At 44.4% G+C, this 218,136-nt stretch overlaps 1 protein-coding gene across 6 annotated transcripts; it reads right to left on the reverse strand.

Moving 5' to 3' along the window:
* Positions 1–56,792: 56,792 nt before the first annotated feature.
* Positions 56,793–179,572, reverse strand: adgrg6 (adhesion G protein-coupled receptor G6). Of its 6 annotated transcripts, XM_072580316.1 has the most exons (28): positions 179,235–179,572; positions 179,042–179,134; positions 156,413–156,504; positions 145,112–145,456; positions 140,875–141,498; positions 135,184–135,252; positions 129,110–129,184; positions 126,962–127,021; positions 112,671–112,759; positions 106,955–107,007; positions 104,819–104,878; positions 103,219–103,361; positions 102,346–102,460; positions 97,950–98,059; positions 96,507–96,711; positions 92,353–92,518; positions 89,325–89,468; positions 86,980–87,093; positions 81,691–81,736; positions 80,714–80,820; positions 77,265–77,392; positions 75,284–75,552; positions 73,970–74,069; positions 68,929–69,212; positions 67,538–67,639; positions 65,965–66,114; positions 65,140–65,192; positions 59,887–59,933 (listed from the first exon to the last, which is right to left on the reverse strand). In XM_072580316.1, exons 3-27 carry the CDS (start codon positions 156,501–156,503, stop codon positions 65,188–65,190), a joined length of 3,654 nt encoding a protein of 1,217 aa, XP_072436417.1. In that variant the 5' UTR covers position 156,504; positions 179,042–179,134; positions 179,235–179,572; the 3' UTR covers positions 59,887–59,933; positions 65,140–65,187. The 6 variants fall into 6 exon arrangements, with proteins under 6 accessions (XP_072436413.1, XP_072436412.1, XP_072436418.1 ...); XM_072580312.1 differs by lacking the exon at positions 65,140–65,192 and having other exon boundaries at positions 56,793–59,933; positions 145,112–145,453; XM_072580311.1 differs by lacking the exon at positions 65,140–65,192 and having other exon boundaries at positions 56,793–59,933.
* Between the last annotated feature and the right edge of the window lie 38,564 nt (positions 179,573–218,136).

The following is a 218,136-nucleotide window of genomic DNA, read 5'->3' on the forward strand; positions in this document are numbered from 1 at the left end:
TAAAAAAAACATAGTCCCACGCTTGACCGTTTTCCCTTGATGAAATAACTCCACAGATGCTGATATCCCACCACCAAGTCACCCTTTATTTATGCATATGTAGTACATGACACTGATCCAGCTAGCTCAGAGCCAGCTCCTAAAGTAAACAGAACCTCTGACACTCCTGTTTATTTATTTCCTTTTTTCTTTTTCTTCTTTTTTCTCCTTTTCTTTTTTTTGTTTTTTTTTTCTCTTTTTTTAATTTCACTACCGCCTAACTGCGGTGGTGCTTATTTTTCCCCCGCACCCATGTTGTGTGTGTGCAGGTGTGAGACACAGTGAAAGATACAAGGTGCACAAGTCTTTATTCAAATTTCTACAACCCGAGTGGCCAGTGACAAGCAGTGCCCCTATACTCCTGTTTATTTATTATTTTTTTTTATCTTTTTCTTTTTTTTTCTTTTTTTTTCTTTTTTTTTATTTTTTATTTTTATTTTTTTTTACCCCCACACTACCGCCTAATTGCGGTAGTGCTTATTTTTTTCCCCAGCACCCATGGTGTGTGTGTGCAGGTGTGAGACACAGTGAAAGATACAAGGTGCACAAGTCTTTATTCAAATTTCTACAACCCGAGTGGCCAGTGACAAGCAGTGCCCCTATACTCCTGTTTATATATGTCAGCCAGGGATCCCTGATTGGGCTAGATTAATAGCCCCAGTCAGGGAACTCCTATTTTATGAGGTCCATCTGGCTGACCTCATTCCAGACCCTACACTTGGGCTTTACATTTTATCTCAACTGGTTTTTATCCAATTCTTTCTCAAAATGTATTATAACAGATTTCACACCCTGAATGTCATTAGCATGTTCTGAACCAAATTGACAAAATGATAGAAAATCTTGGAAACCTAACATAAGACCATAAGACAGAGGAGCCAAAATTAGGCCATTCAGCCCATCAAGTCTGCTAATAAGTTTCTCAACCCCATTCTCCCACTTTCTCCCCGTAATCCTTGATCCCCTTGATACTCAAGAGCCTATCTATTTCCGTCTTAAATATACTCAATGACCTGGCCTCCACAGCCTTCTGTGGCAATGAATTCCATAGATTCCACACTCACTGGCTGAAGAGGTTTCTCCTTATCTCTGTTCTAAAAGGTCTTCCTGTCGGGGAATGGGTCTGGGTGTGTTGATCTTCGGAGGGTCGGTGTGGACTTGTTGGGCCGAAGGGCCTGTTTACAAACTGGAAGTAATCTAATCTAATCTAATCTTTCCAAGGCTGTGCCCTCAGGTTCTAGTCTCTCTTACCAATGGAAACATCTTCTCAACATCTACTCTGTCCAGGCCATTCAATATTCTGTAAGTTTCAATTAGATCCCCCTCATCCTTCCAAACTCCATTGAGTATAAACCCAGAGTCCTCAAATGTTCCTCATATGTTTTTCATTCCTTGGCCCATTCTTGTGAACCTCCTCTGAACACACTCCAGGGCCAGTACATCCTTCCTGGGATATGGGGCCCAAAACTGCACGCAATACTCCAAACCAGATGTACAAGATAAGGCAAAATTCAACAGGTGCAGGATATCTGAATTTAAAACAGAAATTGTGGAAAATACTCGGAATGTCAAAAGGCATCTATGATGGGAAGAACTGAAGCTAACCCAAACCTAGTTGGGAAATGTTGACTCTCTTCCCCTGTCTAATAGTGTGTCCTGACCAAATCAGATTCCTGGCATCACTTGCTTTTCTTGTACAGTCGATGTATTTTTGGAGTTAAAAACAGAGCTCCAAACTTCTAGTATCTTTTGTGAAGAGAAATGTTTCTAAATGTCTCTCCTGAAAAGTTTGAAGTGAATTTTTAAGATTGACATGTCCTGCATGTTCCAACAAGCAGACATTGATCAACACTCAAAACAGGTAACACAGAGGGATCTGGGGGTTCTTCTGAAATGAAGCACTGTAGCTGCAGCAAACAATTCAGATGACAAAATGAATTTTGGCCTTTATTACTAACGGGTTGGAGTTTATAGATAGGGAGGTCTTGTGACAACTATTTAGAGTGTTGGTGAGGCCTCACCTGATGTGCTGTACATGGTTTTGGACCTCATATGTAATACATGGTGGAATGGCATTGAAGGCAGTTCAAATGAGATTTCATTCCTGAGATGAAAGAGTTTATATACCAAGATAAACAGGTTAAGCCTTTACTCATTAGAGTTTAGAAGAATGAGGGGAGATCTTACTGAAACATCCAAGATTCTGAGGGGGCTTGTCAGGGTAGATGTTGAGAAGATGTTTCCTCTAGTGAGCAAATCTCAAACTATGGGATGTGGTTCCAGAATGAGGGGAAACTCATGAGATGCAAAGGAATTTCTTCTCCCAGACGGTAGACAATGATGAGAATTCTCCACCCCAGAGAGTTGTGGAGGCTTGATCACTGAAGGTAGTTAAGGGGGAGGTAGATAGATTTTCAAAATATCAGGAAGTTGAGGGCTGTGCTGAGCTGGTAAGGAAGAGGAGTTGTGACCTGGGGCAGATCAGCCATGATCCTGTTGAATGGCGGGGCAGATTTGGAAGTCAGAACGGCCAACTCCTTCTCCTATTTCTTATGTTCTTACAAGCCTGTTTGATTCCCTTCCTAATTATGTGAACTTCAGTTCAATCTTCCCAGAACTGCTGACAATCCCTCCAGGCGTTGTCTAATCAGCTCTTTGTAAAACTGAAACAAGACTTCCATCCTGTTGTATTCCAGTCTGGCAGATCTCCATGACAACATTTCTTCACCCCTTTGATTATTTGCTGCCTGCATTTGAGGCAATTTAATGATTAATGCCCCAAGTTTCTTTGTATTTCAGATGTTTCACCAAAGACCCCCGTAATGCATTGTGGTCAATCCCACATTAGTTTGCTGAGTGTTACAGATTCAGAGAAAGGTTACAGTGCTGAATGAGGCCATTCTGCCTGTCATATCCATGCCAGCTCTTCGCAGAAGTAGCTCTATCATTTCCCAGTACTACATTGCTAGTCAGATTTTAATCCATTTTAATGTACCCACTTATGTGGAAATCTGTTTGCCCATGTTGCTGTCATAATTCCCTTTAGCCACAAATATCTCTTAGTTACTTTAAAGTTCCCTTCTATTCTGCCATCAATTTTGCATCTTTGTCAAACTTGGAAAGCTGGTATTTTAGTTTCATCATTAAAATTATTATTTATTGAGGTCAACTGTTAAGGCTCCTAATATGGATTTTAGTCAGAACCAGGCGTTATATTGTACCATTTCAACAGCCCGCCCATTATCCGAATTTCTCTACTCTCCTATGAGATTGGCAACTTTCCAACCTAGTTTTTTGGCTAATTTATTCAATGTGCATTCACTATCATGGGTTTCAGCAGACATTGCTGCAAATGAACTGATCACGTTCATCATCAAAGAAAGCAGCAGTTAAGCTCTTTAAAGTGGGATTCTCTTTGCAAACTTGAACGTAATTGCTCTGTCTTCTGAGGAAGGGTCTCTCAACCCAAAATGTTCACTGATTTCTCTCCACAGACGCTGCTGAGCTTTTCCAGCAATTCTGTTTTTGTTTTTGAAGACACCTTGTGCTTTTGAGGAAAGGGATCCAAGCGTGAGGCAGAGGAGGATGAATGAGAACAAACGAGCGGCTTTCTGGAGAAGCTGGAGATCATCTCAATGAGCCAATTAAACATCATCAAGGGAGCAAAAGGTAAGTCAAATCAGAGCTGAAAATGCTGCTGACACTTCGACAGGTGGTTGATTTACAGAAGGCAGGATCTCCCCCGCCTTTGAACAATGTGTGACTTGACGAGAAAAGTTGGGAAAAGTCACATGCCATGTCGAGAGGAAGATGTCCCATTTTCCCACCAGGTCGCTGACCAGTGACGTGAGACCTATTTGTGTGCATCAGAGTGCATTAACATCTCCTTATTACTGCACCCTCTGCTGCTTCCCATTCTCCCAGCCACTGGACAGGCACCAACACCGACATTTCCCCACATGAAAGTCGGAGTGGTTGCTTGGAGACTACAGCTCGTTCCTCTACACCTTCACCCTTGGCACCAGGTATGTCCACTTGAACATCTCAGGAGATGCTCCATGGGCAGTGACTGCATGCAACCCCCACTGTAGATGTTGGCATCTGACACGTATCAGCCTCGTCACATCATCATAGCACATGACCGATCAGATTGAAATACTTGCTGTCCTTTGGGGTGCACTGGCAGCTTTGAGTTGGAACGGTTAGGGCAGCCACCCAGCTCATGGATTCGACCAGGCTGCATCTCAGGGCTCCTCAGGCACCCTCTGAATGCTCACGCACTTTCTGACAACTTGGAGCTCACTGCAACCCTACCTTGCCTTTTTGCCCGCATTACTTCTGTCTTGACTTGCCTTTCAGTGCTGACATGCAAGACCCAAAGCCAGGCAGCTTTGCACTGTTATCAGCAATGACTAGAAACATGGAAACAATGAGAATAGGAGCAGGAGTAGGCCATTTGGCCCTTTGGACCTGTTCCAACATTCAATATAATTATGGCTGACCCTGCAATCCCAGTACTCCATTCCCACTTTCTCTCCATATCCCTTGATCTCTTTAGCCACAAGGTCCACGTCGAGCTCCATGTTGAATATATCTAAAGAACCTTGGGGCAGCACGGTGGCTCAGTGGTTAGACTGCTGCCTCACAACACCGGGGACCCGGGTTCAATTCGACACCTTGGGCGGCTGTCCGCGAGGCGTTTGCACGTTCTCCCCGTCTCTGTGTGGGTTTCCTCCGAATGGTCTGGCTTCTTCCCACAGTCCAATGATGTGCAGCTTAGGCGGATTGTAGTGTTATGGGGTAGGGTTGGTTGGCTTGTTCTTTTTGTGGCACAGTGTGGACTTGAAGGGCTGATAGGCCTCCTTCTACACAATAGCGATTCTATGATTTGAACCGGTTCCAACAGCTTCCTGTGGGAGAGAATTCCACAGGTTCATAGCTCTCTGAGGGAAGAAATTCTGCCTCATCTCAGTCCTGAATGGCTTACCCCTTATTCTTAGACTGTGTCCCCTAGTTCCGGACTTCTCCAACATCAGGAACATTCTTCCCATATCTAGCCTGCCCGGTCCCATTAGGATTTTAAATGTTTCCGTGAGATCCCCCCTTCATTCATTTAAATTCCAGCAAGTACAAGCCCAGCCGATCCAGTCTTTGCTTATATGTCAGTCCTGCCATCCCGGGAATCAGTCTGAGGAACCTTCACTAGACACCCTCAGGAGCAAGCATGTCCTTCCTCTGACTAGGAGACCAAAACTGTTCACAATACTCAAGGCGTGGCCTCACCAAGGCCCTATATAACTGCAGCAAGACCAATTAAGGGGTGGACATGTTGCTGCCTGTCACTGTGGTTTCCAATCTCACACCTGCATTGTGGATCAGTCACATTCACAGCTCAAATGGCCATTTCTGAAAGTCCAAGGGGAATAGTCAAGTCTGGGGAGACATCCTTGAGTCAGGGGGTCCTGGCATGGTAAGTCAAGGGTGACCTCCAGTAGCAGGATACCCTGGCAGTGGTGTGTGCTCATGCCTGTGGTGAGTAAGAGGTCATTCAGGTCTGAGAGGACAGCAGGGCTCCATGGGGATGTGGGGCACCAATAATGAGATGAGTTTGTGACAGTAACATGAGGAAGATCACAAAGAGAAATCCTCCATGAAATCCACCAAAAGTGACGCTCGGCTGGTTTCTGGAAAGCTGCGGCCAGTGAGATCTGGGAGGATTTGTGTCCAATTTGTTACAGGTGGCAGGGCAAATTGAGAAAGGGATTAAAAATGCATCTGGACTGTTGGTCTTTATAAATAAAGGCACAAAGTACAAAAGCAATAAGGTTATGCTAAGCCTTCATAAAACTGGTTTAGCTTTAAGTGGAGTATTATGTCCATATGAGGATGGTGAGGATGTTGGGACTGTACCTCTCTTCTGTTCTTTTCAAACCCTTGTTAGGCCGCATTTGGAGTATTGTGTGCAGTTTTCGTCAACAGGAGGATGTGGAAGCTTTGGAGAGAGTGTGCAGAGAAGGTTCATCAGGATGTTGCCTGGTCTTAAGGGCATTGGCTATGAGGGGAAGTTTAAAACGACGAGGAGTGATGGCTGAGAGGAGACCTGATAGAGGACTACACCATTATGAGAGGCATAAACAGGGTGGATAGTCAGAGGCTTTTTCCCAGGGTTGACATTTCAATTACAATGGGGAGCAGATTCAAGGTGAGAGGGGAAAGTTTAAGCAAGATGCACGAGGGATGCTTTTCACTCTCTAGTGGTACGGGCCTGGAACGCGCTGTCAGAAGAGATGGTGGAGGCAGGCACATTGGTAATGGTTACATGAATAAAGAGGGAATAGAGGGAGACAGACCGAATAAAGACAGAAGGTTTGTTTGTTAATTTAATTAGGGCACGATGATCGTCACAGGCTTGGAGGGGCGAAGGGCCTGTTCCTGTGCTGTACTTCTCTTCTGTTCTTTTGTTTTCCTTGGAGAGACGTTGGCTGAGAGGAGATTTGTTAAAGGTCTTCAAACTCTTCTCAAAATCATGCTAGATTGAACAACAGGGAGGAAGTGTTCCCATGCATAAAAAGGAAAAGAAACAAGAGGGGCATAGACATAAAGTAATATGCAAAAGTAGTAAGAGTAATGTGAGGAGAAACATTTTTAGGCAGCAAATAGTTAGAGTCTGGAATGCACTGCCTGGAGATGTGGTGGAAGCAGGTTCAATTAAAGCATTCAAGAGGGGCACTAGATAGTTATTTGTATAGGAAATGGTGTGCAGGGCTATGGGAGAAAAGGCAGAAGATTGGCACTTGGCAGTGTTACCAATGTAGGCACAATGGGCTGACTGGCCTCCTTCTGCACTATGACAATTCCATGGACCTGTGATTGTGAGACATCACATTTCAGAAAGGGAGAAAAAGATAAGCAGCAAATTTTCTATGGACCAGGGACAGATTGGAGAAACTGGGGAAGTACTCCCCCATTGACGAGAAGATTGAGAGAGGAAATGAAGCAGATGATCAATATCCTCAAGGCTGTGGACGGAATCGATTGTGAAACACTGGCTTCTTTGGTGAAAGAGTCAAGAAGCAGAAGGCAACAGAGATTCTGCTGAGGGTGAAATGAGGAAAAGTCTCTTTCTCTCCAGCACCTGAAGGTTAGGACCTGAAATGCAGTACCTGGAAATAGGGTCAACTGCAGCCTTCAAATAATTACCTGCACAGAAAATAACTAATCCATTCACAGGAAAGGGCAGGGGAATGAGACCAGCTGAGTTAACCCTGCAAAGAGTTGGTATTTTTATTTTGCTCATTCACAGGATGGGGACATCGCTAGCTTGGCCAGCATTTATTGCCCAGAGGGCAGTTAAGAGTAAACCATATTGCTGTGGGTTTGGAGTCACATGTAGGCCAGACCAGGTAAGGATGGCAGTTTCCTTCCCAAAAGGACATTGGCTTGTTCCGAACAATCAGCAATGGACTCAGGTCATCATTAGATTCTTAAAAAAAGTTAAATTCAAATTCCACCAACTACTGTGGTAGGATTTGAAGCTGGGGTTCCCTAACCATCACCTGTGTCACCCAGTGACAATACCACTAGGCCGTTGCCTTGCCAATATGGATGGGGGAATGATGGTTGACTGTCAGGTATTCATTATCTGTGTGTTAGCTTATTTAGAACAGTAAAACACTTTATTAGTTATAAAGCAGGTTGGGTGGAGCTCATTCAAATTTAGTATGAACTTTTTTTATCAGGAGACTCGAAAGCTGACTGACAGTGGACTTGATGAGGAGCATTTTTTTGGGTGATGAGAGTTTCAGCTAAGCATTTGATGTTCTTTTAAGATTTTTAAAAAATCTTTGGCATACTTAAGATTAAAAACTTAGGCAAAGAAAGGTTTTTTTCATATGTTGTCGCCATCTTGGAGACATAGGTGGAGCAGGGATAGGCATGGTTGTTGCGGGCTCTGGGGTTTAGATGTTTCAGTAAGAACAGAGAAGTTGGTAAAGGAGAGGGAGGCATAGCATTGTTAGTCAAGGACAGTTTTACAGTGGCAGAAAGGACACTTGAGGACTCGCCTTTTGAGGTTAGAAACAGGAAAGGAGAGGTCACCCTGCTGGGAGGTTTCTATAGGCCTCCGAATAGTTCCAGAGATGTAAAGGAAGGGATTGTAAAGATGATTCTGAAAGGAGCGAGAGTAACAGGGTAGTTGTTATGAGGGACTTTAACTTTCCAAATATTGACTGGAAATACTATAGCTTGAGTACTTTAGATGGGTCAGTTTTTGTCCAATGTGGGCAGGAGGGTTTCCTGACACAGTATGTAGTCAAGCCAACAAGGGGTGAGGCCACATTGGATTTGGTACTGGGGATTAAATCTCGCCAGGTGTTAGATTTGGAGGTAGGTGAGCAGTTTGGTGATAGAGCATAGAACATTACAGCACAGTGCAGGCCCTTCGGCCTTCGATGTTGCTCTGACCTGTGAACCCAGGCTGAAGCCATCTAACCTACACTATTCCATTCTTGTCTATATGCCTATCCAATGACCATTTAAATACCCTTAAAGTTGTTGATTCTACTACTGTTGCAGACAGTGCATTCCACACCCCTACCAGTCTCTGAGTAAAGAAACTACCTCTGACATCTGTCCTATATCTACCACCCCTCAATTTAAAGCGATGTCCCCTCGTGCTAGCCATCACCATCTAAGGAAAAAGGCTCTCCCTGTCTACCCTATCTAACCCTCTGATTATCTGATATGTCTCAATTAAGTCACCTTTCAGCCTTCTTTTCTCTAATGAAAACAGCCTCAATCCCCTCCACCTGTCCTTGTAAGACCTTGCCTCCATACCAGACAACATCCTAGCAAATCTCTGAACCCTTTCCAAAACTTCCACATGTTTCCTATAATGTGGTGACCAGAACTGTATGCAATACTCCAAGTGCGGCTGCACCAGAGTTTTGTACAGCTGCAGCATGATACCATGGTTCCGAAATTGAATCCCTCTACCAATGTAAGATAACACACCATATGCCTTCTTAACAACCCTATCAACCTGGGTGGCATCTTTCAGAGATCTATGTACATGGACACCGAGATCTTCCTTCTCATCCAGATTACCAAGAATCTTACCATTAGCCCAGCATTCTGCATTCCTGTTACCGCTTCCAAAGTGAATCACCTCACACTTTTCCACATTAAGCTCCATTTGCCACCTCTTAGCCCAGCCCTGCAGCTTCTCTATGTCCCTCTGTAACCTATAACATCCTTCGTCACGTATCCACAACTCTACTGACTTTAGTGTCATCCGCAAATTTACTAACCCATCCTTCTATGCCCTTATCCAGGTCATTTATAAAAATGACAAACAGCACTGGCCCCAAAACAGATCCTTGTGGTACACCACTAGTAACTGTACTCCAGGATAAACATTTCTCATCAACCACCACCCTTTGTCTCCTTTCAGTTAGCCAATTTCTGTTCCAACCCATTAAATTACCCTCAATCCCATGCCTCCGCAATTTGTGCAATATCTCATCATGGGAACCTTATGAAATGTTTTACTGAAATCCATATACACTACATCAACTTTACCTTCAACCACCTGTTTGATCACCTTCTCAAAGAACTCAGTAAGGTTTGTGAGGCATGACCTACCCTTCACAAAACCGTGTTGATTATCCCTAGTCAACTTATTCCTTTCTAGATGATTATAAATCATATCTCTTATAACCCTTTCCAACACTTTACCCACAACGAAGTAAGGCTCACTGGCCTATAATTACCAGGGTTGTCTCTACTCCCTTTCTTGAATAAGGAAACAACATTTGCTACCCTCTAGTTTTCTGGCACTATTCCTGTAGACAATGGCAATATAAAGGTCAAAGCCAAATAAAGATCCTATCTGCCAATGACTTCTCATGTCCCCTCCTGGATCTTTGTAGCTCTCTCTTTAGGTCTTTCCTGGCTAACTTGTATCTCTTAAGTGACCTAACTGAACCTTCACATCTCATCCTAACATAAGCCATCTTCTTCCTCTTGACAAGAGATTCAACTTCCCTAGTAAACCATGGCTCCCGCACTCGACCACTTCCTCCCTGCTTGACAGGTACACACTTATCAAGGATCTGCAGTAGCTGTTCCCTGAATAAGTTCCACATTTCAATTGTGCCCATCCCCTGCAGTTTCCTTCCCCATCCTATACATCCTTAAGGGTCCCTTAAAGATCAATGAGGGCATTCATATGTTGAACCTCAGGGGATAGGAGAGGTATTAAATAAATATTTCATGCCAGCTTTTACTGCGGAAAAATAAGTGGAGGCTAGAGAACACGTGAAAATAAATATTCATGTTTTGAAACAGTTCATGTTACAGAGGATGAAATGCTGGAGGTCTTAGAAAACATAGTTAAAAATCACACAACACCAGGACCTGACTAAGTGTCTCCCAGGACATTGTGGGAAGTTACAGAGGAAATGAAAGAGCCCCTAGCAGAAATATTTACTATATTTCTATTATTATAGGTGAGGTACTGGATGGTGGCAAATGCTGTGCCTTTATTTAAGAAAGGCTATAAGGAGAAGGCTGGGAAATATGGACCGGTGAGCCTGACATCAGTGGTGGGTAAGGTGTTGGAGGGGTTTCTGAAAGGTAGGGTTTACATGCAATTGGAAGTGCAGGGACTGATCAGGCATAGTCAGGGTGGTTTTGTGCGTGGGAAATCATGTCTCACACACTTGATTGAGCTTTTTGAGAAAGTAACCAAAAAGATTGATGAGTGCAGAGAGGTAGACATTGTTTACATGGACCTAGTAAAGTGGTTGACAAGGTTCCGCAAGGTAGAATAATTAGTGAAGTTCAATCACACAGGATTCAAGGAGAGTTTGCCAACTGGATACAAAATTGGCTTGATGGTAGGAGACAGAGGGTAGTGATGGAGGGTTGTTTTTCGTACTGGAGACCTGTGACCAGCAGTGTTCCACAGAGATCGGTGCTGGGTCCCTTTTGTTTGTCATTCATATAAATGATTTGGATGGAATATAGGAGGGATGGTTAGTAAGTTTGTGGATAACACCAAAATTGGTGGTGTGGTTGACAGTGAAGAAGGTTATCTAAGATTACAAAGGGGTCTTGATCAACTAGGTCAACAGGCTGAGGAGTGACAGATGGAGTTTAATTTAGATAAATGCAAGGTATTGCAGTTTGGTACATGGGCAGGATTTATACAATTCATGGCAGAGCACTGGGGTGGTGTTGGGGTTCAGGTACGCAATTCTTCGAAATTTGTGTCACAGCTAGTCAGGCTAGTTAAGAAGGTGTTTAGCACACTTGCCTTCATTGCTCAGACCTTTGAGTAAAGGAGTTGGGGTGTCATGTTGAGGTTGTACAGGACCTTGGTGAGGCCTCTTCTGGAGTACGGTGGATAGTTAGGTCATCCAGCTCTAAGAAGGATATTATTAAATTGGAGAGGGTTCAGAAGAGATTTAACAGGATGTTGCTGGGAATAGAGGGTTTGAGTTAAAAAAAAAGGGGCTGGATAGACTGGGACATTTTTCACTGGAGTGTAGGAGGTTGCGGGGTGACCTTATAGAGATTTATAAAATCATGAGGGGCATGGATAGGGTGAATGACAAGGGCCTTTTCCCCAAAGTGGGCGAAGTTCAAAACCACGGGCATGTTTTTAAGGTGAGAGGAGAAAGGTTTAGAAAGGACATGAGAGGCAATGCTTTTTACACAGAGGAAGTGGTGGATGTGGGTACAGTTACATTTGGATAAGTACATGAATGAGAAAGGTTTGGAGGGATATGAGCCAAGCGCAGGCAAGTGGGACGAGTTTAGTTTGGGATTGTGGTCGGCATGGACTGGTTGTACTGAAGGGTCTGTTTCCGTTCTGTATGATTCTATAACTCCTTTTAAACCATTACCTAATGCAATATTTATAAGCCAGGTTGATAAACGATTTACAAAAAAAAATGGGGGTGGACGAAGATAAGTAATTTTGCAGATGACACAACCATTGGCCGGGTGGTTGACAATAGGAAGAAGGTGTTAGGCTACAGGAGGATACAAAAAGATTGGGCACATGGACAGATCGGTGGCAAATGGAATTTAACCCTGGTAACTGTGAGGTGATGTGCTTTGGAAATAGGAACTAGACATGGGAGCTGGCAATGAATGGTAGCACACTAGGAAGCTCAAAGAATCAGAGAGATCTTACAATGCTTGTCCACAGATCCCTGAAAGTTGCAGGTCCGGTTAATAGGGTAATTTAGAAAGTGTATAGGACACTTGTCTTAATGAGTTGTCAAAGTCAGAGGTCCCACAACATCAGGTTTATAGTCCAACAGGTTTATTTAAAGTACTGCCCATTCATCAGGTGAAGTGGAGAGAAGCACCATTATCAGTTGAGGCATTGATTAGAAAAGCAAGGAGGTTACCTTGGGACTCTATAAGACTTGGATTAGACCACAACTGGAGTGCTGTGTGTGGTTCTGGTCTCTGCTTTACCGAAAGGAAGTGGTTACAATGGAGAGGGTGCAAAAGAGATTCACCAGGATGTTGACTGGGATGGAGCAGTTCAGCTACGGACAGATGCTGGATAAGCTCGAGTTGTTTTCTTGGGAGCAGGGAAGGTTGGGATTGCTCCCTGACAGACGTGTGGATGAAAGACATGGACAGGGTAGATCAGAAGCAACTGTTCCCTTTAGTCAAATGATCAACAAGAAAGAGGATAATTTAAAAGTGAAAGACAAGAAGTTTAGAAAGATTTTGTTGCAGCACAAGGCTATTGCAACACAGTGAAACTAAAATATTCACTGAACCACAAAATTGTCCAACTGATCCGAAGCAGGCTTCATAAATAACACATTTCAAATACCCAGATTACAGTTTAAGCAGATATTAACAATTTATTATTAATGTAACTTTGGCAGAGGAAAGCTAAAGAGTAAGGGATTCTAATTCTAATTCTATGATTAAACATTTATAAGTCTCATTTTTAATAAATGCTGACATCTCTATGCTGGGTCTGCTGCAATGTTCCAATGAAGAGCAACTCAAAGTTGAGGAACAGCACTTCATTTTCCACTTAGACACATTCCAGCCTCTCGGCCTCAATATTTAATTCCACAATTTCAGAGCCTGACCATACGGTATCTCTTTTTAATTTTTCTTACATTCTCCAACTCTACAACCCCACCCTTATGGCCAATCTTATTCACTCAGCTCTCAGAGTGTCATATAATCATAGAGTCATAGAGCTGAACAGCACAGAAACAGATCCTTCGGTCCAACTCGTCCATGCCGACCAGATATCCTAAATTAACCTAGTCCCAGCACTTGGCCTATATCCCTCCAAACCCTACCTATTCATATACCCATCCAGATTCCTTTTAAATGATGTAATTGATCAGCCTCCACCACTTACTCTGGCAGCTCATTCCACACACGCACCACCCTTAAGGGGAAGCACAGTGGCTCAGTGGTTAGCACTACTGCTTCACAGCGCATGGAATCTGGGTTCAATTCTACCCTCGGGCGACTGTCTGTGTGGAGTTTGCACATTCTCCCCGTGTCTGCATGGGTTTCCTCTGGGTGCTCCAGTTTCCACCCACAGTCCAAAGATGTGCAGGATGGGTGACTTGGCCATGCTGAAATGCCCATAGCATTAGTCAGGGTTAAATATAGGGAATGGGTCTGGATAGGTTACTCTTCAGAGGGTCAGTGTGGACTAGTTGGGCTAAAGGGCCTGTTTCCACACTGTAGGGAATCTACTCTAATCTACTTGTCAGCTCTCAGTTCAGAACAGTGTTCACTCACTCTTAAAGGTACAGTACATGCCTTCACCTTCACAACATAGTTCCTCGTTCTGGACTCTGCATCCAATGGAGATCTTTTCTCCCCATCCACCCCATCTGATTCTTTAATTGTCTTAACCACTTCAATTCAAAAATCCTTCCAAATCCAAGTGATTGTGAGGTGAACCTATGACACATTGTCAAAATTTATCCTGTTAAACGTTGAGGAGGTTTTAACTGAATGTTAGATACTTAAATTTTCTGACATTCAGCACTTCGCATCTTACAGTCCTGTCATGTTTCTCAGCTCAAATTCTATCCAAAATAATTGACATAAGATAATAAGCTGACTGCTTTATCAACCATGATAACTGTTAGTAGCTGCCAGATGTGAAAAACCAGCAATGAATATGTCATAAGTAATATTTAACAACGTCTTCATATTATTTATATTGCAGTGTATTACATTTTTCTCATGTGAAATTTGAGCAGCTTTTTCCAAAACGTGAAATTTGTATCTTCTGCAATTCACAACAAAATCCCAGTTCAACTCCACAATGAGGTCAGAGCAGGCCCGAAGGGAGGAGATACTGTCCTTGTCCATTGCAGTCCTACTCATAACTGCAGCTGAGGCCTAACAGATGGAATTCAGGTATCAAGTGACGATAAGTCAAGGGATGGCCTTTTTAGTCTCCACAATCAGCGTTTGAGTCTGGTTGGCCAAGGAGGGAATTTGAACGGACAGATTCCTCCTAGAGTCCTGGGCACAAAGGCAGGTCTGGTGTCTGCATCACCGGTTAAAACAAGGAGGCAGACCCCCAAAGCCAACCCCAACCAGAACACTACCCACCGTGCTAGCGCTGCCATCTCAGTGGTCCCTATATATATTTATATGGTGAGTAACCTACAGCACAACAGTCTATTCAGATACAAGAACTTACTGAGCTAAGAATTACTCTGGACTGGTTCTTGGAGAACGAAGTGTCGACTTAAGGGATAGAGTAAAGTGTAACATTAAAGGAAGATTTTCAATAATTTTAATGTTAAATGGGGGGAATATTTTCTGAATCTTAGAGTATAGGTTGACTACTGAACTCATGTATAGTCAATGTTGCTTTCAGTTTATGTGTTACAATGGAGTCATTGGGCATATACAAGACAGAGTCAATCCTGCCGCAATGGAACCCACCCATTTTGCAGATGGAGAAGATTCCATGGCATGACTTCAAACAACAGTAAGGAATTTATCTGCTATGCCCTAATCAATATATATCCGCTGAGCTGCAAAACTGTGACGTCAAGGCTAAGATGAGTTCAGCCATGTTTGTACTAAATCATGGAATAAGCTTGAGGAGCTGAATTGCCTACTCCTTGCTCTTATATTCTTAAAACTAAAGATGCATCACCTGGTCAGCATTATGTTCCTGGTTATGGGATCTTGCTGCATCCATATGGCCAGCTACAATTCTACAGTGACTACACATCGAACCTACTTTCTCATTGGCTTGACACACTGTGGAAGGTTTTAAGGAAGTTGAAGACAATATATAAATGCACACGTGGGCTGGCAAGATGGCAGCGCTGGCATGGTAGGTAGTGTTCAGGGACCTGAGCCCATCTGCCCAGACCAGCTGCACCCTTCATTTTCTTTCCATTTTCCTTTCTGTTTCTTTTTCCCTTCCCTTCCTGACATTGAGGAATTTGGACTCGACAGTGATGTCGGGTGCAGCCACGGTGGTGGCAGTACCTGCGGCAAAGATTCCTGGTTGTGGGTAGCCCGGAATGTGGATTTGGTGGGTTATCGGCTGGACCGGTGGTGCATCTGGCATAAGGACTCCTGGCGGCTGAATGGCTGAGGCGTGGACTCTTGGCGGGGTTGATGTTTCTGTACCTGGGATGGGGGGACACCTTGGAGAGACCTTGCAGAAGCTGTGGAGCTGTATTTGAAGAACTCTTTGTACAGAAGATGACCTCATTTCTTCTGTTTTTGTAGCTCAAAATGGCGCCGGAGCGTAGCGAGAAAACACCTTTCACTGTATCTTTCAAGATATATGTGACAATAAGTAACTCATAAATAAATGCAGGATCGTTATGACACTTTTAAAGTTCTGCCTAGTCTTTTCTTTAACCTCACTTCGACCTCATGTCCATTGTCATTTGTGGTATTCAGTGAAAGTCAATGACTTGCCTGCGGGAGCGTTGACAATCCCCCCCACTTGAAAACTTCAATTGGAAAATTGAGCCTTTATCAGGATGTAGGGATTTGCAAAAGATTCTGCCCCTGGCAAAAGATCTGCGAGCCATTTGAAAGGAAAGGCCTTACCATTTGGTCGTGTGCCAGTTGTTAATCCTAGACTAACCTTGCCTGCTTGCTGAGTGTCTTTTCCCAGTCTCTGATAAACAGAGTACAGCACATGCAGAACATAGTTGGCCCCACTGAGTCCAAGATTTAAATGAAAACAAGGCTTGAGAAAATAACTAAGATGCCTGCTCTTTGATGTCTGGTCAGAGAATGTACATGGTGTACTTAAATCTCCAGTTCAAACTGGGCCCTTGAAAGCCTGGTTTATTACAACGCATATTGAAGAAAGCTACTTGGTTGACTGTCAACATTCTGATCCTTGATACATTAACATTTCTTTTGTAAAACCTCATCTTTGGCTCTATCTGGTCCATTTGATCTCCACTTCAGGTCCTTATATAACAGCTCACAGTTATGTACAATCTAAAGAGTTTGCCCAAATTCAGGAAACCATGTAACTAAGGGACAGCTATTCATATCTCATTTGCTGAAACCCAATAAATCATGAGACAGCTGTTTTTCTCTCTGCACATCTCATCCCCTAGGATTATCTCAATCCACTTCTCACTCTCCCACCAGCCTCAATTAATTACAAAGACAGAAATTACTGGGCAATCTCAGCAGGTCTGGCAGCATATGTGGAGAGAAAACAGAGTTGGTGTTTCATGTCCAGTGACCCTTCTTCAGAACAGCGTTGTATGCCACGCAGGTGGCTGGGATCATGGGTGGTTTCAAAGCACAAAGCATGAAACTTGAGTTGGAATCCAAGTAGGGCGAGTCTAAGTTGGAGGCAGTCATTGAGAAATTAAATGTGGTTGTGGAAACGTGTTTTGGCAAATACCTTGTCAAACACCTGGAGCGGCAATGAAAGTAATGACAGAGAACAAGAAAAATGATTAGAATGGAAATCCTGTCAGAGAGAGGAACAGAACTCCTTCAGCATGGACATACCCTGGAAGAGATGTGGCAGTCCGTTAGAAACTAAATGAGAAAACAAAACAAATAAAGTGTGGATGCTGGAAATCAGAAACAAAATCAAAAACTGCTCAGCAGTCTGGCAGCATCAGCAGATAAATCAGAGTTAACGCTTCGAGTCCAGTAACCCTTCTTCAAAGGACAATTAGTATTTTGCTCAGAGGCTGCTTTTCACTCAGCCAGATCGCATAGGTGGCAAAGTCAGGAAGAGCTGCTTGATATGGTTTCAGTAATGTTGTTTGACAGAAGAATGTTGGAGCAGGATCTATCGCTGACACCTGGAAGAACAGAGTGTAATCTCATTCGGCAAAGAATCGTCACTGTATTACGGGTGCAGAGTCGGGTTTTTTTTGTGTATGTGAGGCGTTTATCGCTGGAAAAAGCCTAGAGGCCCTTGAGCAGATGATGGTGAGGTACCATCCTGAAGCACTGCAGTGCTGGCAGTGTGGGTAGGCACACAGAGGGAGTTCCATACTTGTCATGGAAGGAATGCGGTCTATTTCCAAGTCAGGATGGTGAATGGCTCAGAGGGGAACTTGCAGCTTGTGGTGTTCCCATACATCTGCTGCCATTGTCCTTCTAATCGGGCTCACAGCTTTTGAGGGTGCTGTCTTGGTAAGTTGCTGCAGGTGCATCTTGCAGCACGTACACACTGTAGCTACTGTGTATTAGTGGAGGAGAGAGTGAATGTTGGTGATGCTGAACGGAGACCCTGTATAATCATATATCAGAGTTCTTTATCTTTAAACATAATTCGTTTATAATAATTTTAAAATACCATTGCGTTCCTAGCTATTTGCGATAATCCACATGTTAATGGTCTGTTATTCAGGTACAAGTAACTCACAGCAATGCCTATTTAGTAACATTTCCCAGTCTCCCACATTTTGTAAAATATTCCACTTTCTGATTTTTTTCTAGGAGGTGGAAGATTTCATATTTCTCCACATTATCCTCCATCTGAAACATTTTATTTAGCCCATTAGGTTAACCTATCTATATCCTCCATGGGCTCCTTATTCATTGAATGCTTTCAAGAAGGAGTTACATGCAGTTCTTCGGGCTTGAGAGATTGAATGGGGGTGGAGTGAAAATAAGTAGAGGGGACTGAGTTGGATGATCAGCCATGATCTTGATGAATACTGGTACAGGTTTGAAGGGCCAAATGGCTTACTCCTGCTCCTATTTTCTATGTTTTTTTTAATCTATGTCTCCCTTATAGCTTAACTTTCCACCAACTTGGTGCCATCAATAAATCCACGCAGTTTCAATTAAGTCATTAACAAAGATTATAAATGATTGAAATCTAAGCACTGGTCTTTTTGAAGTATCCCATTCATTACAACTTTCCTGGCCATAAAAGACCCTTTTATTCCAACTCTCAGTTTTCTGTCAGCTAACCAATCCTCAATCCCATTGGTCCTAAATTTAAGTAAGAACCTCTTGGGCTGCACCTTATTGAATTGTTCTTGAAAATCTGAATAGACTAATACATTTGTCAAATCTATAATGTATGAACTTATTTAAATCTCAATTAATATTGCACACTTATGCAATCATTTTTGAAAATTGCTGTCACCTTAATAATAGATACTAATATTTTCCAGTTTACTGATGTCTGGCTGAGTGGCCAATGCTGTTTACTTTCCCACATCCTTTTTAAATAGCAGTGTTGCTTGTTACCATCCAACCCACAGAGATTAGCCTGAAATCTAAGGAGTTCTGGAAGACCAAAATCAATATATCCACTCTGACTGGGGTCCCCTATTTAAAACTCCCAGGCCTGATGAAGGGCTTTTGCCCGAAACGTCAATTTCGAAGCTACTTGGATGCTGCCTGAACTGCTCTGCTCTTCCAGCACCACTAATCCAGAATCTGGTTTCCAGCATCTGCAGTCATTGTTGTTACCTTGTAGATGTTAAAGTCCAAGGGATTTTAGTCGCAATGATTTCTCTGATCTTATTTCTTTACTTCTCTACTCTACCCAGAACCAGCAGGTCACAGTCTAAGGATACATGGTGGGCCTTTTTGGACTGAGCTGAGGAGAAATGTCTTCACCCAGAGAGCGGGGAGCCTGTTAGATTCTCTGCCACGGAAAGAGGTTGAGGGCAAAACATTTAATGTTCTCAAGAAGGAGAGAGAGATACAGTCCTTTGGGCTAAAGTGGTTATACGATATGGGGGGAGACTGGGTGCAAGGGACTGAGTTGGAGATAATCAACCTTTTCAGAAATATTATTATCTTCTGGAGCAGGAGGATATTGAATCTGGTCCTCCTGGCCCAGAGAACGTGAGCCAACCACTGCACCACAACGGCATATTATGAGTACTGAGCCTCCGAGCCCTGGGAAACTATGACTCATAAGAAATAGGAACAGAATTAGGCCATTCAGCCCATTGGTTCAGCTGCACCATGTGATCATGGCTGATATGTATCTTAGCCCCATTCCACTGCCTTCTCCCTGTAACCCTTGATCCCCTTCCTAATCAAAACCTATCTCCCCCTGTCTTAAAGATGACTTGGCCTCAACAGCCCTCTGTAGCAAAGAGTTCCACAGATTCACCACCTTCTCGCTGAAAAAATTCCTCCTCATCTCAGTTCGAAAGGATCATTTCTTCACTCTGAGGCTGTACCCTCAGGTTCTAGTCTGTCCGACCAGTGGAAATATCTCCACATCCACTCTATCCAGGCTTCTCAGTATTCTGTAAGTTTTAGTTCGATACCTCCTCACTCTTCTAAACTCAACTGAATACAGACCCAGAGACCCCAACCACTCCTCATATGATCGGTCTTTTATCCCTGGGATCATTCTTGTAAACCTCTTCCTGATCCCCTCCAATACCAGCACATCCTTCCTTAGATATGGAGCACAAAACTGTTCACAATATTCCAAAGAGACAAAAAAAAACCTGCAGATGCTGGAAACCAAGATAGACAGGCAGGAAGCTGGGTGAACACAGCAAGGCCAGGCAGCATCAGGAGTTGGAGATGTCAACGTTTCAGGTGTAATTCTTACAAATGCGGTCTGACCAGAGCTATATACAGCCTCAGTAGTACAGTTCTGCTCTTGTATTCTAGCCCTCTTGAAATGAATGTTAACATTGCATTTGCTTTCCTAACTGCCAACTGAATCTGCACGTTAACCATAAGAGAATCCTAAGCGAAGGCTGCCAAATCCCTTTGTGCTTCAGATGTCCAAAGTCTTTCCACATTTAGAAAATAATCTATGTCCCTATTCTTTCTACCAAAGTGCATAACATCACACTTTCTCACACTGTATTATATCTGCCATTTATTTGGCCACTCTCCTAGCGTGTCCAAGTCCTTCTGCAGCCTTCCTGATTCCTCAACACTACCTGTGCTACCATCTATCTTTGTGTCATCTGCAATCTCAGCAACAATGCCCTCAGTTCCTTTATTTAAATCATTAATGTATACGTAAATAGTTGTGGTCCCTACACAGACCCAAACAGAACTCCACTAGTCACCAGAAACCGATCCCTTTATCCCTACTCTCTGCCTTCTGCCCGTCAGCCAATCCTCTGTCCATACCAGTACCCTGCCCCTAACACCATGAACTTTTATCAGCAACCTTCTGTTTGTCAAAGGCCTTCTGGAAATTCAAAAAGATCACGTCCACTGGTTCTCCTTTGTCTAACTTGCTTGTTACCTCCTCAAAGAATTTGAACAGATTTGTTGGGCATGACTTCTCCTTGATGAAACCATGGAGACTCAGCTCGATTTCACCATGCACTTCCAAGTACCGATTCAATTGGATCGTGGCTGATCCAACGTTCCTTACTTCTGGCGCAGGTTGGTATTGAACCCAGTCCTCCTAATCCAAAGATAGGGACACTACCGCTGCATCAAAAAGGCACAATACAGGCACAGAGCTGGGTGAACAGCCATGATCATATTGAATGATCATGTAATGCATTCAATATAGGAACATAGGGATAAAGGAGCGGGGTAGACCATTGCAGGGCTGAATGGCCTATTCCTGTTGTGGAAGAATGAGCTGCCAGAGGAAGTGGTGGAGACAGGTACAATTGCAACATTTAAAAGGCACCTGGGTGAGTATATAAATAGGAAGGGTTTGGGGGGGTTTGGGCCAAATGCTGGCAAATGGGACTGAGATGTCTGGTTGATGTGGACAAGGTGGTTTGAGGGGTCTGTTGCCCTGTTGCATGAATCTATGGATCTATAACTTCCATTTACATGGTACGGTTGATGGAGCACCCATTATTCCCTCAAACAACACCACCACCACCTCCAAATATTCTAGTTGGTGATTGGTCACTTTGTGTGATGGGGCGATGGCAGCTTAATGATGCTATCACTGGGTCAGTACCCAGAGAGTCTGCCTCATGCTCTGGGGTCTTGGATTCAGTCCCACAGTGACAGTGTGTGAATTTAAGTACATGGAACAAATTTAATTCATGCGTCTCAGGAATGCTGACCACGAAGCGATCTTTGAATGTTATAAAAGCTGTTCTCGTTCACTTCTCAAAAGGACATTTGCCATCCTAACCTGATGTAGCTCCTGTCAGACTCCAGACCTCGAACTCTGTCCTTTTGCAATGGTCTGGCGCAACAGTTAGTGGAAGCAGCTGAACTGTAGTTGCTCAAGACAGTGGCTCACCACCATTTCTTCGTGGTCATTTCAGGATGAGCAGTAAATTCGGCCCTTGCCAATAATACCCACATCCTGTGAAATACATTTTTAAAATAGAACATTGTGGGACATGTTATTTGCAGGATAGATGGTTAGATTGCCTTCCAGAACAATCAGCCAGTGATTGCACAACCAAGCAATTCTTTGTCTGTTTTGAGGCTTTTGGAAGATGAGTTAAGATGTGAAAAATAATGCTCTTTCTCATTGCAATTTCCTCCATCATTGGATTTTAAATAGGGTGAGGAATCGATACTTTGACACTTGGGAACTCCATTCTCAGAAATTCCATGTTAAAACCGACTTGTTAATAACTGCAAACCTTCCCAAAACCACAATCTTGACCATCTCATCAAGCCAGGGCTGCTCAAAGCATGGGAAACCACCACCTTTAGGGCCTCTCCAAGTCTCACTGACTTTGGTATATTTTTGCTGTGCCATTATCATGATACCAGAGGTAAATTCCTGTAACTCCCTCCCTGATGAACATTATGAATGTACCTACACTACATGGCCTGCAGATGTTCAAGAAATTGACGCACCATCAGCTTCTCAAGACCAATTTGGGTTGGGCGGTGGGTTCCTGTCCAACAAGTGACATCCACATCCCAACAATAGATTCATCGTCTTTCATATGAGCTGCTATACTGACACCCAGTCTGCACTCTCAGTCAGGTGTGGGTGGGCAGCACAGTGGCTCAGTGGTTAGCACTGCTGCCTCACAGTGCCAGAGGCCTGGGTTCAATTCCCGCCTCAGGTGACTGACTGTGTGGCGTCTGCACATTCTTCCTGTGTTTGCGTGGGTTTGCTCCCACAGTCCAAAAATGTGCAGGTTAGGTGAATTAGCCATGCTAAATTGCCCGTAGTGTTAGTGTAGGGGAATGGGTCTGGGTGGGTTGTACTTCGGCAGGTCGGTGTGGACTTGTTGGGCTGAAGGGCTTGTTTCCATACTGTAAGTAATCCAATCTAAAGAAAGACACTATGGCATTGTTTTAGTGAATATCCTCCCAATATCCGGGTCAAAGTCAATCTTTCAATCAGCAACAACATAAATGATCTGGTCGGTATCACATTGATGTTTGTGGGATCTTGCTGTGTGTAAAATGGTTGACATGTGTCCAATGTTCTGAAAGTATTGCACTGGCTAGAAAAGACTTTGGGAAGTTCAGAGAAAAATGGTTGCTCTTCCATGACTTTAAGTAGAAACTGTGTCACAGGACCATTTTGAGATCATGAACAATAATATGCACTACATTTCTGATCAAAGTAAAGTCACCAAACAACACCACACAAAAGCATTGGGAGGTGGAGAATTGGAACACAGTGCCTTAGCTCTCTCCCTCCATCACACTTCCTGCTTGAAGACACAACTTCAAAGACATATGGGGAGCTCCTCAGGGGTACATCTTTCCTCTGACCCATATGACTCAAAGGAGATGTCCAGAAGCATCTCTGCACACAAAGGGTGGTAGATGTTTAGATCTCTCTTCCACAAATGGCAGTGGATGCTGGATTAGTTGTTAATTTTAAAGCCAAGGCAGATAAAACTTTGTTAAGCGAAGGGATTAAGGGATATGAACCATAGGCCACAGATTAGCCAAGATCGCACTGAATGGCAGAACAGGCTTGAAGAGTTGAATGGATTAACCCTGCGCCTATGTTTCATATGCACATTACAACACTTAAGCTTTGCAATCTCCATGTATAAAGCAGCACAATAGGAGGAGGTGGGTCACTAGATTGAATCTGGAGTTGAGAGCCTTGGTTTATGAGGAGTGACTGAGTAGACTGGAATTATATTCAGTGGGGCGGGACGGCACAGTGGTTAGCACTGCTGCCTCACAGCGCCAGAGACCCAGGTCCAATTCCTGCCTCAGGCAACTGTCTGTGTGGGTTTCCTCCGGGTGCTCCGGTTTCCTCCCACAGTCCAAAGATGTGCAGGTTAGGTGGATTGTCCATGCCAAATTGCCCGTAGTGTTAAGTGAGGGGGTAAATGTTGGGGAATGGGTCTGGGTGGGTTGCTCTTCGGCGGGTCGGTGTGGACTTGTTGGGCCGAAGGGCCTGGTTCCACGCTGTAAGTAATCTAATCTAATCAGTAATCTAATCTATATTCATTAGAATTTAGAAGAATGAGTGGTAATCTTACAGAAACATAACATTATGAAAGGAATAGAAAAGATAGAGGAGGCAGGTAGTTTCCACTGCGGGGGATGGGTGGGGCTGAGGTAGGGATAGGCAAACATAGGTAAAACCACCCTGGACCCAGCACCCCCCAGCTCACCACCAAACCCCCCCCCCCCCCCCCAAGCCCCCCTATATCTGCAGCTCCCCTTACACCAACTACCAATCCTGAAATAGGGTTACACACGAAACGTTGATTTCTCCACCTCCTGACGCTGCCTGGCTTGCTGTGTTCTTCCAGCCTCCCGCCTGTCTACCTTGGATTCCAGCATCGGCACTTCTTTTTGTCTCAAAATAAGAGTGAGCAGATTTAGGATGGAGCTGAGGAGGAGCTTCTTCACCCAGAGGGTTGTGGATCTGTGGAATTCCCCACCCAGTGAAGCAGTTGAGGCTACCTCTGTTAAATGTTTTTAAGGAGAAAGTGAGGACTGAAGATGCTGGAGATCAGAGCTGAAAATGTGTTGCTGGAAAAGCGTAGCAGGTCAGGCAGCATCCAAGGAGGAGGAGAATCGACGTTTCGGACATGAGCCCTTCTTCAGGAATGAGGAAAGTGTGTCAGGAATGAGGAATGAGGAAAGTGTCAGGAATGAGGAAAGGCGAAGATAGAAGGTAGGGAGGAGGGACTTGGGGGAGGGGCGTTGGGAAATGCGATAGGTGGAAGGAGGTCAAGGTGAGGGTGATAGGCTGGAGTGGGGGTGGGGGCGGAGAGGTCAAGAAGAAGATTGCAGGTTAGGAAGGCGGTGCTGAGTTCGAGGGATTTGACTGAGACAAGGTGGGGGGAGGGGAAATGAGGAAACTGGAGAAATCTGAGTTCATCCCTTGTGGTTGGAGGGTTCCTAGGCGGAAGATGAGGCGTTCTTCCTCCAACCGTCGTGTTGCTATGGTCTGGCGATGGAGGAGTCCAAGGACCTGCATGTCCTTGGTGGAGTGGGAGGGGGAGTTGAAGTGTTGAGCCACGGGGTGGTTGGGTTGGTTGGTCCGGGTGTCCCAGAGGTGTTCTCTGAAACGTTCCGCAAGTAGGCGGCCTGTGTCCCCAATATAGAGGAGGCCACATCGGGTGCAGCGGATGCAGTAAATGATGTGTGTGGAGGTGCAGGTAAATTTGTGGTGGATATGGAAGGATCCCTTGGGGCCTTGGAGGGAAGTGAGAGGGAAGGTGTGGGCGCAAGTTTTGCATTTCTTGTGGTTGCAGAGGAAGGTGCCGGGAGTGGAGGTTGGGTTGGTGGGGGGTGTGGACCTAACGAGGGAGTCAAGGAGGGAGTGGTCTTTTTGGAATGCTGATAGGGGAGGGGAGGGAATTTAAGGCAAAGATAGACAGATGTTAGAACAGTAAAGGAATTAAGGGTTATGGTGAGCGGGTGGGTGAGTGGAATTGAGTCCATGAAAAGATCAGCCATGCTCTTATTGAATGGTGGAGCAGGCTCGAGGGGCCAGATGACCTCCTCCTGCTCCTCTTCTGATGTTCTGATGAAAAACAAATATAAAACAGAAAGAGTTTCAAAGGTTTTTTTTTTAAGAATATTTCTAAAACTATTGCAAAGATTGGCAGGCCACTTGGAAGACTCAAACCTTCCCAAAGCCACAAAGACAGTGAACTTGTTTTTAATGTCGCAATAATCTTCTGTCCGGGCAAAGCTATTGTTTTGCTCTGAAGCCACAGAATTTTCTGTGACCCACTCCGCAAAGAAAAATATGGGATGCCATGGACAAAACAATGTTGATCATCTGAAAGCTGGTGATGCCAGACAAAGCCATTTGACTACCTATTTCCAGGGCTGACATTCAACCTTGGTATCACCGGCATTGATGAGGTCTTCCAGTATGTCTTCCTTGCAGTTGTGTAATGAACATACAGTCAGTTCTGATATAACGCGACAGTTCTGTTCTCGTGTGATCCCGCGTTTCAAGAAAATCGCACAATAGCCGCACCATTTAAACGATTGAGGCTAAAGTCATGTTATCGCCAATACAGGAAAGGAAAATGATGGCCTAAATAATGGTCTAAATATATCAATCATGTTAAAGCCAATTTGCGTTGAAGAAACTCGCGGTATAGCAGAACCAGCTGCATTAAATTCAAAGAATGATAGGACACAGAGGAGGTCATTCAGACCTTCACCCTGTACTAGCTCTTCCATAGGGGCATTTGATTGATCCCACTTCCCTACCCTTCGCCCAGGGACCTACAATGTTTCTTGTCACATATTCATCCAATTCCTTTTGAACGTTACAACTGAATCTAATTTCAGTATCCCTTCAGACAGTATAATCCAGATCAATAGAATCATAAAAGCAATTACAGCACAGAAAGAGGCCATTCAGCCCATTGTGTCTGGGCTAGCTGAATAAAAGGGCTGCACATTCTAATCCTGCTCTCCAGCACCTGCTCTATAACTTCACAGGTTCCAGTGTTTCAGATGCAGATACAGATTCCTTTTACGTTAACTGGGGGCTTCAGCTTTGACTACAAAACTGGGCAGTGAATTCTGAATACCCACCAGCCTCACTGCATCTACCAACTCACTCAATAAAAATATATTCGCTTGTTACCCCTTTTACCCAGCATCCTAGATTCATCAGAGATCCTCAGACAGCACCTCCCAAACCCATGACCACTTCCATGTAGAAGGACAAGGGCAGCAGATACATGGGAACACCACCCCCTGCAAACTCCTCTCTAAGCCACTCTCCATCCTGACTTGGAAATATATTGCCGTACTTTCACTGTAACTGGGTCAAAATCCTGGAATTCCCTCCCTTGGGGCATTGTGGGTTAACCCACAGCACGTGGACTACAAGAAAGCAGCTGACCACCATCTTCTCAAGAGCAACCTTGGAGTGCAGGTTCATTGCTCCTTGAAAGTGGAGTCCTGGGTAGTGACGAAGGCATTTGGTATGCTTTCCTTTAATGGTCAGTCCACTGAGTATAGGAGTTGGGAGGACATGTTGCAGCTGTACAGGACATTGGTTCAGCCATTTTGGAACACTGCATTCAATTCTGGTCTTTCTGCTGCAGGAAGGATGTTATGAAACTTGAAAGGGTTCAGAAAAGATTTACAAGGACGTTTCCAGAGAATGAGGATTTGAGCTATAGGGAGCGGCTGGATAGGCTGGGGCTGTTTTCCCTGGAGCATCAGGGGCTGAGGGGTGACCTTATGCAGGTTTATAAAATCATGAGGGACATGGATAGGATAAATAGACAAGAGCTTTTCCCTGGAATGGGGGAGTCACAAACTAGAGGGCGTAGGTTTAAGGTGAGAGGGGAAAGATTTAAAAGGGATCTAAGGAGCAACTTTCTCACACAGAGGATGGTAAGTGTATGGAATGAGCTGCCAGAGGAAGTGGTGGAGGCTGGTACAATTACAACATTTAAAAGGCATCCAGATGGGTATATGAATAGGAAGGGTTTGAAGAGATATGGGCCAAGTGCTGGCAAATGAGACTAGATTAATTTAGGATATCTGGTTGGCACGAGTTAGACTAAAGGGTCTGTTTCCGTGCTGTTCAGCTCTATGAGTCGTTGACTCTCTAAATAAGGACAGGCAATAAATGCTGGCCCAGCCAGTGACACCCACATCCCATTAGAGAATCAAAACTATCTGCTGACTGGTCATCATTGCTACTGTTATTTCAAAACAAATCCTTGTTTATTCTACAAAAGCCCTGCATGATTAACAGGCCCTCACTGTGAGAAAATGTCTCCTTTGGTCTTTCTAACCATCTTACTTAGTGTTCCCTAGTTCCCTACCACTGGGCCATGATTTGTTTCTTACCTGCTCTGTCCTGACCTCACCACAGCCGATGGTACATTCTCGAAGTCTGGTCAGTGTTGTAGAAAGTACAGACAGATCCAACAAACAGAAATGCAATTTCGGAGAAACAGACATCAGGAGCAGGAGTAGGCCATTCAGCCCTTCACACCTGCTTTCCCATTCAATGGGATCATGGCTGATCATCCAACCCTGTTCTCACTTTTTCCACATACCCATCAATCCCTTTAGAACCAACTCCTTGAAAACATTCAATGCTTTGATCTCAGGATAGCTCCCTCAGTACAACACTCCCTCAGTACAACACTCCCTCAGTACAGCGCTCCCTCAGTACAACACTCCCTCAGTACAACACTCCACTCCCTCAGTATGGCACTCCCTCAGAATACCATTTCCCCAGTACAATACTCCCTCAGGGCAACACTACTCCCGTACATCACTCCCTCAATACAGCACTCTCTCAGTACAACACTCCACTAGTACAGCCCTCCCTCAGTACAACATTTAAAAGGCTCTTTTTCGGATTGGTAGCCGGTGACAAGCGGTGTCCCACAGGGTTCAGTGTTGTGGCCACAGCTGTTCACGTTATATATTAATGATCTGGATGAAGAGACTGGGGGCATTCTAGCGAAGTTTGCCGATGATACGAAGTTAGGTGGACAGGCAGGTAGTGCTGAGGAAGTGGGGAGGCTGCAGAAGGATCTAGACAGTTTGGGAGAGTGGTCCAGGAAATGGCTGATGGAATTCAACGTGAACAAATTCGAGGTCTTGCACTTTGGCAAAAAGAATAAAAGCACAGACTACTTTCTAAACGGTGAGAAAATTCATAAAGCCAAAGTACAGAGGGATCTGGGAGTGCTAGTCGAGGATTCTCTAAAGGTCAACATGCAGGTTGAGTCCGTGATTAAGAAAGCGAATGCAATGTTGTCAATTATCTCAAGAGGGTTGGAATATAAAAGCACTGTTGTGCTACTGAGACTTTATAAAGCTATGGTTAGGCCCCATTTGGAGTACTGTGTCCAGTTTTGGGCCCCACACGTCAGGAGGGACATATTGGCACTGGAGCGTATCCAGCGGAGATTCACATGGATGATCCCTGGAATGGTCGGTCTAACATATGAGGAACGGCTGAGGATCCTGGGATTGTATTCATTGGAGTTTAGAAGGTTAAGGGGAGATCTAATAGAAACTTACAAGATAATACATGGCTTGGAAAGAGTGGACGCTAAGAAATTGTTTCCGTTAGGCGAGGAGATAGGACACTTGGGCACAGCCTTAGAATTAGAGGGGGTAAATTCAGAACAGAAATGCGGAGACATTTCTTCAGCCAGAGAGTGGTGGGCCTGTGGAATTCATTGCTGCGGAGTGCAGTGGAGGCCGGGACGCTAAATGTCTTCAAGGCAGAGATTGATAAGTTCTTGATGTCACAAGGAATTAAGGGCTACGGGGAGAATGCGGGTAAGTGGAGTTGAAATGCCCATCAGCCATGATTAAATGGCAGAGTGGACTCGATGGGCCGAATGGCCTTACTTCCACTCCTATGTCTTATGGTCTTATGGTCTTAACACTCCCTCAGTACAGCACTCCCTCACTATAGCACTCCCTCACTACAGCATTTCCCCAGTAAAACACTCCCTCAGGGCAACACTCCCCCCGGACATCACTCCCTCAATACAGCACGCCCCCAGTACAACACTCCCACGGGCAACACTCCCTCAGAACATCACTCCCCCAACACAGCACTCTCTCAGTACAACACTCACTCAGTATAGCCCTCCGTCAGTACAGCTCTCCCTCAGTACAACACTCCCTCAGGACAAGACTCCCTCAATACAGCACTCTTTCAGTATAACACTCCCTCAGGGCAACACTCCCCCAGCACATCACTCCCTCAGGTCAAGACTCCCTGAGTACATCACTCCCTCAATACAACACTCCCTCAGGACAACACTCCCCCAGTACAACACTCCCTCAGTACAGCACTCCCCCAGTACAGCACTCCCTCAGTACAACACTCCTTCGGTACATCACTCCCTCAATACAGCACTCTCTCAGTACAACACTCCCTCAGTATAGCCCTCTCTCAGTACAACACTCCATCAGTACAGCACTCTCCCAGTACAACACTCCCTCAGTGCAGCACTCCCCTAGTACAACACTCCCTCAGGGCAACACTCTCCTAGTATATCACTCCCTCAATATAGCACTACCTCAGTACAGCACTCCCTCAGTACAGTGCTCCCTCAGTACAACACTCCCTCAGTACAACACACCCCCAGTATATCAATCCCTCAATCTAGCACTCCCCCAGTACAACACCCTTATGGGCGGCACAGTGGCACAGTGGTTAACACTGTTACCTAAAGCGCCAGAGACCTGGGTTCCATTCCCGCCTCAGGCGACTGACTGTATGGAGTTTGCACATTCTCCCCGTGTCTGCGTGGGTTTCCTCCGGTTTCCTCCCACAGTCCAAAAACGTGCAGTTTAGGTGAATTGGCCATGCTAAATTGCCCCTAGTTTTAGGTGCAGGGGTAAAGGTAGGGGAATGGGTCTGTGTGGGTGCGCTTCGGTGGGACGGTGTGGACTCGTTGGGCCAAAGGGCCTGTTTCCATACTGTAAGTAATCTAATGAACACCCTCAGGGCAAAATTCCCTCATTAGAACACTACCTCAGTGCAACAGTCCCTCAGTAGAATACTCCCTCAGTACAGCCCTCCCTCAGTACAACACTCCATCAGTACAGTGCTACCTCAGGGCAACACTCCTTCAGTACATCACTCCTCAATACAGCCCTCCGTCAGTGTAACACTCCTTCAGTACAATACTCCCTCAGGGCAACATTACCTCAGTACAGCACTCACACAGGGCAGCACTTCCTCAGTACAGCACTCACACAGGACAACACTCCCTCAGGATAGCACTTCCTCAGGGCAGCACTCCCTCAGTGCATCGCTCCCTCAATACAGCACTCTCTCAGTTCTACACTCACACAGGACAGCATTCCCTCAGGACACTCCCTCAATACAACACTCCCTCAGGATAGCACTTCCTCAGTACAGCACTCTCCCAGTACAACACTCCCTCAGTACAGCACTCCCCTAGTACAACACTCCCTCAGGGCAACACTCTCCCAGTATATCACTCCCTCAATATAGCACTCCCTCAGTACAGCACTCCCTCAGTACAGTGCTCCCTCAGTACAACACTCCCTCAATATAGCACTCCCTCAGTACAGCACTCCCTCAGTACAGTGCTCCCTCAGTACAGTGCTCCCTCAGTACAACACTCCCTCAGGACAATACTCCCTCAGTACAGCACTCCCCCAGTACATCACTCACACAGGACAGCACTTCCTCAGGGCAACACTCCCTCAGTACAGCACTCCCCCAGTACAACACTCCCTCAGTACAGCCCTCCCTATGTACAACACTCCCTCTGTACAACACTCCCTCAGTACAATACTCCTTCTGTACAACACTCACACAGGACAGCACTCCCTCAGGACAACTCTCCCTCAGGACAGCATTCCCTCAGGACAACACTCCCTCAGTACAACATTTCCCCAGTACATCACTCCCTCAGGGCAACTCTCCCTCAGGATAGCACTCCCTCAGGGCAACGCTACCTCAAGGCAACACTCCGTCAGGGCTACACTCCCTCAGTAAAGCACTCCCTCAGTACAACACTCCCTCAGTACAACACTCCCTCAGTACAACACTCCCTCATTACAATACTCCCTCAGAACAGCACTCCCTCAGTACAACACTCCCTTAGGACAGCACTCTCTCAGTACAATACTCCCTCAGTACAGCCCTCCCTCAGTAAAATACTCCCTCAGTACAACACTCCCTCAGTACAATACTCCCTCAGTATAGCCCTCCCTCAGTACAATACTTCCTCAGTACAGCACTCCCCCAGTACCACACTCCCTCAGTACAGCACTCCCCCAGAACCACACTCCCTCAGTACAGCACTCCCTCAGTATAGCACTCCCTCAGGATGATATTCCCTCAATATTGTGCTGAACATGTTAGCTTTGATTTTTATTTTCAAATCCCATGGGGGTTATAAAGCCATCGTCCCCCTGAATCTGGGGAAAGCCTGTTATTGTGTGAACTCTGTGGCTGAGGTTCCTGAGGCTCTGCTGGTGCTAAGTTGTGACCTGTTTGCTTTTGTCTCTATCTTACGCTCTTTAACTCAATTGAGGATGATTGAAATGTGTAAAATCAGGAGGGGCACAGTCAAGAGAGATAGGAAGAAACATTTCCCCTTGGGGTGGGGGAAAGGTGGGTAGACTTAAGGGAAGGGGCAGAAGACGAGATGACAATGTTTCATCCAGAGGGTGGTGGGAATTTTGAACTTACTGCCTGTAAGAGTGACAGAGTCAAAGATCTTCACAACATTGAGGAAGTATTTAGACGTGCACTTATGATGACGAGGCGCACCAGGCTATGGGCCAAATGCTGGACAATGGGATTAAAATTGGCAGGTGGCTGTTTTTGACCAACATGAATGCGATGGGCCGAAAATCATTCTTCTGTGCTGTAGACCTCGGTGACTCTCTGATTGGTTACAGAATCAGAGCTTAACAATTTAATTTATTAATAGTTTGCAAAAAACTTGTTAAAGACTTCTGTCAGTTTTCTAAAGATTCATTCATGTGATGTGGCTAGGCCACTGACTACTAAACAGAGGGTGATTGAGAGATAACCACATTCCTGTGGGTCTGGAGCCTCATGTCAGCCAGTGCCGGTAAAGACAGCAGGTTTCCTTACCTACAGATAGGCTTTTGCAGCAATCATTACACAGTCACCTTTAAATTGGCTTCCTTTCTGCCCACTGTCTGGGGATTTGAACCCATGTCCCAGAATAATTGTCCAGGAATGCTACCTTACAAACCCAGTGACATTAACCACCATACTATCAGCTCCCACACAGTAAGCATGTTTTAGAGGACCTTCTCATTTACCGAGTTGTTCAAACTTTCATTTAACAAAATAAGCCAGGTCCTCATTGCGAGTTTACGAAATCTTACGGGATAGGAAACTTGGCCAATTGAGAAAGAAAGGCAATATATTTTGTTTCTCAGATTTAAAAATACATTTCACAGCATGTAAACTCAAATTTGTTACCACCATGGACAGAAACTGCTGTCCTCGGTTTTGTTTCAATTTACGAAGCTGTTCGTGTGTAGTCAGGCTGTGAATTATTGACCGCTGTTTTACGTTTCTCTTGGTGATCTGGATCTGGTTAATATTTCATTTGAGAAGCTCAGCAGTGCCTTTTCTGCAGGGGGAAAGAGTGGGTGAGGAGGTAGAATAAATCAAACTACAGATGGTCAGTAAGAGGAAGCAGGTGTCAAATACCTGCAGACCACAGGAGAGATGGCCTGAAAGTGTGAGGTGAGGTAAAAACAATGACTGCAGATGCTGGAAACCAGATTCTGGATTCTCGATTTTGCTGCTTGTTGGATGCTGCCTGAACTGCTGTGCTCTTCCAGCATCACAAATCTAGAGTGTGAGGTGAGGGTCTTGGAAGGTTCTGATAGCATGGAAACACTGAGGTAAGAATAGGCAAATACCTGTCATGAAAACAAGTGCACAGTTGAACCTTTCCATTTGAACCATCAGGACAACGTCACATCACCAGTTTGACCATGAGACCTCTGACTGGAGCTCTCAAATTTCAAATCTAATGTTGCTCTTGCTTTTTGTGCACCTTCTTTGCAGCTGTAACTTTGTGATCTTTGTACATTAATGTCTGCCTGTATTGCACGCAAAACAAACCTTTTTTCACCGTAAGAGCAAATTACTGCAGATGCTAGAATCTGAGCTGAAAATGAAAAGTGCTGGAGGTCACAGCGGGTCAGGCCGCATCCATGGAGAGAGAGCAAGTGAACGTTTTGAGTCTGGATGACACTTCAGCAGAGCTGAGGTCTGCCCCCTGTTAAATTTCATGTCAGCTCTTATGAAGAGTCACCGAGACTCGAAACGTCAGCTTGCTCTCTCTCCATGGACACTGCCTGACTCGTGATCTCTAGTGCCTTTTTGTTTTCCCATTTCACTCTACCTAACTACATGTGACAATAATAAATCAAATCAAATCAGATCAAAAAAAGTCAGTCCCAGACTGACCATCAGAGATGAGATTGGCATCTCTTTGTGAGTTTACTGGATTTGATGTCAACATTTAAAAACTGGAAAGCAATCGTCAGCTTTGCTGCAATTTACTTGAAGTGATGTACTTCCAACAATAAGTAACGTCTGACTGAGTGTTGCATGAAACAGCTGGAGCAAAACTGAATTCAATGAATTCAAGAGGAAGACATTCCACTCATTGGAGTCATACCACGCTCAAAGGGCTTGGTAAAACTAAGAGCCACAGATGCTTGAAATCTGGAGCAAAAGCAGAAATTGCTGGAGAAACTCTGCAGATCTGGCAGCAACTGTGGCGAGAGAAAAACAGCTAATGTTTCAGGTCCAGTGACTCTACATCAGAACAGATCTGATGGAAAATCATCGGACTCAAAGCACTAACTCTGCTTTCTCTCCACAGATGCTGCCAGACCTGCTGAGTTTCACAATGGAAGGTGGGCATGGCTGCTGGAAGTTAGTCATCACAGCTGCAGGACATCTCCTCAGGAGTCCCTCAGGGTAGTGTCTGAGGCTCAATCATCCTCAGTTTTTTCTTCAATGACCCTTCCCTCCATCCTAAGATCAGGAATAATGATGTTTGCTGATATAATGTTCCCTTCATCCTTAGACATTGAACCAGTTCATTCCCACATGCAGTAAGACCTGGACAACTCACAGAGTTGAGGTAATAAATGGCAAGTAACATTTGTGCCACACAATTGTCAGGCAAGAGCTGTTTCTAACAGCCTACTCTTGAGATTCAACATCCTATGGATCACAATGAACTGCTATATAACTGGGGCACACTCTTAACTATGACCTCCAGCATCCGCAGTCCTCACTTAACTGGGGCAGTCAAATTCACACTATCCCTACACAAACAGGTCTGAGGTTGGGAATTCTGTGGTAAGTAACCTGCCTTCTGTCTCTTCCTCAATGACTGTCCACCATCTACAAGGCACAAGTCAGGAGTGTGATGGAATACTCCCCACTTGCCTGGATGGGGGCAACTCCAACAACACTCAAGAAGCTTGACATTATCCAGGACAAAATAGCCCATTCGTCATCAGCAACATTCATTTCCTGGATCATTGACACACTGCACCATCTGTCAACTGAATGGCCTGATAATTTGTTGTAAATTCCGATGTGAATTCCATGTAATCCTAAGTAAATGCTATGTAAAATCAATTTAAAAGATTATCGATCCTGAGAATCAATTGGAACTTTCAAGAATGAGGTTCATCAGATTAGAACATAGAACAGTGCAGTACAGAAACAGGCTCTTCAGCCCTCCATGTCTACGCTGACCATGATACCATTCTGAACTAAGCCCATCAGCCGGCACATGGTCCATATCCCTCTATCCCCTGCCTGTTCATGCATCTGTCTAAATACTTCTTAAACGTTGCTATTGTATCTGCTTCTACCATCTCACTTGGCAGTGCATTCCAGGTACCTACGCCTCTCTGTGTAAAAAATTTACCTTGCACATCTCCTTTAAACTTTCTCCCACTCACTTCAAACATATGCCCCCTAGTATTTTCGATTTCTACCCTAGGAGAAAGACTCTGACTGTCCATCCTATTCATGCCCTTTGTAATTTTATAGGCTTCTATCGAGTTGCCTCTCAGCCTCTGACACTCAGCAAAAACAATCCAAGTTTGGCCAGGATAGGATAGTGAAGAAGGCGTTTGAGATGCTTTCCTTTATTGCTCAGGGTACTGAGTACAGGAGTTGGAAGGTCATGTTGCGGCTGTACAGGACATTGGTTAGGCCACTGTTGGAATATTGCATGCAATTCTGTTCTTCTTCCTATCAGAAGGATTTTGTGAAACTTGAAAGGGTTCAGAAAAGATTTGCAAGGATGTTACCAGGGTTGGAGGATTTGAGCTCTGGGGAGAGGCTGAACAGGCTGGGACTGTTTTCCCTGGAGCATCAGAGGCTAAGGAGTGACCGCATTGAGGTTTATAAAATCATGTGGGGCATGATTGGGGTAAATAGACAAATTCATTTCCCTGGGGTGGGGTAGTCCAGAACTAGAGGGCATAGGTTTAGGATGAGAGGGGAATGATATAAAAGAGACCTAAGGGGCAACTTTTTCACACAGAGGGTGGTACATGCATGGAATGAGTTTCCAAAGGAAGTGGTGGAGGCTGGTACAATTACAACATTTAAAAGGCATCTGGATGGGTACATGAATAGGAAGGATTTGAAGGGATATGGGCTGGGTGCTGGCAGGTGAGAGATTGGCTTGGGCTATCTGGTTGGTGTGGACAAGTTGGACCAAAGGGCCTGTTTCTGTGCTGTATATCGCTATGAGTCTGACTCTATGACTCTCCTTATATCTAATATATTCCAATCCAGTCAACATCCTGAAAAACCTCTTGCACTCTCTCCAAAGCCTTCACATCCTTCAGAGATGCCGGTGTTGGATTGGGTTGCACCAAATTAAAAATCACAAAACACCCGGTTATAGTCCAACAGGTTTAATTGGAAGCACACTAGATTCCACCTGATGAAGGGGCGACACTCCGAAAGCTAGTGTGCTTCCAATTAAACCTGTTGGACTATAACCTGGTGTTGTGTGATTTTTAACTTTTCACATCCTTCCTTTGCGTGGTGAGCAGAAAAGCACACCATACCCCAAATATGGCGTCACTAAATTTGGGACTGAGGTCTGCAGGGTGGGACTTAACAACACTAGCATGGAGGTGGTAGGGAGCCTAACTGAGCTGACTGAGACTGACTTGCCACAAATCAGAGCTGGCATGAACATGCCTTCACCTTCTTGAAGGTTTCTCCACATGGGCGCTCCCAATGTTATTTGTCTTGATGAAAGATAGCGGGAGTTAAAATGAAGTGCCCTAGCCCCTCTGCTTTCAATCAGTTCTGTTTAATTGGCAGCTTCACTCAGGCTGAAGAAAATAGCTCAGACATGTGGTTTGTCGTTGCAGTGAAATCATTCCTTTTGCATTGATGTGCTTCCCCTGACCTCATTCTCTGATTCTCAGTTTCATCCTCACTGTGCATTGAGCCTTTAGCCAATGTGTTTCGAGTTAATCTGGGGCACTGATCTCTCCTGCACAGGTGGTTCAGATCGGACGGGGGGGGGGGGAGTAGGGCTATAAGACCACAGGCATCTCATCAAAGCCTTTTTTAACAGTCTCAGTATACTCTAAATCTGGGATCGGGATACTGCAATGTTAAAAGAGACAGCAAGCATTATAAAGCTTTATTGCTTTACACTCTCTGGCCCACCTCCTCCCACACTGTTGGACTTAGAAGTGAGCCTTTCCACCCAATACTGCCCCAAATTCCCACTCACTACCACCCCTTGCTCTCACGCCACCCAAATTCGGAAGTCTTCATTCCCAGGTGTAAAATAGCACCCCTCGGTTTGGCCTTCCTTATTTTTATAAAATCCCCTTAGACTTTGCAGCTTCTTTACCCCTCTCCTGAACTCCCTGTTCCCCCCCAACTCTGACCTCTGGAACCTCGACTTATAGGAATAAGGAGATGGGTCTGAAGAACGGTCACTGGATTCAAAACATTAACTCTGTTTCTCTCTCTACAGGTGCTGCCAGACCTGCTAAGTTTCTCCAGCAATTTCTGTTTCTTCTTCCATGACTTGAATGATCACACTGAGGTATATGTTGGCATAGATAACAGGCCTGTACCTTTAAGATGGTTACATGACTTCATGATGTGTGATATAACAATACCTGCCTCACCTTGAACCATCTCTCAGTGTAATGGAATCGGTACAGTGTATTAGGTCTATTCTGCTTTGCATGGGTAATATGAAGTTGAAATAACTGCACACAGGCTGGTATCCCGTCACCAAATCACCCTTTATTTACTCGTGCAGAGTACACTGGCTGTGACCAGCCAGCTCGGAGTCAGTCCCTGAACTGAGGTGATTCTGAATCAGATGATTATATTTTCCCCCCTCTCCACACTACTGCCAAACAGCAGTAGTGTTTACTTCTCCCCAGCACCCACGTGGTGTGTTGGTGTTGGACACAGTGTAGAACATTGAATGCAGAAAACTTTATTCATATTCCATGAAGAAGAAGAGACACCTGAGTTGCCAGTAATAAGCAGTGGCCCGATATCCCCTGTTTGTATTGATCAGCCGGGGCTCCCTGATTGATCCAGGTTCACAACCCCAATCAAGGATTTCATCATCAATGAGATTCACTCGGTTCCAATCATGATCGACGTTGTATCAGTAAATACAGAAACGAGATCATGCATGTAGTTCTGTAATATCCTAGCCTTGCAAACGCTTTGTAAATAAACTTCAAGATATCCGACTTAACAGAACCTGAATATATATGTCAAATGGCTAACATATAGGTCTAACATATAGGAAGGCTGATGGACTTGAGGCTGTTTTCATTAGAGAGAAGAAGGTTGAGAAGTGACTTATTTGAGACATATAAGATAATCAGAAGGTTAGATAGGGTGAAAAGTGCAAGCCTTTTTCCTCTGATGGCAATGGCTAGCAGAAGGGGACATAGCTTTAAATTGAGGGGAGATAGATATAGGAGAGATGTCAGAGGTAGTTTCTTTACTCAGAGAGTAGTAGGGGTGTGGACCACACTGCCTGCAACAGTAGTAGACTTGCCAACTTTAAGGGCATTTAAATGGTCATTGGATAAACATGTGGATGACGATGGAATAGGGTAGTTTAGATGGGCTTTGGATTGGTTTCACAGGTCAGTGCAACATCGAGGGCCGAAGGGCCTGGACTGTGCTGTAATGTTCGATGCTCTATATAGAAAACTGAAAAGCAGCATTGTACTGTACTGTCAGAGGAGGTATCAAAATGTAGGGGGATGGAGTAATCTGCACTGTTCCTACCACATAAAGGCAAAATACTACAGACGCTGCAAATCTGAAATAAAAACAGAAAATGCTACTGAAACTCAACAAGTTACAATGAGACACAACAGATTCTTAGAGACCTTGTCAGGATAGATGCACAAACATTGTTTCCTCATGTTGTACCAGAGCACATCATCACACAGCAAGCATTTGCACATTTAAGACAGAGATAAGGAGAATTACCTTTCTCTCAGACTTCAGTGAATTTGATGAATTCTTTACTGCAGAAGACTGTTGAGGCTGTGCCATTAAGAAAATAAAGGCTGTGATAGATTTTTAATCCGGAAGGGAATCAAGGGTTATAGGGAAAAGGCAGGAAGGTGGACTTGAGGATTATCAAATGGCCCACGATCGCATTGATTGAGGGAGCGCTTTTGATGAACTGAATAAACTGCTTCTATTTCATGCATCTTATGGGTTTGTGATCTGCAGCAACTGTGGAGTCAGAAACGCTAATTTTGTCTCCCGTTCTCTCTCCACAGATATTGCCAGACCTGTTGAGTTTCTCCAGCAATTCCTGTTTCTGATTCCACCAGAATGTAGCATTGTACTTCAAGCTGTAGTGCCAATGGACCAGATGCTTTAAATATACGGACCAGATGGGAAGCACCAATATCTAAAGTGTTGAGTGTTGGTGAAAGCTGTTGAAAATAAGAGGAAATCTGTTAGAATATAGTAAAATTCTCTCTCTTTCTGCTAACCTTCTAACCTAGATTTCTCTCCTGGAGCACTAATCTCGTGGGAGAGACCAAGGGGATATTTATTGGTTATACAGCACAGTTGATTATAGAACCATAACAATCTGATTTCCACTCACTGGCAGAGGTACAATATTCAATCCAGATGCACATTTTCTCCACCAGGTTTCAGACCCCGCCCTACATGCACTGGTACTGAGGGAGCAGTGCCCAATTGGAAATGAACACTGCGGGAGTGCCGCACTATCAGAGGGTCAGTGCGGAGGGAATGCCAGTCTGTCAGAGGGTCAGTGCTGAGGAAGCGCCACACTGTCAGAGGGTCAGTGCTGAGGGAGTGCCACACTGTCAGAGAGTCAGTACTGAGGAAATGCCGCACTGTCGGAGAGTCAGTACTGAGGGAGTGCCACACTGTCAGAGGGTCAGTACTGAAGGAGTGTCCCACTCTCAGGGGGTCAGCACTGAGGGAGTGCCACACTGTCAGAGGGTCAGTACTGAAGGAGTGTCGCACTCTCAGAGGGTCAGTACTGAGGAAATGCCGCACTGTCGGAGAGTCAGTACTGAGGGAGAGCCACACTGTCAGAGGGTCAGTGCTGAAGGAGTGTCGCACTATCAGAAGGTCAGCACTGGGTGAGTGCTGTACTTTTGGAGGGATTTTTAAAAAGTTTATTCATGGGATGTGGGTATTACCAGCTCGAGGAGCATTTATTGTGCATCCATATTGCGGTGGGTCAGTACTAAGGAAATGTTAGACTGGTGGAGGATCAGTACTGACAGAACACTGCACGTGTCAGCGAGCCAGTCCTGATGGAATGCTCCACTGTCAGAGGGTCAGCGCTAAGGGAATCCTCCACTGTCGGAGGGTCAGTACCGTGGTAACACTGCACTGTCGGAGGATCAGCACTGAGGGAATACTGCACTGTCAGAGGGTCAGTACCAAGGGAGTGCCGCACTGTGGAAGTGTCAGTACTGAGGAACGCTGCACCGTTGGAGGATCAGTCTTGAAGGAAGACTGCACTGCCTGAGGGTCAGTACAAAGGGAATGCTGCACTGTTGAAGGGTCAGTACTGACAGAACACTGCACTGTCAAAGCGTCAGTACTGAGGGAATGCTGCACTGTTGGAGGGTCAGTACTGAACGGAATGCCGCACAGTTGGAGGGTCAGTACTGACAGAACACCGTATGTTTGGAGGGCCAGTGTTGAAGGAATACTGCACTGCCAGAGGGGCAGTGCTGAGGGAACACTGCACTGTGAGAGAGTCTGTACTGAGGAAACACTGCACTGTGGGTGGTCAGTACTGAGGGAATGCAGAACTGTCGGAGGATCAGTACTGAGGGAACACTGCATTATGGGAGGGTCATTATTGGGGGTACACTGCACTGTCAGGGGGTCAGTACCGGGGAAACATTGCACTGTTGGAGAGTCAGTACTGAAGGAACACTGCACTGTTGGCAAAACAGTACTGAGGAAGTACAGCACGATCGAAGGGTCAGTACTGAGGAAGTGCTGCACTGTCGGAGGATCAGTACTGAGGGAATGCTGCAATGTTGGAGGGTCTGTACTGAGGGCACACTGCACTGTCACAGAGTCAGTACTGAGGGGAAACTGCACCATCAGATGGTCAGTACCAAGGGTAAACTGCACTATGGGAGGGTCAGTACTAAAGCAATACTGCACTGTGTGAGGGTCAGTACTAAGGAAATGTTAGACTGGTGGAGGATCAGTACTGACAGAACACTGCACGTGTCAGCGAGCCAGTCCTGAGGGAACACTGCACTGTCGGAGGGTCAGTCCTGAGGGAACACTGCACTGTCGGAGGGTCAGTCCTGAGGGAACACTGCACTGTCGGAGGGTCAGTACTGAGGGAACACTGCACTGTCGGAGGGTCAGTCCTGAGGGAACACTGCACTGTCGGAGGGTCAGTCCTGAGGGAACACTGCACTGTCGGAGGGTCAGTACTGAGGGAACACTGCACTGTCGGAGGGTCAGTCCTGAGGGAACACTGCACTGTCGGAGGGTCAGTACTGAGGGAACACTGCACTGTCGGAGGGTCAGTCCTGAGGGAACACTGCACTGTCGGAGGGTCAGTCCTGAGGGAACACTGCACTGTCGGAGGGTCAGTCCTGAGGGAACACTGCACTGTCGGAGGGTCAGTCCTGAGGGAACACTGCACTGTCGGAGGGTCAGTACTGAGGGAACACTGCACTGTCGGAGGGTCAGTCCTGAGGGAACACTGCACTGTCGGAGGGTCAGTACTGAGGGAACACTGCACTGTCGGAGGGTCAGTCCTGAGGGAACACTGCACTGTCGGAGGGTCAGTCCTGAGGGAACACTGCACTGTCGGAGGGTCAGTCCTGAGGGAACACTGCACTGTCGGAGGGTCAGTCCTGAGGGAACACTGCACTGTCGGAGGGTCAGTCCTGAGGGAACACTGCACTGTCGGAGGGTCAGTCCTGAGGGAACACTGCACTGTCGGAGGGTCAGTACTGAGGGAACACTGCACTGTCGGAGGGTCAGTCCTGAGGGAACACTGCACTGTCGGAGGGTCAGTACTGAGGGAACACTGCACTGTCGGAGGGTCAGTCCTGAGGGAACACTGCACTGTCGGAGGGTCAGTACTGAGGGAACACTGCACTGTCGGAGGGTCAGTCCTGAGGGAACACTGCACTGTCGGAGGGTCAGTCCTGAGAGAATGCTGCAATGTCAGAGGGTCAGTACTGAAAAAACACTTAACTGCGAAAGGGTCAGTCCTGAGGATACATTGTACTGTCGGAGAGTCAGTACTGAGGAACTCTGCATTTTCAGAGGTTCAGTACTGAGGGAGGACTGCACTGTCGGAGAGTCAGTACTGAGGAAGTACCGCACTGTTGGAGGGTCAGTACTGCCGGAACACTGCACTGTCAGAGGGTCAGTATTGAACGAACAATGCACTGGTGGAGAGTCAGTGCTGAGGGAACACTGCAGGGTTGGAGGATCAGTACAGAGGCAAAACTGCACAGACAGAGGGTCAGAACTGACGGAACATTGCACTTTTGTAGGGTTAGTACTGAGGGAATATGGCACTGTCAGGGAGTTCATACTGACAGAGCACTGCACTGTCGGAGGGTCAGTATTGAGGAAATACTACACTGTCGGAGGGTCAGTACTGCGGGAATGCCGCACAGTTGGAGGGTCAGTACTGATAGAACACTGCACATATGGAGGGTCATGTTGTAGCCGTACAGGACATTGGTTAGAGCACTATTGGAATATTGCGTGCAATTCAGGTCTCCTTCCTATCGGAAAGATGTTGTGAAACTTGAAAGGGTTCAGAAAAGATTTACAAGGATGTTGCCAGGGTTGGAGGATTTGAGCTATAGGGAGAGGCTGAACAGGCTGGGGCTGTTTTCACTGGAGATTCGGAGGCTGAGGTTATAGAGGTTTACAAAATTATGAGGGGCATGGATAGGGTAAATAGGCAATGTCTTTTCCCTGGGGTCGGGGAGTCCAGAACTAGAGGGCATAGGTTTAGGGTGAGAGGGGAAAGATATAAAAGAGGCCTTAGGGGCGATTTTTTCACGCAGAGGGTGGTACGTGTATGGAATGAGCTGCCAGAGGAAGTGGTAGAGGCTGGTACAATTGCAACATTTAAGAGGCATTTGGATGGTTATCTGAACAGGAAGGGTTTGGATGGATATGGGCCGGGTGCTGGGACTAGATTGGGTTGGGATATCTTGTCGATATGGACGGGTTGGACCGAAGGGTCTGTTTCCATGCTGTACATCTCTATGACTCTATGACTCTATTGAAGGAAGACTGCACTGTCAGAGGGTCAGTGCTAAAGGAACACTGCACTGTTAGAGGGTTTGTACTGAGGAAATGCTGCACTGTAGGTGGTCAGTACTGAGGGAACCCTGCATATGTTAAAGGGTCAATACTGAGGGAATGCTGCGCTGTCCGAGGATCAGTACTAATGGAACCCTTCACTGCTGGAGGTTCAGTACTGAGGCAATCCTGAACTGTCAGAGGGTCAGTATTGACAGAACAATGCACTGTCGGAGGGTCAGTTCTGAAGATCACTACAGTTTCGGAGGGTTAGTAGTGAGGATTGCTACACTGCTGGAGGGACAGTACTGAGGGAATGCAGCACTGTCGGTTGCTCAGGACTGAGGGAAATTTGCACTGTCGGAGGGTATGTACTGAGCGAACACTGCACTGAAGAAGGGTCAGTAATAAGGGAATGCTGCACTGTTGGAGGTTCAGTACTGAGGGAACAGTGCACTGTCAGAGGGTAAGTACTCATGGAACACTGCACAGTAAGAGGCCCTCCACTGCCTTCGCCACCATCCCTCCTTCATCACATTCACCACCATCTCTCCTCCATCACCTTCACCACCATCCCTCCTTCATCACATTCACCACCATCTCTCCTCCATCACCATCACCATCATCCCTCCTCCATCACCTTCACCACCATCCCTCCTCCATCACCTTCACCATCATCCCTCCTCCATCACCATCACCACCATCCCTCCTCCATCACCTTCACCACCATCCCTCCTCCATCACCTTCACCATCATCCCTCCTCCAACACCTTCACCACCATCCCTCCTCCATCACCTTCACCATCATCCCTCCTCCATCACCTTCACCACCATCCCTCCTCCATCACCTTCACCATCATCCCTCCTCCATCACCTTCCCCACCATCCCTCCTCCATCACCTTCACCACCATCCCTCCTCCATCACCATCACCACCATCCCTCCTCCATCACCATCACCACCATCCCTCCACCATCACCATCACCACCATCCCTCCTTCATCACCTTCACCACCATCCCTCCTCCATCACCTTCACCATCATCCCTCCGTCATCACCTTCACCACCATCCCTCCGTCATCACCTTCACCACCATCCCTCCTCCATCATCTTCACCATCATCCCTCCTCCATCACCTTCACCACCATCCCTCCTCCATCACCTTCACCACCATCCCTCCTCCAACACCTTCACCACCATCCCTCCTCCATCATCTTCACCACCATCCCTCCTCCATCACCTTCACCACCATCCCTCCTCCAACACCTTCACCACCATCCCTCCTCCATCATCTTCACCATCATCCCTCCTCCATCACCTTCACCACCATCCCTCCTCCATCACCTTCACCACCATCCCTCCACCATCCCCTTCACCACCATCCCTCCTCCATCACCTTCACCACCATCCCTACTCCATCCCCTTCACCACCATCCCTCCTCCATCACCTTCACCACCATCCCTACTCCATCACCTTCACCACCATTCCTCCTCTATCCCCTTCACGACCATCCCTCCTCCAACACCTTCACCACCATCCCTCCTCCAACACCTTCACCACCATCCCTCCTCCATCACCTTCACCACCATCCCTCCTCCAACACCTTCACCACCATCCCTCCTCCATCATCTTCACCATCATCCCTCCTTCATCACCTTCACCACCATCCCTCCTCCATCACCTTCACCACCATCCCTCCTCCATCACCTTCACCACCATCCCTCCTCCATCACCTTCACCACCATCCCTCCTCCATCACCTACACCACCATCCCTCTCCATCACCTTCACCACCATCCCTCCTCCATCACCTTCACCACCATCCCTCCTCCATCACCATCACCACCATCCCTCCTCCATCACCTACACCACCATCCCTCTCCATCACCTTCACCACCATCCCTCCACCATTGCCTCGCTGCTCTCAACACTGTACCCAACCAGCAGATCTGGTGGCCGATCCCCAGGCACCATCTTTTGCTGTCGGGCCTACCTCGTGACATTGCCTCCTCTGATGTGGCCGCTGCCGATTTCGATGCCAGGTCCTGTAATCAAGCTGGAAATCTAAGTAGATTGCGTGGAAACAGGCCATTCGGCCCAACAAGTCCACACCAACCCGCTGAAGCGCAACCCACCCAGACCCATTCTCCTACATTTACCCTTTCACCTAACACTACGGGCAATTGCTCATGGCCAATTCACCTAACCTGCACATCTTTGGACTGTGGGAGGAAACCGGAGCACCCGGAGGAAACCCACGCAGACATGGGGAGAATGTGCAAACTCCACACAGTCAGTCACCTGAGGCGGGAATTGAACCCGGTGTTGTGATGCAGCAGTGCTAACCACTGTGCCATCGTGCCACCCACTCACCGCATAGGGGTCCACTCACCTCTGCCATGCAGTTTGCACTGGACTTCCCCCTTCACCGTCGATGCTGTCCAAGCTCAGGACAGGAGGTAAGTGAAAAGAAAAGAAGTGGTTGGGGGGGAGGGGTGCAGGTGAAGTCTCAGGAGCCCGACTTCACCACCATCTTGATGATGTCATTAACTGTCATTTAAAAACCCAAAGGTTTCACAAACCTCCCTTAAAGGAATGAAATCCGCTACTTGCTCTCACAATATGTGACACCTCCCCCCTTCTCCCTGTCACACCCCCAATATGGCAGTTGTCCTTTGGAGAAAGGTGCACTGTTATATTTAACCAAGTCCGAAAATGATTCAAGATGGATAACAAATGCTGGCTTTAACAGTTACCACTGCATCCTTGAAGTGATTGAAAACAAAGGCGCCCTGAGGAAAGGCAATGGGTTTGCAGCAAGAAATGAGGCAGATAATTACTTACCCTGCGTTTGGATGGTCAACAAACTCAGTGCAAGGGAAGATCAAAAGTCTCTAAGTTGTTCAGTGCTTCCAAATCCAACCCACTCCCAACACTTTGTATCCATTTCACCTGGCTCTGCGAAGCAAGTGCTAAAAGCATTCTTTAAACTGAAGCAGTGATGTCCAGTAAACTCTTTAGCCCCCTTGTAAATTAATTTTTGAAAGCACTGAAGATGTGTTTCACGGGGCACCCAACATTGACTGTATGTTTGTCTATACTGCTCCAAAACACACAATGCATTTACTCCACGTCTAAGGAGACTCTCTACCTACATACAAACTCAGATGTCATAGGAAGGCCTTCTTAGAGTCTTAACAGCAGCCAGAGAGTTTGATAATGTGGCTCTATAGACAAACAGGCTCTGTAGGAGATTCTCCTAATGACTTCTAATCACAATATAATGTGTCAGTTAGTTCCTAAGGTCACTCATCTCTCATACATCACGAGAAGGCTTTCAAGGTAGAAGGTTCTTTTCTCTGTTTAATTTCATCCTTCACTCTCATCTTCACATCACAGTGCTCAGCAGTTTCCATGTTCGAGACTATATCCGGAAACAAATTCCAGCCACTGACCACCCCCTAAGTAAAGTGATTCGGCTGGACAGAGTCCTAAATTTCCTCTTCATAACCCTGAACCAGTCTCCTTTCTCCTGCTGCTCTAGCATGCATGGATTTAGTTATCAAAGTAATTTCCTCTTAACTTTTTTATGTACCTTTCATTATGTTTCCCTTTCAGGTGCAGTAATTTCAAAATAGAAACTGTCAGCTAGTTGGCAAACCATCGAACAGTTCACTAATAGTAACAAAGAACAAAGAACATTACAACACAGGAACAGGTCCTATGGCCCTCCAAATCTGCACTGATCCAGATCCTCTATCTAAACCTGTCACTTATTTCTTATCCTTCTGCTCCCTACCCATTCATGTATCGGTCTAAATGCATCCTAAATGACACTATCGTTCCCACCCCTCCCACCTCTGCTGGCAACGTGTTCCAGGTACCCATCACCCTGTGCATAAAGAACTTCCCACGCATATTTCCCTTAAACCTTTCCCCTCTCACCTTGAATTCATGACCCTTAGTAATTGAGTCCCCCACTCTGGGAAAAAGCTTTTTGCTATCCACCCTGTCTGTACTTCTCATGATTTTGGAGACTTCAATCAGGTGCCCTCTTAACCTCCATCTTTCTAAAGAAAATAATCCTAATCTAATCAACCTCTCCTCACAACTAGGGGCTACCAAACCAGGCAACATCCTGGTGAAGCTCCTCTGCACCCTCTCCAAAACACCCACATCCTTTTGGTAATGTGGCGACTAGAACTGTACACAGTATTCCAAATGTGGCCAAACCAAAGTCATGTACAACTGTAACAAGACCTGCCAACTCTTGTACTCAATACCTCGTTCGATGAAGGAAAGTATGCCGTATACCTTCTTGACCACTATATCGACCTGCGTTGTTACCTTCAGGGTTCAATGGACCTGAACACCCAGGTTTCTCTGTACATCAATTTTTCCCAGGGCTTTTTCATTTACCGTATAGTTCACTCTTGAATTGGATCTTACAAAATGCATCACCTTGCATTGTCCTGGATTGAACTCCATCGGCCATTTTTCTGCCCAACTCTCCAATCTATCTATATTCTGCTGCATTCTCTGAGTCCCCTTCACTATCTGCTACTCCGCAAATCTTAGTGTCATATTGCGAAGGGGAGTGCTTGAGAATGCCAATGATATTTCCTAGCAGGCTCGCCAGAGACGACAAAACATTGACCTAATTTGCCAATATGGATACGTTGAGAAAGTGAGGACTGAAGATCCTGGAGATCAGAGTCAAAACGTGTGGTGCTGGAAACACACAGTTGGTCAGGCAGCATCCAAGGAACAAGAGAGTCAATGTTACGAGCATGAATTCTTCATCAGATCATTCCTAATGAAGAGCTTATGCTCAAAACATTGACTCTCCTGTTCCTCGAATGCTGCCTGACCAGCTGTGCTTTTCCAGCACCACACTCATCGACTCTGAATATGGAGGCTTTGCCAGATCATTTACATAGAATCAATCTTGATATTCTCCAAACCACTTATAGATGACTACCGGAATCCCTGGGATTCACAGTGTGCTGTCAGGTTCAGCGACAAAGTCTCCCAGCAACAGAGAATTGGCCTGAACAATACAACTCAGGGGTTGGCAGGGTGGAGTTTGAGAAGATGCATCCACAACTCAGGAACCTTGGACTAGGGGACACAATTACTGAGGAGACACTTGTTTAAAGCTGCAGAGCTAAGGAATTTCATCTTGCGGAGGGTAGGAAATGTCGGAATTTTCTACCTCAGAGCGTTGTGGAGGGTAGATCATTGAAACTGCTTACATAGAGGGGTGTTCACGTGTGAAATAAACTTCCTGAGGAAGTACAACGGGATCTTGATCAGATGGGCCAATGGGCTGAGGAATGGCCGATGAATTTTAATTTAGATAAATGTGAGATGCTGCATTCTGGGAAAGCAAATCTTAGCAGGACTTATACACTCAATGTTAAAGTCCGAGGGAGTGTTACTGAACAAAGAGACGTTGGAGTGCAGATTCATAGCTCCTTGAAAGTGGAGTTGCAGGTAGATAGGATAGTGAAGAAGGCATTTGATATGCTTTCCTTTATTGGTCAGAGTGTTGAGTACAGGAGTTGGGAGGTAATGTTGTGGCTGTACAGGGCATTGGTTAGGCCACTGTTGGAATATTGTGTGCAATTCTGGTGTCCTTCTGGTGAAGTGCAGAGTGGGACTCTGGAGCACTGGCAGGGTGTGGGCTTGGGAAATGCAGAGTGGGACACTCGAGCAGACGCAGGGCATGAACTGGTGAAGTGCAGAATGGGACTCTGGAGCAATGCATGCTGTGAACTGGTGAAGTGCAGAGTGGGAAAAGTTGGACTATCTATAAGTTACCTTTACTATTAATTTCATTTTAAGTTAATGAGAATTCATAGCAATGGTATAAACCTTTCACTGTATTTTATATTCACTCCACTTGACAATAAATGATTCAATTCAATAAATGTTGGTCTCTCTAATAATGTACAATTAAGAAAAAAAGAAATCTCCTCCCACTTTACTTTATGTCACCCTCTCAGTGTTTCTTTCTGTTCCCAATTTCTCCCTCATGTTTTTTATCTACATTCCCCCTTCACAATGTTTATGGCACGATGTCTCTGGTAAGATTGATATTCCCCCCACTGTCTGGGTAAAGAAGTCTAGTTCCTGAATTCCTCACTGGATTTATTTGTGACTGTCATATAGTTATGGCGATTAGTTCCTGGTTCTCCCGCATGCAGAGACATCTAACTCATGTAATCCTTTCATAATTAGAAAAAAACGCTATCAGGTCACCTATAAACTTTCACCATACTAGAGAGAGGAATCCCAGTCTATTCAGTCAATCCTGACACGGAGAACCTCTCAGTTCCAGTGTCAGTCCTTATAATAATTCAACCCTTTTCTTTATCCATAAGCTCTCGTTATGAAGAGAAATGAATGATCTTCTGAATCTTAGAATTCAAATTGTTTTCCTACAGGGAACAAATCAATTGATTTCAGCTTCCTGCAATAGTTGAATCATAAAACATCCTGCAACTTGACCATTTCAACTTGAAATTCTTAAGTGATTTAATCCGATGTTTTCTTGGCACACTTCTCCCATTATTGGGAATTGATGGAGTCAGGGTCAGCAAAGGTCTATGTTCACAGCACCGGTACCATTTACATTAAGTTGTCAAATGTCAGGCTGAGCCTCTTGCCACTTTGAATTCAACTGATGAATTACATTGATTTAGTTTTACATCACCCTGAAAGGTCAAAGGGGAAGGGGCGACCCTAATTGAGGTGTGGATTTTCAAGGGTAGAGAGAGAAAAGCTGTTTCCTCAGGCAGATTGAGGAAGCTGACGATGAAAATTCGAGCTGAGTTATTCAGGGGTGATTGTTCTTCACAGCGGGTTTTGGAAACCTGGAATACTCCTCCCAAACAAACAAGCTGTGCTAACGGTTACATGGTGTGAAAGCAAAGTGAACCAAGGGGTGAAGTACCAATCAGACAAGAATAGAATTGAACTGATTCAAAGGGCTGCATTAATTGACTGATTTATTGATTGTTACGTGTATCGAAGTACAGTTTATGAGCAGTACAGGCAGATCATAGTGAGCAAGGATGTACATATCAAAAAGACTTAGACAGAGGCATCCAGGTTACATTGCGTATGGCGTGCACTAGACAAGATCAACACTAGCAGGGTCAGCATTATTTAAGGCTAGAGACTTCCATTCAGCAGTCTAATAACAGAGGGAAAGAGCTGCTCTGAACCTGTTGGTGCGAGTGTTCAGGCTCCTGTATCATCTGCCTGATAGAATAGGTTGTAGGAGATAGTTCCTGTTCGCAGAAGCCCTGCAGAGCGGAAACAGGCCATTCAACCCAACAAGCCCATACTGACCCTCCAAAGGGTAACCCACCCAGACCCATTCCCCTACCCTATTACTTTACTAATGCCCCTAGCCTACACAACCCTGAACAGTATGGACAATTTAGCATGGCCAGTTCACCTAACCTGGACATGTTTGTACTGTGGAAGGAAACCAGAGCACCCGGAGGAAACCCACGCAGACACAGGGAGAATGTGCAAACTCCACACAGTCCGAGACTGGAATCGAACTTTGGTCATAATCCCCAGACCATTTGAACTCTTTTGTCAGCATCTCATATTATTTAAGCTTTTTCAGTTGCTTGTAGAAGCAGAAGCAAGTTATGTTTCCCACAGACGATGTGAACTGTGTGGCCTGTATTCAGACGCAGCACCTTCAGGGGTTGGTGAACTAGACGGCTGAGTTTACAATGCAGGGCAATGCTGACAGTGTAGGTTCAATTCCGAATTCCGACACAAACTGAAGTATGGCGGGGTCCTCAGGTTAAAACACACCAGCTGTCTCTCTCACTCTTTGTAATGACAGAGTAGCCCTAATGTCTAGAAGGTCTATGCCAACTTTATCTTTACTTTCAACACTCCTCCCTCTAATCCATGAAGTGGTTAAGAAAGCACTTGCCTTTATTAATCGGAACAAAGTTTAAGAGCAGGGAGGTGATGGTGGAACTCTATAAAACATTGGTTAGTCCACAGAGGAATTTGATAGCACTGGAGAGGGGGCAGGGGAGATTTACCAGGATGTTGCCTGGGCTGGAGAGTTTTCCTAATGAAGACAGATTTTCCTTAGAGCAAAGGAGATAGAGAGGATACATGACAGAGAGGTGTAATATCAGGAGGGGCCTAGATAGGCCGAACCTTTTCCCTTTGACAAAACGATTAATGACCAAAGAGAATAGATTTAAGGAGAGGGGACAGGAAGTTAGACGAGATGTGAGGAAAAACTTTTTTCACCCAGTGAGTGGTGGGAATCTGGAGCTCTCTGACCATAAGGATAGTGGAGACAGAAACCGTCATCATATTTAAGTATTATTTAAATACGCACTTGCAATGCCAAGGCTATTGAGACAAGTGCTGGGAAATGGGGTTAGAAATAATCAGGTGGTTGGTTTTAACTGGTGTAGACACAATGGGCTGAAGGGCCTTTTTCTGTGCTGTAGATCTCTATGACTCTGAGAGTGCCGGCAAGCATATTGAAGTTCGAGAGAACCCAAAGAATACAGATTCCATGAAGGGACAACCAACAGCGAGAGACTGTTGGAGAAGCACATCCCATTAAGTTCACTGTAATAGCCGATGGGTTACCACAGAGTTCTCTCAAAGAGAAGACTCACATTTGTACAGCACCTTTCCCAATCTCAGGACATGCCATAGTGGCAGGCCGATACACAAAATCCCAGTTTGTACATTCCCCCAACTGCAAGTTCCCACAAAAAGCAGATATTGATGTTTTATTGGTTTTGGGTGAGGGATGATTATTGGTTGGGACACTTGGAAGGATCGCCTGTTTTTTTCTGAAACAGTGTGTGGGACCTAGGTGTTCTGGGAGGGTAGTTATGGCTGCACCTAAAAGCTATGAGAAGGTGAGGACTGCAGATGCTGGAGATCAGAGTCAAGAGTGTGGTGCTGGAAAAGCACAGCAGGTCAGGCAGCATCTGAGGAGCAGGAGAATCGACATTTCGGGCATAAGCCCTTCATCAGGAATCCTAAAAGCTGTACCACCACCAGTGCAGCATTCCCTCAGCACTGAGCAATGAGTGTCACCCGAGACGTTTATACACAGCTCTGTGCTGTGTGGTCAAGCCATTCATTAGCTGAAACGAGAATAATCTTGTGAATTAACTTTAAAAATCATGAGGTGAGGAATTCTGGGGTATGCTTAGGCTGTTCCTGTTTAAACTTTCTCACACAATCTCAATCACACTCTTCACCATCAGTTTCAGCTGTGTATATCATCGACATGAAGGTACTGCAGTAACTCACGAAGGCTCCTCTGACAATGGTTTCCAAATCCATGATCACTGTCATCTAGAATGACAAAGGCAGCAGACGCAAAGGGAGATCTTCACTTGCAAGTTCCCCCTCTAAGTCATACCCCACTGACCTGGAACTATATCAATCATTCCCTCACTGTCATTTGGTCAAAATCCTGCAACTCCCTTGTGGGTCTACCACACCAGATAGAGTGCAGTTTTTCAAGAAGGCAGTTCACCACCACCTTCTCCAGGGACAAATAGCAATTAGGAAAAAAGTCTAGCCTGCTCTGCAATGTCCATATCGCAGGAATGAACAAACGAAACTGCATTTGGAGTAAGGACACCAATTGCTTCTCAATTCTTGACGTTCTGAAAACATTATCTCAAAGTCTTTGGACCACAACTGGAAAAGCAGGGTAAAGTTTCAGGGATTGGGGAGGTTACCGCATCTTACATTAGTTTAATGTGTACACTCACAGACAAAAACACACACATGCACACTCACGAACGTACAGGTACACACGTGCACATACACCCAACCACACACATATAAGTATACACACATACCATCAGACCATAAGACATAGGAGTGGAAGTAAGGCCATTCGGCCCATCGAGTCCACTCCGCCATTCAATCATGCCTGATGGGCATTTCAACTCCACTTACGCGCATTCTCCCCGTAGCCCTTAATTCCTTGTGACATCAAGAACTTATCAATTTCTGCCTTGAAGACATTTAGCGTCCCGGCCTCCACTGCACTCCGCGGCAATGAATTCCACAGGCCCACTACTCTCTGACTGAAGAAATGTCTCCGCATTTCTGTTCTGAATTTACCCCCTCTAATTCTAAGGCTGTGCCCAAGGGTCCTAGTCTCCTTGCCTAACGGAAACAATTTCCTAGCATCCACCCTTTCCAAGCCATGTATTATCTTGTAAGTTTCTATTAGATCTCCCCCTAATCTTCTAAACTCCAATGAATACAATCCCAGGATCCTCAGCCGTTCCTTGTATGTTAGACCTGCCATTCCAGGGATCATCCGTGTGAATCTCTGCTGGACACGCTCCAGTGCCAGTATGTCCTTCCTGACATGTGGGGACCAAAACTGGACACAGTACTCCAAATGGGGCCTAACCAGAGCTTTATAAAGTCTCAGTCGCACAATGGTGCGTTTATGTTCCAACTCTCTTGAGATAAATGACAACATTGCATTCGCTTTCTTAATCACGGACTCAACCTGCATGTTTACCTATAGAGAATCCTCAACTAGCACTCCCAGATCCCTCTGTACTTTGGTTTTATGAATTTTCTCACCGTTTAGCAAGTAGTCCAGGCTTGTATTCTTTTTTCCAAAGTGAATATACATACGTATGCACACACACAGACACACTTACATACACACATGCACATACGGGTCGTTCTGCTATAATGCTTGTTTCGTTAACACAAATTCACTCCAACAGGATTGACAAATTGGTGACACCGTTTCTAAAGCGCAAACGTTTAAATCATGTGTTGGCTGTAACGCCATTACATCGCCAACACTTCAAACGCTGTTTCTGAAGCACGATTTTTCTAAAATACGGAGTCGCGCAAGAACACAACCATCATGTTACAGAAGAACGACCTACACACACACAAACATGCACACACATACCCAAACACATATACCTACAGACACGTGCACATACACTCACACACACTCTCAAACAACACTCTCTCACACACACACTGTGAAGGTGCTGATTGTGTTGAAGTGTGGATGCTGTTCTTCCCCCTTTAACTCTGTCTCTGCCTGTCTCAATCTCTGTCTCCACCTGCCTCCCTATCCTCTCGCTGCTCAATCAGAAGGTATAGGTTTAATTACCAGAGACCTGAGTAAGACATTTTACTGAGCAGTATTGGCAGGCTGCTGTACTGTCTGACATGTTAGCTTATGGAATGAAACCTTTTCAGTCATCCTTTTCAGATGGATGAAAAGTATCCATGGCACCAATCATAAGGGAGTTTTATGGGCAATATTTATCACTCACGGAAATGATCTGATCAACATTAAACATGGGCGATTGTTGTGTGCAACCTGGCTGCTCTAGCTCGTACAATAGTTTAAAACAATCAGCTACAAAGTGCTTCGGCATGTCCTGAAGTTGGAAAGGTGCTATACAAATGTAAATCCTGTTTCTCCATCCCTCTGTCTCAGCATGCCTCAGCCCATTTGCTACTTCGCATGTTGATTGTTGCTGTGTAAGAATGCCCTGTGCACTGGAAACCCCTCCTGAATAATCCACGTGTTATGCACATATTAAACATTAGCATGTTGTAATAATCCTGGGGAAGAGTCTAATCCAGGCAATTTCCAGCAGGCCGGGCTCATTGGAGAGCAATTAGGAACTGGCTGAATTATTTATCTCCTATATCCTTCATGCCATGTTCACATGAATCCCCCACTGAGATCTCATAAACAAATTTGGGGAGGGCAGTTGACTCTGTAACTAATGTTTCTCATTTTGCGGTGAACTCCTGACCCAGCAGTGATAAGCTGGACCAGGCACTGCTTTGACATTCCAGTCACGTAGTGTCCTCTGAAATGCTGTGGTCTCAATGATTCTAGTGAGTAATTGTATCTGAAATGTCTGAAGCCCTCAGGCCGAATCCACCATGATCCAATTTCATAAAGTCAACTCACTGTCACTCACCGATAATTTCTTCATACTGATTGTGAAATGGATATTTCAGGACACCTCAATGTTCTTCCTCAGTTTCCAACCTGAGATCACCACAGGACAAGGAGCAGAAGTTACATCACGTGGGATTCAGGAAGATTTCGCCAACTGGATACAAAATTGGCTTGACGACAGGGCGTAGTGGTGGAGGTATTGGTGCTGGGTCCATCATTTATATTAACAATCTGGTTGATAATTTGGGAGGCATAGGAAGGATATCATTAAACGGAAAAGGGGTCAGACAAGATTGACCAGGATGTTGCTGGGAATGGGGAGGGCTGGTGCTATAAGATTGGGTTAGATCGGCTGAGACTTTTTTTTTAACTGGAGTGTAGGAGCTTGAGGTTATTATCTTATTGAGGTTTATAAGGTCATGAGGAGCATAGATAAGGTGAAGAGCAACAGTAATTTCCCCAGGGTAGGGGATTTCAAATCTAGGTGGCATATTTCCCTAGCAAGAGGAGGAAGTTTCAAAAGGGAGAAATGTTTTCACACAGAGGGTGGTTCGTGTGTTGAATGAACTGCCAGAGGAAATGGTGGATATGGATACAGTTATGACATTATAAGACATTTGGGTAAATACATGAATAGGAAAGGTTGAAAGGTATACGGAACAAATTTAGACAAGTGGGAGTAGTTCAGTATGGAGAACTTGGTCAGCATGGTAATGTTGGATCAAAGGGTCTGTTTCCGTGCTGTATGACTCTATGACTCTATTCAGCTAGTTCTCCGTCACTCATTGAGAGTACGGCTACTCTGATAATGCTTAATTCAGCATTCCTTGTTTTTCGTGTAATCCTCAACTCCCTGTACTGATTAGAAATGTTTCTCAGACTTGAACGTCCTTAATGACCTGATCTCTACAGGTCAGAGAAGAGTTTTACAGATTCACTCCCCTCTAAGAGAAGAAATGATGGATGACTTCTTACTTTTGAGATGAATGTCTCTGATCTTAGTCTCTCCCATGAGAGGGAACATTCTCTCCACAACACCCTGACAAGCCCCTTAAGAATCTGACTTGTTTCAATAAGATCACCTCTCACTTTTCTCAATTCCATGCCCACAAGGCCAACATACTCATAAGAAAAGCTTTAAAATCTCAAAGTCAGGCTTCCTATGATCCCCTCCAGTGCCAGAATATCAACCTGGTAAAGGAACCAATAAGAACTTGTGTTGATTCAATAAGTCTTTCTTATGTTTATATGACATTCACTTTAAAATAAAGGCCAATATTCCATTTGTCTTCCTTATTACACATTGCTAGCTTTTTGCGATTTATGCATTTTGTGCTTTCTGAAGTCTTGCTCCATTCAGCTCCTCCATGTTTACATTCAAAATACATAACCTCACAGTTTTCCAGATTTTATTTAACTTTTTTACTCATTGAATTAACCTGTCTGTGTCCCTTTGTAGATTCTGTGTGTTATCCTCCCTTCTTGCCTTTCCACACATATTTGTGTCATCCACAAACTTGGCGATAGCACGTTCGCTTTCCTTATTCAAAGCATTAATGAGTAAAGCTTTTATTTATTTATTTTTGTACAATAACAAAGAAAATCAGAACAGTTCAAAATGGTTTCACAGAGTTAAAAATACCTTGACACTTACAAATGGCATGGCAACTACTCAACAACATTGACAAGGACGAGAATAAATAAATATTTACAGGAATGACTAGACTAACATCAGCAAAATGTCAACAGAAGGCAATAAGGGAGGGAGTGGGTCAGGAGAGGGGAATCACATTGTAGAATCACACAGGAACATCATACAGAAGGACTTAGACTGTAACAAAAGCAGAAAGTGTTGAAGAAACTCAGCTAGTCTGGCAGCATCCATGGAGAGAGAAACACGGTTTCTTCAGAAGACTGGACTCAAAACATTAACTCTACTTTCTCTCTCCAAAGATAGTGCCAGATCTGCTGGGTTTCCCCAGCAATTTCTGGCTTTGTTTCAGACCTTCAGCATCTGCGGTAATTTTTGTTTTACCTTATTTACTACACAGTAGTAAAGGTGCTTAACTTTGCAGAACAAACAGCTAATGCGGTGATTGTCAATTTGCAACAAGTCTAGATTACTGAAATCAGCATGAGCCCTTTTTCTGTTGGGCAAGGTCAAAAGGTGAACCTTTCAAGCATCCCTTTTGAATATTATCTTGCATGGAGACAGTGACATGTTTGATGGCACCTTATACCACAGGCAATACTATCTCACCACTGAACGGCCCCTCCTTATTGCAGAAGTAAGTGTGCCATTAATTTTTATGGTCCCCCTTTGTTGCCATGTGCAGCCACACACACACACACACACACACACACAGACCAGGTCAATGAAGTCAAGTACATCAAGATTTTACATCTGCCTCATCCTCAAAACATCTCAAGAGCGGCCTGACATTTGGGCAACATCTTGAAACGTTAACTCTGTTTCCCTCTCCACACCTGCTGAATGTTTCCAGCACTCCCCTGTTGTTCTCTGTAAGATCACATTTACTCCCTGCTTTAAAGACTGCAGGCTTGTAAGATCTAGACCAGTGGTGGTGTCCAGGTGAGTTTACCTTCTCCCTTTTACCTCACTGTCCCAACCACAATGAGCTCAATGATATTGCTGCATTACCATGTGCTTTCTGAAGGTGTGTTGAACACCCATTGATGTTCCAATTGGTGCCATCGCCACTGCCAGGTTGCTGGTGGTACTGCAGGCAAGAAAAAAAAGCTGGAAACACACCACCAGAAAAAAGACACAGGTGAACATACTGGAGTATTTGCAAGCATTTCATGACAAATCCGTTTGCAAACATTGGTGATGGATCTAATGTACCTTCTGAGGTCAAATGGAGTCACAGCTAAATTTGGGTGATCATGATAACGATAAAATATCCCTTGCTCCCTGAACTGGTAACTGGGCTCAATCATAGAAAGTGCTTAACATCAGAGGAGCCTGTTTTACGATTGTGAGCTCCTGCAGAGGCAGTCAGGTGTACCATATGGGGCCAGATTCAGAGAAGGAAAGCCAGTCGCACCTACGAACAAGCCTGTACCCCAGCCTCTTGATGGGTCAGCTAGATTATTTCGCTCTCCCAAACCCAGCCCTCACGATGGAGCTGAGTTGCTTAAACCTGGGATCAGCAATGTTTTTGCCCAGCCACTCACCGTACCCAAGGCCAAGCAACTCCTTATTCTGCTGATGAGCTGACAGTATCTCCCTGTGCCCCCAACCAGTCACTTCCCACCAAAACTGACTGAGGTAACGGCGGCCAGGGTGAATCCCAGCTCTCAACTGAACCTCTTGTCTTTGGAATGAAAGCCCTTTGCATTGGGTGGCACATAGACCTTCTTTTCTGATTACTGTAATATGCTGCAAATACTACCACCCTCCTGTTCACTTAGTATCAACCTACCCTTTTGACCCAATGGTTTGGATGAAGTCGAGTGGCTGGAGACTCATGTGGAGTATAAACCCAAAAATGGACTGGATGGGCCGAATGGCGTGTTTCTCCACTATGAATTCTCTTTTTGCTTGTTATAGGCATGAGGAAGCTGTACAAACTGTGTCACAGATATCTCAATATTCTAATTCAGCTCTTTCTTGAGTCCAAGCTGTCATTCCTTATTGGTGATTGTTCATAGTATTTATCAGGGTGGTGTGTTCCTTCTTATTCTGGGGCCTGTGACAATCGATTCCAGAGCAATCAGGGGCAACAGGGTGAAGTGCCCTCCCCTCTGGCACTACCTTGTGGCTCAGACTAGAAGCTGGGGAACTTTTAACCTCCGAGCATCAGTGCAAACACTCCCCATCCCAGGGCCTCTCTGAGAGAAAACTGTCAAGTCAGGTCTAACCATTGGCAAACTTCCCTACATTGAGCCCTGAGGACAGCAGAAACAGGGCCAAAGCCTCACAATCTCATTTCAAATGGGTATCTCATAGGGAAGGACAACTGGGTGGGGAAGAGCAAGGAGGTTGGAGAGGGTGGGGATAGGATAGTGGGCTGCATTCAAGCTTAGATCCCAGAACTGATATGTTCACTGTATGACCCAACAGTCTCAGAATGGGAATCCACATGTGATCTGACCTGTACCAATTACTTCAACACACAAAACTACTAGATAGAGACAATATAAGCGATCACACTTAGCTTCCAGAGTTTAGATGATATCAATAAACCAGTTAGCCAATGCCTATTTGGTTAATAATATCATTTAGACTGCTGTATCAAATCTCCATCCTCCAATTCACTCCCAAATAATAACAGCACGTTAGGTGCCACTCTCTCCACCTCTTCCTGTTGTCCTTTCCCACCATTCATCTGTGTCGAGTGACCCATGATCTATTATCAGACTCAGACACACACACACACACACACACACACACACACACACACACACACACACACACACACGCACACACACACACAACTCTGGGCCCATCTCCTTCTGGAACATTCCTTGCGTGTGTTTGGTTTTCGGTCATCAGAATTTCGTACTGTGGCTGAAGCTGTCGGACATCATGATGTTCTTGTAGAAGTTGTCCGAGTGAGTTGGGTATTGGCTCGTGACCTTGTCCAGGACATTATGGGTGGGAAAGACGGGCTCCTGATGGGCATCCAGATGGTCAAACTTTGATGACGTCACAGCTGCAAAGAGGCCGCCTGCGGTGGGAAATTAAACAGACATCGTAAATATGGCAGCCAGACCAGACTGGGCAAGGATATAATGTGCACACACGATCATATTTAGGAAAGAGACCAAGTCATTACACGCAAAGAATGTTCACTCTACCTTCTCAACCCTGTCTTTGTTTAGGGCTTTGGGAAAGTGAGGATCTTTCAACTCATCAAGCTCACTCATTCACAGGACATGGGCATCATTTATTGTCCATCCTTAATTGCCCAGAGGGTACTTAAGAGTCAACCATACTGCTGTGGGTCGGGAGTCACATGTAGGCCAGACCAGGGAAGGATGGCAGTTTCCTTCCCTAAAGGGCATGAGCGAACCAGATCTGACAAGGGATTCATAGTCGTCAATAGATTCTTAATTCCATATTTCTATTGAATTCCAACTCCACCATCTGCCATGGTGGGATTCGAAACCTGGCCCCTGGAACATTACCTGGGCCTCTGGATTAATGTCCAGTGATAACACCACTAGGCCATTGCCTCCCCTGTCACTGTTTGATTGCAGAGTTCCTGATGGAACATACTGTCCATAACTCCTCCCTGCCACATGTTAGCAACATCTAGCTCATAATTTAACACTGTCACTGTGGCTTTATAAGTCTTAAGTGAACACATTTGTACCGATGTTATACAGCAAAGTAATCATTGCAATTTCGGTGAGGCTGTGACATGTGACGACAAAGAGTTAGATCAAACATGCAGTGGGTTACCTGGCATTGTTACAACACATCCCTGTCACTAGCGTAAACACAAAAGCACCCTGAGCAGTAGGAGCGATTCAGGAGGTTTTAGACAGAGGGGACGTGAGCAAGCACCTTCAGTCAGGCTCCTTTCACCAGGAGCTTCCTCTAAGGTACTGCAACACACTGACCGCATGACCCTTACTCCATGCCTCTGGCAAAACTGTAAAACCTCCAGTCTTTTTCCTTTGATGCCTGTTTTGGTGCCCTCATTGACCCTGGTAACATTTTGTGTGTGAATTACAGTTGCAATTGTTGTAGTGAATTAAATCTAAGTGCTCAACACTCCAATCTCACTCCCCATTTTGTTTCAGAATCTTAGCAACTCCATAACTTGACAGCAAACAGAGTTGTCACAATCAATTTGTTCAGGAGAGATGTGAGGTAGCACTTCTGCACACAAGAGGTGGCAGAGATTTGGAACTCTCTTCCACATATGGCAGTTGATGCTGGATCAGTTGCTGATTTTAAATCTGAGAAGGATAAAATTTTGTTGAGCAAAGATATTAAGGGATATGGGCCAAAGGCAGATATATAGAGTTACATCACAGATCAGCCAGGATCTCATTGAATGGTGGAATCGGCTTGAGGGGCTGAATGGCCTACTCCTGTTCCTATGTCCGAACGTGTTTGGGGATAGAAACATGAGTTCTATCTAAAAAAATGTTCTGCAGTCAATTTTGGTAAAATTAGTTCTATATCGGACTAGAAACGGAGTCATAGAGATGTACAGCATTGAATTAGACTCATCCAAGCTGACCAGATACCCTAACCTAATCTTGTCCCATTTGGCAGCATTTGGCCCATATCCCTCTAAATCCTTCCTTTTCATATACCCATCTAGGTGCCTTTTAAATGTTGTAATTGTACCAGTCTCCGGCACTTCCTCTGGAAGCTCATTCCAAACACGTACCACTCTCTGGGTGAAAAAGTTGCCCCTTAGTTCCCTTTAAATCTTTCCCCTCTCACCTTAAATCTATGCCCTCTAGTTTTGGATTCCCTAACTTTGGGAAAAAAGGCCTTGACTATTCACCTTATCTATGCCCCTTATGATTTTATACACCTCGATAAGGTCACCCCGCAGCCTTCGACACTCCAGGGAAAATAGGCCCAGCCTATTCAGCCTCTCCTTGTAGCTCACACCCTCCAATCCTGGCAACATCCTATTAAATCTATTCTGAACCCTTTCAAGTTTCACAACATCTTTCCTATAGCAGAGAGACCAGAACTCTATGCAGTATTCCAAAAGTAGCCAAACCAATGTCCTGTACAACTACAACATAACCTCTCAACTCCTATACTCAATGCACTGAGCAATAAAAACAAGTGTACCAAACACCACTGCCCTGCCTACCAGTGACTCTGCTTTCAAATAAGAATATGAAAAGTTCAAACATAATTTCAATAGCTGTACATTACCCTACAAAAAAAAAAGACAAGACATCCCTGTAATCCTCAGTAACCATCAGCTCATTTCAAACGTTTCAATGTCTGGACACAACGTTATTGAGGGAAAGTGAAATCGAGGAGAAAGCGAGGACTGCAAATGCTGGAGATCAGAGTCGAGAGTGTGGTGCTGGAAAAGCACAGCAGGTCAGGCAGCGTCCAAGGAGCAGAAGAATCGATGTTTCAGGCATAGGACCTTCAGCAGAATATGGGCTAATGCCCGAAATGTCGATTCTCCTGCTTCTCGGATGCTGCCTCACTCAGAAAGTGAAACCTGATTGGTTCAGACTGTAATCCTCCAATACCGACAGGAGTCAGTCCCAGCTAGCATAAGATCCACTTGCTGATCCGGACAGCCTCCACAGACAATAATGAAAAAAAAAAGCAGGCATTTTCTGTTTGCGTAATAGTGACACCAACAACAACAACCATTCTGCATTCAGACAGCACCTTTTTTCTTAAATGCCGTAAAACGTGCCTGGGCGCTTCGAAAGTTCATCACCAAATTAATTTTGATATTGAGGCATGCACAAGGATTCATAAAGGCGGGTGACCAAAAGCGTGGCCAAGGTTTAAAGGGGGAAATGAGAGGTTTGGGGAAGGAATTTCAGAGATTTGGGCCCAGGTGAAGGCACAGCCGTCAACCGCAGATTGTAAATGCCAGGGTCCAGAACAGTACGCGCATGAGGTGTCAGCTGGCTGGTGGGGGTCCGAGAGATAGGGTGGGATGAGGTCATAGAGGGGTCATGAGGTCATAAAGCCTATCTGGTTTGCTCATGTCCTTTAAAGAAAGAAATCTGCCATCTTTGCCTGGTCTGACCTGTGCGTGGCTGACCCACAACAAATTGGCTGACTTCAAGGAAGTGCAGATGCTGGAGATCAATGCCAGAAAGCTTTGTTGGAGAAACTCAGTGGGCTTGGCAGCATCTACAGAGAGAAAGCAGAGCTAGCGTTTCGGGCCTAGTGACTGCATTCCGAAAATGTTCAGTTCAAAAGCAATTATTTCAGATAACAAATACTTACTTGTGAGGATTACATCACATGAAAGATGTGGAGGCGTGGGTTTTGGACTTGGGTGGACAAAGTCAGAAGTCACATGACACTAGGTTATAGTCCAACAGATTTATTTGAAATCACAACCACCTGATGAAAGGGCAGCACTCCAAACGCTTGTGACTTCAAATACGTGTTGGATTATAACTTGGTGCCATGTGACTTCTCACATGAAAGAGTTGAAGAAAACAAAACTTAAAATCTGGGGGTTTCTGATACTGGGAGTCAATGAAGGTCCGTGAACACCAATGGATTAATAAGCCATTGAGAAACTGATCCAGTGAGGCACAGAAGTACACAAAACATTGAGACTTTGCAAAATAGAAACAATGGTTCAAGTAATCAATTGATTCTGCTGCAGTGAATATCAATGAGCCATTGGACAGTAACTTTGTTGAAGGTCCAAACAGAACTTCCCAGCGGCAGTGTTTTGTATCATACATTAATTGGAAAAACAGTCTCTTTGCCTGTATTCAGGATGCATTGCCCCATCAAAGTCTTTTGTTACTTAATGGTGAAATATGGCTGTGGGGTCACGCCAATGATCTGGTTTCCAACAGAAGCGTGTTTGCAGCTCAGAGCAGTCCATAATCTCAAAAACAGACTACAGGTCAGGCTGTCAGGGAAATGGAAATCGCTCTGTTGTAACACGGAGTCAGCAAAGGTGGACCTTTGCTATGTATCTAACTCATATTTCAGCTAACTTAGACTTATTTAATATTGCAGTTGGGCTGTAGGTCATAAAGTATTCTATTCTCCAGCATAAAACTTTCAACTTTTAATTAAAAAGCAGAACATAATGCAAATTCCTGGTCCAACAGAAACAAAGCTTGCCTAGTTAATGCCTGCCATCAGTCACATTATACAGTGATCAATCCCTCTTAATGTGGCTACAAAAGACTCAACTAAAGAGAAGCAAAACCTCCACTGGTGGGGAACTTCAGCATCCACAGGTTTAAAGTGACCAGTTCCTCCCAAACTAAACACACCACATGCTATGTCAATCAGGGTGGAAGGTCCAACATGAGGGTGGTCAAGATCAAGGTCAACAGATTGTTTTATTTCAATGAATTGAGGACTGGACAGGAAAGTGACGTTGAGTCAGAAGGTCAGCCATGATTGTATTGAATGGCGGGCACTGGTTTGAGGGACTGAATGGTCTCCTCCTGTTCCTGTCTTATATTGCCTTCTTAAGCATGCATTGTACCCTAGCATCGTAGTTTCTGAAAGACATTTAACTCACCACAGTGGCACCTAATAAAGGCCACCTAGTGCTCAACAGCAAAACACAATCTTCACTTTCAAAGTATTGGATTCCCAAACAATTGTATGAAATAAAGTGGCAAACTTCCTGCATAAGGCCCTGTCTCATTAACACACTGGTATCGAGAAGCCTTGAAAGGACAGGCCAGTGGGGCTCCAAGATGTAGCAAAGGGGATAGTCCCGAGAGAACAGCACCAAGGGAGAAGTGTAACTTTCATTGTGCAGAAGGAAGTCAAGCCAAACAGCTGCAGGAAAGGTCAGAGGAGGCAGCGGTAACATGCACAGTGCCCTGCAAGGGTAGAGAATCACCATCAGTCTCCCTCAATAAAGCCATCAACCACCTCACCTGCCACCCAAGTCAAACCTGGAAGCATGCTGAAAGAGAATGGTGCAGTGCTCAGGCACAGTTGTGTCAAGTACAAGATAGAGGTATGGGACGTCCACATGATCCCAGTCAGGGAGAAGAAGAAGGTCTTCAGTTACAGGCAAGGCATGTCAAAGCAAAAGCATCAAGCTTCAGCCAGTAGTGCATGGGATACTGAAGGAGTTTGGCTTCCTTCAGTATCTTGACCAGAGTGCGTGCAAGGTGGAAGGCTGCCTGAATGTGAAACACCTAAGACCTAAGAGTCCATCCAACATGTGACTACTGCCACATGCTCCGTCCAACATGCGTTACCTTGTAAAGGGAGCCCATCTCTGCGCATGGACACACTCTCAGGAGCCATCACCCTGTTCCAAAAACATATCAAAGTTTGTTAGTCAGAGCGCCTCGACGTGAAGTTGATAATTCGTGGCTTTTACAAAGCTCAGCATTGCAACTGGGTTTTCATTACTCCAGGGGACTGACGTTTACAACCTCAGCGGAAGGTACATGCAGTGTATTTCCTTTTTGAAGACACAACTCTCTGAATCATAATCATCATTTTTTTTTGCGTGCTGGAGAACTGCAGTTTTTGTGAATCTTTTCTGAAATAAGCTGAAAAAGTCATATCCTGGCTTCGGGGAGCAAAAGCAGAATATTTCTGAGCAGGGAGAGACAACGAAAGAATTTCTTCTCCATTTCTCAGTTGAACCAGACGTGAGATTAGTCCAAAGGTGATCATTTATTTCACCGAAAGTGAAGGATAATCCGTGTTTTTTAACTTGCTACTTGCCGATCTGTGAGAATACTGCAAGACAATTGGCTGCACACTGTTGCTGTCAGCATCGCTGCTGCTGGACTCCTGCAGTGCTCCTTTGCTTTGCTCCAGGATTAAGCTACGAGCTGGAGAGGGGAAGTCCACACCGCAGAGATCACTAGATCTCTCTTTGAGGCACTAGTGAGCATCCTTCCTTAAACTGCTGACTGGAAGATGTAACCCAGTGCTGCTGCTGGAGGGGTGAAATGTGAAGGAGAAGCACACTTGGAAGGTTGCGTTTATTTTAAAGTAAAGAGCACACAGTAATGGTCCCAGAATGATCTGAAGGGTCATGCAAAGAGCCTAGAATCTCTCAGCCTTACCCTTGCTGCTGTTTTTAAAGAAGTTGGAACCAGACTTAAATTTACTTGTCCAGCTGGTGGAGTTGGAGCCAATGGAACTGGATGACAGCGATTTGCCCAGGTTCTCGGAACTCACTTTCTTGGTGTTGTTTGTGATTGTTCGACTCCAGTCTAGAATTGAAACATCAGAAATGGCCGTTAAGACAAAGTCCTGGAAACGTACTTAAAAAAGAATGAACGATTAGCGACATGAGGCCAAACCTTTTGCACACCTCTCAAGCACACCTCATTGATTCTCATGAGAACTGGCCCAGCCCTTTGTCCACTGCACACACAGACAGCACCCTTTAGTCAATGAAACAGCAGAAATCGGAAACATAAACAGAAATTGCTGCAGAAACTCAGCAGGTCTGGCAGCGTGTGTGGAAAGAAAGCAGAGTTAACATTCTGTTCAGTGATGTTCACTGAAGGAGGGTCACTGGACTCGAAATGTTAACTCTTGATAAATCTTAGACAAGAATGTTGTAAACGTGGACTGGATGAAGGCTTGTGGTTCTGTTGCATGTCCTTCAACTTCCCTGGACATTAATCCAAATGACTTCAGCTGGAGTAAACCTGTGGGCACCCCTTTTGAGGAAAGACATGAATTAGAATTAGATAGAATGAGAATTAGGTTTATTATCCCGTATGCTCAAGATGCAAAAGAGCAGGAGTACTGTGAAAAGTGTAGAAGGTCACCAACAGAGAGTGCAGGAGCGATTTACAAGAAACAATTCCAGGAATGAGAAACTTCAGTTGTGAGGATAGATTAAAGATGTTGGGACTGTTCTCCGTGGAGAGAAGAAGGCTGAGAAGAGATTTAACAGAGGGTTTCCAAACCATAAGCGGGCTGGATAGAGTAGACAAGAGAGCAAAAAGATTAGATTAGATTCCCTACAGTGTGGAAACAGGCCCTTCGGCCCAACCAGTCCACACTGACCCTCCGAAGAGTAACCCACCCAGACCCATTTCCCTCTGACTGATGCACCTAACACTATGGGCAATTTAGCATGGCCAATCCACCTGACCTGCACATCTTTGGACTACGGGAGGAAACCCACACAGACACGGGGAGAATGTGCAAACTCCACACAGACAGTCACCCGAGGCTGGAATTGAACCTGGGACCCTGGTGCTGTGAGGCAGCAGTGCGAACCATTGAGCCACCATGCCACCCCAATGCTCCCAATCATAAAAGAACAAAAAAAAGAACAAGAGGGTATGGGATTAAAATGAGATACAAATAAAGAGAGATAAGACATTCTCACACAGTGAGTGGTCAGGGTGTGGAATGCACTGCCTGGGAACGTGGTGGAGGCTGGTCCAATTGAGGCATTCAGAAATGAATCTATGGATACAAACAGTGTACATGGATATGCAATAAGCTAAGAGATTGGCACTAGGGAACAGAACCAGTAGAAACACGATGGGTCGCATGGTCTCTTTCTGAACTGTCAGCCTGTGAAATGGCCCTGTCTCCTTACCTGTAAATCTTTGCATGTTTCTGCATCAATATAATTTGAGAGGCTTAAATGGAAATCAAGCTGGGACCTACCGGAATTTTCTGGTAGTCGAAATCTGCCACAGCATAGATAGCGCCTCCATTGCTTCTGTACGTTTTCTTTCAGAGCGCAGTGAAACATGAAGATGAAGAAGCCTGGTTCAAGCAGAAGGTCTCGGTTACAACAGACAGCACTGAGCACTGGATCAGAGTTAACCTGATGGAGTCCCCTCAGGGGAAATCCCTCATGAGGAGGTCTCCTTCAGAGGAAGCCAAATATTTCCAAAATAATGAGGGCGTCGTGCTGAGCGAGAGCAAGCAAGGGCGAGAGAGAGGAGAAACTGGTTTCCTCTGGCAAATGATTGGTCAGCCAATTGGATACTCAACAAATGAGAACTCAAGAGGAAATAAAGATCACACAAACTAGAACGCATTTCCTGAAGGCACAATGAAATCAGACTCCATCGTATCTTTAGATGGTAATTGGATAGGCATTTGCAAAGATCTAATTGCTAGGGTTATGAGGGAAATGCTGGGGTATGGGACTAAATCGGAGAGCTCTTTCAAACAGTCAGAGCCAGGTATGATGGGCTGAATGGTAATTTCTTTGATCTGACAATCTTTCATAAGAGCATAGGAACTAGGAGCAGGAGTAGGCCGTCTGGCCCCTCGAGCCTGCTCTGCCATTCAATCAGATCATGGTTGATCTTTTCATGGCCTCAGCTCCAATTACCCACCTGCTCACCCTTAATTCTTGTATTGTTCAAAAAATTCACTATCTTAGCTTCAAAAGCATCCAACGAGGAAGCCTCAACTACTTCACTGGGCAGGGAATTCACATCATTCTGGGTGAAGAAGTTCCTCCTCAATTCTGTCCTAAATCTGCTTCCCCCTATTTTTGAGGCTATGCCCAATTGTCCTAGTTTCACACAATACTGTAGTGGAATCATTAATAGAATTCCTACAGTGTGGAAACAGGCCATTTGGCCCAACAAGTCCATGCCAAACCTCCAAAGAGTATCCCACTCAGACCCATTCCCCTACCCTATTCCTCGACATTTACCCCTGACTAATGCACCTAACCTACACATCCCTGGACGCTATGGGCAATTTAGTATGGCCAATCCAGATAACCTGCACATCTTTGGATTGTAGGAGGAAACTCACACAGACACGGGGAGAATGTGTAAACTCCACACAGTCACCTAAGGCCAGAATCAAACCTGGGTCACAGGAATTGTGAGGCAGCAGTGCTAACCACTGAGTCACCATGTCACCCCCTCCTCTCTGCTTCCATCTTATCTATTCCCTTCATAATGTTATGTGTTTCTATAAGATCTCCCTTCATTCCTCTAAGAAAAGAGTGCCGATTGGCTGGAAAGTTGGCTCTCTGATGAACTGAACAGTTGTCATGGAGAAACCAAGGTGGACTAGACTGTGATTACCTTGCAAAGAGTTGAAGATTGCAAACAGGTACATGAAAGCCAAATTCACTGGCCCCCAGGCAAAAAACGCAAAGCCCCAGGTCATCCCCAGGAGGAAGGTCAAGCTGATGACACTTCGTAGGTTCCGCAGGGCTTCCTCCTTCAAGTTCCGGTGGCTTTTCTTGCCATTCCTTCCGCAGATCTGCATCAGCACCACGATAAACATGGCTACGTTCACCAGGAAGACGATCACAAAATAGCTCACACAGCTGATGTAGAACGCAATACGATCAATGATCCAACAGCTACAGAAAAGGAAACGAAAGTGGGTAAGATCGGAATGGCGTCAGTTGAATTAGAATCAGAGACAAAAATAGAAATTGCTGGAAGAGCTCAGCAGTTCTGGCAGCATCTATAGAGAGAGAAATCAAAGTTGGTGTTTTGGGTTGAGAAGGGTCATGCCCAACATGTCCACACTGACCCTTCAAAGAGTAACCCACTCAGACCCTATTACTCCACATTTACTCCTGGTTAATCACCTAACCTACACACAATGGGCAACGTAGCAAGGCCAATTCATCTAACCTGCGCATCTTTAGACTATGGGAAGAAACCAGAGCAAACCCACGAGGAGAATGTGCAAACTCCAAACAGACAGTCGCCCGAGGCTGGAATCGAACGGACGTCGCTGGTGCAGTGAGGCAGCAGTGCTAACCATTGAGCCACCGTGCCCACCTCCAAATTCTGTTTTCTCTCCTTAGATGCTGCCAGACCTGCTGAGCTTTTCCAACAACTTCTTTCTTGTCTCTGACTCACAGCATCTGCAGTCCTTTCGGTTTTTATTTTGAATCCGAGTCAGAATTAGCTTCATTGCCCCATGTACTGACATGAGTTCAGTGTAAAGATTACAAGTCACCACATACGATGCCACCTGAGGTACAAAGGCCACAGATTCCAGAGTCTAAATGCTTCAGAAAACAAAAATTAAAAAATAAAGAAGTACAACATCATGTTTGATAAATTAGCAAAATAAAGTAAACAAAAAGTTCAGAATAGCAGTCCTTCCACCATAATATAATGAAAAAAAATGAAAAGAGAATTGAAAACAAAGTCCATCTTAGTCCATGTTGTAAATCTGGACTCAAGGACCTGACCCCCCACCACTGGAACTCGAGACCAGACTCCCACAATGCCAAAGAAACAGCCACTTGGAGTCACAGACCAATGCCAAAGGAGAGCCAGGCTGACACCAACAAGACCTGTTGCTGAAGCCATCACAGGGAGTCCCAGGTTGGTCACTGGAATCCCCGGCTTGGATCCAGCTGACCTTCAAAGAAACAGCTCTATTGACCGAGGACATAGCTAAATCATTACTGCCAAACATTGTCGCTGAACTTGGGTTGGGCGGCACGGTGGCTCAGTGGTTAGCACAGGCTACCTCACAGCACCAGGGACCCGGGTTCAATTCCCAACTTGGATGACTGTCTGTGTGGAGTTTGCACATTCCTCCCTGTGTCTACATGGGTTTCCTCTGGGTGCTCTGGTTTCCTTCTGCAAACCAAAGATGTGCAGGTCAGGTGAAATGCTAAAATGCCCATTATGTTAGGTGCATTGGTCAGGGGTAAATATAGAGTTGGGGAATGGGTCTGGGGAGGTTACTCTTCAGAGGGGCAGTGTCGGCTTGTTGGGCCAAAGGGCCTGTTTCCACACTGTAGATAACCTAATCTAGTATCAATAAGTAAAACAAAATAGTCTTCATTTTTGAACTTCCTCAGCAGTTTACGTTAATTAAGATATTATTTTGGAAACAGGACACAGAATGTGAGCAGACCATGAGTAACATGGTAAAATATTGACAAATATGTTGCCATGGCACATGTTAAAGGCCCAGGCTGGGGTAAAAGCATGCAGACATGTCAATCACATCGAACATTGTCCAGCCCTCGCTCTCACTCTGCGATTTGGCACAAGTAAATTTCAGAGACACCAGTTGTTGGGAATGTCGCTGTCCTCTCAGCTGTTCCTGACGATGGAAATATGAGCTCTCAAAAATAACTTCCCACACCACATCCTCCTGCAGCCCGCAATAGTGTCTATTCCCAAATCTATGACTCAAGAGAAGCCTCTTCGAAGAATGCAGTAAATCTCAATCATATTGATGACAGGGGAACAAACTCTGCGATTTGAATGGAATCAAACCGAAGTTAAGCGAGACCTAATCTACAATGAGAGGTTTGAGCCTTTGTAGAAAAAATGGCCAGCAATTCTCCAGAAACAAAAGCACCACTGGAATCAAAATACCTCGTTGCTCACCTCACTCTGGTCAGCGGATGTTGCTGTGCTCATATTGGCTGCCATGTTTACTACCCCTCGTGAATTCAATGACTGAGGGGTTAATTGGGCAGCCTTAAGTGTGGAATGCATTAACAATGGCCACTTTTGTCTGGAATAATATGTTATTCTGAGTTTACTACAATCTGAAGTCCCCAACTGGTTCCAGAAGATCACCATCATCCCGGTGGCAAAGAATCGTCATGTGGTGTGCCTCAAATGACTACCGCCCGGTGGCTCTGTCGTCCATCATTATGAAGGCTTCCAGAGGTTCTTCTTGGCTCACATCAGTTCCAGTCTCCCAGCCTGCCTTGATCCCTTGCAATTCGTCAACCGGCACAACAGGGCCAGCTCCCTGGCTCTACACTCATCCCTGGAACATCTGGACAACAAGGATACCTGCATCAGGCTCCTAATTATTAATTACAGCTCTGCCTTCAATACCATAAGTCCAAGCAAACTCATCTCCAAACTCTGAGTTCTAGGTCTCTGCTTCCCTTTCTGCAAGAGGGTTTGGTTAAGAAAAAGAAGGAAGCATATGTCAGGTATAAACAGGATAGATCGAGTGAATCCTTAGAAGAGTATAAAGAAAGTAGGAGTATACTTAAGAGGGAAATCAGGAGGGCTAAAACAGGGACATGAGATAGCTGTTGCAAATAGAATTAAGGAGAATCCAAAGGGTTTTTACAAATATATTAAGGGCAAAAGGGTAACTAGGAAGAGAATAGGACCCCTCAAAGATCAGCAAGACAGCCTTTGTGTGGAGCCACAGAAAATGGGGGAGATACTAAATGAATATTTTGCATCAGTATTTACTGTGGAAAATGATATGGAAGATATAGACTGTAGGGAAATAGATGGTGACATCTTGCAAAATGCCCAGAAGTGCTGGATGTCTTGAAATGGTTAAAGGTGGATAAATCCCCAAGACCTAATCAGGTGTACCCGAGAACTCTGCGGGAAGCTAGAGAAGTGATTGCTGGGCCACTTGCTGAGATATTTGTATCATCGATAGTCACAGGTGAGGTGCCGGAAGACTGGAGGTTGGCAAACGTGGTGCCACTGTTTAAGAAGGATGGTAAAGACAAGCCAGGGAACTAGATGGGATATCTGGTCGGCATGGATGGGTTGGACCGAAGGGTCTGTTTCCATGCTGTACATCTCTATGACTCTAAATGGACCTTTGACTTCCTGACTAACAGGCTGCAGTCAGTAAGTATAGGTGACAACACCTCCTCCCCAATAATCCTCAACACCAGTGCCCCACAAGACAGTGTACTCGGCCCCCTACTATACTCCTTATACACAAATGACTATGTGGCCAAATTGTGCTCCAAGTCAATTCAGAAGTTTGCTGATGACACTATCATTGTAGGTTGGATCTCAACAATAAGATGGAGTCCAGGAAAGAAATAGAGTGCTTAACAGCTCAATGTAAACAATCTCTCTATCAACATCAGCAAAATGAAGGAGCTGGTCATTAACTTCAAGAAGTGGAGTGGGGGACACACCCCTCTCTGTATCAATAGAGCTGAGGTGGAGATGCTCGAGAGATTCAAGTTCCTGGGAGTGACAATCACCAACAATCTGTCCTGGTCCACCCATGTCGACGTGATGGTGAAGATACTTCCTTATGAGGCTAAGGAAGTTCAGAAAGTCCACAAGGACTCTTATCAATTTTTTTATAGATTCACCATAGAAAATACCCTATCTAGGTGTACCACAGCCAGGTACACCAACTGCACTTTGCAAGACAGAAAGAAACTACAGAGAGTTGTGAACTCAGCCAGCCCATCACGCAAACCAGCCTTCCATTCGTTGCCTCCACCTACACCTCCTGCTGCTTCGGGAAGGCAGCTAACATCATCAAAGGTGCCTCCCACCCCAGTTACACTCTCTTCTAATCTCTTCCCTTGGGCAGAAGATATAAAAGTTTGTAAGCATGTACAAAGAGATCCAAGAAAAGCTTCTTCCCCGCTGTTATGAGACCTATACATGGACTTCTTTAAAGTTAATGCTGATCTCTTGCTGCACTTTCTCTACAGCTGTAACACTGTTCCTACACTCTGTTCTGTTTCCCAGATGCACTTATATAGTACAATCTGTCTATAGCACATCAATCGCCACTTTTCACTGTACCTTGGCACACGCGATAGTAATAAATCAAATCAAATCAAATCAGAACTTCTTTAGATCTTGAAAAATACCTTCATCTGTCACAATGAGTTCTATGGTAGGAGAGCAAATATTGTTTAAGATGTTTGATAGATGACTCAGAGGTGACACGTGAAAATGATTCCTTGACTCACTGAAAAATTGTGATCTGGAACACATGTTGTGGGGAAGTTGGCAATGATCGGGGTGGGGGGTGGAAGGAATGAAACTCCACCAAAACTTTCAAAAATGAATTAGCTAAATACTCCAAGTGGGTGTAAAATTACAGAGTTATGGGGCAGGAGCTGTCAACTTGATAGCTCTGTCAGAGATCCAGCACCGACGTAAATGGGCTGAATGGATCACATTTCCTCCATATCATGTGCGCCTTTATGAAATGTGCTATTGAATGGACACTCCAGCACTACTACTCCTGATCAAGAGGTTAATTAAATCTTACCGCACTCACATAAAGACTATTTAGCCCTTTGCACCAGTGACACCTCTCTGAACAGGCTAACTGCTCAGTCCCTTCCCTTTCCATCCCTACTGCCTTCAGGTAATTTGCATAACTTACAATTCGGAGCCTCCATTTTCTGAATCTTCTCCATATGGCTTCACTCCATAGAATTCCTCATCGATCGCTAGAACAATTGCCACCACGATTGCTGGTAAACCTGTGGGGCACAGAAAGTGTGGAATATAAAGAGGCTGGGAATAAAAAAAAGCATTATTATCCACTCCACGCCAGTACCATTCCCCAACTTTTTTTTGTGAGAAATATATCCAGAGCAAGCAACTTGGAAAAAAAATAACAATTGAAAATGCCACCTGAAGTGTGTATGGTTCTTCACTAAAGCCACAGAAAAGAGTGCACTCCTTGACTCAAATCAGTGTAGCACTTGCTCTTACATTCCCCGCAGCAACTTATATTGAGATAGAGTCACAGACTTTTTACAGCATGAAGAGGCCCTTCAGCCTATCAAGTTCATACTAGTCATCAAATACCCATCTATTTTCCAGCACTGGCCCCTAGCCTTAAGTGCTGTGGTGTTTCAACTTGTAATTAAGATAGTTCTTAAAGGTTTTGCACGTTACACTCATCCAGGCAAGTGGGGAGTATTCCATCACACTCCTGACATGTGCCTTGCAGATGGTAGACAGGCTTTGGGGAGTCAGGAGGTAAGTTAGTTACTGAAGAATTCCTGGTCTCTGACCTGCTCATGTAGCCACATAACTTATATGACTTGTCTGGTCCATTTCTGGTCAATGGTAATGCCCCATGATCTTGACAGTGGGGGATTCAGTAATGGTGATACCACTGAATGTCAGGGGATGATGATTAGATTCTCACTTGTTGGTGATGGTCATAGCCTGGCATTTGTGTGGTACTTGTCACTTGTCAGCCCAAACCTGGATATTGTCCAGATCTTGCTGCATTTGGACATGGAATGCTTCTGTACCTGAGGAATCATGCGTGGTGCTGAACATTGTGTAATCATTGGCAAGTATCCTTACTTATGACCTTGTGATGGAGGGAAGGTCATTGATGAAGCAGCTGAAGATGGATGGGCCTAAGACACTACCCTGAGGACCTCCTGCAGAGATGTGCTGGAGCGGAGATGATTGATCTCCAACACCCACAACCACCTTCCTATGTGCCAGGTATGTCTCCAACTCGTGGAGAGTTTTCCCTTGAGATATCCTGCTCTTAGCTTCCTGAAATACCATTGCTAATTATATAGTTAGACTAATCATTGATATAAATCATTAAAAAAACTACAACACTATACCAAACCTTTCCAGCATTGTTCATGGTCTGAGAACAGTTGAAAACATTTGGAAAAGATATCACAAATAGTGTCGAATCGATAGTGCCAATCGAACTTACCCCATCCAATGATACAGAACTTGAGCATGTATTTTCGGATGTATGTGTTAAAGACCTTCACCAGGGCTATGTACATGTGAACAGCCTCCAATCCCATCCAAGTGAAGGAGGCAAGCAGGAAAAAGTGAAGGAATGCTGCAACAGCAATGCACAATCCAGGAATGTTGAATGAGGCAATCCAGCCATCAAGCAGGAACGTTAGGTTTAGGAGGAAAAGTGCAGTACTCAGGTTCATCAAAATCTTGGATGGGTAATCCCGCCGCAGCTTCCTAGATGATAGACAAGAAAAACGTTGAACTTAAGTTTGTTCTGCATGACTTCCTTTGTTCCTGCCGTGAAGGTCCCAACTGACGGTTATACTGTCAGAAGTCACACGACATCAGGTTACAGTTCAACAGGTGTGTTTGAAATCATGAGCTTTTGAAGCTCTGCCCCTTCATCAGGTGAAGTCACTTCACCTGACGGAGCAGCACTTCAAAAGCTTGTGATTTCAAACACACCGGACTTCAGACTTCGTCCATTCCAGTCAAACACCAGCACCTCCACATCGTGGTTATACTGGACAAGTCAGATTCCAGAGTAAAATCTGGCTTATTAGGCCATATTTCATAACTTATCACGGTGGTCAGTCATCAAACATTACAAGAGGCTGCCAGTGTACTTTTGACAAGAAAACAGAAGTTTCTTGCACAAAAGAAAGGAAAAGGAACAAAGCTATCTATTAAAAATTTAGAAGCACCTTATCACAAACAAAAAATAAAATAAGTCAACCCTTTTTCGCAGCAATATCCTTTACAGACACTCAACCCCAATGAGATAGTATCCTTTCTATCCTTTTTTTTTAATTTCTTACTCAACAAATGAGATTGCAAGTGTTTTCTTTCAGCAGATTTCAGCATGGTCAGGAGATGGGATTCTCTCCCTCTCTCTCCCCGAGATACACTGACACAGCCTCATCACTGACCTTTCTCAATAAACTTTATGAAGAAATGTCAAGGCTTTTAACAATTATGTTGAACATTTGATGGCTACTAAATGCATATCTGCCAGCGCGGGTCTTTTCTTCTGAGTTGATCCTGCAGTTGGACTCTATCTCAATTTAATAAGTGTTCTAGTAGCCATCTCACCCAAGTAACTTATGTAGTCATTTAGCTTTAATAATTAAATTTCTTGGAAATGCTGTTTTGACCCATTGCTAAAAGAAACATGTTTCTGATCCTTCAAAGAAAAGATATCTTTGCAGATCGGAAAATCAAACCCTTTACCAAATCTAGTTCCTTCCCAAGATCCTAAATGGAATAGTAATTTTCTATAAACATTCAACCCATTACATTACAACAGCGGCAACACTTGAAAAGTACTTCATTAGCTGCAACATGCTTTGGGGCATCCTGCACATGTGAAAGGTGCTACGCAAATGCAAATTCTCTCAGTACATCTTCACTGTGTTTCTCAAGACTTGGCTTGCTGTCTACCACACTCACTCATCTCATTTCCAGAACTCCAATATACTGTAGGTCTCCTCCCCTCCCTCAGTTAATCGTTCCTCCTTCAGTCTGCAGGACTACAAAATAAAATAACCATTCTGAGGAAGTGCCGCTCAATCTGAAACATTAACTATGATTTCTCTTGAACGGGGCTGCCAGACCTGCTGAGCTTTTCCAGCCATTTCTGGGTTTGTTTCTGATTTACAGCATCCACAGCTCGTTCGGTTTTTGGTGGGTACATTTAAGCTGATCTCGATGTTCAGGCCACTACAGCCAGCCTGCACATCCCCAGAATTTCTGGTTTTCTGTCCCATTTAGGCAAAGGGAACCCGATAAAGTTGCTGATCTGAATGGATATCGGGCAGGGGGAGATAGGAATCAGTGTTCCTGACTGTCTTAGCTCTTCCTCTGTGGGGTCCAAAGCTACCTGGGTAATAAAGGTGGCAAACCGAGCTCCTCTTTCGAAACAAGAGCTTCTTTTAAAATTCACTCACTCAAAGGCCACGTATGTTAACAACGTAGTTGCTGAAAAGATGGCCGAAATACCGCATCCTATATGAGTGATGAAGGTCAGAATCTTTGTGTTCAGAGGATCTATTTGTGGTGCAGTTCCTGAGATGTCCTGGAAGCAAAATAAATAAAATTGTAACCAGAGGCTTTTCACAATGTTATACTTTGTTGGACAGGATGCTATCTGGGCATTAAGAACTTTCGACAGATTGGATCCTTGGCCAGAGAACAAGAATCACATTTACAGCTTCGAGTTAATAGTTTCTTCCAAGAATCTGACATGTACATAAAGGTATTCATTATTCCTCTCCCAAAGTACCTTTGCTCCTTTGAACACAATGAAGGCACGGTGAATGTTTCTCACACAATCAGAAAGAAGCTGGGAGGTTGAAACTAGAACAAGGGGGCATCGCCTCGAAATAATGGGGGAGCAGGATTCAGGATGGAGTTGACAAGGAACTTTTTCGCCCAAAGGGTTGTGAATTTGTGGAATTCCCTGCCCAGTGAAGCAGTTGAGGCTATCTTGTTTAATGTTTTTGAGACAAACGTCGATAGGTTTCTATACAGTCACAGAGTTGTACAGTCATACAGCACGGAAACAGACCCTTCGGTTCAACCAGTCAATGTCGAACATTATCCCAAACTAAACTAGTCCCACCTGCCTGCTTTTGGCCCGTATCCCTCCAAACCTTTCCTATCCATGTATCTATCCAAATGTCTGGACAGTAAAGGAATTAAGGGTTATGGTGAGAGGGTGGATAAATGGAGCTGAGGCCATGAAAAGATCAGAGTTGAAAAATGTGGTGCTGGAAAAACACAGCAGACCAGGCAGCATCCGAGGAGCAGGAGAATCGACATTTCGTGCATAAGCCCTTCTTCAGGAATGAGGCTGGTGTGCCAAGCGGGCTGAGATAAAAGGTAGGGGGGAGAGAATTTGGGGGAGGGGTGCTGGGAATACGATAGGTGGAAGGAGGTGAGGGTGAGGGTGATAGGCCGAAGAGGGGGTGGGGGCGGAGAGGTCGGGAAGAAGATTGCAGGTCAAGAAGGCGGTGCTGAGTCTGAGGGTTGGGACTGAGATCAGGTGGGGGGAGGGGAAATGAGGAGGCTGGAGAAATCTACATTCATCCCGTATGGTTGGAGGGTTCCTAGGTGGAAGATGAGGCGCTCTTCCTCCAGGCATCGTGTGGCCAGGGTCTGGCGATGGAGAGTCCAAGTACCTGCATGTCCTTGGTGGAGTGGGAGGGGGAGTTAAAGTGTTCAGCCACAGGGTGGTTGGGTTGGTTGGTGCGGGTGTCCCAGAGGTGTTCTCTGAAACGTTCCGCAAATAGGCGGCCTGTCTCCCCAATGTAGTGGAGACCACATCGGGTGCAGCGGATACAGTAAATGATGTGTGTGGAGGTACAGGTGAATTTGCGATGGATATGGAAGGATCCATTGGGGCCTTGGAGGGAGGTGAGAGGGGAGGTGTGGGCGCAAGTTTTCCACTTCTTGCAGTTGCAGGGGAAGGTGCCGGGAGTGGAGGTTGGGTCGGTGGGGGGTGTGGACCTGACGAGGGAGTCGCGGAGGGAGTGGTCTCTCCTGAATGCTGATAGGGGTGGAGAGGGAAATATATCTCTGGTGGTGGGGTCTGTCTGGAGGTGGCGGAAATGACGGAGGATGATATGATGTATCCGGAGGTTGGTGGGGTGCAAGGTGAGGACCAGTGGGGTTCTTACCTGGTGGCGATTGGAGGGGCGGGGTTCAAGGGTGGAGGTGCAGGAAGTGGAGGAGATGTGGTGGAGAGCATCGTCGACCACGTCGGAGGGGAAATTGCGGTCTTTGAAGAAGGAGGCCATTTGAGTTGTTCGCGAGTGGAATTGGTCCCCTGGAAGCAGATGCGGCGGAGGCGGAGGAATTGGGAATATGGGATGGCATTTTTACAGGGGGCAGGGTGGAAGGAGGTGTAATCTCCCACTCCACCAATGACATGCAGGTCCTTGGCTTCCTCCATCGCCAGACCATGACCACACGACGCCTGGAGGAAGAGCGCCTCATCTTCCGCTTAGGAACCCTCCAACCACACGGGATGAATGTAGATTTCTCCAGCTTTCTCATTTCCCCTCCCCCCTCCTTATCTCAGTCCCAACCCTCGGACTCAGCACCGCCCTCTGAACCTGCAATCTTCTTCCCGACCTCTCTGCCCCCACCCCCTCTCCTGCCTATCACCCTCACCCTCACCTCCTTCCACCTATCATATTTCCAGCGCCCCTCCCCCAAATCCCCTCCTCCCTACCTTTTATCTCAGCCTGCTTGGCACACCAGCCTCGTTCCTGAAGAAGGGCTTATGCCTGAAACGTCGATTCTCCTGCTCCTCGGATGCTGCTTGGCCTGCTGTGTTTTTCCAGCACCACATTTTTCAACTCTGGTACTCCAGCATCTGCAGTCCTCACTTTCTCCTCCCGGAAAAGATCAGCCATGATCTTATTGTATGGTGGAGTGGGCACAAGGGGCCAGATGGCCTACTCCTGCTCCTAGCTCTTATGTCCTTGTGAATCTAGTGACTCTCAATTGTCACGCAGGGCACTTGTGGCAATTTGTGCTGTTCCTGCCTCTCAGCCAGGCGGCCAAGGTACAAGTCTCCCCTTGCTCTAGAGGAGTGTCATAACATCTCTGAACACACTGGCTCGTGAATATTTATAATCATTCAATGAGGTCATTGGCAATCTGTTTTCTCTAACACCACTGTGGTTCTGTGACACTTGGCAGGTAAACATTGACCAATTTAAGATTCTAGCTGACTATCTTTTTTTTTGGGCGGGGGGGTGCAGTGTATGAGGGATGATGAGAAGGTAAAGTCTTTACAACTGTGAAGAAGTGCTTCCTGATATTATCCCTCAGCATCCTGACTCTAACACTGTGCCCTTCCCCACCCTTCTCCCTCCCCCTCCTTGTTCCGGCAGCCATGGGGAGCTGGGTTCATCTACCCCATCAAATCCTCCAAACATTCTACATGTGTCAAACAAATCTCCAACCCCAGCCATCTTTACTCAGATCAGTAACTCAAGAGTTCTTCAAAGGTCATTTTTGAGTTAATTACATAGTGCAGGAATGGAATCCCCCTCCAAGTCATTTGGAAATATATCACTGTTCCTTCACCAGCACTGGGTCAAAATCCTGGAATTCTCTCCCCAATGGCATTGTGTGTCAATCCTCAGCTGGTGGACTGCAGGGGTTCAAGAAGGGACCTCACTCCCACCTTCTCAAGGGGCAACTAGGGACAGACAATAAATGGTGGCCCAGCCAGCAATGCCCACCTCTTATGAGTGAATAAAAGCAAGTCACGTACCCAGGCCAGAACAGATGAGTGTGGGTCCCTCATTAATGCTAAAGGACATTGTGGATTCAATTGACTTTTGTTCCCTTTTCTCTAACTCATTGCAGGGAGAAAGCTTACCAGAAGGACTCCGAAGTGCGTGAGGTGATCACACAGGCAAATGGTTTCGTTCACACTGGAATCTGAATCCACTTGACAACCTTGAATATTCCAGCCACCGCTGCCATCTACAGGAATAAAGCATTAAATAGAAACAAGGTCAAAGCAGCCTTGTACTCCAATCTCCTTGTGTTCAAGGCCTAAATACTATTTGCCTTCCCAATTATTTTCTGTGTCTCCCATGCTAATGTTTTCTGCCTTCCTTGCACAAGAACATTACAATCTTCATGATTTGTCAATGCCTCATTTTTTTAAACGGGTGCTTTTTCATTTTTCCCACCAAAATGACTAGCCCCACAGCTCCCCACGTAATGTCCCATCTGACCCTTACTTGGTTGCCTGCTCTCTTAAACCTTTCTGAATGATAAGGTAAGGCAGATGAACTGAATTATTACTTGTCAACTAATTGCGACAATCCAAGATCAGACAGAAAAGTATGTGGCACAATGGCTCAGTGGTTAGCTCTGCTGCCTCACAGCGCCAGGGATCCGGTTCAATTCCAGCCTCAGGCATCTGTCTGTGTGGAGTTTGCACGTACTCCCAGTGTCAGCGTGGGTTTCCTCCGGGTGGTCCAGTTTCCTCCCACAGTCTGAAAGTGTGTAGGTTAGGTGGATTAGCCACGGAAAATGCAGGATTACAATGGTGGGTCTGGGTGGGATGCTCTTCAGAGGTTCAGTGTGGACTCAATAGGCCGAATGGTCTACGCCCACACTGTAAGGGATTCTAATTTCAACATTTGAGCAGGAACTCTGACATTAACCAGTGAGGAGAAACCAAAACCAAGTGGGGGGATTGGTGAATGAGGCAGGATGGAGTGCTACCCCTGACACGGGGATGGCTTATTTTGGGGAAAAAAAACTGTGGTCCTTCAAGGTGCGCTGGTCCCATTTCCATTGTACTTGGTTACAAAAATGACGACAAATAAATCTCATACTTACTCTTCAATGTCAAATCCCAGAAGGCACACTGTGGCCGAACATCCTCCTGTCGAACAACAAGAGCACAGAAATACAAGACTCTGAGCTGTCAATTAGACACAGGCTTCCAACAGAGTGGAAATCATTTTTCTTTACAAAAGACACTTGGTAATTATACACTGCCCCTTATCAATTTAGGTTCCCCCAAGTGCTTTATAAGTAATTGAAATGAACTCTGTTTGACAAATAGCTGAAATGTGTAATAAAGATGACAAACTGAGCTACTGCTACACACACACAGGTCCTACAAACAGCAAGCTGATGATAAGCTGATATTTTGCCAATTAGTGGTATTCCTGAAGAGATGCGTACACACGGGCCGGGACACCAGCAAGGAGGACTCCCTTGTTTTTCTTTGGATCTCTGCTCCATAATAGTGGAAGGAAGGCTCTAACAGTGCAGCATTCGCTCAGTACTACACTAGAGCTCCCAGCCTAGATGACCTGCTCAAAGCAGGGACTAGAACAAACCAGCTCCCAACTCAAAAGGAGGAGATTGCTACCCGCTAAGGTATGGCTGACACTTGTTTAACTACTGCACAGTTGCTGAGAGTTTCCTCAGACCTCCTCCAGCCCAGTCCCTACTGGCATATCAGAGTATTCAGCGAAATGGGGAAGGATTCCATGGGACACACGACCTGGGGATTTCTTTGCGTGGATAGAACATAAAGGGTGGGGTGAGCGGGAAGAGAAATCTGATTTATTTTTCAAGGAGGCGTGCAGCAATACCATTAAATCACTCAGCAAACATAAACAGGGCCAGTTTGTTCAGCTTTGTTAATAAGGGCACAGAGTACAAGAGCAAGGAGGTGATGTTGAAATTGCTCAAGGTGCAGGTTAGACCTCAGCTGGAGGGCTCTGTCCTGTTGTGGGCTCCATATCCTAAGAAAGATGTGAGAGAGTGCAGAAGCAATTCACAAGAATGCTATCAGGAATGAGAAACATCAGTGAAGAGGATAGATTGAAGACGTTGGGACTGCTTTCCCTGGGGACGAGAAGGCCAAGAGGGGATAGAGGTTTTCAAAATCGTGAGGCGGCTGGACAGGGAGAGTCCACGTGTAAAAGGAACAGGAGGAAGAGGGTGCACATTGAAGGAGATGTGCAAAAGAAGCAAGGCTGAAGTGAGAAAAAGGTTTTCCAATCAGCGAGTAGTTAAGGTTTAGGACACACCACTTACAAATGGTGGTGGAGACAGGTCCAATTGAAGCTTTCAAGTGGACAGTTATTTGGATAGACATAAGGCAAAAGGGAGAAAAAGCAAGAGATTAGTACGACATAATGAAGCTCATTTCGGCACAAGGGACAGAATGGCGTTCTGTCGCACAGTAACCCTTCTGCGATTCTGTGATAAACCTCTGTAAGACCCAGAATCAAATTGACCAGAGGTGTAGGAGAGCAAATAAAACCGCCAAATGGAGGGTTAATACAGGGCAAGATGCACATTTCTGTGTCTCAAGTGTCGGATTGAGTTTGGATGCCTGGTCTCAGTGGCTAGCATAAAACAAAAAACATGAGAATAACATTACAAAAATCATAATTAACTCTAATTAAAAAGATTAGGAGCATGTGCATCAAAACAATGAACACCAAGCCATGAAAAGACAATGCAGAGACATGGCTGGGAAAAGAGGTTTTGAGATTTATAACAATTGGACAAGAGGTAGGTAAGATCCCAGCAAAAAACTCAAAGCAAAGGCATGGGACTGAAAGCTACATCCTGGTGAGGCGTATCCAAGGGAGCAGTGAGTAAATGGTTAGTGAGCATTTGGAAAGCACTGCAGTGCTGGGGAGACATAGCAAGGCAATGATTTTAAGTACAAAAATTCTCCCTGCTATAGGAAAGATGTTGTTAAAGTTGAAAGAGTCCAGAAACGATTTGCAAGAGCATTGCCAGGCTTGAAGGGTTTGAGCAATGGGGAGAGGCTGAATAGGCTGTTTTCCCTGGAGTATCGGAGGCTTATAAACCTTATAGAGGTTTATAGAATCATGAGGGGCATTGATAGATTAGATTAGATTCCCTCCAGTGTGGAATGGCTAAGGCCTTTTCCCCAGGGTTGGGGAGTCCAAAACTAGAGGACATAAGTGAGAGGGGAAAGATTAGAATGGGACCCAAGGGATAACTTTTCCACCCAGAGGGTGGTGCATGTATGGAATGATCCATACATGCCAGAGGAAGTTGTGGAGGCTGGTACAATGACAATATTTAAAAGGCATCTGGTTGGGGATATGAATAGGAAGGGTTTAGAGGGATATGGGCCAAGTGCTGGCAAATGGGACTAGAATAATTTAGGATATCTGGCTGGCATGAGCAAGTTAGACCATGCTGTATGACTCTATGACAAATCTTGCAGGTCAGGGGAGATAGGGAGATCAGGGATGATAGTGTGATGATTCAAGAGATTTAGTGCAGGACAAAATATACCTCACAGGGGTTTCGATAAGCTGAAGCTTCTGAAGCACATGAATGGAAGATCAGGAGGGGAGGTATAGGAATAAATTGGCAGAAACTGGTACTGTACAAAGATTGCAATGGCAAAGGGTGGAGAGCTGGAGTGCAAAGTGTTGCATGAGGTGTTCCTGATTTAGGATTAAAAGCCCAGTTCTGATTCAAATCACCAAAAAATTTAGGCAATGTCTCAATAAATGCTTGACAGTTCAATTGCAAGTTGCAGTACTGATAAAATCCTACAGGTGGTGAAGGCGAGCGCCTGGAATGGACAACTCACAACAGTGACACCACCTGATAGTTCTTGGTACTGAATACGCAGAATATTCCTATTGGTTTACAACAGTTAAAAATCACACAACACCAAGTTATAGTCCAACAGGTTTAATTCGAAGTACACTAGCTTTTGGGGTGCCACTCCTTTATCAGGTGATTGTCCTCAGCTGAAGGAGCAGCACTCTGAAAGCTAGTGTGCTTCCAATTAAACCTGTTGGACTATAACCTGGTGTTGTGTGATTTTTAACTTTGTACACCCCAATCCAACACCGGCATCTCCAAATCCTGGTTTACAGCAGGTTGTGAGCTGGAATTAATAGAGGTATTTGAAACCCATGAAAAGGCTTTGATGAAGAAGGTCAAGAGAAACTGGTTCCATTGGTAGAAGGGCCAGTAACCAGCAGTTACCTCACAATGAGGTAAAATTGGGAAACGAAGTAGAGGGGATTTTATTTTCTTTATTCATCCATGGGATGAGGGCATCGCTACCTAGTGCAGTATTTATTGCCCATCCCGAATTGCACAGAGTCAATCTGTGAGTTAAGAGTCAACCACATTACTGTGGGTTTGGAGTCACATCTAGGCCAGACCAGGTAAGGATGGCAGTTTCCTTCTCAAAAGGGCATTAGTGAAAAAGTTAGGTTTTTTTCCAATTATGGATTCATAGTCATTGTTAGACTCTTCATTCCAGATCTTCTTTTACTGAATTTAAATTCTACCATCTGCTGTGACAGGATTTAAACCCAGAAATCCAGAACGTTATCTGGGTGTCTGGATTAACAGTCCAGTGATAATACCACTTGCCCTTCACCTCCCCACGATTTCATTTTTGTTATGACGCAAGCTGTTGTGATCAAGAATATTGTGTCTGAAAGAGCCACAGAAGCAGTTTCAAGAGCAGCTTTCCAAAACAGGAATTACATAAACTGAGGGGGGTTCCTCCAGAAAGGGTAGGGAAGCGGGACTAATTGAACAGCCCATACAAAGAGCTAGCACTAATGTTTAGGGTAGAACAGCCTCATTCTGTGCTGGAAGGTGATAGGTGTCAGCACCTTCAGTAGATCAGGGGGAGGATATTACCGGCAAAAAAAACTGTTTTGATATTGTTGGTATTTACAGATAGAGTGTTGTCACCTGCTGCAACATCTTTCAGGTGTGGATGTAGATGTAACTGGTAAGGTTAACATTTATTCCCTATCCATAATTGCCCCTGACAGGCTGATGGTGGGCCATCTTCTTGAACCAAGAGAGCCCATCTATTTTAAATGCCCCTGTTAGGGAATGAGTTCCAGAATTTTGATCTATCCAAGACATGGTTGTTCCAAGTACGTTCAGCTGACTGATTGACGACAGCAAATGTGCAGTTGGTGCTGCTCCTGTGTCTACTGTTCCTTGTCCTCCAGGCTGGGAAAGTGGTGTTTATTTTTAATTCATTCATGGGATGTAGGCATCGCTGGTCCAGCCAGCATTGATTGCCCATCCCTAATTGCCCAGAGGGAAGTGAAGAGCCAACCACAATGCTGTGGGTCAGACCAAGTTACGAAAGGGCAGATTTCCTTCTCAAGAGGACATTGGCAATGCCAGGTGGATGTTTCCTCCCAAAAATGGACTCATTAAACTCGTAATTCCAGTATTTTTATTCATTTCAAATCCCAACATCTGCCATGGCAGAGGAAATGACCTGGGAGTTGCAGTGGGAGAGGGACTCCCTGAGGTTCTTGTAGAGAGAGGAGGAAAACTTCTTCAAGGCAGGCATCCTTGCAAGACGATTCGCAGTAGGGTTAAAATCAGCGAGGTAAAAACAATGACTGCAGATACTGGAAACCAGATTCTGGATTAGTGGTGCTGGAAGAGCACAGCAGTTTCTGGATTCCTCTGCCCTGAATTTATGCTACTTTCTCCCCACCCCCACCCTCCTCTCACTTATCTCTCCACCCTTCAGGCTCTCTGCCTGTATTCCTAATGAAGGGCCTTTGGCCGAAACATCGATTTTACTGCTCCTTGGATGCTGCCCGAACTGCTGTGCTCTTCCAGCACCACTAATCCAGAATCTGGTTTCCAGCATCTGCAGTCATTGTTTTTACCTAGGATTCATACTCAGGTCCCCTCATTCTGTGGATTAATAGACTAGTGATAATAACACTAGACCATTGTCTCCTCTTGGTGGCGAGTTGCTGCAGTGCATCTTGTAGATGGTACGCACTGCTACCACAGTGTGTGTCTGGTGGAGGGAGTGGATGTTTGTGAATGTGGTGTCCATCAAGCGGGCTGCTTTGAGCTGAATGGTGTTGAGCTTTTTGAATGTTGTTGGAGCTGCACCCATCCAGTCAAATGGGTAGGATTCCATCACATGCCTGACCTGTGCTTTGGAGATGGTGGACAGGCTTCAGAGAGACAGGACCTGGGTCATCACGAGAAAATTCAATATTTCTGACCTGTTATTTCAAGCACAATATTTATGCCACTGGTTCAGTTACGTTTCTGGTTAATGGTGTTATTGGGAATGTGAATAATGGAAATTGATCTTACCTCATGCTGTCTGTGTTTAATTCGGATCCTGACTGGTTCAGAGAGATTGCTGATGCTGATGTTCCCCACACTGCTGGCAATCACAAAACTCAGGAGCTTCAATGCTCCTGAATCCTATTAGAGTAGACAAGAAACACTCGGATGAGACTCAAAATGTTGCAGAAGCAGAAGCCCATGAAATATTGGAGCAGAATCAGGCCATTCGGCCCATTGAGTTTGATTCACCATTTGATCATGACTGATATGTTTCTCAACCCCATTCTTCAGTCTTCTCCCTGTAACCCTTAATCTCCCTACTCATCAAGAACCTATCTATCTCTGTCTTAAAGACACTCAATGACTTGGCCTCCACAGGCTTCTGTAGCAGTGAGCTCCACAGAGTCACCACCCTCTGGCTGAAGAAATTCCTCCTCATCTCAGTTCAAAAGGGTCATCCTGTCATTTTTAAATCCCCACAGCCTCTTTCCCAGGGATATCCAAGGGGATTCTTGACAGAAATCAGGACGAACTTATCAAAACATACAGGTTTCTTCGGGGACTTGACAGGGTAAGTATGGAAAGGATGTTTCCCGTCATGGGAGAGTCGAGGTCCAGAGGGCATCATCCAGAATGAGGGGGTCACACATTTAAGACAGAGATGATGAGGTATTTCATCTCTGAATCTTTTCCATGCCGGCTAGATATCCTAAATTAATGCAGTCCCATTTACCAGCACTTGGCCCATATCCCTCTAAACCCTCCCTATTCATGTCCCCATTCATGTCCTCGGGTCTTATTCTTTCCTATTATTGGAAACATCTTCTCCATGGATGAGGATGGAAAATCGACGTCTTGGGCAAAAGCCCTTCGTGAGGAATACAGGCAGGAAGCCTCCAGGGTGGAGAAATAAATGGGAGGAGGTGGGGCTGGGGAGAAGGTAGCAAAGAGTACAATAGGTGAATGGGGGTGGGGATTGAGGTGATAGGTCAGAGGGGATGGTGGAGCAGATAGGTAGGAAGGGAGATTGGTAGGTAGGACAGGTCATGGGGACAGTGCTGGGAAAATTGACGTTTCGGGCAAAAGTACAGAAATATCAATTTTCCTGCTCCTTGGACACTGCCTGACCTGCTGTGCTTTTCCAGCACCACTCTGATCTCAACATCTTCTCCATGTCCACACTATCCAGGCTTCTCAGTATCCTGTAAGTTTCAATGAGATCCCACAAATCCTTCTCAACACCAGTGAGTACAGACCCAGAGTCCTCAACCACTCCTCATGTGACAAGCCCTTCATCCCGAGATCATTCTTGTAAACCTCCTCTGGATTGTCTCCAACATCAACATATCCATAGATATGGGTCCCAAAACTGCTCACAAAGTTCCAAATGTAGTCTGACCAGAGCTTTATTTAGCCTCAGCAGTACAGCTGTGTCTTGAACTCTAGTCATTTTGAAATGAACGCTTATATTGTATTTTCCTTCCTAACTGCCAACTGAACCTGAATGTTAACCTTAAAAGAATTCTGAACTAGGGCTCCTAACTCCCTTTGTGCTTCAGATTTCTGAATCCTTTCCTCATTTAGAAAATGCCTCTATTCTTCCTACTGAAGTGTATAACCTCAAACTTCCCCACATTGTATTCCATCTGCCATTTCTTTGACGCATTGCTAGTCTGCCCAAGTCCTTCTGCAGCCTTCCCACTTCCTCAACGCTACCTGCTCCTCCAATCTTTGTGTCATCTACAAACCTAATAGCAACACCCGCAATTCCTTTGTCCAGATCGTTAATGTATCATGTGAATAGTTGTGGTCCCATCACAGATTCCTGTGGAACTCCACTCACCGGCTGCCATCCTGAAAAAAGACCCTTGATCCCTACTCTCTGCCAATCCTCTATCCATGCTCCTAACACCGTAGGCCTCTTAACTTATTCAGCAGCCTCACGTGTGGCATTGTGTCAAAACAGCAGACTCAAGGGGCCAAAGGGCCACTTCTGCTCCTAATTTGTTGTTCATATGTATCTCTCTGTGTTCCAAGGGATAGAAAATGACATGAGGCAGGGGCCCTGCTCCTGATTTCTATCCAGTGCCCCTGTCCCATTGCATAGGCCTCTGCTGCACTGCCTCTAATGTGTCAAAAGCTTGGCAAACACTAGCGCCAACCTGTCCACTGGTTCCATGGGTGAGAGGCCGGATGGGTAACTGTATCAATGTCACCCGCCAGGATACAATGTAAGGCAATGGCAGGAAAGGTGGAGGAGGGGGTGAGAATTGGAGATGAAGTTATAGTGGCAAGGGAGGGGGAGCTTTGGAAGTCTATCTTCATGCACGACATTCGTCAGGTGGACATGCCGAATGTGGCTCGCTTACCTGAAAGAGTCCTGTTTTACTGAAGAAAGCAAACTGAATCCTCGACACCATACTGAGCTCATCGGTTGTCAGATGCTCGAAAAGGCCTGTTGGTAACGTGATCCCTGCCAGGGCTTCACCATGTGGATCCCCGTCAAAATTCGGCTGCGGACAAGAAGGGTGGGGGCATTAATCATACTGCAACAACAGAGGGGTTCAGAGCATGTAATCTCATCAATCACCCCCAGTCCTCTCCCACCTCCTCCCCCCCCACCCACCACTCACAGAGGGGACACACATCAAGGGGGGAGAGCAGCCAGGTTACAATCGGTACTTTCAGTCAATCTGTCCAGTTATGTTCTGACACCTCTGCAGCAGGTGTGACTTGAACCTGGGCCTTCTGCCTCACAAGGAGGGGCACTACCACTGCACCTATTATATGATTATACCGATCATGACAGAGACATTCCTGAAGCATGCATACTCTGGTCGTAGAGTCATACAGCACAGAAACAGGCTCTTTGGTCCATCTCGTCCATGTCAACCACATTTCCCAAATTAAACTAATCCTACTTATCTGCGTTTGGCTCATATTCCTCCAAATCTCTCATATTTATGTACCTGTCCAAAATATCTTTTACATGTTATAACCATGCGGCTGTACAGCACATTGGTTAGGCCACTGTTGGAATATTGTGTGCAATTCTGGTCTCCTTCCTGTCGGAAAGATGTTGCGAAACTTGAAAGGGTTCAGAAATGATTTGCAAGGATGTTGCCAGGGTTGGAGGATTTGATCTATAGGGAGAGGCTGAACAGGCTGGGGCTGTTTTCCTTATAGTGTCAGAGGCTGAGGGGTGACCTTATAGAGGTTTATAAAATTATAAGGGGCATGGACAGGGTAAATAGGCAAAATCTTTTCCCTGGGGTCAGGAAGTCCAGAACTAGAGGGCATAGATTTAGGGTGAGAGGGGAAAGATATAAAAGAGACCTCAGGGGCATCCTTTTCACACAGAGGGTGGTTAGTGTCTGGAATGAGCTGCCAGAGGATGTGGTGGAGGCTGGTACAATTGCAACATTTAAGAGGCATTTGGATGGGTATATGAATAGGAAGGGTTTGGAAGGATACAGGCCGGGTGCTGGCACTAGATTGGGTTGGGATGTCTGGTCAGCGTGGATGGGTTGGACCGAAGGGTCTGTTTCCATGCTGTACATCTCTATGACTCTCTGACTCTATGTATGAGGCACCCACAGTGTGAAATAGTTGCCCCTCGGGTCCCTTTTAAACCTTTCTTCTCACCCTGTAAAAATATGCCCTCCAGGTTTTGAACTCCCCCACCCTAGGGAAAAGACCATTACTGCTCACCTTATCTGTACCCCTCAGGATAACATAAACCTCGATAAGGTCAACCCTCAACCTCCTGCACTCCAGGGAAAGAAGTCCCAGCTATCCAGCTTTTCCCTTTGTCTCAAGCCCTCAAGTTCTGGTAACATCCTGGTAAGTATTCTCTGCACTTTCTCCAGTTTGATAATATCCCTCTTATAGCAGGGCGACCAGAACTATACACAGTTCTCCAGAAGTGGCCTCACCAACATCCTGTCCAAATATTGTGATGTTGATACTCCAAACACTATGAAAAAATAGTTCAATGATGGGATTTAAAATCTCACCCAAAGCAGCTAGGGAAGTTAAATTCAAATAATCAAAGACAAAAATAACATGATACTCAACAATAACTACCTTAACCAATCAGATGGTAATCAGCATCCATATGGTTCACTAATATTCTTTAGGGAAGGAAATCTGCCAACCTTATCTGGTGTGGCCTACATGTGACTCTATGCCCACATAAAACAAGAATTAGGAACAGGAGTAGGCCATTCGGCCCCTCAAGTCTGTTCCACTCTTCAATAAAGTTACAGCTGATCTGGCTGTGGCCTCCATTCCCTTTTCTTGCCTATTTCCCCACTCTCCCATGACGTCTGACTTGATTGTCCATCCAACGTTCTACCTAACCCAGTCCTAACGAGATTGATCAACCCAGTCCCCTCGAGATGGGTATTCCACAGATCTCTAACTCTCTGAGTGAAGAAATCCTTTTATCATAGAAGCCCTACCGTGCAGAAAGAGACCATTCGGTCCATCAAGTCTGCAGCAAACCTCCAAGAGGCATCCCAGCCAGACCCAGACCCCCTCCCTGTGCGCATTAGTTCATATTTATCATGGCCAATGAATTTAGCCTGCACATTCCTGGACACTGTGGGAAATTCAACATAGTAAATCCACCTAACCTGTACATCTTTGAACCGTGGGAGGAAACTCACGCAGACACAGGGAGAACGTACAAGCTTCACATAGACAGTTGCCTGAGGCTGGAATCAAACCCGAGTCCCCGGCACTGTGAGGCAGCAGTACTATCCACTGAGCCAATATGCTGCTCGAATCTCCTCCCAGCAATGATACTGACATTTACCTACTCTCTCAAATGGCCTAATGGGTGATAAACATTGGCTTCCATTGAATTTAAAATAAATGTTTGCAATGAGCGATGTCCTCCACATAGCGTCATAGACATGTACATCACGAAAACAGCCACTTCAGTCTAACTCGTCCATGCTGACCAAATATCCCAACCTAATTTAGTCCCATTTGCCAGCACATGGCCCATATCCCTCTATACCCTTCCTATTCATGTACCCATCCAAATGTCTGTTAAATGCTGTAATTGTACCAGACTCCACCACTTCCTCTGGCAGCTCATTCCATACCCGTACCACCCTCTGCATGAAAAAGTTGCCCTTTAGGTCCCTTGCAAACTTTTCCCTTCTCACCCTAAACCTATGCCCTCTAGTTCTGGACTCCCCCACCCCAGGGAAAAGACCTTGTCTATTTACCCCATCCACACCCTTTACGATTTTATACAAACCTCTAGGAGGTCACCGCTCAGCCTCCAACGCTCCAGGGAAAATAGCCCCAGCCAATTCCAGCCGCTCGCAGGGTAGCTCAAACCCTGGCAACATCATATTGCCTGTTCCGGTCACAGTGCCTTACCTCGAGCTCCGAGTCTCCATTCTGAGATCCCACGGTGAAGGAAGTGCCAGTGTAATTTGTGGAGTTGACAGCAGAGATCCCAATGGCTACGTTTCGTTTGCTGATACTCACTGATGACCCACTGAAGATCATCTTGACCGTCAATGCATCTAGGGTCCTCAAAGCTCTGTACAATAAAAAAACTAGTCAGGCCGCAACTGCAACACTGTGAACAGCTTGGGGGGCCCCTTATGACCAGAGGGCATCATGTTAGAGTAAGGGGGGGGACAGAGGAGGGGCAGAGCTGAGGAGGGATTGCTTCTGTCAGAGGGCTGCGAATCTGTGGAATTCGTGACCACAGAGGGCTGTTGAGTCTGAGTCATTAAGTGTTTTCAAGATTGTGAGAGACAGATGTTTAATCAGGAGTGGGTGTGCAAAAGTGGAAGGGAGGATAATCTGATCAGCCATGACCTCAGTGAATGGCAGAGCAGACTCGATGGGCTGAATGGCCTACATATCATGGCCTTATAAATCGTAAGGCAGAAATGTGATGAGGGTTGCGTTTAGGATATAGCCTCAGTTGGATGGACAGTGCATTGCAGTCCCTGCCTGGAGATTTAAGGACGAGGAGCGAGCAGGCATTCTTAGTGAGGTGCTGTGCCAGTGCTGTACTGGCAGAGACAATATCTTTCTGATATTGCCCCCTCTGGTGGGCTCGTAAGATTATAAAGGCATCATTTCAATAAATTAGAGCGCAGCTCTCAGCCAGTGTACCCTCCAATATTTATCTTGGAGCCAACATGACTGAGGCAGATGACCCAGTCAGTTCCTTCCCTGCGGTTTGTGAGAGCTTGCTGTGGATACATTGGCTGATGGACTTCCAGTCACCTGCACTTCACTTTATGTAAACTGTGTTGGGACATGAATGGTAAGGGAGGGCTCCTGCCTGTCCTCTCAGATAAGTAACAAAATCCATTGTACTTTCAGAGTCTGATGGTGACAGTGGGGGAGGGGGAAGGGAGGCGTGGGGGGGGGTTGGGATGGGGGGTTAGTTCCTCCCCAACTCCTGGGAAATATAATTTGGAGATGCCGGTGTTGGACTGGGGTGGACAAAGTTAAAAATCATACAACACCGGGTTATAGTCCAACAGGTTTATTTGGAAGCACTAGCTTTCGGAGCGACGCTCCTTCACCAGGTGGTTGTGATCATACGACACAGAATGTATAGCAAAAGGGTTACAGTGCCATGGAGTTGTATTAAACAACTTTAGTTAAAAATCACACAACACCAGGTTATAGTTCTCAAACAAATTTAGATTACGTCATTCATCTTTTCGAATGGGATATGGTGGTTTCAGTTCTTTAATGTGTAAATCCCAGAATTACATTCTCAAGGTGGTGTCAGTTTATCTAATAATAGGTGTCATTGCAGCTCAGACAATGCATTAAATGTGTGAAGGTAATGTCTGTACCAATGTTGAGTCAATTCTATTCCGAAAGTGGGGCTTACAGAATCTGACATGGATTTATGCAGTTATTGAGCAAAATCAAATGTAATTCTGCAAATACAAATTCACCCCATAAATATATGTGTGTGCATGCAGGAGAAAGACAGAGTGGGTGTGTGCATGTGACTGTAAGCATGTGAAAAAGTGTGTGTAAGCTTGGTCAAGTATGTGTGAGAGTATGATGGGGTATAAGCCAGTGAGAGGATGCGTGCGTGGGGGTGGGTGCGTGGGGTGTATGTATGTGCGTAATAGAGACGTTGTGAATGAGTGAGGGTCTTTGTGAGTGTGAGAGTATGTAGGAGTGTGTGTGTGTGTTTTTACGTTTGTATGTGTGTGAGAGTGAGTGTATAGCGCAGGGGGTCACCTGTAGTGTGACATGAACCCAAGGTCCCAGTTGAGGCCATCCCCTGGGTACTGAAGTTGGCTATCAGCCTCTGCTCGACCACTTTGCATTGTTGCCTGTCCCAAAGTCCACCTTGGAGAATGTTCACCCGAAGGTCCAAGGTTAAATGTCCCGGACCGCTGAAGCGTTCCCTGGCTGGGAGGGAACACTCCTGTCTGGTGATCATTGCGTGGTGCCCATTCATCCATTGTCTTGGCATCTGTTCAGTTTCGCTAAGTCTCCCTGCCTACAGAGTATGACAACATTAGCTGAGTCACATGAGTACCTGCTGCATATATAATGGGAGGTGTCCCCATGTGTAATGATGGTATCCATGTCGACACTCTGACACATCTTACAGCATCTACCGTGACAAGGTTGTATGGTATTGGCCTGAAAGTCGGGCAGTTTGCTGCGAACAATGATCTGTTTGAGTTTTGATGCTTGTTTAAAGATGAGCAGTGTATGCCTGGGGAAGGTCTTAACAAGGTGTTCATCCTCATTGATAACATATTGCAGGCCGTGAAGAACATGGCGTAGTGTTTGGCTCCTGGGAAGCACTGGACAACGAAAGGTACCCTGTCGGTTGCAGCATGTGTCTTGTGTCCTGAGGAGGTCATTACGGTTCCTTGCTGTGGCATGTCGGAACTGGCGGTCGATGAGTTGAGCATCATACCCTGTTCTTATGAGGGCAACCTTGAGCACTCCTCATCTGAACAGATCCTGTGTACCTGTAGGGCTTGTCCATTGGGAATGGCTATAGGGAGACGACACAGACACACACACACAAACACAACACAATGACCCCCATACAACACACAGACAGACAGACAAACACACACACACTCCTACGTACTCACACGCTCACACAGATCCTCTCTCATTCACAAGCTCTCTCTCATACGCACTCTTGCACTCACCCCACACACGCGCACCCTCACTGGTTTATACCCCATCACACTAACACACGTACTTGATGCTTACACAAACACTTTTTCACATGCACTCACACCCACATGCACACTCTCACTCTGTCTCTCCTGCATGCACACACATATATGTTTATGGGGTGAATTTGTATTTGCAGAATTACATTTGATTATGCTCAATAACAGCATAAATCCATGTCAGATTCTGTAAGCCCCACTTTCGGAATAGAATTGACTCAACATTGGTACAGACATTACCTTCACACATTTAATGCATTGTCTGAGCTGCAATGACGCCTATTATTAGATAAACTGACACCACCTTGAGAATGTAATTCTGGGATTTACATATTAAAGAACCGAAACCACCATATCCCATTCTAAAAGATGAAAGACTTAATCTAAATTTGTTTGAGAACTATAACCTGGTGATGATTTGGAGATGCCGGTGTTGGACTGGGGTGTACAAAGTTAAAAATCACACAACACCAGGTTGTAGTCCAACAGGTTTAATTGGAAGCACTAGCTTTTGGAGCGACGCTCCTTCATCAGGTGGTAGTGGAGGGCTCAATCCTAACACACAATTTATAGCAAAAATTTACAGTGTGATGTAACTGAAATTATACATTGAAAAATTGATTTCTGTTAAGCCTTTCATCTGTTAGAATACAGTGATAGTTTCACTTCTTTCATGTCTATCACTGTATTCTAACAAATGAAAGGCTTAACAGACAATCAATTTTTTAATGTATAATTTCAGTTACATCACACTGTAAATTTTTTGCTATAAATTCTGTGTGTTAGGATGGAGCCCTCCACTACCACCTGATGAAGGAGCATCACTCCAAAAGCTAGTGCTTCCAATTAAACCTGATGGACCTTAACCTGGTGTTGTGTGATTTTTAACTAAAGTCGTTTAATATATCATTACAACTCCATGACACTGTAACCCTTTTGCTATACATTCTGTGTCATATGATCACAACCACCTGATGAAGGAGAGTGCTCCGAAAGCTAGTGCTTCCAAATAAACCTGTTGGACTATAACCTGGTGTTGTGTGATTTTTAACTTTGTCCTGGGAAATATTCATCCTTTAGCCAGCATGACAGCACTGAACAAGTCACTCAGTTTTGATCCCATTGCTGCCACTCTAGATTTGCTATGCACAGGTTCACAGCAGGAAACTAAAGAGGACAAGAAAATTCCAACAATGGGAAGGAATCAAATCGGGCCATGCTGGGGTTGGTCATATCTCCTGCAGCTTCTCAGCCAGAAGAGGCACGGGGACAAACAGTTCCCACTGGAAAGACACGAGTACAGATCGATAGATTGCACTTCCCAGAGTGAGTACTTACACTTGGGAAGATGTGGCCAGTGCCTCATCTGAGCTTGAAAGAATATTGGACAGAACTGACAGCACTGTGGATGCCAATGTGGAGTTGATGTCCGACACGATCACAATCTGATTCAGAGTTTCCACCAGCTTAACCACTTGGTCCTGGGTAAGATTCCCATCCGCGGAGAAATCGAGGAGCTGACTGGCCACCTCTGCCGCGTTGTCTGCAGGGGGTGATCAAGGAAGAAAGGGTTAAAGGAGACCATAGCTGAGCAGCAGCAGATGAGGGACAGCACCGGATTCTGGAACACATCTCGAATGCAGCTGGACCACAGTAACAAGCTGCACATTGAAATCTTTGCAAATCTGTGCAAGGTTCATGTGAGCACTTCAACATGCTGCATGCGTGTAGATTGTTTTAATCCGTCTGTTCAGATAAACCTCTGGTGCAGTTTCTATGTATAAGGCAAAAGCACCATAGTCCCAGAAGGTCATCGTGGCCACTCCCATTAGAGAGAGACCACTGGTGCATGTAAGGAGGAGTTAGACAGATTTTTAGTTGGTAATGGGTCGAAGGAATATGGAGAGAAGGCAGGAAAATGGGGGTGAGAAGCATATCAGCCCTGACTGAATGGCAGAGCAGATTCAAATAGGCCAAATGGCCTAATTCTGCTCCTACATCTTATGAACTAGTGGTATGTTTAAGCTGACAGTCATCATGCATCAGGTGAGGGAAGAGGTTCAGAAGGAGAGTCCTTCACAATAACCTTACAGCAATTGAACCCCTGATGCTGGCATCACTCTGCATTGCTAACCAGCCATCCAAGCTAACCAAGCCTCTGTTTGTACGTACCTACCCTCATGGAAGAGTATGTATCACAGTGTGAGCACTCTGATGTGGTACTCTGATGTATCTGGCATAGAGTCTGTGTACAACATGACTACAGGAACTTCATCAGCATCATTATTGAAGCAATCATCCTTGACCATAATACAAGTTGGTCACTGTTAACAATTGGTGATGAATGGAAATGTTGGGGAATGGACAATGATGGGGAATTATTGCTGGATAATAGAGGGTCCAATGATATTGAATTTTCAGAAACTCTTCTTGTTCTGAGGCAAACATGATCTCTTGATCACATCCCGAGAACTCACTGACAATTCTGAAAGGGCTCAAATAAACCAAGGGGAATTGGGGATGGGGAGGAATAATAGTTCTTGCCAACAATACTCACATCCTGTGTAAGAAGGAAGGGGAAAAAATGGACACTATTTAACCATCGGAGCTGCACTATTTAGATTAATCCTGCCCATGGTCGCATTGGTCTCTCAATAGTAATCCTCCCTGACCCAATCTTACACTATCAATGGGCCCACCACAGATCCACATGGGATCTTCCTGCCCTTTCTTGTTGTGAACAAGACTCTTCCTGAAGAAGCCGAATCCCGTAATAATTACCTGCGGAAACAGGTGGAAGGTTTTCCAAGGTGCTGTTGTTTGTAACCAGCGAACAGTTTCTCAGGTCAGGCGGTTCCCAGAAAGATGTGTAGTTCTGCATGTTTAAAAGGCTGGACAGACCAGAAGGAAAATATAACTCCATGTATACAAATCCCGAAGAAACTAGCCAACAAGTCAAAACAATAAATTGAAAAAGTGCTTCAGAACTTGAGTATTGCTTTAAAAAGTCAGTTTGTCAAAACCTCTCATCTTCCTCATCAGGACAACTTGCAAGAATACCAATTCGAGGAGAAAGCCATTTATTCTGCATAAGAGAAGAGTCCTGATTCTTGGGAAATGTACTCTGATTAGTAGAGGTGTTGCCATGGAGTATGCACACATTAATGTTGATTGACAGTTAACCGCCAGGATTTGTTTACTCTTTAAACCAAATAGGTTGAGTCTGATCAATCAAGGCATGGCCTGAAGAACTGAACCCACAAATGGTTGTCACTGATTTTGTTGAGTTGACACAGGCACAGGCAGGTAATAAGGTAGTTAAAAGAGCAAGGCAGAGGCTGGGAACTCTGCAAGGAGCTCATGTCCCAATTCCTCAAAGCCTGTCCACCATCGGCTAGGCACAAGTCTGGAGTCTAATGGAGTACACTCCTCTTGCTTGGATGAAGACAGCTCCAAACAACACTCTACAGTTTTCCAACATTCAGGACAAAGTAGCCCACTTGACTGGTGCTTCATCTAAGACCTTTAGAATGTACTTCCTCCATCTCTGATGTGTAGAGACAGCAGTGTGTATGAGCTACTAGATGCACTGTAGCCACTCACCAAGGCTCCTTCAACACCACCGTCCAAACCTACAATTCTTACCGTCAAGAAGGACAAGGGCAGCAGACACATGGGATTACCACCATCTCCTCATATCATCAACCACATAAACTGAAGCCACCTCTTTCAGAAATAAGAGGCTTGGGAACAAAAACCTGGAGGCATTTCACTGAAAGGCTTTCCAATAATTGGAAATGGACGAATTGAGAAAGAAAACCAATCTCAACAAACTCCTGGATTCTGTAAGATGGTTCAGACTAGATGAGTTAGAATGTCATTTGTAGAAATGCAAAGCTGACCTGATCCTAGGACAGCTTAAGAGGGCTGAACCGAGTTGGACGGTTGGATCTGGGATCGTAGAACATAGAACATTAGAGCATTAGAGCACAGTACAGGCCCTTCAGCCCTCAATGTTGTGCTGACCTGTGGAACCAATCTGAAGCCTATCTAACCTATACTAGTCCATTTCCATCCATATGTTATTCAATGATGATTTAAATGCCCTTAAAGTTGGCGAGTCTACTACTGTTGCAGGCAGGGCATTCCATGCCCCTACTACTCTCTGAGTAAAGAAACTACCTCTGACATCTGTCCTACATCTACCAACCCTCAATTTAAAGCTATGTCCCCTTGTGCTAGCCATCACCATCCGAGGAAAAAGGCTCTCACTGTCCACCCTATCTAACCCTCTGATTATCTTATATGTCTCAATAAGTCACCTCTTAACCTTCTTCTCTCTAAGTCCCTCAGCCTTTCCTCATAAGACCCTGCATTCATACCAGGCAACATCCTAGTAAAACTCCTCTGAATCCTTTCCAAAGCTTCCATATCCTTCCTATAATGCGGTGACCAGAACTGTACGCAATACTCCAGGTGCGGCCTTACCAGTGTGTTGTACAGCTGCAGCATGACCTCGTGGCTCTGAAACTCAATCTCCCTCTACCAATAAAGTTAACACAACGTATGCCTTCTTAACAACCCTATCAACCTCGATGGCAACTTTCAGGGATCTGTATACATGGACACCGAGATCTCTCTGCTCATCTACAGTACCAAGAATCTTACCATTCGCCCAGGGTTCTGCATTCCTGTTACTCCTTTCAAAGTGAATCACCTCACACTTTTCCACATTAAACTCCATTTGCCATCTCTCAGCCCAGCTCTGCAGCTTATCTATGTCCCTCTGCAACCTGCAACATCCTTCAACACTGTCCACAACTCCACTGTGCGTGTCATCCGTACGTTAACTAATCTATCTAGGTCATTTATAAAAATGACAATCAGCAGTGGCCTCAAAACAGATCCTTGCTATACACCACGAGTAACTGAATTCCAGGATGATCATTTCCCATCAACTACAACCCTCTGTCTTCTTTCAGCTTGCCAATTTCTGATCCAAACCGCTTAATCACCCTCAATTCAATGTCTCTGTATTTTGTGCAATAGCCTACTGTGGGAAACCTTATCAAACACCTTACTGAAATCCATATACACCATATCAACCACTTTACCCTCATCCACCTGTTTGATCACCTTCTCAAAGAACTCTGTAAGGTTTGTGAGACATGACCTACCCTTCACAAAACCATGTTGACTATCCCTAATCAACTAATTCCTTTCTTGATGATTATAAATCGTATCTTTTATAAGCTTTTCTAACACTTTACCCAGAACCAAAGTCAGGCTCCCTGGTCTGTAATGATCAGGGTTGTCTCTCCTCCCATTCTTGAATAAGTGGGCAACATTTGCTATCCTCCAGTCTTCTGGCACTATTCCTGTAGACAATGACAACATAAAGATCAAAGCCAATGACTTGGCAATCTCTTCCCTGGCTTCCCAGGGAATCCTAAAGATAAATCCCATCAGGCCCAGGGGATTTATTTATGTTCACACTTTCCAGAGTTGCTAACACCTCCAGTTTGTGAACCTCAATCCCATCTATTCTATGTCGTGGTTCTGTTCACCGAGCTGGGAATTTGTCTTGCAAACGTTTTGTCCCCTGTCTAGATGACATCCTCAGTGCTTGGGAGCCTCCTGTGAAGCGCTTCTGTGCTGTTTTCTCCGGCATTTATAGTGGCACTATAAATGCCGGAGGAAAGATCACAGAAGCACTTCACAGGAGGCTCCCAAGCACTGAGGATGTCACCTAGACAGGGGACGAAATGTCTGCAACACAAATTCCCAGCTCGGCGAACAGAACCACAACAACGAGCACCCGAGCTACAAATCTTCTCCCAAACCTTGCCCATCTATTCTAGTCGCCTATATCTCAGTATTTTCCCTGACAATATTTGGAGAAAGTGAGGACTGCAGATGCTGGAGATCAGAGTCGAGAGTGTGGTGCTGGAAAAGCACAGCAGGTCAGGCAGCATCCGAGGAGCAGGAGAATCAACGTTTCAGGCATCAGCCCTTCATCAGGAATCATGAAGGTCTGATGTCTGATGAAGGGCTCATGCCCAAAGTGTCAATTTCCCTGCTCCTCCGATACTGCCTGACCTGCTGTGCTTTTCCAGCACCACACTCTTGACTTCTCGACAACATTGTCTTTTTCCAGTGTGAATACTGATGAAAAATATTTATTTAGTGTTTCTCCTATCTGCTCAAACTCCACGCACAACTTCCCACTACTGTCTTTGATTGGTCCTAATTTTTCTTTAGTCATTCTTTTATTCTAGATATACCTATAGAAAGCCTTAGGGTTTTCCTTCATCCTATCTGCCAATGACTTCTTATGTCCCCTCCTTGCTCTTCCTAGTTCTCTCTTTAGGTCTTTCCTGGCTAGCTTGTAACTCAAAAGCACCCTGACTGAACCTTCACATCTCATCCTAACATAAGCCATCTTCTTCCTCTTGACAAGAGATTCAACTTCCTTAGTAACCCACGGCTCCGTCACTCAACCACTTCCTCCCTGCCTGACATGTACATACTTATCAAGGACAAGCAGTAGCTGTCCCTTAAATAAGCTCCACATTTCAATTGTGCCCATCCCCTGCAGTTTCCTTCCCCATCTAAATCTTGCTTAATTGCATCATAATTGCCTTTCCTCCAGCTATAACTCTTGCCCTGTGGTATATACCTATCTCTTTCCATTGCTAAAGTAGGCATAACCAAATTGTGGTCACTATCACCAAAGTGTTCGCCTACCTCCTAATCTAACTCCTGGCTGGGTTCATTCCCCAGTACCAAATCCAATATGGTCTCGCCCTTTGTTGGCCTGTCTACATACTTTGGCAGGAAACTCTCCTGCACATATTGGACAAAAACTGACCCATCTAAAGTACTCAAATGATAGGATTTCCAGTCAATATTTGGAAAGTTAAAGTCCCCCATAACAACTACCCTGTTACTCTCGCTCCTATTCCGGAATCATCTTTGTAATCCTTTCCTCTACATCTCTGGAACTGTTTGGAGGCCGATGGAAAACTCCTATGAGGTGAGGGAAGGTGAGAGGAAGAAATTGGTGAAGGTGACATTGATGTTATGCGGTTGGAGGGTCTCAAAAAGATCCCCAGAATATTGCCACTTTTTAAAATCGCTGTAATCTATAGTTTAATAAAAGAATCTAATTAACTACCAGCTTCTGCTTGCATATTGCTCTTGATTTGCGATGCAGGATAGATATTGGGTGGTCCTTGGTCTGGCTGCTTTCCAAATATATTGAGCTGGTTTTTCTTCTGAGGAACAGTTCACTGTGGATAAAGAACAGCGTGACTTGAAGTATCTAGCACAGGGGGACATTCATGGCTAACATCATTAACAGAAGCAATACACAAACAGTAATGTTTTAGAAAAAAGGGATTTGTGAATCCATGTACTTTGGTCATTAAAGAATCACAGGCTGAAACTCCAAAGTATCTCAAGAAATCTGGATGCACAAAGGATGATACGCTTTTGTTACAGTGAGCATATAATATTTTCTGTTTGTAACTCTCCTGGGAACGTGCTGTGCTATTTGTCAACACTATGCTTTGGGGGTAACAAAACTGCACTCTCTGGGTACAAACGTTTCTTTTAACTTGCCTATTGCATTAATTTACACCTTCTCTATATCGATCCCATCAAACTCTGTCATTATCTTAAAGGCCACAGCTGGGCCACTCCTACACCTTCTCTATTCAAGGGTAAAAATCTTCAACCTGGGCTGACCTTGAACCCACTCAGCCCATCATTCCTCCGATGGCTATTCTCTCATTGGAGATAGTGAAGACTGCAGATGCTGGAAAGTCACGAGTTGATAAAATGTGGAGGTTGGAAAAAGCACAGCAGGTCAATCAGCATCAGAAGGGCATGACAGTCAACGTCATGGGCAGTCCTGATGAAGGGTCCTGTCCGAAACGTCAATTCCCATGCTTTTCTGAAGCTGCTTGATCTGCTATGCTTTTTCCATCTATTTTCTCACTGGAGACAATGACCAGGTTACGCGACATTATCTCACTTTTTCACTTACCTACAGGTTGCACCTGAATGGACTCTATGGAAAGGTTATTTCCGATGCCTGAAGATGTGTTTCTCAGCCTCTCTTGCACTACCCTTTCTTCAAGGTAGACATTTTTGGTAATATTGTAATACAAGATGGCCACGCATTCATAGCTGAAGAGAAAATAGCACACAATAACAGAGGAACTGAGATCAAATATCTAGTTAGGAACAATGCATAATTAAGTTTAAAGTGCTTTTCATAGTGTTGTGCATGACAAAGGTGACACATGGCTTTAGGTTCATTCTCAGAACTGTTCTTGTGAACTTGATGCTGGGAACTCTGGAGACTTGTTATATACATGCATTTTTAATAAGGTTTTGCATGTTAGTACACAACTTAGGAGTTGATAAGAAAAGAGACATGGTGTTGAAGCTTGTCAAAATACAGTCATCAGGACATGTGCAAGAATGCCAAACATCAAAGACAGCAACTGGTCCTACTGCATGAGATACAGATGCTGATTGGTTGGCAAGTGGATTTTGACTGATTAATGCTTTACCATGGAGAATGAAACAGGGAACCATTTTCCCAAATGTTTTTGTTTAATTCAAGGCAGGCACAAAGCTTGGATATGTTTATTATGTTTTCCTGAAGTGGACAGGTCTCTCTTTATGAGTACGGTTAAAAATCACACAACACCCGGTTATAGTCCAACAGGTTTATTTGGAAGCACTAGTTTTCAGAGAGATGTTCCTTCATCAGGTGGTTGTGGAGCAGGACAACCTGATGAAGGAGCACTGCACTAAAAGCTAGTGCTTCCAAATGAACCTGTTGGACTATAACCTGGTGCTGTGTGATTTCTAACTTTGTCCACCCCAGTCCAACACCGGCCCCTCCACTTTATGAACATGTGCAGCCTCTAGAGTTGACTTGCCAACCAACCGGTCTCTTTTTCCCACGTAGCTCCTCTGAAACACCATATTCTTACATCTGTCTTAATGAGCAAACGGCGAAAAGTGTTAACATCACATTTTTCTCCACAACATTCAAAACAAAAAGGAGACGCTTTCTGAATTGGAATAGAATGCATCAAAATGTCCTGAAGCACTGTCTCTGAATGACTTATGATGGCAGCCCAGAGTCGATTATGTGGGGACTGCAGGTCAGGACTGGATGTAGGTGACAGAATTTATGTTCCCTGACAGGCATTTAGTGAACCAAATGGGTTCTTAGGGAATCAACATTGATTAAATGGTTGTCATTAGCGTAGTTTATTATTGTCTTAAATTCCTTTTATCAATCAAATGCAAATTTCATCATCTGTCATGGCAGGATTCTTGTCTCTAGAACACTAGCCTGAGATTCTGGATTACGAGACCAGTGACAAATCTTCCCATAGATTGAGATCACTTTGCAAATACTTACAGTTAGGAAGAAAGCATAACTAAGTGTAATGTGTTTTTCATTGTGTTGTGCATTACGAAGGTGGGGACTCAGTTTTAATTCAATTTTTAGATCTTGGTGCTGGGAAACCTGAGATTTATTGTAAGCATGCATTTTTAATAAGGTTTTACAATCACAAAGACAACACAGTCTAAAGATAGAAAGCAGAACATTTATTTCTTACCTTGTGGAATCAATTGATCTGGAAATGCGGCGAGGTACAGTTTTGTTGTTTTGAAGAATCCTAACCAGTAAACAGAAAATAATTCTGATTTGTAAACATGAACTCTTGAGTGGGATAGAAAGAAAATAAAAAGGCAATTGGGTTTGTTACAGCAATTTTTCAACTAAAGATTATCAGGAGAAAGTGGCAATATGGGACTGAGTTGGATGGTCAACCATAATCCTATTGAATGGCAGGACAAGCTCAAAGGGCTGAATTGCCTACTGCTGGCCTAGTGAGCGGCACGGTGGCACAGTGGTTAGCACTGCTGTCTCACAGCACCAGAGACCTGGGTTCAATACCTGCCTCAGGCGACTGACTGTATGGAGTTTGCACGTTCTCCCCGTGTCTGCATGGGTTTCCTCACACAGTCCAAAGATATGCAGGTCAGGTGAATTGGCCAGGCTAAATTGCCGTAGTGTTAGGTAAGGGGTATGGGTAGGTGGGGCGGTGTCGACTTGTTGGGCCGAAGGGCCTGTTTCCACACTGAGTAATCTAATCTAATGCTCCTCCTAGTTTTTATGTGTACTGCCATTCCATAAATTGCCATGTTTATGAAAAACAGAATCTGTATTTGAATGGACTGATAAGAACAGAAGAGTTAGCCTGCACATTCATTTGATAAGATCATGGCCAAGGAGAAAGTGAGGACTGCAGATGCTGGAGATCAGAGCTGAAAATGTGTTGCTGGAAAAGCGCAGCAGGTCAGGAAGCATCCAGGGAGCAGGAGAATCGACGTTTCGGGCATGAGCCCTTCTTCAGAAGGAGGAGAAGCAGGAGAAACGTCGATTCTCCTGCTCCCTGGATGCTTCCTGACCTGCTGCGCTTTTCCAAGCCACACATTTCAAGATCATGGCCAAGTCCACCTTCCTACCTCTTTCAGTATTTCTGCCAGTTCCCAATACAAAAAGTTAACGCAGAACGCTGGATGCTGGAATTCTGAAATAAAATCAGGAGGCCCTGAAGAACATTAGTAGATCTGGCAACATCTGGACCTGAAACTATATTTCTCTCTCCATTGATGTCAGCCATGATGTGGAGGTGCTGGTGTTGGACTGGAGTAGACAAAGTCAAAAATTACATGACACCGAGTTATAGTCCAATGGGTTTGTTTGAAACCACGTGCTTTTGGAGCCCCGCTCCTTCTTCAGATAGGTACCTTAGGTAGGAGCAGGGCAACGCAAGCTCGTGGTTTCAAATAAACCTGTTGGACTATAACCCAATGTCGTGTGATTTTTGCGTCAAAAGTCTGTTAAGAATGCTGTCAACACAATGTGTTATACCAGAATCACAGTTGGGAAAGAAGGTTGGGAATGCTCCATCATGGAATAAAGGTAACGTTGCCATGGTTTTACTGGACAATAGAGTTGCTCCTTCATTAAAGAGAGATGACTGGTGATGGGTTAACCTGAGGTCACCACGCCTCAGGCAAGGGGAGAGGTTGAGAAGGACAGTCCTTCAGGGTAACCTCAGCTGGTGTGGGAACTGAACCCATGCTGTTGGCACGACTTTGCAGTGCAAACCAACATCCAGCATTCTAAGCTAGCTGACCCTCTCAGCCACTAACTCATGGAGACTCCAAAGCCAGCACCTTCCAAACCCAAGAACTCCACCATCTCGAAAAACAAAGGGGCAGCAGAAATAGGGGAACACCAAATTCCCTTACAATCCACGACGTTGCTGCTGTTGTGTCGCTGGTTCAAAACCCTGGAATTCCCGACCTTACAGCAATTGTGGTTTTCCCTAAAGCCTGGGGACGGCAGGTTCAGGAAGCCAGCTCACCACCCACTTCTGCTGGGCAACTAGGAATGGGCAATAAATAATGGACTCGCCAGGGACACCAACAGTCTAGGAAAGAATTTTAAAGAGTTTGCGGCTGGGATTTGCATCTCTCAGGCAATCAAAGAATATGGGAATAGAAAGGGAAAGTGAAGGTGAAACCCAAAATCAAACAGGATCATATTGAATGGCAGAATGCGCTCAATGGGCTGAAGAGTCAACTTCTGGTTGAGTTTCTTTTGTTCTCTATGTTCACAGGAGGCATCAGTCTCAATCCCGCGTGATTCCATTTTGTTTGCAAAGTTTCCAGCTCCTCACCTGACACTTTCCACATATACAGTGTAATTCCAGTTCTGAAAAGACCCAGTGAGCTGAAACATGAAGGGAAAAGCAGCAAATTAGTGCACAACCTGATCCATTACCAGACTGTAGCAGCACAACAACGTAAACATGCATTTCAGTCATACAATCATTAAGGATCATGCAATCGTAAAGGTCCATACAATCATAAAGGGCCACTTTTGCATGCAATTCTGGTCTCCTTCCTGTCAGAAGGATGTTGTGAAACTTGAAATGATTCAGAAAAGATTTACAAGGATGTTGCCAGGGTTGGAGGATTTGAGCTATAGGGAGAGGCTGAACAGGCTGGAGCTGTTTTCCCTGGAGTGTCAGAGACTGGGGGGTGACCTTATAGAGGTTTATAAAATCATGAGGGGCATGGATAGGGTAAATAGGCAAAGTCTTTTCCCTGATGTGGGGGAGTTCAAACCTAGAGGGCATAGGTTTAAGGTGAGAGGGGAAAGATATAAAAGAGACCTGTGTGTGTGTATAATGAGCTGCCAGAGGATGTGGTGGAGGCTGGTACAATTACAACATTTAAGAGGCATTTGGATGGGTATATGAATAGGAAGGGTTTGGAGGGATATGGGCTGGGTGCTGGCAGGTGGGACTAGTTTGGGTTGGGATATCTGGTCAGCATGGACGGGTTGGATCGAAGTGTCTGTTTCCATGCTGTATATCACTATGAGGCTATGACTCTATGACACTGCTGCCTCACAGTGCCAGGGACCAGAGTTTGATTCCAGCCTTGGGTGACTGTCTGTGTGGAGTTTGTACATTCTCCTTGTGTCTGCGTGGGTTTCCTCAGAGCGCTCCGGTTTCCTTCCGCAATCCAAAGATGTGCAGGTCAGGTGGATTGGCTGTGCTAAATTGCCTATAATGTTCATAGAACATAGAACATAGAACAATACAGCACAGAACAGGCCCTTCGGCCCACGATGTTGTGCCGAACTTCTATCCTAGATTAAGCACCCATCCATGTACCTATCCAAATGCCGCTTAAAGGTCGCCAATGAATCTGACTCTACCACTCCCACGGGCAGTGCATTCCATGCCCCCACCACTCTCTGGGTGAAGAACCCACCCCTGACATCTCCCCTATACCTTCCACCCTTCACCTTAAATTTATGTCCCCTTGTAACACTCTGTTGTACCCGGGGAAAAAGTTTCTGACTGTCTACTCTATCTATTCCTCTGATCATCTTATAAACCTCTATCAAGTCACCCCTCATCCTTCGCCGTTCCAACGAGAAAAGGCCGAGAACTCTCAACCTATCCTCGTATGACCTACTCTCCATTCCAGGCAACATCCTGGTAAATCTTCTCTGCACCCTCTCCAAAGCTTCCACATCTTTCCTAAAGTGAGGCGACCAGAACTGCACACAGTACTCCAAATGTGGCCTAACCAAAGTCCTGTACAGCTGCAACATCACCTCACGACTCTTGAATTCAATCCCTCTGCTAATGAACGATAATACTCCATAGGCCTTCTTACAAACTCTATCCACCTGAGTGGCAACCTTCAAAGATCTATGTACATAGACCCCAAGATCCCTCTGTTCCTCCACCTGACCAAGAACCCTACCATTAACCCTGTATTCCGCATTCTTATTTGTTCTTCCAAAATGGACAACTTCACACTTGGCAGGGTTGAACTCCATCTGCCACTCCTCAGCCCAGCTCTGCATCATATCTAAGTCCCTCTGCAGCCGACAACAGCCCTCCTCACTGTCCACAACTCCACCTATCTTTGTATCATCTGCAAATTTACTGACCCACCCTTCGACTCCCTCATCTAAGTCATTAATAAAAATTACAAACAGCAGAGGGCCCAGAACTGATCCCTGCGGAACTCCACTTGTAACTGGACTCCATGCTGAATATTTACCATCTACCACCACTCTCTGACTTCGACCGGTTAGCCAGTTTTCTATCCAATTGGCCAAATTTCCCTCTATCCCATGCCTCCTGACTTTCCGCATAAGCCTACCATGGGGAACCTTATCAAATGCCTTACTAAAATCCATGTACACTACATCCACTGCTCTACCCTCATCCACATGCTTGGTCACCTCCTCGAAGAATTCAATAAGACTTGTAAGGCAAGACCTATCCTTCACAAATCCGTGCTGGCTGTCCCTAATCAAGCAGTGCCGTTCCAGATACTCGTAAATCCTATCCCTCAGTACCCTTTCCATTACTTTGCCTACCACAGAAGTAAGACTAACTGGCCTGTAATTCCCGGGGTTATCCCTATTCCCTTTTTTGAACAGGGGCACAACATTCGCTACTCTCCAGTCCCCTGGTACCACCCCCGTTGCCAGTGAAGACGAGAAGATCATTGCCAACGGTACTGCAATTTCCTCTCTTGCTTCCCACATAATCCTAGGATATATCCCGTCAGGCCCGGGGGACTTGTCTATCCTCAAGTTGTTCAAAATGTCCAACACATCTTCCTTCCTAACAGATATCTCTTCTAGCTTATCAGTCCGTTTCACACTCTCCTCTTCAACAATACAGTCCCTCTCGTTCGTAAATACTGAAGAGAAGTACTTGTTCAAGACCTCTCCTATCTCTTCCGACTCAATACACAGTCTCCCACCACTGTCCTTGATCGGACCTACCCTCGTTCTCGTCATTCTCAGGTTTCTCACATACGCATAGAATGCCTTGGGGTTATCCTTGATCCTATCCGCCAGGGATTTTTCATGCCCTCTCTTAGCTCTCCTAATCCCTTTCTTCAGGTCCCTTCTGGCTATCCTGTATCCCTCCACTGCTCTGTCTGAACCTTGTTTCCTCAACCTTATGTAAGCCTCCTTCTTCCTCTTTACTAGACATTCAACCTCCCTCGTCAACCAAGGCTCCCTCACACGACCATTTCTTTCCTGCCTGATCGGTACATACATATCAAGGACACGTCGTATCTGCTCCTTGAAAAAGTCCCACATTTCCACCACATCCTTCCCTGACAGCCTATGCTCCCAACGTATGCTCCTCAAATCCTGTCTTACAGCATCGTAATTTCCCTTCCCCCAATTGTAAAAACTTCCTTGTTGTGTGCACCTATCCCTCTCCATAACCAAGGTGAAAGTGACAGAATTGTGGTCGCCATCACCAAAATGTTCACCCACTAACAAGCCCACCACTTGTCCCGGTTCGTTACCGAGTACCAAATCCAATATGGCCTCCCCTCTGGTTGGACAATCTACATACTGCGTTAGAAAAGCTTCCTGGACACACTGCACAAACACCGCCCCATCCAATCTACTTGATCTAAAGAGCTTCCAATCAATATTTGGGATGTGTTAGTTAGGGGTAAAGTCCATGCCAGTCAAAATAATCATCTAACTATTCCAATCCCATTTCCAAGTCCTTGGCCCACAGCCTTGTGTGCCTTGGTATTGCAAGAACACATCTAAATATTTCTTAAATGTGATTATGGTTTCTGCCTCTGCCAATTTGATGGGCCGAATGGCCTTACTTCCACTCCTATGTCTTATGGTCTAACCTTAGAGGCAGGGAGTTCCAGGTTCCCACCATCCTCTGGGTGAAAATGATTTTCCTCACATCTCCTCTCAACCTCCTACCCTTCACTTTAAATCTACCGTTCCAGTCATTGATCGCTCCACCAGGGAAAAGGTTCCTTCCTATCTCTGCCCCTCATAATTTTATACATCTCAGTTTTAGAGTATCAATATATTTTATACGGTTTGTCCTCAGTTCCACAAAGAAAAGCATGTCAAACTGCTTAAGCAGTTACATATCTTTGGGCTCCTTGTATGGGAAATGGTCCCATACTCTCATAATTATCCATTGTAACATAGGAGTCAGGGTTTCAGTGTTGTAAGGGGGAAGGCAGGATAAGTAATGGATCAAAAAGAAAAAACAATCAAGGAAGATTGTTCCTTATCCTTGGCTCTCATACAAGTCCAGGTCACATTTGGAACCCATGAACTGATTGCAATGAAGTCAGCCAGGTGGACCTCATAGAATATGAGTTCCCTGATTAAGGCTGTTAACCTGATCCAGTCAGGGAGCCCTGGCTGACAGATATAAGGGACAGAGGTTCTGTTCACTCTGAGAGCTAGCTCTGAAGGAGCTGGATCAGTGTCAAGGACTTTCCATGTTTAAATAAAGGGGGTCTTGGTGATGAGATATCGGCCTCTGTGAAGTTATTTCAACCCACATGAATATTCCCTTTTCTAACCAGACGTAATTGTGATAAAGACAGATGGTAGTGTCGTGGGAATGACATTGCACTAATAATCCCTGGGCCCTAGCCAATGCTTTGGGCAAAAGCAGGTTCAATGAATAAGTCTGGAAATATAAAGTCACTCATGGTGACCATTAAAACCAAAAGAACCATTACAACACGGGGTAAACCCTCCTGCTCAACTTAACCCAGCAACACGGAAAAGGTATATGCCATGCTGTAACCTGTGAAAATTCGATAGGCCAAGAACTAGTTAAAGTAAAAATTAACAACTTTATTTCTTGAAGTATAACAGAGAATAATTAACTAGCAACTATTTATAACTCCTTCCTCTAACCTATCATTTACTGTCCATTCTACAATACTAGTCTAATAAAACCACCAATTAAGACTTACAAAATAAAACTTCTTATCTCAAAACAGGCAGCTTTTTGTTCTTCTCTGTATTCCTGTCTTCTTTTCTTCTTCTTGGTGATTCTGCTACACAAGTTACTGATCGATAAAGGTACCTTTAAGATAGCTATTTTTCAGGCAGTCTCTACATGCTGGCTTGGCAGTTCTCTCCCCCAACTGTTCAATTTTCCCCGGTCTTATACTCCCAAAGCATTGGATTGCGTCACTGGTTTTTAAGATCATCGATGTACTACATTCAAACTTTGCTGGAGTTTAGTTTTTTTGAGGCAGGTATAATTTAAACTGTTTGGTCGAATTCAAATCTGTTTTTTGTTGTTTCCAGGCAACCAGTTACCCCAGTAGCTGGAGCACATTGTGTCTTATTGAGAACACTTGGTGCTGTCACTGCTCGCTTAACTCTCTTTAAGTACAGTACACCCACATCATCATAACGATGCTGTAAATCGGAAACAAAAACAGAAGTAGCCAGAAAAGCTCAGCAGGTCTGGTAGCATCAGAAATACATTCTGATGAAGGATCACTCAAATGAAACATTAACTCTAACTTCTCTCCACAGATACTGCCTGGCCAGCTGAGCTTTTCCAGCCATTTCTGTTTTTATTTGTTGTTGACGGTGACCATCAATGCTAGCAAAACCCATTTGGTTCTCTAATATCCTTTGAAAAAGGCAATCTGCCATCCTTACCTGATCTGGCCTACATGTCACTCCAGGCCCAGGGCAATGTGATTAACTCTTTAAGTACTTTCCGAAATGGCCGACAGAGACACTCAGTTCAAGCGTCATTAGAGTTGAGCAACAAATACTGGCCTTGCTGTGATACCCTCATCTTATTAATGAAAGAAGAAATGTCCTTGCATTTAGCATCGAAAACTAGGGAGTTTAGCTCAACATGAAATCCTCCTCTACCCCAGTCTCTACTGCTTACCTGCTCTCAGTCTTCACCAGATGAGTAGTGATGGGGTGATAGTGGGAGGCCTTACTGAGGAGGCTATTACTGAGACATAAAATGAGCATGGTGGTACATTAGCTACAGAAGAACTAAGAAAAGGCCAACTGAGAGTACTTACCCAGTTTGATATGCTTTGCTCCAGATCTGCTATGTTCATGTTCCCAATCTCATCATGGACCGTAAACTGGGTCATGTATAAAAGTCCCCCTGTGCGGCGAGAACAGAGAAATGTTATGATTTATGTCACCTCCCACACCCCTCCACCCTCAAAACACACATGGCTTCCTAAGGTCACGGAGAATAGCCACGATGGATATTCATTCTGAACCTGATTAGAGATTAGATTAGATTAGATTACTTACAGTGTGGAAACAGGCCCTTCGGCCCAACAAGTCCACACCGACCCGCCGAAGCGCAACCCACCCAGACCCATTCCCCTACTAGTTGACAAGTGGAGACTTAACAGATTCCTAAAGCCCCTCACAGTTTTTAACAGTGAGCAAGTTTCTGAGGAATCTGATATGATGAGAATTTCTCTTTCTAAACGTGACAAGTTATTGGAATTTGGAATAATCTGAAAAGGTGTACAGAGTGGAATCAACAGCAAACTCCAAAAGGGAGTCGGGAATAGAAGCGAATGTAAGAAATTTGTAAAGTGATTCAAAAAGAGGAAGGGAGTGGGATTAATTGGCTCACTCTTCCAAAGAGCTGGAATAGTCATGATGGGCTAAATGGCCTCCTGTGTGTCTTGTGGTTCGATCATTCAGAAGGTTAGCGTAGAGTGTGTGAGGTAGGAGCCAGTGGAACAGCTGGAGTTTAAGGTTGGATACAGAGGACCCAACACTGTTGAGAAAAAAATGTACATTCACAATGGACATAAGGGATGGATGACAACCTAAAAAACAAATCTTATTTCTGACTCACTATCTGTGTGGGAATACAGCTATTAATGTGTGAATGGATCTCTAAGTGACAAATGTGCAGACTTCATTGAGTGTTCTATATTGCTCGGCTCTCGGGAGGAAAGGAAGTAAAGAGGTAATCACCCTCTTTCATCCAGTTCCAAATGCTGGAAGTAGCATTGATCGGTTACATCTCCTGCACACTCAACCCGGTACTGACAGAAAAGCGAGTGCCACACAAGAACTGTGCAAGAAGGGATTAGTCCACACAGTCCTCTCTAGATGGCGCCTTTCACATGGCTAATGGGGGCTGGTGCTGGTTACAATTAGAGGTGAACGATGAATCTTTTGGATTGTGATTGTTTGCCGGAGATCGAGAGGGGGAGGGAAATTAAACCACTTGACAGAAATAAATGAAGCACGTGGAATTAAGCCTCTCAGAAGAGAGAAAATTAAATGCCAGAGTACAGCTTCGCTGACAATATTCCTCGTCCTAACCCCGCCTCAGGCACAAAGCTGCAATTTATGGGGTGTTCTTTTGGGGTTGGGGCGGCTTTGGCCCCAGGGTTGTTCCAACTGCACCACAGCTGGGTGTAAAACCACTCCCCATCTATCTCACACCAACAGGCAATGCATAACACCACATGATTAGGAGATTGGCAAGCTCGTTAACTGGTCTTTCCTAAAAGGAGTCCAGGCCTCCGATCTCCGTGGTCTCTTGCCCCCCGTAATTCCGAAGGTAGGCATCAGGAGGCCATGGTTTCTCTTTTGTACACAAAGAGACTTGTGGTTAGCACCTGGAAAATCCAGCCCCCATTGTTCCGCAATCACTCCAATTAAATCATAAAGATTGGTGTCGCATTTCATTGGAGACAAACCACATCCAATGGACTCAAAGGGTTAACATACAAAACATTGGGCTAAGTGAGAATCAATTCCTTGGGTTGAAATTTTGGTGTTTGCAAAGCGGACCTGACCAGAAGTTGAGGATGTGAACCATTTCAGCTGTTCTTCATTTTGCACATTCAACCAGTAAACACCACACTTCCATCTCAGTCCAGAGCAGGGCAGAATAATCTATAGCTACAGTTAAGCAAAAATTGACAACCCTCTTCCTCCCCTTCATATGGAGCGTGTTCCACAGTGCCAGGTTTATAAACCCACAACATTCAGAGTTGCAGTCATGCCTTGAAGTCTCTCCTTCCATGAGAAACAAACATTTCTGCTGGAGCCAATAAATCTTGAACCAAACTCCAGGAATGTGTTGCTCATCATAGAGAGAAACAGGTTGTTATTCATTAAAAGAGGAATTTCAATTTGCCATCCAGAAATTGCAAGAGTTTATTAAAAAATAAATAGTAACCGAATTATTTATTTTTGTGGCAGAGAGTAATGTCACTTTTTGCATGGTTACCCTTGAAGGGGAGTGAACGTGTGGTAACTTGGTTTGGCTTTGGATGAATTTTTAATAGGAAAGTGATTTAATTATCGCTGCTAATGCTATTCAGTAAGCTTTGTAAAAGGAAGGTATTCTATAACCACTAAGCTTCACTGCAATCAGCCATCTCCTCACAACATACTATCATCTAGAAGGTCTACAGATTCTCCAGATACAGCCCAGCATCTCTATGCAGGTGAGGCAACTACCAGCAGTGCTTTTCCGTGGTACACTCTGCTACAAGTTTCTACAAGTGCAGCTAAGACATACAGTTGGAGACCACTGGTCCACACAAGCGGCCTGTCCCATCAGCCTCTTCACCAATGCGGCACACTGAGGCTTGGTCAGGGGTGATGGAGAGCTGCCCCCTCTCCAAGCTGGTGGGGAGAGCTCCGCTAGGTCCATAAACCTCACGAGAGTGATCTGGAGGAGATGTCACTACAACGGATGAGAAAGCAGCTGGAAGGCGTGAGAAATTTGTTGTGGAGGTTTGAGACAGTTGACGCAGTGGATCAGAGAGAGCATTCATCCATGTGTTGATGGCAAGGTCCCAGCTCAATGGAGAAGGATGGACACCAATTGAGTAATCCCGGAAAGAGGCCATTGGTAATGTTGGCGCCAGTGTTAGGTCTTGAGTTTCACTACTTAACTGAGGAGGATCTACTGATATTCCTTCTCGTAAAGACCACGAAATACTGAATGGGAGAGAGTACGAACTCTGAATATAAATGCTTGGCTCTTCACCAAAAGACTTGTGACCCTGCAATATTCTTGCATGTTTCTGACTTGTTAAAGTTATGCTGAAAAGTAGAGTTGGGAAGTCTTGTGTGGGTTGTATAAACCTACTGACCAGTGTCTGTTCAAGTTCTGCCCCGTAAAAATGTAATCTAGTTCCACATGTTGGGGGGTTCTTGTTCAATTTACATACCCCATTCCTAACAAGGTCTTTTGTGGTCCCAAATGAACAGGCATCATAGTCATTGCCTGGACATCTTTAGACATTCCCAAAGTGGAATTTGAAAATGGTTCCCACTTCAATTCAGGATGCCAAGGATGGAGACTTGCTTGATTGTCTATCCTATCTGGAGCGAAACCCAACAATGAATGCCATGTAGTTACATTATCTGCAGAGTCCTCGACTAACCGATGTCCAAGTTGGACTTGCATTTCCTTCTTTGAAGGAGGGGTCACAAGTTTCTCCCCCATGTCAGAGTTCAAAGTCTCAGTTGAAATTCCAATGGCATTGGAAACAGTGGCTCTCAAATCCTTCTGGAAATGTCAGAAAACCAGGAAAATATGTTCCATTTATACGCCTGTGAGATGAATTTGACGTTAATGATAGTGCTTGTTCCAACTCAGAAAGATGGCCATGATGATGGGAATTTGAGCTCTCACTTCTTAAAAATACAGATATATCTGAAGACATAGGCAGGAACATGACTGTTACCACTGGAGGAGCACAGCAGTTCAGGCAGCATCCAAGGAGCAGCGAAATCGATGTTTCGGGCAAAAGCCCTTCATCAGGAATAAAGGCAGTGAGCCTGAAGCGTGGAGAGATAAGCTAGAGGAGGGTGGGGGTGGGGAGAGAGTAGCATAGAGGACAATGGGTGAGTGGGGGAGGAGATGAAGGTGACAGGTCAAGGAGGAGAGGGTGGAGTCGATAGGTCGAAAAGGAGATAGGCAGGTCGGACAAGTCCGGGCAAGTCAAGGAGACAGTGCTGAGCTGGAAGTTTGAAACTAGGATGAGGTGGGGGAAGGGGAAATGAGGAAGCTGTTGAAGTCCACATTGATGCCCTGGGGTTGAAGTGTTCCGAGGCGGAAGATGGGGCATTCTTCCTCCAGGCGTCTGGTGGTGAGGGAGCGGCGGTGAAGGAGGCCCACGACCTCCATGTCCTCAGCAGAGTGGGAGGGGGAGTTGAAATGTTGGGCCACGGGGCGGTTTGGTTGATTGGTGCGGGTGTCTCGGAGATGTTCCCTAAAGCGCTCTGCTAGGAGGCGCCCAGTCTCCCCAATGTAGAGGAGACCACATCGGGAGCAACGGATACAATAAATGATATTAGTGGATGTGCAGGCCATCAAAGTTTTACCTGCACATCCACTAATATCATTTATTGTATCCATTGCTCCCGATGTGGTCTCCTCTACATTGGGGAGACTGGGCGCTTTAGGGAACATCTCCGAGACACCCGCTCAAACTTCCAGCTCAGCACTGTCTCCTTGACTTGTCCGGACTTGTCCGACCTGCCTATCTCCTTTTCGACCTATCCACTCCACCCTCTCCTCCTTGACCTATCACCTTCATCTCTTCCCCCACTCACCCATTGTACTCTATAGTACTCTCTCCCCACCCCCACCCTCCTCTAGCTTATCTCTCCACGCTTCAGGCTCACTGTCTTTATTCCTGATGAAGGGCTTTTGCCCGAAACGTCGATTTCGCTGCTCCTTGGATGCGGCCTGAACTGCTGTGCTCTTCCAGCACCACTAATCCAGTATTTGGTTTCCAGCATCTGCAGTCATTGTTTTTACCTGTTACCACTGGGGTCCAGTCCAAAGGGACAGTCCAGGTGTTCCCAATGTTTTTCATTGAGCTGTCCAAAGAAGACTTGAGGTAATCAGTTCCTGATGTGAAACCATTTGTCAGGCTAAGAGTCTTAAGGGTTAACTTAGCTGAGATGTGCAAGGGTGCAAGTGAAACCTCTTTGTTTCTGGCTCGTGATCCTACATCATCTGGTATCAACGTTTCCCATTTGTTTTCCATCACAAGAGGTGCACGCTGATGTCCTTGTGTTGTATGCAATGTGATATCAGTCAGTAAGATCAGATGATGGTCTTTGTCGGTGACAGGCAAAAAGTGAGGACTTACTTCTGTTGACAACCTCCACCAGGGATGTCTGTACTCAGGGAAGCCTCTTTTGAGGGAGATAAGCGGTCTGTTTGTAGCTCAAAGGTTTCTCCCTTTCCTGATGCACCAGCCATCTCGACACATATGTGCGTGCCAGTTTGCAAGGTTACAGGATGAAGATTGACTGACCACGTTGGACCTGAAATGGAGGGATGGACGCTGGACTCAAGTCTTTCCATTGCTAACATCTCTGTGTTACATGGGGAATAGTTAACAGCATTGTTGAGTTTGGATGTAGACGCTGTTAGAGAATTACCCCAGAAATTTTCAGGTGTGGAAGGAATATTTACCATATCGGGAATGAGTGGAGCTGTTAAAACATCTGGAAGGCTCGAGTTCTCATGTGACCGTATTGACATAACCAGAGAGTCTACACTTTGCATGAAGATAGGAATGTCATCTCCTTGTCCTCTTGCTGAAAATTGGCCTGGAAACATGATAAGCTCATCAGATTGCCTTAATTGATTTTTTAGCTCTTCTGTACTGATGAGCAACCTTTGGGTTGGTGGTATAGACTCTCTGTTAAAGTGGTCTGTTAACTGGACAGAATTTGCAGTGCTTGGTAGTTGAGTGACAGTAAAGTTAATATTGATGCTTTCGAAGGTAGCCTTCGACATGATGGATTCTACATCACCAAAATCAATGTCTCCCAGAATACATAATGAAGGTATCCAATTGTACAAGCTACTGATGCAGTGTGTTGATAAGGCACTGTTTGAAGACATAATTGCTAAATGGTGCTTGTGCAATGCTAGTTCCTGGGTACTCATAGGAGATCCAATGTCATCATGCAGAGATGATACTTCAGGCTCTATGTTAAACTGATCCCTTCGAGACACATGCACAGTGCTTAAAGGGTTTCCTATCCGGCTTGAACTATTAGTCATCTTCGAGAATGAACGAGTTAATAAGTGTCCATGTGATGCAACAGTTGTTGGCAAGCTGACTTACCTGCATTGTTGGAGTGAACCGAATTGTTGAATCTAAAACTAAAAGTGGTGTTTGGGAACGTATCTCCAGCGATTCCACCAGAACAGACAAACCGGCATTGATAATGCGCTGACCTGGTAATACCACAGAAGATACAGTCCCACTGTTCACTAACGCTTCCATTCCAGCATCAACCCCAACTCCAGCTGTTGAAACCTTGTGATTTTCAAGATCAGTGGATGGCCTCTCAAACCTGGAGTCTGGCTCACTGCCCAGGGTTGTTATATTGTGAGTAGAGTTCCCAGACTGGTTTGTCAATTTCTTTGACCAGGCGATGACTTCAGAATCCTTTTGAAAGGGGTTTGGCTCTTTGTTGGCTGGGCTTCTCTTTTCGTCTTTGGTCAATTGTTCCGACTTTGTGACACCTTGTGGCCTCTTGGTTACAGCCTTATAGAAGACAATAGGTGCCCCATGTGTGTTCAGTATCGCTGGTCTCAGAACACTGGGTACATTGGGTCTCAGTGGGTACCTCAGTGGTGTGGAGATGATATCCAATGGGTGCCTGGGGCTTCTCGTCCTCTGTTCTGCTTTTGGGGTAGAATGATGCCACGCTTCTGGGAGGACAACTGGGGTCAGTATCTGGAATCCCTGCAAATCTGAATCATTAAGGCTCCCTGCTGTTAGAGGGCAAAGTATCCCATCATTATCTTGTCACATTAACTTCAATAAACCACCACCCCCACCAATTCATAATGGTACTGAACAATGTCAACACAAGGATTCTTGGGAGCAAGCTGCTTTGGCCCAATAATTTGAGACTTACGAGAAAAAGCAAAAAGGATAAAAATAGTTTGGTTCATTTGAACAGGAAAAGACAGAAACTGAGTTGATAAAACTGTATAAAATCTAAAACTTCACTAATCTCAAACAATAATACAGAAATATAAAGGGGATTTGAATATTCATGGCTGTGCCCAAAGAGAGATTCTCCAGGTTCCCTTGCAGTTTCGCTCATTGGGAGAATTAGTGATACAATGCTGTAAAATACATGGTCTAATTCTCTCATGACACTCTCCTGTCTGTACCACCAATAATGCTGTTGTGTAAGTAAAAGCGAGTTTAATGGTGACCATATAACCGATGTAGATTGTCGCAAAATCTCATCACATTTACTAATGTTGTTCAGTGTGGGAAACCACCATTCTTACCTGGTCTGATTCACGTAACTCCAGTCCCACAGCATTGGAGTTGACTCTCAACTGCTCTTCAAAATGGCCTAGAGAGCCTATTAGTTCAAGAGCAACTAGGAATGTGCAACAAATATTGGCCTTGCCTATGCTACCCCTATCCCATACTAGAGTAATAAAATAAAGAGATGCACTGTAGTAGCATTAGTAGCTCAACCAGCAGACAAGGTCTTCAGGAAAACAAGGGAGAGATACCTTTTGTTTAAAGGAAATTTGAACAACTTTGCAATTATTGGAGCAGGGAGGAAGATCCATTTAGAAAACCTCTTTACCTTCCCTTTCACCACTGCATGATCAATGAATAGAATTAAAAAAGATAGATATAATGCATGTCAGCACTCAAATTCCCCATTCCTTATCAGCTGTGTTAAGGGCAGGGTGCAGCTAAAAACAGCTCAATATGGTTAGCAGTGCTGCCTCACAGCGCCTAGCACCGCTGCCTCACAGCGCCTAGCACCGCTGCCTCACAGCGCAAGGGACCCAGGTTCAATTCCAGCCTCGGGTGACTGTCTGCATGGAGTTTGCACATTCTCCCTGTGTCTGTGTGTGAGTTGTGTGAGTTTCTTTCCACAGTCCAAAGATGTGCAGGTTAAGTGGATTGGCCATGCTAAATGTAAAGTTGTGGTGAGTCTGGATAGGATGCCCTTCAAAGGTTTGGAGCAGTTTTGATGGACTGAATGGCCTCGATCTGCACTGCAGGAATTCTGTGATTGCTTCTGATGTGCAGAGGTGGAATGTCTCACTGTGTGTGAGGAGGGAACCTTTCAGTTTGAACACTGTCCCTTCAGGAAGAAATCTGGCTTTGAATTTGTCCCTCTTCTGGAGTGCTTGATATAAGCTGATGCCATTGAGGTTATGCCTGTGTCTCAGTAGATAATCTCCCTGACTGTGTGTAAGAATACTTAAACCCCACTCAAAACCTAGACCTGTAATTCAGGCTGACAGTCCCAGAGCATTCCTGAGAGAGACTGCGACACTCTCAGAGGTGCTGCTTTTTAGGGGCGATGCGAAACCAAGCCTCAAGCCACTGTATAGTATCCTGAGGTATTATTTTGAGGGAGAGAGCTGTTTGAGAATTCCCTCAATCAACATCTCCAAAGCAGAATAACTGGATATTATCACTTCATCTATTTGCAGGAGCTTGCTGTGAACAAACTGCCTACTGTTATACAGCCATGAGATCTTTCAAAAGTGCTTTACTGTGAAACATTCTGGCTCGTGACCGCACATAAAATGTAAAAATAAAACAAAAACTGCAGATGCTGGAAATCTAAAACAAAGGCAGCCATTGCTGGAGAAACTCAGCAGGTCTGGCAGCATCTGCGGAGAGAGAAAACAGAGTTAATGTTTCCAGTCCACTGGTGCTTCTTCAGAGTGTATGGTTTTGATGTAGGGTTGCTGGATCTAAAGCGTTGATTTGATTTGATTTACTGTCATGTGTACCTTACCACAGTGTAAAGCTTTGTTCACGAGTAGTACAGGCAGGTCATAATAAGCAGGGATGTATAGGTGAAAGGGTGAAAACAAAACTTAGACCAAGGCATACGGGTTACATCGCACAGACCATGCGCTAGACAAAATCAACGTTAGCAAGATCAGCATTATGTGAAGTTAGAGAGGTCCAATCATCAGTCTGACAACAGCAGGGAAGAAGCTGTTCTTGAACCTGTTGGTACAAGTGTTCAAGCTTCTGTATCTTCTGCCTGACAGAAGAGGGTGGAAGAGAGCATTACCAGGGTGGGAGGGGTCTGTGATGATGTCGGCTGCCTTTCTGTGGCAACGAGCTGTGTAACTGGAGTCCATGGATGGGAGGTTGGCTTCTGTGATGGTCTGGGCTGTCCACACAACTTTCTGTAAGTTTCTTACGATCCTGGGCAGAGCAGTTGCCGTAATGGGCCATTATGTACTTAGACAGGATGCTCTCAATGGTTCATCTGTAGAAATTGGCGAGGGTCTTTTGCACATGCTGAATTTCCTGAGCCACCTGAGGAAGACGACTTGTTATTGTGCCTTCTTGACCATTAGATCTATGTGGGAGGTCCAGGACAAGTTCTCAGTTATTGTCATTCCAAGGAGTTTGATGCTGTGCACCCTCTCAACCTCAGTTCCATGATGTAGATGGGAGCGTGTTCCCCTCCTTTCTTTCTGAAGTCAGTGACCAGTTCTTTAGTTTTGCCGAGGTTGAGAGAGAGATTGTTCTCATTGCACCATATCAGCTACCCCCCTATCTCCTTTTAGCTCTGCTTTCTCTCCACAGGCGCTGACAGGCCTGTTGGATTTCTCCAACAATATCTGTTTTGGTTTCTGTATCAATGCAGATTCTTTCTTTCAAAACATCCTGGATCTTGACTACTCTCACAACAGAAAGATACACACAGTGGGTCATTGTCCCCATGGTGGACTGAGCTCAGTGACCACCACATATTGTACAAGCTCCACAGGGACAGTGGGATAGCCATTCCACACACACATCCCCTTTGAAGAAGCTCACAATGCTTTTTTTCATTTATTCACAGGATGTGGATGTCACTGGCTAGGCCAGCATTTATTGCCCATCCCTAATTGCGCAGAGGGCTGTTAAGAGTCAACCCCATTGCTGTGGGTCTGGAGTCACATGTAGGCCAGACCAGGTAAGGATGGCAGTTTCCTTCCCTAAAGGACATTGGTGAACCAGATGGCAATGGTTTCATGGTCACCATTAGACCCCTTACTCCAGACTTATAGTGAATTCAAATTCCACCATCTGCAGTGGCAGGATTCAAACCTGGGTTCCCAGAACATTACCTGGAGTTTATGAATTGATTGTCTAGTGAAAATGCCACAAGGCCATCACCTCCTCAAAAATCCCGAGTGAGGAAGTTGACAGTTGATTGGGTGGCTCTCTATTGCCACATTGAGTTAGACCACCGGTGCAAATGAAACACAAGCACAGACCATCACCATTACTGCCACAATTGCATCTCGACTGTTCCCACCAGCCATCACCTGTGTGACTGTCATCCTGGAGCACTCTCACCAGTATCAGTGAGTTAGAACATAGAAAAGTCCAGCACAGGAACAGGCCCTTCAGCACACGATACTGTGCTGAACATGACGCCAATTTAAACAAATCCCTTCTGCCTGTCCATGGTCCATATCCCTCCATTCCTTGCTTATTCACGTGTCAACCAAAAAGCCCTTTAAACACCCCTATCATACCTGCCTCCACCACCACCTCTATCACTCTCTGTAAAAAACCTGCCCCTCACATCTCCTTTGATTTTTTTTCCCTCTCATCTTAAAGGCATACCCCCTAATTTTAGACATTCCAACTCTGGGAAAAAAAGATTCTGGCTGTCAATCCTATCTGTAACTCTGATAATGTTATAGACTTCCATCAGGTCTCTCCTCAGCCTCTGCCACACCAGATGAAGCAACCCGAGCCTGTTCAGCCTCTCCTTCTAACACATCCCCTCTGCTATATCTCGATAGTACTTCTTCAGCACGGAATTATGTTCAACAAACAACCTGGTTTGCGGAATCTGATTGGAAAAATAACATTTAAAAAAAAAACATTTTTGCAGCTGATAAAATGAGGAGCAATGAAATAGGAAGTACCATTTGGAACAGGATAATGAGGATTTCTTTTGCATAGGAGAAAGTGAGGACTGCAGATGCTGGAGATCAGAGCTGAAAATGTGTTGCTGGAAAAACGCAGCAGGTCAGGCAGCATCCAAGGAGCAGGAGAATCGACATTTCGGACATGAGCCCTTCTTCAGCCCTTTCTTTTGCATAACCATTTTAAGTCACTGCATCACAAAAGATTTGTCAAATCCTTTTTATTCCAAGAACATTGCTGCTTTAAATCTGTGTTTGTATTCCTTTAGGTCTGATTTGTCAACTCTCTCCAGCTTCATTCGTATAGCACCTACCTATACCCTCATACTGAAGAACATTTTAGGTGTTCCTTCTCAAACTTTACTGTTTGAAGAATTGCTGTTGTTGTTTTGGGAAAGTACACAGGAGTGCAGGTCTGAGTAATGACAACACTCAACATCGACTGCCTTCAAGTCTTTCCTTTGAGTTGCTTGACGTACAGAGAAATCTGTCACCAAAGAGCTACCGCACCAAATAAAGTAGGAGTGCGGATCTGAGGAGCATTTGCTCTTGCAATATTGGGGTGGCACGGTGGCTAACAGTACCAGGGACCTGGGTTCGATTCTACCCTTAGGTAACTGTTTGTGTGGAGTTTGAACATTCTCCCCATGTCTGCGTGGGTTTCCTCCAGGTGCTCTGGTTTCCTTCCAAAGATGTGCAGGTTGGATGGATCAACCATGCTAAATTGCCCCATAGCATTCAGGGGTTTGCAGGGTTAGCCGTGGGAAATGCAGGGTTACAGGATTGGGGGTATGGGATGCTCTTCAGAAGGTTGGTGTGGACTCAATTGGGCCGAATGGCCTGCTTCCACAATGTAGGGATGATGTATGATGATGTATGATCCTAATATGGAGTGCCCAAAGGGACGCCAAATTTTATCCAGGCAGTGTAAGATCAGCTTGGCAGAAAGGAAAGCAATGGAAGCCTAAGGTCTATCCTGGTTTCCTGCTGATGTTTCACCAGGTAAAAGTTAAAAATCTCACAACACCAGGTTATAGTCCAACAAGTTTATTTGGAAGCACTAGCTTTCAGAGCACTGCTCCTTCATCAGGTGGTTGTGGAACAGGATCATACTCCACCTGATGAAGGAGCAGTGCTCCGAAAGCTAGTGCTTCCACATAAACTTGTTGGACTATAACCTGGTGTTGTGTGATTTTTAACTTTGACCACCCCAGTCCAACACCGGCTCCTTCACACCATGACTATCAGGTAAAAGCGCATTGTTTAGCAACAGATAGTATAGGTTGCATTGCATTGTTTGTCTGACTGGGACTGCGCTTCTCATTGTTTGTCTGACTGGGACTGTGCTACTCATTGTTTGTCTGACTGGGACTGCGCTTCTCATTGTTTGTCTGACTGGGACTGTGCTACTCATTGTTTGTCTGACTGGGACTGCGCTTCTCATTGTTTGTCTGACTGGGACTGTGCTACTCATTGTTTGTCTGACTGGGACTGCGCTACTCATTGTTTGTCTGACTGGGACTGCGCTTCTCATTGTTTGTCTGACTGGGACTGTGCTACTCATTGTTTGTCTGACTGGGACTGCGCTTCTCATTGTTTGTCTGACTGGGACTGTGCTACTCATTGTTTGTCTGACTGGGACTGTGCTACTCATTGTTTGTCTGACTGGGACTGCGCTTCTCATTGTTTGTCTGACTGGGACTGTGCTACTCATTGTTTGTCTGACTGGGACTGCGCTACTCATTGTTTGTCTGACTGGGACTGCGCTTCTCATTGTTTGTCTGACTGGGACTGCGCTTCTCATTGTTTGTCTGACTGGGACTGCGCTTCTCATTGTTTGACTGGGACTGCGCTTCTCATTGTTTGTCTGACTGGGACTGCGCTTCTCACTATGAGACTTTGGCTTGAAGGTAGCAATAAGTATCCCAGCCCTTCCAATGAGTAAGCAGTGCATCAATTCCATCATCTGGAAGCCTGTTACAAAGAGACATCCAGACCCGTGAGTCAGCCTTTCATTGTTGTTATCTCTGTCTTAGGAGCCAACTCAACCCTTTAAGAATTTCAGCTTCCCAATCTCCCTGTCTTCAAGCAAAATACTTAATAATTGGCCTCAAGGTATGGTCTCAGTCATGTACTTTCCATTTCAAAGAACAAAGAAAGTTACAGCACAAGAACAGGCCCTTCGGCACTCCTGCGCCGATCCAGATCCGCTATCTAAACCTGTTGCCAACTTTCTAAAGGTCTGTATCCTTCTGCTCCCTGCCATTCATGTATCTGTCTAGATACATCTTAAATGACGCTATCGTGCTTGCCTCTACCACCGCCGCTGGCAACGTGTTCCAGCCACCTACCACCCTCAGCGTAAAGAACGTTCCACACATATCTCCCTTAAATCTTTCCCCTTTCACCTTGAACATGTGACCCCTGGTAATTGAGTCCCCCACTCTGGGGAAAAAAGCTTCTTGCTATCCACCTTGTTTATCCCTCTCATGATTTTGTAGCCCTCAATCAGGTTCCTTTTTCAACCTCTGTTTTTCTAATAAACATAATCCTAATCTACTCAATCTCTCCTCATAGCTAGCACCCTCCACACCAGGCAACTTCCTGGTGAATCTCCTCTGTACTCTCTCCAAAACATCCACATCCTTTTGGTAATGTGGCGATCAGAACTGTATGCAGTATTCCAAATGTGGCCAAATCAAAGTCTTGTACAACTGTAATACATGACTTGCCAACTCTTGTACTCGATACCAGGTCTGACTTCTGGCTCTGATGGTTGCTTATTTGTCTCTAAGCTAGAAGGCCATGGGTTTGATTCCCACCTCAGATTCATTGAGGGCTACAGCACAGAAAAAGGCCCTTTGGTCCCACTGAGTTTGTAACCTGTCAAAAACAGCCACTTCATTACTCTGGATCCAATTGTAACCTCTTAAATATAAAATCTAGGTTAATACTTCAATTCAGCACTGTGGAAGATGGCAATGGTCAGATGAGACATTAATATTATTGGCCAGCCAGGGACTCAGATTAATGTATAAAATCTCTTGGTGTTAGTTCAAATAGCAGTGATGGGGTTAGCCATTGCGTCCAAGCCATTGTTTGACATTTAAATCACACCACCATAAAGATTACCTGGTCATCAACACAATGTTTATAGCAAGTTTTGAGAAGACTTGTATGTTTATGGAGACTTGCAAATTGTTGGCTGCGTTCCAACTATTAACCGACTGTAGAGCATGCCACTGTGGTGGGAACACGACGCTATATCGATGCAAGCTCTTACACATGACTGGACGAGACACTGACACCTGAGGCAGTTGCACAGCCAGTCTATTCTCTACATGTATCTATTTACAATTACTGTATTAAAGTGCAAAAATTCCAGGGACTTACTGGGTACCGCAGGTTCTGTCGTTCCTGGCCATGTGATTTCCGAGAGTGGAGGGTTTGTGCCTTTGTGATGCAAGCAAATGTAAAATATTGAACACATGGCTTCCAAAAACGAGACTCTGTCCCCTTCCCACTAATCCTCAAACCCATTGAACCACGAAGCAGTGAAATGTTACTGGATAGCATCTTGGCTGTGATTACTGTTCCCTGGTGAATCTAGTATTTACTCAATAGCAATAAATACTTTCACCGTCAGCAACATGGTTATCAACTGGTGCTCTCTGATGGTGACTCTGTGAGATTGTCCATTTTTAACCTCTGACCTTTGACCCATGGTCCTGTGCACTACCCAGGCATTGTGGAGGTAAGATGGCAGGAAGGAATGACACAGTCCCTGGGGCAGTGTCTCAACCAAGTGATGTGCGGATGTACATTCAACAGCCTGATGGGCAACATCAAAAGAAAAATGGAAACGATTGGCTCCAATTTCTTCGTTTAAAGAGTCTTGAGAGGCTAAGGGAGACCTCTTAATATGTGAAACAGCCTCCAAAGGCTATGGCCTCAGAGTTCTCAGGTGTAGCAGTTCTGTGACATTGTCTGTGAGAGGTGTTTGCTGTCTCCCCCTACACGGGGAGGAATTGCCTCGTTCACTTAAACCCAGAGGAGGAAACTTCAGATTCTCGATTTCGCGAAGGAAACCGCTCCCCCCACCCGGGTTTTTTTTAAAAAACGGATTTGTAGAGCTGCCTGTCCATCTGGGATTCTCCCAATGGCTTGTGGAAAGATGGTTTCCCTCGTTCTGCCAGAGAATACTCAAGCAAGTATGGAGTCACCCATTGAAGGCCGAGGTGAGGAATGTTTTCCTCTCATTCTCCCCCGTAGATGGATGTTGAGCTGGGGTCACTGAGGATACTCAAGGCTGAGGTTGACAGATTTTGTAATCAAAAGGGGCATCAGGGATTAGGAGGATAAGGCAGGAAAGTGGAGTTGATGATTATCAGATCAGCCATTGAACGGCAGACTTGACTCAATGGGCTGAATAGCCTACTTCTACTCCTGTGTCCTGTGGTTCGATTGACTTAAGCAATCATTCATTTGGAGCATATTAGGGAGCTATAAATTTCCATAGTTTGATCTGCTCTTTGGTTCCACAAAAGCCCATTCGAATTATACACTTAGAAAAACTCACAGCACAGACAGAGGTCTTTCGGCCTCTCACAGTTGTTTTAGAGCAAAACAATCACGAACCGTTATCCAGTTCAGGAGATTTAAATCACCCTCTCTCCCAATGAGGAAGATTTTCCCCTTTGCAATCCTCTTTAAACTCAACTGTATACAGAAACCATTCTATCAGGAAACTCCTCCTGGTTTTTTTTAAAAAGACGGATTTGTAGAGCCACCTGTCCATCTGGGATTCTCCCAATGGCTCCTCATCACATATTGCAATATACAGTTAGAGAATCATAATGGCTTGGATAGAGGCCATTCACTCCATTGAGACAGTACAAGAATATTTCTGCATTACTGCGTACTATAATTGCATATTGTAAAGCTTATATGTTACCTTGTTGTAACATGCCATAATATGCCAAACTATGGTGTATCATATATCACAAATAATTATTTAAGAATTTATGCAGTGAAAGTCCATTATAAAGCAGATATTGGGACCTGAAAAATGAAACCATTTTGAACTAGGAAAATGAAGATTGAAATAAAGATTGACCTTTTCTGGGAGGGGCTCATGAAACCTCCACACTTTAAATAAATTTATAATGCATTGATTCATAATGGATTCCACTGTAAAACAGCCCAATTGGATTTAATATATTCTTTGTGCAAAATGCTATTCTAGTTTCGTAAGTGCCAAATTACTTTCATTTGACAACTGCATATGTTTGGCATTTTCTATCCTAAATAACTATGTGCTCATTTATAAAGGGAGCTGTATATATAAACATGTCACACTGTATATATAAACATTGAACCCTTCTCTTGGTAGATGAACTGCAACACCACCAGTGGTAGGAGGGTATCATTACACCACAACATCCTTACCACAGCTTTTCTCATTACAACTGTGCATAGAGTAATTGATAACTTGAGATACCTCAAAATAATAACAAAATGAGTAAAACAAGGTTTGCTTACCAGCAGTGGAGGGCTCAGGGCTGTTAGTACCATGCGTGTTAGTGATACTAGTGCTGAATTGGGATGGTATGGTCACTGGTAACAAGATAAGGAAGAAACATGCAGGTGGCTGCAGGTTAGTTCAGGCGAAATGAAGGAGCTCGTCATTGCACACCACGACTGAACAGAACTCATAATCTACTCATCGTCAAAAAGTACAATACCTTCCTTTGCCCCATAAACGTTGCTTGTGAGCCAATCAGGTTGGCCTTGTTCCAGTGGGAGCAATGTCCCCCCCCACCCCCCCACCCCCCCCACCGAGTTTGGATGGTTGTGCTGTTCTTGAATACGTAATCTAAGCTGACACTTCAGTGCAGCAGTCAGAGAGTCATAGAGATGTACAGCACTGAAACGACTCTTTGGTCCAACCAGTCCATGCCGACCAGATATCCCAACCCAATCTAGTCCCACCTGCCAGCACCCAGTCTATATCCCTCCAAACCCTTCCTATTCATATACCCATCCAGATGCCTTTTAAGTGTTGCAATTGTACCAGCCTCCACCACTGCCTCTGACAGCTCATTCCATACACGTACCACCCTCTGTGTGAAAAAGCTGCCCCTTTTATATCTTTCCTTCTCACTCTAAACCAAAGCCCTCTAGTTCTGGACTCCCTCATCCCAGGTAAAAAGACTTTGTCTTCACGGAGTGCTGGGCTGTTGGAGGTATGAACACTTAAATGCAACACTCGAAGGAGACCAAGTGACAGATTTGTAAAAATCCACAGTGCACTATTTAGCAAAGTGCTTCTTGAAGGGTGTTAAGGCAAGTCAGTTTGATTTTAGGACGAGCTCATGGCATACTGGATCAGATGACCTTTATCATCAGGGTTTGAACTTTAGCCCTCAGGTAACTGGGTTCAGTGCAATAACATTCACCATCAGAGCTCATTGAACTATGGAACCCTGAGGTAAAGAGTGGCACATTTGGACCCCAACCCAAATCCAGCTACGCCTCTTCCACCCAGCCTTACTCTTTCCCAATCTTACTGGCTCCACAACAGGAAACTGATCATCCTAACCTCGGTAAACCCCAGTATGAAGCCAGTCTTACACTGAGGTCCTCTACAATGGCCACTCCATTGGATCAAACCATTCAAACCCACCTCTCCCTTTTCAATGGCAAATTAGGGGGTGGCTAATAAATGCCAGCCTTACCAGAAATGCAAGAATAAAAACTTGCCAGTGTGGGTGAGATCCCTTTCTTCATTTATTTCTGCTTCTAAACCGTGGGTGGCACAGTGGTTAGCACTACTGCCTCACAGCGCCAGAGACCCGGGTTCAATTCCCGCCTCAGGCGACAGACTGTGTGGAGTTTGCACATCCTCCCCGTGTCTGTGTGGGCTTCCTCCGGGTGCTCCGGTTTCCTCCCACAGTCCAAAGATGTGCGGGTCAGGTGAATTGCCCATGCTAAATTGCCCCTAGTGTTAGGTAAGGGGTAAATGTAGGGGTATGGGTGGGTTGCGCTTTGGCGGGTCGGTGTGGACTTGTTGGGCCAAAGGGCCTGTTTCCACACTGTAATGTAATCTAATAATAAGGACAGCTTACAGGACAATGGTGAGTGTAATTGCCTCTGAGCCAGGCCCTCGGGGACCCTAACATACTCCAGGTGGGCCAGGAAATTCATACATAACACAGCCAAGCAAGCTGGTTATTGACCTGTAAATCCTTCCAACAAACGCCACTAGCAGGTGAGAGAGATCCCTGGTCAACCATGTGCTAGGGAGTAAGCACCTAGCAACCTAGCAGTAAGGTATTGCATGTCCAATACAAACTTTCCAATTACTCCTCAGCCCCATACAACTTCCCCTCCCCAACTATTTCCCCAGCCCCAAAACCCTCTGAGATGTTTACCACGTGCTAAGTCTTGCCTCTGCATTATCCCCAATTTTTCAACAGTTCCAACATTCACCTACAGAGGTCCTAAACTCTGGAATTCTAAGCTTCTCCAATTCTCTACTTCATTGTTCTCTTTTAGGACAGTTCTTAGAACCCACCTCTGGGACCAAGCTTCTGGCCAGTGGTCTGAAAACATGACTTGGTATCAAATTTTGTTTTGTAACGTCCCCACAGTAGGTCTTGGGGATGTTTTGTCCCACCATGTGTAAAATATAAGATATGGTTTTGTTACAAAGCAGAGTTTCTGCCAGTGGGCAAGGATTTTTACCTCACCTCTGGAACCCCAGTTAAGATTTAAGTCAATTGAGAGGGGAATGAAAGGATGACTCTCAAAGAGTTGATGACAATCAGCAGCAAGAGATCTATTGAACATATTTAAGGTCATAAAGAGATTCATTTCTGCTTTCAGTGATACATTTTACTTTCCTGTGTACCTGCCAGTTTAAAAGGATTAAAAATTTATGTCAAAAGTGACAATTGTTCAGAATTTCAAGAGGAATTTGCAAAGGTAAGGAGTGAAATCCAACTATCTTGTTTGGACAAATGCTTCATTCTCAAAGAACTCCTCCAGTGGCCTGGATGGTCTATGACAAGACATTGATGAGACCGCACTTGGAGTATTGCACAGTTTTGGTCCTGTTCTTTGAGGAAGGATATAATTGCATTGGAGGCAGTTCAAAGAAAATTCATGAGATTAATTCCAGAGATGAAAGGCTTGGTTTAGGAGGAGAGATTGAGCAGTTTAGACCAATACTTCCTGGAGTTTAGGAGAATGAGTGGGAGGTTTAATTGAAGTATATAACATGCCAAAGGGAATTAACACAGTAGATGGAGATTGCATGTGGGGCAATTTAGAATGAGAAGTCATAGCTTTCGGATAAGGGGTAGCAGATTTAAAAGACATAAGGGGAAATTACTTCTCTCAAAGGGTAGTGAATCTGTGGAATTCACTCCCCTAGAATGTGGTGGATGCTGGAATTAAATTTAAGATTCTTCATGAGTAATGGATAGAATATGGGGAGTGGGTAGGAAAAAGGAGTTGTGGCGAAGATGAGATCAGCCATGATGTCAGAGCAGGGTAGAAGGGCTGAATGGACTATACCTGCTCTGAGTTCTAATGTTCCAGCTTTCCTGTCACACCTATTTGGTGATAAGATGCCAGCTAAACCTCGTAATCACGATGGTTTAGTGGCTGATTGACCTCCTCTGATACATTGTTTGATCTGAACCATTAATCATTCGCTCAACAAGACAGGGCAGCAGCCAGGCTGTCGAACAATGCCCGTGCACACAATGGCCTCATATCAATCGGACCACAGGGGAAAATACACAGACAGCGACAACACAAAGAGACAAGGCTTTTAACTACCTCAGGCCGTGGGCTACTCACTGGGACCGCTGCCAAGACAGAGACAGAAAGCAGGCAATGTTTGTAGGAGAGTCACTAAAATCTGGGCAACAATTAACTTATTGTAATTCTGAGCTGGTTGTTTTTACCTCCCAGCTGACCATGCAACCCCCCTCCCTCCCCGTTCAGACATCAAACAATGTTGTGCCAGTAACAGTTTTATCACAAACCTCAATAAAATGTGTGCATTTTACTGGGAGGTTTCTATAGAAAGTGTGTGTGCTTACTGTATAAAGCCTTGGTGAATACAAGACCACCAATGTACTGCTGAGGCTGTATAAGGCCGCATTTGGAATATTGTGAGCAGATTTGGTGCCCCGTATCTAAGGGAGAATGTATTGGCATTGGAGGGAGCCCAGAAGTTTACAATAATGATCCTGGGGATGAAGGGCTTACCATATTAGGAGTGTTTGAGGAGTTTGGGTCTGTACTCAATGGAGTATAGAAAAATGAAGGGAGGTCTGATTGAAACTTACAGAATACCACAAGACCAGGATAGAGTGGACGTGAAGTAGGAGCGACTAGGACAAGAGAGCACAGCGTCAGAGTGAAGGGATGGCCTTTCAAACAAAGATGAGGAGCAATTTTTTCAGCCAGATAGTGATGAATCTGTGGAACTCATTGCTGCAGAGGGCTGTGGAGAACAAGTCATTGAGTGTCTCCAAGATAGAGATAGATAGATTCTTGTTTGGTAAGGGGATCAAAGGTTATGAGGAGAAGGCAATTGAATGAGCTGAGAAACATATCAGCCATGATTAAGTGTGGAGGAGACTCAATGGGCCGAATTGGCTAATTCTGCTCTTATATCTTATGGTCTTATGGTGAGATTGGAGCATTGTTCACCTTAACTAAGGAGTGATATACTTGTCAGACAGAGAGTCCAACAGATGTTCCCCAAATTAATCCTCAGAATGGTGGGATTGTCTTATGAGGGGAGTTTGAGGAAACTGGGTGGGCCTTCCCTGGTGTTTCAATGAGGGACGAATGGCATGTATAGAGTGGAAAGTATGAGGCTTCTTCCCAGCCTGGAGGGGTCAATTACTCAGGGACACAGGTCAAGGATGTGGGGTGGGAGAATGTTTAAAACAGATGTGTGAAGCAAATTTTCCACACAAAGGATGGCGAGTGCCTGGAGCATTCTGCCAGAGGTGGTGATGGAAACTGACTCAATAGCAGCATTCAAGAAGCACCTGGAGGAATACATGAATAGGAAGGGGATAGAGGGATAAGGATCCTGTAAGTGAAGGCAGTTTCCGTATGGTAGGGCAAAATGTGTTGGCACAGGTATGGAGGGCTGAAGGGCCTGTTCCTGTGCCGTATTGTTATTTCTTCTTTGCAATATGAAACTTATTTTAACAATCAGATGAATTTTGTTGGGCATGTTTGAGATCTGATTAACCTCTCACCTCACAAAGCTCAATAGCGTTGTTGTGAGGCAGTGGTGCTGTCCCTACTTCTAGGCCAGTAAATTCTGAGTTCAAGGCCATTTGTCCCTCAAGGTGCGTCTGAAGATGACCAAACAAGATTATTCAAATAAACAAATATTCTTAACCAAACTTTTGATAAAAGCAAAAACTGAAAGAACTGCAGATGCTGTAAATCAAAACTAAAAACAGAAATTGCTAGAAAAGTTCAGTATGTCTGGCAACATCTTCGGAAAGAAATTAGAGTCAATGTTTGGGTCAAGTGACTCTTCATCAGAACTCTTAGGGCTAAGGTTTATAAAAGCTCTTGTTTAGGTAGGCTACACTAACCTTATCAGTTTATTTTCTAACTATATTTGATCGAATTGTGAACAGGAATCATAGAATTTTAGTGTTAAGCTCGAAAAGAACATTTTTCTTTCTCAGATACTGTGGAAATTCAAGATAGCTGTCTCTCACAGAGTTGACAAGAAGCAAGATGGCCTCCTTCTTTGAAGTAACAGTCGGTGGAATTTTTTTTTGTTTGATGAATTTCCCTTTGAAAAGTTAGTCTGGGTTGTTCTACCAAGATTTTCCGGTCATTGGTATTCCTCGTTAAGAGCCGATCATGTTAAATGAAAGGCTGTTTATACTTGTTTTCTCTAGAGAAAGGTTTGGAATTTCTGGAATCTCCTGACACCCTGCTTCTGCGTAAGTTTAAACGCAACAACAAGAATATGCTACAAATAGAAGGTGGAAGAAATGCGAACATCATGCAAATTGAAAGAACTGAGTTAAAAATGTTTCCAGAGTTTAGTTTTGACAGCATGTAGATTGAAAGACTTTTCCAAGAGCTTACGATCCTTTCTCTCTTTCTCTGTTATTCCCCCTCCCTTCCTCCTGGGAATCCTGCCCTCAAACATCCAAACTGTCCCAGAACCAGGAAATAGCTAGAATCGTGGAACTGCCACTTCAAACACCAAATCTCTGCCTAGCTCCACCTCTTCTCAGTGTTTAGGCACTCCTACTGGAAACAGGTTAAACGATTCTCGATTGAGTGCACGGTTTACCCGGAGTTTCCTGATCGAGATTTGACATTGCTTTGAGTAATAGCTGCTGGAGAACATCCATAATTGGGGCTTTCACTGACACTTTTTTCATTCGTCAGTGAGACCCAGGTATCCTTGGATACTCTTAGCTAACCTAAAGAGCAGTAGGACCCAGTTGAAAATCTGTCCTATTAAAATAAAAGATGATATTAAGAAAAGCAGTACAGACCATGATGGCTAGTTTGTCTCAGTCTGACAACACTGCCCTTGGCCCTACCTTGACAGCCAGAACCTGGAGTTGAACAGTAGGTGGGTTTGATGGTCATCTGGGTAGGTGAGGCAGTAGCTGTGAAAGTAAGAGGAATTCATGTTAGTTAAGAAATCTTTACAGACACATAATGACATTAGAGAGAACTCCCGACAACCTGCTTATGAGTAAGTTTAAACACAGTGACAAGAATATGCTATAAATAGAAAGCAGAAGAACTGTGAACATTGTGTGTGCGTGCGCACGCATGGGGGTTAATGGTCTGTATCTTTGTGTGTGGTCATGTGTGGGGCTGTGTGTGTGTGTGCATGTTTGGGACTGTGTGTGGGGCTGAGTATGTGTGTGTGTGTGTGTATGTGTGGGGTTGTGTGTGTGAGGGACTGTGTGTAGGGCTGAGTGTGTGTGTGTGGTCATGTGTGGAGCTGTGTGTGTGTATGTGTGTGTGGGACTGTGTGTAGGCTGAGTGTGTGGTCATGTGCAGGGCTGTGTGTGTGAGTGGGACTGTGTGTAGGGCTGAGTGTGTGTGTGTGGGTCATGTATGGGGCTGTGTGTATGTGCGTGTGTATATGTGGATCTGTATGTAGGGCTGAGTGTGTGTGCATGGTCACATGTGAGGCTGTCTGTGTGTGTGTGTGTGTGTGTGGACACATGCATGTTTGTGTATGTTTCTGTTTGCAAGCATGTCTGTGTACCTATGTGTTTACGTGCATGCTTGTGTGTGGGAGTGTGTGTATTTGTGCTTCTATTTTTTTCATGAGTGAACATGTTTCTGTGTGTGCACGTGGTTATGTTCATGTTTTTGTTTGTGTGTACTTATGAGTGCATATATCTCCGTGTTTATATGCACGTTTGTGTGTACGTGTGTGTGCGCACGTGCGTATGTGTCAATGTGGTGTATGTTTATATGTGTGTGCATGTTCACTTACTGCTCTGTATTGAACACTTCAGATTCATTCATTTTTTGATCTTTATATCCACGTGCAGACCTTTCTATACCTGTCCAGCTCAAACAGTGAGATTATATCATGGGTCATTAATATGAGAAATTCTTTTGTGCTTTTCATACCCTGTCTGAGGCCATTAGATCATGATCTGGCCAATTATTTCATCATTGTTTGTGAGATCTTTCTGTGGGCAAATTGCCTGATTTCCGACATTGCAAAAGGGAGCCCATGTCAAAAAAAGCACACATTGGCTCTTAATGTGCTTATCTATGTCAGAAAAGCTACTTTATATATCCAAGTGTTTTACCTTTTTTGAGTTTCTTAACTCAGCGACGCCTACCTCCAAACAGATTTGATTATGTGTCAGAAGAAACTAAGTCTTGATGAGCCACATCAGTGAAACTGCCAAAGGGTCACAGATTGAGTAAAATAATTCTCCAAGATCCTGGCTCACAGCCAACCTACAGAATGGAAGTAATTGTACTTAGGGACAGATGATTCAACTTGTCAGTCATTTGTAAAACCTGGAGTGCAACTCTCACTCAGAAGAGGAAAGGAACACTCAATATCATCTTGAGAAGGCAGAAATGAACTACCTTCTTGAACCGCTGTAGTCTATGTGTTCTTCAGGAGGGAGCTCCAGAGTTTTTGACTGTGCGACATGACACAATGATCAAATACTTCCAACTGGCTTGCAGGGTGGTGTTCCTGTGCATCTGTACCCTTGTTGTTCTAGATTGTAGTGGTCGTGGGTTTGGAAGGTGCTGTCAAAGGATCCATGAGTTGCTGTAGTGCATCGTGGAGATGGTACACATTGCTGCGACTGTGTTGGTCAATAGTTGGGGCAAGGAATGTTGAAGGTACTGATCCAGTACTGACCAAGTGGGCTGCTTTGTTCTGGATGGTGTTGAGCTTCTCAAGTGTCCCTGGAGCGGTCTCCATCCAGGCAAGTGGGGAGTCTTCCATCAAACCCCCGACTTGTGCCTTGTAGATGATGGACAGGCTTTGAGGAGTCAGGAGGTGAGTTATTCTTTGCAGGATTCCTAGCCTCTGACCTGCTCTTGTGGACGAAGTATTTACATGGCCAGTCCAGTTGAGTTTCTGATCAATGGATAACCCCTAGATTGGTGATAGTGGAGGATTCAGTGATGGTAATATTTTTGATTGTCAGGGTAAATTCATGATAATATTCTCTCTTGATGGAGATGGTCATTGCCTGAGGAGCAAATGTTATTGGCAGTACTTAATAGTGTGTATTGTTCTCTGGTTATAGATTATACTTGGATAGCTCTCCAGGGATTGAAATTTCATTAATGAGTGGCACAAGAAAGCACCAAATATGCATTAGCACTACGTTAGAATTGGCTCTGATGAATCAAACATTAATCTCAAGTTGATCTGAACAAACTTTGGCAAGTGTCAATATGCCACAGACCCATGTGTAAGTAAACAAGACTGAGTATAAACAATCTATAAGTTGGCACCACGACTTAGAACAGGCAGAACAATGGTCCTTGTGAGAAGCAGGCATGAGTCAGTGAACAACACTCCCAATTCTGAATCCGAAGGTCCAGGCTGGAGATCAAAACTCTTGAGAACAAACTAGGCTCACATTCTGTTGCAATACTCAGGCAGTGCTTCACTGTTGGAAGTGCCATCTTTCAGATGAGAGGCTCGACTGATACCCTGTCTACTCTCTCAGGCAGAGATACAGGATCATATAGTTACAAATCTGAAGAGTAGGGCATTTATCATCTGCATTCTGGCTAATAATGATCCTTCATCAACATCGCTAATTTACAGTCTCTATCTATAAAGAGTAAAAGACTCTAAACAGTGAGAACATTATCCTGGCATTAAGGCATTGTTCTTTATGGGAGCTGACTTATATGTGTGCCTCATTAACTACTCTTCTATTATATACCATCAGCTGTAAACCATTACAGCACAATAATTACGTGAAAGGTGCTATCTAAATGCAATTTTTTTCTTTCTTTCTGAGTAAATGAAATATCACTTTGATGATTCAGTCCAATCACTCTAAGGTCTTCTCAAGCTTCCTCCCATTTTTCCTCATCCATCTCTACCAGCTTAACCCTTTATTGCCTCCCCCTTATTTATGTATCTAGCTTTATCTTAAATGTATTGATATCCTTCATTCCAACCACTCCCTGTGATAGTGGGTTCTGAATTCTTATCACTCTTTGGGTAAGCACATTTGTTTTGAATTCCTGATAGAATTTCTTGGTTGTCTGCTTTATAGCGATGGGTCTGTAGTTATACTGTCCCCCACAAGAGGAAGCATTCTCTCTGTTTCCGGTCTCTCTGTTGAGGTGAATGGGTTGGGCCTGACAGTATGTCTTATTCTGGGCCTAACACATTCTGATGGAATGTCAGGAGCTTATCAATCTCAATATTACAGGTCACCTACCAAATAGTAGTCCTTGATGATCACTCAGATGCCCACTTGAAAAGGAGTCAGAAACAGGTGAGGAACTGAAATCTTCCTTTCTGGAGGGTGGGGTGGACTTAGTGACGGGAACCTATTCTTTCAGGTTACAGAGCAAAATAACCAAGAACAGGGAGTTTTCTCTATTCATTCATGGGATGTGGGTGTCACTAGCTGGGACAGAATTTATAGCCATCCCTAACTGCCCTGGAGTTGGTGATGGCAAGCTGCCTTTTTGTTGCTCTGCAGTCCATGTGCAGTGGGTAGACTTACAATGTGTAATCATCACTGAACATCCCACTTCTGACCTTAGGATGGAGGGAAGGTCATTGATGAGGCAGCTGAAGGTGATTGGGTCTAGGATACTACACTGAGGAACTCCTACAGGGATGGCCTGGAGCTGAGATGACCGACCCCCAACAACCATCTTCCAATGTGCCAGGTGTGACTCAAACCAGCAGAGACTTCTTCCCCTCATTCCTAATGACTCCAATTTTGCAGAGGAGTCTTGAAGCCATGCTCAATAAAAGGTTGTCTCAATGCCAAGGGCAGTTACTCTCCCCTCATGTGTTATTGAAGTAAATGATGTCTCCAATGAGAGTGAATAGTAAAAAGTAATGCATTTACAATTGCACTAAATGACAAATATTCCAGAAAACATTCAGAGAGAGTTTACAAAGGGTGAGCAGAGCAGGACTTCTGCAACACATTTAGGGTCAAAGAGTCATAGAGATGTACAATACGGAAACAGACCCTTGGGTCCAACCCATCCATGCCAACCAGATATCCTAACCTAATCAAATCCCATTTGCCAACACTTGGCCCATATCACTCCAAATCCTTCCTGTTCATGTACCCATCCAGGTGCCTTTTAAATGTTGCAATTGTACCAGCCTCCACCAATTCCTCTGGCAATTCATTCCACACATCCACCACCCCTCTGCATGAAAATGTTGCCCCATAGGTTCCTTTTATATCTTTCCCCTCTCACCTTAAACCTATGCCCTCTAGTTCTGGACTCCCCCTCCTCAGGGAAAAGACCTTGTCTATTTACTCTATCCATGCCCATCATGATTGTGTAAATCTCTATAAGGTCACCCCTCAGTCTCTGATGCTGCAGGGAAAGCAGCCCCAGTCTATTCAGCCTCTCACTGTAGCTCAAACCCTCCAACGCTGGCAACATTCTTGTAAATCTTTTCTGAACCCTTTCAAGATTCACAAAATCCTTCTTGTAGCAGGGAGACCAGAATTGTACACAATATTTCAGAAGTGGCCTAACCAATGTCCTGTATAGCAGCAACATGATCTCCCAACTCCTGTACTCAATACTCTGACCAATAAAGGAAAGCATGTTTTATAATGACTCTACTGTGCAGTGTCTTTAGTGACACATTGCACATGAAGCAGAACAAGTGTCTTGGACCATGTTACTACACGGACGGACCAGTGAAACCCTTTCCCAGGGAACCGACAAAATAGAAACAAGTGCATACAATGTTTTAAAAGAATCTGACTCAAGATAACAAACTGACTAATGCCATGAGTAATGAAACTGGAGCTGTGAGTGGGCTGACTCACTCACTGAATAACTTCTCTTTGGATAGCCCACAACAGCACATTCTGTGCATGCCACAGGCCCTACAACATTGACCCTTCTAAGTCACCTCTTTCTTTCAACAAGCTTTGACTGATCATATCTTGCTGCAAGCAGCGGAGATTATCCAATGATCCTCGGGGAAATTGCGCAGTATTTTACTTTACCACAATGCCCCTGTCATCCCCTGTCAAGCAGCTGGTGGGACATACCCAATGGGCAGACTCTAACGCTATCTTTCCATTAGGTCTCACTAGGCAGGAGCTACATAAAGTAGGTGGGTGTAGGCAGCATATAATATGAAATCCGCATTTGTGTGCATATATGAGCATGCTTGTGTGCATCTGTATGCGTGTTTGTGTGTGTGCTTGTGTGTACGTATGTGTGTGCGTGTGTGTGTCTGCATGTGTGCATGTGTCTTTGTGTGCATGTGCGTGTGTGCACGTGTGTATGTGTCAGTTTGTGTACATCCGCATATGTTTGTAGGCACGCGTGTCTAAATGTGCATCTGTGTGTTTGTGTATATGTGTGAATGTGCGTATATATGCATACCAGCGTGTGCATGTGTGTGAGAAAGAGTGAGAGTGTGAGGTAAGTGGAAATTGAAGGTCTAATGGGAAAAGTATATTATTGCATGGGAACCATCCAGATAAAGACAGTATAAGAGATCCAAAAAGAACCTAAACACATTAAATAATTAGCAGTATACTCACCACAGCTCAGGTCACTGTTGGGTTCCAGCACGTCAACAGGAATATCCCAAAACGAATTCTCCCAGTCCACAACATTCCCTTTCTCATCACAGGTTAGGTCTAGCAGTGACTGACTGGACATGCTGAAGTTCCACAGTCGGACGTTGTAGAGGTCACCCGTGTAGGTGTTTCTGGTTGGAGTCACTTTTGGTGCCAGTGAGAGGGTACCACTGCCCGCAATGACCTTGTTCTGTGATGCTGGGCAGGGGTTGAGCTGGTACTTGTCTTGCAATTGGCTGATGATATTTCCAGATGTGCCATCCCAGGCGAGGCACAGCTCCCGCCAAGTATCAGTGATCACTTCTTCGGAGAAGTGCTTAATCCAGAGCTCGCTAACGTCACACTCCACGTCGGATACTTCCAGGTGAATGTCATCGTCCTCCTTCTTGAACCTGATCTGTACCGTGTCACTGCTGTCCGTGTACGAGAACAACGTCCACTTCTCCTCCTCCTCGGCTGCCCTGACCTCCAGGCATATTGTGAACTGCCGCAGCTCTGGGATGGTGATAGAAGGGGAAACTGCAACGGCGTGTTTCTGGGAGGTCTTCGACAACACCAGCATCTGATTCCGCAGTGAGACTGCCACTGAACGGTAATACAGAGGGAGAAGGGCAAAACAAAAAGAGCAAGGTTCAGCTGCAGAGTTACTGTAAGAGAAAGTCTCAATACTAAGGTGTGGAAACCTGCCAATGATGATAATTCATAAGGTCTTCCCACATGTGTTTAATACAATAACAAACTATAGCTGCAAAAAAGGCATCCGGACGGGTAAGTGAATAGGAAGGGTTTAGAGGGATTAGGGCCAAGTGCTGACAAATGGAACTAGATTAGGTTGGAATATCAGACAAATTGAACTGAAGGGTCTATTTCTGTGCTGTACATCTCCATGACTCTATGACTCTAAATATTCTGGATGAATAATTGGTTAAAAACAGGGTGCAAAGGACAGAGGAGTTGGTGTACAGTGTGCTGAACTTTGATTAAAAAAAGACCCACTGCTTTCTTTTAAAGACTGTTCAAGGTTGTCAGTGAGGCTGGACACTTGAATAATGAATGGTAAAAGGCAATTTAAAGGCATTAGTGAGACCGCATCTGGAGTATTGTATACAATTTCAGTCCAATTACTTGAGAAGGATGTAATTGTATTAGAGAGAGTTCAGAGGAGGTTCATTACATTGATTCCAGAGAGGAGGGCATTATCTTATTGTTATGAAGTTGAAGGCATGTACTCAATCCTTAAGAGAGAGAGAACTCTGAACTGAGAGCTTACAAGTAGCTGTGTATATGACTAGGTGGCAGTCCCAGAGTAAGTTGGAAAATTGATAGTATGTAACATTGGGCTGTGAAATGCATACCTGAGTTTTGGCTATTGTTTTGGTTAAATTCAAAATTTTGTCAATCAGGTTAAGTTATGCCCTACGATACTAAAACCCAATTGAGTTTGAAATTATTGTTTTGCCAATGACACGATTCAACGTTGCGGGAGTATAAGAAGGTGGACATTTTGGAAATTGGTCAGAGATCAACTGCCATAGAGATAGAAACTGCTTGAGAGCTAAATGTCCATCCTACGTCATGCTCTTAAAGATATCAGAAAAAATGCTCTCTATCCTTTTTCATGAAATGCTTATTCGCAGTGAAAAGAAAGAAGATGACCCAGGGTGATCAGCAGCCAGAAGAGTGAAGACACAGAAGACGACAGAGACTGTATGGTTTTGAAATTAAGTTGATGTCTTTTTAATAAGTGTCTTATTTGAACAGCATATTGTTACAGAGTTGGGGTCAGAGAGTAAGCAGTTAAAAGAAAGGAGGCTTAAATTTGTGAACAGGTTTTGTTTAATGTTCAATTTTAGAGTTAGAAAATAAATTGAGGCTATTTTCTTTAAATAGCAGAATTTGGGAGTTCTCTGTCACTCATATTTTAACAGATTATGAGGCCAGATGAGCTTTTCTGGGTGTTTGGTTTAACTAACAGAGGGGTTCATTGCCCCATGTTGTAACATTATGAACCTATTGTCCCTGGAGTTTAGAATAATGAATGGAGATCTCTTTAAAGTATATAAGATGCTAAAGGGGATTGACAATGGAGATGTAGAGAAGATGTTTCCTCAAGTGGGTCTGAGTTTTGGGATAATGGGTCACAAATTTAAAACAGAGATGAGAAGTAATGTTGTGAATCTGTAGAACTCACTAGCACAGAGTGTAATGGACTCTGTGGCACTGAGTAAATTTAAGGAAGAGATAGATTTTTAATTTGCAATTGATTAAAGGGATATGGGGGCCAGCCAGGGGAGTGAAGTTGAAGTCCAGATGAGATTAGCCACATTCGCATCAAATGGCACAGCAGACTCGAGGGGCTGAATGGCATTCTTCTGCTACTAGTTCTTATGTTCTGAGGTGATATATGTCCATTATCTGGTGGATATAGGAGTTGGAGGGGAATCTGGAGGTGTCACATTTTTGTGACAAATTGGATCTCTCATATGGAAAGCACCTCCAATGGGAACCTGGTGATGTACCATTCAAAGGGGAAATCTATTTTACCAGCTCCTTGCTCAGTTCAGGTTAAGGATTGCATCTGAATACAAAGTTATATGTTCTGTTGAAACTGTGTTCCATAGAATGAGGCTTTATTAAAGGAGTGGGGCGAGAGTCTGTCTGTATCCCAATCTTGAGTCAGACTGGTTCTAAATCTAAAGTAGGAATTTATAAAATGTTACATAGAGTGACTGCCTGCATTGAATTCATTGTCTGGGCTGAGATGTCACTTAATGTTATAACACCTTAAGTTATCTCAAGAATAAACATAAAAGCAGTTCTCGGATATACATATCAATGAATTGAAACCTGCAGCCCATTTTAAAAGGTGAAAGACTTAACTGCAATCTAAGTTTGTTCAACATATAATTTCAGTTGCATGATATTTTAATCTTTTGCTCTAAATTCTGTGTCTTATGATCCTGCTCCACAGTTACCTGATAAAGAAACAGCGCTCCAAAAGCTAGTGTTTCCAAATAAACCTGTTGGGCTATAACCTGGTGTTGTGTGATTTTTAAGCTTTGTCCACTCCATCCAACACCAGCATCCCCACATCATCCCATACAATCCCAGACAGACTAAGGATGGCTGGTTAAGCCGACTGGGTGCTGTAGTGTACCAATCATGTAAAGTTATTTTATCTTTTAATTGTTAATGGGATGTGGACGCCACTGACAAAGCCAGCATTTAATACCCATCTCTACTTGCCCAGTGTCATGTTTATCCTGAGTCTAGATTAGAGTGGTGCTGGAAAAACACAGCAGGTCAGGCAGCATCCGAGGAGCAGGAAAATTGACGTTTCGGGCAAAAGCCATTTATCAGGAAATGATGAAGGGCTTTTGCCCGAAAAGTCAATTTTCCTGCTCCTCGGATGCTGCCTGACCTGCTGTGTTTTTCCAGCACCAGTCTAATCTAGACAATGGTTTCCAGCATCTGCAGTCCTTGTTTTTAACCTCATGTTTATCCTGAGTTGATGCCCATTACTAAAGGCATTTTGGACATGCAGTCCATTCACAATTTGCTAATGTCCAGGGTCAAATGTTACACTGGTCCATTCAGTCCTTTGTTTTGTGGTTGGTATATAGAAGGGCCAGACTTCTCATTGTTTTATTTCAACTTGTTGCAAATTGTACACTTGCTCTGATCTGCTCATGCAGAATGTGTTTGAAGCAACGCAGCTGGTCAGAAAACACAAACCATTTCAAGAAATGTTTGATTAAGAAACCACGCAAAAGTCATCACTGACCATATCTCAAAGTTTAGATTAATGGATGCGAGGGTAGAATTTCATCGACGGGGGTTCTGATGGCTTGAAAATATAATAATGAGTTGGGCTGGAATTTAAGTAAGTGTTACAATGAATGAATTATAAATAGTGGAAACCTGGGACTGATTTCAGAATGCAATAAAACAGATTGCCTGGTGTCACATCGCAAGCTTGTTGCACCCACATTGGCTGCTGCATTTCCTGCATTGCCACATGAACTGCTCTTCAAAAATGCTTTATTGTCTATAATGCACATAGGACATCCTGAGTACGCAAAGGCGCTATATAAACTCAAGTCTTCCTTCAAATGCAGCATGAATCTCAGCAGAAAACATTTCCAAAAGCCATACAATGCAATAAGTATTTTTACTGGCCATTTCTTTTATCACGTACCTTGTTTGTAGGAGACCCTGAATCCTTTCTTTTGGATGCTAAAGTCAGTCTTGAATGTGACAATCATTTGATTCCCCGTAGAGTTCAACGTGAGGCCCTTAGCCGTGACACCGCAAAATTCTATGAGCTCAGCCCCAGTGTTTATTGATACAAAGTCGTACAGACATCTTTGTGCTTCCTCTAACTCGAACTCGTGAAAGGTCAACTGTATGATAAATCCAGGAGGGGCTCGGATTGTCCACTTGCAACTTAAATCAGGAACATACTCCCGGGGGAAGCAAGGGGATGTGAACTGTCCTGTGGGACCAGTTAAAGTTTCTGTGCATTTTGAGCAGTCCAACACTGCTGGAATCCAACAGGAGAGAAAGAAAATGGCACAACACAATTATACTTGTCAACATGACCTAGGAAAACTTGACATGCGTTGGGCACAGACCCAACAGGATCAGGATAGGGAAGTTGCCAAGAATTAGTTCCAGGCATGCAGTCAGTCATTTGGAGGAAGGGAATTTGATCATGGATTGGCAAGAACACAGCACTGGGGTGGCGGTCAACCACAGCGTGGACCCTCTGGCCTCTCTGCAGGGATTCATCTCAGACAGTCCAAACCCCATCCTCCAAAATGTTCGTGGATCTCCTCCCAAAAGCACTGAGTGATTCTGGGCTATTGTGTCCCTGACTCCATAAGCCAGTCAAGTTGAAAGGACAAACATCGCCCCATAGTCTGGACAGCAGGTTACTCACCATGGACATTATCAATATGCAGGAGAGGCCATTCAGCCCCTCGAGTCTGTTCCGGTCTTCAATTACATTGTGAGTATCCATCTCCCTTGGGAGTGCAACAAGGGGAGTGCAACAAGGGGAGTGCTATACTGCATAATCCTTTGTGCTGTTACCCAAATTATCGATCTCCATTTTGACATTTTCAACTCATCTCCCTCCCCCTTTCTTGTGGAGAAACTTTTATATTTTCCAAACCTTTTATGGTCCCTGAATGGGGTAGCTCCAATTTAAACACTGCACCCTCATGCTTCGGGGCCTGTCCCACCAGAGGAACTAATTTTCTCTGTCCAGCAAGACATCATAATCGAACCTAATCTTGTCCTCCCCATTAAAGGAAACTCTCTCTCTCTCTCTGCAGGTCGGGACCAGACTGTCAAACCATTATTTATGATGATTACATGTGTACAGAGTAGAGGGCGTCCATCCCCCACCTGCCTCTTCAAGTTTTCAAATTGCTCATGTGCTTTCACCTATGACCTCTATGCTGGCTGACCAACATGGCCTCCTGAGAGAAAGTTCCTCCTTCCCCCAGCTACTACAGCCACATCTCCTTTTGCATCCCTGATGAAGACCTTATGCTCAAAACGTTGATTCTCCTGTTCCTCGGATGCTGCCTGACTGGCTGTGCTTTTCCAGCGTCACACTTTTCAACGTGGACTCCTGATCTGACAAGGCTCAAGTTTTAAAATTCGCATCCTCGTGATCAAATCCCTCAAAGAGCTCTCTATCTCTGTTATGTCCTACAATCCTCCGAGATATCTGTGGACCTCCAACCCTGGCCTTTGCTCCATTGCTCCTCCTGACAGTAGGTGGAAATGTTGGACTAACCTGAGCCTGATGTGCTTGCTGCATGACAATGAGTCTTACAGGAGATTCGCCGACTTTACAGATTCTCCCTGGAGTGGGACAAGGGAGTGCCATACTGCACTCAGCCTCTCCACAGGATCCCTTGCATGCAGTTACCCTTGGACCATGCTGTACTGTGATGAGGTACATCTCATGCCACAACCTTGGTAGGAGCACCTTCCAGCAGTAGACTAGAGTAGAACCCTATTTGAACATGTCCATTCATTAGCTGAGCCTAATCCACCAACAGAAATGTAGCACAACGCCACCTGACCTTTGCTGACTACTCAACCCTATTCCTATTAATTGGGATTTCAACAGTCTAAGTTCCAGGAAAGGGAATATTGCCTGACTGTGGGTGATAGGTCCAGTAACTGTGGCAGAAACAATACGCCAGTGCTGTGAGGGCATTAAGAAGAGGAGAGCTGACAGTATTAGCAACAGTACGGTTAAAAAAAAGGAGCAATGCAGAGATAGTGAGGGCCACACACATCATTCAGGCAATGCAGAGGCATGTGCAATTTGTTTGCAGGTTTTCTTGATTTTTTTTTGCAACACTCGATGGCTATCAAGATGTGCCAGTACAACAAACATTTATTATGTCTTCTTCTGGATCTGAGCCTGTTCTATTCCCAACTCTTTAGTCTGCCCTTTATCCTACTGAGATATTGTTGTCCTATCACTGTCAAATGTTTGAAAACTTTAAAATCAGGATCAACGTGACTTGTGGTTTGTTGTCAAATTTTGTCAAACAATGCTTCTGTGAAGTACATCAGGATAGTTTCACTCCACTAAAGGTGCTATCCAAATGCAAGTTGTTGTTCTGATATTCAAACAAATGAAGTCTATGACACTCAGGGTGTTTCATTCATAACCGTAAAAGTACGCAATGTATAGCTCTGAGCTATGAACAATACTGAACAGTAACACCAATAAATAACAGCATCAACAGAGACAAACACTATAGACACATTGCTGTTCAAACACAGCACCCAACCCATCCACCTCTACCTCCAACTTTGGCACAGCCACACTGCCATAGTAGCAAGTTCAAGCAATGTGCCATTCTGGATAAGTGTCCATCCTCACTGCACCTGAACATCTGGTCCCTCTTAGGAGCACTATCTTAAGAACAGCAATGAATCAAAACAGAAGCCCTAATACCATCTTCCACGAGTAACCAGACATGACCCTCATCAGCAAAGCCCATACCCACAGAACAAAATAACACTATAATTACACTCTGCACTTTTGACAATACATGACACAGTTAACAATAGCTAGTAGTAATCAATTAAAAATTATAATTTCCACATTACACAGAAATACTCAATACCAACAATGATAGACAATGCTGCCAATTATATGTAATGCTATCTACTACTGACAATGTGTAAAACTATTAATTATACTTCACAGTCAACTATGCAGAATATAGGACACAATACATAAAAGGACAATTAACAATTGCCATTACTGTCAACAATATGAAAAACTGCTTGTCTTATCAACAGTGTGTACCATTGTCAAATATAGATATGTATCAAGCATGATTCCCATTGTATAAATACAAACACCACTCAGTGTTATCAACAACACTTAACACAATCAAACTCCATGTCATTGATATTCAACAATATCAGCAATGCTGATCATCACCTACTTTATACAATGTCATCACAAACACACAGCTTTCTCAATAACACATCTTGTAATTTCTACTTAACATAACCATAATTTCCACAGTGTTGGCAATAATTTTTAAAATTCATTCATGGGATGTGGGTTTCGCTGGCTAGGCCACCAGTTATTCCCCTTCCCTAGTCACCCAGAGGGCATTTTGTTGTGGGTCTGGAATCGCATGCAGTTAAGGATGGCAGATTTTCTTCCTTAAATGGCATTTGTGATGTTTTTATGCCTCTGATAACTGTTTCATAGTCATCATTAGATACTGAATTCCAACTTTTTAAAAATTGAATTCCAATTTTTACTATGGCAGAAATTCAAAACAGAATCTTACCTGGGTGTCTGGATTAATAGTCTAGTGATAATCCCAAAGCAGCGATCCCCCCATTATCATGCATTAACACTGTTATAAATATACTTGTACTTAAACAAGAAGTTAGCCTTGAAACTCCACACTTCCATCCAGAATCAAACCAGAATCAGTACTTTGTGCATTCCTTATATTTTCAGATCCAATAATATATTTGATCATAAATTCAACCTGCTCATACTACCAGAGTGATCCACAAGTTTCCCTCGGAGACCAAAATTTAGACAATAAGGAATGTCCATGCTAAAACCATCACTGTTTGCTTCATTTTCACAGACTCCATGCTATGTCTGCACAATTCACCATTTCTGAACATTGTGAAAATAATGTAGAATCTACAAAGGGCATTTACACTTTAAAGCTCTCTCCTTTCAGAGTCCATAAAGCACCATTTCATGAACTGTGCCCAAACTATTTAAAGCCCATGGCCTCAAACTGTGTTTGAACTATTCATTGCAAGTAATCAAGCAAAGCTTCAGAGTACTTCCCTCCACAATTATTATTCAACCCTGCCCAACTCCCTTTCACAGACATCCTCTACTCTGTGCCCTTGGAGCACAGGAAGCATTAATTCTCCGCATCGTAACCCTCACTCTCCTAACCCAGTACTGATCCACCTCCCTCTTGACATTCCAATTTAGTCTTTAACATGTTTCCAACCGTCAGGCACCATCCCCGTGACTGGTCATGTCGATGCAAATAAAATCTCCACCCATGAGGTCATTCTTCATGCATCAGCAACTGACATGCTATTCGACTGTGGCAGCACCACAACTGAACCCATTAGCAGCCTCAGTGTTCACTAACATAAACCCATTTCTAAAGATACCCACAGTGTAAACAAATACTTCAGGATAAATATTGTGAGGACCCATTTTCTCAAAATGCACTGGTTGTGTGCAAAGCCTCACCAAATCTCTTGCAAGATTGCTCGCTAATTCATTCATGTGACATGCTTCTGTTTTCTGTTTTAACATATTCATTTTGATTCATTACAATAGAATGATCCAAAGAAACTAAGGTTTTTCCATTCAAACCCTCACTCAATTATGTCTTTGTCACCTTTAGACATGACTATTACATTACATTTGTGATCAACCTCACATCTATCACTCTTCATAAACTTGAGCTCATCCAAAAGTCTGCGGGCCAGATCCTAGCATTCATCCATCATCCCTCTAATACTGACTCCCTGGTAAACAATGAATTGAAAATCTTTTTCCTTGTTTTCACATGATTATATAGCCTTGCCTGTCCTTATCCACGTAATCTCCCCCCATCCACCTCTCCATGTCATCCAGTTCTGAACTTTTGATTAATGCTGATATTGATCTCTTGACAATAGTAGCCATGCTTTAACTGTCTCGAGCAAAGTTCTGGAATGTCTCTTATTGCTCTTTGCCTCTCTACATCTCCCTTGTCCTTCATAATACGTTTTAGGTTTTTAATGGCCACACCTATAAGACCTCTTTATGTCTTAGCATCAATTTTGAGTCTATATACACACCTGGAAAACATTGTGGGATATCTTACTAATAAAGATGCTATATAAGTATGAGTCCTTGTCATTGCTGTCTGCCACTGATGCTGCCAACATTTGTCAACACGCCTGAATGTTTTTACTCTATAATGACATCATTTAACAAACTTGTTACTCAAATTCCTGCGGTCTTCTCTCATCTTCTCCTGAAGACATGGACGACATGAGCAACATCCCTCCCCCCACATCATTTTCTTTCCAGTGAGACTGTAGTGGTAAGTCCTGGTGGGCTATTTCTCTGTGGGAGCCATTCATTATTCTTGGCCCATTGGGCAAGCACACACACTTTCAAATTTCAGAAGCACGCCAATCAATTCTGGTACCACAATCTATGGTTTAATCAGAAAGCAAGCACCAAAATGGTGGTTACCCATGATGCCTTCCTCTTGTCTATGAGTTCATGCCCAGCAACATTCAGTCAGAAGGGACACCAGAGGAATAAAGAATCAAGAGAAACTAGCCATGATAGTCCAGTTAGGACTGGGGAGTGATTTAGAATACGTGCAATCTGTTGAAGTACAACAAGATCTGCTTTTCAGATTGCCCAAGTGATTAAAATCATGCACATATGTTAGTTCCTCATTCTGGGTTTAGTTCCATTAATAAAAGCAAGCTTGCCAAGAGAAACCGAATGGAATAAATTGGTAGCACAGAGGAAGGACAAGCAGAGTGGAACAAACTAGAAATTAGATTAAGAGAAAGTCACAGTGCATGGTAAACAAAACAAATCCAGAAACATTTCGATCAACATATACATTTAAAACCTGCTGTTGTCAATATAAGGGTATAATATCAATAGAGTGCCTTGATACTCCATTGTCCATAATTTTAATATAGATCCAAAACCTTCTATAAATCACCGAAAAAAACCAGATGTTTGCACAGTCTTCCTGTTGTTGCACTATGCCAATATTCCTCACAGTTAACTCATGCATGCTGTGCCTGTGTCTCTAATGGAAGTTGGCCATTTAAACAGGTCATGCTGTAATTACATTCTCCCAACACTTAAAAATCACATAACACCAGGTTATAGTCCAACAGGTTTATTTGGAAGCACTAGATTTCAGAGCACTGTTCCTTCATCAGGTAACTAGTGGGGCAGGATTTATAGCAAAAGGTCACAGTGTTGTGCAATTAAAACGATATAATGAACAAACCTAGATCTTGCATCTTTTAGAATGGGTTGCAGGTTTCGTTTTATTAATATGGAAATCACAGAACTTCTTTGAAGTCACATTCTTGAGATAACCTAAGGGTTTATAAAATAAGTGACATCTCAGCTCAGACAATGTATTAAAGGTGTGAGGTTAGAGTCTGTCTGTATCCCAGTCTTGAATCAGATTAGTTCTATTTCCAAAGTAGGAATGTTTATAATGTTACATGAATTGACTGCCTGCAGGTTGTGCGCTTTTTGAACAAAAATAGAACGTATATGCAAATACAATTCTGCAAATGCAAATTCACTCCATAGATGTATATGTGTATGTGTGAGCATGTGAGGGGGGGAAGGGGAGAAGAGGGGAGAAGTGGGGGGAGAGACTGTGTGAGTGTGTGCATGTGAGTGTGAGTGTGCGTGTGAGTGTATATTTGAATGTGTGCATGCTTGGTAGAGTGTGTGCATGAGTGTGACGGAATATAAGCCTGTGAGAGGGTATGCATATGGGTGTGAGTGTGGGGGGTTTATTTGTGTGTGAATGAGAGGGAGCGTGTGTATCAGAGAGGGTCTGCATGAGTGTATGTGGCCAAGTTCGATACCCATGGGGATGGCCTCAACCAGGACCTTGGGTTCATGTCACACTACAGGTGACCCCACTATACATACACACATACACACACACACACACACACACTCTCTTACATACTCACACACTTGCACACACACACACACACATACATACACACTTGCGCAGACTCTCTCTTGTACACACACACATACACCCCCCCACACTCATATCCACATGCACACCCTCCCACAGGCTTATCCCCTGTCACACTCATGCACACACTCTACCAAGCACACACACGTTCAAACACACACTCTCATGACACTCACACTCACACACTCTCTCCCCCCTTCTCTCTCTCTCTCTCTCTCTCTTTCCCTCACATGCACACACATACACATATACGTCTATGGGGTGAATTTGCATTTGCAGAATTATATTTGCAGATACAATCTATTTTTGCTCAAAAAGTGCACAACATACAGGCAGTCAATTCATGTAACATTATATAAATTCATACTTTGGAAACCGAACCAGTCTGACTCAAGACTGGAATACAGACGGACTCTAACCTCACTTTTAATACATTGTCTGAGCTGCGATGTCACCTATTTTTACAAAACCCGAAGTTATCTCAAGAATGTGAATTAAAAGAAGTTCTGGGATTTACATATTAATGAACCAAAACCTGCAACCCATTCTAAAAGGTGAAAGACTTAACAGCAAACTAGGTTTGTTCAATATATCATTTCAGTTGCATGACACTTTAATCTTTTGCTATAAATTCTGTGTCTTATGACCCTGCTCCACTAGTTACCTGATGAAGGAGCAGTGCTCTGAAAGCTAGTGCTTCCAAATAAACCTGTTGGACTATAACCTGGTGTTGTGTGATTCTGTTTAGTTTTGTCTACCCCAGTCCAACACTGGTACCTCCACATCATGTCTCCCAACAGTGGCAGCACAATAGTCATCCTCAGGCTTGCCTCATCCAAACTGTATCTTTGGAAAACTCCTTTTGTTTCAATCACTCGACCTCTGCCTCCCCACATTGCTAATTAATCACAACAGTATTTATACATTGAACATTTAATGCCTGAACTTAAATTTTCCATTATAAGTTACTATGCCTGAATTTAGAAAATGTAAATTGATGACCTGTAATTCCACCCTATCATCAGGGTAGGAACTGCAGTGCCACCACTGGTGGGAGGGCATAATTGTTGCAAGATCCATTATCACCTGGCCATTTGGTCAATTGGTCAGTACCAGCATTTGTGAATTCCATCCCACTCTTCTTCACCTCAGCCTTCCAGTGTAGCTTTTCTTTTTCCATACATCCAACTTTTCCCGAAATGCATCCATTCACTTTAACTGTGGCACTGAGTTTCACATTGTCTCGCACATGTTCTGATAGCACCCCCTTCCACCCGGCTGACTCCGACATGTCTTCACCTCTCCAACATGGAAGGTGGATTGTACAATTCTAAAGTGAGGCTTAGATATATACAGCATGGAAACAGACCCTTTGATCCAATCAGTCCATGCCAACCATAATTCCAAACTAAACTAGTCCCACCTGCCTGTGCTTGGCCCATATCCCTCCAAACATTTCTTATTCATGCACTTATCCAAATATCTTTAAAATATTGCAACTGTACTTGCATCCATCACTTCCTCTAGAAGTTCATTCCCACATGAACCACTCTCTGTGTAAAAACAATTGCCCATGTCTTTTTTAAATCTCTCTTCTCTCACCTTAAAAATATGCTCCTAGTCTTGAAATTCCCCCAACCTAGAGAAACGACATCTGCACTTCACCTTAGTTATACTCCCATGGTTTTATAGACCTCTATTAGAATCATAGAATCGAATCCCTACAGGGTGGAAACAGGCCTTTGGCCCAGCAAGCCAACGCTGACCCAGACCCATTCCCTGAACCTATACTGTACATTTATCCCTGACTAATGCACCTAACCTACACATCCCTGAGCAGTACAGCCAATTTAGCATGGCCAATTCACCCAATCTGTACATCTTTGGATTGTGGGGGGAAACTGAAGCACCCAGAGGAAAATCACACAGACACAGAAAGAATGTGTAAAATCTACACAGAAAGTCATCTGGGGCTGGAAGTGAACCCTGGGTGCCTGGTGCTGTGAGGCAGCAACGCTAACCACTGAGCCACCATACCATTGTAGCAAGTGAGGTTAGGTCACCCCTCAACATCCTACACTTGAGTGCAAGAAGTCCCAGCCTATCCAGCCTCTCCTTGTAACTCAAACCCTTCTGTTGAGTCAGACTTCTGTTGTGGGCAAAGTCTTAGAGAGAATTGTAAGGGATAGGATTTATGAACATCTGGATAGGAATAATGTGATCAAGGATAGTCAGCATGGTTTTGTGAGGGACAGGTCGTGCCTCACAAACCTTATTGAGTTCTTTGAGAAGGTGACCAAGGAAGTGGACGAGGGTAAAGCAGTAGATGTGGTGTATATGGATTTTAGCAAGGCTAAAATGGTAGGCTACTGCAAAAATTACGGAGGTATGGCATTGAGGGTGTATTAGAGGTTTGGATTAGGAATTGGCTGGCTGGAAGGAGACAGAGGGTAGTAGTTGATGGTAAAGGTTCATCTTGGAGTGCAGTTACTAGCGGTGTTCCACAAGGATCTGTTTTGGGACCATTGCTGTTTGTCATTTTTATAAATAACCTGGAGGAGGGGCTTGAAGGCTGGGTGAGCAAGTTTGCGGATGATACGAAAGTCGGTGGAGTTGTTGACAGTGAGGAAGGATGTGGCAGGTTACAGCGGGATATAGATAAGTTGCAGAGCTGGGCAGAAAGGTGGCAAATGGAGTTCAATGTAGTAAGTGTGAAGTCATTCACTTTGGTAGGAGTAACAAGAAGATGGATTACTGGGCTAATGATAGGCTACTTAGTAGTGTGGATGAGCAGAGGGATCTTGGTGTCCATGTACACAGATCTCTGAAAGTTGCCACCCAGGTAAATAGTGCTGTGAAGAAGGCATATGGCGTACTGGGCTTTATTGGTACAGGAATTGAGTTCCGGAGTCCTGAGGTCATGTTGTAGTTGTATAAGACTCTGGTGCGGCCTTACCTGGAGTATTGTGTGCAGTTTTGGTCGCCATACTACAGGAAGGATGTGGAGGCATTGGAACGAGTGCAGAGGAGGATTACCAGGATGTTGCCTGGTATGGTAGGAAGATCGTATGAGGAAAGGCTGAGGCACTTGGGGCTGTTCTCATGGGAGAAAAGGAGGTTTAGGGGAGATTTGATAGAGGTGTAAAAGATGATTAGGGGTTTAGATATGGTTGACAGTGAGAACCTTTTTCCACGTATTGAGTCAGCTGTTACTAGGGGACACAGCTTTAAATTAAGGGGAGGTTGGTATAGGACAGATGTTAGGGGTAGATTCTTTACTCAGCGGGTTATGAGTTCATGGAATGCCCTGCCAGTATCAGTGGTGGACTCTCCCTCTTTATGGTCATTCAAGCGGGCATTGGATAAGCATATGGAGGTTATTGGGCTAGTGTAGGTTAGGTAGGCTTCGGTCGGCGCAACATCGAGGGCCAAAGGGCCTGTACTGCGCTGTTTTTTTCTATGTTCTATGTTCTATATTCCCAGCAACATCTTGATAAATCTTTTCTGAACCCTCTCCAGCTGAAGAATATCCATCCTGTAATAGGGTGACCAGACATTGACACAGTTCTCCAGAAAAGGCCTCTAACACCCTGGACAACCTCAACATGACTTCCCAACTCCTACACACAGAGGTCTGAACAATGAAGGTGACCCTGCTGAACTCCTGCTTACATGAAGTTGAAATGGGTTTCCAACTTTCAATCCAAGCATGCAAGGCCCACCCCACCCCAACCCCTCTACTAACCCTGCTACACCGAAAGGTCTTTTGTGTAAAGTTACGGAAATCTAAACAAAAAATAAACAAATAACTGTGGGGATGCTGGAAATCTAAAACAGAAACAGAAATTGCTGAAGAAACCCATCATAGAAGGATCACTGGACTCAAAACATTGACTTGTTTTCTTTCTCCAGAGATGTTGCCAGACCTTCTCCAGCAATTTCTGTTTTTTAGTGACAGGAAACTTGTTCACTTCAAGTAGGTGGACTAATGGAGCAATCAGAAATGGAATACCTCCAAAGTCTTTTCCAATTCACACTCTAATATCACCAACAGCAGGTTTGGACCATTAATGCTCGATGTTCAAAATAACCAAAAGCGAAGTTTTAATTCAATTTTAAAAAACATCATCTGTGAAATAAAACAGAATTAAAAATGGAATGACGTTTTCCATCTTGTTCTGGGAAGGAGACATGCTTACCTGTGCACTCGAGACAGATTGTGAAAATAGCCAAATGGCAGAGAAAGTTCCAGAAGCTCCAACCTTGGTGAAAGCGCCACCTGCTGGACATCCTGCAAGAGGAGAAACAAGCCCGTGGGCAAAGATGAACAAGAATAAGTTTTCAGAGAAATGTCTGGCTCCCATTTGATGTGGCTGTGGCTGCTACACTCACAGCTGAATGAGGCAAAATATTCTCCCACTGCTTAATTACAAAGATTCGATAATTATACAATTTGCTTCAACAATATTCTGAGGCTCGGAACACCCAGAGGGTGCACCAGCTGCTCCTCCATGACTTTTGCAGAAAATTGGACAGCCACCACACCCCCGGAATGGATTGGTAGCAGTTCCAAGACAGCGCCGACTCAATTTATTCTTCAATGCTTGAGCTGAAAGCAAACAGGGTGAATCTACACCCCCTTCACCGCCCCAAGCTGCTGGGAATTAAACTTAACTAGCTTCTTTACATGATGTAGACTTCAATCTCATTGAGGTCAGATTGGGTGGGGATGGGGTTAACCTTTCATAAAAGATGCCAATGAACCTGGACAGGCTTTGGCTTATTTCCTCACGATTACCCAAAGACTTATTGAATTGATTGAGGTAATTCATGGGAATCTCATAAGAAGGGGATTAAGCAATGTAGGAGTAGTGGTTCAGATAATGAGTTCAAATTTCATCATCTGGGGAAATTAAATTCAGTTAATTAAGTTAAAAGAAAGACCCTGGAATAAAGACCTGGCATCAATGCTGATCTGGCCTACATGTGAATCCAGGCCAACAGCAATATGGTGGACACTAGAGTGCCCTCCGAAATGGAGTAGAAACCATTTGTTCGGCATCAAAACACAATAGAAAAGCTACCTGCATCACAAGGACTGCTACAATTCGAGAAGGGGGCCACCACCACATTCTCAAGGGCAAATGGGAATGTCTACAAATGTCAGCCTTTCCAGTGATGCTCACAAAATACAACATTCAACTCTTTGAATTCTGCAGCACTGAAGCTCAGCCACTATTATCTGCCTGTCTCAAAAACAGGTACAAGGATCCTTCCTTATCAATGTATCTCACTTCTACATTGGGCTGTACTCCTAGACTTACCCAGCTATGTTTGGGTCAGGGCTGAGGGCCCTGTCATCTATTGTGGTTTGGACATTTTTTTTAACTCACAGGACATAGGCATCAGTGACCAGGCCAACGTTTATTGCCCATCCTTGATTTCTCAGCGGGCATTTAAGTGTTGAACACATTGCTGTGGGTATGGAGTCACGTGTAGGTCAGATCAGGTAAGGACAGCAGTTTCTTTCCCAAAAGGGCATTTGTGATCCAAAAGGTTTTGCCCCCAAATGACCAACAATAGTTCCACGGTCACCATTAGGTTTGTTACTGAATTCAGATTTCACCATCTGTCATGATAGGATTTGCGCCCACGGCCCCATAACATTAGCTGGGTCTCTTGATTGAGAGTCTCATGAGAACCCAATTGGGGCACCACCTCCCCATATGTTTGGAGAAGGGTGAGAGATGCTGCTCAGGAGGATGGAAAGATGAAGACATGTTGGAGTCACTAACAGAAAATGTGGGACTGGGAGAATGTGAGTCTGGCTGAACATGAATTGGCCGGATGCTTTAAGGGGAAGCTATGGAAAAGGACTGGAAAGTTACGCTTTGACTCCAACTGGTTAACGACTCCAGCACCATCTAAATAAATCAGGGATACCTTTAAAACATCTTGCTCAAACATGTTCTGCACAAAGAGGAAATCCAATGTACTGGGATTTCTGAGTCAGTCTTTCAATTTCAATTCAGGAAGGAGCAACTCGAGACTATTATTAGCTGCTTTTCATCACTCTTGTGTTACACCGAGCATTCTGCTTTGAAACAGTTGCCGAGTGGGATTCAAATTGGAATCCTCCATGATGACTTCATTAGGTTCCACTTCAGTGAGAGCACAAGTAAGGAATGCTGCTTCCTGGAGGGTTTTCCCTGTTACAAAGACACACTGGGTACAAGGTCTCACTCATCGCTTTTGACAGTAATTATACAGCATAAAACCTGTTATCATGGTTTATTCATAGTTGGGAGTAAATGAAGATGTATCAATTATAATTGAACAGAAAGTAGATTCATCCTAACTTCAAAAGATTTCAGTCTAAAATATCTTGGCCACATGAACAGATTTAACAAAATGAGTCTCTGTACTGAAGGTAAGTGTAGGCTATATGATGATTTGACCGGGGTGGGGGTGGGTGGGCGGAGGGTGTTAAGCTATCAAGACACAAAATTGTGTTTTTGTAGATCACTTAGTTCAACTTGAAAGTTTAGGGAGGATCATGTTCCCCCCTACATATTTTGAAGTCACACCCAAACTAAGATCAAAGCTAATCCAGTATTTCCCAGCTTTAAATATAATGTGGACTCAAGTTAGGCATCATCTGTGGACAGAAGCAAAGTTAATGCTTTCAGCTGTCGATCTTTCACCAGAAGCTTTCCGAAAAGCTGTCTCAGTAATGGTGACCGTGAGTCTACTATTGATTATCGTAAAAGACTATCTGGTTCACTCATGTCATTTAGGGAAGGAAATCTGGTCTGGCCTACACGTGACTCCACTGCAATGTGGTCCATTCTTAGCTGCTCGCTGAAGCAAGGCCCTCAGTTCAAGCGCATTTAGGAATAGGCAACAAATACCTACAGCATCCGAGGAGCAGGAAAATCGACATTTTGGGCCTCATTCATGATGAAGGGCTTTTGCCCAAAACATTGATTTTCCTGCTCCTCGGATGCTGCTTGACCTGCTGTGCTTTTCCAGCACCACTCCAATCTTGACTCTGATCTCCAGCATCTGCAGTCCTCACTTTTGCCTAACAAATACCTACACCTACACCCTATTGAAGGAGATAATGTTGCCAAACCTGCTGAGTACTTTGAGAATTTTTTTTGTTGTTATTTCAAATTCCCAATATTTTGCATTTGTATTATCACCTATTCCAAGAACTGGAGCACCGTGATTGGCCCAAGTGGTGGAATTGGCAGTGACTTCACTCCTGAGAGAGCTGAGCCAGTTTCAGACTGGGATGCTGATCTCCTAGCACAGCATGGGTCACTTCTGAATGAGCAGTTTATGGATTCAAATCCCAGTCTTAAATACACAGGCTCCTCATGCAGTAGCGAGGAGGTGCTGCACTGTCAGAAGTGCAGTTATTTTGGTGTGATGTTAAGTCAATCTCACATCTGATTGCTGTAAAGGATTCCCCAATATTTCAAAGGGAGGAATGTGCATTGTCCTCAGAGTAGTGAGGGCAGTATGTTGGTTCAGTGGTTAGCACTGCTGCCTCACAGCATCAGGGATCTGGGTTCAATTCCAGGCTCAGACAACCCTCTGTGTGGTGTTTCTGTATTTTCCCTGTGCCTGCGTTGGGTTCTGCTGGGTTGCTCCAGTTTCCTCCCACAATCCAAAGATGTGCCGGTTAGGTGGATTGGCCATGCTAAATTGTCCCATTGTTCCCAGGGCGTGTTTGCTAGGCAGATTAGCTATGGGAAATGTAAGGTTATGGGGGTGGACAAATCGTCAGAGGTGTGCTGTGGACTCAATCAGCCGACTCGCCTGCTTTCAAAACTGTGGAGATCCTATGATGAAATAGATGTACCAAAAGCAACTCTGCTGGATGGACTTCTGAGCGGAAAGGACAGTGGCCGAGAGTGAAAAGGGGACTGACTGAATTATCCTACAGAGAGCTGGCACAGACTCAATGGACCAAATGGCCATCTTCTGTGCTGTAATGACTCTGTATGACCTACCAGCAATCCCTTTGCGCATAGAGAAATTTGAAATGTACACTAGAAGTCTGCTAACATTCATTATAGTACTGTAGCAGTCAGGCACACACACACAGTCAAAAACGTTTGCAAATCCAACCAGACATGTCCAACAAAAGCACTGCAATATACCAGACTGAAACACAACAGCAATTCAACAAAACCCCACCAACATACCAAGATAGAACAGCAACCCCCAGATTACAACTCTACAGAGTCATAGAGATATACAGCACGGAAACAGACGCTTTGCTCCAACTTGTCCAGACCAACCAGATATCCTAACTTCATTAAGTACCATTTGGCCCAAATCCTCTTCATACCCACATTCAGATGTATTTTAATCCCATCAAACTATAGCATTAGCATGCTTTAATCCATCATATCAGCAAACCAAAAAGAAAAGTAAGTACATTGCAAAACCGTCGATAGTTTTGCAAAGCTCAAAAATATACTAATAACCCCAGCCTATTAGGTTATACAGTAAATTATTCTCTCCATGGGCAAATTAAACAAATTTCAATAGTAATGCACAAAGTCACTGTCTTACAACAGTATCATTACCAAAACAATTCATCAATCCACTAAAGTCTGCAAGCACACATACCAATCATAGCAACTATTTTATAACGCAGTACTGAATCACCAGCATATCATCAACACTATCATAAGACCACAGTCTTGGCAAATTTGCAGCCAACAAAACATGCCAGCAAAAAACACCAATTTCATCGGAAAATCCTCTGAAATTCAACCTTTCGTCAGAAAGTCTCTCAACATTCATCACAAATTCCACCAATAAACCCACCAACATCCATCACCCATTTCAACGACAACTTACAGCAACAATAATAGTGTCATTGTTGTGGTTACCAATATAGCACAAGCTCTACCCATCGTCAGTGCTGGTTTGAGGAGCAAGCTCACCAACGTGTGTTACCAGTTTCACCAGCAGATCCATCCCAAATGAAATATCAGCAACTCTCACTAAAAATGATCATGATCTTCTGTCTCTGCCATGGGGCTATTTCCTGAGCATGTCCTGCTGGCTAATAGTTGGGGAGATTTGGAAATAAAGAGCTGGGTTCTGTGGAGCAGTGATAATTCACAAAGCCTTGTCAGCGCTTTTCACTGACGGAGGGAGGTGTCTGATCACAGGTGAATATTTGAGGCAAATGTGTCAACAACTTCACAGGAATGTTGCAAGGCTTATGACTGACCTTTTAACTGACATTCTTCTGCTTTTAATGTTAGGCTCCACCAATAAACATTTTGCCAGGCCCCTAGGCATCACGCATCATTGTCATACCTCCATGCTGTTCTCACGTGGCATGCCATCCCTTTATATAAACCCATGTTTACCTCCGGTACAGAAATATTCAGTATGACATTAAGCAGATACCTTAAACATTTTCTTGCATTTCTTCAGCTCATTTGACAGACTACCTGAGGAAGGTGAGGGTAGCAGTAGGGAGGCTGGCATGAGTGGACTGTCAAGGAACCTTCCAATTTCTGTTCTAAGGGGTCATTGGATCTGAAGCATTAACTCTGTTACTCTCTTCACAGAGAGCTGCCAGAACTGCTGAGTTCCTCCAGCAATTTCTGTTTCTGTTTCCTCTGATTCCTGTGTTGCTGTCGTGATTTTAGAATCCTTAGAGTGCAGAAACAGGCCATTCAGCCCAACATGTCCACAACTGACCCTCCAAAGAGCAACCCACCCAGACCTATTCCCCTACCCTATTACTTTACATTTACCCCTGACTAATGCACTTAACCTACACGTCTCTGAACACTATGGGGCAATTTAGCACGGCCAGTTCACCTAACCGGCATACATTTTGGATCGTGGGAGGAAACCAGAGCACATGGAGGAAACCCACGCAGACACGGGGAGAATGTGCAACCTCCACACAGATAGTCGCCCAAGGCGGGAATTGAACCTGGGTCCCTGGCGCTGTGAGGCAGCAGTGTTAAGCACTGAGCCACCATTCCAACCAACTGGAACCAATTGGATCATGTTGACTGTGAGATCCTTGATTGAGGTTGTTAACCTGGGCCAATCAGAAAAGCCCTTGCAGACCGATATAACCAGGGGTTTCAGAATCTCCTGAGTTCAGGGACTGACTCTGAGCTGGCTGGTTACAGCCAGTGTTACTGTGCACATGAAAATAAAGGGTGGCTCAGAGACAGGATATTGGCCTCTGAGCAGTTAGTTCAGTTTCCCTATACAGTCACAGGCTGCATTAAGTCATTTAGCTGACGCCACATTATTCGGGTCTCTGATCCAATTACATACCCGAGACAGCCCAAGCCTCTTATTCATGAGGAGTGTAGAATCAGCTGTGAATCTGCACAGATCACACCCAAAGAGTTAGGAGCAGCACCATTGAGTTCATTGGGTCTGTTCCACCGTTGAATACAAATCACGGGTTAATCACTTGCTTTGCCGACGTGATTCCTGATGAAGGGCTTTTGCCCGAAACGTCAATTTTCCTGCTCCTCGGTTGCTGCCGGACCTGCTGTGCTTTTCCAGCACCACTCTAATCTAGACCTTGCTCTCCAGCATCTGCAGTCCTCACTTTCACCTTGCCGAAGTGACTGCAGTTTATGGAGCAGCTCAGCCAGATCTCTCTGTATCACAGAGTTCTGCTGTCTCTCTCCTTTGAAATAACATGTCTATTCTTCCAAACATCCAATATTTTCTTCTAACTCTGAAGGTGGTCAGCAATGTGATTATGACACATTGATCTCTTTTGCAGTGTTGATTAAGGGATGTATTTATGAGCCAAGGCACTGAGGAGAACTCTCTTTTGAAATATAGGGCAATGGGATCATTCCTATCCCCTGACCCAGTCACAGAGGTCCTCAGTTTAATGTTTCAGTGGAAGGACTGCATCTCCGACAGTGTAGTACCCCACTGGAGAATTAGAGTCATAGAGATGTACAGCATGGAAACAGACCCTTCGGTCCAACCTGTCCATGCATTCAGATATCCCAACCCAATCTCGTTCCACTTGCCAGCACCTGGCCCATATCCCTGCAAACCCTTCCTATTCATATACCCATCCAAATGCCTCTTAAATGTTGCAATTGTACCAGCCTCCACCAGTTCCTCAGGCAGCTCATTTCATACACGTACCACCCTCTGCGTGAAAAAGTTGCCCCATAGGTCCCTTTCATATCTTTCCCCTCTCACCCTAAACCTACGCTTTCTAGTTCTGGACTCCCCCACCCCAGGGAAAAGACTTTGTCTATTTATCCTATCCATGCCCCTCATAATTTTGTAAACCTCTATAAGGTCACCCCTCAGCCTCCGACTCTCCAGGGAAAACAGCCCCAGCCAGTTCAGCCTCTCCCTATAGCTCAAATCCTCCAACCCTGGCAACATCCTGGTAAATCTTTTCTGAACCCTTTCAAGTTTCACAACATCTTTCCGATAGGAAGGAGACCAGAATTGCATGCCATATTCCAACAGTGGCCTAACCAATGTCCAATTATCAATGTACTAATGTACAATGTACAATGTAACCTGTACAATTATCCTGATTTTTACATCTCAAGGCCTGAATCTCAGGATCTTACAGCTGAAAGGTACAATTACCACAAACTGACAGTCAGCCATACTCTCTGAGGAAGAGAATTCCACAGACTAGCAATCCTCTAAAGAGAAACATCTCATCATCTCAGTCTTAATTGGGAAACCATTAATTTTTAAACCATGTCCCCTAATTTTAGAGTCCTCCACAAGGGGAAACATCCTCTCAGCATCTACTCTTTCACATCCCCTCAGAATGTTACATGTTTCAATCAATCACTGCTCAATCTTCTAAACTCTAAACTAAAAGATAATCCTGCTCAATTTTTCCTCACATTCTTCCCAGGAATCAGTTGGGTGAATCTTTTCTGAACGGCTACGAATCTTCACAAGTTCATATGATATAGGAGCAGAATTAGGCCATTTGGCCCATCAAGTCTGCTCCGCCATTCCACCGTGGCTGATATTAATCTATCAATCTAATTCCATCCTTCCTGTCCAATGAAAAAGTTGAGAGATGACTTAATTGAGATAGATAAGATAATCAGAGGGTAACATAGGGTGGTCAGTGAGAACCTTTTTCTTCAGATGGTGATAACTAGCACAAGGGGACATAGCTTTAAATTGAGGGGTGATAGATATAGGACAGATGTCAGAGGTAGTTTCTTTACTCAGAGAGTAGTAGGGGCATAGAATGGCCTGCCTGCCATTAGAGTAGACTCCCCAACTTTAAGGGCATTTAAATGGTCATTGACTAGACATAAGGATGAAAAAGGAATTGTGTAGGTTAGATGGGTTTCAGATTGGTTTCACAGGTCGGTGCAATATTGAGGGCTGAAGGGCCTTACTGCGCTATAATGGTCTATGTTCTATGTTCTCAAGTGAGGATATTAATCTGTGCTTCATATTCCAAAGTGGACTCATAAAGGACCTGCACAACTGTAGCAGCCTTTTCCTCCTCTTAGACTCAATTCCCCCCCATAGTAATCACCGACATTCTGTTTCTTTTCTCATCACTATTTGTGCCTGTGTACTAACTTGGTACAGTTCATGTACCAGGACACCCAGATCCTTCTGCACCTTTTTGTTCTGCAGTCTCTCTCCATTTAATTAATAGACTGATTCTCTATCTTCCTACCAAAGTTTACAAGTTCACATTTCCCCACAGACCTAAGATAACAGTGAATTGTTCTGGGGCATGGATAGGGTGAATAGCCAAGGTCTTTTCCCTAGGGTAAAAATTCCTGAAGAAGGGCTCATGCCCAAAACATTGATTCTCCTGCTCCTTGGATGCTGCCTGACCTGCTGTGCTTTTCCAGCAACACATTTTCAGCTTTTCCCTAGGGTAGGAGAGGTTGAATCCTTCATGGTAACCTCAATCAGTATGGAACAGCCAATGGAGACGATCCTGAGAGCAGGTGCTCACTACTACCTTCTCCAGAATGATTGGGGATAGGCAATAAATGCTGGCCTGGGCCAACAGTGCCCAAATCCTAGAAATTAATTTTTAAAAAGGTAAAAGCTGCCACAGATCTCCATATCTTCCCTTTCATTTGCCAATTTCATTATATCTGCACCCTCTGGTTACTGATACTCTACTGCCATAGGAACAGTTCCTCCCTATCTACTCTATCAAACCCACACCTTGGATTAAACACCTCTGTTAAACCTCCCTTTAGCTTCACCCCCACAGTATAGCACCTTGGCATCTCTAGTCTTTCTGCATAACTGATCCCACTTAGAAAACATTTCTATTCTCAGAATAGTTCACAATTGGGCAAACAACTTTGGTTTCTGTGGGGACAGAAAGGCAGAATGCAATTTCTTAACCATTGGTAAAATTCCTGAAATCCCGTGTTCTTGATATTCATTCAGAGGATGTAGGCAGCACTGGCAAGGCTTATACTGATGGCCCATCCCTAATTGCCCCTTGAGAAGTCAGTTGTGAGCTGTCTTCTTGAACTGCTGCAGTTCATTTGGTGTAGAAACACTTGCAATGCCAATTCGGGAGTGAGCTCCAGGATATTGACCCAACAACATTGACTAAACAACAAAACAGTTCCAGATCAGGACAGTATACAGCTTATGGAAGTGGGAAGAAGATTGAAGGTTTACTTAATGACCTGACAGCTCTCTCTCTCTTCCTCCAAAATGGCCCCTACCTTGGCAAACATTGCCAAAGAGTCAGCTACTAAGCCCTTGGAGAGACGAGCCAGTGCCCAGCCTCGGCCAATCCTGCTACATCAGGAATAATGGCGATCTCCAAGGGAGATTTGTCCAATGTCCAAATTCTCTCCTCCCTCCTCACCTTGAGGTGACAAGTGATGCTCAACATCCTGAAAGCCTGTTTTATTTGATATAGGAGGAAAAGAACTAAATTTATGTAGTGACTGTCTTATCCTTAGATTGTGTCCAAGTGCTTTAAAGCCAATAATGCCCTTTAGGATTCTCAGTGCTACTGTAACTTGGGAAGTGAGGCACAGCAAGCTCTCATGATAGGAATCACCAGATAATTGATTCCAATGGCGTTCATTGGGGAATATCAGAGATACCAGGGAGACCTTCCTTCCTCTTCAATCTACAGAGGCAAACGGGACCTCAATTTGAGTTTTGACTGGAAAGAGAGCACCACTGAGAGTGCAGCACTTCCTCACCCCTGTCACTGGAGTTTTAGCATGGATTAGGTGATCAAGCCACTGCAGTGTGACAATGAATTCACATTTTCTGACTCGAATGGCAGCCAAATGAACCACAACTGGCATCGAATTTCACTAGGGGCACATTTCACAGGAGTTGAGATCTCTAGAAACGTTGAGCCTCGACAATGAGAGTTCAGAGAGGTTTGACCCTAAAGAACATTGCAGTAAACTTCACCTTGGTCATCTGCTCACGTCGACTCTTACCAAATGTTATGACTCACACCTGGGGTAGGTGGGACTTGAACACATGCCTTCTGGCTCAGAGGTAGGGACAATATCACTGTGCCTCAAGAGTTTATGTTCTGACGCATGCATTTGTCAGCAGGGATAGAAAGAGAACAAGTGGCTCATTCTTTTCTTCATCTTCCTCTCAAGACTGAGATATCATTCAATTCACAGCAAATTTATGGAGATAGTGCAGGACCGGGGATTGACATTGCAATTAGGGTTAGTTACATTAGCAACTGTGATGCGCTGTCAAATTCCATGTTTTAGGCTGAACTCATATTGCTGCAAGGATGTAAATATCTTCTCCACATGACATAATGAGGCAGTAACTCAGTAATATTGAAGATTGTTGGGGTGGGGGGAGGAGAGGCTGGAGACAAGAGGGAGGCCAGAAGCTGAAGTAAAAACAAATGTGCATATGTTAAGGAAGAAACGTTTGGAAATATCCCGAAGGATAAGCAGTATCTGTGATAGACATCACTACTTAAGGCAGCCATAGACAATGATTGCTGGTGTTACCAGTGAAGCCCACATCTCCAAGATTTACAAGGATGTTGCCAGGTTTGGAGGGTTTGAGCTATAGGGAGAGGCTGAACAGGCTGGGGCTGTTTTCCCTGGAACGTCAGTGGCTGAGGAGTGACCTTATAGAGGTTTATAAAATCATGTGGAGCATGGACAGGGTAAATTGACAAGGTCTTTTTCCTGGGGAGGGGGAGTCCACAACTAGCAGGTTTAGGTTTAGGGTGAGAGGGGAAAGATATAAAAGGGACTGAATGGGCAGCTTTTTCACTCAGAGGGTGGTGCGTGTGTGGAATGAGCTGCCAGAGGAAGTGGTGGAGGCTGGTACAATTGCAACATTTAAAAGGCATCTGGATGAGTATATGAATAGGAAGGGTTTGGAGGGTTATGGGCTGGGTGCTGGCAAGTGGGACTAGATTGGGTTGGGATATCTGGTCGGCATGGACGGGTTGGACCAAAGGGTCTGTTTCAGTGCTGTACATCTCTATGACTCTAATAAGTAAAAGCAAGAGAACAAAAAGCTCTTTTTAACAACACAACAACTCCTTCTGATAAAATTACTCACTCCATCCTGGCTTTTGGGCTATTATTTATTTCCTGTTAGTGTGTGTGTGTGTGTGACTATTTACATTTGTGAGATTGACTTGTAACTGTGGTTAATGCATTCCAGATGAGAAGTTTCATTCTTTTATTATGTATCTGCCAGGTATTGTCCCACCCTGATCATCCCTCCCACTTCCCCACCTCCAACCAAGACGAGCTTGTTACTCTGCAGCAAGCTGTTAAAGTGTTGCAGAGTATCACACTCAGACCCTTCATGATCAAGTGGAGAGAGGTTCCATTAATGAAATGGCATGAGACAGAAAAGTCCTGACCTGATTAATTCTTTCTATTTTCCTCCTGCTTTACGCACTTTAAATGCACTCCATTCCCAGCTGCAACCAAAGTTCGCATTCATACAGAGATAATAGAAACAGCAGGCAAAGCCCCAGCACCAGAGGATTCACTCAGCTGAAGGCACGTTTGTGCAAAGTGTTTCTGAGCATTGTTGGCAATACCTGTAAAAAGTTGCTGGGCACCTTTAAGAAACCTGCAGTTCTCTCTCTTCACTAAGGAATGTGACAGAATTCCTCTTAAGGTTTGTTTTTCAAACAGCGTTTTTCAAAGGATTTGACGCTGAGCCACAGAAGGAGACACGGGAGTGGGAGTGGGGTGAGGGGCCCGCTGCACTGCTTCTCATTGGGAAAGTAGGTACTGCCCTTACCCACCTTGCAGGGTGGGAACTGGCGAGTTGATGAGCTGAGACCCTGAAGAGGCCTTTAATTCATCGCCAAATTTAAGGAGCAGATGGATTTTTACTTAATAACGAGTGAAGGATGAGGGGAGAGGACAACAAAAGTGGAGTTGAGATCAAGATGAGATCTATCATTCACTGGCAGAGCAGGCTCAAGGGGCTGAATAAGCTACTGCTTCACTTAATTCTTATGATCTTGAGAACCTCATTTGGCGATGGATTGGTGGAGGGGGGGTGGGGGGGTGGTGGTCACGCCTGGACATTCTCACCCAGACCTTAATGAATGAGATGGAAAAGGAGGTAGTGTTTCTCTCAAGGGTATACTCACCCCCTATTACTTTTCCTTCTTATCTGCTCCCACGAGGGGAAAAACAAAGGGTTTTACAGCAAAGAACAAGGCAAGCCAAGTGGTCAATGTTGGCGTTTACACCCGACCCAAAACCTCCTCCCACTCTGTCACATTTCCTTCACTACCCTGTCACCTTATCCATTTCCTGGTATCCCCTTAAAAGCAGCATTCACTGTCACTGCTCCATCGGATAGTAAATCCACATTCTATCCAGCCGAAGAAGACTCTCCTGAGAAATTCCTCATTCAGTTAATTGGTGGCTACCACAAAATGTAAGGCCCCCAGTTTCAGTCTCCCACACAAGTGCAATCACCTTCTTCACATTGGCCCTATCAAACTCTTCCGGAGTCTTTAAGATCCTGTGAACAATCACCCTTTACCGTCGTCTATCCTTACAGGAAGGACCACAGTCTGCTCAGTCTTTTATGTTATCATCACCACTAGTTCCTGGCATCATCCTTGTAATTCCCCAGTGTCTCTCTGGCCTTTTCGCACGATGGAGATCACACCACCGCAAGAGGGTTTTAAAACTCTATTATTGAGCACGGGGTGTCCACCAACACCCTGGAGTTGTGACTGGCCACTTGAAAAAAAAAATAAAATAAAAACTCTATTATTTTTAAAATAAATCTTTTTAATAACTGCAGTGAAAAAGTCCAAAGGGGATATTTTCTGGCATGGGTTTGATAGACTGAATGGCTGTGCTGTAATAACTTTCTAGTTCCTGTGGTCATTTCACATTTCTCTGGAAGGCATTCGAATCTGCTTCTGGTGAAAATTGCTTAAAGTTCCCTTCTCCGGCCTCTAAACCAACAATTCATAAAAAAAAAACCCTTCACCAAGGGGATGGTGCCCCTGTAATTTGGACTCAATGTGTATTTAATTCCAGTTCTATTAGATTCTCACTCAGAGAATGGTGCCTATAGCTCTGAGACCAGGATTCCGCAGGCTATAATGATGTGTGGTTTGTGCCATTTATGGCGCGCTGGTTATTGTTCTTACCTCTGGGTTGGCAGACTGTGTCCAAATCCCAAGGCTTGAGCATAAAAATGAACCTAACGGCGCCAGACTAAGCGAGTGCTGTCTTTTAAATAAGATGCAAGACCAAGGCCCTGCCTACGCCATCAAGTGGGTGTAAAAGATCCCAAGGTTCGATCTGAAAGGAATCCAGCTTTAAATCTTGGCCAATATTTATTTATCCCGCAGGCAATATCTCAAACGATTATCTGTTTCTTTTTTGATTTCACTGCTGCTTGTGTGGTTTTGGTTGTACACAATTTGGCTGCTGAACTTCCTACATTACAACTATTAATCCATTGGGAAAGTTGGACCCAATGTACCCTGGACCATCCTGAAAGGAACTTTATAGTACAAGCCTTTCTTTCTTTACATTTTGCACACTGACCTCAGGCTAATTGGCACCACAGTGCCGTAACAATATACAGAGCTCTATTTTGTCCAGGATCTGTTTTCTCATTAAATATTATCCTCAGCATACGGGTGCTATTGGCAAGTTTGGTATTAACTGCCCAACCCAGCGGTGAGTTTTCTACTTAAACTGTTGCATTTTGTATAGTGAAGGTGCGCCCATAACTGTATCTAGTCCAGGAGTTTCAGGAATTTGACTCAGTGATAACAATGGAATGGAGATATATTTCCAAGTCAAGATGGTGAGTAGCATGGAGGAGGTCCAATCATCTGAGTGGCAGAGGTCACAAGACCGAGCGATGTAATTAAAGCAACTGCCATACTTTAAGGAGCAGAGGCTTAGGTTCGAAGACCACCTCTTTAACTTAACGACAACAGACAAATCTCCTGAAGAGATTGACTGGTCCATTTGAGCATGAATACACATCAATATTGCACCAGTCACCTTGAAACAGAAAGAGGCTATTCAGCCCCTTCTGTCTGTTCCACCATTCAATTAGTCAATGCATGTTTTAGCTCCATTTGCCCACCTTGGTTCCTTCAGTACAATTACTGAACAAAATTCTATCAATTCCTGTTCTGAAATTGTCAAATGGCCCCTCAGCATCCACAACATTTTAGACAAGAGAGTTACCAATTTGTATGTTCGTGTGAGGAACTGTTTCCCTTGATCAGTTTCAAAGAAATATTGGACTCAAAACATTCACTCTGTTTCTCTCTCCACAGATGCTGCCAGACCTGCAGAATTTCCCCAGCGCTCTCTGTTTTCATTTCAGATCATCAGTATTCACATGTATTTTGCTTTTATTATCACCCCTGAACAAGCTCGCTCTAAATTTTTGTTGTTCCCTTGTTCTGGATTTTGGATTTTTGTTTCTCATTACCTGGTCTGTCTACTAAATATCTCAATTAGATCACCTCTTTGTTTTCTAGGAGTACAGCCGGCTCAGCAAGTCTACATAATTTAACCCTGTGGTCCCTCCAGCTTAGTTTTCTCAAGCACCTTTAACACAGTGAAACATCCCAAAGTTCTAATGACAAAAGTTGGTCCAGAGTCATCTCAACTTTTAAAGAGTGCCTTCAAGACAGGAAGAAAGTTTGAGAGGCGGCAAGGTGTGGGGAGGGAATTCTGGAGTTTAGCACCCAGGCAGCTAAAGACACAATCACCAACGTGGGGAAATTAAAACTGGGGTTGAGTAATCGATAGAACTGTAAGACCTCCGAGATCCCAAAGGGTGGTATGACTGGAAGACGTTACAGAGAAAGCAACAGGTGAATCGTAGAATTCCAAAGGGAACAAATAAAGTTGAAGAATTTGAAATGCATGGAGTAGTGGGTGACCAGGTTGACTGTGAGCTAGGCTACAGACAGAAAATATTTAATTGAGCCAAAACTCATACAGTGGGAGATATGGAAGGTTGCATGGAAGTACTTTGGAACAGTTGAATCTAAAGACAACAGAGGCATGGTTGATGGTGTCAGCAGAGGCTGAGGCAGGAGTAGCACTGAGGGACAGTATAGAGGACCTGCGATCATTCTGGCGAATTTGTGCTGTTCCTCCTTCAAGACGAGCCTTTCTGAGATATGATGCTAGAACTGACCTGAAGTTGTACTGTTATAAATGCTCATTGTGCAGGAGGCAGCAGGTCATCAGATGGTGTGTGACCTCCCCTGGACCAGTGCAAGATTGAAATCTGAAGACAAATGCTTCTCTTTCTCCTACCTATCACACTGGACCCACCTTGCTACAGCAAACCTGCAGCTTGTGAAATGGTTACTGGACAACAATGACAACTGAGAGATGCTAAGACCCAACTTCTGGAGGTTAGAGAAAATGCATTTTGATGCGTTGATTTTGAAAAGTATGTGAAATGTTAATGCAGACTCCTGGAAAGACAAAACACAGGCAGCGACTCATAAAGCTCTGTTTCTGTGCTGCAATATTGACCAGTTCAATGACTTGTGACTGTAATAACTGATCCCTCTTAACACTGAACATCTGTCAAAGTATTTGAGTACTGCAGCCTTTTTTGTTACTTTATCCACCACCGTCAACATTCTCTCCCTCCCACAGTAATGTGGCACAGTTGCAGCGTGAACCATTTACAAGCTTCATTGGAGCAACCTACCAATCCTCCCTTGTTAGCTCTTCCGAACTCATGAGCTCTGACACCTAGAACGAGGGGCAGTAGATGCTTGGAAACTTAGCCATCTGCAAGTTCCTCTCCATGTCACCGACCAACCTGACTTGGGAATATATCACTGTTCCTTCATTGTCAGAAACATGGAGCTCCCTTCCTGATAAACATTGTGGATGTAGCTACACTCCAAAGACAGCAGCAAGTCAAGACACAGTTCACCACCACTTTTTCGAGAGCAATTAGGGATGCTGGCTCAACCAATGACATTCAATTTCCATGAAAGAATAAAAAAATAAACATTTTCAAATGCAGTGACTGTCCTAATGTTGGAAAATTTTCAAACAAATTGTAAACATTAAGCTCCCACAGCCAGTAATCATAGAAGTGTTACAGTGCAGAAGGAAACTCTTCATCCCTTCTTGTCTGTGCTGGCTCAACAAACAAGCATCATTACCCACTATCAATGTCCTATACCCTGCACATCATTTCTATGTAATAATCTATTGAACGCTTCAATTGAACTTCCCTCCACCACATTTCCAGGCAGTGTATTCCATAATCTGACCACTCACTGTGTGAAAAGACTTTTTCCTCACATCACATCTATAGAATGATCCAATCATCTGCTCTTTTTATAAAGTGACGCTAGCTGAGGGTCGAGACAAATTCCTGCTGTTCTTTGAAAGCTTGTGATTCAATCTCTTTCACACTGAGGAACTGTACCTTTGAGAGTGCAGTACTCCTGAAGTGTAGATCATGGCGGGTTTAAATCTCAGAGGTGGAGCTTAAACCCACTAACAGTAGTGGAGAGTGCCCCAGAGGACTATGGGACTAATCTGTCATTACTGGGAGATGGAGACATTAAGGACTGCAGACGCTGGAAGTCAGAGTCCATAGATGTGGCGCTGGAAAAGCACAGCAGGTCAGACAGCATCCAAGGAGCAGGAAAGTCAGTGTTACAGGCCAAAACCCTTCGTCTGAACTGGGAAGGGAGTTGTGGAGCCCAGAAGTAAATAGAGGGAGGGGGAGTGGGAATAGTTGGTAGGTGGATGCAGGTAGGGAGTCATAATTTGGAGCAGCTGGTGTTGGACTGGGGTGTATAAAGTTAAAAATCACACAACACCAGGTTATAGTACAACAGATTTGTTTGGAAGCACTAGCTTTTGGAGTGCTGCTCTTTCATTAGGTGGTTGGTGAAGTATAAGATCATAAGAGACAGAATTTATAGCAAACATTTTCAGTGTGGTGTAACTGGAATTATGTATTGAAAAAGACCTGGACAAACAATCCAAAGGGCCTATAATGTTCTATGTTCAAGCCTGATTTTTAATGCAGGCAGGGAGATTAATGTATTTAATCTGTGGGTGACCACTCCTCAGGTGCGGGGCTCGGATAAGACAATCGGACCTTGATGGTAACATCAAGCTGACATGGGAATTGAACCTACACTGTTAGCTCCATAGCAGTGTAGCAAACCAATGGTCTAGCCAACTGAGCAAATCAAATCTCTGAACTCAAAGTTGAGGATACTACCAACTGACTTACAACCAATCGTATTTTTAACTGTTCTCAAGATATTAAGGGGACAAGATAAAGTAGATTGGGAGAATTCATTTCTGCTTATTCATGGTCTATCAATATAGTCTATAAATCAGTACCAGAACTTTCAGGTGTGAAATCTGGGATCGCTTTGACACACAAAAGGTAGCAAGAGTTCGCAACTCTCTTCTGAAAATTACAATCGATACTGGATCAATTGTAAATTTTAAAGTCGAAGATTATTTGAGTTTTGTTGAAAAGAGAGGTGGAGCCGAAATCTTTCATCTCATCCTCATCAGGACAAATACGAAATTTCAAAGACTCACAACAATGTATAACCACTTACATTTTTCTTTAATTACCCAGGGACTGGAAGTCAATAGGTCCCCATTGCTTCCACTATGGTAATGCCTCAGCCGATCAGAGTGGTCTTGCCAACCAATCAGTACTATTTAATAGGATAAATCATTGTGACCCTTTGGAATTTGGCATTCCTGCATTGGTCCTGATGAGTGCAAGTTGAAAAGCTTCAGTAATATGTCTTTCCATTCAGAGATATAATAGACTTTTATTAGCTAATGTTCTAAAGGGATAGAGGACAAAAGTGTATGTGTGAGCTAATCAGTTATGCCAAATACTGAATGCATACATCATTTGAACCACACAGGACCTGCTACAAAGTCACTATTGACCTAAATTTGTGGGTTTTTAAAAATATTTAAAATGTCTTTATCAAGATCATACCATCAATTTTGAAATAAGGATATTTTTTCCTCACAATGCTGTTAACGTTTAGATCAGAAGATGCCACAATTGGTGTGTGGTCATTCAAGAATGGACAAAAGCCATTAGATTCAAAAAGATACCCAATCACCTTACTTTAAGATATTATGCCTTCAATCTCAAAATTATTTTCAGTCCATAAGGAGATTTCTTTTTCCCTCCTTCTGAAATCACAGGAATAAAGGCAGATAGGAGAACATTCAATTACTGTGACTTCACTGAGAAAGAGTTCGGAGACTGGAGAGAAAGGATCCTTTGTTCGACTAAAACAGGGTTTGGGGAAACTTTTGGGCTAAAGTCACACAGTACTGAACTGAAAACTTGATGTGAGCCAGACTGCTGGAGAATGTGTTCTCATTGCTGGTTCTCCTGCCCAATGACAGTTTCGCTATAAATACCTCTCTGTGTTGCAACTGACAAAGGGACTTTATCCAACTCGGCAGCTCCACTGGTGCAGACCTCCCCCAAATCTTGCTTCGTCTGAAAGGCAGCACCTCTGACAGTTCAGCACCTCTTCAGTACTGGGCTGAATTGCCACCCTGGATTATTGGGGGTTGATATTCTCTGGAGTGGAATATGGACCCAGAATCTACTGTCTGAAATGGGACCGACAGTATTTCATATTATTTTTTAACCACTAAAGGGGTCAATCAGGGACAGAAATCATTTCTGGTGGATACAGAGGAGGGGATTGTAAGGTACTTGGTGTAAGGGGGAAGGTGGGGGCGGTGGGGGGGGGGGGGGTGGGGGGGGGGGGTGCATGCACAAACTGGAAATTGGAACCAGACCTTTCAGGAGTGAAATCAGGAGGCACTTTGAGATACAACGTGTGGGAGGAATTTGTAATGTTTCTCCACACGTGATAATTGAACAACTTCAATTGTTAATTTTTAAATCTGTAATTGAAAGCATAATTGGAGGCAGCATAGAGTTCATTTCAAGCCATCTCCTCCCACAATTCCTGCTGCATTAGCATTACTAGAGCCATTGAGGTCTACAGCACAGAGAAAGATCTTGCAGCCCATCAGATCTGTACTGGTTAAAAACAAACCACCTAACCATTCCAAATCTATTTCTACTATTCGGCCCATTGCTTTGTATGTCTTGGCATTGCAAGTGTACATCTGAATGCTTCTTAAATGTGATGAGGGTTTCTGCCTCTCTCACCCTTACAGGCAGAGAGTTCCAGGTTCCCAACACTCTCTGGGTGAAAAAACTATTTCCTCCCACCTTCTGAAAACCTCCTATCCCTTGCCATAAATCTATGCTCCCTGGTCATTGATCCCTTCATCAAGGGGAAAAGTTCCTTCTGTCCACCCTACCTATGCCCCTCATAATTTTATACATCTCAGCCAAGTCCCCGCTCAATCCCTGCTGCTCCAAGGAAAACAATTCCAGCCCGTCCAGCCTCTCTTCTTAACTAAAACTTTCCAGCCTAGGCAATATCCTGGTAAATCTCCTCTGCACCCTTTCCAGCACTATCGCATCTCTCCTATAATATGGATCCCAGAATGACACACAATGCTCTATCTGTGATCTAACCAACAACTGAACAGTTCCTGCATCATCCTCCAATGGTCCCCAACATTACAGATACCAATCTTCAATTCACTCCATGAAATGGTTGCAGACACTGGAGAGCGCAAAGGATATGGGCCCGGACAACATTCTGAAAATAATGCTGAATCCTTGTGCTCAAGAACGTGCTGCATTTCCAGTACAGTTACAACACTGACATCTACCCAACAATGTGGAGAATTGCCCAAATTTGTTGGGGTGGCAAGATGGCTCAGTGGTTAGCACTGCTGCCTCACAGCGCCAGGGACCCAGGCTCGATTCCAGCCTCGGATGACTGTCTGTGTGGAGTTTGCATGTTCTCCCCGTGTCTGCGTGGGTTTCTACTGGGTGCCCCGGTTTCCTCCCACTGTTCAAAGATGTGCAGGTTAGGTGAGTTGGCCACACAAAATTGCCCATTGTGCTCAGGAATGTGTAAGTTAGGTGCATTAGTGAGAGGTAAATAGGGGAGGGGAATGTATCTGGGTGGGGGTTACTCTACAGAAGGGTCGATGTGGACTTGTTGGGCCGAAGGGCGTGTTTCCATGCTGTCAGGATTCTATAATTCACCAAAGATCCTCAGACAGCAGTTTCCAAACCCACAACACTTCCATTTAGAAGGACAAGGGTATTGCGTGCAATTCTGTTCTCCTTCCTGTCTGAAGGATGTTGTGAAACTTGAAAGGGTTCAGAAAAGATTTACGAGGATGTTGCCAGGGTTGGAGGATTTGAGCTATGGGGAAATGTTGAACAGGCTGAGCCTGTTTTCCCTGGAGCGTCAGAGGCTGAGGGGTGACCTTATAGAGGTTTATAAAAATCATGAGGAGCATGGATAGGATAAATAGACAAAGTCTTTTCCCTGGGGAGGGGGAGTCCAGAACTAGAGGGCATAGGTTTAAGGTGAGAGGGGAAAGATATAAAAGAGACCTAAGGGACAACTTTTTCTCAAAGAGAGTGGTACATGTATGGAACGAGCTGTCAGAGGAAGTGGAGGAGGCTGGTATAATTGCAACATTTAAAAGGCATCTGGATGGGTATATGAATAGGAAGGATTTGGAGGGATATGGGCCCCGGTGTTGGCAAGTGGGACGAGATTGGGGTGGGATATCTGATTGGCATGGACAAGTTGGACCGAAGGGCCTTTTTCCGTGCTGTACATCTCTTTGGCTATGACTCTATGACTGTATATAGGAACACCACCCCTTGCAAGTTCCCCTCCAAGCCACCCACCATCCTGACTTAGAAATAGATCACTGATCCTTTACTGTCACTGGGTCAGAATCCTGGAATTCCCTCCCTAAGGGCATTGTGGACCATCCCACAGCACATGGACTGCAGCAATTCAACAGGATATTCTTCAGCTTATAAAGGCAAGTATATCCCGTATGCCTTCAAAACCATGTTATCTCCCTCACCCATCACGTGAGACACAGGTGGACATGCACACCAAAATCCTTCTGATCCTCAGTGCTTCAAGGGTCTGACCAATTATAGAGTCATAGAGATGTACAGCATGGAAACAGACCCTTCAGTCCAACCCGTCCATGCCGACCAGATATCCCAACCCAATCTAGTCCTGCCTACCAGCACCCAGCCCATATCCTTCCAAGGTTCTGCTCGGTCCTCGCCTCCTCCACCGCTGCTCCCTCACCACCTGACGCCTGGAGGAAGAATGCCTCATCTTCCGCCTCAGAACACTTCAACCCCAGGGCAGCACGATGGCACAGTGGTTAGCACTGCTGCCTCACAGCGCCGGAGACCCGGGTTCAATTCCCGCCTCAGACGACTGACTGTGTAGAGTTTGCACATTCTCCCCATGTCTGCGTGGGTTTCCTCCGGGTGCTCCGGTTTCCTCCCACAGTCCAAAGATGTGCAGGTCAGGTGAATTGGCCATGCTAAATTGCCCATAGTGTTAGGTAAGGGGTAGATGTAGGGGTAGGGGTATGGGTGGGTTACACTTCGGCGGGGCGGTGTGGACTTGTTGGGCCGGAGGGCCTGTTTCCCCACTGTAAGTAATCTAAGGGCATCAATGTGGACTTCACCAGTTTCCTCATTTCCCCTCCCCTACCTTACCCCAGTTCCAACCTTCCAGGAAGGTTATTGGAAATTGGAGAACATGATCATATTGAATGAGGGCGAAGGGCCGAGTCCCGCTCCTATATTCAACCGCATTCCTTTTCTGAGAGTCATAGCAGCTTCACTCTCTTTGTGCACAGCTGCAGCCAGACCTGCTAAGTTTCTCCAGCAATTTCTGGCTATTTCAAAATAAAAACTGTGTTCCGTCCCATCATGTCAGCCTGTTCCTGTTTCACTGAGCTGAATCCTTCCAACCCTGACTCCACGTTTCTCCCCTCTTGTCCCGAATTGGAAGAAAAGTTCTATAGGGACTCACTGAAACCTGTCTCTCTCTCTCTCTCTCTGTTTCCCCGGGCACTTTCTGCTCCCGTTCCAGGACGTGAGCTGTACTGGCTGACACTTGCAGCTCGCAGCTCTCCCTCTTTGGGCAGTGTGACTGAATTGTAGGGACCACCCGGGGGGAGTGGAGTCGCTCTTGGACTGAAACCTCCTCTATACCTGAGGCTTCGCCCCCCCAAAAATGTACAAACCGTCCCTTTATTTCCCGTGCAGCAGCGAGCCGCCCCGCATGAAATACCAAGAGACTGGACCTGCCCAGTAACTGACACATTCAAAAGTTTCAAAACTGACATGAGTCCTCTCACCTGCTCTTAAACCGTGTCTGTGTTGAAGCTGGGGGAATCTGGAGACAACATTCTACAGGGAAAGGTCTCTCACTCCCGGACGAGTGTTGATTTCTGTTTGCAGACACACATACACAGAAAGGAGCGAGTCAGAACTTGGAACAAATTGACAGCCGAGGAGCAAACAGACAGATTACTGAAATCTGGGACTCACCAATTTTGTCTTTCTTTCGCCCTGGGTTTAACCTGTTTGATGTCATTAACCGAACTGGCCAGTGTCTCCCCAGAACAGACTGGAACATCAGGCAGCTCCCAGAGGGGGGGGGGGGGGGTGTCACGTTGACTTGTCCTTTAGACGTTATTCCAGGAGTTCTTGGGCTAGAGAATCCAAGGGTAAAGCTCCTCTCCTTTCCTTCACAGAAAAACTCAAACAAAAACTCCGAAAGAGACCAGGGGAACGTACCTCTCGCTCTGTCTGCCTCCTTCACTCGGGAAGGTACAGGGACTGAGTTGTTTCTGGGTTGGATGTTGAAGAGCTCTCTTCAGAATTCTGCCCCTCCCAATTACAACATCATCACAGTGGTTTGCTTCAAACTGCACTTAGTTTTGCAGCTGTGGGGAAGACGGTTAGACTAAAACGGACTTTCTGTGTGTGTGTGTGTTAGAGGAGGGAGTTCTGTTTCACGGCTTGGGTGTTACAGATGTGGGTGGGTGACAACTCCACTTATTTTCCTCCCTCTGAGATTCAGCAGGAAAGCTCTGGGCCACTTTTGTCCTACTTGGCACTGCTCACTTTGACTCAATTGCACAAGCAAAACCTAATTCCAAACCGACAGGTCAGTTATTCCCAGGACTCAGCCACTGCCTCCAACCCTCTTTGTTAATCACAGGATTCAATGAATAGGAAAGGTTTAGAGGGATATGGCCAAATGCTGGCTAATGGGACTAGATTAATTGAGGATATCTGGTCGGCATGGATGAGTTGGACCGAAGGGTCTGTTTCCGTGCTGTACAGCTCTGACTCTAAGGTGGCCTGGTGGCTCAGTGGTTAGCACTACTGCCTCACAGTGCCAGGATCCTGGGTTCAAACCCACCTGTGCATGTGGAGATTGCATGTCCTCCCAGTGGCTGTGTGGATTTCCTCTGGGGGTTCTGGTTCCTTCTCACCTTCCAAAGGTGTTCAAGCTTGCCTGCAATATCACAGGTCTGTATGTGCTAGGTGGATGAGCTGTGGGAAATGCAGGGTTACTGTGGAAGAAGTGGGTCTAAGTGAGATGTGCTTCAGAGGGTTGGTGTTGGTGCGATGGGCCAAATGGCCTGCTTCCACACTGTAGGGATTCAATAGGTTGAATCTTGCCCCTAACTCAGTCCTTCAAACCCATCATTAACCCTGCTTGTTTAATGAGGGCCAACACATCTTGTTAAGGTGGTGAGAGAGGAGTGTATCAGATTGGCCAGTTATTTCCAAATTCATATTGGAATGGAAAGAGACTACTGCGTCCTTCCAATAAGTTCCACACTTCCCATCTTTGTCCCGTCTAGCTCCATACCTGTGGGTAACAGCTATTGAAGAAAAGTTGTACTGGACTTGATGCATTAACCCTGTTTCTCTCTCCAGATGCTGCCAGACCTGCTGAGTTTCTCCAGCACTTTCCATTTTTCTTTGTTAAGGATCGAGCGTGGATTTTAAAATTTAACAATTGATCAAAGAGCAATTGCCATTTGCAGGAGAGATTTCCACACTGTTCCCACCTTTTATGTGGACACATTCCTTAATTTCATTCGTGAAGAAGTCTGCCTTAAAGTTCTTGAGTCCTTGACTCCTCAACTAGTGGAAACACATAGACATTCAGACTACATATGCACACAAAAACATATACACAAACATACACATGCCCATACCTAGATAGACACATATACACTCACAATTATCAGCATACAATTATATATACAATATATTCTATATATACAAAAACACGTGTACAGTATACAGGTATATGGAGAGCTATTACAGACACAGATGCCCACATACCCATATTATATATAAAATACACATATAATACAGAGAAAATTATCAGCTGTCTTTTGTAGGGGATCTGACTCTTATTCCAGAGATAATTCATATTCTTTACATCCACTTTTCATAATGAAAGAATTGAATATTTAAAGTTTAAAGCAATGTCACTTTCGGCAATTACCTGGAGTTTAACCTCACTCTCTCATTTTAAATATAATCAATAATGTAGGTGCAACACTTATTCTGGACTAAGGGAGCTCTCACATTGGTATGTCCACAGAGCACTGTATCGAGATGCTAAACCCGCTATGTATGTGGAGAAACAGAGAAATGTGAACCCAGTTCCAAGACAAGGATTTCTGACTCTGTCCCCACAATCATCTTGGAGCAAATTTTAAAATGTATTGCTGAAACCATAGCCTCATTAATTCAAAGACAAAAAGATTTGCATTTTTGTATAACATGTCATGACTTATTTAAATAAAGAGCAAAGGGCAATTGTGCAAGGGTATGGGTAAAAAGGCCAGAAATTGGCATTAAGTAATGATGCTTGTTTGACGATCCGGTGCAGCGGTGATGGCTCAAATGACCTGCTTCTGTGCCATAACAAATCCGTGAGTCTGTGACTAGTTCATTAATCAGTGTTACACAGAGGAAAGAACACAGGAGATGTTCCAAATTTAATTGGATGTTGATGGGGAAAAGCTAATGTAAAAGGGATTTTGTCTGTCCTCACAACCAAGAAGGTACATCACCCAACTCAACAACTCTTTGGGAAAGGATTACTTGTTATTGGCTTGAGCACATGACCGCATGAGGTTTGATGTAAGTCGGGCAAAACAACCAGGCTATCGACAGGAACAGAGGGCGTAGAAGCAAGAGGAAGCCATTTGAAACTTTTGAGCTTGCTCCAACTTCTGCCTGTGATCTCAGCTCCACTTTTCTTCACCACCCGCCCCACATAACCCTTGATTCTTCTGTAAAAACAAAGGAAAAGGCATAGGCCATTCAGCCCATCGAGCTTGCAGTAGCATTTAATGGCAACTTGGCTGATCAAATAAGATCATAAACCGTCAGGAGTAGGAATAGGCCATTCATCCCCGAGAGTCTCCTCTGTCAGCCAATACGATCATGGCTGTTCACCTCTCAGCTTTAACATCATTTTCCTACCTGCTTTCCATAACCATCCAACCCATTACTGATTAATCGTCGGTCTACCTTCTCCTTAAACTTACTCAATGTCTCAACATCCACAATACTCTGGGGTAATGTATTCCCACAGATTTATGACACTTTTGAGAGAAATAATTTATCCTCGTTTCTGTTTTAAATCTGCCCCCAGTTATCTTAAGCCATGATCTTTTATTCCAGATTGTTCGACATGAGGAACCTCTCTACACCTACTTTTATCACCTCAATGAGATCTCCATTCACTCTTCTCAATTCCAGGGAGTATCAGCCTAAACTGTTCAATTTCTCATCATAATACAAATTGGAATCAATCCAATAAGCCTCCTCTGAACTGCTTCCAATTTAACAACATCCTTCCTCAAGTAAGGGGACCAAAACTGTACACAATACTCTGGGTGTGGTCTCATTAATACTTCAAGAACTTTCACTCATACAATCTCCATTACCCTGTTAACCATTGTTATTCAGACACTTATTTCTTCTTTAAACATAATCAAAGACTGAACCTCCACAGTCCTCTGGGGCAGACAGAATTGCAAAGATTCACCAGCCTCTGAATAAAATGACTTCCTATCTATTTGTTTATCAAAAATATTTGAAATTCAGCCTTGAATAAGTATGAAGGGTCAGCCTCCCTTGGCTTCTGGGGAAGAGTATTCCACAATCTAATGAGCCTATGAGAGAGAAAACAAAATCTCAATAATGTCTCAAACGAGGTTGGCTCAGTGGTTAGCACTGCTGCCTCACAGCACCATGGGACCCAGGTTCAATCCCAGCCTCAGGTGACTGTGCGAAGTTTGCACATTCTCCCAGATTTGCCTTGCTTTTTCTCCCACAGTCCAAGAATGCACAGGCTGGGTGGATTAGCCATGCAGGGTTATGGGGTAGGGGAATGAGTTAGAGTGGGATGCTCTTCAGAGGGTCAGTGTGGACCGAATGGCATGCTTCTATGATCTATGATCTAATAAACTAAAAGCACTGAAAATAGAGCAGACACGCTCCTGGGAATATAAAACAGACCCCTAAACAGTGAAAGGGAGGTAGAAAGACATATATGTTGACAAATTTCAGTCTGTGGGAATAAGAGGGCAATAATAGTAGGAAGACTTTAACTATCTCAATACCAACTGGGTTTCAAATAACATAAGTGGCAGTGAGGGTGGAAAATTCCAAAAAAAAATGTTTTAAACAATACACAACAAGCCCAACAAGAGGAGATACAATTCTGGATTTAGTTTTGGGAAATGAAGGTGGGCGAGGGAATTAAGTGACAGTGGGAAACTTAATGGGCATAGAGGCCACAATGTGGTTAGATTTAGTACCATTATGGAAAAGGACAGGGATAAATCAAAAAGTTTCTGGGTGAGTGCAAACTTTGCAAATCTGAGAAGTGATTTGGCTGTAGTGGACTGGACAGGGCTGCTAAAGGATAAATCAGTGGGAAACCAGTCGGAGGTGCTAAAAAGTGAGATCCTTACAGCCCAAAGCTGTCATGTCCCCTCAAAAAAATAAGAATGGTGCTGCCAAATCTGGACCCCTATGGTTGCCTCAAAAAGTACAGGGGTAGATTCAACAGAATTCAACAATTTAGGGTGGGCACGGTGGCTCAGTGGTTAGCACTGCTGTCTCACAGCACCGGGGACCCAGATTCGATTCCACCCTCAGGCAACTGTCTGCATGAAGTTTGCACGTTGTCTCCATGTCTGCATGGGTTTTCTCCGGGTGCTCCGGTTTCCCCCCACAATCCAAAGATGTGCAGGTCAGGTGAATTGGCCCATAGTGTTAGGTGCATTAGATTAGATTGCTTACAGTGTGGAAACAGGCCTTTTGGCCCAACAAGTCCACACCGACCCACTGAAGCGTGACCCATCCAGACCCATTCCCCTACATTTACCCCTTCATCTAACACTACGGGCAATTTAGCATGGCCAATTCACCTAACCTGCACATTTATTGGATTGTGGGAGGAAACCGGAGCACCCAGAGGAAACCCATGCAGACACGGGGAGAATGTGCAAACTCCACACAGTCAGTCGCCTGAGGCGGGAATAGGTTCGGGGAATGGGTCTGGGTGGGTTAGTCTTCGGAGGGTCGGTGTGGACTTGGTGGGGCAAATGGCCTGTTTCCACACTGCAGGGATTCGAGTCATTCTAGTAGGGATTCTAATCAAGAGAAAGAAACTTCTGGTAGCCACAAAAAACTCAACATTGCAGATAGCCTGGAGGAGTATAGAAAGTACAGGGAATAAGTAAAAAAAAATTAAGGAAATCAAAGAGAGGGCATGAAAATATTTTAGCAAGCAAGACAAAGGAGACCTAAACACATTTTATTGGAATCTATAAGTTAAGGGAAAAGCAGGATATATCAGATGAAGAAGGAAGCCGGTGTGAAGAAGTAAATGATATGGGAAGAATTTTAAATGAAGTTTCTGTATTTACAAAGGAAAAGGTTGATATCAATACAGTAATCCAAGAGGAGCAGTGTGAAATATTGGACAAAATAATTGTGGCAAGAGAGGAAGTGACAGTGGAGTTGGGATCCTTGAAAGTGGATAAGTCACCGGGGCCAGATTGGTTGTTCCATGGGATATGGAAGGAGGTCAGGGAGGAAATAGCAGATGCTCTGAGGGTTATTTTCCAATTGTCACTGAATATGGATGAGACGCTGGAGAACTGGAGGAACGCAAATGTGGTTCTGTTGTCTAAAAAGGATACAATTATTGGCCAGTCAGTCTGACCCTGGTGCTGGGCAAATTGTTAACATTGATCTCAAGAGATTGGATAAACTGGTGTCACAAAGCTAGTCTTTTGTGTCCTAAAAGCTGTTCCTTGGCTCAAGGAGACTCTGTCCTTGATTTCTTTCAGAGGTTTGGTACAGTGGTGAGAAAGGATTTTGAGGGGCCTTTTGTTTATATGTAAACAGATGAGACTTCAGGCCAAAGTGGTCATGTTTTAGATGTGACCTGTAGAATGAAAGGGGAGTGGCCAGCTCTCTAGCTGAGCTGAGCAGTTTAATTCAGTCCAGAACTAGTTGGGAGTTCAACAGTGAGATGTGTGGAAACTCTCTCTTCTGGCCTGTTAATTTCAACCTATAAGCATCAGACCCTTTTTTGTGCTGTGTTTTAACGAGGGTGTGCTTATTGGGACTGTTGGTAAAAGCAATGACTGCAGATGCTGGAAACCAGACTCTGGATTAGAGTGGTGCTGGAAAAGCACAGCAGGTCAGGCAGCATCCGAGGAGCAGTAAAATCGACGTTTCGGGCAAAAGCCCTTCATCAGGAATACAGGCAGAGTGCCTGAAGGGTGGAGAGATTAAAAAAACTGTTGTGTAATTCAGAACAACACACTTAAGTCTAGTTGGATAGACTGAATTCTGTAGGGATTCGTTATTCTGTTCTTCATGTTTCATTGTGTTAATTTGTGAATAATCTTTTTTGTCTGCTCTGAACCTAGTGGTCAACCTGGGTAACTTACTCCAGGTAATTTTCACCGTACACTTACCGAAACAAATGGCAAAGTTATGGTCTGGGGCTGCCTGCTTAAGAATGTTTTGAGTTGCCTGGCTAAGTCCATTACAAATTGGGCACTGTTTGTGGGATTTTAAACAGCGAGTGGTAGGTGCTAGTGTCTTTATTTCGGGTGTTAGTTTGGTTGGGTAGACAAAGCTTGGGATAGGAATGGCTCTTTCAGTCACCAAAGGTCTTCTGGATGTGGATGCGGTGACTTTGGAAGTTTTGCAAAAAGTGAATAAGATCAAGCTGCAGGAATTAGCAAAGAAGCTGGAATTGGAACTGCCTGCTTCTGTGAGGAAAGGAGAGATAGTTACAGCAGCAGCTCAGCATTTAAACCTGCAGGAGAAACCATCAGAATCTATAGAGATGGCAAGAATTCAATTGCAAGTGAAGCAGCTTGAATTAGAGGCAAGAGATAAGTAAAGGGCAGCAGAAATTAGTTTGAGTTGTAAATAAAAGCAGAAGAGAGGGGAAAAGAGAGAGCAGCAGAACAGCGAGAAAAAGAGAGAGCAGCCGAAGAGACCGATACAGAGAGAGCAGAGAAAGAAAACAAGAGGTTTAGGGTGTAGGTTTGCTCGCTGAGCTGTAGGTTTGATATCCAGACGTTTCATTACCTGGCTAGGTAACATCATCAGTGGCAACCTCCAAGTGAAGCGAAGCTGTTGTCTCCTGCTTTCTACATTTGCCCTGGATGGGGTTCCTGGGGTTTGTGGTGATGTCATTTCCTGTTCGTTTTCTGAGGGGTTGATAGATGGTATCTAGATCTATGTGTTTGTTTATGACGTTGTGGTTGGAGTGCCAGGCCTCTAGGAATTCTCTGGCATGTCTTTGCTGAGCCTGTCCCAGGATAGATGTGTTGTCCCAGTCGAAATGGTGGGTTTTTTTCATCCATGTGTAGGGCTACGAGGGAGACAGGGTCATATCTTTTTGTGGATAGCTGGTGTTCGTGTATCCTGGTGGCTAACTTTCTTCCTGTTTGTCCTACGTAGTGTTTGTGGCAGTCCTTGCATGGAATTTTGTGGATGACGTTGGTTTTGTCCATGGGTTGTACTGGGTCTTTTAAGTTTGTGAGTTTTTGTTTGAGAGTGTTGGTGCGTTTGTGTGCTACGAGGATTCTGAGGGGTCTTAGTAGTCTGGCTGTCATTTCTGAAACTTCTTTGATGTATGGTAAGGTGGTTAGGGTTTCTGGCTGTGTTTGGTCTGCTTGTCATGGTTTGTTCTTGAGGAATCTGCGGACTGTATTTTTTGAGTATCCGTTCTTCTTGAATACGTTGTATAGGTGGTTCTCCTCTGTTTTCCAAAGTTCGTATGTGCTGCAGTGTGAGGTGGCTCGTTGGAATAGTGTTCGGATACAGCTTCGTTTGTGTGTGTTGGGATGGTTGCTGATGTAGTTAAGTATTTGGTCAGTGTTTGTCGGTTTTCTGTATACGCAGGTTTGCAGTTCCCCATTGTCCTTTCTTTCGACTGTGACGTCCAGGAATGCGAGTTTGTTGTCGGTTTCTTCCTCCTTGGTGAACTTTATGCCTGTGAGGGTGTTGTTGAGGATGTTAAATGTCTCTTCTATCTTGTTTTGTTTTGTGATGACAAAGGTGTCATCTACGTAGCGGACCCAGATTTTTGGTTTGTTGGTGGGTAGGGCTGTTTGTTCTAGTCTATTTTAACAGATGGATAAGAGCTTTAAAAATCAAGCAAACTTATGATGCCCTTGGGGAGGTAGTTATTTTGGAGGAATTCAAAGGTTCACTGCCTGAAGTTGTGCAAACTCATGTGGAAGAGCAGAGAGTTAAAACAGCGAGGTTAGCAACTTGGGCGGGCACGGTGTCTCAGTGGTTAGCACTGCTGCCTCACAGCACCAGGGTCCCAGGTTTGATTCTACCTTTGAGCAACTGTCTGTGTGGAGCGTGCACACTCTTCCCCCGTCTGCTTGGTTTTCCTCTGGGTGCTCAGGTTTCCCTCCACAATCTCAGTGAAGATCATAAGGATAACTTACCACCGGGTAAAAAAGAAACCCTTGAGGGGGACAAAGAAGGTAGAAAGCTCTGGTGTTTTCATTGTAATAAAGTGGGCCACACAAAATCACAGTGTTGGTGGGCTAGGAGAAAGCCAGATATACAAAAACCGGACAAGCCGGGAAGTTTTGTTGTACTCGTTAAAAAAAGCACAAAGGAAGTTAGACAACTGCCTCAGAGTGTCCAAGATGATCAGAGGTTGGTTAAGGAGGAAGTGCGAGGTCTGCTTAAAAAATATACATGCAAGGGTAAAGTTTATTCACATAGGCCAGGAGCAGTAGGCAAGGAGGTTACAATATTAAGGGACACAGGATCCTCTCAGTTTGGAATGCTGAAGGATGAGGAGATGTGCATTCCTGAGGGACTATTGTCAGAAAAGGTACTGGTAACAGGATTTCATGGTGAGACAAAACATGCTCAATTATGTAAAACAAGGCTAGAGAGTTCAGTGAAGAGTGGAGAATTTGTGGTAGGAGTACTGGACAAACTCTAAGCTTCAGGAATACAATTTGTCCAGGAATACAATACAATACAATGATAGAGCTGATTCACCAGTAGGCATGCTGTCTACTCTAGTTGAAAAGCCTGTAGAGATGCAGGCAACTGAAGACATGGAGAATGTTAATCCAGTAATTTTCCCTGATTATGTGATTACAAGATCACAGAGGCACAAGCTGATGCATGAGGGATGAAAAGGAAGTTGACATAATGTTATCTGAGATATTTTTCGATCAGATAAATGGACCAGAAAAGGAGCAAATAGATAAACATAGAAATATCTTTAGCTCTGCTACACTTATTGAATTACAGCAGAAAATTAAGGAGTTAAAACAGTTGTATCAAATGCCATTTACAGAAAAGGAGAGTGTGTTGTTACTTAACAATTAATGAAGAAATGAAGACCATTAGACAATCAAGCAGATGAGAAATGGGCAGAGAATCATCAAATTGTTTTTGCCACTTGGGTATAGAAAGGAGGTGCTGCAAGTGGAAGTGGTGGTGGAAGTGGATATAGGAAGGGAAAAGGTTGAGATTCAGAAGGGAGATTACAGAGACTAAGGCAGAAATTTAAAAAGGAGGTCCTCAAGGATAGTAATATCTGGATTACTCCCAGTGCTACGAGCTAGTGAGGGCAGGAATAGGAGGATAGAGCAAATGAATGCGTGGCTGAGGAGCTGGTGTATGGGAGAAGGATTCACATTTTTGGATCATTGGAATCTCTTTTGTGGTAGAAGTGACCTGTACAAGAAGGACAGATTGCACCTAAATTCGAAGGGGACGAATATACTGGCAGGGAAATTTGCTAGAACTGCTTGGGAGGATTTAAACTAGTAAGGTGGGGGGGTGGGACCCAGGGGGATAGTGAGGAAAGAGATCAATCTGACACTGGTACAGTTGAGAACAGAAGTGAATCAAACAGTCAGGGCAGGCAGGACAAGGTAGGACTAATAAATTAAACTGCATTTATTTCAATGCAAGGGGCTTAACAGGGAAGGCAGATGAACTCAGGTCATGGTTAGGAACATGGGACTGGGATATCATAGCAATTACAGAAGATAGTAAGACAATCACAAGTATATCCAGCAGGAAATTCAGGGGAAATGTCTTTCACCAAGAAAATAGTGGAAATGTGGAATTAGTTATTAGTAATGGTCAAGGTGAAAAGTGTAGTGAGTGTAATGAGGTCAACCAGGTGAACCTCATAGTATATGTGTTCCCTGATTGGGGATATTAACCTGGTCCACTCAGGGAGCCCTGGCTGACAGACATGAACAGGAGGGTGAGAGGTTCTGCTCACTCTGAGAGCTGGCTCTGAGGGAGCAGGATCAGTGTCTAGGACTCTCCACGTGTGAATAAAGGGTGACTTGGTGACGGGATACCAGCCTCTATGAAGTTATTTTTAAAAAGTATTGATACTTCGAAGCAGAAGCTAGAACAAACACAGGTTGAAGAATAAAATGAAGGTATTTGGTGAGATGTGAAAGGATGGGATGAGGCATGTGGAACACAGGACCTGGCATGAACTGGGCCAGTTGGGCTGCATGAACTGATGGTGTGCTGTAATGGTGCAGGATTGAGGCATCTCCTTCTGGCGAAGACCTCTTTTCTTATTGGATGCTTTGAGTGTTCTCTTGTCCCGAGTCAATATTCTTCCTCCATTCACTTCAACACTGTTTCTGTGACTTTTGTGTGTGCGAGTTAGTTACCGCACTTAGAAGCTGAGTTGGTACTGCAGAGTAACCCATCCCGCATGCTTTTTGTTTCTGAGGGACAAAATGAGTGCTGAGTCCAAACAAGTCTCGTCTTCTTATGGAGCAGATCAGACTGAAAGAGGACACAGGAGCATGGGAGGTTCAGGTGAAGAGAGTCAAACTGTACATTTCGACAAAGATGGTCAGGGGGAGGTATAACCATGCAGCTTGAGATTATGAAGTCTTCAGGGAGTGAGAGAAAATAAAGACATGGGACTATTTTTGATCCTGCACTTCGAAGGTCTGAGAAAGAATCAATGGAGTCCTTTGATTTTCGAGGTAGGGGGTCAAGGAGCAGGAAGGCAATTTAATTCAAGGAAATGGTGGCTTCCCAGACCTTACCAACCCCACATGGGTTCAGATCTGAATAGAAAGGCCCCTGCTCATCCTTCCCACCCTCATTCAGTTCATGACCACCAAAAGCCAAGGGAAATGCTTGTTCTCAATCTCCCAGCCCCCCTCTCCCCATGACTGCCCATGCCCAGAAAACTAATGCTCCAATCCCGACCTCACCATCAAGCCAGCGGATAAAGGGGGCGCAGTGGTAGTCTGGCACACTGACCTCTACACCGCTGAAGCCAAACGCCAACTCGAGGACACCTCTTCCTACTGCCCCCTCGACCATGACCCCACCCCCCATCACCAAACCATCATCTCCCAGACCATACAGAACGTCATCACCTCAGGAGATCTCCCACCCACAGCTTCCAACCTCATAGTCCGGGAACTCTGCACTGTCCAGTTCTACCTCCTTCCCAAGATCCACAAGCCTGACCACCCTGGCCGAACCATTGTCTCAGCATGCTCTTGCCCCACTGAACTCATTTCTACCTACCTCGACACTGTCCCATCGCCCCTAGTCCAGGAACTCCCCACATACGTTCGAGACACCACCCATGCCCTCCACCTCCTCCAAGACTTCCGTTTCCCCGGCCCCCAACGCCTTATCTTCAGCATGGATATCCAATCCCTCTACACCTCCATCCGCCATGACCAGGGCCTCCAAGCCCTCCGTTTCCTTCTCTCCCAACATCCCCAACAGTACCCCCCCACTGACACTCTCATTCGTTTGGCCGAACTGGTCCTCACCCTTAACAATTCTCCTTTGAATCCTCCCACTTCCTCCAGATCAAAGGGGTAGCCATGGGCACACGTATGGGCCCCAGCTATGCCTGTCTCTTTGTTGGCTACGTAGAGCAGTTGATCTTCCGTAATTACACCAGCACCACTCCCCACCTCTTCCTCCGCTACATTGATGACTGCATTGGCGCCACCTCATGCTCCCACGAGGAGGTTGAGCAATTCATCAACTTCACCAACACATTCCACCCAGACCTTAAATTTACCTGGACCATCTCTGACACCTCCCTCCCCTTCCTGGACCTCTCCATCTCCATTAATGACGACCGACTTGACACTGACATATTTTACAAACTCACCGACTCCCACAGCTACCTGGATTACACCTCTTCCCACTCTACCTCCTGCAAAAATGCCATCCCGTATTCCCAATTCCTCTGCCTCTGTCGGATCTGCTCCCTGGAGGCCCAGTTCCACCACAGAACACACCAGATGGCCTCCTTCTTTAGAGACCACAATTTCCCTTCCCACGTGGTTAAAGATGCCCTCCAATGCATCTCGTCCATATCCCGCACCTCCGCCCTCAGATGCCACCCCTCCAACCGTAACAAGGACAGAACGCCCCTGGTCTCACCTTCCACCCTACCACCCTTCGCATAATCCAAATCATTCGCTGACATTTCCACCACCTCCAAACAGACCCCACCACCAGGGGTATATTTCCCTCCCCACCCCTTTCTGCCTTCCGCAAAGACCGCTCCCTCCGTAACTATCTGGTCAGGTCCACGCTCCCCTACAACCCACCCTCCCATCCTGGCACCTTTCCCTGCCACTGGGGGAATTGCAAAACTTGCACCCACGCCTCCTCTCTCACCTCCATCCAAGGCCCTAAAGGAGCCTTCCACAAACATCAAAGTTTTACCTGCGCATCCACCAATATCATTTATTGTATCCGTTGCTCCCAATGCGGTCTCCTCTACATTGGGGAGACTGGATGCCTCCTAGCAGAGCGCTTTAGGGAACATCTCCGAGACACCCGCACCAATCAACCCCACTGCCCTGTGGCCCAACATTTCAACTCCCCCTCCCACTCTGCCGAGGACATGGAGGTCCTGGGCCTCCTTCACCGCCGCTCCCTCACCACCAGACGCCTGGAGGAAGAACGCCTCATCTTCCGCCTCGGATCACTTCAACCCCAGGGCATCAATGTGGACTTCAACAGTTTCCTCATTTCCCCTTCCCCCACCTCACCCCAGTTCCAAACTTCCAGCTCAGCACTGTCCCCATGACTTGTCCTACCTGCCTATCTTCTTTTCCACCTATCCACTCCACCCTCCCCCCCGACCTATCACCTTCATCCCCTCCCCCACTCACCTATTGTACTCAATGCTACTTTCTCCCCACCCCCACCCTCCTCTCGCTTATCTCTCCACCCTTCAGACTCGCTGAAGGGCTTTTGCCCGAAACATCGATTTTGCTGCTCCTCGGATGCTGCCTGAACTGCTGTGCTCTTCCAGCACTACTAATCTAGAATCTGGTTTCCAGCATCTGCAGTCATTGTTTTTACCTCTCTGGATTAATAGTCTAGCAATAATATCATTAGGCCATCACCTCCCTCTTACAGGCTGCTTTGACTTACACACCATGATTTAAGGTCATCTGCCAAATTTCACCAAACAAAAAAAATCAAAGAACTGCCGATGCTAGAAATCAGAAACAAAAAAATTCTGAAGAAGGGTCACTGGACTGAAACATTGACTCTGCTTTCTCTCCAAGGATTCTGCCAGACCTGCTGAGTTTTTCCAGCAAATTTCTGATTTTAGTGCCAAAATGCATTGTTTGGGTGAATAAATGTCTGAACTGTGAGACTTGATGCGGATGATATTCAGTATCGTCAGAAAGGATAGAGTCAAAAACAAAGACAAAAATTAAATTAAGCGCTGACCAGGGGTTTGTTGCAAAACTCCACATGTAATAATTAAACTTTTAGATGAATACGGGGATTATTGAACCTTCAGGGAGATTTGGGGCTAATGGGCGATGGTCTAAAATGGAATCACTCACTACATCAGAATGGACTCAACACTGAAGTAAATGGAGGAGAGTATTAAACAGGCAGGTAACTCGTTATTGGCTCATCGGGAATATTTATTTGCAGTTTTCAAAAAAAAGCAAAGTTTTTGCACTTATGTCATTTCACTAGTTCCGGAGAAACAAACAAAATTGATCTCACTCATGTTTGAGCTGTAATAGTGTGATTATCACAGCCAGTAAAATCTTGCCCCGACTGCAACATACACATTGCATCATACTTTACGGTGCGTCTAAATGAACGCGACAGATTTTGGTTTTCAAAACTAACAGCAAGTCAAGACATGTATTTTTTCGATGGGTGTGACTGAGCCATTTTATACAAAATGGGTTTACCAGTTTTCAACCAATAACCTGTCAATTTAGACTCCACCCCAGCAACCTTTTTGCAATTAACTCTTTCACTCTGGGGTTACCTCAGGTGAGTGTGTAATTTTCAACTCTCAACAAGGGAGAGGCTCCAACTGAGAAAAGATGCACTGTCAGAGTATGCCTGCTTTGCATATAGGTCATGTCACAGCCAATACTTATTTCCATTGGATAAAGAACAAGGTTTCTATTGTAGAAACAGGGACAGTCAATTTGGACCCTCGACCTTGCTCCATCATCCAATTGTTGATTAGCAGCTCAACTCCATGGTCCTAAATCAGCTTTCCTTCAGAGCTCAATCCAACAAAAATATGAAGTTAAGTGCCTTATTTAACCTTCACCGTATTGACTCAATGATGTGATCATATTTACAGTCCTAGAGATATACAGCATGGAAACAAATCCTTCAATCCAACTTGTCCATGTCAACCAGACATTCTAAATTAATCTAGTCCCATTTGCCAGCATTTGGCCCAAATCCCTCTCAACCCTTCCTATTCAAATACCCATCCAGATGCCTTTTAAATGTTGTAATTCTACCAGCCTCCACCACTTCCTCTGGGAACTCATTCCATACACACACCCACCCCTGCATGAAAACGTTGACGCTTTAGTTCCTTTTAAGTCGTTCCCCTCTCACCTTAAACCTCAGTTCTCAAGGACTGCACTCCTCTACCCTGGGAAAAAAAAATATTGATTATTCATCCTATACATGCCCCACATAATTTTATAAAATTCTATAAAGCTACCTGTCAGCCTTCGATGCTCCAGGAAAACAGCCCCAGCCTATTCAGCCTCTCCCTAAAGCTCAAACTCACCAATCCAGCAACTTCGAGAAAGTTGCCCCTTATGTCCCTTTAAATCTTCCCCCTCTCACCTTAAACCTGTGCCCTCTAGTTTTGGACTCTCCTACCCTCAGATAAAGACCTTGGTTATTCAGCCTATCCATAGCCCTCATGATTTTATAAACCTCTATAAGGTCATCTCTCAGCGTCTGATGGTCCAGGTACAATAGCCCCAGGCTATTCAGCCTCTCCCTCTAGCTCAAACCTACCAATCCAGCAACTTCCACGTTAGTCATTTTTTATGAGAGAGGAGAACAGAGGCCAAGCAAACCTAAGGTGGGGATCAACTAGTTCTTTGAGGAGGTTTGTAAAAGTGGAGAAGTGGTAGAAATAGCAGCAAATTAAGGAAGGAAAATATACCAAACAGAAATTGAATTTTGCAAGTTCCCTTGATATGTAACATGCAATAATCAGAGAAATCTCTTTGCATTCTCTACAATTCTTTACTGGTGTTTTACATGGAGTGAGAATCGAACTATTGAACCCTAAACCAATTTATTCCTATTTGCATATGATCAAGCAGTTAATTACCTCTGTTACACAACAACCCAAAAGCAGTTTACCCACGACACCCATATTAACCTGTCATGTTACAATTCATCGTACCTTGGATTTTTTTGTCAATACATTCACAGGATGTGGGTATAACTGGTCAGGCCCAGAATTTATTGCCCATCCATAATTGTCCAGAGGGCAGTTAAGAGTCAACCACATTGCCGTGGGTCTGGAATCACATGTAGGCCAGACCAGGTCAGGATGGCAGTTTCCTTCCCTAAAGGACATGAGCAAGCCGGATGGGTTTGCCCAACAATTAGCATAGTTTTGTGGTCATTATTCGACTCTTAATTCCAGATTTTTACTGGATTCCATCATCTGCAATAGCAAGGATTATCAGAGAGCAATCTTGGTTAACAGTCCCACGAGAATAGCATGAGGCTATCACCTCCCAGTGTTGAGTGGGAAATAATGCATTCCATCCTCTCTCTCTAAAAGCCTCAAGACCAGTGGTACACGCTGCATGCTCCTTCTCTGAGAACATTCAGTTAAGAACAAGTGGCAGACTATCAGGATTTACAACCAAGAAACAGCACTTTTTAAATCTTTTTATGAATGCCCACCTCCAAATCCCAAATTAAACAATTTCAAAGAATTACAAGCTGCAACAATAATAAAAAAGAAGGATTGAAAAAGAAAGAGGGGTTAAATCAAAGTAGAATTGGGAGGGAGGGGAACTGATACTCCCCAGCACCCCTGCAGTGCCCACCTGAAAACCTGCTCCGGGGAGCATTCATGCTCCCAGTTCTTTCTTGAGCCTATCCTGGGTTATTGTTAAAGGAACCAACATGCACAAGGTTGTCTGAAGTGCACTTTGTTATGTGGAGCCCAGGATGGTGCTGGGTGATTCAGGTACCAGACAATTTTGAATTGCTTCACGCCCGCTTGTCAAATTTCTGTGATGTGTGTCATTGCTAAATTTGCAATTCGTTGATGTAAAAACATCCCTTGCATGCGTTAACTATTTCCTGATGCCTGGCATTAGTCTTTGATTACAGTCTGCCCACAGCTTCCTGCTACCTGACCAGAATGCAGCTGTGCAATCTCATGGAGACCAAAGTCCTTCTCGAAATTGCATTATCCCAGGTGTACCACACACATGGCTTTTACACGATTTGTGCTGGTGACCCAGTGTTAAAGAAAGTACAGTGTTACCTGCGAGACAAAGCATGGCGGGCTGAATGGCCTGCCTTTGTCCTCGTGCTCCTGTGACCCACACACACACCTGGTAGTGATCCTGTGTTACCGTTGACTTACCAACTCAACCCTGCTGCCTCGAAAGAAAGTCTTTCATTTATATAGCGTCCGTTGCAACCCCAAAGTGCCCCAAACCACTTTACAGCCAATGATGTGATTATCCCCTGTCAGGGAGAGCTGTGAGGAACGTGGCAGCCAATGTGTGCACAGCAGGATCCCGATTATAGCAAAGACCAAAATAATAATCATTTAGAGTGATGTTGAATAATTTGTTTTTGAAAAACCCAACATAGGCAAGGTCACCAGGGAAATCTCCATTGTCTGGCTTCAGAATATCTCAATGAGAACTTTTACATCCACTTGAGGACAGATTGAGTCTCAGTTTGGTGTTTCTCCTGAAGGACAACACATCTAACAGTGCGCATGCCCCCAGTACTGCACTGAGACAGTCAACTTCGGACTTCAGAAAAATGATGGTGAGACTTGAACCCTCAGCCTTGTGTTTCAGAGGTGAGCCTGTTTTTCTGTTCTTTTCAATTGTGTTTATGCAAATGATTGCTACCTTCCTCTGGCAAAATATAAAAGCATATTACAAGACAGGGGATAATTAAATTAGCATTTCAAGAACAGTATTAACCTCAAGCAAAATTCCATGAGAAGCAGTCAGATGTCACAGAGAAATATTTAATACATGCTCACATACACCAGGCTGCTTACTCTAGTGTTGAGACTGGCCATGACTGGGCAGGTTCACTCTGCCAATGATGATCCAAGGTTACAGAGGTATGACTTGAGCCAATTCAAAGGTGTGCAACGTGTTATCAACCAACCCCTGCGACATCCAAAGATGACCAAATTCAGAGCAGTCTGTGACCCCATTTCTGAAAGGTACCCAAAGAGCTCCATCGAAACAAAAACAGAAATTTCTGCAAAACCTCAGCAGTTCTGGCAGCATCTGTGAAGAGAAATCAGAGTTAACATTTCAGGTCCAGTGAGCTTTCCTGGACTGATCATGTTATCTCTGATTTCTTTCTACAGATGCTGCCAGGCATGATGAAATTTTCCAGCAATTTAATTTGATTGATTGTAGTCACATGTACCTAAGTACAGTGAAAAGCTTTTGTTTTGTGAGTAGTACAGACAGATCATAGTAAGCAAGGACGTACAGATCACAGGGTACAAAGACCGAGTGAGGCATAAAGGTTACAAAGCACAGGAGGTGCACAAAGTAAGATCAATATTGACAAGATCAACAAATTTGAATTTAGAGAGGTCCATTCATTAGTCTAATAACAGCAGGGAAGAAGCTGTTCTTGAACCTGTTGGTGCGAGTGATCAAGCTTCTGTATCTCCTGCCTGACGAAGAGGTTGGAACAGAGCATTACCAGGGTGGGAGGGGTCTTTTATGATGTTGGCAGTATTTCCGTGGCAATGAGAAATGTAAATGGAGTCTATGGATGGGAGATTGGCTTCCCTGATGGTTTGGACTGTGCACACCACCTTCTGTAGTATTTCTGTTTTTGTTTCTGATTTCCAGCAGCCACAATTCTTTCATTTTTTAAAATCTCCACCGGGAACGCTGGCTGGCAAAGATGATCTTCCTAATATCAGTACGATGTTCAACTGTAGCAAGTGTAGTGATTGTAACCAGCTGAACCCTTATAGAGTATAAGTTCCCTGATTTGGGCTATTAATCTGATCCAATCAGGTGCCCTTGCTGACAGGTATAAACATGAGTGTCAGAGATAGGTATATAAAAGGGAACAGAATCATTAAGATGAATGCTGGTCCCTTGGAAGATGAAACCAGAGAGTTAATACTGGGGAACACTGAGATGACAAAGATGCTGAATCAATACTTTGCCTCAGTATTCACAGTGGAGGACAATCGTACCATTCCTGTTAGAATGGGCAAGTCAGATGCAATAGAAAGGGTAGAACTAAGAACAATCACCATTGTGAGGGAAAAGGTACTCAGCAAACTATTAGGATTGAGGGCAGACAGGTCTCCTAGGCCTGATGGCATACTTCCAAGGGTATTAAAGGAAGTGGCAGCAGAAATGGTGGATCCATTGGTTACTATATTCCAAAATTCCCAGGACACCGGAAAGGTTCCAGTGGATTGGAAAAATGCTAATGCAATGCCCGTATTCAAAAAAGGAGGGAGGCAATATGTGGGAAATCATGGACCAGTTAGTTTAACATCTATAGTTGGGAAAGTGTTAGAATCAAACATCAAGAAAGCAATATCAGGACATTTGGAAAGTCAAAATGTTATCCATCAGAGTAAGCATGAGTTTACAAAGGGCAAATCATGTTTGACTAATTTGCTGGAGCTCTTTGAAGATGTAATACGCAAAGTGGATAATGGGGATGTTGTACATGTAATTTATCTGGATTTTGAGAAGGCATTTGATAAGGTGCCACACAAAAGATTAATTCACAAGGTTAGATCATATGGGATTAGGGGTAACTTATTAGTTTGGGTAGATGATTAAATGGTGGAGTGGACTCGATGGGCCGAATGGCCTTACTTCCACTCTTATGTCTTATGGTCTTATGACTGGCTGATGGACAGAAGACAGAGAGTCGGGATAAAGGAGATATTTTCTGGATGGCAGAAAGATAACTCATGGGATGCACAGGGTTGGGTCCTTGGGCCCTAGCTATTTACAATCTATATTAACAACTTGGATGCAGGGATGGAAGGCTCTGTAGCCAAATTTGCAGATGACACAAAAATATGCAGGACAGTAAATTGCAAAGAGGAAATAAAATCCTTACAACTGCATATAGATAAGTTAGGAAAGTGGGCAGTTCAGAGGATGTTCATGAGATTGATCCCAGAGATGTTGGGTTTGTCATATGAACAGACACTGAACTGTTTAGGTCTACGCTGTCTCGAAATCACAAGAATGAGTGATCAAATTCAGGACGACAAAAGGTCTGGACAAAATAGACATGGAGCTGATGCTTCCTCTTGTGGGACATTCTAAGATAGGACATCATAGTCTTGGGATAAGGGGGTGACAAATTTCAAACAGAGTTGAGGAGAAACTAGTTCGCCCAAAGGGTTGTGAATCTGTGGGAATTCACTGCCCCGAAGTGCGGTGGAAGCTGGATTCAATTTACAGAGGGCTTAGACAGAATTTTAATTGGCAATAGGTTGAAGGATTATAGGGAGGAGGCATAAAAATGGGAGGGAGGAACATATCAGCCCTGATTGAATGGCAGATCAGATTTGATGGGCCGAAAGGCCTAATTCTGCTCCGATACATTATGAATTTATGAAGATTCTGACACTCTGGTAGCTGACTGTAAAGAGGCAGTACTAAAGCCAAGGATTGTTCACGTGTAAATAAAGGGTGAATTGGCAATGGGTTGCCTACCTTGTAGTGTTCTTTAAGCAAGAACCACAACCACAGCCAAACCTGGTGAACAGTAAAGACCTCATGGCACTATATCCAAATAGAGTGAGCATTGCCCTCATAAAACCCTCAACCAACATCACCCAAATCAGATGAGCTTCTTATATATCTCATTGGTGCTTGTGGACGCTTGATTGCAAAGATTAAATGTCACGTTTCCTTTATTTACATCAGCCACTCAATTTGAAAAGTGCTTCTTTGGTTGAAAGTTGCTCTGGGGTGTTCTGAGCTCATGCTATTTCTGTTATTTCCCCCTCAGGGACAGTGAGGATTAACTGTGATGGTCCCCACCTGTGCCCTGAATGAGATGTATTAAGATGTATTTCCCTTTGCCTGGTTTTGAAGAAAGCTGAGTCAAAGAGGAACTCAAAGTCAAGTCTGACTCATTTGTTCAGTTCACTCAGTTGTAAGGCATGCATCCGTTCTTTATTCTATCTTTTCCGTCATATTGGCTGTCAAGTGACTGCAGACAGTAAAGGACAAGTGATCACGGGCGTTCCTCCGCAATGGACAGTCTGTGATGCACCTTGAAAAAAGCAGTAATTGCTGGAGAAACTCAGCAGGTGTTGCAGCAAATATGGAGAAAGAAAGCAGAGCTAATGTTGCACATCTGGTACTCCTTCTTCATTCTGAAACTCAAAACATTAACTGTTTTCTTTACTTCACAGATGTTGCCAGACCTGTTGAGCTTCTCCTGCAATTTCTGTTTTTGTTTCAAATTTCCAGCATCCGGGGTTCTTTGCTTTATATATGTTGTGCACCTTGCATGACAGTGTTCCTTTACAGAACTTAATGGGTAGAACTTAATACTTTTACCTAGTCCCCCTGAGGCAGATTTAGTCATTTGATTGGGTGTGGGTGTGAAGACCTCAGCTTATCTCCCCTCTTCCAGTCAAAGTGTTGCAGTCAGCAACACAAAAATACCAAATTTTAAAGGGAACAACAAGCTATACTGTTTTGAGAAGATTTGTAGCTCAGGTTGAGGTTTTGGATGTAGGTTTGTTTGCTGAGCTGCAAGGTTCATTTCCAGACATTTCATTACCCTACTAGGTAACATCTTCAGTGGGCCTCAGATGAAGTAATGCTGAAAATTCCATGCTTTCTATGTATATGTTTGGGTTTCTTTGGGCTAGTGATGTCATTTCCTGTGGTGATGTTATTTCCTGTGATGAAGTCACTTCCTGTTCCTTTTCTCAGGGGGTGGTAGATGGGGTTTAACTCGATGTGCTTGTTGAAAGAGTTCCAGCAGGAATGCCATACTTCTAGGAATTCTTGTGCATGTCTTTGTTTAGCTTGTCCTAGGATGGATGTATTGTCCCAGTCGAAGTGGTGTCCTTCTTCCTCCATATGTGAGGATACTAGTAAGAGAGGGTCATGTCTTTTTGTGGCTAGTTGGTGTTCATGCATCCTGGTGGCTAGTTTTCACCAACCCAAAAGAAACCCAAACATATAATAGAAAGCAGGAATTATCAGCAGTGCTTCACCTGAGGCCCACTGAAGATGTTACCTAGTAGGGTAACAAAACGTCTGGAAATGAACCTTGCAGCTCAGTGAGCAAACCTACATCCAAAATCTATCCTGTATTGGAAAAGGATGATGATTCATTGGAAAGTACACTCTGATTGGTTGAGGGATGATCATGGAGAATTCATCAAGAACCAGTTACCATTCAACACCACGAAATGTAGGAACAGAAGTAGGCCATTCATTCTATCGAGTCTGCTCTCCTATTCTATGAGATCATGTCTGATCTGACAATCCTCAACTCCACTTTCCTGCCATTCCCCCATAAGCCTTGTTCTCCTACTGATTAAAAAATCTAACTATCTCTGACTTAAACATAATTAACAAACCAGCCTCAACAGCCCTCTGCAGTAATGAATTCCCCAGATTCACTATTAACTGAGAGAGGAGATTTCTCTTCATCTCTGTCTTAAATGACTTCTTATTCTGAGAATGCACCTTCTGGTCTAGACTTTCCTGCATGGGGGAAAACAGCCTTTCCACATCTTCCCTGTCAGGTCCCCTAAGAATCTTGTATGTTTCAGTAAAGTAATTTCTAGTTTGTCTAAACTCCAGTGAGTACATGCCAAATCTACTCAGCCTTATAAGACTGTCCCTCCATATCTGGTATCAGCCCAGTGAATCTTCTCTAAACTGCCTCCCATACCCAGTTTATCTTTCCTTAGATAATGGACCCCAAACTTTTCACAGTATTTTAGCTGTGGTTTGCCCAGTGTCTTGTATCATTTTAGCAAATCCTCCTTACTGTTAGATTCCATTCCCTTTGAAATAAAGGCGACCATTCCATTTGCCTTCCCTATTACTCACCGAACCTACATATCAAATTTTTTGGAATTCATGGACAAGGTCTCTCAAATCCCATATTCTGTAGATTTCTGTAGACCTTCTCAATTTAAATAGTATTCAGCTCCTCTATTCTTCATCAAAGTGCACAACCACATTTTCCCACATTACATTCTATCTGTCTCATTTTTGCCCACTCGCTTAACCTGTCTATATCCCTCAGCAGACTCTGTGTTATCCTCACAACTTGCCTTCCTGCCTATTTTAGTGCCATCTGCAAACTTGGCTATAATATCTTTACTCTCCTCATCCAAATCATAAATCGTTATTGTAAATAATTGTGGTCCCACCTTTGATCGCTATGTCACTCCACTAGTTCACCAAAGATCCTCAGACAGCACATTCTATGTTCTAATTAGATATAGGACAGATGCCAGAGGTAGTTTCTTTACTCAGAGAGTAGCAGGGGTGTGGAACACACTGCCTGCAACAATAGTAGACTCGCCAACTTTAAGGACATTTAAATAGTCATTAGATAAACATATGGATGAAAATGGAATGGTGTAGGATAGACAGGCTTCAGATTGGTTCCACTGGTCAGCACAATATCAAGGGTTGAAGGGCCTGGACTGTGTTGTAATGTTCTATGTTCTATGTTTAAATCCATGACCACTTCCATCTAGAAGGACAAGGGCAGAGATACATGGGAACACCACCACCTTCAAGTTCCCGTCTAAGCCACTCACCATCCTGACTTGTAAATATATCACCATTCTTTCAGTGTCACTGGGTCAAAATCCTGGAATTCCCTCCTTAAAGGCATTGTGGGTCAACCCACAGCACACAGACTACAGCGGTTCAAGAAGGCAGCTCACCCACCTTCTCAAGGGGCAACTAGGGATGGTCAATAAAAGCTGGCCCAGCCAGCGATGCCCACATCCCACAATTGAATAAATAAAATAAATGTTGTCATCCTGAAAATGTCCCCACGATTCCAAATTTCTGTGTTCTGTTAGTTAGCCAATCCTCTATTCATCCTGATATTCTATCTGCAACACTATGGCCTCTTATTTTACTATCTTAAGTAGCATAATGTGTGGCACCTTATCAAACACCTTCTGAAAATCCAAATCTATTATATCTACTGCTTCCCCTTTATTTATTCTGTTTGTTATCTCCTCAACAAATCCACGTAAATCTTCAGGGTTTCTCCTTAAGTGGTAAGTGACTGTGCAAATTGACTATAGTGGGGCTAGTAACACATTGTTATGAAGATGTGGGTGTACTTTAAGAGAGGTAAAAGCAGCAGAACTACTAGACACAGCACCAAGTGTTGTCAATTATGCAACAATGTACGTAACACTTGGTAGAACTTGTTCATTGCCTGGAGACAAAAACAAATACGAATTCAGCCAATCAGTTTAAATTATACTCCGAAAAGTTACCAATTTCCAATCAAGTTTGAATTGAGTATATTGACAATCTTAAAAGCCAATGACACAATCCAAGGTATAGCACGGGGGGAAATTGAACAGTTGAGGGGAGAACTGACAAGTCATAGCATGTAATAGACTGCTTGAAAAAATATCTTTCTTAAAAGTACCTTTTTGAACAGTAACCTGTAACATAGAAATTCCTAACAAGGAGAAAAGAAGACACAGGAAAATCCAAATACAAGAACCTAAAGATGCTTGGTTTTGAGATAAGAAATATTGTTTGGTAAATCTTAATTAGGAGTTTTATTGAACTAGTATTATAGAAGGGAAGGTAAAAGATAGGTTAGAGAGAGAAAGTGTAAATAGTGGTTAGTTAATTATTCTCTGTTATACTTTAAGAAATAAAGTTGTTAATTTTTACTGCACATAGTTCTTGTCCACTCGAATGTTTACAGATTACTGCATGGGATAAATCTTTTCTGTGTTGCTGGTTTTAAATTACGCAGAAGGGTTTACCCTGTGTCGTAACACAGATACTGCACAGAGTTGGGTCTTGCTATGTCTTCCTGCTGCCACACTTACAGTGACTGAGCTTGGGGGTATTTTATTGCAGTCCCATTGACTCAGGCTCCAGTTTTGCCATAAGGAAATTTTCATCCCTAAGCAGAAAGCATATTTTGTGCACAGATAAGAGATAATAAAACATGATCAGGCCATTAATCAGGATATTTCTAACAATGCCCATGAAAGAATTCACTTAATTTAATGGAAATGTTAGTTGTGTTTGAACAAAGCAGTCTAACCCAAATTGCATAAAGGTGGCAAACTCACAAAACTAGTTGACCTGGATTATTAACAAAGATATTTTGTTTGACCTGTCTGTCTCAGTTTATTGCTGAAAATGATGGGCATAAGTATAGTAAACGTGTAGGAACAATTCACTTTAAAGCACTGCCTAAGTTCCATGGAAACAGAATCTCAAGCTAGAAAAAAGCCAATTTGTATCCAAACCAATCCATTCATTTAGTGACAACCACCATCCCTCAACCTGCTAATGCTCACAAACAGGGATTCTGCTAACCTGCTTCTGAAGTTGTGCTTTCTACAGAAGCTTCCACATCGATAGGCACGAACACTTGTTCACACACACTCACAACAATTCTCATTTACTCACTGAGTTGTGATCATTGACCTGCATTGGCTCCCACTTCAACAGTTCATTAAACTTCACTTTCTCACAGTCAAAAAGGTCAGGCAGATTCAGAGGAACAGGAGCGATAATGTTTCAGGTATAAGCGCTTTCTCATATCCTTGTGTTTGAACATCTTCCTGGCCTCAGCTCATCCTACCGCCATCAACTCTACAAACCTTACAGATCTCTGCTCTCCTCCAATCCCATCACCTTGAGCATCTCCCATTATCATTGCTTCACCATTGCCTTCAGCTATCAAGCTGTAAGCTGCGGAATTCCTTCCCTCACCCTCTTTGTCTCCCAGACTCTCTCCTCCTTTATGATGTTCATTAAAACTTACTACTTTGTGAAAACCTACAGTTGTCTGTCTGAATATCTCTTTATGTAACTCCTTGGGAAGCTCCTTGTGATGAGTTATTACATTATATTTATGTGAGTTGTTGTTCATTCTAATGGAATGGGTGCTCATATGACTTTTTAAAGCCTACAGAGGAATGGGAGACAGACTTTCTCCTGATGGATTCAATCTTGGTCCATTCCATGCATAATACCAGACAAAATCAGAGTTTTTATGATCCGGAAGGAAATCACTCCATCCATGTGTGTCTCTCTTGAGTGTCTCTGAGCATTTTCCATCAGTGCCAATCTCTTCTCCTTTCTCTGTAATCCTGCACATGTTCTCCATTTAAATTATCATTTTGTGCCATTTTGAAGACCTCAGATGAACCTGCCTCCACCATCCTTCCAGGCAATACATTCCACACCCTAATAATCACTGTTTCTTTCTCAGATCACATTTGTTTCATTTGCAAATGCTTTAAAATTATGCTCCCTCGTTCTTAATTCACGTATGAGCAGGAACACTTTCTCCCCATCCACTCTTTCTGAGCCCCTTGTGATTTTGGAAACTTCTACTGAATGCCCTATTAGCGTTATCATCTCCAAGAAGAACTGTTCCAATTTCTCCAATCTTTCCTCACCACTGAATTGTCCCAACGCTGGAACAATGTCCCTCTGCAATCTCCTCAATACTTTCACATCCTTCCTGTAATAAGGTGCCCAGAACTGTCCAAAGGACCCCAGTTGAGGTCTAACCACTGTCTTGTATGAGTTCATCATAACCTCCCTGCTTTTGCCCGATATGCCACTATGAATGAAGCCTCAAATACTTTATGCTTTATTAACAGCTCTCTCTAACTGACTTACCATATTTAATGATTTATGTACTTTTACACTAAGGTTTCTTTGCTCATATACACCCTTTAGAATTATACACTTTATTTTATACTCTTTCAATGTGCTTTGTACCAAACTTCACCACCTCGCACCTTGCCACATTGAATGTTATCTGCCATCTGTCCACCCACTCCACTCACTTGTCAATGTCCTTTTGAAGTTCTACACTGTCCTCCTGATAGTTTACAACTCTTCCATATTTTGTGTCATCCACAAATTTGAAATTGTCCACTGAACACAAGATCACGATCATTAAGATATGTCAGGGTCCCAATACAGACCTGTAAGGAATTATACTACAAACCTATTTCCAATCTGAAAATACCTATTAAACATTAAACTCTCTGTTTGCTGTCCCTCTACCAATTTTTATTTGTTTTTACAGCTGTCCCTTTTATTCTATGATCTATAACGTTCCCATCACTTCTCTCAATCAGAGTCCACTTGCTAATCAGCCAGCATTCTTTTCTCATGCAACTTTAAAAAATATTGTTTTCCTTTACAGTTGGTATTTCTTTTGAATGTCCTGATAATTACAGAATGAAAACTTTAATGAAACATGCTTTTTTTCAGCAATACTCAATTTCTTTACTACCAGCTGACTAATTCCAAGCAGAATGCTAGATCTGGTAAGATTGGGAAAGGCCATGGTTTAAGAGACTTCACCTGCTCAGCTGGGCAGCTCCAATGCAATCTCAACCCATCACATGGCCTAAGACTTTAAGGCCACAAGAAATAATAGAAGCAGGCCATTTGGATCCTTGAAACTTCTACCCCATTCAGTCAGATCATGGTTGATCAACATTCCCCACGTCCACTTTCCTGCCTTTTGCCCCTAACTCTTGATTCCCCAACTAATCAAGAATCTGCCCATCTCAGTCTTCAATGTGCACAAGGACTCTGCCCCCACAGCTCTCTGTGGCAAGTAATTTCAAAGACTCACAGCCCTCTCAGAGGAGAAATCCCACTTCATTTTCATCTTAAATTGACACTCTTTAATTCTGAGACTATGCCCTCTGGTCTTTCTACCTTAACAGCCTCTAAAGTGGCTAATTCCTGCATTGAGTCTGCAGTGGTTTGCTGATTTATACCATTAAAATGTGCGGACACTCCCCTTCTATTTGCTTTGTCAGTGTGACTTGCATCTCGGAATCACAAAGCTGTGAGTTTGAATACTCCTCCAGGGATTGAGATAGTCACTACGTAATGAGCAAACACTGAAGCTGCTGATTTGTGGATCTCCTGCTAATTCCAAACCTTGTTCATTCAGCCAATGATTAAAAACAAAGGGTTGTTGGGGGTGGGGATGGGATTTACAAAGTCAGAGAGTCTTCCGTGTGTCTTGGTCAACACTTCACCCTGCTGACAGTCCCAAAACAGATTGGCTGCTAATTTAGCTCATTCACTGTGGTAGCACCTTGCTCTGTGCAAACATCATCCATAGTTCACCTTGAGGTTGAGATCTCCCTTGAAGACAGGAACAGGGCAATATATTACGGGGAACAAAGAAATGGCAGAAGAATTGAATTGGTACTTCAGATCTGTGTTCACTGGGGAAGACACAAGCAATCTCCCTGAGGTAACAGTGGCTGAAGGACCTGAACTTAAGGGAATTTATATTTGCCAGGAATTGGTGTTGGAGAGACTGTTAGGTCTGAAGGTTGATAAGTCCCCGGGGCCTGATGGTCTACATCCCAGGGTACTGAAGTAGGTGGCTCAGAAATCGTGGATGCGTTGGTGATTATTTTCCAGAGTTTGATAGATTCGGGATCAGTTCCTGCGGATTGGAGGGTGGCTAATGTTGTACCACTTTTTAAGAAAGGTGGGAGAGAGAAAGCAGGAAATTATAGACCAGATAGTCTGACCTCAGTGGTGGGAAAGATACTGGAGTCTATTATAAAGGATGAAATTACGACACATCTGGATAGTAGTAACAGGATAGGTCAGAGTCAGCATGGATTTATGAAGGGGAAATCATGCTTGACTAATCTTCTGGAATTTTTTGAGGATGTAACTCTGAAGATGGGCGAGGGAGATCCAGTAGATGTAGTGTACCTGGACATTCAGAAAGATTTTGATAAAGTCCCACATAGGAGGTTAGTGAGTAAAAATAGGGCGCATGGTATTGGGGGCAAAGTACTAACTTGGATTGAAAGTTGGTTGGCTGATAGGAAACAAATAGTAGTGATAAACGGCTCCATTTTGGAATGGCAGGCGGTGACCAGTGGGGTACCGCAGGGATCAGTACTGGGACCGCAGCTTTTTACAATATATGTTAATGATATAGAAGATGATATTAGCAATAACATTAGCAAATTTGCTGATGATACTAAGCTGGGTGGCAGGGTGAAATGTGATGAGGATGTTAAGAGATTACAGGGTGACCTGGACAGGTTAGGTGAGTGGTCAGATACATGGCAGATGCAGTTTAATGTGGATAAATGTATGGTTATCCACTTTGGTGGCAAGAACAGGAAGGCAGATTACTACCTAAATGGAATCAATTTAGGTAAAGGGTCAGTACAGAGAGATCTGGGTGTTCTTGTACACCAGTCAATGAAGGTAAGCATGCAGGTACAGCAGGTAGTGAATAAGGCTAATAGCATGCTGGCCTTCATAACACGAGGAATTGAGTATAGAAGCAAAGAGGTGCTTCTGCATCTATACAGGGCCCTGGTGAGACCACACCTGGAGTACTGTGTGCAGTTCTGGTCTCCAAATTTGAGGAAAGACATTCTGGCTATTGAGGGAGTGCAGCGTAGGTTCACGAGGTCAATTCCTAGAATGGCGGGATTACCTAACACTGAAAGACTGAAGCGACTGGGCTTGTATACCCTTGAGTTCAGAAGACTGAGACGGGATCTGATTGAGACATATAAGATTATTAAAGGATTGGACACTCTGGAAGCAGGAAACATGTTTCCGCTGATGGGTGAATGCCGAACCAGAGGACACAGCTAACAATACGGGGTAGACCATTTAGGACAGACATGAGGAGAAACTTCTTCACCCAGAGAGTGGTGGCTGTGTGGAATGCTCTGCCCCAGAGGGCAGTGGAGGCCCAGTCTCTGGATTCATTTAAGAAAAAGTTGGATAGAGCTCTCAAGGGTTGTGGAATCAAGGGTTATGGAGATAAGGCAGAAACAGGATACTGATTAAGGATGATCAGCCATGATCATATTGAATGGTGGTGCAGGCTTGAAGGGCAGAATGGCCTACTCCTGCAACTATTGTCTATTGTCCTGGGAGACACACTTTGACAGTGAACTGCAGCCGTATCTTTACTTATTCAATTGAGGGTTACAGTGCTTTAGATTGTTTTAGATTCCCTACAGTTTGGAAACTGGCCCTTCAGCCCAAAATGTCCACACTGACCCTCCGAAGAGTAACCCACCCAGACCCATTCCCCTACCCTGTATTTACCCCTGACTAATGCACCTAACACTATGGGCACTTCAGCATGGCCAATTCATCTGACCTGCACATCTTTGGACTGTGGGAGGAAACTGAAGCACCCAGAGGAAACCCACGCAGACACGGGGAGAATGTGTAAACTCCACACAGACAGTCACCCGAGGGTGGAATCGAACCTGGGTACCTAGCGCCATGAGGCAACAGTGCTATCCACTGAGCCCGTTTTCAAATGTTGGGACAAGACAGATGGATCACAATTATTCCTGTTCACTCTTGCATTCTTTTGTGGTAACTTGCAACAGTGATACACATATGAGTAAAAACAAGAAAGACAGTGTCCCTCCCAGGCACTGATGAAATGGGATTTGGTATTTCCTGTCATTTGATGCCTGATGCACTTTAGTCAACTCTCCCTAGGCAGAGGAGGAGGCACGGAAGTAACAATTTTGCATCTTTGCCATTACATCAATTGAATGATTCCAGAATTGATATCCCTAATTCCCAGACTTCGCTCTGCACTCCTTCACCTTCAATATATACCTGTAAAGGTAGACCCAACATGTGACCTCCGCTGACCTATGTTCCAGGAAGGAAGTATTGAGTCCATACATTCTTGTACCCATCCAGATGCCTTTTAAATGTTGTAATTGTACCAGCCTCCACCACTTCCTCTGGCAGCTCATTCCATACACGTACCACCCTCAGTGTGAAAAAACTGCCCTTAGGTCCCTTTTAAACCTTTCCCTTCTCACCCTAAATCTATTCCCTCTAGTTCTGGATTCCCCAACCCTAGGGAAAAGACTTTGCTATTTCTCCTATCCATGCCCCTCATGATTTTATAAATCTCTATAAGGTCACCCTTCAGCCTCTGACGCTCCTGGGAAAACAACCCCAGCCTATTCAGCCTCTCCTTATAGCTCAAACTCTCCAATCCCAACAACATCCTCGTAAATCAGATGAGACTGTATAAGAAATCAAGATTAGAGTCATGCTGGAAAAGCACAGCAGGTCAGGCAGCATCCGAAGAGAAGGAAAATCGACGTTTCAGGCAAAAGCCCTTCATCAGGAATGAGCATTGGACATTCCTATAGCACATGATCAGAGCGGTTCAGGAAGGCAGCTCAGCAATACCATGTCAAAAACAATTAGGGATCGGCAATAAAAGTTGGTTCTTCCAGTAACACTGACTGACCATGCACCAACATGAAGAAAACTTCAGTGAACCGAGCAAAAATATACCACTCCTCCATCATTGCCAGTCCAACGTCCCACAGCCAGGATGGAGGTATCTTTACTGGATTCATGATCCAGAGAACCAGGCAACATTTTTGTAAAATTCATTCATGGGACATGGGTATCGCTGGGAGGGCCAGCGTTTATTGCCCATCCCGAATTGCTCTATGAGAAGTTGGGGGTGAGCTGTCTTCTTGATTTGCCTGGATAGCATACAGAACAAAACTTTTCACTGTATGTTCGGTACACAGAACAATAATAAATCAAATCAAATCAAATCACTCTATGTGCTGTAAATAGACCCATAATGCTGTTATAGGGATGAAATTCCTGGATTTGTTAGCTAGTTTTGAGAAGGTTTGTAGCTCAGGTTGATGATAAATCTGTAAGTTAGCTCGCTGAGCTGTAAGATTTGTTTTTACACGTTTTGTCACCATGAGTAGGTCACATCACCAGTGAGAGCTCTGGTGACGCGCTGGTGCTATGTCTCACCTCTCTATTTATTGGTCTTAATTTCTTAAGGGAGGTGATGTCATTTCCAGTTCTTTTTTAGATCCTTTCAACCTTCCTTGAAAAAAAGAATTGGAAATGATATCACCCACCTTAAGAAACCAAGACCTATAAATAGAGGGGTGGGTCATACCACCTGCACTTCACGGGACACTCTCACTTATGATGTTACCTCGCATGGTGATGAAAACAAATCTTCCAGCTCAGCGAGCTAACTTACATACTTATCCTCGGTTTCTGTCATAATTTTATTTTTTTATTATGAACCCTTGCCCAAGTTTAATGGATAGTTAAGTTAGAACTTAAAATTACCAGAGTTAAATTTCTGCAGGATCTAGGTGAGTGTGCAGCACCTCCAAGGGTTAATTTGTGACTTGAAGCTGTACAACTGGGGTTATACTGCTTGATTAGAGGTAGATTTGATTAAAATCTTCAAGGTATGAAGGGAACTCATAACTGATTATAGTGAGCCACCATTGCTTTTTCTGGCTGAGATATCCACAGTCAGAAGGTTTCTTAAAGACTAGAGCCAGATCATTCCGATGAAATTATGGAAGACGAAAGACAACATCGCCATTGGACCATAGGGCTGCTCTCTCATTAGAGAGAGGTAACTGGTGGTGGTTTAACCTGAGGGTCCACCATGTCTCAGGTGGGGGGAGAGGTTAAGAAGGAGAATCCCTCATGGTAACCTCAGTCGGTGTAGGAATCACACTCATGCCATTGGTATCTCAAACTGGCTAGGTTTGCAACGTTACAAAGATAGGCCGAGGGACAGATAACACAGAGGAGATGGGGAGGCGCAGAAGGATTGAGACAGGTTGGGGGAGTGGTCGTAGAAGTAGCAGATGGAATACAGCATGGGAAAGTGTGAGGTCATGCACTTTGGTTGGAAGAATAGAGGCATGGACTACTTTCTAAATGGGGAGAAGATTCAAAAGTCTGAAGTGCAAAGGGATTTGGGATTTCTAGTCCAGGATTCTCTCAAGGTAAACTTGCAAGTTGAGTCAGTATTTAGCAAGGCAAATACAATGTTGGCATTTATCTCAGGACGAGTTGAATACAAAAGCAGGGATGTACTTCTGAGGCTATATAAGGCTCTGGTCAGACTGTATTTAGAGTATTCTGAGCAATTTTGGGGCCCATACCTCAGCCCTGGGGTAAATCCAGAGGAGATTCATGACAAGTATCCCAGGAATGAAAGGTTAACATATGAGGAATATTTGAGACTCTGGGTCTATACTTGATGGAGTTTAGAAGGATGGGGCGGGGGGAAATCTAATTGAAACTTACAGAATACTGAATGGCCTGGACAGAGTGGATGTTCCCATTGATAGGAAAGACTAGTAGCCAAAGGCACAGCTTAAGAGTAAAAGGAAGACCTTTTAAAACGGAGATAAGGAGAAACTTCTTCAGCCAGAGAGCGGTGAATCTGCAGAATTCATTGCCACAGAAGGTTGTGGAGGCCAGGTCATTAAGTATATTTAAAACAAAGATGGGTAGGTTCTTGGTTGTCAAGGGGATTAAGGGTTACGGGGACATAGCAGGAGTTTGAGCTTGAGAAACCTATCAACCATAGAGTCATAGAGATGTTCAGCATGGAAACAGACCCTTTGGTCCAACTCGCCCATGCCAACCAGATATCCTAAACTAATCTAGTCCCATTTGCCAGCACCCGGCCCATATCCCCCCAAACCCTTCCTATTCATATACCTATCCAGATGCCTTTTAAATGCTGTAATTGTACCAGCCTCCACCACTTCCTCTGGCAGCTCATTCCATACACGTACCATCCTCTGTGTGAAAATGTTGCCCCTTAGGTCTCTTTTTAAATCTCTCCCCTCTCACTCTAAACCAATGTCCTCTAGTTCTGGACTCCCCCACCCCAGGAAAAAGACCTTGTCTGTTTATCCTATCCATGCCCCTCATGATTTTATAAGCCTCTATAAAGTCACCCCTCAGCCTCCGACGCTCCAGGGAAAACAGCTCAAGCTTATTCAGCCTCTCCCTGTTGCTCCAATCTGCCAGCCCTGGCAACATTCTTGTAAATCTTTTCTGAACGCTTTCAAGTTTCATAACATCCTCCCCATGATCGAGTCTGCTCAAGTGTTGATTGAATGGTAGAGGAGACTTGAGGAGCTGAATGGCCTAATTTCTGCCCCTATGTCTTATGGACTCAATGATTTGTTACATGAAGCCTGAGTATCTGGTGGCATTGAGAGGTCTCAAGACCAACCCTGACCTATACATCCTGATGCCCATTCCCTGTTAGAGATTGGGATAGTCAGCTTTACCAAATGTGACGACACTAACAGATTGCATGCCATTCTCAATGATGGTATCACTGGGTTTATGACTGACTGCTTCTTCTGTATTGTCTCCATTTCGATGAGCTGTGGCAGTGTCCTGCCTCATGAGATGATGACTTGCATGGAATGATGATGGTAGGACTGTTGGTGATCTGCTTTTGGTTTTGTGAGTCTTTTTAAGCCCAGTCAGAGTGCATAAGCAACTAAGTGGTTTTAGACTCACAGTGAAACAATCAGCTTGGTATGTCAATTAGAGGATAAATATTAGCCAGGACTCTGGGTAAAACCCTTCTGCCCAAAATACCATCAATGTGTCACAGCAATCTCGACGCACTGGCATTGCCTGAATCTGAATTCACTAAACTCATGAATCTCGAAGCTCATGCATTTGAGTTCAACATTAACACCACCATCGATGTAGTAATGGACTCTTCTCTGGGTTGGTTATGAGGCAATGATTCCTAACCTCCCACCCCTTCTATATACCCAATATGTAGCTGATAGGATCGATATATGTGAATCTACAGCAGCATGTGAGAGTATCCTAGATACTGTAATCCAATGGAATTTGAATTCACTAAAAACGAATCTGGAATTAACAATCAGCTAATGACCATGAAGCTATTGCCAATTGTCAGAAAAACCCATCTGGAAAGAAATCTGCCATCCTTATCTAGTCTGGCCTACATGTGACTCCAGACTCACAGCAACTGTGGTTGACTCTCAACTGCCCTCTGAAATGGCCAAGCAAGCACATGGTTGTCTCAATCCAAACAAAGTCTCAACAAAGAAATGAAATGGATGGACTGCCTAGCATTGAACTAGGAATCTGAAAAGACAATGACAACCATCCTAATGAGTGCAAGATGTAAAATGTCAACAGCATGGTCTCTGTAGAACGAACCTATATAATAGAGCAGGCTTCTCTCAGTACTGCACTGATGTGTCAGTGTGGGCTTGAAAAGGATCTGGAGCCATCTGGCTCAATCAAGAGTGCACCCACAGACCCACAGCTAAACTGTAAAGCCATTGTTTATTTCAACCATGGTTGATCAAGGCATTGTTGTGGAGAAAATTCATTAACACATACAACAAACAACACAGATTCACACATAGAGACCCAGTCTCTGCAAACGAAAAGCATATCTCAAAGCCTTGTGCCATTTTCAATTGCCTGGAGCTTGAGGAGCCAATGATTCCATATTATTTTCTTGTGGCAATGTCGCAGCCAATCAGAGTCCACTTGTGAATGATTTTGCATATTTTGTCCTGTCGTATAAATTCTTGCGATTGTTTGAAATTTGGCATTCTTGCTTTGGTCCTGATGTGTGCATGGCAAATTGTTTTCCTGATACTTCTCTATTTTCAGCCAAGTTCAAGTTAAGAACTTCATTGATTTCTTGGTGCTTCTGGATTGTGAAATGCTAGTCATTTCTCCTTTTTTTTGCTGTCATCCCCTGTTTATGGCCTAGTTCCAGACCATATATTGCCTTCTTGCCCTGCACTCTGAATTCAAAGTAAATATTCAATGTGGAAGAAAGTGAATCAGCAGAAAACATAATGAACTCTTGCACAAATCCTGCAGAGGTGGAATCAGCCATTGTTGGTATGTAATTAACCTTCCTACCCTGAGAGGTGCTCCACCCAGAGGTCACAGCTGTAAGAAAAACAGCCGAATTGCCAAAAAACCCGGCCCCAGTCAGATTGACATGGTCCCTCACTGTTGGATAATGGCTGAGGCAGCTCCAAGCGATCAAAGGAAATCACTGTTAACCAGCAACTTCAGCTGAATCAGAGTTTCATCTTCATAACTGAAGAAAGAAGCATGGCTGGATGAGAATTGTGATAGTGAAGTGAACTATAACAGGCATGGTGGTTCAATGGTTAGCACAGCTGCCTCACAGCACCAGGGACCCTGGTTCAACTCCACCCTCAGGTGACTGTCTGTGTGGAGTTTGCACATTCTCCCTGTGTCTGCTTGGGTATCCTCTGGGTGCTCCAGTTTCTTCACACAGTCCAAAGATGTGTAGGTTAAGGGATTAGGCGAAAGTGAGGACTGCAGATGCTGGAAACCAGAGTTTAGATTAGAGTGGTGCTGGAAAAGACAGCAGGTCAGGCAGCATCCGAGGAGCAGGAAAATCGACGTTTCGGCAAAAGCCCTTCATCAGGTTAAGGGGATTGGCCATGCTAAGTTGCTCATGAGTGTGCAAGGTAGGTGGATTAACCATAGGAAATGTAGGGTCACAGGGATGGGGTGAGATGCCTCTTTGAAGGGGCATTGTCGACTCAAGGGGCTGAATAGCCTGTTTCCATGCTGTAGGGATTCTAGGAGTCAATGATAGGTTCCATCACGGCAATATTAACTCCAAAGCAAGTCAACAATTTTCCTGCTTTCGTTTTCCATCTGTGGAGAGTGTGATATTTTTGGTTGTTTCAGTTTGATCCTACATTTCCATACGGCAATGTATGGAACTGCAGAGCTCCAGTTCAATCAGGTTGAGAATCTGTTGTTTTTGTTATCCAAGTGGATATGGCTGGTATTGATGCAAAGACAGTATTTCTGCTACAAATGAGAAAAGAACTTTGATCAAAGTTTGGGTGAAGATTTGTAGCTCGGGTGCTCGTTGTTGTGGTTCTGTTCGCCGAGCTGGGAATTTGTGTTGCAGACGTTTCGTCCCCTGTCTAGGTGACATCCTCAGTGCTCAGGAGCCTCCTGTGAAGCGCTTCTGTGATACTTCCTCCGGCATTTATAGTGGTTTGTCTCTGCTGCTTCCGGTTGTCAGTTCCAGCTGTCCGTTGCAGTGGTTGGTATATTGGGTCCAGGTCGATGTGCTTATTGATTGAATCTGTGGATGAGTGCCATGCCTCTAGGAATTCCCTGGCTGTTCTCTGTTTGGCTTGTCCTATAATAGTAGTGTTGTCCCAGTCGAATTCATGTTGCTTGTCATCTGCGTGTGTGGCTACTAAGGCTAGCTGGTCGTGTCATTTCGTGGCTAGTTGGTGTTCATGGATGCGGATCGTTAGCTGTCTTCCTGTTTGTCCTATGTAGTGTTTTGTGCAGTCCTTGCATGGGATTTTGTACACTACATTGGTTTTGCTCATGCTGGTTATCGGGTCCTTCGTTCTGGTGAGTTGTTGTCTGAGCGTGGCTGTTGGTTTGTGTGCTGTTATGAGTCCTAGTGGTCGCAATAGTCTGGCTGTCAGTTCGGAAATGCTCTTGATGTATGGTAGTGTGGCTAGTCCTTTGGGTTGCGGCATGTCCTCATTCCGTTGTCTAGACTCACCAGAACGAAGGACCCAATACCCAGCATGAGCAAAACCAATGTAGTGCACAAAATCCCATGCAAGGACTGCACAAAACACTACATAGGACAAACAGGAAGACAGCTAACGATCCGCATCCATGAACACCAACTAGCCACGAAACGACACGACCAGCTAGCCTTAGTAGCCACACACGCAGATGACAAGCAACATGAATTCGACTGGGACAACACTACTATTATAGGACAAGCCAAACAGAGAACAGCCAGGGAATTCCTAGAGGCATGGCACTCATCCACAGATTCAATCAATAAGCACATCGACCTGGACCCAATATACGAACCACTGCAGTGGACAGCTGGAACTGACAGATTCAAACCACTACAAATGCCGAAGGAAAGATCACAGGAGGCTCCCAAGCACTAAGGATGTCACCTAGACAGGGGACGAAACGTCTGCAACACAAATTCCCAGCTCGGCGAACAGAACCACAACAAAAGAACTTTGAGCATTCATCGTAACCATGGTATCCACCAGGAAGTGATCTGTATCATAGTCAGACTGAATGATGCTAGAACAATTACAGGGCTGTGGTGTAAATATGTCACTGTGGTTTATTATTGGCTATACTTAAGGCAAATTCCAGGGCAAAACAAAGGCAAGGTGCATAGCACACAGTTTGGCTTTAAAGAAACAAGGAAAATGATTTCTGATAAAGCATTCCATGAACCAGTTGGAAACCAATTAAAGGATCACATGACAGAGATGATCATAAAGAATCTTTCAAACATGCCGATTAACCAACTAACATGGCAGTTTCCTGAGACTTTAACTGATAGCTAGCCAATACCTATAAAATACTAGGATGGTGTTATCACGTGAAAATCAAGTGGTGCACATTTTAATCTGTACAAGATTATGTTGCATTTAGAGCATTGAGATTGCTACATTACTGAGACACAGCATAACCAAAAAGGTTCTGAGTTAAGGAAAGCCTGCCTGAAGACAGCTTTCAGTTTGGTCTGGCTGCAGTTTGTTTCAGATCAGTGACCGCAGCGCAGCCAGGAACATCCAGAGTCAAGAAACAGAAAATATATCGCTCTCCCTGTTAAGCAAAAACTGAAAGAGCTGCAGGTGCTGTAAATCAGAAACAAAACAAAAATTGCTGGAAAAGTTCAGCAGGTCTGGCAGCATCTGAGGAGAGAAACCAGAGTTGACGTTTTGGATGCAGGGAGCCTTTCTGGTTATGTCTCTTTCCCTACTCTCTGAAAGAGCAAAAAGACAGAAAAGCCCCAGAGACTAAAATAAGGAAAGCTGATACAACAAACTTTAACCAGCACTCTCAATAGATCAACAAAAATTATATACCTCAAATACTGAAAGTTCACTGTATTATTGTGATCTCTGTGATATCTGGGTAGTTAGTTGAGGGTGTGAATGAGAAGATAGTCTGTGGGTAAGTTTTATTTAAGGCAAAATTGCGTTATCGTTTAAGTGATTAATACTGTAAGTGAAGTATAATAGTGACATGTATACTCCCTGCATTACATTTCTATTACTTACTGTACATTTTACATTGATTATGTGGACCTTTTGATTATCTGGAATATTTGATCAATCAGCACACTCCAGCGCCGCATACTTAAGAGGGAAATCAGGACGGCAAAAGGG

Source organism: Chiloscyllium punctatum, chromosome 11 (genome assembly GCF_047496795.1).
Source record: "Chiloscyllium punctatum isolate Juve2018m chromosome 11, sChiPun1.3, whole genome shotgun sequence".
In the NCBI taxonomy this organism is placed as follows: domain Eukaryota; kingdom Metazoa; phylum Chordata; class Chondrichthyes; order Orectolobiformes; family Hemiscylliidae; genus Chiloscyllium; species Chiloscyllium punctatum.

Excerpts from the sequence above, each read along its gene's own strand:
- adgrg6 (XM_072580311.1), bottom strand. The coding sequence starts at position 156,503 with ATGTCCAGCAGGTGGCGCTTTCACCAAGGTTGGAGCTTCTGGAACTTT. Across the intron at positions 102,461-103,218 it reads CATTCAGGTGCAACCTGTAG|TGAACTGTTCCTCAGAAGAA; the intron begins GTAAGTGAAAAA and ends CTTTATCCACAG. Across the intron at positions 80,821-81,690 it reads CTGGGATTTGACATTGAAGA|ATGGCAGCGGTGGCTGGAAT; the intron begins GTAAGTATGAGA and ends TTATTCCTGTAG.